The 270,474-nt window shown below is 38.6% G+C and overlaps 2 protein-coding genes and 2 long non-coding RNA genes across 21 annotated transcripts in view; 2 read left to right on the top strand and 2 right to left on the bottom strand.

The window, feature by feature from the left end:
* ARB2A (ARB2 cotranscriptional regulator A) overlaps positions 1-42,480 on the top strand; it is a 545,745-nt gene extending 503,265 nt beyond the window's left edge. The window contains exon 11 of one of the 2 annotated variants that reach the window (XM_077139150.1): positions 42,407-42,480. In XM_077139150.1, the coding sequence (XP_076995265.1) occupies positions 42,407-42,465 (59 nt within the window). In that variant the 3' untranslated portion in view covers positions 42,466-42,480. Of the gene's footprint in view, positions 1-8,187; positions 11,183-42,406 lie in introns of those variants that run through there. The other variant, XM_077139149.1, reaches the window with a different exon arrangement.
* Positions 35,075-44,172, bottom strand: NR2F1 (nuclear receptor subfamily 2 group F member 1). Its single transcript, XM_077139156.1, has 3 exons — positions 43,636-44,172; positions 40,659-41,186; positions 35,075-35,482 (listed from the first exon to the last, which is right to left on the bottom strand). The coding sequence occupies exons 1-3, from the start codon at positions 44,096-44,098 to the stop codon at positions 35,202-35,204; spliced, it is 1,272 nt and encodes a 423-aa protein (XP_076995271.1). The 5' UTR covers positions 44,099-44,172; the 3' UTR covers positions 35,075-35,201.
* Positions 44,173-52,009: 7,837 nt separating this feature from the next.
* LOC143665580 (uncharacterized) lies at positions 52,010-58,351 on the bottom strand. 5 transcript variants are annotated; one of them, XR_013167077.1, is made up of 3 exons: positions 57,152-58,341; positions 56,389-56,488; positions 52,010-53,236 (listed from the first exon to the last, which is right to left on the bottom strand). It is a non-coding gene; the product is annotated as an uncharacterized LOC143665580 (long non-coding RNA). The 5 variants fall into 5 exon arrangements; XR_013167073.1 differs by lacking the exons at positions 56,389-56,488; positions 57,152-58,341 and adding exons at positions 54,692-54,795; positions 55,950-56,286; XR_013167074.1 differs by lacking the exon at positions 56,389-56,488 and having other exon boundaries at positions 57,152-58,351.
* LOC143665581 (uncharacterized) lies at positions 58,118-220,319 on the top strand. 13 transcript variants are annotated; one of them, XR_013167081.1, is made up of 10 exons: positions 58,118-58,265; positions 58,888-59,002; positions 61,691-61,738; positions 66,510-66,545; positions 72,688-72,790; positions 80,292-80,407; positions 102,047-102,964; positions 103,560-103,611; positions 105,054-105,158; positions 108,486-113,631. It is a non-coding gene; the product is annotated as an uncharacterized LOC143665581 (long non-coding RNA). The 13 variants fall into 13 exon arrangements; XR_013167079.1 differs by lacking the exon at positions 105,054-105,158 and having other exon boundaries at positions 58,121-58,265; positions 102,047-102,333; positions 102,848-102,964; XR_013167078.1 differs by lacking the exon at positions 105,054-105,158.
* Positions 220,320-270,474: the final 50,155 nt, after the last annotated feature.

The following is a 270,474-nucleotide window of genomic DNA, read 5'->3' on the forward strand; positions in this document are numbered from 1 at the left end:
AGCTTAGTGAGCTCATAAATTCATTAGTTAATCCCACTGGGACTCAATAATGCATATTACAGACCTCCTGATTGTTATATATTAGATTTTCTCAAGAATTCCCTTCCCTGTTATTATCAACATAGCTATATTGACAGGATCTTCATTACTTCTTAATTGCCCATACTTCTTTTTCTTGTTAAAGATCAATTTTTAAAATCAAGTCTTGTCATTTTGAAAGTATCATAGACATTTTATGCTGTTAATATTAATGTGTTTCATATCTTTCTAGATTTTTTTCTTTCCCCCTTCATCGTAGGAAATGTATAAAGTTTATTCATTACCTTTTGCTTTCCTTTGTTGGGGAGGTGTTGGTAAAAAGTGTGGGGGCACATGCTGATTTTTTCCCTTGAAACAAAGGTATAAAAATTATCTTCAAAGGTGACTTTGTGAGCAGTGATATTCCCTATGGAAAACCAGACCCTAAGGTGTAAATTATGCAGAACTACTTAAAATTGTTCCGTGACTTTTTGTTCTAGGACCATGTAAAATAAAATGACTGGCAAAAATTATAATAGTGAATAGGTGACCAAGAAATTCTCCTAAAATTATCTCTTTGGTGATAACTTACCTCATTGAGACTGTCCTTCATAGTATACCAGTAAACCACATCTTATTCAAATCTCATCATATGTGTGTAATATTATTTCAAGAATGATTATTTGCTTTTCCAAGCAATTTTTCACTTTATTAAAGGATTAATTGAAGACATACATAACCAACTTCCTGCTTTTAAAATATCATATTTACATAAAATTTGTTAAGCTATTTACTGCATAAAATGAGGTGCCTCTTCAGAATGTATACATCTACCAAAGTAAATGTCAGGATTTTGGCTGCTGACCATTAGCATAATTTAGCTTAGTTTTTGCCTAGAAGAATATCTAAGAGCACTAAGATCAAGTGAAACCACAATGAGATATCATCTCACACCCACCAGAATGGCCATTATCGATAAAACAGAAAACGACAAGTGCTGGAGAGGATGTGGAGAAAGAGACACACTTATCCACTGTTGGTGGGAATGTCAAATGATACAACCATTGTGGAAGGCAGTTTGGTGGTTCCTCAAGAAGCTAAGTATAGAATTGCCATATGACCCAGCAATATCATTGCTAGGTATCTACTCAGAGGACATAAGGGCAAGGACACAAATGGACATTTGCACACCAATGTTTATAGCAGCATTATATACAATTGCCAAGAGATGGAAACAGCCAAAATGTCCATCAACAGATGAGTGGATAATGAGTGGATTTACCAACCATAATACATATGATGGAATATTATGCAGCTGTAAGACAGAATAAAGAATAAAGTATGTAACAACATGGATGGACCTTAAGGACGTTATGTTGAGTGAGATTAGCCAGAAACAAAAGGACAAATACTGTTTGGTCTCACTGATATGAACTGACATTAGTGAATGAACTTGGAGAATTTCAGATGGTAACAGAGACCATCAAGAAATAGAAATAGGGTAGATATTGGGTAGTTGGAGCTGAAGGGATACAGATTGTGCAACAGGACTGATTGTAAAAATTCAGAAATGGATAGCACAATACTATCTAACTAATACAGTAATGTTAGAGCACTGAATGAAGCTGAATGTGAGAATGATAGAGGGAGGAGGGCTGGGGGCACAAATGAAATCAGAAGGAAAGATATACAATAAAGACTGAGATGGTATAATCTAGGAACGCGTAGAGTATATAATGATAGTGACTAAATGTACAAATTTAAAAATGTTTTGCATGAAGAAGAACAAAGGAATGTCAATACTGCAGGGTATTGAAAATAAATGGTAATTAATATTTTAAAACTATAACTTATGTGTGAGACTAAAGCAAAAAAATGTTTATTTGGTTCAAAATTTATATTTTGACTAGTGCATTTCCTAATATAACTTATGTGGACCACTTAACTGAACACCATAGTACATGGAACCTTGAATAGGGCTGGAAATTTTGTAGGTTTGTCCAGAGTGATTTGAACAGTGAATAAAAAATTATTTGCAAAGTCCCCTTGGGGGAATGATGAGAAAGGGGGAAAACTCAACTTCCCCAAGTGGAGAATTCTTGATATTCTCACAAGCAGTGGGGACAACCAAAGCAATAGGCTGAGCCCTCCTTCTTGTGGTTTGTTCATATGAAACTTAACCCTGCAAAGGATAGGCTAAGCCTACTTCAAGTTAGGCCTAAGAGTTACCATCAAGAGAACCTCTTTTGTTGCTCAGATATGGCCTTTCTCAGCCAACACAACAGGCAAACTCACTGTCCTCTCCTTCTGTACGTGGGACATGACTACAAAGGGTATGGCCCTTCCTGGCAACGTGGGACAGAAATCCTAGAATGAGCTGGGACTCAGCATGAAGGGATTGAGAAAACCTTTTCAACCAAAAGGGAGGAGAGTGAAATGAGGCAAAATAAAGTGTCAATGGCTGAGAAATTCCTAACAGAGTCCAGAGGTTATCCTGGAGGTTATTCTTACACATTAAATAGATATCACCTTTTTAGTTAAGGTGTAATGGAGAGGCTGGAGGGAACTGCCTAAAAATTTAGACCTGTGTTCCAGTAGCCATGTTTCTTGAAGATGACTGTATAATGATACAGCTTTCACAATGTGACTGTGTGATTGTGAAAACCTTGTGTTTGATGCTCCTTTTATCTACCTTATCAACAGACGAGTAAAACATATGGATTAAAAATAAATACATAATAGGGGAAACAAATTTTAATATAAATTTAGTAGATTGAAATGCTAGTGATCAATGAAAGGGAGGGGTAAGGGGTATGGTATGTATGAACTTTTGACTGTTTTCTTTTCATTTCTTTTTCTGAATTGATGCAAATGTTCTAAGAAATGATCATGATCATGAATATGCAACTATGTGATGATATTGTGAGTTATTGATTATATATCAAGAATGGAATGATCATATGGTAAGAAAGTCTGTGTTTGTATGTGGTTATGTTTAATAAATAAATAAAAGATCAAGTGAAGAGGAGTGTGGACAGGCAGACTTTTAAGAAAAACTGGAATTGGAGTTATCGTAGGGAGAAGTAAGGAGAATAGATAAGACAGTAGATAGATGTTTTCATCTCTCCTGTCCTATTCTTTGAGCATTCCATTCTCAATGCTATTTGCAACCACTCTTTAATTTCTAAATGCTATTATATGAATGTAGCCTCCCTCTTTGTCAGTTCCATACAAGATCCTTTTTCCAAAATACGTAGTCTTTCAATAAAACAAATTATACATTTTAGCGATTTGATCTTTCTCATATAATTTATAGTCTCTTCCTTCATACTTAAGTTTCTAATCCTTTTGACCCTTTGTGCTATCTTTACCACTTTGAAATTTGCTAAAATTCATTTTTAAAACAAGTGATAGGTTAAGGAAAAATATTCATTGTAGCATTTTAATTGGGAGACCCCCTGACCCCTGCCTTTTGGTTATTTCACAATGAATAACATCATTGACAAATGGTATTTATGGAAGAAACAGAAGAGAAATAAAAGATAAGTATGTTCTGCTCTGCATAAGGATAAAAGAGATAGCTACAGTTAGGTTCCGATTATAGGGAGAATTGGTCTCTAATAAAGAGGAATTAACTATTCATTTCTCTTTAAGCTGATTCTTGATTATCTAAATACCTCCTATTATAACAAATATTGAGCAGTGCTTTAATGCCCTGAAATAAATTCTAGAGATAATGTAATCTACATTTTACAAGATTGCTAAATCATTGTAATATTCTAGCTAATAATATATGTGGACTAAAGAAAAGAAATTCATGATAAAAATAATATGCACTCACTGTTTAAAGTGCTCAGCAAAACTACATGAGAAAGAATAATAGAGTAGTCAGATATTTGTTCTGAGCATAGAATCACCATGAATTCAGCAGCTACAAAGGCAGGCTGATACAAATGCGCTTACTGGGGAATCAAATACTGTAAGCAGTGAGGACATCAGCAGTAAGATTTTCTGATATATTGTAAGCCACTCGATAAAATTCCAAACAACATAAAGTATAAAATTACTTCGATTTACATAGTAGTTACATTCCTGGCAAATTTGGAGTATATTAAAATCATGCAAAAAGTACTTGGCAATTACTTGTAAAACATTGAAATCCTAACCCCATATAGTGGTGGAACATTTGAAAACCATGAAGGATGTAGAATAATTTTTCATTGTGCTATATTACCATGTTAATTGCCTCCCACTAAATGCCAACAGCACCTTCAATCATCTTGACAACCAAAAATATCCATATTAACTTCCAAAATGCCCCTAGAGTCCACTGCCGTCCCCATTAAGAACCACTGATCAAGACTGAGCAAAGGCACTTCTTTGTAATGAAGCACTGTAATCTTTTACATTTTATTTTGATACTGAATTGATTTTATAGATTAGAAAACTGATTTCACCCCAAAAGTGAATTGTCCAGTAAGGACAAGACTATCAATCCAAAAGGTTAAAGAAATCACTCCCCAAGAAGTTGACTGGTATTTAATATGGGCAAACTCTTTGCTCCCTACATTGTGGGAAATCCTTTAAATTAGGAAAATGGAGACTTGAAAAGTAGTTGTTCACAGTTTCTAAAACGAGGACGTGGGTCTGAGTAAAGTTGTATGTGAAAGACCAGAACCTGACTGTTAAACCTTATTTACCTCTTTCAGATATCATGGTTAGTGCTAAATGAACTAGTTTCCCTGTACTTCTACATCATTGCAACTTATTAATGGCTGCTTTTTGATTGGCCTAAACGTTCCCCTTTTGTGTCTTTTTATGACTTGATAATTTAAAACCCTAATATTTCTGTTCTGGTAGAAGAATAAAAAGCACCACTCTTAACTTCCCCTTAGAGTGATATATATTTTAAGTACTGGACAGCTGCTTTCAAAAGTTTCCATTCACTAAGCTGCCAAGGGTAGTCTTTCTTTTTGTTTTCCACCGTTATGACATTATACAGAGTATTTTTATTTTTCTCTTCTGTCAGATTAATTTGTAAAATTTTTATTGAAATTTGGCTTTGAATTTTCTAAAATGGTCTTCAAATCTGTTCCTGAAACGCATTTATGCACCCCCAAATAGGCATGCAAGTCAACCCAATTTCCAAATGCTATTTTTAAAATTATTAAAAATACAATTCCAGAAATATGGAAAAGGAAGCCATTTCTGTATAAAATACTCATGTTACCATTCCATAGTTTAGGGAGAATCCCCCCTCCCTCCAATTCTCTGTAGTCTGGTTTCTAACTCACCTTGCTCCTTCCTCCTTCCAATTCCCCTTCCTCTAACTGAAGCACACATTCTCATCATTTGTACCCTTAAATTGCAAGGTGGATATTGAGAGCCAGTAGAGATACTCAGTTGGACTTTGGTCTTTCAGCCCAGGACTAATCAAGCAGAGAGTCGTCATCATAATCTAAAACTAAAAAGGCTTCCTCATGATTTTATCACCAGGGAAATTTGTTCATCCTTCAGAAGGATCATCACCAGGAAAGAAAAACTAAAGGATTTAAAATTGCTTCAGACCACTGACTCCTTGGGTCCCACTACACTTACAGTTTGAATTGTTTTCAAGGGGTGGGAGGAATTATAAGAGTAGTTCCCAGAGAAAGCTTACAAACTGATCATAGCCTTGGTAACACTCGTAGGTGTAAGTGTGATTACTATAGAGGAAATGCCAAATGTGGCTAGAAGCAAGGGAAGTGAGAAGGAACAGAAAGGATTAGCACTTTTTTTTTTTTTTTGCTTATTGTGTTGGAGGTGGGCATTACTATGTAGTATGCATCTGCGAATGGTCTTTCAAAAAGAAGAAACTATTTATTTTTGAATATTTTATAAGTCCAATTAGTAGTTGTCATTGAAGTGAAACTAGAATTGCAAGCCTCATAGAAGTGAAGCTATTTCATAAACCTAGTCACAACCGGGCTACTTTTTCTAGATATGCACACAAAATACTAATTTAAGTAGCATTTCAGAGCATATCTAGAACTGCTTGCTTAGGTTTAGAGACTATAAATCCTCCAAATTAAAAAAAAAAATTCTTTAAGATTGCCTTTTGAATAAATCAATAAACATAATAGTAATAAATATCTAGACATGGATATTTTTTAAACTTGAAATTGTGTACACCCTTCATGAAATCAGGCATATAGATATTTTTTTTCTCCAGGAATCTTAAGTTGTGCTAAAATGCAGTCGGGCACTTTAGGATCTGCTAGGGTAAGTCTATACTCACCCCTCCCTCCCACTGAATAACATTGAATTTTGCTCAAAATGAGTAAGCAAATAGAGAAATGACCTTATTTTTTCATCTGAATACAGTAATGTTGGGTGATACTTCTCAAGAATGTGACTTCATTACTGGATCTTAGTTCCATATGCAAATTTATACAAGCAAAATTCAGAGGGAGGGGGAGGATATAGAGAGCTTCCTTGTGAGGACACCTATAAAGAGAAGGGTCCCTTGTGCTGGTCCTTGTAGGCCAGCTCCCACAGCTAAGTCACATGCACAGACTGTAGCTTTCTGCTCTCTGGCAGACTGCAGCCATAGCATCGTTATTGTTGTAACTCCCAGATTGTGATACTGTCACAAAACTGTTGCTAGGCAACAAATGTGGTTACCAGGTCTCAGCGAATAGCTGAAGGGGAAAGCAAAGTGTTGCACCATTGTAGAGTAACCATAGCAATGACCTACTATTACAGACTAAAGAATTATCATTAACAATGTTAAAGTATCAGACAGAGGCCCAGAATCTGAGACTTCGAGGCAGCATCTCTGCATAATTGGGTGTTCTAGAAAGGTATTTCAGCTGTTTCAAAGCTATTCAACTAATTTCTATGGGAGAGTCTTAGTAATTATTATTTTTATTTTCTGACAAAAAAAAATGTCCAGAGTTACGAAGCTACTGATAAAATGACATTAACAGGGAGTAAAAAAACAGATAATTGTTCTCACCTATTCTTATGTCTGTATCAATGCTATTTGCTGCCTGTGTTTAGCTGAAGGCAGATTTTATTTGAGAAATACTGTACGTTAGTATTAAATAATCGAAGGAACAGAGAGAAGCTATAGTGATACAAAATAACCCCGTAAATTGACAACTAGACCTGCATTTTCTAAACTGAATGCCTCTTGACAAAATATGAGGCTTGGGTGCTCTTTTAGTAGCCACTGCTTTGACACGTTTTTTTCTTTTTTGTTTTAGCTTTTTTAAAACTCTCCCCTAAAATCTGTAAAAACGTAGCCTGCTAGGACACTTGAAGACATAGTTTATTTTGAATAGGGTCCTTCGTTAAGCACCCCATATGCTTTGGTCCCAGTAACCTCACTGAGGCAGTCCTAACAGCACAGCCTCCAGGAGAAACAAAAATAATCTGACTTTTTTTTTTTCCTCGTGGAAAGCAAAGAAACTTGGGTGCTGCGGGGCGTGTGCTGGAGCGGAATCCCGCTCGCCTGCAGGGGAAGCCAATCCCCGCGCGCTCCCAGCCTGGGGAAGTGGGTGGTTTCCAGGAGGGAGGGGAAGTGGCCCTTCCCGCCGAGCGCCCCGATTGGCCGGGAGGGGCTGAGGGCCCTTGGGGCCCGCCCGGCCGCGCCTCCTGCGACCCGCGGGAGATGTTCCCGCTGCGCGCGCGCGCGTCGGGGCGTGATTTCCGACGCGAGGCACGGGAGCGCCGCCTATGGAGACGCAGACTTGGCGGCAGCGCAGGTTCTTCTGAGCGCTGGGGAGCAAAGTAACCCCCAGGTACAGGTGTGCTGGGGCGAGCCCGGCAGGCCGCGTCTTCTCGCCGCGACCGCCAGCCACGCGCCGGGCCCGCCTCGCCTCCCTGGCCTCACGAGTGCGGAATCTCCCGCCCGCGAGGGGGCGTGCGCGGGGGCGGAGAGGCTGCGCGGGGGCGGGGGGCGCGCGCGGGGGCGGGGGGCGGGGCGCTGCAGTGTCCTGGGCCGGGCTGGGCGCGGGGCCCTCGGGCTCGAGGGGTGGGACCGGGAGCGGAGGCCGGGGCCGGGCGCCAGGAGCCGGGAGCGGAGGGCGGCCCTGCGTCTGTCTCGGCTCGGCCTGGCCGTCCCCGCCTTCACCCGCACCCCGCGGGAGCGAGGCCGCCTGGTAACCGAATCTGTGGTTTTTGCAGGCACCGACCGTCACGAGCTGACTTCCTGGAAGAGCTTCCCGTCTATTTTCAAATTCTTTACCGAAGCCTCTGAGGCAAAGACCAGTTCCCTCAAGCCGGCTCTGACGCGACGCTCCCACAGAATAAAACACGAAGAGTTGTAAGAGGAGAGCGAGCGAGACGGGGGAGGGGAAGGAAAGGCGCCCCACCCGAGCATGCATCCACACGTCTCCTAACTGCTTGTCGTCGGCGAGCACACTCCCAGCCCCTCATTAGATTGTTTTCTTCCTAGAGCACAGGGTCGTGATATATACGTCTAAATAGCGTTTTGCATTATTTCAAGATGAGTGCAACTGTCAAAGCAATATGGGTTCACTGGTCGCGCTTCCTGCGGGCTGAGCTCGGGCCGCGCCGCCCGTCAACGCGCAGATTAAGGCTGACAGCGCCCTGCCCCTGCCCGGCGCGCCCCGCTCGCCAGTAAATTGCCTGACCGAGCCGCGCCGGCGCTGCGGGGCAAGCGGCGTCTGCGCGGTCCTACCGCCCGCCGGAGCGCAGCCGCTGCCTCCCCCCACCCCCCATCCGGGCCGTCAATCATGTCCTGTGCATTTCTTTTCCTCTGAACAAGAGCAAGTTTTACTCCAGATTTCAAACTTCCATCTTAAATAGTTTTTCCCTGAGGGCATCTTATGCCTCTCTCTTTTTTTTACTTGTAAGATTTTTACCCCCTCAGAAAAGCCAAATTTAAATTGAGGACACGAATGCCATGATGCGCCACGTCGTTTAGGGTGTGCAAGTTATTTTCTCCCTAACGATCTATTTTCCCTGAGACCAGAAGAAAAACTGTGCATAAAAATCTTATCAAGTACCGAATCCACATTACTGCTCAAAATCCTTGCCAGTTGAATATGAGATTTTACCCGTCTCTAATTACAGAAGAGACTTTTAAACCAAAACATAATGATGAGCAGATCTTTTAAGTATATGTGTGAAAGGTCCCCTTCTCAATGGAATTTCCAGCTTCATTATTACAATTTATTTTAGTTTTTAAGTATATAATGTGCTTTGAGTGTAAATTGTAGTTTAAATAACACACTCAAGTTTTGCTTTATAAATTTTAATGTGGCGAAAGTTTGTTGTTGTCTTCGATCCTAACTAGAATGATCTGTTCTGAACTTTCATGGAACTAGGCCCTTTGAAGGGTAAACATTTTTTTATTGTCACCAGGAAAATGAACCTGTGTCCTCAGGAGCCTTTTCCTCCTGAAAGGCTAAGTGGGACTAAAATTATCCTTATATTTTTCTACTCCAAGGTAAAGGGCGCGACCTGGTATGAAATATTTTCTCAGTCCAGTGGTGTAATTTTTAGCACTCCAGTTGTTCTGTAGGGTTTTGCCCTATAATTGCAACAATTAAGCGTTTTAAATCCACCTAAGGTCTGGCCAACACTGTGAAATGCAAGTGGTAAAATAAGTTAAGATTTTGCTGACTTTTGAATTAAAATATTAAATTTTAACATGATGAATTTTTAATTACTTGAAGAATTTAATCACCTAGTGAATATTCTGTTTCTAATAGATGGTGACATGAACTTAATATTTTTCCATCCTTTTTTAAAATGTATGTAACAATTAATATACCTGCCTTATTTGAGGACATGAAAAAATGTACCCAAAATGGCTTAGAACTGTCTTAATCCCTCAGAAAATAACTTAAAATCAATCACCTCATAGGTAGATGTTTTTATAATATAAATCTACTTCAGCAAGTTTTAAAACTATCTCACGCTATGTTTGACATAGAAGTACATTAATTCTTACAGTTTTAATTATGGTAAATTAAAGTGATCTTCTTCAGTGGATATGACTGTATGTTTTCATGTTATCTAAACAGAAACAACAGAAAAGTAAATATCAAAATGGCCTTTTATGCAACTCCTGGATAGCTTAAAAATGTATAATCCCAATGCCCAGTCTCTCCTGTTTTAGAACAGTGGTGACGTCTGTAAGGTAATGGTATGTTTCAGGGAGAGGATTTGAGAGTTGATGCGGATTGAATATAAACTGTGTGGCCTATTTGAAAACGTTCGCAGGAAATTAACTTTACAGCATTTCTTTTTAAAATCAGCGCTTGTGCAATGCTAAATTCATGCAGCTTCTGTAGCTAAATTAGAGAAAAGTTAAATGTGCTCAGCTTATAAACCCCATCACTCCTATTTCTTCTTTCAATTTTCTCACCTCTTTTTTAATAACTTTTCCTTGTAACTAGAGTAAATCACTGGTTAATTCTCTGTAATACTTTAAAACGACTGGGTTGTTAGGGCTTGGTTAACTATCTGTAGAGAACTATTTGCAATTTTAAGTTGTGTAAATGTAATTTCACATTGAGGATGAGAGCTGCCGCAACCTGGAGAGAGCTAGGCAAACCCGCAGACCGCCAACTGATAACTGATCAGACTCCTTGTAATGTAGGATTTTTTTTAACCTGTTGATTATGGGTCTGTTGGTACAAATGTAGCAGTTTTCCTGTAGCAACAACAAGCAATTGGTAGTAGCCCGTCTGCTTGAGAGCAGCCAGATATTAACAATATTTCTGCTCCGATCTTCACATTTTGGTTTCTTTAGACTGGCTTTTAGGAGAATAGAGATTTAAAGTTAGGATGTGGGCTCTTTGTTTTAAATATACTTAGTTCTTAGAGAAAGTAGAATGGGAAAGAAGTTGTTATTACATCTAAGATGCCAAATAGTCGTGTCCAAACTTAAAAGCCAGGTATTGCTTTGGAGCTTTCTAAGGGTACTTAACCATGGGATTTGGTCAGTCTTTAAAAGTTATCATGGATATTTGAAGGGAGGGGATGTGTGGAATCTACCTGTAATAATTGTTCTTTTCTCAAGTTTCTGCCTTGTGCTTTGATTTGTATTGCATTATTGTTCATACCATTAAAAAGTAAAGCACAGGAGTTTCCTATATATTATATACTTCTGTTTACCATTTTAAAATAAAAACAATTTTCCCAACAAGCAGAGATGTATTATTCTTGCTGTGAAATTCATTTATTCACCAATGTGCAGAGGTTAATAGAAGCAGAAACCTGGAAACAATGGTAAAACAACACTCCTTGATATTTTAAGCCCTATAACTGTCTATTATTCTATTATTGTTGCTGTGATAGGAATATCCAGGCTTCAAGTGAGTCAACTTTCACAAAGCTAACTTTTTTTTAAGATGTTTGTTTTTAGCGTCCAAAATATCTCCTTAGCTATCAAGGAAATTTAAATAACCCATTGTTAAACTATTGTTTTATAAAATAAATTTTAATGTTCCATAAATAAATGAATTCTGCAAAAAGAGTCTGGTGATATTAAATTGTTCCCAAATTCCTATATATGTGTCTTTGATGTATTATGTCCAATCTGAAAGTAACTTGTTTACATTTATTTTATAACTACTCCTTCCTTAAAAACTTAAATTCCTTTGAGAGGGTGTGGTAACAAAATATTTAACTGTATTTATTAGTGCTGATAAACTAGATATCTTTTCATGTTTTTCTGAATCCAGACACATGTGTCTTCTGTTATAGTTTTACTGTAAGTTGGCAGTTTCCTGTTGGTGTCAGTCATTCTAACTCATTTAAGAAAGAATATTATTACAGAAAGTTTAAAAATTTCTCCAAAACTTTGCTCATGCCTCCATGGAGAAAAATGTCTTTAAATGTGGAACGTTCTCATCTTTGAAATATAGATGGCAAAAAAAAAAGGATAATGCTGATAGTTGTTTTATGATTACTTATTAAGGCTGTAATAATATAAAATAAAGGACTCCAGGAGGTACTCCCTTTCAAAAATTGAATACTTTCCTTCCTTCCTTCCTTGTATAGAATGACTGAGTGGGAGTCTCTTGAATTGTTCGTCTTCCTTTTATCTAATATTCTATTAATCTCCAAAAAGATCAGTTTGAGTCTGGGAAAGGGTTTTTAATCAACACTTCACAGAGCTTAAAGCTACCCTACCTAAAGCGTCCGCTTTGTTAGGCGGTTTTAGATTTAAAGCATTGCAACTGTCATGCACTGTACTAAAAGTAAAGAATGTACACCAAGTGGAAGATGTTGAAAAGAAGGAAATAGCACAAAGTCGATTAACGGAGATTCGAGAATAGAAGTAGCCATCAAAGCATTCCATCGTTTATCTCAAAATCTATGTAGGGCAAAAAAAAAAAAAAAAGCAACAATGATAGTCTTAAACCCCACACTTAGGAGGGATGAATGTTGATTTAATTGATTCATTTGGATCGATGTTTTTAAAGTTTCACACCACTGATCTTTCATGTAGTGATGTCTTTAGCAGTCAGTGGTCTGACATGAGCCTTCTCAGATTTCATCAGTGGCACTCTCCATGACATCTGAAATTATGCAAGAGCCTGTGCAATGGTAACTTTGGAATTGGGAGACCTCAATGCCAAAGAGCATGATTGGAGTGAAGAACTCTTGTTAAGTCTTAGCACAAAGGTTTTACAGGAAGAGTAATTGTAAATGAACCACAAAGGTTAAAGTCACCAAGAAGTCTATGTTGGTTTAAATTGCTAGATGGTAGAAAGTAGTCCTGAAAGTTTGACCATTAAGTGGACATCACACGGTGACCATTATTTTCCCTGTGAGTGTAAAGAGCTTGAAAAATGGAAATTTGACTTAATTCACGAGGCCTTCCCAGTCTTTCACCTTGAGATTTATGAAAAACTTTTCACTATATTCTTTGTATTGTTGGAATTAGGGTCTACTTGAAATGAACATGAAGGCTGCTTCTAGAAAGAAATCTAGAGAGCTCCTGCATCTTTCTTTCCAGACCATTCTGCGTTTTCTTCCTTGGTTATTACATTGGATAATATGGGAAACCGTCATAGGTAAAATAATGTTGAACTGTACTTTGTAGCCAGCCTGTAGTTCCAATACAAAGAATCTGAAATGAAAAGACAAACTAACACCCAAGAATGATATGTCTCTTTTAAAAGTTTACAATTTGAATAATGAACTTGGATAGAAACTTGGCAGGAAAACAAACCATGGCACCATCACATCACCAACCATTTTCACTTTTCTGTCCAATTTCAGAGTGCATGTGTTTGTGAGTATTTCACTAGATCAGTGACAGCTCTTTATTTGCATAATTATATGCTCTGGTCTGAAGAGAAAACTAACCCCCAAATTTCATGGGTCACCAAACTGCAACAATCAATGTTTTATCACGTATGCTAAGCAAAATCTAAGAAGCTATATGAAGTTTCTTGGGGAGTTTTTACTCCTCAGAAAATTAAAGAGTTTTCGTCTCCTGAATAGATTCAAAATCTTTCCAAGGTCTTTGTAACTGAATTCTGTTTGAAGGCAAAACTAGAGATTAACATGTAGATCTGGATCTTAGACTCACTAGCATTACTTCAAAGTGGCTTAAGAAGAGCAGCACTTTGGGAGCCCTAAAACTTTTAAATTTGAAGAACTGTCCTTCATATCTATTGAGAATTATTGTTCAAATTACAATTAGTCAAAAAGAAGTCCAAATTAACTACAATTAATATACAGTTCATTTTCTTCTTTGAAATAACTCAGGTTTTTTTAAGGCTGATTACTATATATATATACATATATACATACACACACACATATATATATATACACACGCATATATACATACACACACATATATATATATATATACACACACATATATACATAAATATCAATATCCATCCATGGAGTACATATGTCCATTCTTGTCCATTTCTCCTGAAACGCAGACACAACATATATGTGTATATGTGTGTATCTTTTCAGTGCCTATAACATAGGTATTTGGTATATGTCAGTCATCATGAATATTTCTAAACATTTTCTATTAAATACATTTGTCATATTCAAATTCTACAGGCACTGTAATAAATACTGTTTTAAAATGCCTCAAGTTCACTTGCATTTGTAAATCCTCTATTTGTATGTTATGTATATGTGTGTGTTTAAGGTTGGTTTTATTTCATTAAAGAAAAAATTGATTTAAACTGTTGATGTCTTCAGTTTGTAGGCAATCTGCCAAATTTGAAATACAATAGAGCATAGAGACACATGCAGAGAGTGACTGCTTTTATAGAATTATTAAAATCCGGGAAAATATGCCTTTACCTAGAGTCTGAAGAAGATACTAGGTGCTTGATTTAATTCTACTGCAAAAGGACTCAGTTATGAATTTCATTTAAGAGCAAATTATTCAATGTCTTTTATTTGAAGTGATCTGTATGTAATAATAAATTAGTTTCTCTATAAGACAGTTTACTGTCATCAAGAAAAACATTAGGAAAAAAGGAAACATTTGAAGAAAAGTGTCTAAGAATCATAGTTTTGAAGTATTTATTCTCTGAAAAAGGATGAGCTTAGATCAGGCATCACAAATTTCCTAAAATAAATCTATTGTGTCAGCTGAAAAAAGAAACCGATTTCTCCCAGGTTTTAAAATTACAGTTGAATTACAGATTTCTTTTCTAATCTGAAAACTTGAACATGTGCTTGTCACAAACACTGCTCAGAACCACCACGTCTCACCTGTGCTACTGTTCTTACCTGACTGCTCACCTGGTTCCACTCCCTCCTCCTCCCTCCCTTATCATCTACTTCCCAGAAATTGCTGTTTGGACTGAAGGTCTTGGATTTCTCAGGGTGAAAATTCCTCAAAATTGAATCTGTAAAAACAAACAAATCCAAGTTTAGCATTATCAAACAAAATCAGCTGACAGGCAAATGACTCAAAATATAACTATAGGTTTAGGACCTGTGTGCCTCAGGAAATAAATCAACTTGCATTTTATTTTTAAGGACTAGACTCTTAAAAGAAAGATAGACAATATTTATACCTAAATACTTTTTTCTGCATTTCATCTTTGTGAGAGCATTGCTGAGTTTCAGATAGGGCTCTCACATACAGTTTTGGATTTTTACTCTGCAAAGGAGAGAGAAAAAAAACAACAGTTATTTCCCACAAAGTTCCACACATGAAGGAATTGACCCTATAGCTGAAAGGCCTACGTTTTCTCTTTTTATCATTTTCATTTCATTTTGCTCAAGTAACACCTAATCCCATTCGGTCTGAAAAAGATATCTGTGATCCAGTTCATCTTCCTGTATATCCAAATAATTTTTCAAAGGCTTCTTTTTTCTTTGTTTTTTTTTTTTTTGAGCCATAATTAAATAAATGGCTTTTTTTCCAATAAATAATCACACCTTCTCTGGGTACTTGGATAATCAGAATTTATCAACTAAAGAAATATTGATGGTTTGTTGTGATGGGGTTTTTTTTTTTCATTTCCTTTTGCTTTTGCTTTGCTTTGCTTCAGTAAATTACTTAATATCATCCCCTGGAATAACCAGTTCTAAAAATATCCCTAGCACAGAGTGTCACAATTTGGCTTTCATACAGTTTCAAAAGAAAACCATTAAAATTGCATTGATCTCACAAATATTGATCTAGTGCTTGATATCAAATATCAAATGAGATGCTGTCAGTTGCTGCTGATCATTGTGTCAGCTGTTTGAATTCATGCCCTTTTCCTTCTTCCTTGTTCACATGGATTCAATTCACCAGAGCTAAGTAAGATTTTCATGATTAACACAATTAAGATAAATTCTTTTCCTGTTTTTCACATTTTTGGTTGGGATCAACCATAGTTAATATTCTACCTGAAATATGTCATACGATTTCATAAATGCATGTTAATGTTATTATTTACAAAAAGTGTGATTCACCTACTAGATAGGTTGTGTTTCTGTTTTGTTCTTTACCCTAATTTAGAAATAATTTCTATCTCTATCCTACATTCAAGAAATCAAATTTGTTTTAAGAGAATGCATTTTTAGCATACCATTTTAGAACTTAGATTGAAATCTTAGCCATCCCAAATGTAAATTGAAATAGTTAAATCATCCCTTTTATTCATGATGACTATCTATGTATGTAACTGTGTTTGGGAAGTGTAGAATTTAGAGAGCTATTCGGGTGAAATTGATTCTACGTATTTTTAATATTTTCTCAATAAACTCATGTTATCTAGCAGATTAAGTCATGCTGTGCTTTTATTTCCTATCAAATCTGGAAATAGCTGTCTCTTTCTCTCTCCCTGCCTCTTTACTTTGTTCATCAAGAATTGCTGGTTACATTACTTTGAAATATGAAACACTTTAAGGAGGAAACTATCTTATAATGGCCGTTTAACGGTGTTGTCTAACTGTGCAGTAAATACTGAGAAAGAAATAGAACTCTCCTAGGGTCCTGTTTAAATTCTACCGGCACATGGATATTTTCTACATTGGCGGGGAGAGAGGAAAACAATCCGCACGAGGTGTTTCCCTTTCCCCTTTTTACACCTGAGTTCGGTTTGGAAACGGCGACGTGAAGCGGAGTGAAGCCGCGCTCTTCCCAGCACCATGGACAGCGCCCAGCACGCCCCCTTCCCTCTCCCCTTGGCCAGAACCCCGAAGTTCCAGCCCTCACCGATTCCTCTCCCCGACCACTCCCCCCACCGTAGGAAACCGGCTCTCGAAATCTTAGGATCTGAGCCCAAAGCCACGAGTTTAAAGAGCATGCAGCGGGTAGGTGGAGAGTCTCTTGCTCCAAGCCCGGCGTTAAGTAGTTCAAACGCCCCGAGTTGACACACCATTTGCCTGCGTGTCTCCCCGAATTTGCATCCAATCTACGCTGGGTGCTCCTAGCGAAAGCGGTGCCACTCCCAGTCATTTCTACGGTAGCGGTCTCCCGCCCCTAACTTTTCTTTGGCCCGCGTCTCACCCCAGCCCCTTAGTTGGCAGATTCTGTGCCGACAGGGATTTAAGCGCTTTGTACCGGGAGCACACTGTCCCCCGGGCTCGTGGGCTCAGTTGCGAGCGGCTTGAGTTGCAAGGGCTGCACCCGAGGCCCCCCTGGCCCTTGGATCCGCGCCTCTGTCGGTGGCGGCGGCCGCGGGACTGGCTTGGGTGCGCCCAGGCGCGGGTCGCCGACCGCCCGAGAGAGGCGGCCCCGCAGCCCCCGCCGCGCGCCGCCGAGCCCGGCCACCCGGATCCCGCAGCGCCTAAGGGCGGGCGCGGGCGCTAACCCCCACCGCGCCTCCTGGCAGACCTCGGTCCGAGGCGTGCTTCGCCGCACAGCTCCCTGTTTGACTTTTTTTTCTGTCGCGTTAAACAAAGTGCAATAAAGGCAGATCACTTCCCTGTGGTGTCTTTTTCACAGAGTGGTCTCCCTAGCAACTCTTAAGTCACCACTCCTAAACAAGATGAGTTTTTAAAGATTTCGAGCTTTTGCACCTTGCTACGCTGAAGCTCGCCTCACTTGTTGGCCTTTGGGGGAAATCTTTCTCCCGCCGGCGCCGTACTCTAGTCGTCTCTTCCCCTGAATCCACTTTGGGGACAAAAATAATACGTTTAGAGCAGATGAGATGGCCAAAACCAAAATTTTTGTTAGAGATCGATCGTACAGAGAAAGTTTCAGAACACCATAATCCAAAATTTACTCGGAAGGGCCAGGAATAGGTGAAAAAGGGAGAGGACACGGTATCTCAAGTTAAGGGATTTCTTTGCTATGAAGTAACCTCGAGAAACCGATTTTAAAATTGCTTCTGTAGAGAACGCAGACGACAGTACATATCCCGATTTATTCTCGATTTGACATAGCGTCGCAACGAAAACTTTCCGTGAGTTCCCCAGCTCAGCAACAATTGAGCTTCCAAATACTATGCGTTTCTATCTCTTAGACACACAAATATGTTCTGAAATGTTTCACGGGGTAGCAGTTTCGTCTGATTTCGCAAAATGCCATAAACACGCTGCTTGCTCTTATAAGCGCTGTTTACACAAACTTTTGCTCCTTTCCTAGTCGACAAAGACATTACTAAGTTCTCCCCAAAGATATTTTTTCCCCACGTAAGGTGGTCACGCTTGCGGTCTCAAGAGCCGTTTCGCCCAGACACTGAGCCAGGTGGGCGCCGGCGGGGCCCGGCCACGCGGGGAGGGAGCAGCAAGTGGGGTGCCGCCATCGGACGCCCGCGGGAGAACTCGCGTGGTCGCAGCCGTGTGGCGGCGGAAGTGTGCAGGGCCGCAAAGGGAACCTGTTGAGCAACGGTGACTCCTTGGCTCACATCTCGCGGACGTCCTGCCCACCGCCACCAGCGCGCACTCTCCTCCGCAACCCAACTCTCTCCGTCCCGTTGGCGTTTCTGCAGTGGGGCCCTTCTCAGGATCTCATTTCACGACTTGAGCTCCCATCTTTGGATGAATGAAATATTTCCCGCTAGTCTTTCAGGGTTCAGGAGCGAGGAGAGGAAACCAGGTGTGGGGAAGCACGTGGGACTCTCCTTGCTAGTGCAGGGAATTGTGGAGATTTGAGAATGGAATGGATCACACTTCCTTGAGTTCCTGAGTGCCTAGGGTTTATTTTCTCTGTTTCGGTTTTGAGAATCTCTTTCATGCATCGAGGAATTCCCTTATGACTGGAGGACGAAGTAAAGATCTATTTAATCAGTTTGGAATTTCTTACTAAAAAAGAGAAAATGTTTTCCTGACCCAGCTTCAGAGTGACTTTTTTACTTATTCTAAGTAAATTGGAAATCCCATATTTGAGTGACTATTTCGGCTCCACTTTTGCCAGGGAAAAATGTGGAGAAAGGTATGGGAAACTCATTTTCTTTCAGATAAATCCAAAGTTGAGAGATTCTAGCAAGGTCCCCGGACAGGAGTTTCTTCAATGATGTTTCCTTGCAACATGTGTGTACTCAATGAAACTTTAAACCATTTACAGCATAGACGGTCACTTTTTTCCTTTCTACTCAAGCTCTACCATTAATTCTATTAATTCTACAGGACTGCTGCTGTCCTATCCATTTTTTTCCCTTCAAAGTCTTTTTAAATAAGTTTCCCTGTCTCTTGCCCATTTGTCAATGTCAAATGTATACTGCCTATTTAGTCAAAGAAAAGTGTGTATTTCATATGTTATGAAAGAACAGACTTCTTTATTTGGTTTCTTGGAAATCAATAATCTCTTAAACATTTGCCAAGACCCCTTGGGGAAGGGAGAGGTGTAAACAATAACTACCAAACTTCAACTTGACAATATTGGTTAAAATCTGCAGGATGATCATTTGGACACTGGGAGGTAATGGAGGATGACTTCAGGTCTTACCCTGGCATACCTGGCACCTGGCTCCATTCTCTGTAACCTGCCCTGGGAGCTGTCTTGGAAATGTAGTGGGAAATTAATTCTAAACTTCTTTACAATACATCTAAGTAGCCAGACTGGTCTTCAAATAATGGAACTGGGAGAGGGCTTGGCGACCTCAGGGAAGTTGCGAAAGACAGTTACCCCCATTAAAAGAAAAATCAAGATTTCAGTCTTTTGGCATAATTAAAGGCTTTGGTAACACTTCTTTATTTTGTCTCATGCTGTGAAAAAAAAAAACCCACCTACTCCTCTAGTGGAAGAAACTTTAAAGAACTTTAAAATAAACTCTGCAGTTTGATTTATGCCTTTTAAAGTTAGTAGCCATACGAGGAAGTAGGGAAAAAAAATTAGAACAACTGAGTTACACTTCAACTATCTAGCAGTTTAAAATTAGAGGGAAGAATGCACCCATTTTCCAAGTGAGCTAACTTCTAAAACCACACGTGTTTCCAGAAAATAATACCTCACTGAATTCAACATGCGGGAGATGCGAAACTAGGTTCTCAAGAAGGCAATAAAAATATGAAATGACTGGATGGGATTTGTGAGCATGTGAGGATCTGGTGGTCCATTGGAAGCACAACTCTCTCAGATTTGAATTTTCATGATTAACTTTCAACCCCGAGAATGTGAGAGCCATTTGCTTAACTTAATCTGGAACATATGTTTGCACCAGTAGCAGGTTTTTGGGTGTATGACTGGGGTTGATCAAGTTGTAAATTTTCCGCTTTAAGTTTTCAGCGCCTGCTAGTTTCAGCCTAACACCTAGACAGAGACTTTGTGGCGTTCCTCACCAAGCAGCCAAGGCTTGACAAAAGGGACCCAAACCACCCAACTCTGAATGTTGTTAATTTTCCCTAAGGTGGAGTGTTTCTGTACAAATTGCTTATCTAAACCCTTAAAGCAAATAACAAGTTAAAATCTCCTTTCTTAAAGTGTGGGTAAAATGTCTATAAATAGATATTTTTATTTCGTTTGCAGCTATTGCCTTCCTCACCTGCAACCTTTGCTTGAAGGGACTTAGAATAGCATGAGAGCAGTGGGTACCGTGGAAGTGACATCTTCATCCGACAAAACAATATGCAGGTCTTTTTTGCCCTCAATTTTTTCCCATTAGAAACAGAACTACTGATGTTCCCTCTTTGTGCCTCAACACAAAGAAATTCCAAAGAAAAGTGCTTTGAATATCTAAGAAGAGTCACTTGATTAAAATAAATATACATTAGAATCCACAAATCACCCTTCCTGTAAAGCCAGTTTTGTGGTGGCTTTTATTACTAATATTAAAGTACATCTCTTCAGAGACATGAATTTTTTGTATTTGGACTTCAAATAAATCATAACATTTAAAAATCAAGTAATGATATACCATATTGACAAAAGTAATAAGTTCCCTAGGATCAGCTTAATTCATCCTGCAATGAGAATGGGGAGTAGTGGTGGGCTGTGGTGTAAACCTGAAGGATTGCAAATAAACATCTGGACTTGCTGAGTTTTCTTCTTCCTGAAAACTTCAATCAGATTACTGGGGGAAAAGTTACTAAGGTGCTTCGTAAATGTAGCAGAACGAGTAATTGAGCTGTAAATGTGTCCTAGATTCAGGTGCAGAGTTTTGCTAAATATTATTATATGGGTTAAGATGGACAATTCCCACCTGGATACTTCCTTAATCAAAGAATGAACAAAGAGTGACAAAAACAAGGGCAGTAGTAACATTGCCAGCACTGTGTTAAATAAATGCCCACAACTAGTTGAGAGAAATGGTGCTAAGATGCCGCTTAAATTCTGAAACGGAAGGTCCTGAGACACCGAGCGCCATCTAGCAAGCAAAGTTAGAATCCAAGTGCATTTGAGTGGAGGACAGAGCACCGAGAGACCAGTGGATGGGGAAGGCAAAGGGAGACTTAAAAATGCACTTGATGCGACTTAGCCACCAGCCCAGTCTCACCTGAGGCCAGCACCACTTGCATGTTTTTACTCTTCACTCCACCCGTCAGCTCCAACAAACTTTACTAAGGTGAGACAGACAGTTTCTGCCTCAAGCTAAGGCTAAAGGACAGCTCCTCCCAGGGTTGCTATTGTCTTTAATTAGAACAAGCAGGCTCTCTATCCCCCCTCCCCAAACCAGCCCTTGGTCTATTGGCTCTGCATCGTCCTCTCCACAACCAGACAAAGAGCTGAGCCTGAAAGCCTCACCTTGGGCTGAATTGACTCTATGGGCTTCAGTGCAGAGGAAAGTGCAATGCTGGGAAATTGATCTGGATTTGAAAAGTCATTCTGAGTTTACAAGGCTGCTCAGAAGTCTCTTGGTGAACAATCTGAGCTATTTCCATGTGGCATAAGATGCAGGTATATTTAACAAGCCTCAAATGATCATGGAAGCTGAAGGTTGCCTTCTAAATATAAATAGTATAACTTGATTTTTCTCTAGGCAATAGGGTCTTTGATACTTCCTTTGGCTGAAGAAAAGTCAAAGGTGGCAAAAGGATGCTGCCAAGTACCCCTGTTAGTTTGTAGCTTGAGGGGGAAAATAGTACTTTTTCCATGTTTTAAAGTTGGATGTAACCTGATTATATGAATATTCTTTGGAGCTGGGCTAATAATGTAACTATAAAACAAAGCTTCTGGGAGTGTTATGAAGAAACTAGAGAATAGTCCTCTGGCTTTTATACAGGCAAGCACCCCATATTTTTCTTTTCCACCTGTCAATCTGAATTCAAAAGACTAAGAGAGTTCATCCCAACAATGTGCCTGCTTCCTGAAGAACTTCTGTCGAGACTTTCTAGGATTTCATTTAAGGCTGGAAAAAATTCAGTGTACATACATGCTAGCCTCAAAGTACTCCTAATTTCCTGCTATTGTATATTGCCTCTGTACTAATTCATTGATTCATATTGTCCTTAGAATACAGAGACAGAGCTAGGGTTTTCTATTGTTCTGTCCCCCACAACCTCCACTGCAATTTTCCCCAGTGAAGTGGGGGTTTTTAGAGAAAAACTTAGAAAATAAAGTATTAAAATGTTCCAGTTGAGCTTTAAATGTTACTCCAACCGCAGACAGCTTCTTAATGGAAATAAACATAAAAAAATATGAAAAATAGCTCTCCTTATTTTTATCCTATGCTATTTGCTGTGCAAAACAACCACATCAAGAATAAAGGATGTTTTAGATAATAATATTCTCAACATACCCATTAAAATATCTCCATATTTTATAGTATTTACAGAGGAAAAAATCACAATGCAACCAAGAAACCTAAGCCAATAGAAAGAGGACTTCAGAGCTTAACCAACAGTTTAAAAAACATCTAACACATCTATGAGATCTCCTTGTTCTCCTTATGTATGAAACAAGTGTAAAAATCTGAGGATGGGCAGTAGATAAAATTCGTGCTGCTTCCTCTTCCCTTCCTCCTTTCTGAAGTTCAGAGAAGAAGTTCCCAAGCCTTTTTTTTTTTCGCCTTGGATCACAATTAAAATTTAACTTTATTTTTTGGTCTGTGTCTGGTAAAATAGTACATTTCTCCCATCAACATCATCTAAAACACGGAACCCTCTCCTAGTCAGGGTACCCAGCTGTTTAATTTAACATTGATTTATTGCTTTTAAAAGTAAATTTACACACATGCCAACAGCGCTCCGTTTTGTTTCCCCAGACTCTGAGATTTATTTTCTACTTAGTGCTTGTCTGACAAAACAATGTCCTTTAACTTTATTACACAACGATGAGGAAATCTGTCTTATTTTTGTTCGGATTTATTGCTGTGTTACTTGTGGGGACTTTTGTGACCCAGAAAGGTTGAGATCCAAAAATAAATAGAAATTTTAACAGAATTGATCACAAAATAATAGTCAAAACCTCAGAATATGGCCCAGTATATACCAACTTGCTAGGGGCCAGAGGATGCATTTTTCCTCATGAATGCAGTTATTCGAAAAGGGGGTGAAGAAAAAAGGCCAGGTAATATTTGAAGATGATGGGAACTTCACTATGAGTAGCCAAATCTGGGTTCTGTGAGACCTTTAAGTTCTTAGTAAAGTGTATTTAGAATTACAGGGCAGGGCGGCGCATCTGCCGGGCTCGCCTCGGCGCTGCCGCCTTACCTCCACGCAGTCCTCCTAATTATCACATGTTCATGATGACTGAGCCCAAGGGAATTAAGATGGACTTTGAAGCAGCTTTTACGGTACATTTCATCTACATTTGGGTTTTCTCTAGTTCTCATTAAAGGGGCCACTTTCTTCTTTTCATTGATATACTGTCTTTGTGTCCTCCATTTCACACTCTTCAAAAAAAAGTTCTCTTCAGATCAAGAGCAAAAAGGAGAGGACGACATAATAACCATCATAATCATGATAACAACAACAACAAACAACTACTACCGTGGGTTTAAATCTTTTTTAAAAGAAGGTTTTCCCCTTTATGAGGCATGGCCTTTCAAAAAAAAAAAAAAAAAAGCTGGAGTTGAGAATGGATTTGAGTGTAAGGTTAAACTGTAGATGCAGGCTTTAAAAATCTGCGTGTCTCCTGTGCTTTCCTTCCCAACCTGATTTCTCATAGAGGCATCTAATAACCACTTTGGAGGTGTTCAAACGAGGACACTGTCTCTCTTTCAGTGAGAAGTAAGGGTGTGAGTGAGAGCCTTGGGAGACAGTCCCTTTCTTTCCGCCACCAACACACCTTCTCAAACCAAAGACCCCACCTGCAAGCGCGGCTCCTCTGCTCCCCTCTCTACCCTGGTCGGTAAATGCACAGAACCCTAACCTCAAGCCGGCTAACATGTCTCACCAACCGATGCGTTTTCTACCAACCCGAGAAGATTTGTTTCTAAGTTAACCGATCATTCTTTCTCCTGAAAATGCATCAGGACATGTTTGCACATGGTGCTGCCTCTCTAAAATAAGAAAGGGAAGGGAAGGGAAAGGGGGAAGGAGAGAGAAAAAGAGAGAGAGCAAAAAAGGAAGGAAGGAGTAACTCTTCGAAATCTTGAGAAGTATCTTATTCCTATGGGGAGGTTTTTCCCCTCGTTTGCCCTTTGAAAAGGGGTCCTGTCACTCAGAAAGGAGCCGTTTCTTCAGCCTGCTTCCCAGCCACCCACCAGCCGGCCCCTCGCAGCCTCGCAGCCCGGCCCGGGCCCACCCCGCGCGCGCGCGCGCACACACACACACACACACACGCACACGCACGCACACACACACACACACACACACACAGTTCCCTCCAAGTGGCGTTTCAAGTAAGAGCTGGCGAGGCGAGAGATGTGGCTCTTCCACCGCGGAGCCAAAGAAGTCCTTCACTCCCCCCGCGGCGCGCGGCCCGGCCCGCCCGAGCCCCGCAGTCCCCTTCTCGTGCAGAGCGAGCGCCACTCGGCGCCCGGGGCTGGGCCGCCCTCCCCGCGGGCCCGGCCCTGCCCCCCCCCCGTCACGTGGCTGCGCCCTGCGCCCAGCCAGGCCCTTTGTTAAGCCCTCGGGTGCCCACGCCCGGCCGCCGCGACTGGGGCGGTGGCCGCTGACCGGTGCACAGAGACCATGGCCCGGGCTGCACTGGCTTCGCCTCCGCTCCTCGGGACAGCCCGAGACACCCCGGGGCGCAGCCGCGCACCAGCCTCGGCCACCCGACACTCCCAGCTCCCTGCGGGAAGCGCGCCTGGGCCACCTCCAGCGCCCCAGACCCAAGCACTACGCGGGGCCAGGGGCCCAGGGGAGGGCGCGCCTCCGCACAGGGGTGTAGCAACTGGGCTGGCTGCCCTCCTCCTCCCCATTCCGCCTCACCAGTTCCTCCTCTTTTTTTTCTCTTACCCTCTGCCACGCTCAGGGGCTCAGTGGGTGGGAGTGTGTGTGTGTGTGTGTGTGTGTGTGTGTGTGAGCGCGCGCACGCGCGCAGTTAGGTGGAAATTTCATAGGAATATGTCCTACACTTATAACTTGTCAGTGTGGGGGGAGGATGCTCTCCAGTTGCTCTGGTGAGAGTTTAAGCCACTTATTTGGGAGGAAATAGAGGGTCAGATTTGGTCTAAGTGGAACATCTGCAAAACATTCAAGCAGCTTATTCAACAAAGAATCTAGCCATTTATTGTAGAAATAATAAAAAGCCACTAATGATTATGGTTCCCACCCCTTCCCCCAAAAGGCCAAGTCCTAATGAAATAATTCAAAGGTAGGCCTCATTTCCTAATAGTGGAATTAAACAACAACAAAAAAGAGCCCAACTAAACTTTCCAGCTCTGCCTTCTTAAGGGCCTGGGAACCTTGCTGAGAAATTAGGTAAATAAAAGGCGACTTGGAATTTCTGTTGAGCTGAGGCTGCAGTGCCTGACTCGTATATACTTCTGCCTCAATTACATGACAGTGAATTCCTCTTTAAATGATCAAATGTGGAAGAGCTTTGGGATTCGGAGATGTCTGAGGTTAACTGGCTTTTAAGTAGTCGATTTTAAAATGACTTATGCAGTGAATAGCCACCTTTAAATCCTAAAACTATCACAAATATGCTATACATCTGGGTGCCAGTTTATCTCTCCATATTTCTTTTTAAAATGAGGAAAGCATTCATAAAATGGTACTTGGCACACTTTATTTTAGGAAAGCAGATGTTAATTTTTTCACGTATCATTTTATGACCAAGTACATGTGTAACATTGGAAAGCATCCAAAACGCCTCGATTATTTGCAAAATGACTGTTAGTCGAGGTATGCTATTCTCGGCATAACCGTAGTATAGGTTGTATAAATAAAGTAAACATCTGTGATTTCTTCTTTTTTTTAACCGGAGGAGAGGGGTACAGAGAGTTCCCATCAACAAGGAGAAGAAGGAGTTTGGGCAGGAAGAGCGCACCTGCGTCGTAGCAAATAGGATTTCATATTGTTCGGTGCAAAACCAAGTCCCTCAACAGGGCTCTCTGGGATATTTACATGGCGGGAGATAAAGTTGAAAGCCTTTGCCGGCGTGCCAAATGGGATTCTCCCTGCGGCCTTCTGCGTGCGGAGATAACAGGTACCGCGCGCTCCCGGCGCGCCCGGCCTCCCCCCGCCGCCCGCCCATCCCCGGCGAGGCAGCCCCGGGCCCCGCGGCCGGCAGCCAGGAGCTCCGGCTCTAGGAATTCCCAGGCACCGCGGCCATCTCCCCGGGTCTCCCCGCCTAGACATATGGGGAGGAAGCGTCCTCATCTGCCCTGCGTCGCTCGAGGACGCCGGCACCAGGATAAGCCAGTGGCGTGATAATTAATGGAATACAATATTTATGGTCCCCTGTATTGACTCTGAGCTAAACGCCATGTCGGCGGTCCGTGGGGGTCTAGCGAATAGGGGGTGAGTGAACAGGCATAATGATTGGAGTACTTCTGTTTACCCGCTTTACTCACTTAAACCCGAGGGATGTAACAGTACCATAAATATAAACACCCACCTACACTGCCCCGCAGCGTCGCCCTGCTCCTAAACTCTCCCTTTCTGAGCGCTGCCCTTTACCAAAAAAAAAAAAAAAAAAAGCCAGAGTAGGGTTTTTTTTCTTTTCTTAACATAAAATGCTGCAAATATGAAAAATAGGTCACCAATAAAATTGGTCTCAGCATGGAGCGTAATTGCAACAAAGTGCCGCCGAGTAAAATCGAGGAGCGAGCTGGCTGAGGCGGCACAGTCGCGAACCATCTGGTGTGTATTAAAAGTGGTGCTGTAAATATTGCTGAGAGCTAATGCATTATCGGCTTCTATAAGTGCACAGGGCCTGTAAGCTTTCCATATGTTAGAATATGTAGATCGGGGGAGAGTAGGAAAAGGTGTCCTATCAATCACAGGCTTCTAAAGCATTGTTTTGCCCACTCTTTGTGGAATTTTGGCCAAAATTGTGTAGAACATTCATTTTCATTCTCTCCCCCTCCCCACTTCCCTCTTTTCTCAGCTCGCTCTTTCTCATTTTCTCCAGCTCTTTCTCTGGGCTCCCTCCTTCCATCCCCTCCTCCTCTCTCCCTTCTCTCCAAAGGGGATAGGGCAGGCATTGCTGACGTCACTTCACATCAGTAAAAGAGAGTAACTGTTTCAGAGGGAGGTAAAAAAAAAAATCATCTGTTTTTCATCAGTGCTAAAGTTTTGCCTTTTTTAATAGAAATGAGCTGCCCAGCCAGAGTACTCCTGTTTTGAAGCTTATAGCCCCCTCTTTGCCGGAGGTCGCAGAGGTTGAGAGGTGTTCTCCATCTCGCCAGCTGAATCGTCCTATAAGTACTTCTAATGACAGATTCAGCTCAAACAAATGATACTAATTAGAATCTGGTGCAAAGACGGGGTCTTCCAGAGAAGATTTCACATGCGCACCTCCTAGGCAACTTTTATCAAGGAGGGTGGAGGGCTCTGGGCTCCATGACATTTTGCTTTGAGTCCTGGAACTTCTTCCCTTTTCTCAGTCCTCCCTCCAAGTTCCACCCCCCACATACTGAAACCACCACACACAGCATAGCTAATAATTTTCCTGCTGTCACATTACTTTTCTGGGGAAACAGAGTTCTCTTTTTCCTGATGAAACCCCGCATTTAAGAGTTTACTGTAATTACCCCCTCATCTCCTTTAAGTGCCCCATCCATATTTCTCAGCTATTTGTTCAAATCCAGTGCTAGGAAATTTTCTTACGTTGTCCCACAAGGATCACTTTCTCTCTCCCAAAGTTGGCCTGGTCGCTTTCATCCTTCCTCTTCTGTGTCACCCTCCCTTTCCCCTTTCTTTCCTCCCCAGCTCTCCCTTCTTTGCACACACAGTACAAATCTCCAGCACTTTCAGTGTGGATAAACCTGCTGGTCATGACAACCCAAGTTCAATCAGCAAATAAATAAAACTCTTACTTTTTTTGGCTGCCGGCTGCATTCCCCCTCTGGCCGCTGCCTCCTTTAATTATAGGAGCTATATTTCTTCCCTGGGAGACATTCGAGGGGGGTTTTAGTTGGAAACTCGTTTCTGCTGAGTTATTTTGGAGCCAGCACCAGTGAGTGGCCCGTACTCAGAGGCTTTGAGTGAAGTGCAGATTGAGACATATCGAGTTCCCTCTAAAAGGATCATTTCATGTGGGAGGTTGGACACAAAGTTTGCACTCGTGACTGGCATTCCAGTGAGAGACATGCATATTTTAAAACAACAAAGCAAGCTGGAAAGAAGGCTTAGGGGAGGGGAAAAAACTTGGAAAGAAGTTACTAAGTGACAAACATCTGTCAACATGGGATAATTTGTACACTCTGATGTAAAACTATCTGCCTAGTTTGACTGAGTTCAAGGAGCAGGATGTAGGCGTCTAAAGCAGATGCATATTTACCCCTGTGAGATACGGTTAAAAGAGACTCCCCCGCCCCCCCAAAAAAAGTTAGGTATAATATGATTGAAAGTAAATGAAAAAGTATAATTTTTAAATGTTTCTTAGAATAGTGGAGGCCTTTAAAATTGCATATTTCTGGTAGTTAATACAAAATTAGATCGTGTTTAGTTGCGAAAGATGTATTTATTTTTAAAAAGCAAAGAAAAGCAATAATGGAATAAGCGTGAAATTTATTTTAGAAAATAAAATTAATTTTAACACATGTACCACCACAAAACCAAGCAGAAGAAAGAAACAAAAAGCTCAGACAACCCCTTATTGCTATGTTCTAGATGTCTTAACTAAAAGTGCCAGCTTTTCATGTGTATATGAGCCAAATACACAAACATACACCTCTCTGTATCAACAAGGAGAAATGGCAAAATATTTCCAGAGGACTTTCTCTCGCAAGCTTGGAGTTGCAACAGCGTATTACACTTTGAGAGAGAAAGGCCCCAAAGTTCCCTGTCGTGGAGGGAAGTTTTTAAAAGCAGAGCAAAAGATCAGGCGAGATCCTCATACATCTTTTTTTATACCCTGAATCTCTAACAGCCACATGGAAGCGCAGGCTCCAGCTTCCACCGAGAAACCTTTTTCTCCTCCTGAAGACAAAAGGAGAGGAGGCCTGGTGGTGAGCGGGATATCTCTGTTAGTTGTCAGCGCAGGTCCATGGGTTAGGAATGCTAATGAGCTTACATTAGGGCCAGCTGAAGACTTGGTTCTCTCCCTCGCACACCCTGACACTCGCACACACTCGGGCTCCTGCATGCGGACTGACAAGCACACACACAGAGGCTCCTGGGCGACCTCCGCCTCTCTCCTTTTTTCTCTCAGCCCAGAGATCGATGGTTGACCCCACCGATGGGCCGCCGCTTTATTTATCTGGCTGCGCAATGATATTATCAGCCTTAAACGTTATATACAGCAAATGTCTTCCTAAATCAACACAATAGGATAGCTTGCAGACACCAGCCTGGTCTTTCTTAAAGAAATCCTTCACTATCTCTCTCTCCCTTTCCTCCTTTCTCTCCCCCCCCCCCCCCCCAGCTTCTACCCTTCTTTACAACTGGGGGTATTTTATATGCTGGACTATGGGATTTGATATCCTGCTTTCAGCATGGTTGGAGGAGGCCTTAGCAGACAAGGAGATGGATAGACACCATTATCCAGGCATCACCGAGATCCCCATCAGGGATTCCCTTATCAGCCGGATCCCGCTGCCCGGACCCACTCTATTCGCAAGATTCGGATTTCTCAAAATTGAGGTAGAGGGGAAGGCTAAGGGGTGCAGGACCAAATGTGCAAACTTGCACCGTGTTAATTGTTTTTCTTTCCTCTCAATTACATTCATAAACCTATTTTCTGCATTGCATGTTATTTCTTTGTGCTTCAAAATTGAAACCACGTGCAGCCTTCTCCCCTCCGCACACACAATAAATGCGCCGCCCCCTCCCCCAACCCACCACACAACTATTTACATCTTGGTTACTCACTCCGCGCTCCGGCCCAAGGAGAAGAAATTGGCCCCATGGGACTATGTGAGGCTTTGTGAAAGCATCTCTCAACTCCGAATCTCGGGGCCCCCATCTCGGAGAGAAGCTCCTGGACCCGTCACCCGGGCCTCCCCCGCCCCCCTTCCTCGCACAGGTGGTTGCGGCTCACACAGGGACAGCTAGCAGGAGGACGTCAGGAAGGAAGGCAGCTCCGCAGTGCGGACGGGCCCACCCGCTTGCCGGCCCCGCACCCGGCCAGCCCGGGTCAGCCCTGGCCGGCGGCGCCTCGGCCGCCCCCTGGTCCATGCTGCCTGGGCCCAGGCCGCCCGGCTAAGGGGGCGGCTGCTCCCTGGGGAGCCTTCCAGCCCTAGGTCCTCCCTGGCAAAGAAGTCCCACCATAAATAAATAAATAAAGTCTAAAGGGGGAGGGGGAGCTGGAAAATGGATTCGCTGACAAGGAGAGATAATAAATGAGAGGCGCTTTCAGATAGATATCTCAGACGTGAAATTGCGCCCAGCTGGTTGTGTAAGCAAACAAATAGTTTCATGTTAGGAACTCTCAACTTGTGGCTTGATGAATAGAACACGACAGAGGTAAATGGGTCTTTAACTCATTTAGGACTACAACTCTTTGGCTTCCCAAGTAAAAGGCCCAGTGACGCTACAGATTTTTGAGCAGGCCCTTTCACAAGAGTTTTATTAGTTCTTACTTGTGTCCCCCTCCGCTCCCTCCCCGCGCTCCTAACGCTCTGACATTTGCAGAGACTTTCAGGTGGTTTGTTCTGAGGAATCGCGGAGCTTACAGGAAGCGATTCTGCCACTGGAGGAGATATAAAGAGCACCTACGAGCCCGAGCAAGGGGAGAAGGGAGTTTTTTTTTTTTTTTTTTTTAAAAACATCTCTCTTTGCCTGTTCCGAGAAAAGAAGCTCAGGTGGGCTCAGATCGAAGAGGCCAAGGATAGCCAGGGCCCCTGAGAGCAAATCGGGGCGGTGGGTGCTTCAGGAGCGCACCGAGACTCCTTGAGGCTGCCAAAGGTGGCGGTCCTGGACCCACCCGGGGGAGGGGGTGGGACGAAGTCCCTTGAAGCCCTAGGCTGTCCTCGTGGCAAGGAGGGACCCGCGTCCCCACCCCCAGTTGGAACATGCGCGTGGTGGACGAAGGCCATCCATTCTCTCCCTCGCACCAGGCCTCCTCCCCTCCCACCCCCTCCCCTGGCGGCTGATAAGGCAAGCCTCCTCCCCAAGGATTCCCGGAGGAGAGAACGTCCAGAGATGGTCTTTCTGATGTTTTCAGCCAAAGCTGGTGTCTAAAGTATGTTTAAACCGACTTCAAAGCCCTAAAGTTCTCAGTCACCCAGCAAGTGTTTGGGTTAGAAAAGGGAACGTTTGACTTTCATATGTCACAGGTAATTTGGAGTGGGAAGTCACCCTGTGTGGGCCGCTGCCCAGCTGCTAGGCTGTACTTCCTCCGGCCCTGGGTAGGCCGTGGGCTCTGCGCTGCCCAGTTAGCCCTGGGCTAGGCCGGCCGGCCTGCGCGCCCTGCAGCGACCACATGGCCTCTGCCCGCCCGCGGCCTCGCACCCGGATTCCACGGCTCCCCCTGGTGCCCGGCACGCAGGCGGGCTTGGTGTGCACCGCGTCCCGGCCGCCCCGCGGACACAGGCGGCGCCGATTTGCCCCACCTCGCCCCCCGCCAAGGCCCTGTGCCACGGCGGCTCCCAGGAACTGGGGAGCCCTAGGAGCTCTGGGTCGTAGAGCCAGGGCAGCCCGGCCACGCCTGGGCCCTGCTCTTCTGCACGCCAGGAGGCCCCGGGCCTCTCGCCTCTCACCCTCGGGCACGCGGCCACTGGTCAGCCAGGCCCGGAAAGCCTTATGTCACCCGGGAGTGAGAGGACGCTTCCGGGGTGTCGAAAGGCCCTCCCGCTGGCTGCGTAGGTGCCGCCGTCTCAGCAGCGGAACGTTCCCTCGGCGCTAGCGGAGTCGCCGCCCCGACTGCGGGCTCCGGGCGCGGGAAGCCTCGCGGCGGGCGCAGCCTGGGCCCCGCCGGGGCGGCCACGTGGCCCCCGCAGGCCCTGGGAGGCTCGGCCTCTCCGGACGACACGCAAGCGCCGGCCTGGGCAAGTCCAGCGGCTCTGTGTGCAGTGCAGGTGGGACCGCGCTAACCACTGAGGAGACGACCCAGAGGGGAAGCCCCCGGCCCTGGGTCCCCAGAAAGGCGCGCCGAGCACTGGGGCAGGGCGCCGCCTGCTCGCCCTTCCGCTCAGAACCGCCGCCCGCCCGCTCCCGCCCGCAGCCCGCGAGCCGGCCTGGGAGGCCACAGAAGGCCCGCTCCTCTTCCTCCGCGCGGGTCCCACCCGGGCTTGGGGCTCGGCTTCCCCAGGCCGTGGGCGACGCAGCAGGCCGGGTCGCTCCACAGCCACGTCCCCACCACCTCCTCCCCGCCCCGAGCGCCTCCTGCCTTGGCTCTCGTTCGCGTCTCCACGCACTGGGTGCCTGGTGCTTTGGCCTCCATATTGAAATTAATTGAAAAATACGTTTCCGACCTACGAAAATGTTTATCTGTTTTCATCAGAGGGATCACACTGTAATGAATATATTTACATCTCATTTCAAGAAAGGCAGGACAGAAGGGTGAGCTCTCCCAGGCAGCGCGGCTCCCCTCCCCCCTCCTCGGCGCCCCGGCCGCAGCCCACCCCACCCCACCCACTCCCTGCGCAACGCTCTGGGACAACCTAGGAGGGCTCCCTGAGACTTCCTGGGGGAGGTCAGGGGGTAAATAGGAACTCTCCCCGGCTCCCTCCTACCTTGGCTGTCCAACCTGCGGGGAAATCAGTCTCGGCCCAAAGATATTGGCCCAGGGAGTGGTGCAGAGGATGCTGCGAGGGGCAGGGAGGGGACACGAGCCGCCCGCGGCGCAAGGGGCTGGCACCCTACACATCCTACTCGCCCAGCCGCTCTAGGGCTCAGGCCACCCCAGGCGGGCCAGGGTAAGGGTCATGGACCTACAGGGGCTTCTCCACAGAAAGCGCGGTACTGCCCGCACTGTGCCGCACCCGGAATGTCAAAACCTCAAGGGGCTGGAGTGTAGAAGCTTGTTAATGCATTTTTTTTGTAAGGAAAAAAAAATCTGGAGACTTCTAGACAACAAATTGAAGGCAAAACATTGCCAGTGACTTCTGAAAGCGAAGCTCTTGCCTCATTCGGGCTTATTTGGGGCTGGGGGAAGGGATGAGAGGTGTTATTTTAAAAGATCTGGCTTTATTAATACGCTAAGAAAGCGCTCCCTTGGCAGTATGTGTTCTCGCAGCGCCGGCTCGGATCCTATAAAACATTCATGCTCCGAAAGCTGTTACAGAGCGTTGTCCCCCACGCACACCCAATGGATGTCTCAGGGGAAGACTTCTGTCCTCGAAGGAACACTAGGGCGGGATGAACCAGCCCCAGTTCAGCCCCCATACACCCAGATTCTGGATCCACGCCTCTAAGTGCTCCAGGGAGGCCCTTCCATCTACCCACCAGAGCTGAAGGACTCTCCAGGGAACCCCTGTCACAGATCCTGGAGGTATGGGCAAGCCACCTCCAGCTCGTCAGCGGACCTAAGGGGAAGCAAAGCCTGGTCTCGCACGCTGAGGCCCCAACTTACTCTCCCAAGCTGGGTGAGGCAGGACCCTCCAGCCACCCGCATCCAGGCGCAGCACAGAGGCGTCCTAGAAATGCCTTCCCCCGACCCTCAAATCTGCCCCTTCATCCCTCTCCCTGCATCTGCCCTGCGAGTTCCCACCTGCAGCCAGGCCCCTGTTTAGTGCTACTGGCGAGTCCCTGAAGCAGGCGGTGTTCCCTGCACTTGGTGCATCGAGACTCGGCTCGGCTCCGGCGCGCGACCCTGCCTGCCCCAGGCCCTTTCTCAGGGAGCGCAAGGCCACCCCGGCCTGCAAGGTTGGAAGGACCCCTCTCCAAGACCTAGGCGCCCCGGCCTCCCTGCTGACCCTGGCCCACGCAGATCCTTCCCCTCCACCTCTACAACACCAAGACAGCGATTTGCCTTTAGGAAATGAATCCAGCCAACTTGGCTATAGACCTTAAAATTTCCTCCCTGTAACACCCCCCTCCTCACAATTCTAATGGTAATTGAGGTGGATGTTAATTGTGGGGTCCTCTTGCACAGATGACATCTGTCAAACAACCAGACACGTGGGTTTTGCTAAATTCTTTTATTTTTGTTTAAATTTCACTTCAATTTTAATTCTTGAAGAACAGCCTCGACAACATATATCGCACTCATTATAAGAAGCAAAGGGTTATATCAAAAATTATTAGTATAGAATCACAGGAAATCTGGTTTGGAACCAGAAAAAAATACAAAACAGATATAGATACATAGACACAGGACAATTTTTATAATTATTTGGAAAATGTTATTTTCCCCTAATTCTTGTTTCCTTTTTTCTTTATGCGCATACAATGTTTAAATTTTACAAAAAAATGAAAATAAAGACTAATATTTTACAAAATGAATAACAATGTTCAGGGTGTGTGTGTGTGTATGTGTGTGTGTGTTTCTACACAGGGTTCAGTCCACTTCCATGTGTGGTGTTTTCTGTACAGAATATATCCACATCCGTCCACAATAAGTTCTGGAAGGTCCATTAGTCTCCTTCTGTTTTATTAAAATTCTCATGACACTCTCTTCCCACTCTTTTTCTTTTTCTCACCCGACACAAGTCCTGTTTCTTTCCTTTGCGACTTGCTCACAGGTCTGATCCTAAACGAATCTCCTTTTCTCCTGGTTTGCAGCTTCGGTTGCCTTTCTGCAGGGCAGGCTGCTGCTGTCCCGCCGCCCCCCCCCCCCGCCCCCCGCGGCCTGCCCGGCCCACCGCACCCCACGTCAGCCCGGGCGGCCCCGCGGCTTTGGAGTCCTTGGCTCAGGCTGATCCTCCGAGTCTCTAGGGGGGCGGGGGCAGGTGGGAAGTGCCCGCGGTCTAGGAGCATTGGATGGACATGTAAGGCCAGTTGAAGCTGCTCCCGGACAGTAACATATCGCGGATGAGAGTTTCGATGGGGGTTTTACCTACCAAACGGACGAAGAAGAGCTGCTCGATGACGGAGGAGGACACGGTGCGCAGCGAGGGCAGTCGCAGCAGCAATTTGCCGAAGCGGCTCGGCTGGTTGGGGTACTGGCTCCGCACGTACTCCTCCAGCGCGCACTGCGACTTCTCCTGCAGGCTTTCGATGTGGGCGGCATCCGACAGGCCACAGGCGTCTGCCCGAGCAGTCACGCGAGGGAGAGACCGGGGAGGAAGTACAGGGTTAGGTCGGCGAGCAGCAGAGACACAAACTAGCCACACACACACACACTTTTTTTTAAAGGACAAAAGGGAAAAGAAACCAAATTTTAAAAACGTAAATCATTTCCCCCACACCTTTCCTCTCCCATTTCACCATTTCCTTCCTCCAGCCCCCAACACAAATAAAAATAAATCAAACCCCCACCAAGCCTAGGGGAGCTGGAAAGAGAAGCACACACTTGCAGAGGCAGCAACCTCTCTAGTCCCTTTGTTTTGCCTCTTTCACCTTTGCATTAAATAATGTACGATGCTGGAGCCATGTCTGCAGTGTGTAGCAACCTGTCCTTGGCCTGCAGGGGAGTATCTTTCTGCCTGTGCTCATTAAAGGGAGAACTTTTGCCCCTGATTTTGGGGTGTTCAGGAGCCCTGAAGGAATATGCAGCCTTGAGTCAACTAAAGGCTTCCTGGAGTCCCTTCTTAAGTCCAAATGATCCAACCAGAAGCCTCAAGGAGAACCTAGATTGTGTAGTGTACAAGTACATGGGAGGGAGTAAAGAATCATGGACTGGCAGTGCCTGGAATCAGATCAAGTACATGCTTAGTAATATAGGATTTGAGATCCACTATCTATGCAAGCGAAGGCTCTGCAGCAAATCCTCCATGAGGTGTACACTTCTATCTGTGCCTTAGATCAAGTAATTGAAAATTGGTCACATCTCTGTAAGCTATATAATAATCAGGAGGAATATGGCTCAGTTACTCCAGGCTGCGGAAAGGAGACATCTGCAGTGATCAGACACAAAGCTGGGCTAGAGGCAGCAGCAGCAGCAGCAGCAGCTGCTGCTGCTGCTGCTAGGAATGGGGTGGTGGGGGGTGTTAGGGGTTGGTGGTAAGAGGGGATGTGGCGAGAGAGGTTTCCCATGGAAGGACCCAGAGAGAAAAAGGTACCTTCACACAATAATGGCATCTCAAAAATTGTATAGTTATCTCACATCAAACATGACCCTTCTTGGTCCTCTATTTTTAATATTTTTATTTCAAGAAAGGCAACTATATTGTATCAAATAACTAAACCAGGCAAATCGAGGGGAAGGTAGAATCAGAGGGAGTGAAGGTTTCTACTCTGAGTTCAAATATGCATGTTGTTCCTTATATTAATAATAAATATTTTAAAAACAGGAGGATCACAGAGGAGCCCTTAGCCAGTCAGGAGGTTGACTAGAGATCAAAGGCAGAGTTTGCTAATATATATTATCCAGGAAGAAATCCATGCATAGCAATGCTCCCAAAGGACATTGTATAATTATGAATGGGCAAGTGTGACCCTAAGAATATACAACAAATGATTCAAAGTGAAACCTGTGTATGCTGAGTTTCTAGCTCTATGTCTTTATTTTTCAAGAACTGGGATTTGCAAAGCATTCTAATACCTTCATCTACAAGGCTATGGCCTCCAGCAAAGATACAAATAAAACTAGCAATGCTTCAAGAACTTCTGAGGCAAGTCCCCTTTGACCCTAGATTCAGACTGGGTTCCTCTCAGAAGTCTAATTACTCTAGCCAGCTGCTTGGGTGCATCCACACTGGGCTATCTTGGGAAACCAGTGAGGTTTTATGGCTGGCAGAGCCAGGACAGGAGCTCTTTGGGGCTTCACCACTGAGGGGGGACCCTGAGGTCCGCCTTTGGCCCTGCTGCTAACCTGGCCCTGCTGAACGGCACCACGCAGACCCATATTTACATATATCTTGCTTTACATGCATTATCTGCCATTATGCCACAGGATCCCTTTCAGCCCCAGATAATGCAATATGAAAAGGACCCACTGTTACCCCAGCAGATTTTCTTAAAGACCCATATGGCATCCCCTTCAGGTCAGTACAATATTTATTTGATATTTACTATTAGGGTCCCCAGAGTGCAAGGTCACTACCTAACTCCCAGCTAAGCCACTCCAAGGGAGGGAAGTCCAGGCAAGGCATGCTCAGCTGCTTCCATTTTCCTTCCTCCTTTGGAGGCAGAATACCTGTAACTGGGCCAGCCTGCCAGGTATCAGCCAGCCAGCCCTATCTCCTCTGGCAGAAGCCCACATCTTGGCCTGGCTTCCCACTCTGGATATTATTCACCCCTTTCCCTGCAATAGGACTCCCCCAACTATGGACCACATGGGCTCTCAGATCATTTGGGTGCTTGTGACGGCAGAGCTGGGTTATCAGGGGGTATAACGCAGTGCATATTTACATTCCATGAATTAGACTCCATATAAGAAAAGGAGGCAGAATGTGTAAAATCTGTGTCTGACTTTTTATACAGTAGTGTCAATGAAGGAACCTTCAATATTTCTTCTACAGTGTATGGAAAAGAAATTATGTAAATAAATAACCATTACCGCTCAGGCCCTCCCGGCTTAGCCTTTGTACTATAGAGAATGTATTTCATGTTGTGCATTCAGAAGAGTTTAGTGTTCAGGAAATATAGATGTAATCAGCTGCCATAACTAGAAATCAAAGTTATTATTGTGCTGAAAATGGATTTATTGTATTTATGTTAACTAGATGGCTCCTTTCAGGGAAGGTCTCATTTATTTGAGGGAATATTTAGGTGTATGCATTAATGAGTTTTTTTTTTTTAAGTAAGTTCAGGTCATGACCTAGTCCTTGGATGCTGTCCAAAATATTAAGGATTAAACATACCATCCGGAGGCCAAATGTGGAAACCACCACAGGGGACCCCTGTGCCAGCTTCAAATACTTAGCTGAGCAAACCACGTTGGACAATATGTCTAAAATTGTCTTTTCCATCATTCAAAGTTTGCTTAAAAGTTGGATGACTTTGAGAAGGCTTCCCGTGAATTCCCTTCTGGCTAGCAATCAAAACAAGTTTAGTTAAAAGTGGAAATGTGTTGTATGGAGGAGAGGGATGAATTACTACCGACAGCTCTATTTCCATTTTCATATATTCTGCTTGCAATTGTCCAGCAAAATAACAGTATTGTTCACTTCTAGACAGTCTTGCACCTTGAAGACTTGGTATAGTTCACTTTTAGACACCCTTGCACCTTGGAGAACAAGAAAGTTCTTTGGGAAAACTTTTTTCAAAGGAACACCTTTTACGAGGGTGTTTTGTGTTGGAAAGTTGAAAGAAAAGCGTTATTAATTCCACAATCTTCCCTACAGCCTGTACAGTCCTTGCTTCTCTCTGGTAAAGGGCATGAGATCAGAAAAGTCAAGGGGGTTCAAAGAACCTTAGAGGGAACAAGCAAAAGGGAGGGGAGACCCTTCCTGAGAAGACCTCTGTCCAGCACCAAAAAACATTTCTGCTTCCAGACACCTCTCTGAATGAGATTTTAACCCCCTAGCTTTCCTGACACCGGCCTGCTTCCTGATGAATTTGGCTAAGGAGCTGAGTAGTGGAGAGCGAGCCAGGCCCCAGGCCTGCCAGAGCTAAAGCAGGCTGGTCGCTGCTTCCCAGGCTCTTTGTCACTTTTGAAAAACACATTTCCATCAAGAAGACTTATTAAGATAAAATGCATTCAAACACGGAGAAGGCTCTTCAATAAATCTTCCATTTGTTTTAAGGTTTGCACTTGATCCTCTCGCAAAGAATAACTCTCTCTCCCTCTAGCAGACCTGCATTTGCTCTGAAAGTAAAAGGGGGGCAGTCCAAGTCCACGGCTCTGGCCACCCTGCATACAAATTAGATGCTCCTGTCTAAATAAATTATCTGCTGTTCAGATCGATATTAATACTACATTTGCTACATTACAATATTGTGCAAATTTAAAAGTCATTTTAATACAATGTAAATACGATCCTTCACGCATGAAAGCCAAGAAATATTGATAGATTATACCACTGCTTACTGTTCAACAAGGCCTTGGGAAAGAGGTTTTGCCATCTCTGCTCAAGAATGGTTCCAATTTGACCTTTGGAGGGCTTGGCTTGAAAATAGATTTATTAGGACAGTTTATTTGTTCTCGGAATGGAGGAATTAACAACAATAATGCCAATAATGCTGGTAAAACTGAAGCTAACCCTATTCATAGTGGGCAGGGCCCAGGACTGACTCTGAGCAGCCCTGCTTCCCACCAGCTTCCTTTCTGGCTTTGTTTATATTTCCCCCCATTACCTGCTGTCCCGGGTGTTTATATGTTTCCCTCTTGCGGGTTACAATAATAAAAGGGGGGCAGTGTTCTCTGAGGCTCAGACCAGAGCCCTTCAAAGACAACGTTAATGCACTTTCCTGGAAGTTAATTTGAACCATCTATCATAAGAGAAATTGTTAACATGCATGTTACCACCGCCTACACCTAATTTGATATTTTTAAGGCAATCTGTTAAATTTCCAATATTCGTGTGTTTTGCATAGTCATGAGATTTATCTCTGGCCGGGAATCCTCTCAAACTTGGGCAATCCAGTACTGCTTTTTTTTTTTTTTTTTTAATCTTTCTTGTTTCGATCGAATCCATTTCTACGACCCTCAATAACCTCAGCAACTGCAAACATGAATGGTTTCCGATAAGGGAAAATCAGGCAGCAATAAAGTGGGATTATTTATGATTTATTTGGAAGTATTCTTCTCTCTCCACCTCTCTTGGTGTGTTTCTCAGTGTCGGGAAACTCATTCGGGGAGCGTGCCACACAGAAGAGAAAGGCACATTCCCACGTTCTCTTCCTTTCCTCTCCTCCCCCAGAAACGCCGAGCTCTGGCTCTCCATATACACTCTCTCACACACGCGCGCGCACACCGCACACACGCGCAGCCAGACAGATCCACAGCACCGCCTCCTCCTCTCACCCCCCCCATCTATACACACACACACACACACACACACAACCAGGCACGCACCCGCCGCAGCGGCGGCCCCGCGCGGGGTTCCAGGCCTCCAGGCCTCCAGGCCTGGCCACTGCCGCCCGCACCCGCGCCGCCCCGGCTCCCGCACCGCAGCGCTCCCAAGATGGCAGCGGCGCCGCCGGCCGCGTCCTCGCGCCGGGGCCGTAGGGCCAGAGCCAGGCCCAGGTCCGGTGCGCACCGGACCGGGCCCAGCGCGGCGGTGGCGGCGGCTCAGCAGGAGCTCAGGAGCCCGGGCCCGGGCGGCGCAGTCTGAGCTCGCTCCCGGCGCGGCCTGCCCTCCCCGCGACCGCAGCCTCACCTGACGTGAACAGCACGATGGCTTTGAGGCAGCTGTACTCGGCTGAGTCGACGTGCAGCGCCTTGAGCTTCTCCACTTGCTCCTGGAAGATGCGGATGTGGTCCATGAAGGCCACGACGCGGTCGGCTGACATGGGCGAGGCGTGCAGGCCCGCGGCGGCCAGCAGCGGGGCCACGTGCAGCGGCATGGAGCACTGAGCCGCGTTGAGCACAAACAACTCGCTCCAGGTGAGGCGCAGCAGGGACACCTGGTCGGTGATCTGCAGATCCGGGAAGAAGGGGATGTTGCGGGCCCACTCGACGGCGCTGAAGAGCAGGCGCGCGGCCAGCTCGCAGATGTTCTCGATGCCCATGATGTTGTTGGGCTGCATACACTGGCTGCCGTAGCGCGACGTGGGGTAGGGCTCGGCGCGCAGGAGCAGCGAGATGTAGCCCGACAGGTAGCAGTGGCCGTTGAGCGGGTCCCCGTTGGTGAGCGCATACTGGCCTGGGTTGGGCTGGGTTGGAGGCATTCTTCCTCGCTGAACCGCTGACAAAAAGAAAGAGAGAAAAGAGGCAATGTGCATCCAGGGAGCTTGCGAATATCGCCGCGCCGCAGCGCACCCGACACAATGCGGAGGCTCTGCCCGCAGCCACACGCACCCCGCGCACCTCCTCTCGCGCGCTGGGTCTCACTCACATCCTACATCGCGAGGAGTTCCGGGGAGAGGCCTGCCATCTCCGCGGCCCGAGGTGCCCAGCTATTGCTTGCACCCCTAGCTACCCCAACCGTGCCGGAACGAGGCCTGACTTCAGCGTCCCCGGCCCGGCAAGGCCAGCCCTGTTCCTAAGACAAGAAAGTGCCAACCCCTCCGCCACCAAAGAGGAACACACAGGAAAATGAAACCCCACTCACCCCTCCAGACTGAAGCAAATCAGGGTTAAAAAAAAAAAAAAATAGGCGAAACCTCAGAAAGGTGGTGATTCTAGGCAAATAGCTAGAGGCCTCCTTATTTGCAAGCAAGCAGCATTTTGCTCATAAAATGTTTCCATATTCTCTAAAAATGCTATAGAATTATCCTTAAAATAGGTACAAGTTACTAACCAATTACAACTTTTGAGTAGAGAACAAGTATCCATCACCCCTCCCCTCTCCCCTCCACCACATAGCCCCATACAAAGTTCTAGCTGTTAAAAGCAACACAAAACTAAATATTTTCAAGAAAATAAGTTGAACTTACAGTAGCCAAACATTATTGGAAAAAGTGGGAATAATAATTAATGTTTGTCCTGTGCGGTGCCACTGCAACCTGCAGCCAGCTTTTGCCCAGTGAATGCACGAGCTTGCAACTGCAAAAACACTGGATTCATTAACCATCTGAATGCAAAACGTAAGCATGCTTTGAGTTCTTAAAGCTGACCAAAGTTTTTTTTTTTTCCAAAGTGTATGTTTTACTTCAACAGTGCCAGCATTTTAAATTGCCATGTAAACAAAGGCAACTTTAGAAAAAGTTAGGGCTACTGAACTCTCCCCCCAACAAATTAATATAGATATACCCAAGTACATGCAGCTTTCTAAATTCAGGTAGTGTACTATTTTCTTAAGTTTGCCTTGCTTCTAATTTTAATGCAAGCCCAAGTGCAATTTAAGCTCTTGAAACATAACGGCTAGAATACTTTTTTCTAATTATAGTTTTGAACTTGGCAGTTATTTTTCAATTAAATGAGAGCACAATTCAAAGTTGTTGTTGTTGTTGTTGTTTTTTTCAGATGCCTACAAAATCTCCCTGGAGCTAGGAATGAAGTCGTCATATTTGCTTGCTCCTTGAGATCTAAAGGATTTCAATTTCTTTTCTTGTGGCATATAAAATGTAATTTTAAAGTCAATTATAAGAAGGAGTAATCTGCATTCTGCAAAATTGACTGGTTTGCTAATTTGACTATAAGACATCTTTAACGATTGTCGGGAGATAAACTTTAACTGTAAATGGCTAAATATATTTATAAGATAAGTGCTGAATCTCCTGCCACATGAACATGAAACATATCTAAACCCAACATCAAAGTTGTGTTTTAAAAAAAAGAAAGAAAGAAACATACAACACAGGGATTAAATGAAGTGGAAGCTCATACCAGCTGTAAGTCTATGCATTATGGCCAAATCAGAAGGATCGGTAAATGCGTTGTAAATTGTAATTTGTATGCAGTATTTAAGCAGAGGGTGGAGTTTGATGAAGAAATAAAACGAGTATCATGCTTCTTTAAAAATGACACAACTATGAAAGCACGGTTCAGTCACAAACTTTCCTTTCAAAGTAGAGGGGTGAAAAGAAGGCCACAGCTCCAGAGGAGGCAGCCCCCAGCTCCGGGGAGAGGACAGGGAACCAGTGAACGGGCCAGAAGCCCCCCTTCCCCCCTAATTAGACCTACAAGTGCAATAAATCTCACTCCTCTTTTCCAAGCTAAGCTTCCAAAAGGATGATGGCAGCAATGAATCTACGGTTCAAAATACTTCAGCTTGCCGCCCTCCCCCATTTTAAATAAAGGATATGAAGAGGTGGAGGGAAAAGTGGAATGAAAAAACACAGAAAGGGAGTTTTATGGGGGAAATAAGCACTCCCTCCCCAGGCTCATGCCAGTACAGCCCCAAGCATCCTCACGCACACACGGGAAAGAGACACACACCGAGCACATCCAAGACAGAGGGAGGGAGGGGGATTTTAAGCCACAGCTCACGATCCCAGGGATACAATCCGGAGCAGGCAGCGGGCGGGGTGGGGAGCCGGGGAGAGGAACGCAGGCCGGGAGGGGGAGGCAGCGGCAGCGAGCTGGGGAGGGGGGGCGGGAACGCCGGGGGAGAAAGGCAGCGGGGACAGGGGAAGCTGGGACCGGCCGGGACCGCTCGAGCCCCACACAGCAGCCACCCCCACGAAGGAGAAAGAAAGTGGGCCGAGAAAGCGGGCGAAGCGCGGGGAGAGAAGCAGAGAAGAAATATTCACCTTCCCGCCTCATGCCCACTTTGAGGCACTTCTTTAGGCGGCAGTATTGGCACTGGTTGCGGTGGTGCTGGTCGATGGGACAGTTCCTGTTGGCACGGCATGTGTAAGTTAAGTTCCTGCGGACGCTCCTCTTGAAGAAACTTTTGCAGCCCTCGCAGGTGAATTGGCCGTAGTGCTTGCCGCTTGACTTGTCCCCGCACACCACGCACTCGATGTGCTGCTGGCTCTGGCCCGAGCCGGGCGGGCCCTGGCCCTTGTCCCCTGCCGTGCCGGGGGTGGCGGGCGCTCCGGGCTGGCCCGGGGTCTGCGGCGTGTGCGGCGCGCCGGAGCCCGCCTGCTGCTGCTGCTCCCCGGCGCCGCCGCCGCCGCCGCGGGCCGCCTGCGCTGCGGGGTTGGGGCCGCCGGGGTTGCCCCCGGCCACGTCGTCCTGCGGATCTCGCCAGCTGCTAACTACCATTGCCATATCTTTGGGCCCGGGGAGCGCTGGGGGGAGCCGAGCTGCTCACCAAGGGCCGTGGGGAGCGCAAGAGCGCGGGGAGGGGAAGGGGAAGGGGAAGGGGGAGGGGGAGGGGGCGGGGGGCCCGCTGGGCGCCCCGGGGTCGCGGGAACCGAGCCTGAGCCGGGCACCGGCCGCTGCCGCCGCCGCCGCCGCCGCCGCCGCCGCTACTGCCTCGGCCGCCCCGCTGCTGCTGCGCGCCCGCCCGCCCTGCTGGCGTTTTGTTGTGGTTCCTGCTGTTTTCTTTCTCTCTTTTTGCAGCCCCCCCAGGCTCTCAAGCTCCCCCCCCAACACCCCTGCTCCCCTAGCCCGCTCCCCCCGCGCTCCGTTCCTGGGGGGGGCCGCACTCTCCTTCCCCCCTCCCCACCCCCCCCCCGCGAGCAGGCTCCCTTCTCTCGCTTTTTTCTTCTTCCCCAAGTTGCAAAATCAGAAATGGCACAGGCAGCAGCGGGGAGCGGCGCGGGGCGCTGCGCCGGGGGCGGCGGGCATGGGCCACGGCGCGCGCACACACTCGCCCTCCGCCTCGCCCGCACCCCCGCGCACACACACACTCGCACACACTCGCTCACCCGCGCCGGGCGCCCGCCCGCCCGCCGGCCGCCCGGGCTACGCGCAGCGCGCGGGCTGAGCCGACATAGAGGAAGCCGGCGAGGGCGGAGGCGGCGGCGGCGGAGGCGGCGGAGGCAGCAGCGGCGGCGGCGGCGGCGGCGGCGGAGGAGGTCGCGGCTGCAGGCGCCGCTGGAGCCGCCGCCTCAGCAGCTGCGGCGAGCGCCACTGGAGGAGCCCCGGCCGGGGCGGGGGTCCGAGCCGGAGACTGGGCTGCAGCCGGAGCGCGAGCCGGGGCCGGGGCCGACCGCGCCGCCGCCGCTGTCCCGGCGGGAGCCCTCTCCAGGCTCGGAAGTGCGGGAAGCGCGGGGAGCCACGCAGGGCGCGGGGTGAGGCTGCCGGGGGCGATCAGGGCGCGCGGGTGTCGGGGGGCCAGGTCCAGGGCCGGACGCAGCCAGCCATTCAGGAAGGCAGCGCTGGAAAGCGGGAGGCAGCCGGCGAGGAGAATCACACACTTTGCTCTTTTTGTTGTGCCGGTGGCGCCGGGCTCTCGTTGCCTTCTTCTTTCAGGAGGTGACGGAAGGGGGAGAAAAATACGAGATATTCACGCCGGCGACGAATTCACAGCGAAATTGAAAACATAAAAATCAGAGCAAAAAGAATTGGGGAAAAAAAAAAAAGCGAGTGAGACATCCAAAGTAGGTCGAATAAATAATCCTCTTCTTTTTCTCTTTCTTGCTCCTTCTTCTGCTTCTTCTGCTATAACACACAGAGCTAGTTAAAAAAACCCTGGAGAGCGCCCAAAAATGTTCTTTTTTTAGTATTTTAAATAAGTGCTCTTCAGCCGGGAACCAACACCCTCCCTCTAAAAAATATCATATATGTATAAAATAACGATAAGAAGAATACGAAGGGGTGCCTCCTCCTCCTCCTCCTTTTTTTTTTTTTTTTTTTTTTTTTTTTTAAGTTTAGCCCTCTCTCTTCTTCAGGAATGGAGTAAAAGAGACAGGGAGGAGGGGGAAAAGGAGAGAAAGAAGGAGAAGAAGAAGAAGGGCGAACAACTAATAGAATATGTAAGAAAGGAGAATGGGGAGAGGGGAGAGGGGGAGAGAAGAGAGGGCGAGAGAGAGAGTGAAAGCGAGAGAGGGAGAGAGAGAAAGAGAGAGAGGAAGAGAGAGAGGGAGAGAGATGAGGGAGAGAGAGAGAGAGGGAAACAGAGGGGGAGAGAGAGAAGAGAGAGAGACCCAAAAATTGAATGCGTTTAAACGGGAGGACTCGCAGAGCAATGTTTCCGAAAGGGGGATCTGCGCGAATGTCTGTATATAGTGAACTTTGACACTACTATTGAAACTGACACGTTTCTATGGAGATCGCTGCCTTATATGGAGCTCGTGTCAAGGAGCCAAGAGAAGGGCTGCTGGCAACTGATAATCAAAGGCGACTGACTGGTCAGAGCCCTGAATCGGGGGGGAGAGAAAACGGGAGGCTAAGGTTAGCCAAGCCTCCCGCACGCCATTGGTTGGAGAGCCCCTCCCCCTCGGCTTTTTCTTTCTTTCTTTTTTTTCTCTCCCCTCCCTCTTAGCTACCTACTGACTGGGATGGCGAGGGGAGGAGGAGAGAAAGTGAGCGAGGGGGTTGTGCTTCTGACAAGCGCAATTTACATTGAGATCGCCCTGCGCTGCTATTTACTCTGAGACCTGATTAGTATGGGTCGTTTGTGGTCACACACACACACATACACACACACACACACACACACTCACACCAGAGGGGGAAGGGATAGAGATGGGGAGAATGTTTTGTAGTGGGGCTGAAAAGAGCATTAGAAGGAAATTATTTTGATTTCTTCTTAAAAGTTTTTAAAATTAGATTTTATGAGCGTGAAGGCAGTGTCACTGAAAATGTTCGAAAAAAATTAATGGGAATGAAACCCGCATCATTTTAATGATTCGTGAAATATACTGGGTTTGGATTGTTTTCTTCAGTTATATAGGAATAAACCAAGTGTGGCTTCTGTTAATTTTATTTCCTTTATAGAAACAGGGTAGGGTTTCCCTATTTTTCTTCTACCCCCGTACATCTTGGTTTTAATGGTTTAATTATAATACATTATGATTTGGATAAAGCAAATTACTGGACTTTGCAGCTATTGCCACAAATTCGATCCGAATCAACTGTACTTATTGATTCCAAAGATGTTTTTAAAAATAAACTTTTCAATCTAGTTTTTCCTTTTTTTTTTTTTTTTAAAGTATCCCCAGGCTGTTCCCAACGCCCAACAACGCTTCAGTAATTATTAATAAAACGGAAGTAAATCCTGATTTTGTTGTTTGGAGGGGATTAGTGGAGACAAGTCAGAGTCCCGGGAAAGGAGAGGGCGACCGAGCGAGAAGAGGAGAGGTGGGGGAGGGGTGGGACCAGAGAGAGACAGAGAGGGAGGGAGAGAGAGAGAGAGAGACGGAGAGAGGAGAGAGAGAGAGAGAGGAGAGAGAGAGAGAGAGAGAGAGAGGGGAGAGAGAGAGAGAGAAAGAGAGAGAGGAGAGAGAGAGGAGAGAGGAGAGAGAAGAGAGAAGAGAGAGAGAGAGAGAGAGAGAGAGAGAGAGAGAGAGAGAGAGAGAGAGAGAGAGAGAGAGAGAGAGAGAGAGAGGGAGGAGAGAGAGAGGAGAGAGGAGGGAGAGAGAGAGAGAGAGCGAGAGAGCGAGAGCGAGCGCCCTGATCCCGAAGGTGATTGGTCACAGGAGGAGGGGCCGCGGGAGGAGCGGTCCCACTGCGGGGCTTGCAGGAATCGCTGGTTCCGGCTGCCACCTAGCGGACGGGAGCCGCGCCCGGACCACGCACAGCCGAGTCCCTCCTCCACTCCCCGCAGGCAGCCTGCGACTATTCTCCAAACGAAGACAACACTTTGAAAATTCTTTCAATGGATTTTTTTTTCCTTGAAAGATTGTACAGGGGGAAAAGATGATACTTCTATTAGTTACATATTCTCCAATCGCACACTTGCACCCCCCACGTTTTGAGATCGCTCCCCTAGGCAGGCTTGGGCGGGCGCGGAGCGGCGCGGAGTGACAAAGCGGCGGCTGCAGCCTTCGGGGTGGGATCCCAGCTCGCCCGCCAGCCTTTCGACTGGGGAGAGCATGAAAGTTTGATTCAGCTCCAGCATCCTGAGCTCCAACACGCCCTCAGGTAAAGGTGGAAGTATACAGTCACGTTATATAGACAGAAAAAGGGTTTGTTTTTAAAATACTGGTTCTCACTTTAAATCTCACCAAGGCGGAGTTGGGAAGCGCTGCTGTTTGGGGTGTTTTTTTCGCGCTTTCCTGTCTCTCCAGCCTGCAAGTCGGGAATCGGCGACCGCCTAGTGACGAGCAGAAGAGATATTTTAAAGAGCAGAATAAAGGCTTTCTTGTGCCTGCCCCCCCCCCCAAGTCCCTCCAGCTCGGATAATGGAAAGACTGTGAATGCACCCTGTGAGAGGCAGCCCATTGTACGCAGCTGATGGAGAGGAGGCAACTGGAGGCGAGAGACTTCTCGCCCTTGCCCCTCTCCCTAAATAAACTTGCTCACCTCTCCTAGTCAGTTAAAAGACGAAATAAATGCGATTAAAGCAGGCCAAAAAAAAAGAGAGCAAAATTTCTATATAGAAATCCTAAATTTTAACTCCCGAGACCGTTCAGAGGCAGGGAGTGGAAGACAGAGGAAGACAAGCAAAGAGAGAGAGAGAGAGGGAGGGAGGGAGGGAGGGAGACAGGGAGAGGAAAGAGCGCGGAGAGAGACGGAGCGTGTGGGAGAGGAGGCAAGAGCAGGAGGAAAGAACAAGCGCCAGGCAACTGGAGGCCAGCTGGACGCTGGGTCCGCGGGCCCAATCGCCCTCGGACCTTGGACCTTGCGTCGTGGGCACCAGAAGCGAAAGTCGGCCAAGTCCTGCTCCAACCAGGCGAGTAACGCAATAATTATCGTTTCTCTAGAACTCGGGGTTGGTAACGTGGGCAGGAGGGGAGGCGGCCTTGGTCCTCACAGCCTCCCCTGGCCGGGATCCTAGCCAGGGCCGGACAAGGAGAACTTTCCGTGGGGTCAAGCGGGGAGCTGCCCTCGCCCGGCCCCCTTCCCTGCGGCGCGAAGGCTGGCATTGAGGCCGCCGCACCGCCTCGGAGGTGAGGATCGCGCCAGTGAAATATCAGCCCAGATTCAAAACAGGATACCCTCTCCCCGCCCCATCCTCTCTCCCCTGCCTCCTCCCGGCGGGAAATGGCCGCGGGGCCTCCCCGGCTCGGGCGGGGGCAGGCTGACCCATACATTTAGCACTCCCCCCGCCTCCGCCGGTGCCAAGCCCCAGTCGGCTGCCGAGCGAGGCCCGGCTAGACCTAGAGCCCGCGCCATGCCTGGCTGCCTGGCCGCGCCCGGGCCGGGAGAGCTCGGTCCGGGCCGCCCACCTGCGGGCGCCGTTTGTAATGCGATCCCCTAATGTAACGCGATCGCGCAACGTAACGCGATCGATGGCTGTCTGTTTGATGTGGGTGATAATGTCAGCGGATTAAAAGGGACAACAAGCGTCTCTCTTGAACCGGGAACCCGCGGCAGCGTGGGGAGTGAGCAAAAGATCTACAGCCCCAGAGCTGAGCCAGATTCCTCGCGCCGCGGCAAGCGGGTTGGGGGCGGGAGGGAGTTTGCCTTCCGAGGGTGGGGATGGAGGGGGTGTGTATGTGTGAAAAGAAGAGCTTCAATTAAATCCAACAGGAGCGCTTTCCTACGCGCGGGGCTGGGGCGCGCGTTTGCGTCAGAGGGCGCGGGGGGGCAGGGGGCGGGGAAGCCGACGCCGGGGGCCGCGCCCCGGGGCTGGGGGGGGGGGGGGCGAGGGAATGAGCCAGCCTAGTCAAGCGAGGCTGTTCCGGGGTTGGGCCCTGCAGGAGAGGGGGCAAGGCCGAAGGACCAGCTGAGCCTCCCTGGGAGCGGCAGAGCCCACCCACCCTCCATGTGGGCTCCTCCCGCCACCTTCCCCCGCGCCCCCCACCCCCCAATGAGCTTCCAAACTTGAGAGAGGCCCCTGAGACCCGGTGTGACCCGGGAGGTGGGGGAGAATATAGACCCTCCAGGCCGCAGGCGAAGTCGCCAGCTCCTCCGGAAGGAGAGCTGCAGCCCCGAGCCCAGCCGGGCCGGTGCGGGGTGCTATGGAAGCCCTGCTTTTTTTTTGAAGAAGGGGAGCCGCTGGTGCTCTTGCGGGGCATATGCGCCAACTTTCTGTGGCGAGAGGGGCAGATGAGAAACTGAGGCTTTTCGAGGAGGGGCCTGTTCCCTTCTGGGACCCTGCCTGTCCTAGTGGCACCGAGGGTTGGGTTTCTCCTGACCCTGTGCTCCCGGACCGCGTTTGCACGCTCGCAGAGCGCCTCCGCTTGTTCTCACAGCCCCGCCTCCAGCAAAATGGCTTCCATGGAGGGACTGAGGGGGCAGCCGAGGTCTTGAGGGTCTTGTGTCCAACTTGGCACTCTCGTCCTGAGCCTAATGAACCCCTCATTCAACTTGGATAATGATATCTGTTGTTAGTGTGCGCATCTAATAGAAGAGTGATCATAATTTGTGAGGACACTTAAGTCCCCATGCTTTGAAGTTCCACGCACGTCACACTCAGCTGCAGGAGCAGAAAACGCAGTTGTTTCACCTTTCTTTCACCCATCCTCCCTTCTCCAGGTTGTTCTTCCCCTTCTCAGGCCCTTCAGTCCCGGAACTTAAGTCTCAGCTTGTCAGCTTGTGTAAATGGGGCTTTTGGACCCAGAACGGCCGTGGTCCTTGGACTCAGTACCCCACCCGAAGCTGCCAGCTGGACAGCTCAGCTCTTTTCCGGGGACTTTCTCTCCCAATAGACCCGTCTGGGTGAGGGAAGAACCTCGCTGGGGCCTCCCTTCTCCTCTCCTTCTGTCTTCTTGGTCACCGCAAGTCTGTCCTATACATGCAGGGTATCCAGTGTGTCCCAAGAGGATACGAGAAGGTGTCCCTCCGCTTGGCTTGGGGAAGAGGATTCTAGCTGTTGGCTCAGCGATAATCACTTTTAAAAGGACCTACCACACATTTGGTCCCTCCCTGCCCTACAACCAGTAAACAGTCGTGACCTGGTGGGAGAGGGAGAGAAGCAGAGAAGTGTGGCTGAACGCACAGCACGGACTAGTGTTTCAGGACCCGGAGTCGTGATCTAAGCAGGTTTTATAGTCGATTAATACTCTCTCCTCCCAATATCTTTCTTATAACAAGGCTGAATTCACTCATAACAAATCCAGTGAACTCTTTGATATTGGCATTTTGCTCTCTCAAAACTCACCCACTTTATCATTCATTTTTGGCTTTTGGTAAATACATCGAAAAAGGTGGCCTTGTAAAAACATTTTCTAATTTCAGTTCAAGAGTCATGAGGCCCTACAAACGACCCGATATATGTAGAAAATTCTGTCCCATATCTCTCCCCTACTCCTAAATCGTTAAAAACAGTATTTTGTGTAGAGAGACTACAGAACAGAAAGAATCCTGTTTTATCAAGCCCATCTGGAAAGATGAACAGGCCTGCAGTCATAGGGAGAAAGGTCAGTTCCTCTGATCTTGCTGCAGACCTTTCTCAAAGAGCTTATTTTAAAGGTGCCGAATCAATTAGTCCCCCTTGGCATGAGATTAAGGCCAGGAAGGAATGCAGTTGAAGATGATGTATTTAGAATGGTTTTACACAGATCTTTTGGAGGAAAGGGTGAGGCACAAGAATGTCCACTTAATGTCTTGTGATCACTAAAAAACAAGGGGAAAAAAACCAAAATAAAAAAAACCCAGACTATCTCAGAATTGGCTATCCCTCCAAGATTGAACTGTGTGTGTGTGTTGTGGCTGCCCATCTGTAAAAAGTTGTGCTTTTGTCAACACAAAAACAAGGGTGGAAAGGCCAAGTTGGGAGTTCTGCTGGCCCGCCTGCTCTTAGCCTGACAATGTAGTTGAGTCACCGATCCAGCAGACTCACATGCTTGCTATCACTCTGGTAGCCTAGGTACTTTGTCACCTTTGGTTCGAAAAACACCCAGAGATAAGTGCAGACGCGCTTTACCTTAGTAAGCAGTTGAGTTTACTAACAGGAGCCGGCCATTTAAAGCATATATTTTGGAAAAGAGATAAGGAAAGCATTTCACTTTTCTGTCTGGACACTGACCTTTGGATGCAAATCAAGCCTTTCTAGAGGAGGCAAAGTGACAATCATTCCTAATACACCAGTGGAGCCAGGGCCAAATATTTACTTTTTGTAAAATCAAGCCTTGACTATCGAAATGCATTTATGCAAAAAGAAAGAACTGGAGACTCTTATGTTGCAACATATTTCTTTATTTTAAATGCCTCACTTAAGTGAAGAAAAATTGCATGGCTGTTCTTCCCAGGGACAGTGGGTTGGGTCTGGATGAAAAGTTGAAGTTTTGAAATGAGTTTGAAGGTGGTTAGAGTACTCTGACAACATAATAAACTACACTGTATAATAATTTCCCTTAATAGTTTCCTGTCAGAGAACCCCCCCCTTTTTTTTTAACTACAGGATTAGCCCATCAGAAGTAGATCTGAGTTGGACATTTCACGGACTAAAGACTGCTCGAATATATCTGTCTTTAATGTCCCTTTCTTCCCTGCCTATAAGATAAACCAATGAGAAAGTACTGGCTCACAAAGCCAGCAGCTCTACTGGTAACTACAGCTGCAATTGTAGGTACCTATCAGAAGTTTGATCTAAAGAATAAACCTAAAAAATAATAAAAAAAAATAAGCCTAACATTTCCTTCTAAACTGTCAGTGGAAAGATATGTTTATCACAGTGTCCTTCATCACTGACTTGAGAAGGGGTTTAGGAAAAGTTGAAATGAAAGAGAATGAGCAGAGTAAACCACTGATGCAAACCACATGGAGCAGTAAGTAATTATGCCCTCTACTATGCTATGCATATTTTATTTACCCATTTCAGAGGTAGAAAATAAACTTACTCCGTCTACCAGAGGAGTTAATAAAGTATTCCTAATGCATGATCTAACAAAACTCAGGGATAGTTTTATGTTTTATTGTTAACCCATTGCATGAAATCTTCTAAAGCTGAAAGGAAAAAAGGAAAAAGCTTTTGTGTTGGTTGATCCTTGTCTATTCTAGGGCTCAGGTTGGTGTGAAAGGGACGAGGAGGTCACTTGAAATCTCCTTTTATCTACTATTTTCTCTCTGGATCAGCAACTTTGAATAGATATTATCTAATCACTTTTAATGGAATGAAACTACGGGGGCTACGAAAATGCCTTTACTCCAGAAGTGAATACATGTGTGCGGACAGCTAGCTGAGCTCACATAGAACTGCATCTCTGCACACATGTGCTAAGAGATTTTTCGGAGCACATGGATGTATACATAAATATTTCTCATAAATTCTGGGGGCGGTGGGGGTATGATGACATGGGTTATTTTGCCCTCACACAGATGTTTGCACACACATCTACATTAGGATCCCCTATCAAGTCCAGGTAATACTTTGAGCTGTTTTCCTTGTCCTCTGGGATAGCATATTTAGTCCTGGGGGGTAAAAAAAAAAAAAAAGAAGCAAATTAGTGAAAAGGCCTTTTAGTGAACACATCTTATTTCTTTTGGTTTTCAACTGGAAGTCCCACTGACAGGAGGATTTCTACACAGAGTAGAGACTGTGAGACAGGTGGGAGGTGATGGCTAAGACTAAGACCTTTACATCCAATTCTCTCCAAGATTTTCTCTTTTTTGGTCTTCCTTGGAACAGGTTAAAACATATTAAAAAGAGGAAAATAATGGCCTGCCATTAGGCAACTTAAGTTTTTCTTGCTATAGATACACATGTCCAAATCCTTGAAACTGAAGATTTAATTTCAATTTATTGAAATTAGAATTATTTTAGTCGCATACACTGGCTAAAATATCATCTGAGTTGTCTTTTCCTTAGGTGTTATAGTTATTTCAAAAAAGGAGAAATCCTTCTCAGGGTGTTAAATATGAATGATTATCCAGAAAAGGGCATTTGATTTCTGCAATTAGAGCACTGGGCTTTACCTCCTAAGAGGCTGTCCCCCACCCCCATGTTCTCCTAAGAAATATTCCCATTGCTCCCAGAGACTGGGACACTTTGCTGTAAATTTCTTTAAGGGAATACTCTGTTGCCAGGGTTACAAGTTCCCATCTCAACCTGCCAGCCTCCCTGCCCCCCTGCCCCAGATCACAGTGCTCTTGGCTGTCAGAACTGGGACCTTGAGTCTCTTTCCTCCCCGGCCTCCTCCTCCTCGCAGCCAACTGGAGATGGCAGTTCCAAAATTGGGTGGGGGAAGATTAATCCCTCTTTAACTCCTCTCATTCCCGCCCCTCAATTCTGAACACCAACGGATACGTTTCCCCAGGATTCCTGGTGAATAGGGGCATAGGAGCCGCCCTGTCCAATAAAGATTAAATTAAGTAGAAGAATCCCAGCCGCTGGATATTTGGAAGCTCCGGTGGGGCGTCAAACCGACGTTTAACACATTTTTTCCACTCACTGTGCACAAATCCCGGACCTATCGGTTTTAACTTTTGAAAGGAAGGAAGAGATAAGGAAGGAAGGAAAAGAGAAAGGAAAAAAAAGGCAAAGAAAGTCACAGAGAAAACCCAGTTTCAAGGGGGAAGTGACTTTGCACTCAGAGAGGCTGAAGGCAGAAACGGGCATCCTGACCTTTCCAGCTTTTTTCTCTCCGCACCACTTCGGGAGCTGGAGGCTCCCTCTCCTCGCTTCGAGTTCGGAACTTTGCTATTTTGGCGGGTCTGACTACCTCTTCCCTTGTGATGGAGTGTTGGCCTTGGATCATGACTGGGCATGCAGGCGAGGGTTGTGCTCAGAACCTAGTTGTCTCCTCTGCGCTGATTTTTTTTTAAACCAATGTTTTAGTAGCACAAACTGAGCAGTTACCTTCAGTTAATGCCCAGAAGGGGAAACAATGGCTTTCTCTGTTGGTGTTCAGCGCTCTGGACACTGACCTTGGCGCTGAGGCGGGATCGGGTGCCGCCTGGTCCGAGAGCCATCCCGGCTCCACAATATGAGCTCCTCATTCCCACCTGCTCCTTTAGTCCGTGAGCGCAGTCTGGAGGGGCAAAAGAAAAGTCCCTGCGTGGCAACAGCTCGTCCGTGCAAATACAACACTGAATAAATTAACCTCAAGCCAGCTAGTTGGGGTGTAGTAGTTTAGCAGGACTAATTGCATACAATGGAGCTGAAATGACTTTTCCAATTAGCTGCTGGTTGGAGTTTAGTTGGAGGAACTGTCAGCTCCAACGATGGGTAATTGCTTTATTGCTCACAAAACTATCATCTATTTAGAACATATGTGCTAATTACTCTGGATGGGCGTCGAAAAAGAGACATAAATCTAATAGCACTTAAAAAAGTCTAGGGTGCTTGTAAGCAATCCCAGTCCTTTGCACATTCTTTCCTGCTCAGGTTGGAGTGATGGATGGCTGTCTTTCAGGGAGCCGATGGTTTCGACTGGAGGCCCAGACGGCATGCTCTGGTCAAATCGCGCGCGAGAGAGCTAGCGCCGGCGCCTGCGGTGCTGAGGCGATAAATCACTGTCATCAAAACCAGGCCCCTCTTTAGCACTCACTTTTTTTTCATTTTCGAAAAAGATTACTTTAGAAATCTTTTAATTGGATTATGCTGGGAAATTAATCTCCTTTAGCCTTGGCTAAATTTACTGTGGCCATTGTCGGGAGGAAAGCCCCTAACTGCAGTAAGAACTACGTCTCCTTGCTCGCTGTTTTTTCAGCCCTCCAGGGTCTCCCAGCTGCGTGCGGCAGCCTTACCCCAAGTCTTAGAGTGTATCCTCCCAGCCTTGTGAATGGTTGGGGTGAGAAAATGTGGAAAGACACGTGTGGGCCCACGGCCATGGCAGTCCCCTGTGAATTCCCTTTGTCCTAAATGCCACGTTTCTGTCCTGGATTCTCTAGGTCCATATCTGGCATCCCTTCAGCACCGTGCCTTCACCCACACTTCAATTTCTGGGGTTCTGGGGGCCTGTTACCATGGAAGGAGGAGGCTGTAGTGGCGGGAAGAGGCGGTGGGATTTTTGCGGGGGAGCAGCAAGCCAAACAACCCCTTACCCCACCCCGGATCTTCAGCAGAGAGCTGGGGACTTGCGAACACTCTCCACTCGGGCCCCTATTTCCCTGCGCAAAAACGCACAGCTTGCTGTTGGTGTTCTCTATGGCACAACTCTGGAGATGCTTCCTCTAGACGTACACAGCGCTTGAGGTCTGAGGGTCTGCCTCCCTTCCTCCAGGCTTCCGGAGCAAAGTGTGGGACTGCGAGCTCTCTTCCAGCCCCGCCGCTCTGCGCCCCCAGCCGGGTCCAGCGCCGCTTGGGCAGCTGCCGCGAAACTGCGGGTCGCGCCCCGCCACCCGCGCCTCTCAGCGGGAGATGACAGCATCTGCCTGAAACGGGATACCTACTTTTGCAGCTCAATTTAGCTCTTAATAGCGGCCCTCTGAGGTGTGGTTAATTGATGGGGATAAAGGCGTAACGCCTTGACCGGGAGACGCCAACGATCCTTTAATATACTTTTAAAAGCACGGCCACCCCAAACCTCGGCGACTCATTGCCCAGTGGGGGAGGGGGAGGGGGGGGAGAAGAGAAGGCAGAGATCTGGAGACTAGAAAAGTGACGCCTGTGCTGTTTGTACCTGGAAGCGTCAGTGCGGGTTGAGCCCTGGTTCTCAGGGCTGGGGCACTCGGGAGCCGCCAGGGCGCGCAGCTCGGGCTGACAGACGGGTTGTTGCGTCGCTGTGGGGAGCAAAGTGAGACCGGGACCCTGTAGAGCTCGGGCTGATAGATGGCCCGGAAGACTGGCGTGGAGGATGCCACCCCGCCCGGGCTCTGCCACTCTATCACCCCTACCCCTGCGAGGGGCTGGATGTCCACACATTGGGCGCCTAGGTTTGCGCGCTCTACCCGGCTAGAGAGACCCCGCTACCAGTGTGAGCAAATTGGCCAACTGGCGGTGCTCAACGGGAACTGGTGGAGCTCTGCTGGCTGGACAAATTCCGAGGGACCCCAGTGCCAGCAGATAAAGGCACGAGCCGGTTGGGGGTGGAGGCAGGTGTGGGAAGATCGCCCTGAAAGGCACAGCAAGATCACACCAGCCCTGAGCACGTGTCAGTGTTTATGCCGGGTCTGCACAGAGGCCTGAGGACTGGCGTCCTGGGATTTACCTGCGCTCCAGGGGCGTCGCGCCGCTAGGTCAGAACAGCCCCCGCGCACCACACACCCAGAGCTGTGCCTACCACTCTCTCCTCAGCACCTTCCCTTTCTCTCACCTAATTTCCGTTAGTTAGATCTATCTGAGTATCTAGGCGGTCAAAGAAGTGTTCTACGCAGCGCAAGCCCCGAACTTAGGTTCAGAGAAGCGCTAAAAAGAAAAAAGAAAAAAAAAAAAAATCCGAATACCTTTTCTATTTGCAAAGGGAAACTCCCTCCAGATGTTGGCGGCTAGTCCCTAGCGGGTTTTGCAAGTCTTTCAAGTTTGGTGAGAGATAACCTTGATGCTTCAGGTTCGAGCTCCCTCTGGAAGCGGAAGGAGAAATGACTCCAATCACTGTTCGATCACTTATTGCATTGAGTGACCGCAGGTGTTTCGGCTGTTGCTATTATCAGTCTTACTCCGTGAGCTCATGACAGGGAAGAAAATGGTCCACGAAACTTAGTTGCCCCAAATTCCTTTGGCAGAGAAGGCGTCCGTTGTCATAGGGGACGCTTAGGGGTCAAGGATTTGAAAAAATGTCACCAGGAGTTCCAGCTCGCCAAGTGTGCCCGTCTTGGCGTGGTCCCGCCCTTCCGCAGGCACTGTCTAACCTCATCTAGTGTGGTTCTGCCCTCTGTGGATCGTTAGGAAATCGAGAGTCCCTGTCTATTACCCGTGGATCTCCTGGCCCCTCTGCAGCCGGAGCCGCACAAGACTGCGAGATGGACGTCCTCGGGCGCCTCAGAGTCAGCGAGAGGGCCCCGGGTCCATGCCCGAGTCCTCAACTCCTGCTCAGAAGCTCTCGCTTGGGATGGAGTTCGTGACCCAGGCGCAGATCTCCTCTGGTGAGGGCGCCCGAGGCTCTCCTCAAGGCCCGATGCCTTCCCGCGGCCGGGGTTGTGAGGTGCGGGTGGCGGCGCCTAGTCCGTCTGGGCCCTCGGACCAGCCGGCCCTCGGCGCTGCATTGCCCCCGGGTGGACCAGGTCCCCACCGCAGCGCAGGACCCTTCCCCCTCAACAGCGGCCCCTTGAGACCAATTCTCCACTCTGCGAACTAGCCTCCCGTGCTAGGGCACCTCTAACCCCTTCCCTCGAGGCGGGATGACACCGACCTCGCGCGCGGCCCCGCCGGGAGCAGCTCCCGGAAGCGAGGCCCACATCCGGGGCACGAAACCTCGCGCGCAGGGTTGGCGGCCGCGCGCCCGACGGAAGTGCTGGCGCCACGAGCGGCTGAGCTAGGGAGAGCGAGAGGCCGAGCCCTCGCCGGCGACTGGGACCGAGGTCATTTGTGTGCAGGCCGGAATGTGCGGTTTTGCGCGGGGTAAGATTCCAGAAGGAAGCCGGCCTCATAATGGGGGTAGGGGTGGGTGCGGCAGGCCCCTGAATCCTGGGTCTGCGCCTTCGGACGGCGCGGGCAGTTAGGGTGCCTTTGGGTCGGCCCTGCAAATCTCTTAGCAACAGGTTTCGAAGGAATACGAGCTTGTCCCTGCCCAGCCTTGCAAGGTTCCGAGACCCACTGTCGAGCAGATCAGCTTTGTGAGTCTCCCCATTGCGTGTCTCTCCGCTCGGTGGGTAAAGTGCCCTGAACCTTGCTGCCTCTGGGGCTGCCTAACAGTTTGCCCTGTCTTGAGCAACTAATCTCTACAGGTGTTAGGCTGGGGGTAGTATAGATCAAGGCCTGGGGCAAGGGTAGGGAATCCCAAACCTTATTTTCTACTTTAAGGGAAGCTGGAAAATCACTCTTAACTTTGTAGTCCTCTGCTGTTTTTGAAATCATCCATTTACAGTGCAGGAAACAGCACAGAGACATTGCTGTGTAGTTCATTAAAAAGATCTTAAGAGACCACATCTCAAGAGTTTTTCCAGAGATTGTTTTAAAATCTCTCAAATTAGAGCATTGGTATGTATCTCACCACCAGTATACGAATCGTATCTTCCTTCAGACAGGGATTGAGAAACGGAAATACCAGCACCCTACGGCCAAACTCTTGTTGAGGACTGATTGCAGGGAAACTTGTACTCCAGATGTTGCACTAGAGGCGCTGCAAGTGTGAGCAGGTAATGTGGAGAAGAGTGACATTGTTAACAGAAAGCATCTAATTAACAATGACTTCATTTGATTGGAAGGATGAAAAAGCCTTTTTAAATCAATCCAGATTCACTGGCCTAAACTCAGCCAATTTATGAATATGGAGCCTGACTGGAGTCTGCTTTCTTTCAAAGATGTCATCTTAGGGGTAATAGCATAGGTGAAGTCATTTGGTTACACTGTGGAAACTTTTATAGTACCTTCCTTGGGAATTTAATTCAGTGCTTCTTCATTTTATTAGGAACAGACTGACTCCATCAACTGTGCTCTCCCTGTTTAGAGAGAGGACTGCTTGAAGCAATTAGGTTCACCAATTAACATAGCTTTACTGACCCTAGCAGCAGCACCACTCCTTAGATTATCCATTTCTTCAAAGTTAGGGAAAAGCTGGAGCACAGCATGTTTCCCAGGTGTCCAGATTGGGAAAATAAGGCTGCAACAGGGTAGCCCTGCAGGACAAAAAGCTTTCTAATATTCCCTAAGTGTTTGTTTCAACAAGTTTGGTACATTTTTGTCACCTTTTCTGATTCTGGATCCTGAAATACTTCCTTACTTTGACTTAGCCTTCAAAACCTCTTTCCTTTGGTTGCATGTTGGTAGAACTGCTTTTAAGAAAGTGAAATGTCTTCTCTGCCTTCTTGCATGCTAATGATGCTGTGGAAAATGCTAGGGTCCAGAGAGAGGAAATCACTTCTGAAACCCTGTTGGGAGACAATGAAAGGGCTTAGGCCTTTGCATTTGGGGGATGGGGATGAGGTGTCTCAAAACCTATGAGGAGAGGCCAGAAGGTGGATATGGGGAGAAAATCTGTTGCTATTTCTAATTTTGCAAGTCCTTAATATATCCTGTTCTCTGTAACCTCCATCAGCTGGTGGCCCCTGTCTTTAGTAAAAGAAAATATCTTGAGCCCAAAGAAGGTGTTTTACTCTTGCCACTATCACGGACAGTGAAGGTATTAAGTTTACATGGCTTTTTGTTGCTCTCCTGCAAAAAAAGATACCCCTCTGTAAGATTTCACTAGATTAAATTGCTGACAGTTCATCAGTAGCAGCAACAATGTAATTCCCTAAACCTTATTAGATCAATAAATACTCGATCCATGCATTGAATTAAAAATACATCGGTATGACAAGAAGTGCAGTCATAGGGCCGTGGACTTCAGAATCAAAGATGTCACTCAAAGAGTGTCCGGTTAGCATTTATTTAATCTTCTTTCTCTGTTTTGGAGTTCTGGGGTTTTAACATTTTAGGGACCATTGTGACAGGTTTTAAAACAATTTTTTTGTTCATTTGTTTGTTTCTTGAAAATCCTTTTCTTTGACTTACTTCACTTTTAATCATAAAAATGATGCACGCATTTAACAGTAGTGGTATACTGTAGTTCCTGCTATTAGTTTTCAACTGGGGAATATACGTCCCCAGTTTCACTGGTAAGAATACATTTCACTGGTAAGATATACTCAGGTGCGTACATTTAGACATAAGTATAAATAAAATTAGATGTATGTATTTTTGTGTATGTATAAATAAATATAGTCAGTGTGAATGTATTGCCGAGCATTATGAGTTTATTTTTAAAAAAGAAAGTATGTTTACATTCATTTCTAGCACTCCCAACTATATTATAAACCAAATAATTATTGTAATTTTAAAACAAGTTATTTATTTGTTTACGAACCTCATTTGTTTGTTGGAATTTATGCAAGAGGTGAAATAAAATTTTTCAAGTCTAAATTTAACACAGTACAGAGGAAGTTACACAAATCTTAAATGATTACATTTTTCTACACTTTTGTATGTGTGAAAAATATCTCAGTGTGGTTTACCAGACAGTGGTCAGTTAAGTTGTAGAATAGTAAGTAAATTTATAGTTAATCGCTACTGAAAAGAGGGAAAGTGTTTAACACCTAGAAGTTATATGGTAAAGTATAATATTACTCTAGCCAGATATTTGCCCATACTGATTAACAATGCTAATTATTTAAAAACATTCACCTCCTATTGATGTCAGCCAGCATAAATGGTACGGAATTCTGAAGATATAGTCATTGGCCATGAGTTCACCACACCGTGGGAGAAAAATCTTTATTTGACGAAATAGGCAATCAGCTGAAATCTATCCTCTTTAAATAAACTGATTCCTCAGTATTTTCCCAGTGTTGGTGTAAGTTGTTGTCTATGTTGTCCCCTAGGGCTTTTTCCTCTGCTCTCTGATTTGGTATATAAAAGCAGCTCTGAATGATGGATTACTGTGTCATTGCTGCCTGCGAAGGATTAATTTGTTTCATTGATTTCTCTTTAGGCAGATTGCCAGAATTTGCTGCTTCCCACCTTTCCTCAAGACTTCTAGTAGTAATAGACAGTAATAGCCTAAGACAAATCAGCTCCTTCTTGTAAAAATAGATTCACAAAATTAAGAGTTCTAGGAAAGCTATAGCAAATTTCTTTGTTGGTATGCTGGAATAGCATTTAAAAGGCCCTATTATTTGCTTTAAAGTATTTTTAATTGAAAAATTTATTTGAATTGATGACTTAAAACTTACATGTTAGTAGATCTTAAGTAAACATCCATGTTTTCCCTAGTTTTTAAGGATCCTGCTTAACTCAGAATAAAAACTTGTCTAAATGATTGACAAATGTTTTTCTTTCTATTCCAGATTTCAGCATCAGATAACATGTCAGTATAACTGTGAGTCAGTTTGCCTGTAAGTATCTATAGGATTATTTGACCCAAATAATTTTTAAAAATTTTGGGTTAAGACTGATAGTATCAGAGCATAGAAATATAATTCTTTTTTAAAAAAATCACATTTTAAAATTTAAAAGTAGTATTTTTTTATCATAGAGAATTTGCAAACAATTATAAATTATGTCCTGTGTATTTTCTCTTAATTTTTCCTCCAAGCATTTATGTTACATATGTTTTGAAACTGTTGATACTACTTTGTATCCTGTTTTTTTAGTTGATATTATACAATGAACATTTTCCTATATCTTTAAAATTTATTATTAGTCATTTATATTGCTGTATAATGTTTTAACATATTTAACTTAATCATTGCTTTACAATTGGAGAGTTAGTTTCTACTCTTATAAGTGAAATTTTTATGAATAGCGTATTAAATAAATCTAATCATTCCTCTGGTTCTTTACTCATAGTATATTTTTAGAAAAGAAGTTACTTTGACTGAGGGTAAAGACGTTTTTGTTTTTTTAATATTGATTGCATAATTGTTTTTCAGTCAGTTCTACCAGTTTATACTAGTACTGTTTTAAAAAAACAAATCTCCATACATGTAGCATTCTAATTCACGTTATATGAGCAAAGAACATAGAACAACATTCTTTCCCTTGTATTCTGAAAGCAGTAGTAGCATTTTGCACATACTTAAGTCTCTCAGAAGTATTTTCCCAACTGCAGATGTGAAATAGGCCGGTTATACAAATCTATTTGTTTCCCTTCCATAGTGGTGAAAATTATATTGATTTAATGATCTCAAGTTATACTTTTTATGCAATTAGTTATGTAGTAAAAGCTAATATTGCCATGTGCTAATGTCTTTTTTTCCTCTGTTGTGCTGCGGTAGTATTCCATGCAATATCAGCAAGTTTATGTTTTTTCTGTGCTTTTTTGAAAGGAAAAAGGAACATCTGTTTCCATTATATATCTGCATCATAATGATAGCAATTAAATAGCTGTTACGGTAGTCAACAGTAAATATATTTTGCTGGATAACCTGTACTTTCTTGATGGAAAATTTCAGATGATTTTAGTGGCCTTTAATGTTTTAGGTTGGTTCCATGTAGAGGTTTAGAAAGGCCTTTGCTTATTTTGGGTAAATCATTGCAAATCCTATTTATCTACGAAAACAAACAAATAAGTCTGATGATTAAATACTAGGTTCTCAGATGTGACACTTGGATATATTTCTCTTAGGCATATGTTAAGAGTATAAATTATTAGGTGTCTCTTTCAGTATTCTTAAATGGATTAATCATGTTGCTAATAGTGCTGTGCATTTATAGTTCATTTTGTGTTTTGTGTCATTTGTGTAATTTTTATATTTTACTCAGCTGGAAGATTGGAAATAGTTGTATGTTTCTTTATAGCCTATTTCACTCTTTCTTTTTTTTTTTAACAGGAGGGTTGATATTTACCATTTAAACTTGGTGGCAGAATGTTTGAAATCACCCATACAACTATTTCTATTAGTCTTTTAAATTCGAGAGAAATGTTTTCATTTATTTCAGCTTTTTGTTAAAGATGTTTTGGTGGTTACTTAAAATTTATTAGAAAGTATTTTAGACAAAAAAAGGTAAATAAAGAAAAATAAACTGCCATGTACCCCAAACCCAGTTTGAGAAATAAAATGTTACATTTGAAGCCCTTCCTGATTGGATTTCTTATGGCTTCTTGAAGAGATAATCATCATCCTAAACTGGATGGTTATTTTCAATGCTTTTTTAGGTAATTTTTCATATGGTCTAAAAATTTGACCTAAGAGACTTGTCCTTTTAAATGAATTTATTTTTAAATATTGGAGCTGTGCCAGAACATCAGCTAGTTCCATCTCCCTACCCCATATTATTGACGTTCCCTTCTAACATGGAAAAGTTAGAATGGCCATATCAAAATACCCTTCAAGAGTGGGATAGAAAGATCAAAGGTGATGGTGGAGTTATACAGAGAAGGTAGGGTTTAATAAATGAATATGATTGCTGAATCATTAAATTGATATTTTTTGTAGTCTGCAGTATATTAGAGCAGCTAGAAGTAAAAACCTAAAATTGTGGAATTGTAACCCATTCCGAACTGTGAAATCTATTTTACACCTAATTGTTGTGCTGTGTTTTGAAATTTATTGCTTTTTTGTATATATGTTATTTTTCACAAAGAAGAAAATGTTGATTGTGAAGATAGAAACATATTTATTCTTCTAGTCTCCTATATTCTGGAGCGGCTAGAAGGAGAAATCTGAGAGGATCATAAGGTAGCCCTTGATAATCTCTGGGATCTGTCCTGTAAGTACTTGTTGAAGAGTGCTTTGAAAACTATTGCTTTTTTCTTTCTTTGCTTTGTATGTATGTTATATTATACAATTAAAAAGTTAAAAAAAATTGGAGCTGTGATTACTGATAGGACTCTTTTAGTATAGTCACCTTATGACTTTGGGTATGTTTCTCTGCTTTACTGTCTTCATCTGTGAAGTTGAGGGTAGGTCTGCATGAACTCTGATGTTCTTCGAGCAGTAATTACAAATTTTGATTTACCTCTTTCTTTCCGTATGAAACAAAATAAAACAAAATAGATGAATATAAGAAAGAGGCCCAGAATGGTTAAGGAACTTGCCCAAGACCATGTAGTATGAAAACTCAGTTCTCCTCATTTCCATTCAGGTACTCTTTTCCCACTCAACATTGCCTGTTATCTTTGGGTACTGTCTGACTGACTGTCATTATAGTCTGTGATTAAAGACTATCTACAGGCTTGTATGATTTTGTGATTATACTTAACACAACTCAGAGAGAGGTGCTTTTTTTCTCAATGTTTTTTCTATAGGGAAAACAACTGAAGTCGAGATTAGTCTGAAAGCTACTCATAGAGTGAGGAGACTGTGTGTCTCTGCAAAACCTGTGAATACTTTCTGTATTTTCTGGAAAGAATGATACTTTTGTATATAATGAGGCCCTTATCCTACAGTTAATTTTCTCATCTCTTCAGTGTATCTGGACCAGGAAAATAGGGATGGGCACAAATACAAGTACTCCATTACATGTACATGTATCTAAATTTCAGTTTATTTTGACCATCAAAACTTTAACAAATTACTTTTTCCTTTCTTATTTAGCTTATACTATGGTCAAATCACAGATGACTTTTCATTTGAAAATGTGTTTGTTTCTTGTTTCTGTTTAGCTGTCAACTTACCAGAGCACTAAAGTGAAAATAGCACAGAGTAATGTGGAAACACATTCTTAAAATCTCTTTGGAGAAAAACCCCATTCTAAAAATGGCAACTTAGAATTACATGCACGTACTTTCTCTTTCAGGTTTTTACTCTTACAAATTTAATTCATTCTTTGTTGAGATGAGTAAGCTTGAGTCATAACATTCACATAGTGCTGTGCCGCTCCTATGAAAAAATAGCAACATAAACTGGAGGTTGGATTTGTATTTCTTATTATAAAAGCCTCTTTTCCCAAATCTGTTGCTTCAAGATAAAAAAGTTGGTTTAATAAATTACTTGTTTTCTTCCATAAATACGTATTTGGAAACTTATAAAAGTAGTAGTCATTCTCTTCAGGGAGGACAAAGCTACTACCAGTACTGTTAGCTTTGTCAATGTATAGATATTCTTAGGGTAGTTCTGTTTTAACAAGTGAAACACGTAACACCTTTGTCTCTGAGTACTGTAGGTCAGATTATCTTATGTGTTCAGCAGTCTCTAGTAGGAAAATTTCTTTACTATTTTAGTTTGTGGGTGAAAGAGACCTATTGTAATCAGATACTAGTCTTCAGTAGTTTTTACTTAGGGTTTGCTTTATTTGCCCATACTCAATCTGTTTTCTTTCATTTCTGTAGCAGTTCTCTCTGGAAGGAAAAGCTTTGGATAGTATGAGACTATTTCAAAGACTAATTCTTGTCTAGTTGAAACTTCTGGTGGACATCTATAATGTGTAATATAAGGGCTTTTCTAGAATGGCTAAATTTTTTATATTGCTCCAGCAGGTAGATGGAATTCAAGTGAAAAGGTAAGGATAAAGGAAATTAGCCCATGAAAAAAATTTTCTTCCTGACAAGACTATGAGCTTGGACTACGGTGGTACGAATGCCATGCCTTAACCCCGTAATCACCAGACCAGCAGTGCTAAAACCAGAGATTCCAGGGAGACACAAGAATGTGTAGTCATTATATAGCTTACATATGTTACCTCACTCTCTTAGTTATGATAACTCTTTGTAGAAAGGTGGTATGATGGTTACAGAGACACTGACATAATGTGGTTAAAAGGTCACTTTTTGCCGTATATACCACAAGGATTATAGGGGCGTAATATCTATACTCTTTCTGCTCAGGTTTTCAATGACACCATTTTAGACCAAGTTGAGATTATTTCTAAACTAACAATGACCATTTCCCATTGGCACAGCTCCTACATGGTTTCCAGCTGTCACTTCAGAATTGGTCTGTGGGTAAAGGGGGGGGGGGTGGATTTTCATTTATCAATGTTAGAGTTGCACATTGTAAAAATTTTCTTATGTCGTGGTGTGAATTCCTAACACTTTGGGCTTTTCCCATTATTTAATAATGTTACTATTAAGGTTATTGTTTTTGAGACATAGTCAACATATTTATGGAGTTTTTGTCATGCTTGTGGTATATGAAGTAAAGGCAAAGTCTTTTAACAGTAATTTAACAGACTATATTTTCCTAATATGATTTTTTTTTTTTTTTTTTTTTTTTACATGGACAGGGACTGGGAACCAAACCCGGGTCTCCGTCATGGCAGGTGAGAACTCTGTCACTGAGCCACTGTGGCCCACCCTCATGTGATTTTATTAATATTACTGCATTGTGACTTTAAGAGATATATTTAGTTTTTCCTTGCTGTGCTCTTCTTTACCTTTTGAAAATTTCTTGGAATTGTAACTTTGGTGACAGCCACGATTATATTAATTGTAATAATAATAAGTAGCATAAACTGAATAAATAGAATATGGCATTTGCTAACTTTAAATCACTTTTTTAAAAAAATGTAGATCTTAGAAGTTTTCTTATTACAGTATTTTGTTTAGATTATGCCAATTTAATTAATTTCTCTGCAATAAAAAAGCAATGCATAACAATGTTTTCTGAAAAGTGGCCTTTATATTGCTTATTTAGCAAGAAGCAGGTTCATTTTTTAAAAACTCAGCTAAAAAAGTCTGTTTGGTTTAATTAGAATTGTATGTTTTCATAAATATTTTTTCATAAATGTTTATTATTATTATTTTTTTTCATGGGCAGGTACCGGGAATAGGGACCCTGGTCTCTGGCATGGCAGGCAAGAATTCTGCTGCTGAGCCACTGTTGCACTGCCACATAAATATGTATTTTAAAAAATACATTTTTATAAATGGTTTTAAAAAGTACCCGTGTTTGGTCTTGACCGCACATTAGGTTTGATTTTTTTTAAAACTTTTTTATTGTATAGTCAGTTACATTTTTAGTCAGTTACTTTTCAGAGCACAGTACCACAATTAGTTGTAGAACATATTTCGGAGTTTGATATGGGTTACAATTCCACAATTTTACGTTTTTACTTCGAGCTGCTCTAAAATACTGGAGACTAAAAGAGATATCAATTTAATGATTCACCAGTCATACTCATTTGTTAAATCCTATCTTCTCTGTATAACTCCACCATCAACTTTGATCTTTCTGTCCCACTCTTTAGGGGTGTTTGGGCTATGGCCGGTCTAACTTTTTCATGTTGGAAGGGTCTGTCATTAGTGTGGAGTAAGGAGATGAAACTATCTGATGTTCTGGAGAGGCTGGACCCTCTAGGTTTCAGGACTTATCTGGTCCAGGGACCCATATGGAGATTGTAGGTTTCTGGAAAGTTATTCCAGTGCATGGAACCCTTGTGGAATCCCATATATTGCCCTAGGTGTTCTTTAGGATTGGCTGGAATGGTCCTGGTTGGGGTTTGGCAGGTTATGATAGGTAGCCTTGTCTAACTGAAGCTTGTGAAAGAGCAACCTCCAGAGTAGTTTCTTGACTCTATCTGACACTCTCTGCCACTGATACTTTATTAGTTATACTTCTTTAACCCCTTTTGGTCGGGATGGAATTGTTGATCCCACAGTGCCAGGGCCAGATTCATCTCTGGGAGTCATCTCCCACATCATCAGGGAAACTTTTATCCCTGGATGTCATGTCCCATGTAGCGGGGAGAGCAATGATTTCACTTGCAGAGTTGGCCTTAGAAAGAGTGAGGCCACATCTGAGCAACAGAAGAGGTCCTCCAGAAGTAACTCTTAGGCATACCTATAGGTAGGCTAAGCTTCTCTGCTACCTACATAAGCTGCATGAGAGTAAGCCTCAAGATCAAGGGTATGGCCTATTGATTTGGGTCTCTCTAAAGCTTGACCATGGTATCGGGATTTCCTGATGGTAAAGTTTAATAATTCCATATTTTTCTTCCATTCCTAGCTTTGGTTTTGATATTACTGAATTTATTGTAGTGTTGAAATATTTTGATACCTCATCAAAGTTTATTAAATGTTGCTAAGAGTGATTATTACTTAGCTCTCTCACAAGGAGAATTGAATGGTTTGTTGGTAATTTTTCCAACACATTTGACCAGTGCAGTTAGCTGTTTTAGATAAAATGGTTAATAAAAATACTACCATTCTCTCTATAATAATTGCACTTATTTTGGATTTAATTATGTAATTTCCTCTATTTCTTTAGATGTAGACATAACATTTTAGTTATAAGTATTGTAATTAACAGTGAGATTTAATGTGTGTCCTGTGTCCTGTGCCGAGTGTTTGCATGACACTTTTGAATTTTGGTGATCTACTGGATTTGGTGTTATTTGTACATTTCTCAAAGCAAGAATATGAATTCCAAATTAAGTCCCTTTTTAGTCAGTTACATTTTGAGATGCATAAGATTTATATTTAAAAAGAGGCAAATAACCACATCACTGATACCTTGTAGAAGGTTAAAGTGGATTTGCCATACTATTAGAATTAACTTGATGTCAGTCTAGATTGTGAAGGTGTTTTTTTTTTTGGCTAGCTAGAGCTTTGTGGTCTGAGGGAATAACAGTTTGTTACTGTAGAGCTTTCAAAGCTGCATACTAATTAATGCCTAGCCAGAGTTAAAAGTAAAAAAGATTTTATTTGTATTTCAGTTCTACAATTAGTGAGTTTCAAAGTTTTTGAGTTTTGACAGGTAGTTTTAAATTTCTGAAAATCCTGTATTTTATAGTAAGAAACTAGCTCAAAACAATGCCTATTCTTACATAAGCATGCTTAATTATTTGTCCTACCCAAGAGAAATGTAAAAAAACCCTTAATTTATGAATTTTACTTCTTATAAAAGTAGTAAGTAGTAAATGCTAAGAACATTACATATATTATTTAATTTGATTTATTTATGTAAAATGTAAAATTCCCCCATTTTACTGATGAAGAATTTGAGGATCAAAAGTGGTTAAGTAATTTGCTCATGTCACTTAGCTAGTGAGAGATAGAGGAAGGATTTGAGTTATGTGTCACTCTAGAACCCAGTCCTGTTTATGCTAATGTCATTGTCCCTTATCAAGTAACTAATTATACTATCTTTTGATTATATCATGGGTCAAATCATATTCTTACAGGTATATAAAATGGCATAGAGCAACTTTCATAAAGCAAAGGAAAAATCTACATAAATTCATGTTGTCATGTCCTAATATCTATAGGGTGATAGCACTCTTCAGTGTTGTGTAATATTGAATGTGTAAATGAAACTATATAAGATGAAGGATGAATCATATCTATCCGTGGAATTTTTTGGCACTAGGTTGACTTAGTTATTAAGTAGCATATTTGCTGACATTGATAAATGAATAGCAATGAATTTTATGATTTCTGCTTTCTAATCTTCAGACTGTTCTTGTCTTTAGTGATTGTCAGTTTAAAAATCATGGTTTGCTTTCGTAGGCATTTTTTTTTCTGAGATAATAGGTATGGAAAGCCTTTGGGAGTAGTTGTATAAGTGTTTGCAGGTTTTCAGAGTGTTGATGTAATTATATGCCTGTGTGCCCATAAATGAGTCATATCTGAATATTTGCTTTGGATTAGGACTGATTATGCACGTAGGCTGTCCTTGTAAGAATTATAGGAAGAACAAATTGGAGAACTTGTTGGTTTTAATCAAGTTGGTTTTCAGTAAATATGAGTGGCTGTCAAATGTGTGGGATAGGTAATGCACTATTGATAATACACCTAAGACATAGGTGCAGCTGGCCCTATAATGAAGTTGAGATGGGGAGCAAGAGGGTGTTACAGAAGCAGAAAGAACATGAGTTAAGGGCATGCTGTAGGAATGAGTATTTTAAGTGCAGTGGGCTATGGGGGTGGAGGGAGGCTTCGGGGCTAATTATATTGTCAGGTAATCCTCATTCTGGCTTTTTGGGGTTAATGCCAGTTTTAGCTGTTAAGCTTCAAGGAATTGCTCTAAAACTTTTTAAAATTTCTAATATGTAGAAAATTTGAATTTATCAGTAACAAGGAATAAAATGACCCGTAAGCCCACTACTTAGAGCTAGTTAGTCATTATTAATATTTTGACATCATGATGTAATTCTTGTTCAATTCTTGCCATGCCATTTCAGTGAGATAGTATCACACAAACAGTTTTCTGAAATAAATTAAAACCTGTAGTGCTCTTTTAATATAAATCTGAATTTGAGACCCATTGGGTAGAAGAGCTAATGGTCATTGGTGAGGGTGAGGTCATTGTCATTCCATATACCATTAGGTCAAGCTGGCTTTTGTCTCTTGAGAGATTTAGTCTTTTGCCTTGCATCTTGTCCTCACTCTGATCTTTCATTCTGTTGCCAAGATCTTTTTAGTGAACATTTTACTCTTCTGGGTTAACTTTTTTTATGATATCCCACTGGCAGGATAAAGGTCCATCTTTTTAGCATACAGGGCCATCTTGTGATCTCTCTCATGCCTTTTTCTTCTGCTTCACCTCCTACTTTACTAAAAGCTACTTGAAGTTCCCAGAATATGGAGTACCCTTTTACACCTCTTCAATTTTTCACCTCTTCTCTCTCTCTACCAAGAATGCCCTTTTTCAACTTGTCCCGTGTTTAGATGCTACTCTTTCTTTTGCTCTCATCTTAAATTACATTTCCTCTCTGAAGCGGTTATTCTAAACCAGTTTTTCCTTCCTTTTAGTATGTGTAGCATCATTTACAAAACCTGTTGCAGAACTGAGTATAGTATATCATAGTGGCCAGTTTTCACCTTTATCTTACTTACTAGACTGGGTTATAGAATGGCAGGAATTAAATGAGTTATTCAAATTAGTATCATATCAAATTGCTATCTGTGACACTTAGCATGGTATTTAATAGGTGTTTGTGCAGATATTTACTAAATGAATAATAATACTATCTTTTCATCTAATATTACCCTGCCGGGAATGATGGCTGTGGTTTAGAGGTGGTGATAATTTTTAGAGTGAGAGGTGAGGAGGTGAGGTGGCTAGTTTCAATTTGTCAAACATTTATTAAGCATTTTTAATTCTTAAGGTACTCTGCTGGGCATTGTAGGAGTGGGAAAGCAAAATGAAGAGGATGTGTAGGAGTTTGCAAGCTACTGTAGGACTCCTAATCTTTATTTGTTGAGTTGGTGGGGATGGTGGTAAGGAATATAATGAAGAGTTTGTTAAGAATATACCTGAATGACCCACTAAAACAGAATAGTGACAGGAAGTGTTTATGTAAGTCTTTAAAGTTGTAAAGTTTACTTTTTACAGATGGCATTTAACTTGCATCATGTATTATATCTGATGTTTTCCACATTTCTCCTGAAACTTTTTTACCTGTATCTGCAAGAGGAGCCCCAGAGCCTCATCCTGGTAGTAGCTACCGTTCCCTGGTTTTGATGCCACATGACTTCATTCTTCCTTCTTCCTTCTAGCAGAGGATCTGTGTTAGATTTTAGCCGTTTTCTATTGCAGACAGTTTTGTAGAACTGAGAGAAGGTATTAGTGGAATGTTTCAAGAATACTGGTACTGTGACTTTTGGAGATTTTTGCATTATGCTTTGTTATTTTTATACCTGTTTCAGAGCTACCGAATGTGCTTTGCTCATTTTAGATATCTAGCAATATTATTATTTTTTTAATTGGATCTGGATTTAAATGCTTCTTACTGATTTTTAACAGTTATCAGTCTAATTTATTATTCCCTTCAATAAAGAATTACATAATGTTCATTTTACTTATACTTATAAACTACGTTCAGTAATATTTAACCAGTTCCTCAGCTCTTATGAGAGAGATTCAGCTGGCAACTGATAAAATTCTATAACAGTGGAAATATTTTATTACAAGACCTCTGTCTGTGTTAACCACAGTGAACACTGTAGCTAGTAACTAAAGCATTTTTTCTTCATAAAGAGTGGAATTATTTTTCAGATTTCTGGGAAATGTTAGAATAATTTTGGCTGTGGTCTTACTGCATTTAATGCTGTTGAGAATATTGCTAACATTAACAAAAATATTCTGCAGTTTCCACAGTTATTGCTACTGGTGATGAGGGATGCAAAGTTGGCATGCTTTCATGTTTTGAGCCATTATCATTATACACTTCTGATTTTTACATGTCAGAAACAATAATTGTTTTAGTTAAGACAGCTGAGAACATTTTTGGTCAGGGATGGAGTTCAGGCTCTGATTATTGGTATTTTGAGGCCAGTGATATATAGATTACAATAAATAATTGTGTATATATATGTATTATACAATATTTATATATTCTTGTGACTTTTTGTTTTGGTTCATTAGCACATAGTGGTTTGGGACCAAATAAACAGTTTCAGATTTGTACTGATAATTTTATTTTGTGGTTTTCTGTGACACTGGTAATACTTATCTTGCAGATGTAAGCTTTTGTACATCAGGGAGTTTTGGTAGGAGAACTGGTTCAATCAACAAGTTCACCTTCACCAAGGAAAAACAACTTGCAGCTCATCTCTCTTGATGGTGAGTCACTGTCATCGTCATATGTGATAGATCACATTGTTATTATTATTTTATATTTTCAGTATTATCAAACAACAATTTGGTTTAAACAGTTTGGTTTTATGAGACATTATGGGATGCTGAGTCATAATACTTCATTACTTGAGTCTACAGGCTAGCACAGAAATCACCCTAACAGTGGAAAAGAATGGAAGTAGTTATTTAGCATTTATGAGTATGTCTAAAAGTAGTTTGATTAGTTTCTTTCTTTCATCCCCATTCTCATCTCCATATAGTACATGCAAGCTCACTTATAATTCATGGCTTTTATTTGAATGGATAGTAGCTAGAACAGAGTCACTTATGTGATATACTTATTTTAAAATATATTACTGATTTCAGGAAATTTCAAAATAACTGAAATGTCAGTGTAAAGATTCTCTTCCATTCTCAAATTATTTTGTGTATCAACCTATAGTCATTTTAATGCTTGTCACAGGCTTGATATTCCACAGATATAGTGAATGACTATATAATTTTAATATTATTAGAAGAGTCAGCAGTGTAGCTACATAGCACTCTGCAGTGCATGTCAGTATCATTTATTGTGTATTTAATAATTGTAGCTTCACTTTATTGTACTAATTACATTTGTGACTTGACCCTATTTTACCTGTGAGATATGTGTATTTATATATATCATAATTTTATAAATGTGTATATATACACACACACACACATACTTTGCATATATATATGTAAGTATGATAGGTAACTTGATGCAGTTACTGATGTTACTTTGGACCACTTTATTCTAGTACATTTTCTTTTACAATCTTGATTTTCCAGTGTTCTGCCATGTTTTTTTTTTGGTTATCTTTTTGTTTTTTTATTTTTTGGAGTATAAACAAATTCCCGATGCTCAGTTGAAGTCAAAAGAAAGACCTAACTTTCTGGAGAGGATCCTCATACTATAAGTGCATGACATTATATGATTATAACGAACCTTACCATCTGTACTAAAGATTTCTGAAAGAGGCCATGAAGTAAAAAAAAAAAAATAAAAAACAAGGAAATGGAACTGTATTTGGAGAAATGTTTGATTGTAGAATTTTATTTCCCCCTAAAAGGTTCTCAGTATTTCTAAAGTAAAACAGGACTCTCCTTTACTATGCTCTCTAGGTAATTATTACATGCATTTTGAAAAATCTTGTTCATTGAAAACATTATTTTTAGATGATCTGTCATTATTATTGTTATTGTTTTCATATCGAGTATATCCAAACATTTTCAACATAACTTAGGAAATTTCTTTGATATTATAATGCAAGCCAATCAGAAAATTATTTAGTGTATAAATTTGAGTTCTATTGCTAACTAGAATCATTTGTATTATAGCTATAAAAATAGCTTTATTTATTGAATAATTAATATTTGCTCATCTTTAATGCCAAGTGCTTTCTATATCATATTACAGCTTTTCAACAATCGTATGGGATAAGGATAATCACTCCAGATGTATAGATAAGCAAAGAGTTTAGATTTAAAGAATTTAATTCATTTGCATAAATAAGGTCAGTGACTGATCCAAGATTCAAATCTTGAACTGTCTAACTTCAGTGATTCTCAGTGCTATGTTTATCTCCATTTTATGTATGTAACTATAAACTGGTCTGTTTTCCTCTTGATCGATAGTCTGACTAGTTCAAAATAAATTTGTCCTACTGATTGAGGACACCAAAATGTGTCTAGACTGAACATTTGCTTTTATAACTTTATGTGGATGTAATTTTTGACAGTCTGTCGCTGTACTGTGTATACTTGTTGTTGGGTGTGAATGCATATATAGTATGTATGAATTCTTTAAATACCCCAACTTTTAGCACAATACTTGACATAGAGTAGGTACTTAATAAGCATTTGATGATGAATGAATGTCTAGTCTTTATGGGAAGGAAAAATTATCCTCGCAGTTGTGGTAATAGCCGTCTTTTCAGCAGATTCCAAGGTGGGTTGCTGCTACTCTTTTCAGGGAATGTTCACTGTGGAAAGCAGAATCTTTCTTGAGTCCCACGTAATCATACAAGCTTCTTGGAGTCAATGTATAGTATATGTCCAGATTCTTGTTATCTTTAAAAACGAAACAAGACTTATTGGAAATTTATCCACAAAATTTAGATAGCTGAGTTTTTTCATAAATATTTGACTTTGATAATGAGTAGAATAGATCTTGACTTAAGGACTCTATTATTTTCCTTAAGGAGAGCTGCACATGCTCTAGTGTTATCATGAGTTTAAAGTGAGAACCCTTCTGCTTGAAAATTATGAAAAGTAAATCAAGGATGGGCACATTTGTTACCATATATAAATGTTCCATTTACTTAAAAACTGAATAATTCTTATAAGTCCTGAAATGCAGAGGGGCCAGCCTCTCCAGAACATTAACTAGTTCTATCCTCCTATCCCATATTATTGACAGCTCTTTTCAACATTGAAAAAGTTAGAGTGGGCATAGCCCAATTGTCCATAAAGAGTGGGAAAAAGATCAAATGTGATGGTGGAGTTATACAGGGAAGGTAAGGTTTAACAAATGAGTATGATTACTGAATCATTATATTGGTGTTTCTTTTAGTCTCCCATATCTTAGAGCAGCTAGAAGTAAAAACCTAAAATTGTGGAATAGTAATCCATACCAAGCTCTGAAATCTGTTCTACAGCTAATTGTTGTGATGTGCTTTGAAATTTATTGCTTTTTTATATATATGTTTTTTTCCACAAAAAAGACAAAAGCAGTTGATTGTAATGATAAATGCACAGCTATATGATGTTACCATGAGCCGTTGGTTGTACACTTTGGATGATTACATGGTATGTGAATATATAATATATATCAATATAATTTTAAAAAGCACAAAGTAAAAAAAGTAATTTATATATAAAACATAAAATGATTTTTTTAACAAACTTTTGTAAATTATTTTGTTACAGTTACCAAAATTTTATAAACAAACCCTCCCCAACTTGCATTTTGTTTAAAGTAGTAACTTTATATCATACAAATAAATTTTGAGTATGAAAAATGATAGAACAAACAAAATCTGTACAACTCTTATGACATGTAATCCTGATTAAAATGCTTATAGGACCTGAATTACCAGAATGACAAATTCTTATATAGCTCAGTAGTTTTACATTTGGAAAAACATTCATTTAACATAATGCCTTTTCAGAAATATGCCAAGGTTTGCATTTTATTACATTTTATCTGGTTATAATTTAATAAGATCATGCTGTCAAATTAAATACACTACAGTTTTAGTTGAGGAAATACTATATAATGATATTAAAAGGAAGCTTAAGGCTTCTGTTATTAATTAGATTTTATTAAATGATTTTATTTGTTTTAGAATATAAACAACTTAAGAAAATGTATTGAATTAGAATGATTTATGCTTAAGTAGCGTATTCACTAAATAACTTAAATAAAATGATGTGTTGGGAGGTTAGAAGGAATGAAATTTTTCTTGCTCAAGCTGTAAACACTAAGACTTACTTTTGTAGGACGACATTAATTACTCTGGTCATTCAACTTGTATGTCCTTCAGCCTATTAAATAGTCAAAAACTACTAAGTAAATATGTATAATTTAATTTGTTGCTGCTGAGAAACAGCAATCAAAAATGGCAATAAAAGTCACATAATGAAATAAGAATACTAGAAAAACCCAGGGATTTCACTGTGGCCCATTATTCATTCAATTTCTGACAGCCTTCATGATTACAAATCAGTTGATTGACTAACTAGACATTATCATAGTGAATTATGAATCAGTTCATTTTTCCTGGTTGATAGTTGGCACATGCTGTAACTCTCACTTTGTGATATATCAAATTCTTGTAACAGTAATAAGAGATATAATCAACTCTTTATTTCAGGAAAAATAAATTGCCTTTTCAAAAAAAATGAAATGTGGCTGCTAACATTTTAACAGCACAGTGTAATTCTTGCTTTCATGTCTCAGGGTGGAATCCAGAGTGATGACGTTATTTTTCAGATTAAAAAAAATCTTTAGAGTGATTTTTCCATTAGGCATAAAACTCCTATTGATATCAGTTCTGTAGACTACTGGGTAGATGCCTGAGCCTAGCCTAGGTTGCAAAAACAGTTATATTTGATTTTCTTAGTTTTAAAAATATACATAATGGAGGAATTCTGCATTTTTAACATTTTGCTTTTGAAAGAAGTGTAGTTTTTCCTAAATACTAGTTTATAATGAGTTTGTGATGTTGCAAGTTGAAAAATGTGAAGCATTTTAATAGTTATTAATGAGGAGGGGTTCTTTTTGAGTAAGAAACAGAGTCCAAAGTGACCTGAATCTTGAGTCTTTCCACTTGTAAAACTGGATCCAAAGGGTCAATTCTGCTTTCAAATGTGTTCTCCTTTGACTTAATAAGAATTCTTCATGCGTAGCTACACTTGCAATTGAGTGGCAGAACAGTCCCTTAGTACAACAATGTTTTCTTTGATAGCATCCACCTGGGCAATTGAAAATAAAATGGGTGCTCTTTAATATATGTTAAAAATTTGAGAATCCTGCATAAAATTCAGTCATTGCCTCAATAAAAGTGAAGCCCCTTTGTTGAAAATTTTCATGCATGGAAGTGTATTTATGTAATGTAGGATATGTAATATGTAGTGTTACCATTACATATGAGAAGGCAATTCTGATATTCCTATGGAGGCAAAATCTATCAACGTTAATGGAAGCTTCATGTATGTAAGGACCATAGAATTGGAGTGCCATACTTTCCCCTATATAAAAGCAAAGCAATTAGTACCTCAGAATTCCAGAGTTCTTCATTTGCTTTGTTTTCCTTTATGAAATACGATTTATTTATATTAGAACTCAAAATTGTCTTATTGTTGTTTCATTGTCTTTAAAAAGATATATTTTACAAATTCTTCCAAATCCCCCCTTTATTGATTTATGTTACTTTGTAGAATAGTACATGGTAAATAGAATTCATACTTTGGCCATCTTGGAATTTAATTTTAATCCTCTAACACAATTGATTATGTGCTTAGTAGTTCAGTTGTTAGTAAAAACCTTTTATGGGGTTAAATTTTATTCTTGATTAGGCTGTGAATCATATATATATATATATATATATATATATATATATATATATATATATATATATAAAATCAATTAATGCATTCATTTACAGATTTTGACTAAAAGATCAATCCTCTAAAGATGTTTGTAACAATATAAGCCACCTCGTAGAATTGAAATTTAGGAAATAGAAATGGAGAGCTGAAGGATCAATTTATGGATTATAGAAAAAAGCATATAACTTTGGTAGGTTCTGTGAAATGACCACAAACTAAACTAGGGCCATAAAACACTGTTGTTTTCAAGCTTGGCTTGGTGCTTCTTACCCCTGTGTCGTAGCTGTACATTTGAGATCTAGAAGTATTGTACTTTAGGCATATGGAGGTAAGCAGAAATGGGCTTATGTTGCTGTGTCCTGGCCTTTTATTTTATTTTTGGAATAAAAGAGGCCTGGAAAAAACAGACAAAATGTATTTTTTAGGCCACAGAAATTGACTGAATTATTCTGAATAGTGGTTTAGGTTGATTAAATAAAATGGAATACAAAATTGTCTCCATTTTGGGAAGTACAGCCTGATGCTTAATTGCTTCCACTGAACAATTCAGCATTAGAACAATCTAATGTGAGAGGGGAAAAAAGTACCTAGAAGTTATGGGAAATCTGAAGAAAAATATTCAAGAAAAATTTCTGGTATTGGCCTTTCTAGATAAGTGGGTAAAGGGATCAGGCTGTCCAGTATAAATAAAATCTGCCAAAGACTCGTGCTTCCACAATTTACACTATAACCCTTGCCATGTATTCTCTCTCCCTTTCCCCATTAAATGTACAAGACCATATACTTTGAATTTTGTTACGTGGTCCAAATGTCTCATATTACATAAATATTTATTGCATCTCTTAATGTCAGCATTACATTGGTATTCCTATTCTAGTTTTGTAGGTTAAAACTGACATTTTCTATATTGATGATGTAGAGTGGGTTTTAAAATAGAACCTGGTGTATTCAATTAATATTTATATTTCTTTTGAATATTTCTGGTTAAATCCTTCCTTGGCCTGGATCTGATGAGTTCTTTATTCTTTTTGTTTAGGCATATGCTAAAAGTTGGAACTACAGATTCATAGATATAGAATGCACATTTTTGGTATTTTATTTTTTATTACATGGACACTAAAATAATTGCATTTAAACATCTTTGCTATTGACAATCTTTAAAATAATTCTTTCTTTTAGAACACTGTTAATTGGATTCAATATTTGGTTTCAATTCTGAGAAATCTACATTATTATGCAAAAAGATTCAAGAGATATGGATGTTTAAAGTGATTGGTATTGTTTGGAATCAGTAATTTGGGATTGTTATCAAAGAAGAACATAAAAAGACATATCAGGTGGGCCACTGTGGCTTAGCAGAAAGAGTTCTTGCCTGCCATGCCAGAGACCCAGGTTCGATTCCTGGTGCTTGCCCAAGAAGGAAAAGAAAAAGGCATATCATTTTAGTTACCTGAGAGTAACTAAAGAGTCTAAAGCAATATATAATAGAATTGGGTGTTTTTTTGCTTTGCATGTCTACTTTGTACTTTAAAACTTCAAATAACATCACTCAGTTTGGTTGGTCATATTTAAAAAAAGCTTTGTCACAAATCACAGAAATACCTAGGGTCAAAATATCACATTATCACCATGGAACACAGTAAGTAATTTCCTTGAAAATGAAAACTATCAGTCCTAGAAAAAATAATCAATATTAATTTTTTCACTAACAATTGTTGAGTGCCAGGACTAGAAAAGAATGGCATGGAAACCACTTATGGACCCCACTCTCATGTCATTCACTAAGTAGTGTTAATGCTTAAGAAGAAGGTGAAAAGTGATTAATTCAAAGACAAACCCATCAGCAAAAGCCTACTATCCCTTGGATTTGCTTTATATTACTTTTTTTATATAAACCCTATGATATTCTCAATGTAAAAAATTGTCAACTTTCTCCTTAATTAAATAAATTATTATTTTTATGTTGTTCTTTAGAGATGTCTGAGAACAGTTTTGGAAAATTTTCATATTTGAGTTCACTGATTCTGTGGAACTTACTATTCTTACAACACCATGCCCTTAATCTATAAGTGGAAACACCCCTCTTCCTGTATCAGTTTATGTTGCCCTTATGCTTATCTTTCTATTGTCATAGTAAAAATAGAAATACCTTTTTAAACTTATCATATATCGGGTACTTTAGCAAACTTCTCTCTAATTTTTTCAATCATAATTTCATTTTAGCAGTGAGAAAACTGAGATTCAAAATTTGCCCATGGTTAAACAATCAGTAGGCAATAGAACTGGAATTCTGACTCAGTCCTGTCTGAATCTGAAGTATATGTTTTTTTTTTTTTCCTACTCCATCCAGCTTTTCCTTGAGTAAATTTCTTGGCTAGGCTAATTGAGCTCTTCAAACAGCCTCATGTGTGGTGAACACAGATTTCCAGATTTCTGTGGATGGTGTTTCTCCTTTGGCAACTACAGGTGAGCCTGCTTGATTGACTTTGTCTCCCAAGTTGTAACCACAACATGAGTTCTTTTGTATGTGCTAGGAAAGAGCGGTATAGTTTATTTAGGCTTGGGCCACAAATGGTTAATGCTCTTTAAAGAAAAGAGTTGGGGCAAAAATGGGAGAAAGGGAGACGCGAAAGAGCAGAATAGGCAAAAGTATGGATTTGTGTCTACCTACACCCTTTTATTTATTTATAGAACTTTAGCATATATTAAAATGAATTGATCCTAATGATAGTGGATGTTTCTATTTTATGACTCTTCCAAAATATTATCACTTTCTGTGACAGAAACCGAAATAGGTGAGAACGGTTACAGAGATACTTGCTGTTCAGTTCACCAGATAACCATGTATTCCTCCACATTTGAAAGCACTTCGTATTGGGGTGTGGGGAATCATGTCACTAATTTTTGTTGATGGACTGTAAGAGGAAATGGTATGTATCACTTCCTGGCCAAAGTATTTAAGAGTCTAGTTTCTTTTTTCTCTTCTGCAGAGACTCAGGAAGCCATCTGTACTATGTGGTGTGGCCACAAAATGACAGAACCTCTGTTCCTGAGGACTCTAATGGGCCACTGTGGCTTTTTTTGTTTGTTTTGAGATATGTTTCTTCCCCAAGATTAAATTATACAATGCCACAACCTATGTAATTATTTATTTCCTGACATATAAAGACCCATGTCAGTTTTTATTTGTTTAGGACTAATAAATTAGTTTCAGTGTCATCTGATGAATATGCAACTTTTATCAAGTTACCTATATGTGTCATTTCCCTTTTTTCCTTGACTGCCTCTAAGCTCATGGTTAAAGTTAACACTCACTTTTTTGTCATTGCTTGATTTCTTGTTCCTACTGTAATCATTTCTTGAATTTGTTTATTTAATTACTGAGCTCTGTTATCTTTATTTTTTAATTAACCTGTTCTATAAATATATTTTAAATTATAAGTCACAGTCTTTTAAAGAAGCGAGATATGACTTATAGATAGAAAAAAATACGAAACATTTATTTAATACTAATCTGCAGTCTCATCATTTTGTTTTGTTCATTGATGTGTCCAAGCACCTAAAACGGTGCATTCTCCATCGTTGGTATTAGTGAATGAATGGACTGAATTAATATACCTTCTGTCAGACATATAGTTGACTGTTAGAGTTTAAATTTATTTATATTTATTGTAATTACTGATGTGATTGGCTTTAAATTTTCCACCTTATTTTATGCCTTCTGTTTGACATCCTTTTTTATTTTTTTCTCCCTTCTTGCTCTCTTTGGATTCATAATTTTTTATACTCCATTTTCCCTGTAATAGTTTAGAGGTTATATTCTGCTTTTATTCATTTAGTGCTTACTTTGGAAATTATGACAAATATAATTATCAAAGTCTAAAGTTAAACCAATACCTTTAAAATCCTTCTGGGTAATATAAGACTTTAGAGCACTTTATTCCCATATATCCTCTCTTGACTTACTATCGTGTCATGTATTTAATTTTTAACCCCATGAAACTTTATATTACTATTTATCCCCTCTCGACTTACTGTCATTGTGTCATGTATATTTTTTTAACCCCATGAAACTTCATATTACTGTTTTTATAGTTGATATTTATGTACATATAACCACATATTTGTCTCTTTATCTGTAGTTGATTCTTTCTTGCATCTTAAATTTTATACCTTGAAACTCATTCCTGCTGTATGTAATTTATTCTTTAGCATTTCTTCTAGTGAGTTCCGCTAGTGACAAACTCTATTTTTAGTGTTCTGAAAAAGTATTTATTTTGTCATTCTTGAAAGATATTTTAACTGGGTATAAAACTCAGGGCTAGCAGTTTTTTTTATCATCATATTTAAGATCTCATTCTTAAAGATCATCATATTTAAGATCTCATTCTATGTCTTCTGGTTTTTCCACTATTTTTGTGATGTCAGTTGTCATCAGACCTTTATATATAGATATATAAAACTTCATTGAGGCATATTTTACATATCATATATTGTTCTCATTTCAAGCATAAAATTCAGTGGCTTTTTTTTTTCTTTTTGGTTAATTTAGCAGCTTGTGCTTCATTCACCATTAGTCAGTTTTAGAACATACCCATCACCCCAGTAAGATCTCTCATGTCAATTAACTGTTAATCCTTATCTCAACTTCCTCCACTCCAGACAACTGTCTGTCTGTTTTCTGTCATGGTAGATTTTCCTGGGTATTTGTATAAACAAAATCACACAATATGTGTGGTCTCTTGGGTTGGACTTCTTTCACTTAGCATAATGTTTTTGAGATTCTTCTATGTTGTAGCATATATTAGTAGTTTGTTCCATTTTATTGTGGAATAGTATTCTATTATACAGATATATCACATTTTTCCCTTAAACTTTTTATTCTGAAATAATTTAACACCTATAGGACAGTTGCATAAGTAATACAAAATCTGTACAAAGAACTCCAACTACCTCCTTCCCTAGATACACAGATCCACCAATTTTGACATTTTGCCACATTTGCCATATCTATCTTTTTTCTTTCTCTTTTCCATTTCCTCTCCTTTCCTTTTTTTTTCAGTTCCATCCTGTGATGTCTGTTTTCTAAGCATCTGAGAGTAGGTTTCATACATCAAACTCCTTAAACACGTAATATTTCCCTGTATATTTCCTAAGACCAAGAATATTCACTTATGTAACTACCTTAAGTATGGTTATCAAGGATGAGAAATTGAATTTTGATATTTAAAGCTAACAGTCTATATTCCAGTATTTTCATATGTTCCAGTAGTGTCCTTCTGAGCATTTAATTGTCATTATTTCTTTAGTTACTCTTTTTGTTTTTAATTGTGGAAACTATATGCAACATAAATTTCCCATCTCAATTACTGCCAAGCATACTATTCAGTGGGATTAATCATATTCACAGTTTTGTGCTAACCTCACCACCATCCTTTACTAGAACTTTCCCATCACCCCAAACAGAAATCCTAGACCCATTATGCGTTAACTCCCCATTTCCTCTCCTTCCCTGTTCCTGGTATCTTGTTACCTACTTTCTGTCTCTCTGTTTGCTTATTCTAGCTATTTAATGTAAGTAGGATCATACAATATCTGTCCCTCTGTGTCTGGCCTTGCTGTGGCTTGGAGTTAACCTACTCCAAAAAAACATGTGCTTAATCTTAATCCATTCCGCTGGGTGTGAACATACTATAAATAGGACTTTTTGAAAGGTTACTTCATTTAAGGTGTGGCCCAACTAAATCAGCTTTTGGGTCTTATTTCTATTACTGGAGGCCTGATAGAGAGGGCCCAAAAGGGAGAAGGCAAGGGAGAAAAGAAGCTGGAAGTCAACAGAACATGGAAGATAAAGGAGAAAGTTTAGGAATTGTAGATATTACCTCCCAGTCAGAAGATATGGACTCTAAGAGGAATCAAATTTTCTGGCATCAGAAACCAAGAGCTGATAATTCCTGTTATTAAGCTAACCCATTTTATAGTATTAGGAGCCAGGGAACTAAAACAGCTGTATTTCTATCAACATGATGTCTTCAGTGTGCATCTGTGTTGTGGCATATATCAGAACTTCATTCTTTTTTAAGGTTGAGTAATATTCCATTGTGTGTATATACCATAGTTTGTGTATCCGTTCATCCATTGATTGACATTTGGGTTGCTTCACCCTTTTGACTATTGTGAAACATGCTGCTGTGAGCGTTGGTGTACAAATATCTGTTCAGACCCTGGCTTTCATTTCTTTTGGGCATATACCTAGAAGTGAGATTGATGGGTTTTATGGTAGTTCTCTTTAACTTTTTGAGGAACCAGCAAACTGTTTTCCCCAGTGACTGTACCATTTTACATTCCCACCAAGAACGTATGAGAGTTTTTGTTTCTTTGTACCCCACCAGTCTTATTATTTTCAGTTTTTAAAATAATAGCCATTCTTGTGATTGTGAGGTGGTGTCTCATTGTGGACTTGATTTGCATTTTCCTAGTGGCCAAGAATGTTGAACATCTTTTCATGTGCTTATTGGCCATTAGTATATCATCTTTGGAGAAATGTCTAATCAAATCCTTTGCTCATTTTTAAATTGGGTTGTTTGTCCTTTGGTTGTTGAGTTGGCATAGCTCTGTATATATTCTGGACTCCTGGACATTAAACCGTTTTCAGATATATGGCTTCCAAATATTTTCTCATTCTGTTGGTTTTTTTTTTTTTTTACTTTTCTGATAATATCATTAGTTGCACAAAAGGTTTTAATTTTGATTAAGTCCCATTTATCTATATATTTTTTGTTGCTCATGTTTTTGGTGTAAAGTCTGAGAATCTGTTGCCTAATATAAGGTCCTGAAGATATTTCCCTGTTTCCCTCTAGGAGTTTAATAGTTTTATCTCTTAAAGGTTGGTCGTTGATTTATTTTGAGTTAATTTCTATATATCATGTGAGGTATGGGCACACTTTCTTTTACATGTGGATATCCAGTTTTCCAAGCATCATTTGTTAGAGACTGTTCTTTCCCCATTGAGTGGAAACCCTTGAAAAAATCAATTGGCCATAGATGTGTGGGTAATTTTGAGTACAGTAAGGGAATTCAGAAGATAAATCCTAAAAATAAAATCATTGAAAAATAAAGTCTCCTTTGAAATGTGATTACTCACCAGTTCATTCTTACTCATAAGTTTAAGGCATACCAGTTCATTCTTAAAATCAATTTTCTTATTTAAAAAAATCTATCTTCATTTATACCCCCTAATGATTTGTGGGAATTGATTAAGAAAAATCACCAAAATTATAGCAGCAGCCTTGAAGAGTTAGTTAATAAAATGCTGGAGAGAATGGGTTCAATCAAGTAATTTCTTCAGTAAGTGCCCAGTATAAGGTAAGGTCTGGCTAAAACCAAGACTGGAGTTTTGAAAACAATGAATAGCTGACTAAAAGATTTTGTGTTTTTGTTGTGAACTGATAAATTTAGCAAGCTTTAGGGCAGTTTAATAGTTGAGATTAACTTCTAATATTCGGGTTAAAAATTTATGCTTTTTCTTTCTCTTCCATGCAAAGCATAACATACCACTCACAGTTCAAGTATGATTGCTTTCACATTTTATGTGTTAAGACTTAGGTAAAGTGCGTGACATAAAAGTGAATTAAATAAATGATTAATGATGGGTACACAATCCAGTACTGATTTCAACAAGTCAGAGTGTTGCAGTTTTGGTTTAACTATAAGAAGAGTCTGCAGTTTATGGTTTCTGTGAGTACCCAAGGTCAGGTGACCTGGATTGTCCTGTGGAATAAATAAGCTGTTTGTAAATAGGATGGCTTAGCATTCTCACTCAGGATTTCAAGTTCACAAAGCATGAGGCAGGTGGAGGAAGGGTCAGAGGTGAGAGGTGATAAGCATTTTGGCCTGTTCTTTTGTGGAGCTTTTGGTTGCCTTTCAGAAGGAGGTCTTGGAGATAGTTCACACACAGGCCTTCTGCCAGCAGACTACTGAGAGTTGGCTCAGGCAGGGTTCTATTACAAAAATCCTCTCTCTTTTTTTCTTTTTCCTATGTCCTGGTGTCTGAAACTTATAAACATGCAAAGACTTTTATAAAAAGGAAGGATGTAAATTAAGCAACCAGATAATTTCATGTTTTACATAAAATAAATATAGAATGCCTTTTCTTTTTTAGGAACAGAGGTCAAAAATTGAATTTATATGATAGATACCTATGAAATTGATTACAAAATACGTTTTAGAAAAAGAGTAAATGTCTTAAAATAAATAAAGATTAAAAATATTGGCAGACAAACTTGGGGCAATTGCAGCCTTTTTAAGAGGCAGTCTATCACTGTTCTACTTAAGCCAACAGAGGCAGTCTTTAAACAGTTCAGTGAGATATTGTAATTACTGGCTCATCTGCTATTGTATGTTGTAATGTTGAGGGTTAAGATTTGGTGTGTTTCAAGAAGAAAAAGGTATAATTAGGCTTCCTCAAAATTTCTTGTCTTCCTTTAGATTTATTGCTGTTATTCTTGCTTAGCGTAGGAATTAATTCTAGGAGAATAAAAAAGTCAAAGTAGATGTTAGATTTAGTTTCTTTGACACAAGAGCTTGACTTTAAAGAGCCTCCTTCAGCTCCTAACCAATTCCTTGGTTATCATATTTTAGTTTGTTTTCTCTATCCTGTTTGAACTCTTCTACAGTATTACAACTTTTACCTTGGTCAATTTTGATATATTTTCATTCCTGGATTTGAAATATTTTGTTAATAAAGATTTCAGACACTTGGAAACCCTTAGGGCTTAAAAGGATTAAAAGAGGGACAGTGGAAAGAGGGCAAAAGAGCCGTCTCAAAACATGAAGTGTAAATTATAGGCCACTTTAATGCTAAGTACACTTCTTTGGGATGGTAACAATAACTAAGAAATTATTTAGTTAAATGGAAAAAAAAAGTTTCATTAGGAAATTTATATACTTCCTAGTAGAAACCAAAGATGCAGTTTGAATCATAATCATTGAGACCTTGACTTTCATTATTTTATTTGAGGATAGACCGGGGAAGAATGGGACTTTGCAATGTGTTTCATAGCATCTAATCTCTTTTTTCTTTGCAGAACAATGAAACAAATCCATTTTGTCTTTCAAACAAAGTGTTCTGAGAATATCTTAGTTCAAAGATGCTGTTGCCTTTACTTTCTTTAAGAAACCTTAAAAGAAAAAAATGTCCCCACATTTTGAGAAGTCATTTGCCATTATTTTTCCTTTACATGAATTTCTTGTGAACATGAAAACTGTAATGTGAGGTATTTTACATGTTGAGAAACAGATTTCTCTTTTGTTTGATTTTTATTAAACATAATGCCAAGTTTTTTTTTCTTATTTTATTGACTTCCAAAGATACCATATTGGATGAATTAGAAAATGGAAACTTTTAAAATAATGTATTTAACAAACATTTGTGCAGGTCTTTACTTCTTTTTCCCATGCAAAGTTATCGAAGAAAAACTTGAAAACTGTTTACTCTTTATTTATTTATTTGTTTGTTTAAACTTAAGAAATGTGACTTTGGACAAATCACTGAATCTCTCTGAATCTATTTTCTTATATATAAAATGAAAGCTTGAACTCAGTCTTGACGGTTTCTCTCAGCTCCAAGCAATCATGCATTTGACCAAATTGTTTCTAGAATTGCAGACTATCTGACTTGCTGTCAAATTTGGCATTTCTGTCATTTTTCTGAGTGAATGAAAGGAAGAAAGTAATCGGGACCTGAAAGTATAAAATGTAACCTGAAACCATTTTAAGAGAGGGCAATTGGGACTCTTTGTTTGCCCATTTCCCTTTGCCAATCTTGTACTACTGAAGTTATTACCGTTGTGCCTGCTGCTGCTGCCACCTTTATTGAGAGGCTAAGACTAGCCATGAGGCTGGGAAGTGAACCCTCTTTCTCTAGAGCCTAAAGGAAAGGAGTCAGCTGATCCAATGCAGAATAAGAGATTCATCCTCTCGAGTGCAGGAATCCCTACTTAAGAGTCACAGTTGAAAAGACCATTTTAAAACTTCCAGATTGCAGGTGAGAGAGAGGGAGGCCCTCTCATCTAAATTAAAAGCACAAATATTAAAATCTGAATTTGAATCTCTCAGTTATGACTTGCGTGATTTCATTTTGGGCTAATCATTTAACTTGTTGGAACCATAGTTTAAATTGTAAAATTGGGTATAAGGCTGATGTGAAGATACAATAAGTCAATTTATGTGAAAACATTTTGTAAACTGTAAAGCTTATTATAATAGTTACCTGCTAAATGTGAAAAGTTGTGAATATTTGTACAAAACAGTTAAAATAACTTTTCCCTACAACATAGCAATTTATTTTTTATATTTTATATTAACAGATTAACATGAATAAGAGTGAGGTTACAGTTTTAATGTAATATCAGCTCTGAATTGGGAACTAGGAGACCTTGATCTACAACATCCCCATGATAAAAATTCATTTGTGTTATTGAAAATGAGGCATTATGTGATTAAATAATTCACCTATACTCACCTTAGCCTTGACTCCCCAGGAAAAGAGAAGTAAATAATTGCAAATGAATAAACTATTATGGAAAAGAAAGAGGACACAATATTTTTGGTCCATCTTTGGTTCATTTAAAATAATTGTCAAATTTTTCAGATTTCTGTAATGCAAGTCTTATTACCTCAGTGGTAAAGTCCTAATAGATTTGAAGCTTCTGAACTCCTTTATCTTTCTTCTAGCACATATAGTTTGCATTTGGCTCCTTTTAGCATCAGTATATGTATCATTAATTTTGGTGGCCCCCCCATACCATTAATATAGGACTGCTTCAGGAAATTTTATTTCCTTCTTATTTCTCTAGCAGCAATAACAGAGGGTTTATCAATTGTCTTTTACATTATGTGAGAAATGAATAATATTTAACATCACTAATCCAGGGCGATTCAGTCTAAGAAAACTACACTGACTATATACTATATCTTTATTTATGTATTTCTTGTTCATTACTCAGATTTTATTTTGGATTGTACTAAGCCAAAAATAAAAGTTGTCCATGCTGTTAATTTTATTATTAGGTTGCATTATTTAGAGAATGAATAGTTATTCCTCACTCTTTAAATTCAGAAATGAAGTATAGAACATTGTAAATTTATACTATTGACTTAATTATTTTTGAATTACTGTTTAAAGGATGCAAAATATAAAACATCAGTATCATTTCATTTGTTTATTGATGAAATATTGTGACATTACCAAATGCTCAATTTTATATTTTACATTCTTAATTTAGTTAAAGAAATATAAAAACCATAGCTTTATTTTTCTACTAGGAATATATAGAAGCTTTGTTTTTATATTGTCATGAAAGGGAAGTGCTATGTTATTTTGGTGTTTTAGCTGTCTCTGTCATCTACCTTTTGGTCACTTAAACAATTTCGTTTGTTTTTTGATTGAAGATAGGGACTTTTTTGGGAACTTTTGGAATCTCTGTCACAATTGGTGCAAATCCACTTAAGAACTGGCTGTGCTACTGTTGAGAATTTTCTTGGAATTTATAGGATGAAAATCTGGTCCTGTATAAAATACCTTCTAATTTAGCTCAAAACTCTCTTCATTCATTGAGAACCTGTATATTTCTTCCCATGGAATAAAAAGGGAGAATATTAATACCATAAATTAATATTTTGTTTTATTTTATTAAAATGTTGGTTATTGGTCTACTTGTCAAATGATTTTCCTTTAGATAATCAGTTTTTATCAATATGTGAAAATGGGACTGTGGGAGTTGACAGCCTTTCCAAGTGAATTTGGTACTCTTCAGAAAAAGCAAAACATGGAAGTCCTCATTAACAAAAAAGTGGGGAATGACTAAACGTATCTATTTCCAAGATTGAAAGATAAAGTAAACATTTGAATATTAAAATTTGATTAAAAACTAAAATTTTAAACAATTTTTAGTTTTGAGCACATGGACACTATAATAATATGTATGTATGAGGTTCTGTTTTTAAATAAGTAGGGCCACATTTTTCTTTTTGAATTATGTGACTTACATGTAATTTAATAGGCTCTATACATTACTTTAAGATAATGGTAATGTGAATTTGTCTCTTAAGATTCCTAATTCTTAACACTGAAATATTACACATAGTAATACCCACTTTGTTTTTCCATAAATAGAGAGGATCTTTGAAAACCTATTTTAGGAGAAATGTGAGTTTGTACTTAGTTATTATAGATGAGTAATATACTAGAAAATCTTTTTCTTAATTTAGACTTCTTAAATGTTACTTTAGTCTAATTCTTCAAACAGTGTATTGTATTTTAAGTGTTATATTTAACAGTATATGTAGTAACAGTTGTTGAAGAATCTTTTCCTATAAAAGGTCACATACTTCTTGGGATCAAGTTGAGTATTTTCCTCTATGTTAAGTGTTAAGAATTACTGGGCAATAGAAATATGTGTGGGGCTCTAATAATGTATGTGAAAATAAAGAGTTGTTTGAAAATTTTTTGTTTTGGAGACTTGAATGTAGACTGTGCTGTTTTGAAACTGTTACACCCCCAGGAAACGCCATGTCTTTTAATCCTAATCCAATTTTGTTGGGGCGGCCATGTTCTTTTAATCCTGATCTAATATTGTAAGGAGGGGACTCTTGATTAGGTTGTTTCCATGGAGATGTGACACACCCAGTTGTGGGTGTGACCTTTTGATGAAGTTGTTTTCATGTAGATGTGACACATCCAGTTGTGGATGTGACCTTTTGTTTAGATGAGATGTGACTCCTTCCATTCAAGGTGGGCTTTAATTAGTCTTTAAGAGAGCTCAGAAGGGAGACAGCTCAGACACAGACATTTGGAGATGCAGATGAAAATGCCAGAGGACCCATAGGATCTGTGAGAGCCTTTTCAAACCAGAAGCCTGGAGAGGGGTCCAGCACACATTTCCAAGTTCCTTCCCATGAGATGTGAAGCAAGCCAGATCCCAGAGCTTTGCCCTGGAGAAGCTAAGTGTGAGCCCGTAGACACTTAGAGAGGAGGCTGCTGAAATCAGAAGCACAAAGCAGTGAAACAGGATCATGGACCTCAGATGCCAGCTATGTGCCTTCCCAACTGACAGAGAAATCCCGAACACCGTTTGGTTTTCCTTCAGAGTCAAGATATCTTTCTCTGGGTGCCTTAGTTGGGACATTTTTAAGACCTTGGAACTGTAAACTTGTAACTTAATAAATCCCCTTTATAAAAGCTATTCCATTTCTGGTATAGTGTATCCTGACAGCAATAACAAACCCAGAACGTACACTCGGTATATTTTTGTTATCTTTAATGAGGATGATATATAGACTAACAAATGGCTTATACCCAAAAATATGTAGTGTAGAAAAAAATTAAGGGTTTTCCCAACCTCATGTAATTGTGGACCCAGTTTTTTGAGTACATCTTTATTTCTACATGTGTAAAAATTAATGTGGGTTTTTTATCTTCATGTTTTCTATTTTAATGACTTACACAGTAGAACCATATCATACATTTACCTTACTTAAAAACCTGTATACAAGTTTGGCCAAAAAGAAAGGGAGAGAAATTAAGATATTTCACTTAATGCGTATGTGCCTTGCAGTGAATGTGAGCTGTGGAGCTTGCTTCCTTGATCAGCCTCAGTTCCTTTATGTGTGTCAGGCTGAGTGTGGATTTAGAGTTTAAAGGTATTCACAGTTTTCATACAATATGAAGTGCAAGCCAACTAATTAATCTAGTATTCAATCAAAGAAAAAGATAATTGGCTGTGAGAGAAAGTATGTCTTCAGTGTGCCGTACTAAGAGATTTTGACCATATGCAGTTTTTCCTTAGGTACTGATTTAGATCCTGATCTCTGAGAGACAGGCTACTAACCTGTTGTGCTTTTATGTTTAATTAAAAAAAATTAATATTCTGTTAGATTTTTGTGCCAGCCTGAATGATTATGACCCATTTTCTCTCAGATACATATTGTAGGAACCTCAAGAAGCATGATGCTCTGGGGACAGTGATCAACCTTGATAAGTGTCCCTTTAAGCCCAGACCAGTTTCTTTACTGCTCCCACCTTACATTTGTGTATGTTTTTTTTAATACAGTGTCTAAAGTACTTTGATCATGCGTATAAGTTAATCTTGCCTGTCATGTATTTGACACTCATTAAATATTTGAGGAATAATGAATAAGCATGTCATATTGGTATTGTTATCCCCATTTTAAAGATTAGAAACTGAAATTCAAATGAAGACAAATACATTGTCTTGTAAGTAGAAAATCTTGGCTCATATCCCGCTTCTGAAATTATATGATCTTTGGAAAATCTATTAGTTTTCTTGAATCTCTGTTTTCTCATATTTAAAATGGGGATGTTATCCCCTCAGACGGTTATAGGGAGGATTGAATGAAATCTTCTACACGAAAATGCAAAAATTTCAGATCATGAATGTTTCTGTTGTTTTTTTTTTCTACCCTAGTTGAAACTTATTCTAGTTTGTAAACCACAAAAAGAGGTGTGTCTTAGGTCACCACACAGTCTCATTCTTCCTGTTTTAACCTGGTCCTTCCCACACTAAGGGATAGAATTCTTGGTAACCAATTTTTAAAAATGGTCTGATAGCTTTATTTTCCCTGTTTACTCTTTTAAAAATTTATTTTGTATTTTTTATAGTTAAAAATAACATATATACAAAAAGCAATGAATCTCAAAGCACACCACAACAGTTAGTTATAGAACAAATTTCAGAGTTTGGTAGCTCGAAAGTTTAGATTTTCCCTTCCACCTGCTCCAAGATACTGGAGACTAAAGAAATATCAATATAATGATTCATCAATCTTGCTCATTTTTAATCCTATCTTCTCTGTTATAACTCCACCTCCTTTGATCTTTTTCCCACTTTAAAGGTATTTGGGGTATGCCCATTCTAAATTTTTCATGTTGGAAAGGACTGTTGATAATATGGGATAGGAAACTGGTTGATATTCTGGAGAGGCTGGCTCCTCTGGGTTTTAGGGCTTATCTGGTTTAAGAACCCATCTGGAGGTTGTAGGTTTCTGGAAAGTAATCATAGTACATGGAACCTTTGTAGGATCTCAGAGCCCCAGGTATTCTTTAGGGTTGGCTTTGGCTGGGGTTTGGCAAGCCATGGTAAATAGCAACATCTAGCTGAAGCTTGGATAAGAGTAGCCTCCTAAATAGCCTCTTGACTCCATTTGAACTCAGCCACTGATACCTTATTTTGTTACAATTCTTTTCCCCCTTTTGGTCAGGAAGGCACCACTAATCCTATGGTGCCAGGGCCAGGCTCATTCCTGAGGGTCATATCCCATGTTTCCAGGGAGACCTTCACCTCCATATGTCATGTCCTATGTAGTGGGGAGGGTAATGATTTTACAGAGTTGGGCTTAGAGAGAGAGAGGGGCCATATCTGAACAACAAGAGAGGTCCTCTGGAAGTAATGCTTGTGCATAACTATAGGTAGGCTTAGCTTCTCCACTACATAAATAAGCTTCACAAGAGCAAGCCTTGAGATCAAGGGCTTGGCCTACTGACTTGAGGAGTCCCTAATATTTGAGGCAGTATCTGGGAAGTAACCAAATTTTTTTTTTTTTGGCTTGGCAGGCACCAGGAATTGTACCTGAGTCCCCAGTATGGCAGGCGAGAACTCTGCCAGTGAGCCACTGTGGCCCACCGGTAACCAATTTTTTAAAAAAATATTTTTATTTAGAAATAAATACACACACATACATTCCATACATGGTTGTACACTTAGTGGCTCACAATATTATCACATAGTTGTGTATTCATCACCATGATCATTTTTTAGAACATTGGTATCACTCCAGAAAAAGAAATAAAAAGGGAAAAAAACCCCCCTCATTCATACATGCATACATACCCTTTACCCCTCCCTCTCATTGACCACTGATATTTCCATCTACCCAATTTATTTGGTAATCAATTTTTAAATTTCATCTTTTCATCTGAAAGGAAGAATATGAATTAGTAAATTATGACAGATAATGCTGCCTAGTTTTTATTGCCAGTAACCTTCTAAAATCTGTAAAAAAGAAAGTACCTCCTGCTTCATAATTCTGAAATGTTTTCCTTTCTGATGAGATCTTTTTAGATACTCTGCCATTACATAGTTAATTTTTTTTCTTAAATACCCAGTACACTGAACTTTGTAATAATTGGAAAATAATCTGAAACCTACGACAAATAAATAAACTAACAGAAAAAGTAAGCCATCACAGGAGAAAATATGAAATTGAATTATGCAGTCAAATAAATGGAAAACAACTTTGAGAAGGATTGTAGAGGAGTAACAGGAAAAATCACCAGAGCATTTTACTTGTTGGTTGTTTTCTTTCAGAAAAAGTCTTATCAGCTGGAGAAAGTTGTACTTTTCTTTGAACTAAGCTCTGGTTTCTGTGAAATCACATTTTGTATTCCCAAAGCTCCACTCTGCAATGCCAGCACAAACATACATCAGCAGCTGCACCGCGCTTTAAACAGTTAGCAACAAGGTATCAAGCAATTAATTATTCCATTTTAGAACCCTAACCATGACTTTTTAAAAACTTCTTTAGTTTTAGGAAGGAAGAAGAATAAGATAGAGTAAATATACCGTGAAAAGTACATATAAAATGGTAGTGTAGGTTAATTGAAAAGATTGCATTCTATCAGTAGAGGAATTTAGGAAGATGTCCCCATTTAAAAAACACAAAACTATTTAATGGTTTGTATTAACTGTATAATTGAGTGAATCTACTATAAGGTTTCTTTTTGATATTTAGATAAGTAGGTGCCATTCTAGTGACTCTGTTGTGGACTAGTGCATTGCACAGTGAAAGAAATGTTAAGAATTTCAAATTAAATAATGAGACCTCTTTTTTTATGATATGAAGGACTCAGACTTTTTTGCCCTAGTTCCTAACTTCACAGAGGTGTTCTCCTGGTTTAATACTTGTATTGATGTTATACAATTCACATAAATCTGACTTTATATTGCTGTTTGTGGTGCAATGTAAAGAAGAGTCAGAACATTTGAGTTACAGTCCTGGCTTTTCTACTTCTGGCTTTGTGTCTTTGATAGTTTACATAACTTCTCTTGCTCTTAGTGTCTTTATTTGTAAAATAGGACTAATAGTAGTTACTTCTATAACTCACAGGATTGCTGGGTAGTTTAAATGCGAATTTATTTGAAAGTGCCTAGTAAATTATAAAGTGCGGTTAAATATATTACCCAAGATATTATCTTTGAAATGAGAAGGAATATTTAAAAGGTACAATTGTAATTATTTCTCTTTTAATATGAAAGGTACTCTATTAGTCAGGGTTCTACAGAGAAACAGAACTGACAGGATATATATATCCATATATCTGTATCTATCTGTCTGTCTGTCTGTATGTTTATAAATATTAAAAGATTTATTATAGGAATTGGCCCATGTGGCCATGGGGATTGGCAAGTCTGAATTCCATAGAGCAGGATGCGCGTTGGGTACTCGAATGCTTTTTGACGAATTCCCCAGAAAAAGCTGGCTGGCTAAACTAGAGACAAAATTCCTCCTTTCTAATTGCTAGAATCATCAGTTCTCCCTTTAAGGCCTTCAACTGATTGGATGAAACTTCTCTTATTGCTGAAGGCATTCTTCTTTGTTGATTGTAGATGCAATCAGCTGTAGATTCAATCAGCTGACCAAATCCACAAAATGCCCTTGCTGTAGCAATCAGTCCAGTGCTTGCTTTACCAAACAACTGCATGGTATAACTTAGCCAAGTTGAAACCTGAATTTAATGATCACAGACACCAATCATAATCTTTATTAATTAGGGTGGGAATGCTCTGTCTCTTGTCAGTAGAGGATTAGGGAGAAGTTAAACATAGGGCTCAGATTTTAGATCATGTGTGCTCTTACACCTAAAAATTATTTCAATTCTAGAAATAGAGGTTACTTTGTGACCTTGCTGTTTACCTCTATACCACATTTGAAAATACCTGAGTGTGTGTGTGTGTTTGTATGTGTTGTGTGTATATGTGTCGTGCATATGTATGTTGTGTCTGGGTATAGAAAAATAATTCAGTAGGCATACTGAATTTTTCAGAATAAGATATTTTTCAGGAGAAAACTAGCTTGCTTGCTTGCTTCTTTCCTTCTTCCTAAGTTCTTTATGCCAGGCACAAGTTTATTGATTTGGCTCCAGTACTTGACCACTTTAAGTATGAAAACAGCCCCTCAGTTTGTTGTTTATATGTTATTTTAGTTTGTAAATGCTGCTGGAATGCAATATACCGTTGCATGGGATAGAATGGTATTAAAAAGGGAATTTATTAAGTTACATGTTTACAGTTCTGAGTCCATAAAAATGTCCAAACTAAGGCAACCAGATAAAGATACCTTGAATCAAGAAAGGCTCTTTCTTGTCTGTCACATGGGCATGTGGCTAGTATTGCTTCTCGCTTCTGATGCCAGTAGTTTCCTCTCTGAGCATCTGTGGACTTTTACTTAAGTCCTTCAGGACACAATTCTGGGTTCTGGCTTGCTTAGGCATCTCATAAGAAGGCACGTGGTGAGGTCTACTGGTCTCTGCATCTCCAAACACCCTTGTCTCAACATCTGCTCCCTGTGTTTGCACTCCAAATGTCTGCATCTCTGTCACCTCGGAAGCAACTGTGTCTTCTCCAAAATGCCTCCCCTTTTAAAGGACTCCAGTAAACCAATCAAGACCTTTAATAGGCAGAATTACATCATCTAATCAAAAGACCACACCCACATTTGAGTGGGTCAATCTCCATGGAAACAATCTGCTCAGAAGTTTCCATCCTACAATATTGAATCAAGATAAAGGACATGGATTTTCTGGGGTACATAATGTACCCCAGCAAACATGATTATTGGTTTTTGTTCTTATTAGATGCCTTTACAATAGATCTTTGAAATCTTCACTTGATGTAGCTATTGATAGGGATGCACTGTTTCCAGTTTATTGCCTTATATTTAACCATAAAGAATGGTATGCATGAATGTCTTCTCTTTCTTTGAGGAAGGTGTTCTGATATTACTCAATTGCCTGTGTAGTGAGGCCCAATTTAAATATAGCAGACAGGTGAAATTTTTTAGAAGTAGAGGAAATGACAACAAATGTATATTTTTGTTAATATCATTTGCTGATTAACGCGTTTTAATTGATCATCTACTCTAAGCCAGACACTATGCTAGATGCTGAAGATAAAATAGGAGTGAAAAGAGACATGTGTTCTGCCCTTGTGGAACTTATAGTTTAATGGAGGTAATAGACATTAATCAAATAATTTAAAATTGAAAGTCATAAACATTAAAAAAAGGTATGTGGTTTTATGAGAACATGCCTCACTTGGGAGAATAGAGAAAGTAATAAATACATGTTTGAATGACAAAAAGAAGTGAGAAACTACCCTTAATAGTCAATAATAACATCAGTATGTGTATCTTGTATATCACAGAGTTCGTTGTTATGAATTTTTTAAAGAAGATTATAGTAAAATTATGGGTGGAATAATTTTCCATTGGTTAGGTGAACATAAACAGTTTTGATATAATAAAGAAGTTTGTGCCACAAGATTATGGAAATAATGTTAAATATAAAAAACTTGGAACATTAGAGAAAAACTCACAATTTTATTTTATATGCTTGGAATAAGTAGAATAAGTCCATACACTAAATTATTATCCCTTTGCAGTACTTACTTTCTCATGTTCTGTGTATTCTGTCCTTGAAAAATAGGGAAATATGACCTTAGGAACTGTGCTGTGTTTGAAAGGAGTATGTGCCCTAGAAAAGCCATACTTTAATCCTGATCCATCTTGTGGAGGCAGCCATTTCTTTTAATCCCTGTTTAGAATTGTAGGTAGGAAACTTAATTATATTATCTCCACAGAGATGTGCCGCACCTAGTTGTGGGCATTAACCTTTGATTCGAGGGAGATATGACACCACCATTCCAGGTGGGTCTTGATTAGTTTACTGGAATCCTTTAAAAGACGGAACGTTTTGGAAAAAGCTTCAGAGCCATTAGAACCATGAGAGCCCACACAGCCAGACACTTTTGGAGATGAAGAAAGAAAACGCCCTTGGGGGAGCTTCATGAAACGAGAAGCTTGGAGAGAAAGCTAGAGGATGTTGCCATGTGCCTTTCCAGTAGAGAGAAACGCTGAACATCATCAGCCTTCTTGAACCAAGGTATCTTTCCCTGGATGCCTTAGATTGGACATTTCTATGTCCTTGCTTTAATTTTGACATTTTCATGGCTTTAGAGCTGTAAACTTATAACTTAATAAATTCCCCCTTTTTAAAGCCGTTCTGTTTCTGGTATATTGCATTCTGGCAGCTTGCAAACCAGAACAGAAACTATGAGGCTAAACAAAATAAAATTCTTTTCCTAAGAAATTAAAGGAGACAGTATTTATATTATTTTTTCATTGATGTTTTTACTTTTGTTGAAATTGAACTTTTAAAACCATTAGTTTTTTCCTTAGTCAATTTTGCTTTTTATTTTAACATGAACTATTTGTGCTGTTCTTTGAATTGCAATGCTTATAATAAATTTTTAAAGAACTTCATAAAGATTTTTACTTGTATAAAATATATTTTCTCCTTCATTTTTTTATACGTAAAGTCTAAATCTAAGCTTCAAGTTCCTTTAACTTTATTGTTTAATGTATTTGCTTACTGGTTATCTGTCATATAATACTAGATCTGTTTCCCCAAGTGTGCTAGTTTGAAACTGTTGTGTACCCTGGAAAAGCCATGTTCTTTAATCCTGATTCAATATTGTTTAGGGTGGAACCTTTTGATTAGATTGTTTCCATGGAGATGTGACCCATCCAGTTGTGGGTGGGACCTTTAGATAAGCTGGTTTTCATGGAGATGTGTCTCCACCCATTCAAGGTAGGTCACATACTGGAGTTCTTTAAGAGGGAACAATTTAGTAAAAGCTACAGAGCTGACAGAGACATTTGGAAAGGCAAAAAGAAAACACCTCTGGGCAAGCTGTTTGAAACCAGAAGCCAGAGCATGCCAGCCACTTACTTTCCCAGATCAGCCTTTCTTGAGTCAAGGTATCTTTCTCTGGATGCCTTAGTTGAACATTTTTATGACCTTAGAACTGTAAACTTATAACTTAATAAATTCCCTTTATAAAAGCCAACCCATTTCTGGTATATTGCATTTCTGGCAGCATTAACAAACTAAAGCACCAAGTATTTAATTTGATGTGCTAACAAGAATTGCCCTAACTAAAGTAATTTCTCTTGTTTAAGTGGAATGAAAGAGATATTTTAATAATATTTAAGTTCTTATTAATTGCTGAAACTGTAAGTAGTTTATAAATGATAGCAAATTTTGTATACTGTCAGCCTTTCCTCAGTATGCAGAGGAAACTGGTCACATTTCATGATGGCCCTTCTCACATTATCGCTTGCAGAGCTCCCTGAATGAATTTCATTTTTTTAATGGGTGCTGAAGTTAAAGATTTTTTAGTGAGTTGGAAGCAGGGGTAAGAAAAATATATGCTTTTGGGCCATATATTTTATTCAGGGGAATACTATAGCTTACACTCATTTTTTTCCTGGTTTTGTTTGACTGTTTAAAATTTATATTTATCAAAGAAGAGTAACAATTTATTTCATGTTAGTATTTGGTGTAGATTGTTCAGTACTAGGTGTTACCAGAAATACCAAACTGAAAATATTTTTTTTCTGTTCCCTCCCATTTTGCGGACGTAGCCCTGCTTTTGACATCCAGCAGTGTTATGCTGGCTTTGATTATATAATAAAACATGAAAAAAAAAGTTGAGTGTTTCAAACTGCATTGTAATTATATAATCAAATACATTGTAATTCTATCTATCAATTCCTGGTTTAGATGGTCTTCATGAGGGTCAACTGCAGTAATTAGAATTAATGGAGCATAAAATGCTTTTTCCCCTTTTGGGTAAGGGGCATTTTATTCCCTAGTTCTCAATCCTTATACTTTACAAGCTAGGATTTTCCCCTATTTTATAAACAACTTATGTTCAGTAAGAAGAATTACGCTACCCTCTCTGGTTAAAGATGGCAAGTTAATTAAACACAGGAAACATTTGTTAACTTAGTTCTGTATATTTTATAAAAAGTGTTAGAGGTCAGGGATGTCTCAGTTTTGCCACAAAGTAAATTAAAAGGAGATAGATAATTACTCTCATTTCCTGCCATTTGTACCACTATCCTATCCCAAATAACCCCCAAACCTCATCATTTGATAACAGTCATGCAGGTCAGTCATTATGAAAAAGTTCAGAAGAGATCATAAACCACCAAACTTCTCTCCACTGATCTGGCCATTTCTCTTGCACATGGAGTGATTTAACTGATAATGGTGTATCAGATGAATAGCACGGGGAGACCCAATTTCTCCACATGCTTTGAATGTATGATAACACAGGGAGTTGAGTGAATCAAGATCTCTGGCTAATGTCAGGCATGTAATTGGATGTATTTGTCTTTCTTCTTAAGATTTTCAATATTTTAATGAAATGAACCATAAATATATTGGAACTATGTATAAGATTTAGTCCATCATTTTTTTTTCTTTAACTGGCTGTAGAAAAAATATACTCTCACAGATAGTAACCAATTTTATAAATAAGTTGTATCTTTTAACTAAAATTATGACTTCTAACAAACCTCCCCTTTCTTTTACTTGAGAAGATTCTTGATCTTCGGTAGTAGTTCTTTTAAGATATTTTTTCAGTTTATGTTTTTCCTTTTCCTCCTCTTTGCTTTGCTTATTTTCTTCATTAAATCAAGAAAAATTTATGTAAGAAATCCAGGTCAACTAATTTCAGTGCACTTTCAAAAACACAGTAGGGCAGTACCACGGCGACTCAGTGGTAGAATTCTTGCCTGCCATGCGAAGACCCAGGCTTGATTCCTGGTGCCTGCCCATGAAAACAGTAAATAAAGTCAGAAGGCTTTTAGGCAGCAATGTTATGGTGATTATAAATTATTTTTAATAAAGTAGAAAAAATTACCTAAGTATAATTTGTGGACATTAGTACAAATTCCTAGTCCAGTGTATTTTTAGAGTCTTTAAAGAGTTTACCCAGTTGCATTCATTCCTATTTGATTTTATATCTTTGCTCTTTCCTATAACTTGTCTCTTTGTTGCTTTCTTTTATGCTGCTCCTGTTTGCAGTGCAGGTGTTTCATTAAAACTGCATCTGGTATTGGCATGAGACACAGAGGAACTTTGTATTTCATAAATGTCAACTAGATATTTTGTTCTGTGCATTTTTGCGAGTTTAAATATAGATGCAATATTGATATGCAGTAAATAGCTTAAAAGTGTACAAGTTAAAGTTAAATCTTCAGCTCCCTCAAAGAGATCTGTAGCTTTCAGAAAAATTCTTTGGGGATCACACATTTACTTGGAACTTTTAGCAGAGAGAAACGTTTTGCAAATGTATGAGAAAAATAGTTTCAGCCGGTCTCTTTTAGTAATTTCATTCCTACTTGTTTTTGTTAGCTTTTCATTTATATAATGTTTTATATACATTATATAAATGAAATATATATTTCATTTAGCCAGAAAAAACCATTTGTTTAAACTTTAGCCTAATTTAAGTGGTTCCAGGTAAAGTTAATTTTCAGGGTCTCCCAAAAGATGTTTTATGTTTTTTAAAAAGACGCTTTGAAGCATAACACTTTAGTTTTTTTTTTTAAAGAGCGCTTAGAAAATCCAATGCAAACATGATATACCTGCTGTTTAAAGCTGTGCATTAAAACACATTCATCATTAAACATGAAAGGCAGAGGTTTTCTAATTCGCCCTTAATTCACCTTATACAGAGTGAAGGCATTTCCTGACATGTTTAATGAAAACTTGGTATGTGAGAAAGCTAATGAGAACTTTAACTGAGTTTTCCTTATTTTTCAGGCTATGACATTTGCCATCATTTTTTCTTCACACATTCTTTATGTCATTACTATCAAAATTACATCAACATGGATAATACACTAACTGTGTACTCTTGGCTGTAGCCTGTACACCAATGTATGATTTTTTTGTAGGTGAAGACAATAAATACACATCAATTAATAAGTAAACACAAGACTGAAGTATATGACAATCCCAGGTCCTATTCTACAGTAATGTGAAATAAGGAGAGACAGTGCAATTTTTCATCTAAGTGAAATTTCTGAAGCATGATCTTTCATCTGTATATTGAAAACAGGAGTATATCTTTTTCCAGAAAACGCAAACCAAGTAGTTGAAAGATTGACAGCTGGGTGAAGAGAACACAACCTTAGATTTGGTTTCAGGTATCCAGAGTTTTAATCATAGCTCTAGTGATGAGGTGAGTAGAAATGCTTGCTTTTCACACAGCAACTTAAACACAGCATAATATCTCCACTGCTATACAGGTCATTTCCTGCTTCACTATTCTTCATGTACATACTACACATTGCGTTAATGAAAACCCCACCAGAAAGCTAGACTTTGCATTGTTTTGTATCTGTCACAGTCTGTGGGCATGACAAGATAAAGCTGCTATTAACCACTGAAGCACATGGAAGAATTTTATCTTTAAAAAGCCTCTGTTGAATGTATTACAAAAGTTTAAGAAAGTACTACATTTTAGAAATCCATTCATTTAGACAGAATATTTCAGAGCATTGCGTTTCTTTTCATCCAGTTTTTTCTGTGTGTAGGCTGCCTTAATGATAATTGGCACCATTTAATGCAGATGGCTGTATTCACAAAGAGAAGGCTAACTAAAGAGACACTTAGAATAATAACCTATGTAGCTGCATACAGTATGTCTTTCTTTTGCTAGCATTAAAGTGACTGTCTCTTTATTATGCACCCAGGGACTGTGAATCTATACAAGAATCGGAATTAGGAGAAAAGTTTGTTGTGCTTTGATATACCAAATATGCGTATTCAATTGACAAGAACGACAAGAGAAAAAAGTCACAAAAGTGATGGTGTGTGAGTTAAGAATGCCTGAGAGCAATTTCTTTACGTGACAAAGACAGAAAGACATTAAAATTGCTTTCTGTTTCTTTGTTTACAAATCATAAACAAATATCGGGACATGTTGATCTGTTTAATAGTGAAAACAATTTCCATAAAACATATATGGAAAAAAAGATGATGCCTAACTGTGTCGCAGTACTCTAGATAGGGAGACATGGTAAAGAGAAAGGTGGTGTTAGTAGAAGTCCTTGAATAAAAGCAATTGTGACAAATGGGGGTCCTCTTAGAAGGGCCAAGCCTTGCCATGTCCCACATGCTGATTCTTTGAATAGTCTTCTTGACAAGATCTATTTTCTCTGGACTGTAGAATTTATAGGATATGCTTAGCTAGCATTAACAACACAGCAGTTTCTTTTCCCTCACAGACCAGCCTGATTGAGCAAAGCAGAACATAAACAGAAAGTTATGTTAATTATTTACATACGACAAAGATAAATGCAAGTGGGTTTTGTGTTTATTTCATATTAATGCCTGGTCTATGAATGAATAAAGGAATTGAGAGTTTCTTTTTGTTTGTTCCACTTTTATTTTGTTAATTTTCAGGAGTACCTAATAATAATGTTTTGAAAACAGTTGGATACCTAGTCCTGGAGAGGTAATTTATTCATTCGTTTTTTCTTCTAATCTTTCAGCATAGTGATACTGAGTTTCTTCTTAATCTCAGATCATAGTCATAATGTATGGCAATAATGCTTTCTCTCTTCTACAGTATATTTGAGAAATATACACTGTACTTAGTTTATAGTATTCACAAAACCTTCTTTCCCATGATTTAAAGTTGTAAAATAAACTCGGAAAATTTGTTTGAGAGCGTTTCCCAAATAAGTCGTAACTCGTGATGTCAGTTGAGTAGTCTTTTGAAATAATGTATTTCTTTCTTATAAATTAGTTGTTCACTAATAGCCATTTGTATATATAAATAATACCTTATTACAAAATTTTGTGCAATGCATATTTAGATATTAAACATAAAAATTATTTTTTTCCAAATAGGAACATGTTCAAGTCCTAACACCTAGCTTTGTATATGTGAACCAGTTTGTATAAAGGGTTTTTGAAGATATTATAAGTTAAGGTGAGGCCATCCTGATTCAGTGTGGGTCTTAATCCAGTATGACTAGGGTCCTCATGAGCAGAAGAATTTGGACACAGCTATAGGAAATAGAAGGCGAAGGAAGGGAGACAGCCATATAACAGAGGCAGAGATCAAGCCATGAACTGCTGCCTACCCACTGCCAGAATGCTTCAGACTTTGGAGAAAGCATGGTCCTGATGACATCTTAATTTTGGACTTCAAGTCTCCCAAACTGTGAGAGAGTAAATTCCTGTTGTTTAAGCCAGCCAGCCTTGGTACTTTGTTATAATAGCCATAAGACACTTCCATTACATGGCCTTGGCTAAACCTAGTATGGTAGCTAGGTTCTGGTTTTGACTTGGTCACGTGATGTGACCTAGTTGTTCAGTTGCTGTGGACTTAATCATCAGCATGTGGATTTTATCTATGGCTAATTACATCTGTGGTTGGCCAAGGGAGTGGCTTCCGCACTCTTTAAAGGAGAAGTCAGAAGAGAGAGATACAGCTCAGCAAAGCTCCAAGTGGCTGAGCACCATGCAGTTCAGAGCTGGCTCGGACCCAGACATTTGAAGATGCAGGACGGAGCTGCTCCCGGGAAAGCCTTTGAACCCAGAAGCCAGGAGAGAAGCCCAAAGAACGTCTCCATGTGCCTTCCCAAATTAGTAAATTTGTAACTAAATAAATCCCCTTTATCCATCTTGAGTGTATTACATTCCAGCAGCCTTAGCACACTAAAACATTTAGATTTTCTTGTGTATTGGTGAAAAGTCTGTAAACATTTACATTTCAGTATAGAAATTGTGTGATTTTATGGTTGCAGATTACTTGGAATTTTAGTGAGTTTCTCTCTTTATTGTCACTCTTCCCATGTGCTTGGTCTTAATTTCTCACTTTAAAATAGTTGTAGTTTGATGCTAGATTTGGGCATATAATTATGCTTTTACTTTTTGTTAATGAGACAGTTCAAAAATCAAGCACCAAAGAAGAGACTAAAATAGAAGAGACTAAAGTACTGTAAAAGAAAAGCCATATATAGGCAAACCAATGGAGCAGTAGCTCAAATCCATGTAAGTACATTATCACTGTTTATAAACTGCATAATGCTTGAAAAAATCAAAACTGCACCAAACCTTATAGTTATTTAAATAGATATATAATACATTATATTTATTATATAATGTTGATTCTTTCTTGGAATTTTTGTTGTTTGGAAGAAAGAAATGATAGTGTATCACAACAGAATGGTGATCTTACAACATCCTGTGTAATATTATATACTCTTGGGTCAAGGAGACATGTTGAAAAGTATACACCTTCCCTGTTTCCTAATTCTGTAGGCTGGATAGAATTCTCTTGTCTCATCAGTTAAACTATAACATGTTTTAAATAACCATGTTATATACTTTACTGTATTTTTTGAGGTAATTTGGGAAATATCTTGGAATATGCATAAAAAAGACAAGTCCAAAGTGAATAATACAGGCACAAGAAAATATGAAAAATAAGAATTGAAAGTGCCAGTGTTTTGGTGATTTACTCAAAACACAGTTGGGGAAGTTAGGTGACAAATGAAATGGGAGGGTCCAGGTTTTAAAAAAGTGGTAGTTGAATAAAGTTCATCTGCTCATTTTTTGCTTTTTTGGGTATCTTCACAGTGATGAATATACATTATACTACATAGGTCATGCTTATATAACTACTCTAGAGAGATTTAAAAGTTAGACAAGGTAGGAAGTCGAATTGGTAGTCATTGAGATATTCAAAAATTCTATTTTAACTTCGATCAGATTTACTAGAAAATGATGAAAAGAAAATGATGTTACATTTAGACGTTTTATCCTTGATTCTTTTCCTTGCTAGTATCAGGTTAGAATTTGGAAATAACTAAACTCTTCAACGAAAAGTAAAAGCTACAAGTTCTAGATTCTTAGTATTTCTCCTTTTTAAATGGGAGTCTGATCTAAAGTTAAAGGACAGGACTTCTGCATCCTGATGTGGTCTATTAGTAGAGTGATCATATATCCCTATTTGCTCAAGGCCGTCTTGGTTTATGGCTCTTTCTTTCTCTTGCCCTGTTTATTCTTAAAAGTGTCCAGTTCGGACAGTAAGTTGTATGGTTACCTATTGGTAACTGAATCAAAGGGGCAAGAGAATGAGATGAAAATTTCTTATAAGAAAATATAAACCATGAGTATCATCAGCAAATATTTAGTGAATGTTCAGAGTATCAGGCATCAGGTGAATGCTATGGGATTGCCCTGATTTTGGATTTATATAGTTTCTGCTTTTTTGGAAGTCTTTGTACTAGTGCAGAAACTGGTCCAGTGAGGCCCTTTAGAAGGACTGACAGATCATGTTGATTTGCATCCAAGTTTAAATATGGGGTATTGTCTTTGTAACATGACTTCAGAAGCAGCATCTGTGGAACAGCTTTATCTCTTATTACCGACATAGGTGCCTTGTTGTTTGTCTTTCCGCTTGCTCCCCTTCCCAAATCTGTGGGTGGGTCATGAACAATTGTTTCAGGGCTGTTTGTGGTCTGCAGCCTCATGTTGTGTAGGCCTACTAGACAGTGCTCTTTAATTGACCACAAAAGTTGCTGCATTGACTTCTCTCCCATTTCAGAAAGCTGAGAAATGCTGTTACTGCAGCATTTCCAGTGTGTGTCATCCTGAGGAGCAAGATCCTAGGATTGAAAATCAAACTAGAAGCTTCACATGGTGGAGCCATGTTGAGTCTGATCATATTTGTAATTGTGAGAAGGCAGCTTTTGAGAGTAAATATGCATTTACTCATCTTGGAAATTCATTTTATTTCAGCTGCTATTTAGAGTACCACTTAAGCTAATTTTCATTAAAGTTTTAGATAACTACTCAGAAAAGAATAATGGAGTACATTTGGGGAAAATGCTTTCAATGAGATCTTGGGTTGGCTGGTTGGCTGGCTCTCTGTCTTTCCTACACATATGCAGAATGCCACAGGTGATAGCAAATTTCATCTTTTAAAAATGTAAGTGAGTAGAAGTAGAAAAGGGAAAATGACTTCTTTACCTTTTTTCTTGATTTGTATTAAAAATTAATAAGATAGTTTTGGTGAAATTGGCTGTTCTAGTTTGCTAGCTGCCAACATGCAAAATTCCAGAAACAGAATGGCTTTTAAAAAGGGAAATTTAATAGTTGCTAGTTTACAGTTCTAAGGCTGAGAAAATGTCCCAATTAAAACAAGTCTATAAAAATGTCCAATCAAAGGTATCCATCCAGGGAAAGATACTTTGGTTCAAGAAGGCCAATGTGTTCAGAGTTTTTCTCTCATTCTGGAAAGGCACATGGCAGATGCAGTCAGTTTTTCTCTTGGCTGCACATGGTGAACAAGGCGTCACCTGCTAGCTTTCTCTCCTGGCTTCCGGTTTCATGAAGCTCCCCGGGAGGTGTTTTCCTTCTTCATCTCCAAAGTTGCTGGCTTGTGGGCTCTCTGCTTCTCATGGCTATGTAGTTCTTCTCTGTTCTCTCTGAATCTCTTTCTTTCTCCAAAATGTTTCCTCTTTTATAGGACTCCAGAAACTAATCAAGACCCACCCAAATGGGTGGAGACATGTCGTCACCTAATCCAGTTTAACAACCACTTTTGATTAAATCACATCTCCAGGGAGACTATCTGATTACAGTTTCAAACATACAGTATTGAGTAGGGATTATTCTGCGTTTATGAAATGGAATTTAGATTAACACATGGCTTTTCTAGGGGACATACATCCTTTCAAACCAGCACATTAACTAAAATAATTTCCTCTTTATATAAATAGCCACATTTTTGGTTGAATTTTAAATTCTTGAAAAAGAGGTTTATGATGGAACTTATCAAAATATTAGTTATATCATATGAAAAGGCTGGATGTAGTATCTTTTTTTGAAATATTTTCATTGATAAATCTTAACATACATACATTCCAGACATATTGTACAGTCAGTGGCTCACAATATCATCACCTAGTTGTGTATTCATCACATGATCATTTTTTAGAACATTGCATCACTCCAGAAAAATAAATAAAAAGAAAAAAAGAAAAAATAGCATCTTAATAGTACAAAAAGTTTCTTTAAAAATTTATTTGTTACAATTAAACTGTCTGAATTATAATCCTCCACTAAGAAAGTATTAATTTCCATAGTTCTCCATATGATGTTAATGCTGTGTAAATTAGTATTGATGCTTGAGTTTAGTATTACTTTTTCTAGTCTTAGAATTGCTAACACCATAGCTTTAGTAATGTACATTTGAATATTTATTTATGTTGCTATTAATAGCTTCTCTAAAGCTACATTTTTATTGATGGGCCTTCTTTTAGTGCTGGCATTTTAAGTAATCTTATATTCTATTTTTCTGTTTTATTTTAGTGCAAAATATACCTGTCTGAGATTTCTCCAAAATTTCACTTGGAATGCAGAACATGATATGAAAGATGTTTTCTGTTGTATATTGCTCAAAACAGCTTTCCTTTGAATAAAATTAAAGGATGAAAACACAGTCCAGACTTCTTTCCAGCAGAATGCGATTACCTCAAAGGCATATAGTTAAAAAAAAAAAAAAAAAAGAAAAAACTAACTGAGAACACTTGTCTTTGTTTTGCTAGAAAAGAATTTTATTAAGAAATGTCTTTTTTTAAAACCCAAAAATGGGTTTTTATTTAATGAGCTAAAAATTTAGAGGTTCTGAAAATTAAAACTTGTGCAGGTTATCTTCTTCCTCAGTGGGACTTGTACTACTATTGCTTATGCTTGTGTGAATAATGAGATAACAGAAGCAAACGGTAGAAGATTGATGTCAGATTGTTCTCCAATAATGTTAGGGGGAAAAAGCAGTTGATGTATGGGATATTGAAGGCAGATTAAATTGTTAATGTATATTAGTATATTCTTAATTTCCTTTTAATTGAAAAAGACATATTGACTTTAATTAGAGCCATTTCACAGGAACTGTCAATTAGCACATGTCAAACTAGTTAACTCAGAACAGAATTCTTTTAATTAGGGTCTGCTTTCCTTTAACTATGGGGCCAATGAAATCAGCCTTTCCTTATCTAGATTTTAAATGTGTCTAAGACATACAATACCAATGTAGGCTCTTATCTATTATTAGAAGTCCATATGGATAACATTAAAATGATGATGCTGACGTTGTTCATTCAGCACAAACCAGAGTCCCTTTATGACTGTTTGAGAAAAAAAAGGGGCTTTGAACAAAGACTATTTCAAATATCAGATTTATCCTACCTTAAAGGGACTACAAAATTTATGACATGCATATTCACATTTAAAGTATTATTTAATATATCTGCACAAATAAATGGACCTATTCAAAGGTTTTACGTGTTCTGTCAGCTGAAGACACACAAAATATTGTCAAATCATACAGCAGCATTTTTCCCTTAAGTGGACTGTTATTAAAAAGGGAAAACAGACTACTGAATGACTCTTTTGCAGAACATAAAAATAGCATTAATTTTCATTGCATCCAAAGATTTAATACCAATAGTTGATACAGTGACTAAACCACTAGTAGTGAGCTAATGTGATCTCAGTAATCAGACAGTGTAAAATCTGAAACTTGGCTCTTGCTTAATGTTATGATGTGGCATTGTACCTTTTTAGTTATAGTTGGCAAGAAGGAATTACTCTGAAGTTTACCTATACAGTGAGCTTGATAGGGCAGAGCTTTATGACCCTCCCTATAATATAGATGTGTTCAAAATTAAAAGAAGAGAATATTTATATTATACTATAGAATATATATATTATAGTATATATTATACTATAGAATATATATATTATAATATATATTATACTATAGTATTGTTTAAGTCCTACTGAAAAGGGAAAATTAATGTGAAATCTAGCTTGCTTATCACAAGGTGTTCAGCCACTGTTTTACAGGGTTATAACAAGCAAGGATTACAGAGATTAATAAAAGAAATATTTAATAAACTAAACTCTGAATTACAAAGAATTATCTGGGAAAGTGTTTTATGTATCTTCGTTTTCATTTATCTTTCTGTAGGTATATTTGATTTAATGATAGCAGTAAGTGTTCCTTTTAAAAATGTGTTGCACTTAACTGTATCAGTGTCTAAATTTTTGCCAGCCAAATGAAATGAAGAATTTCATTAACCTAATAATTTTACTTAACATAGGCAAAACAAGGGCAACAAACAAAATGATGATAAAACCCAAGAAAAAATTTCTTTCTTTTCCTTTTAGGATTGACTTCTGAACTCTTTTCTAGCAATCCCTACACCATGAGAGACATAGCCTATGTTTATTTAGTACATTCAATAATTTGTCTGTATCTGTGGCTTTTAGCATTTTGGTGTCATATAGTCCTTTGAAATTGTGATGAAAGATATTAATCCTCTTCCTTTCATGTATGCATACATGCATGAAAATTTGCAGGATGGGAAATTTTAATTTCTTAGAAAGTAGTTTTGGCACAGCCTGCTGAAGGATGTAACCTCAGTTAGATCATTATGAGTACTTGTAGTGTTCCATATGGTCCTTGGTTCTAGGAGTATAATGATGAATAAGATGAGAGACTTTAGTATCTGAGTAACCAAGACCAGTTATAGCCATGTTTTAGAAATTACTGTGTGATTATTATTTTTTAAATTTTAAACCTCACCCACCTGCAGAACTGGTTTAAAATTTTATCTGTATCAATAAATCTTGTATAAGTTGTAAATGGCCTGTAATTTTGCATAAAAATTGAGAAGTATAAATTTTGAAACATTGCAGGAGATAAGTTTTGTTCAATCTTAGCTCAACATTTTTTATTAATTTCTTTCCATCTTATTTATAATTCTGTTTTGATTAATAGTGTCAAGTAATATTAATGAATATAACAATTTTGATCCATTTTTTAGCTCTGTTCATTTACATTCTATAATTGATAGTTATTTGTGAAGAAGACATAGGAAATATTGTGTTATAATTTTTATGCACTAGTCTTATTTCACAGTAAACTGTGCAGATGATCTTGGGGGCGGGGTGCTAATTATCTATGAGTAGAGTATCCATGCTGTGCCAGGGTTTACATTTGAACAGTGGCTGAGCAAGGTCTATTTTCTAGAAATAACAGCACACCCAAAATCTGTTACTTTACCAGATAGTTTCAATTCCTTTGTATCCTAAAAGTTTTTTTTTTTGTCTTTAAGAGTATACTATAGTATTGTTAAGTATATATTTAAACAAGCTTATATACTTAGTATATGTATTTAAGGGTATACTATAAAACTTAACATAACTTTGGAGAAAGGGAAAAGGGATATTAACTTCAGTTAATTTAACTATTGGTAATTGATCAGATTTACGACTTGGAGCAAGAGAAAGTGGTTGGAGGCGTGTGACTAAAGAGATGTAATTAATTTACTCCTTCTATAACAGTAAAAAATCAACTGGGTATGTTTTCTGTGGAAGAAAAGAGTAATTCATATCTTCATTACTGAGAAAGAAACTCTGGTTTTCTTTATACAAGGCAGATTTTAGAGCATGTCTCTGAAAATACCAATATCTGCATTTTGGTTGGTGGGTCAGTCATGTATGGCTTTTGGTCCTAATTTGCTCCATGATTGTCTGTAACAGCTCCCTTGTCTATTTTAGATTATGAAAAGTTGACCCTTTGTTGCACTTGCTGGCAACAAAAATTTTTCACTTTGGAAATTTACAAGATACTGACAGGACCTTAACTTATTTTAATAATCTTAGTGTATATTTGGTGTAGGTTTTATGTATTGATAAAAATTAGCAAAAATTATTCTGCTCATGTTTGTGAATGAAAACCATAGCAATTCAACTCTGACTTTGTTAGCAGCACTTTAACATTATTTAAGTTATAGGTGCCATGATTTCAAATAGTTCTACCCAGATATGATAAATGTAGAAATTTCTGGAGGGCTTTGTTGAAAGGCAAGTAGCTTTCAGATTTAAATTTCCAGTTGTTCAATTTTAAGAATTAAAATAGAAATTTTAATTATTTCATCTACTTCTAGATTTTTAATTAATGTGGTGTTGATTTTATTAGAGATGAATACACCACTGTGTATGGGATTTCTGTTTACTGTAAGTTTATGTGACTGTACTCCGATACATTTATTTTCTAATCATCAACAATGGTATAATATGTTGATTATGTATTTCATTAATATTTAGTAAATTTTATTTTTTATATTTTGAGTGAAGGTGTGTTTATGTAGGTTTTGGACAGTGACAGGAAATATTTGCCTGTGTTTTTATTTTCCTCAACTAGCCACAGGTTAATTTGGCTCAATTCCACAAGTATTTACTTAACATGTGCCTTTTCCAGGCAGGCGAACTTTAGTTGAACATTAGTTAAAACATTTATCGGCTTTTCTCTTGAGTATATTAGGTAGAAGCTATTAAAAATAGTTGAGGATCAATAAATTAGCTATTGTCTTTTTTTAAAAACAGATTTATGGGTTAAAAGTTTTTTTTTATTGTGGTAATATAGCTACAATGTCAAATTTCCCATTTTAACCATTTTTCAAGTATACAATTCAGTGGTGTTAATTAGATTCACAGTGTTGCGCTACCACCACCGAGATCTATTACAAAAACTTTTCATTACCCCAAACCAAAAATCTGTACTAATTAAACCTTAACTCCCTATTCCCCACCCCCACACCTGCCCCTGCATGTCTTTTAAATATTTATTTAGTGCTTTACAGTTAAAATATTTTCAAGTCAATTATTTTATGCAAGCTGAATAACAATGCAGTTACTAGTTTAATGTCCTTCACTGATATCATTAGGGATTTTACACATGGGAAAACTGGGTTCAAATTCTAGCTTCCTTACTAGTTTGTGAACTTAGATAAGTTGCATGACTTCTGTGAGCATCAGTCCCCTCCTCTGAAAGATGGGAATGATAATAATGTCCATGTTGTGAGGATTAAATGAAATATGCAAAAGGTTTGGTTAGCATTAAGCCTGTTACATGCTAAACAAATATTAGTTCCTATCACTTTTCAAATAGTTTTGTTGTTCTAATTGTCCCTATTGAGAAATACAGTCATTTGTTAAATTAATCCACCCTTAGATGGAAATAAAAATTGTTAATATCAGTGATTTACTAATTTAATGGTTGATAGATACTAACAAGAGAACTGTATCATGTCCTTGGTTCAGAAGGAGCCAGTTGATCCCAATTATCTGTTTACAACATGAAGCCCTGTTTTCACTATGCGTGTGATATATTTTATGACTATCACTCAATGAAATGGCTTCTATAAAAGCTTATTTGTGTTTATAAAAATTCAATGTAAGGCAAGTGCAGTGGTGGCTCAGTGGCAGAATTCTCGCCTGCCATGCCGGAGACCTGAGTTTGATTCCTGGAGCCTGGCCATGCCCCACACCCCCCAAAAAATTCAATGTAGAAAATTCAGATGTTCTTGAACCAGCAGTATTTGCTCTTAGAAATATGAAAAAAAATTACCTTTAGTTATACCAATCAAATATAATCACTGAATGTTTTGGTATATTTTATATATGTGCTAAAAATTTTATTAGGTCATTATATTTTATTCCAATTGTGATTTAAATGACTTCATAGTATTCATACTTTTTTGATATTTGGGCTGTTTAATTGTTTTCTTCTGCTCCAATAAATAATATTGGGATGAACATCTTTTGTACATAAAAACTTTGTGTGCATTTATCGTTATTTCCTTAGGATAATTCTTAAGAATGGAATTATTGGTTGAAGAAAATGTAGATTAACACTTATATATATTACCAAATTGCCTTCCAGAGGAGTTATACCAACTTATACTCTAAGCAGTCCCAATTGAGAAAAGAGTGAATTGCTTTATGAATATGTAGTTTGGTAAGTAGTTAAATCAAGTGATTAGTGTACATCTTTTTGCTAATTGATCCTTGTCTATTTGCTTCAGCTTGGTACTAATTTAGAAAGAGGCCAAATAACGTTCTAATAACTCATGTGATCTTATCTGGGATTTTGAAAAGAATAAGTTTAATTTAAAAAATTATGTTTAAAGTAATATTTGGTATAAATGGTAACTTGTATGTCAGTTTGACTTAGTCATATATTAATTTTTATATGTGTTTGGAGGGCTCTTCAGGGCTAATTTCTATTGCAATTTTTAGAGGAAAATGAGATTCTTCTAATGTGCATTAAAGTATTTGCACTATTGGCAATGCACATTATAGGAAAACTTAGGGGTGAAAATCAACTCATTTTATTTTGTAGTAAAATCAGGAATAGGAGAAACATGCTAACATGATAATATCTAATGAGGGAAATGTTCCATGCAGATGTCTGTTTTTCCATTAATCCCCTAAAATAACTGTACGCTTTCATTTATATGAGTAACATCAGACACAAATATGTTGCTAGGAATACATCCACTTACAGAAAAGATAAACACAATATGAGTGTAGAATTTTAATAAATTCTGTCTTTAAATGTGATTTAAGTGTTCGGGTAAGATTTGAGATTTCAACAAAGATATAATAATATCTATGTATCTACTTCTGAGAGTTATTTAGATATTTTCCTATTGTTTAGCTGCATTTATTATAGTTTCTAGCATACGGAAATGAGAATTGGGTCCTATATAATAGATCTTTATGGGGTGCAGAGAAATGTAATTTTATTTAGTTAGTTTTGAAGCCTCCATCTAGGCACAATGGAAACCAATTTTATTTTTTTATAGTATGTAGATAACAAAGTCATATACTTAACTAATGCAAAGGGTATAAGAATGGAAAAGTGAAGGCATAATTTTTGTTTCCGCCGTTGTCATTTGGAATTTCATATTTTCTTTGAACATTGGGCACCATTTCATTTTTATTGCACTATGCTGATAGTGATGTCACATTTCATTAACTTAACAAGTTAGTAAAAAAAAAAAGCAGAATATTTTGCTGCTATTTCTATTGATTTGTCCTGTTTCAGAGCTGTGCTCCGTTTTAGGGAGCCATGTTCTGTTTTAAGCCAGATCAGGCTACTAACCTAAATTTGGACCTATCCCTTCACTATTGATGCATTAGTTGTTGTACTGATACAGACAAATCTTTAAGGCCATGGGGCTCAAACAGTAATCAAGCAGTGCCTGTTTTCTAGGGAATTATATGTCAGTGAAGGCAGAGCATTCTCACCTTACTAAGCAGCCTTGGAACTAAGAAAATGTAAATAATAAAGTCCCGTTTTTAGCTGTACATTTTTTACATTAGCTCTATCAGCTTGTACTCTAGACTTCAATGACGGCAACAGAGATAGGGTACAACAACAGAGATAGGGTGTGGTAAATTAGAAAGATGAAATAAGGAAAGAGATAAGATATTAATGCATCAGAGGTTTGAGTATTCATGAATTTAACATGTGTTTACTGAATATTTACTATGTACAAGGCATTGTGTTATGTACTGTGGAGGATTAACAAGATCCAGTTTTTGGCTTTAGAAAGCTTACAAACTGGGTCAACTCTAAGACTTTTTCTTCAGTTAAATTCTGTAATACTGTGATTTTTATTGAGATCCAGTTGGTTTTTCTTACAGCTGGATTCTAGGTATATGCATAGTTTAATTTTGTGAAATAATTTAGGGACTATTTAAAAAATAATCTCTATTAGTGAGCCAAAAGTATCCCTGCTAATCATTCTCTTGGAGTAAAGAATTATTTACAAGTTGACCTTGTTAATATAAATTATGATTTAGAAGGTATGACAAAGAATTCCACCAGAATATTGGATTAGTTTATCGAAATAGTTTCATATGAGGAAACTGAAAGATTAGAACATGAAATAAATAAGATTTTGATGATGGGGCTTAGAGACAAGTCAACTGGATGGAGTACAGGCCTAATGAGGGCAAGCCTTGGAAAGATGAATTTAGGAGGGGGATGGTCCCTGGGAAGCTAAGCAGAAGCATGAGGGCCCTGGGGAAGGGGAGTTAAAATAAAAAGAGGAGAGAATGCCTTGGAAAAGGGAAATGGGATGGCATAGTTTGACTTTACAAGTATTCTCTGGGCTGGGCTTGGATGTGCCAAACATCTGCGACAAACCTAGTTAAAATGAAAGGAACATAAACATAATGGATTAAAAATACTCATTGCTTACCCCACTGTATTTCTGAGAGATTTACCCTTAGGGAGAGGGGCATGCTATTATTAACCCAACCAAACTTCTAAAAACTGAAGTGATGGGAAAAGCCCTTGAGTTACATGAGCTGAATGGTCCAAATGAGGGGCTCAGTTCTAGTTTGCTAGCTGCCAGAATGCAGTATACCAGAAACGGAATGGCTTTTTAAAATAGAATTAATAAGTTGCTAGTTTACAGTTCTAAGACTGAGAAAATGTACCAATTAAACAAGTCTATAGAAATGTCCAATCTAAGGCATCCAGGGAAAGATACCTTGGTTCAAGAAGGCTGATAAAGTTTAGGGTTTCTCTCTCAAGTGGAAGGGCGCATGGTGAACACAGTCACAGTTTCTCTCTCAGCTGGAAAGTCACATGGTAAACACAGTCAGAGTTCCTCTCTCATCTGGAAGGGCACACGGTAAGCATGGTGCCATCTGCTAGCTGCTCCTCCTGGCTTCCTGTTTCATGAAGCTCCCCGGAAGGCATTTTCTTTCTTCATCTCCAAAGGTCGCTGGCTGGTGGATTCTGCTTTTTGTGGCTATGTCATTCTGCTCTGCTCTTTTTGAATTCCTTCATTCTCCAAAATATTTCCTCTTTTATAGGACTCCAGAAATTTATCAAGACCCACCTAAATGGGTGGAGACATGTCGTCACTTAATCCAGCTTAACAACCACTCTTGATTGGGTTGCATCTCCAGGGAGATGATCTAACTACAGATCCAAACATACAGTGTTGAATAGGGATTATTCTGCCTTTATGAAATGGGATTTTGATTAAAACATGGCTTTTCTAGGGGACATACATCCTTTCAAACCAGCACAAGTTCTATTTGATCATCTGCTATGGGCTTTTGAGTTTTAATTTATAGAATTAACTTATTTTTCTCTTAACTGATGGTTGTAACTGGAACTAGTTTAAGCTTAGTTAACCAGAGTAACTGAATAAACCATTTGATACTGTGCATCTAGTCTGTTATTGAGTACATTGATTAGCTCTATGTAGGTCATCATGTAGTTTAAAAATCTCAATGCCTTGTCACTTATAAATATGCCTGAAGATATTTTAAAAAACAAACCCATTTCTCCTTGCTTTGCTTTTTTTTTCTCTAAGACTAATGAACAATAATGAGAACTTCACTTTTCTCCTTAAGTTTTGATCTGCAGTTATCTTCTAAGAACTCATTTTAATTTACAGGGACCGTGTTCTACCTGTAACCTTTTATGAATGGATTTCAAAATGAGTAATTTGACCTCTCAGGGTGTGATATTTTGGGAGGTACTTGACTGAAATTAATAGCTGTTGTTATGTTGGCTGCTGCTAACATTATTTTTCAAAGGGCCAGTTGAATGCCAAGTGCAGTGCCATTTGGTGAGGGATGGTGAGGTGGGAGGAGATATATATACACACAAACAATAATTTTTTAAGCCTGAGGAACTGCTTCCAGTTTTCATTTATTTTAATTTTAATAAGGACTGAGATCGACTTAATAAAAATTTAGCATCAGATTTAGGATTTTAGCAAATGTATTTTAGTGGATGTGTTATGATTTTTAAAAAATGGAATGTGAAGATAGAAGTCAAAGATATTGATTGTGTTTTCAAGTTATATTCATATCAGTCAGTGTTCTCCAGAGAAATGGACCTACAGGAGACACACACACACACACACACACACATATATTAAGAGATTTATAATAAGGAATTTGCTCATGTGATTGTGGGAGCTGGCAAATCTGAATTCGTAGAGCAGACCAGAGGCTGGAGAACTGGTGAGAATGATGTTGAATTCTTGAATCCAATATTCCTTAGGCTGGAATGACTCAGGAAGGAGTGGAGGGTGTAGTTTTGAGGCAGAAGCCTTTTTGATCTTTGAAACACTTAGTTCTTGGCTGTTAAGACCTGTGTCTGATTGTAGATGCTAATCCCATGTACAAAAGGCCTCCACACTAATAACTAGGCAAGTATTTAACCAGACATCTGGACAGCATAACCTGGCTAGGTTGACATGCAAAATTAACCATCACAGTTATGGAGAAGGAAGAGAAGAAAACTAACACACGAAGTCCTCAAACATTCGAAATTCCTGAGGTGAAAAAGAATGGCTTCATGATTCTTTCAGAATACTGCATTCATGATGCGTAGTTGAGACTGATGATGATGTTGGTGTTCTCTTTGGCGTATAAATGAATATCAGATATCCTCTTTTTTGATGAGCAGTTGATATGCATTTATTTCATTAATATCATGAATTCTTTAAGCTTGTCTCCCTTATTTTTTGAAATGTATTTTTATTGAGATATCTTCACACACCATACAATCCATTAAAAGTATATAATCACTGGTTCACAATGTCATCACATAGTTGTGTATTCATCACCATTATCATTTTTTAGAACATTTGCATTACACCAGAAAAAGAAATAAAGAGAAAAAAGATAAACCCCATACATTGTATACCCCTCACACCTCCCTCTTATTACCAGTAGTATTGCAGTCAACCCAATTTTAAGACTTAAACAATTGAGGTAGGTTAGCTAAGACAATGTAGTATTGACAGATTCTATATATGTAGATATCAGTGGAACAAAACAAAACATCTAGAAGTAGATCCATACGTCATGGGCAACTGACTTTTTTTTTCTCAGTATAATTATACAATCATTATAAAAGATCAGGGCTACTGATTACAGTTTAGCAACTTCAAGTATTTCCTTCTGGCCACTTCAGAACTCCAGACTCTAAAAAGAAATATCTATATAATGAGTCAGCAGTCACAGTCATTTATTCAATCCTCATTTCTCATTTACACCTCCTTCCTCTGATTTGATCTTTTCCTTCAATCTTCAGTGATATCTGGGCAATTACCGTTTTAACTTCTTCATGCTGGAAAGGGGTGTTGACCTTCTGGGGTAGTGGAATGAACCTGGTTTTTAATTCTTGAAGAGACTGATGCCTCTGGATTTCAGGACTTATCTGGCCTAGGATCAATCTGGAGGCCTTCAGTTTCTGAAAAAATAAACTTTCTAAGAAAAATTTTTATAGAGACTTAGATAGAGCTTAGGGCATGTCCAAGGGTTTTCAGGAGGACTGTTGGTTGGAGCATGGGATACTGTGGTAGTTTGAAATATCTGGCTTCAGCTTGCATAAGAGTAACCTCCAGAATGACTTCTCAACTCTATTTGAAATCTCTTAGCCACTGAAACCTTATTTTTTAATTTTTTTTTGTTTTTTTATTAATTAAAGAATAAAAAGAAATTAACACAACATTTAGAAATCATTCCATTCTACATATGCAATCAGTAATTCTTAACATCATCACATAGATGCATGATCATCATTTCTTAGTACATTTGCATCGATTTAGGAAAGGAACTAGCAAAACAACAGAAAAAGATATAGAATGTTAATATAGAGAAAAAAATAAAAATAATAATAACAGTAAAAAAATGAAACCTTATTTTGTTCTATTTCTTTTCCCTCTTTTGGTCATTTTCAATCCCACAGTGCCAGGCCAGACTCATCCCAGGGATTCATATCCCACAGTGCCAGGGATGTTTATACCCTGAAAGTCATGTCTCACATAGTGGGGAGAGTAGTGAGCTTATTTGCAGAGTTGGCTTAAAGAGAGTGGCCACATCTGAGCAACAAAAGAGGTGTCACCTCCTTGGAGGTGACTCTTAGGCATAATTACATGCAGGCCTAGCTTCACCATTACAGAAATAAGTTTAATAAGGACAAGCCTCAAGATCGAGGGCATGGCTTACTAAATCGGGAGTCCCTAATGCCTGAGAGAATATCAGGAATTCTTTGCGTGAGGAGGTTTAATAATTCCAATTTTTGTCCCAGTCCCTCAAGGTGATTTTGCAAATGTGTTTTTATTTTCTGTCCAAAATAGTCTGGAATGTATTTGGGTATTATGTTAACCTATAACCTATACAGAATAATAAGATCTCATTCCGTATTCTACATTCCATGCAATTAAATTGTTTAAATAAACCAACCAGATAGATTAAATTAGAGATAGTATGCTACAGAAAATTTAATCTTTTACCCTGTATTCTGATTTACCTTAGTCCTAATCAAGTTCATTTCATTCATATCTCTTAATTGGACTCTATTCTCTTTTTCAGCTTCTTTAACAGTTACTGTATGGAGTAATGCTGACTTTCAGAGATGCAAAACCCTAATTTTGATTCTCAGGTGTCACAGATACCCCGTATTCTAGGGAACTACCAGGTTATACACCAAAAGACAACATCCCAGAATTTAGAAATAACACTGAAAATTCAGGAATAGATGTGACTACTGTAAGAGTTTACAATCTAGGAGCTTTTACAATGAACCTTATTTGAACATTCTGTAATGCTTAATCATCAGTTCTACATTTCTTCAAATATACTTTTGACAGTTTCTCAGGAGAGAACTTATCTTCTGCTGAGGCTACTAATTCACAGGAAAAAATATATTTTGAGGGAAATACACAAGTGAAAAACAATTTATGACAGTAAACAAAAGAGGAGGAAAAGAGATGGCAAAAATATGGGTAGAAACTGGGGGAGGCTACATGAGAGGAAGAAGGATGAGGTGGGAAAGTGGATGGGAGCAGAAAAGACTTTTTCTCCATTCTGATGCCCAGGCCTCTACCATCTGAGTCTTTGCTATTCTTCCTTTTGCTTTCATCCCTTCTTCTGTCCTCCAGTTAGTGAAAATTTCACTGTAATTGTCATGCTAATTCAGTTCCTCTAGCCTTTTACCTTTTCCATCCCCAGGTATTCTAGGTTCACATGGTCACTATAACCATTACCAGTCGTCTTATTCCTCATTCCAATGTTATTAGCATTTGCTGAAAGCTTCCCTTGAATAATCAAATCCTCACACTTAGTTAAATCAACATATGTTTACTGGATGCCCATTTTTACCAGGCAGAGTTCTAGGATCTAGTGAATGAGATAGTCTTTGTCCTCATGGAATTTGTTTTCAACAGATTAATAAATATATATTTTTGATTTACTATGAAGAAAATTAAAGTGGAGTCAGGGGATAGAGAGTAACACTATGCTATTTTAGAAAGCGTAGTCAAGGAAGTTTTCTCTGTGGAGGTGATGTTTAAACAGAAATCTGCCTGAAGTGAGGGCACAAGCCATATGAGTATCAGGGCAGTGTGTACCCGACAGCAGGATGAGTCAAGTGCAAAGGTTTTGCTTGAATAACAGTGGATAAAGAGGTAGAGTGGTAGGAAATGAGGTTAAGAATTAGATAGGGGCCAGATCATGTGGTGCCTGACAGACCACAGTAAAGACCTTAGGTTTTATTTAAAGGGTGACAACAAATCATTCTACTTAAAGGATTGAGAGCAGGGAGGCAAAGTGATCTCATTTCACTGTAGGAGCAAAACTGCATTTGAGAGTGAAGCAGCTTAGAAGAATGTTTAAGCAATTACTCAGGTGCATTTATTAATTAATAGATACATTGTGGTAGAAATGGGAGTGTGTTGTTTAGGAACAGCTTGCAATGAATGTTACTGCCCAAGGTCTATTTTACCTTTGAGAGAATACTACAGTACTATGATGGAATGGCTGTTTCTTTTCCTAGAAAGATCTTGTTTATTAAATCTTTCACAAGGCCAATAGAAGCTGATATCTATCACCAAAGTTCTATTGTGCCACGGCTCCCATGAGTACTTGGTTAGTTTTTGTTAATTTTTGAAAATTCACACTAAAATAGGCTCTTTGGTTGAATTACATAGGTAATTGCAAGAGTGTAGATCTGGGTAGTAATCATGTTTAATCAGACAATGCTGTTAAATTTCAAAAAATATATTAAAGAGGTAATTAAAAGATTTGTCTTCTATCTTAAAACATACTTTCTAATTATTATCTAGCAATTAAAGGTATATATGTACACATGTGTTGTGACCACCCTTTTGCTTCCTGCTAGTTAACACCTCAGACCAACTTAAATCATTGCAGAATGAGTTTTTCTCACTTTGTCTAGTGTTGCTAATTATCTAGACTTGTCATAAAGTAATTTATTACTTGCAGATGCGTTTGGGAAACTTAATGTGTTTGATATCTCAGTTTGTCTAGTAAAATTGTTACAGTGGTCATCTGAAAAGCCTCATTCTGCAGACCTTTCCAGTAGTAAAGTAATTCAAAGTCTTATACTCTGGAGGACTATCTTTATCTAGGGCATATTACAAAATCCAATATTACTTGTAATACTTCGTCCAAAGAAAATATAGTGCCCCCCATCTCTGATGGCTTCCTTGCTTTGAGGGTAATAGAACAGACATTAGAGGTACATCTCAGTCTACAATGTCAGATGCTAAAGAAGTATACTTTCTTTTTTTATAAAAACTCAATGTAATTTCTGTGCTGAGCCCCTTTTCTGCCTAGGTGGCCCAATTTTTTTTTGTTGAATAAAGATCCCTTACCTTTTCCTGTGGCTTTGCTAATTCTTGGGGATGAGTGAGACCTACTAGTCATTTTATCTTTCCTCAAGGTGGCATTTGTAGAAATGATCATCCTTCATTGTGATTAGGTAGTTGGTCGTCATAGGGCACAGTGATACTGATTCATCTCTCATTCCCAACCATACATTTTATCTCTTAAAGCACTTTTCTGCAATTTCCATGCTATTGATTATGTTGTAGTCTTCTGTGGTTCCCAAACTCTGCTAAGGTGTAGGGAATTCCCTGAGCGGGCTTAGTTATCTAAGCCTCTCTAGGATTTGGGTGGATGCTGGGAAATTCTAGGAGAATAGTACCTTGTTTATCCCACACATTATCCATCCAATTCTTTTGTGAGATCTTCCTGCCTTCCTGAGTCTGTACACAGGAAATAGAACATGATTGTCACTGTTCTCTTATAAGAACATATTCATTATTCCCTCTTGAATCTTCTTTTCTCCATTCCAAGGAATTTTATTCTAGCTGGGGGGATGAGAAAGTCTTGTTTTTTCGTGTGTGTTCTCTTAAATCTTTTCTCTACCAGGTATACGAAATACAGATATTGCAAATCATGGACAGAATTTGACGCACAAAATGCTCTTTGTTTGGACAGTATTTTTTAAAATTGGGAAAATTCATGTAAAAATCTGACTTCCCAGATTCTTTTTGGAAGAAAAATGATCTGATAATACTGTACTAACTTATCTCTGTGGCAGAAATCACTTTTACTGCTGAGTGGTTCCTTATAGGATTTACTCTAATCCACCCATTCCTTTTCAATTTATCTTGGTTGCTTGTGTGACTCTGGTAAGCATTTATTCTGAGTCTTTTCCATTCTCAAGGCCTAGGATTTTGAAATTCATAGGTCAGGAAAAGACTCCTTATTTTTTGCTTCCTGCTCATCATTTTCCCTGAGGCAAGGTGAGCCTAGCTATGCTTGAATGAAGAGTCTAAGACAAAAAGAAGTAAAATATTCGATAGCATTTCAAAAATATTAAACCAGCAGAAGATGGCAACAGAATTTCATTTTACTAATTTAAAGAATTTTGCCATTTTTAAAAAAAAAATCAGCTTTATTGAGATATAAATTACATAAGATAAATTTTGCCAATTTCAAATATACAGTTCAAACTGTTTTCCAAGTGATTGCATTGTTTTGCGTTCCCACCAGCAATGTATGGAAGTTCAGTTGTACCACATCCCTGCTGTTTTTGTTTGGTGTTATTAATATTTTAATTTTAGTCACTCTGGTTATGTAGTTGTATCTCCGTGGTTTAAGTTTGTCTTTGCATAAGGACTTACGATGTTAAGCAACTTTTTTCATGAGCTTAATTTACCAATCTGGTTTGTTTACTTTTGAGAGGTGTCTGTTAAAATCTTTTGTCTATTTTTAAAAATTTGGTTGGTTGTTTTCTTTCTTTTGAATTGTGAGTGCTCCTTTATATTGTGGATATAAGTCCTTTATTAGATATGTCTTTTCTAAATATTTTCTCCCACTCTTTAGCTTGCTTTTTCATTTTCCTAATAGTGTCTTTTTTTTTTATTTTTTTATTTTAAAGGTCTCACTTGCGTAGATCTGCCCATGCCGGAGTAATAGTGTCTTTTGAAAAGCAAATATTTTTTACTTTTGATGAAGGCTGATTTGCAGATTACTTTTTTTTCCCTTTTTTTTTATATGCAATGGTAAGGGTTGTTTTCTTTATTAGACAAGTTGTGGATTTACAGAACGATCATGGATTATAGACAGGATTCACGAACACCTTGTATTGTTGTGGAACATTTGTTACAGTTCATGATAGCACATTTTTATAATTGAATGGATTAAAGTCCATGGTTTAACTTAGAGTTTACTGTTTGTATAGTGTATTCTGTGGATTTTTAAAAATTTTGTATATTGTCTCCATATATGCAATCTAACATTTACTCTTTTGAATCATATTCAGATACATATTTCAGTGCTTTAATTGTGTTCACAGTATTGTGTTACCATCACCATCATCCTTTACCAAGACATTTCCATCATTCCAAATAGGAATTCTGTACATTTCTTCTTTTTTTTTGGGTGCGTGGTCTGGGAATTGAACCTGTGTCTCCTCATAAAAGGCAAGCATTCTGCCACTGAACCACCCATGCACCCAGGAACCCTGTACATTTTAAGCCTTAACTTCACTTTCCCTATCCTCACCCCATCCCCCTGTAACCTATATTGTAGATTTTGACTCTATGAGTTTATTTATTCACATTGTTTCAAATCATAGAAATCATATATTTGTTCTTTTGTGTCTGCCTTATTTCACTCAACATGATGTCTTCAGGGTTCATCCATGGTGTTACATGTATCAGGACTTCATTCCTTTTTATGACTGAAAAATATTCCCTTGTATGTATTTACTGTATTTTATTAATCCATTCATTGGTTGATGGCCAATTGGGTTGCTCCCATCTTTTTGCTGTAGTGAATAATGCTGCTATGAACATTGGAGTGCAAATATCTGTTCAAGACCCTGCTTTCAGTTCTTTTGGGTATAATATACCTAGTAATGGGATTGCTGCATCATATGGTAGTTCTATACTTAGCTTTTGGAGGAACTGCTAAACTGTTTTCCACAGTAGCTGCACCATTTTACATTGCTACCAGCAATTAATGAATGTTTCTATTTCTCCCCACTTACTTTCCTTTTTTTTTTTAATAGCATCCATTCTAGTGGGTGTGAAATGGTATCTCATTGTGATTTTGATATACATTTCCTTGATGGCTAATGATATTGAACATCTTTTCATGTACTTACAAAGAAGCCATTTATTTAGCTTCTTTGGAGATATACCTGTTAAAGCCTTTTGCCCATTTTTAAATTGAGTTGTCTGTCTTTTTGTTAAGTTGAAGGATTTCTTTATATATTCTGGATATTAATCCTTTATCAGATATATGGCTTCTAAAATTTTTCGCCTGTTGTGTAGGTAGTCATTTTATATTCATGATGTAAAATCATGATTCATGATTCCTTTGTGGGATAGAAGTTTCTAGTATTGAGGTGGTCCCATTTATCTGATTTTTCTTTTGTTGCTTGTGCTTTGGGTGTAAAGACTCATAAACCATTGTCTAACACAAGATCCTGAAGATGCCTCCCTAAGTTTTCTTTTAGGAGTTTTGATAGTTCTAACTCTTATATTAAGGTCTTTGATCCATTTTAAGTTGAATTTTGTATATGGTGTGGGGTAGGGGTCCTCCTCACTTTTTTTTTTTTTGCAAATGGAGATTCAGTTTTTCCCAGCATCATTTGTTGGAGGCTATTCTTTTCCGATTGAGTGGTCTTTGCCACCTTGTCCAAAATCAGATGGCTGTAAATATGAGGGTTGATTTCTAAGCTCTCAATTATATTCCATATAAATTTCATGATTGACTTTTCCATTTCTGCAAAGAAGGTTGTTGGAATTTTTTTACTTCTTTTTTTTTTTTAATGTATGGTGTATGGTGGAGGTCACATTTCATTCTTCTTTCCATGTGACTATCCCATTATTGCAGCACCATTTGTTTAATTTTTTTTAGTGGGGGGAGAGTACACGGGCTGAGAATCGAACCTAGGTCTCCCACATGGCAGATGAGAATTCTACCACTGAACTACCCTTATACCCCCTCACTGTTGGAATTTTGATTGGGATTCCATTGAATCTATAAATTGTTTTGAGTTGTATTGACATCTTAATGATATTTAGTCTTCTAATCCAAGAACATATCTGTCCTTTTATTTAAGTCATCCCTAATTTCTTTTAGGAAGTATTTAGTGCTTTGCAGTTTTCTTTGTTTGCATTCTCTTCATTTTGCATCCTTTACATCATTGGTTAGATTTATTCCTAGATATTTAATTATTTTAGTTACTATTGTGAATGGAACTTTTTCTCAAATTCTTCTACTGATTGTTCATTGTGTATAGAAACCCTGCTGTTTTTGAGTGTCAATCTTTTTTTTTTTCTTTTTGCTTTTTTCTGTGCATGGGCAGGCACTGGGAATCGAACCTGGGTCTCCAGCATGGTAGGCAAAAATTCTGCCACTGAGCCACCGTCGCACTGCCTGAGTGTCAGTCTTGTACCCTGTCAGTTGATATTCATGACACTTTGTTGAGGATTTTTCAGGGTTTTCTGTATATAGGATTATGTCATCTGCAAATAGTGAAAGTTTTACATCTTCCTTTCCAATTTGGATGCCTTTTATTTCTTTTTCTTGCCTAATTGCTCTATCAAGGACTTACAGTACAATGATGAATGACAGTGGTGACAGTGGGCTTCCTTATCTTGTTCCTGATCTTAGAGGAAAAGGTACCACTTATATCTTCAGCAGTCTTTCACCATTAAGTAGAACGTTAGCTGTGGGATTTTTTATTTATTTATTTATTTTTTTAATTAATTAACGGAAAAAAAGAAATTAACCCAACAGCTGTGGGATTTTTATATATGCCCTTTAATAGATTGAGGACGTTTCCTTCTATTCCTAACTTTCTGTTTTTTTTTTTTTTTAATTCAGGAAGGATTCTATATTTTGTCACATGCCTTTAGTACATCAATTGAGATGATCATGCCATTTTTCCCCCTTCATTCTGTTAATGTGTATTTCATTACTTGATTTTCTTATGTTGAACAAACCTTGCATACCGGGATAAATCTCAGTTGATCATGGTTTATAATTCTTTTAATATGCTGTTGGATTCAGTTTGCTAGTATTTTGTTGAAGATTTTTGCGTCTGTATTCATAAGGCAGTATTTTCTTTTCTTCTGGTATCTTTATCTGGCTTTGATTTGAAGGTGATGTTAACCTTGAGGAATGTTAGTGTTCCCTCCTCTTCAGTTTTTTGGAAGAATTTGAGCAGACTTGGAGTTATGTTTTCTTTGAATGTTTTGTAGAATCCCTCTATAAAGACATCTGGTCTGTGATTTTCTTTGTTGGGAGTTTTTGATGACTGATTCAATCTCTTTACTAGTAGTTGGTTTTGTTGAGAACTCTTGAGTTTCTGCTAAGAATTTGTCCATTTCATCTAGTTTATCCATATGTAGTTGTTCATAGTATCTTCTTACAGTCCTTTTTATTTCAGCAGGGTGGTAGTAATGGAGATTTTCATTATTTGTATTCTCTCTTTTTTTCTTTGCCAGTCTAAAGGTTTATTGGTTTTATTGATCTTTTCAAAGAACCAATTTTTCATTTTATCAATTCTCTCTATTGTTTTATTGTTTTCTATTTTATCTCTGCTAAAATCTTTGTTACCTTCCTTATGCTCACTTGGTTAAGTTTGATCTTCTTTTTCCAGTTCTTCCTGTTTTGAGGTTAGGTCTCTGATTTGAAGTTTTTCTTCTTTTTAAATGTAAGCATTTAGAGCTACAAATTTCCTCTCAGTGCTACTTTCACTGCATCCCATACTTTTTGGTATGTTGTATTTTCATTTTCCTCAAGATATTTCCTAATTTTGCCTCTGATTTCTTCTTTAACTCATTGGTTGTTTAAGAGTATGTTGTTTAATTTCCCTATGTTTGTGAATTTTTCATTTCTCCCTCTGTTACTGATTTTTAGCTTTGTTCTGTTGTGGTTGGAGAATATACATCATGTAGTTTCAGTATTTTTTAATTTATTGAGATTTATTTTGTGACCCAACATAGGGCCTGTCCTGGAGAATAATCCATGTGCACTTGAAAAGAATGTGTGTTCTGTTTTGTTTGGGTTCAGTGTTCTATATATATATGTCTGTTAGTTGGTTTTGTGTATCATTCAAGTCCTGTATTTCCTTATTGCTCTTCTTACTAGATGTTTTATCCGTTACTGAGAGTGATGCTTTGAAGTCTCCTACTATTAATGTAGTACCATTAATTTCTCCCTTCAAATCTGTCAGTATTTGCTTATTTGCTTAATATATTTTGGAGCTCTGCTGTTAGGTGCATATATATTTGTAATTTTTATATCTTTCTGCTGAATTTCCCTCTTGTTTTAGTTTGCTAAAGCTGCCAGAATGCAACACACCAGAGATGGATCAGCTTTTAGTGAGGGGATTTATTTAGTTAAAAATATGTAGTTCTTCAGAGGAAAGGTAGCTGCTTTCATCTGAGGCTCTCTGTTACATGGAAGGCACACAGTGACGTCTGCTGGCCTTCTGTCCCAGCTTCTGGGTCCCATTGGGTTTCCCCAGGACTATTCCTTTCTGCATCTCCCACTGTCTGGGCTGAGCTGTGAATGCTGAGATGAGTTATACTGAGCTGCTGAGCTCTCTTCTGAGCTTTCTCTTTTAAGCCACCAGCTAATTAAACTTCCCTCATTGTGGAAGGCATCCCTGTAGCTGACTGCAAATGAAGTCAGCCATAGATGACTTTCACATACTAATGACTTAAGTCCACAGAAACAGAACACCTGAGTATCATCACCTGGTCAAGATGGCATCTGAACCTAACTACCACACCCCTTTATCAGTGTGTAATAACCATCTTTGTCCCTTGTAACTGTTTTTGGCTTAAAGTCTGTTTAATCTGATATTAGTATAGCCACCCCAGCTCCCTTTTCGTTAGTATTTACAAGGTGTGTATTTTTTAACCCTCAACCTACTTATAGCTTTGACCTTAAGGTGAATCTCTTGCAGATAAACAGCATATAGTTGAAATTTGCATTTTTTATCCATTCTGCCAGTCTCTACCTTTTGACTGGAGAGTTTAATCCATTTACATTTAAAATCGCTGCTACTAATATAGGTCTTTCTTCTACCTTTTTACTCTTTAGCCTTTGTAAGTTTTACACCTTTTTTTGTCCCTCATTTCTGTTAAATCCTATATATATATAGGATAAATATTCATGTATGTATATGTACTATTTTGAATACCTTTTTCTCTCTCTCTGGGTATATTTTTCATCTTTTTCCTTGTGGTTACCATGGAGTTAAAATTTAACATCCTAAATACATAACAATCATATTTGGTTTGATACAGCTTAACTTCTGTAGTGTGCACGTATACTTTTCTTATCTCCTAACCCCCACACCACCATTTTTTGGTACTTGTTACCACTTATATCTTCATGCATTGTATGTCCAAAAAATCTAGATTTATCGTTACTTTATGCATTTTCATTTTGGTACCTGTAGGAAGTAAGAGGTGGCATTACATACCAAACAATACAATACATTAATCCTGGCATTTGTAATTACCTGAATGGTTATCTTTACCACAGATCTTTCTTTCTTTATGCTGCTTTGAGCCATTATCTAGAGTCCTTTCCTTTCAGTATGAACAACTTCTGCTACCATAGCTTATAGGACAGATCTAGTGGTGATGAATGCCCTCAGCTTTTGTTTATCTGAGAACGTCTTAATCTCTCCCTTATGTTTGAAAGAGAGTCTCACTGGATATAAAATTCTTGACTGGTGATTATTTTCCTTTAGTACTTTAAGTATTTCAACCCACTGTTTGTTTGCTTCTGTGGTTTCTAATGGGAAATTTGCATTCAATCTAATTGAGTTTCCCTTGTATGTAACACATTGCTTTTCTCTTGCAGCTTTCACAACTCTCTCCTTGTTGTTTACATTTGATAATGTAATCAGTATGTGATGGGGCTTATTTTTCTTCATGTTTCTCCTGTTTGGTGTTCTCTGCGCATTTTGGATGTGCATATTTATGTGTTTTGCTACATTGGGGAACTTCTCTGTCATTATTTCTTTGACTGTTTCTTCTGTCCCTTTCTTCCTTTCTTTCCTTCTGTAATTCCCATAATGTGTATATTTGTGTGCTTGATGGTGTCCCATAGCTCTGAGGCTATTTACACTTTTTTTTTTTTTCTACTTGGGCAGGCACCAGGAATGGGTCTCTAGCATGACAGGCGAGAACTCTTCCATTGAGCCACCATTGCCCATCCTATCTTCACTTTTGATATTTCTTTCTGCTCCTCATTCTGATTCATTTCAAGTGTCTTGTCTTCAAGTTCACTGATTCTTTCTTCTGACAGTGCCAGTCTGCTCTTGAAACCCTCCTGGGCTTTTTTATTTCTGTTATTGTGATCTTCAGCTCAAGCAGTTTTGCTAGGTTTCTTTCTACAATTTCTATCTTTTTACTTGGATTCTCATATTGTTCATTTATTGTTTTCCTGATATCCTTTAGTTTTTTCTCTGTACTTTCCTTCATCTCCTTGAGCGTTTTTAAGATCTTTTTTTTAAAGGCTTTGTTTAATATGTCCACACTCTTGTCTTCTTTGTTGGTGTTCACTGTATTTTTATCCTCTTCCTTTGAATGGGCCATCATTTCCTATTTCTTTGTTTGTCTTTTACTCTTTTGTTGTACACCATACATTTTAGTGTTTTAAATCATTAACTCTGGGATTTACTTGCTGGAATGTCTGTTTCTTGATTTGTAATAAGCTTATTGAAGACAGATTTCCTTGAACTTCAACCTCCCTGTCAGGAAGGTCTGCCCAAGGTGAATGAAGTGGTAGGGTTTTCCCTGTCTTTCTAGGCGTCTTGTCTTTTCCTGGGCTTTTGCTTGTTAGTTGTTTTGGAGTTCCCCTGTTTATAAGAGTTTGGTTATCCCTCTACTTCCCAGTAGACTGATCTCCCTCTCTCAGTCATTTGAAACTGTATGGTCTTTGTCCCAGAATGCCTGCCTCTACAAATTTTTACCCTCCTTTCTCTGTCTCATGCTGCTTTTACCTGTTGGGAAAATTGTAGGAGGAGTGTCACCATGGGGAGGATTTTTCCAAGTCAGTCTTCCTCAGCCAAAACAGGGTCAGGTACCCATGAAGGGGGCACAGATTGGTTCCACAGTGCCCTGGGGAGAGGCTAAGGAAGGGTGCCACAATCTTTTCCCATAATTCCCCGAAGCTGGGTTTTCCTGGCCTGCCCAGCTAATGCAGCCCTTCAGCTAACTGTCCCCTGCAGCCCTGAAGAGACTCTGTATCTTTAATTCTCCACTGCCTTTGCCCCTGTCCATGGAGGATTGAAACCATGGCTGCTGCTGCCTTTTCCTAGGGCAGGTTGAAATAATAGCTGTCGTCAGAGCTGGGACCCAGTGGTCCAAATTTGCTAATCAAAAGCCATAAGTGATTGGCTATGCCTATCCTTGTTCTTGGGGAAGAGGATTTTTAGGTCCCTTTCTGTCAGCAGTAGCCAGCCAGGAACTGGACCCCATGGTGCCCAACTACTAAAGTTGGGGATAGGCACTGGTAGCTGCTGTGCGGAGAGACTAATTTAGTTTTAATTTATTAGTCTCTTCTTTCCTCTTTTCCTTGGTTGCTGTACATCATTCTTCTGGAGTTTCCAAATAATTGTTTTAGATAGTTCCTGTCTGTGGTAGTTTGGGAGCTGTACTGCATCCTAAAACCTCACCAGCATATTCACAGAAAACCCTCTTCTAGGTATAAATTCCAAGGTACAAAGTCCTAGCCTTTTTTTTTTAACCCATATTTAACACCTGGAAGTGAAACTGCAGACCCCTCTGGACCACTCTGTGTTTGCACTGGTCACTGCACTGGCACATGGTGTTGCATTAAAAAACTGGGTATATTTGACTTCCAATCCTATATCTCTGAGATGTAAATTATTATAGTTTTCTTCATGATGGAGACAGGTGCAAGTAAGTACCAGGCAGACAGGAAGTTTTAAGATAAATGCATCTGGGAAAGGTTATTTGTACGGGATCCATGTCTGCTTCAGGTCCAATGACATGACCAGGAGTGTACTGAATGGTGTAGTACAGCCTGCCCTGGAGTTGTACGCAGCTCTCTGTTGCCCAGCCTGGTCTCCCACCTGAAAAGATGCTGGCTCTGATCTCGGGGGCCACATGCTCACAGGCAAATTCTCCAGGCCCCGGGCAATATCTCCTGGCCCAGTCAGATCCTTGGGTTCCTCAGTCGTTTCCACTGCGAGAAGCCCCACCTGGGCCGCCGCTTCCATGAACGTCTCCCCATCTGAAGTTTTTAGGTTTCTGAAAAATAATCTTAGCACGTGAAACTTTTGTAGGATCTCAGATAGAGCTCTGGGTGTTCTTTAGGATTAGCAGGAATGATGCTGGTTGGGATTTGACAAACTGTGGCAATTAGCAATATCTAGGTAAAGCTTGCATAAGAGAAGCCTCCATAATAGCCCTTGACTGTATTTGACCTTTTTTAGCCCTTGATACCTTATTTGGTTACCTTTCTTTCCTACCTTTTGGTCAGGAAGACATTGTCAATCCCATGATGCTAGGGCCAGGTTCATGCCTGGGATTCATAGCCTACATTGCCAGGGAGACTTTCACTCCTGGATGTCATGTCCCATGTAGGGGGGAGGGTAATGATTTCACTTACAGAGTTGGGGTTACAGAGAGAGAGGTCACATCTGAGCAACAAAAGAGGTTCTCTGGAAGTAACTCTTAGGGATCATTACAGGAAGGCTTAGCTTCTTTGCTACAGAAATAAGTTTCATAAGAGCAAGCCTCAAGATCAAGCACTTGGCCTGTAAACCTGGGAGTCCCTAGTGTTTGAGATTTCCCAGGTGGGAAAGTATAATAGACCCATATTTTTTTCTCCCATCCCTCAAGGGATTTTGCCAATAGTTTTTAATTTCCTTCCCAGTGTACTCTGGGATGTATCTGCGTATTACATTAAGCTATATAGAATTATAAGCCCTCTTTCCCATTCTGGGTTCCATGTGTTTGTTTAAATGAACTGTCCAGATTGGTTGATTAGATTATGTGCTACAGCAAATTTAGGTTTTGGACAAGATAAACCTTTCTTCCTTTGGTCTCACACAATAGGTGAAACTCTAAAAATATGGACAATGTCATCCTTATTCCTGTATTCTGATTTACTTTAGTCCTGACCCAATTGACTTTGTTCTTATCTCTCATTGAAGCCTGATCTCTCTCTCTCTTGTTTTTTTTTTGTTTTTTTTTTTAACCAGTTGTATGTATCAATGCTGACTTTCAGAGCTGCAAAACTCCAAATCTGAGTCTTAGTTGTCACACTGGTATCCAAAGTTCCACGGAGATACTAGATTATACATATATAGCACAGTGTATTAGTTTGTAGGCTGCTGGAATGCAATATACCAGAAATGAAATGGCTTTTAAAAAGGGGAATTTACTCAATTACTAGTTTACAGTTCTAAGCCTATAAAATGTCCAAACTAAGGCATCCAAGGAAGATACCTTACCTCAAGAAAGGCTGATGAGTCTGGAACACTTCTGCCAGCTAGGAAGTCATGTGGCTAGCATCTGCTGCTCCTTTGCTCCTGGGCTCCGTTACTTTCAGCCTCTTTCCTGTGGGGTCTCATCACTTTGCTTCCCTGGAGCTGACTGTCATCTCTCGGCTTCCCTTGGCTCTCCCCAGTTCTGACTTGCATAACATCTCGTGGTGATGTCTGCTGGGCTTCAAGCACCTCCAGACATCTGTGTTTCTGTTTCCAGATGTCAGCATCTGTGTCAGCTCTGCTCTGAAGTTTCTATCAGCCCTGTCATTTCTGAGGTTTCTCCAAAATGTTTCCCCTCTTAAAGACTCTGGTAAACTAATCAAGACCCACCTAGAATGGGCAGAGTCACATCTCCATCTAATCAAAAGGTCATACCTACAATTGGGTGTGTCACATCCCTGTGGAGATCATCTAATCAAAAGTTTCCAACCTACAGTATTGAATCAGGATTAAAAGAAATGACTACTCCTACGCAATTGAATCAGGATTAAAACATGGCTTTTCTGGAATACCCAATATTTCAAACACACAGCATCTCAAAATCTAGAAATATCATTTACAGCTCTATTCTAGTTTGCTAGCTTCCAGAATGCAAGACACCAGAGATGAATTGGCTTTTAATAAAAGGGGATTTATTTAGTTACAGTTCTTCAGAGGAAAGGCAGCTAACTTTCAGCTGAGGTTCTTTCTTACATGGAAAGGCACAGGGTGATCTCTGCTGGCCTTTTCTCCAGGCCTCTGGGTTCCAACAACTTTCCCTGGGGTGATTCCTTTCTGCATCTCCAAAGGCCTGGGCTGAACTGCAAGTGCTGAGATGAGGTACGCTGAGCTGCTTGGGCTGTGCTACGTTGATCTCTCTCATTTAAGCATCCAGCCAATTAAATCCAACATCATTCATTGTAGCAGGCACACCTCCTAGCTGACTACAGATGTAATCGGTGACAGATGAGGTTCACATGCCATTAACTCATGTCCACAGCAATAGAACTAGGCACCTTTACCTGGCCAAGTTGACATCTGAACCTATCTACCACAAGCTCCAAAGTTACTGCTTATAAATATTTTCTAAAAGAGACCATACAGTATTTGTCCTTTTATTTCTGGCTTATTTTGCACAACATCATGTCTTCAAGGTTCATTCACCTCTTTGCGTGCCTCACATCTTCGTTCCTTTCTGTAGTTTCGACATATTTTGTCATATGTATTCACCACAGTTTGCCTGAAGAAACCATAAATGCAGACACTTGGAGAACAGTTGCTTCAGAGCTGATAGGGACACTGAGTTTTGGAGATGCTTGGAGTGCCAATTGAGAGAGCAGATGCCTAGACATGGGCAGAGCCCAGCAGATGTCACCATATGCCTTCCTATGAGATGCAAGCCAGAACCCAGAGTTGTGCCCGGAGGTGCTAAGTTAAGGCCCATAGGTGCTTAAAGAGGAAACCACTGTCATCAGAAGCTAGAAGCATCAGAATCAGGAACAAGGACTAGCAGACAGCAACCACATGCCTTCTTAGCTAATATAGGTGTTCCAGATGGCATCAGCCTTTCTTGAGTGAAGGTAACCTCTTGTTGGTGCTTTAATTTGGACATTTTCATAACCTTAGAAGTGTAAAGTTGTAACTATTGAATCTCCTTTTTAAAAGCCGTTCCATTTCTGATATATTGCATTCTGGCAACTTAACAAATTAATACATTACTTATAAACCCAATAATGAACTACCATCATTTCTCTCCATTCCCATACATTTAAGTTCAACCTCATTAGATAACCGGTCACCCATCTCCAGCTTCTGTGTATCTCTAGGTCCCCTATAGTCCATACTGTAAGACTCTGAGGAACTCCGTATGTTCTAAGCCTTAGCGTCCTGGTCTCTATCTCCACATTGTCCCCTAATAATCAGTATTTTATATTCTGACTCTAGAAATTTTGTACCTTTTGCTTTTACACGTTGATCTGTCCATTTTGAGTTCATCTTTATGTAAAGTATGAGGTAAGTTTTGAGTTTCTTTTTTTACGCGTGAATATCCAGTTGTTCCAGTTCTCTTTGTTGAAGAGACTAATGCATTGACTTGGTAGGCACATTTGTTGAAAAGCAGTTGATCTTGTATCTGTGGGTATATTCTGGACTCTATTCTCTACCACGGATCTATATCTGTACTTCTTTAAGCCAGTATCACATTATATTGGTTAGTAAGTTTTGAAATTGAATAGCATAAGTCTTCTATCTTTGTTTCACTCAAAATGTTTTTGAAATTTTCAAAAATTGTGTTTCAGAGTTGTTTTGGTTGTATTAGGTGTTTTATATTTTAATATAAATTTTAGAGTAAGTATGTCAATTTTTAAAATTCCTGCTAAGAATTTGATTGGGTTTACATTGACTCTGTAGATTAACATAGGGAGGATTGACATCTTAAACGGTATTTAATTTTCTGATCCATAGACATGGTGTATCTCTTATATATATATATATATATGTCATTTATTAGCAATTTGGCAGTTTTCATTGTATAGCTCTTGCATGCATTTTGTTACATTTATTTCCCAGCATTTCTACCTTTTTGAAGCTATTTAAATGTGTTTGGTTTTTGAACTTCAATTTCCGGTTGTTTGTTGCTTGTGCATAGAAATACAATTGACTTTTAAAAAAAATTTATTTATTTATTAATTTAAAACTATTTAACAACAAATGAACAAAAACATTAACATATCATTCTGTTCTACATATATAATCAGTAATTCACAATATCATCACATAGTTGTATATTCATCATTTCTTGGAATATTTGCATCAATTCAGAAAAAGAAATAAAAAGACAACAGAAAAAGAAATAAAACAAAAACAGAAAAAAAAAAGATTGTATATACCATACCCCTTACCCCTCACTTTCATTGGTTGCTAGCATTTCAAACTAAATTTATTTTAACATTTCAATTGACTTTTTAAAATTAACCTTGAATCCTATGACCTTGCTAAATTCATTCATTACTTCTGGTAGGGCTTTTTTTGGTAGATTCTTTGGGATTTTCTGTGTAAATAGTCATGCTGTCAAAAAAAGACAGTTTTACTCCTTTCTTTTCAATCTGTATGCCTGCTAATATTTTTTTCCCTTGTTGCACTGGCTAGGGCCTCCAGGACAATGTTGGGGAGAAGTGGTTAGGATGTATGTCTGTACTTTGTTCCCATTTTAGGGAGAAAGTATTTAATCTTTTTCCCATAAGTATTAACATTAGTTATAGGTCTTTCGTAAATGTCATTTTTCAGGTTGAGGAGGTTTCTTTTTAGTTTTAATGTATATTCTATTATGAATGGTATTGAATTTTGTCCAATGCCTTTTCTGCATCTTTTGATGTGTATATTAACATGGTGAACTGTATTGACTGCTTTTTCAAAAACTAAACAAATTTTTTATTTCTGGGAAAGATGTTTTCTGCATCTTTTGAAGTGACCTTTTTTAAAAAATTGTGTGTATGTTTTCTTGTTAAGATGGTGTGATGGTTAGGTTCTGGTGTTAACTTGATCAAATGCTTATGCCCAGTTGTCTGGTCAGGCAAGCACTGGGCTGACCATTGCTGCAAAGACATTTTGTGGTAGGTTGATAAACTAGAAGGCTGGTGTATTAAGTCCTCAGTCAATTGATGGCATCTGTAGCTTATTACATCTGCGATAAACTAGGTCGTGTCTCCCACAGTTAGATAATCCAGTCATTTGGGAACTTTTAAGGAAGAAGAGAATCTCACTGCTTCTTCATGCATCAAGCCTCTCCTGTGGAGTTTGTCCAGACCCTTGATCGGAGCCGCCAGCTTCACAGCCTGCCCTATGGATTTTGGACTGTTTTATTCCCACGGTTGTGTGAGGCACATTTATAGATCTTATATTTGCAGATCTCTCCTGTTGGTTCTGTTTCTCTAGAGAACCCTGGCTAACACAGATGGTGAGTTACATTGCTTGGTTTTTGAATTTTAAACCAACCTTACATTTCTGTGATAAAACTCCCCTTGATCATGATGTATTACCCTTTTTTTTTAATGTTGTTTTGATTTTCTAAAATTCTATTAAGGATTTATTTTGTATCTGTATTCATTATGGATATTGGTTTGTAATTTCCTTTCTTCTGTTATTATGGTCTTCATTTTAGTATTGGGGTAATGTCACCCTTTTAGAATGAGTTGGGAAGTGTTTCCTCCATGTCCATTTTCTGGAAGAGTTTGTATAGAAATAATTCTTCCTTAAATGTTTGGTAGAATTCATCAGTGAACCCAACTGGACCTGGAATTTTGCTACTGAGCTTTATTAATTTTTATCTTTCAGAAGACCCATTTCATCTAAGTTGTTGAACCTACTAGCATAAACTAATTCATAATTTTTTTCTTGTTATACTTTTAATTTCTAGAGTATCTATTGTAATGTCTCCTCTTTCATTTTTTATATACTTTTAAATTGATAACATAAAAAAAGCAATAGATTTCAAAGTATGTCATAAAAGTAGTTACAGAACAGATTTCAGAGTTTGGTATGGGTCACAGTTCCACAATTTTAGGTTTTTCCTTCTAGCTACTCCAAGACACTGGAGACTAAAAGAAATGCCAATATAAATGATTCAGCAGTCAAACTCATTTGTTAAATTCTGTCTTCTCTGTTATAACTCCTCCTCCTTTGATTTTCTCCCAATCTTTAGGGTTATTTGGGTTATGCCCATTCTGGAAAGGGGTGTCAGTAATTTGGGGTAGAGAATGGAACTAGTTGATGTTCACAGAGAGGCTGGCCCCTCTGGGTTTCAGAACTTTTCTGGCCTAGGAACCTATCTAGAGATTGCAGGTTTCTGGAAAGTAATCTTGGTGTGTGAAACTTTTGTAGAATCTCAGACAGAGCTCTAGGTGTTCTTTAGGGTTGGCAGGAATGATGTTGGTTGGGGTTTGGCAAACTGTGGTAATTAGTAATATGTAGCTGAAGCTTGCATAACAGTAGCCTCCAGAATAGCCTCTCAATTCTATTTGAACTCTCTTATCTCCTAATACCTTATTTGGTTATATTTCTTTTCCCCTTTTTGGTTAGGAATGCATTATTGATCCCACAGGGCCAGGCCCATGTCTCTGAGTCACATCCCACATTGCTAGAGACTTTCACCCCTGGATACCATGTTCCCTGTTGGAGGGGAGGATAATGGTTTTACTTATAGGGTTAGGCTTAGATAGAGAGCCACATCTGAGCAACAAAAGAGGTTTTCTAGAAGTAACTCTTATGCGTAGTTATAGGTAGGTTTAGCTTTTCCACGATGGAATTAAGTTTCATGAGAGCAAGCCTCAAGATTAAGGGTTTGGCCTATTGACTTGGGAGTTGTTAATGTCTGAGACAATATTAGGGATTTTCCAGGTGGTAAAGCTTAATAGTTCTGTATTTTTTCCTCCTGTCCCTCTAGGGACTTTGCTAATACTTATAAATTATCTACTCAGCATGCTCTGGAATGTATCCAGGTATTACATTAAGCTGTACCAAATAAAAGCCCTCTTTCCCATTCTGGGTTCCATGTGTTTGGGTTGTTTAAATGAGCTGTCCAGAGAGATTAAGTTAGATTATATGCTACAACAGATTTAGGTTTTGAACGAAATAAACCTCTCTCCCCTTTGGTCTCACACAGTATGTGAGTTTCTAAAACTACAGACAATGTTATCTTTATCCTTGTATGCTGATTTACTTTAGTTCTGACCTGATATGCTTTGTTCTTTTTTTTTAAACATTTTTTCCTTTTTGTATAGTTATGGCTGTGTCACATCTCATTATTTTTCCATGTGAGTATCCCATTATTGCAGCACCGTTTGTTGAATTTTTGTCTTTTGTTTTGCTTGTTTGTTCGTTTGCTTGTTTTGGGAAGTTCACGGACCAGGAGTCGAACCCAGGTCTCCCGCATGGCAAGCAAGAATTCTACCACTGAACTACCCTTGCAACCCCTGGCTTTGTTCTTACCTCTAATTGAAACCTGATCTCTTTTTCGGTTTCTTTAACAATTGTTGTTTGTATCAGTGCTGAATCTCAGAGCTGCAGGATTTCAAATGTGAGTCTTAGGTGTGACACAGGTACCCACAGTTCCAGGGAGATATCAGGTTAAACATATGTAGCACAGCATCTTAAAATCTAGAAATAACGTTTATAGCTCCAGACTCAGTATGACTGCTATTAGAACTTACAGTCTAGGCCAATTTTCTTATAAGTATTTAATATATAATATTAACATATTTAATTTAATTTAACATATAATGTTTGTCCTTTTGTTTCTGGCTTATTTGCACAACATAATGTTCCCATGGTTCATTCGTCTCATTGCATGCCTCACGGCTTCGTTCCTTTCTGTAGTCACACAATATTCTATGTATACACCACAGTTCACCATTCTACTTATTAGTCAGTATATTCTTCAGCCATCTCTGTCCACTGGGCATCAGGTATAATGCCCAAAGTCAACAATCCATGTCTCACATTATTGTTACTTAGTTGTACAATTATCATCACTCTCGATTTTAGGCAATTTTCATTGCTCCAAAAAGAAAAATGACTGATAAACACACCCTCACCAAATAGAAAATCCAAGCCTCCCCTTAACTCTTTCCTCTCCCTCCCAATTATTTGCCCCTGGTATTGCTATGGTATTGTTGATTTCTCCTTGTTAAATATAGACCATAGCGTACAATAGTAGTTTTCCCCCATATTCCTCTATTATTGACTCTGTACAAGATTCATACCTGTGGAATATTTTGGGCAAGAACTTATTTATATTTGTAATGTTAATTGGTAGGATACATGGCTCTATACAAATCCTTTCAATCATGTTCACCTTCAATATGACAATATTTCTTATAAACCCACTAATGAACTGCCTTCACTTCTATCTATTCCCTTATATTCAGGTTCAACCTCGTTAGGTTACTGTTCATCCATCTCTAGCGTCTATATATCTCTAGGTCCCCTATGTTCTATATTATAAACCTGTCGGTTTACCTTTACCAAGGTCATAATAGCGAAATCATATAATATCTATTCTGTGTCAACATTTAGTATCCTGTGTAATACAGTAGTTAAGCCTGTATCTGGCTAATTTCACTCAGCATTATGTCCTCAAGGTTCATCCATGTTACATGCTTCAGGACCTCATTCGTCTTACTGCTCTGTTATATTCCTTCGTATGTATATATCATATTTTGTTAATCCACTCATCTACTGATGGGCAATTGGATTGTTTCCATCTTTTGGCAATTTAGAATAATGCTACTGTGAACATCAGTGTGCAAATGTCTGTTTATGTCACTGCGTTCAGCTGTTCTGGGTAAATACCAAGTAGTGTTATTGCTGGGTCATAGGACAACTTGATATTTAGTTTTCTAAGTAACCACAAATTGTCTTAGTGCATAGTGTTCCAACTTCTCCACATCCTCTCCAACGTTTATAGTTTCCTGTGTGTTTAATAGCAGCTGTTCTTATAGGTGTGAGGTGATCTGTCATTGTAGTCTTGATATGCATTTCCCTTACAGCTAATGAAAATGAGCATCTCTTCATGTACTTTTTATCCATGTGTCTGCTCTTCAGAAAAATGTCTGTTCATATCTTTAGTCCATTTTATAATTGGGTTGTTTGTTCTTTTATTGTTGAGTTGTATGGTTTCTTTACGTATGCAGGATTTCAAACCTTTATCCGATGTTGATTTCCAAATATTTTCTCCCATTGAGTTGGCTGCCTCTTCACCTTTTTGACAAAGTCTTTTGAGGCATGGAAGCATTTGATTTTAAGGAGTTCCCATTTGTGTGTTTTCTGTTTTGTTGCTTGTACTTTGGGTGTAAAGTTTAGGAAACTACCTCCTATTACTGTCTTCTTTCATTCTTATTACAGGTAATTTGTTTCCTCTTTTTTTTCAACAATTTTATGAGTCTTTTCCAAGAGTCAACTCTCTATTTTATTGATTTTTCTCTATAGATAGTCCTTTTCTATTTCACTGTTCTATTTCTTTCCTTCTACTAATTTTAGATTTAATTGACTCTTTTTTTCCTTGTTTCTTACGGTGGAATGTTTTCTAATATAAGCACTTAAAACCATAAATTTTCCTCTAAAACTGCATTTGCTGTGTCCCACCAATACTGATATATGTTTTCATTCTCATTCCATTAAAAATATTTCTTAATATCTTTTGAATGAGAAGTTATTTAGAGGTTTGTTGTTTAATTTCCAAATATTTGGGAGTTCCAGAAATTTTTTTGTTACTGATTTCTAGTTTTAATTCCATTGTAGTGAGAGAACTTTCTTGGACTAGTCCAAGTTTCTTGGACTAATAGTATATTAGTCCATCTACATTTATTGCGACTTTTATGGGCCAGTGTATGGTCTGTGTTCATGTGCACTTGGAAAGAATATCTTGCTGTTGTTGGTTATAGAGTTTTACACAATAAATATCATTAGATCAAGTTGAGTCACAGTGTTGATAACTGTACTGATTTTTTGTGTATTTTATCCAATTACTGAGAGAGGAACATTGAAATCTCTAGCTGTAATTTCCTACTTGCCTATTTCTTCTTTCATTTCTTTTAATTTTACTTCCTGTATTTAGAAGCTATTTTATTAGGTGCATACACATTTAAGATTGTTTTGTGTATTTGATGCAGCAGCTCCTTTATTATTATGAATGTCCCTCATTTTCTCAGGTAATATCCCTTGATCTGGAGTGTATGTCTAATATTAATATAGACAGTCCAACATTCTTTTGATTTATGTGTTTGTATGGAATATCTTTTTGCAATCTTTTACTTTTAACATATCTGTGTCTTTATATCTAAAGTGGGTTTTTCTTCATATTCAATTTGGTAAGCCTATTTTTAAATTGGATTATTGAAGTAATTTACATTTAATATACTTATTATCATTATGATTAAACCTGTCATCTTGCTTTTTCCCCTATTTTTCCATCTATTTTCTTTTTTATATTGCTTTCTTATTTTGGAGTCTTTTTGGATTAGTTGAGTATTTAAATACATTTTATTCCATTTTATCTCTTTTCTTGGCTTATTAGCTACATACCTCTTTGCTTTAGTTTTCTAGTGAGTGCTCTGGGGTTTACAATACACATGTAGAGAGAAAGAACCTTACAACAGTAAATTTCCATTTTGTGTGTGCAATTATTGTCATACATTTTGCTTTTTCATGTTTTATTAACCCTGTAGTACATTGTATTTGTTTTGCCTTACACACTCAAGGTATATTTTAAGGAGTTGAAAAAGTGAGAAAAATGGTTTTTATTTTTATTCATACATTTACCATACCTGGCTCCCTTTCACTCATTGATAGAGATTTACTTTTACCTCTGGTATCATTTTTCTCTTTCTGCATGAAGATCTTTAACATTTCTTGTAGTGCCATTCTGCTAGTACTGATTTCTCTCAGTATTTCTTGTCTGGGAAAGATCTTCATTTTGCTGTAATTTTTAAAGATTATTATTTGGATATAGAGTGCTTTTTTTGGTTTATTTTCTTTCTGTACTTCAAAGATGTTGCTGCATTGTCATCCAGTTTGCCTGGTTTTTTTGATAAGTCCTCTGTTATTCTTATCCTTATTCTGCACAAAATGTTTTTTTTTTTCTTTCTGGATATTTTAAAGATTTTATATTTATTTATAGTTTTTGTCAATTGATCATGTATGATTTTCTTTAGGTATATTTTGCTCTGGATTCCTTAAACTTCTAGTATCGTTATTTATATTTTTCATCAAATTTGGGAAAGTTTTGATCATTGTATTTTCAAATAGTTTTTCTGTCTTCTTTCCTTTCCTTATGGCACTTCAATTACATATATGCTAGGCTGCATGATATTGATTTTCCCATAGGTAACTGAAGCTGTTTACATTTTTTTTGACCTTTTTACTATTTGTACTTCATCTTCTATATTTTCTATTGCTGTGTTTTCAAGGTAACTACTCTTTTCTTCTGTCATCTTTGTTCTGTTGTTTTACCATCCAGTATTTTTCATTTCAAATTTTAATCTCTAAAATTTGGGTCTTTTAAAAAGATATCTTCCTTTTCTTTCGGCAATATGTTCTTGTTTTACTATACATTCTGGGACTAATGGAACATATTTATAATAGTTGTTTCAGCATCTCCTTTTATGAATTCCATCCCTGTCATTCTTGATTCCTTTTTCTACAAATTTCTATGGATCACGTTTCTTCTAGGTTATGGGTCTTATATTTCTGCTTCTTTCCATGCTGGTAATTTTTTATTAGGTGGTGATCATTAGGCATTTTATATATTTTTTGCTTTTGGGCTTTGTTATTTTCCTTTAAAGATTGTTGGAATTAGTTTTGACATGCAGTTAGGTTACTTGGAATCAGTTTCATTTATTCATGGTTTGCTTTTAAGATTTGATAGGGGTCTGGAACAATCTTTAGATTAGAGTTGTTAACCTCACTGTAAACTCTACCTATATCTCATAAATCATACAGTCCCTGCATGCTGAAAAGTGGGAACTTGAACTATTTTTAACCTTGTGTGAACTATGGGAATTGTTTGGTGAATTGCTTTTTGGGCTTTTCTTTCCTCAGCCTCTAGAAATTGCACTTCATGGATATGGAGATCAATCTTCAGCCGAAGATTTGAGGGGACCTCCTGCAGGTCTTTGAAGCTCCCTTTCTGTTCAGCTCCCTCCTGTCTGATAATCTGTCCTACAAATTCTAGCTGTTGTAGTTTACCTAAATGCTGATCTCTTCCTCTTTAACTCTGCCCTGCTGGAGTCTGGATTCCCCAACCCTGCCCTGAGGCCTTCAGACTGCTTCCAGGCAGTAAGCTTTGACAATCGGAGGACTTACCTGGTTTGTTTCTGTTCTTCAGTAATCAGAGTTCTGTGATGACTGATTTCCAGCGTGCTTTTCTCTAGTTTTCTAGGTTTACAGCAAGAGGTCAATTCATATATCAGTTAATCCTTCAGGGGTGGAAGTGGAAATCCTTGTCAGATTTTTTAAAGAGTTTTGTTAATATTCTTTTTTTTTTTTTTAAAGGAAAGACAGAGAGAAGGAATGAAGGATAGAAGGAAGGAAGGAAGGAAGAAAGGGAAACATTTTTTTAAACATTTTCTTGTTTTTTATTGTATTCTGTTTCTCCGTTTTTTGTTACATGGGCTGGGGCCGGGAATCGAACCGAGGTCCTCCGGCATAGCAGGCAAGCACTTTGCCCGCTGAGCCACCGCGGCCCGCCCGTTAATATTCTTTTTAAGAGTAGCTGTTATTTTTTGCCTGTGCCTTTGCTAGAAATACTTACGAATTTTAATGAAATTACATTATATATTATACTGTCTTTGTTTGCTGGAGTGCTGTCACAAAACCTTACAGTGTGTTGGCTTACATAACAATTTATTGCTCACAGTTTCGAGACTAGAAAGTCCAAAATCAAGATATTGACAAGACTTGTTTTCTCTGAGAATCTGCACATTCTGGTGCTAGGTGCCGGCAAAATTACGTCAGTGAAGTCCTTCTAGTCCTGCCTCCTCTCAGCTAGTGATGGCCTGTCTTTTCTTGCTTCTATGACTTCCAGGTTCTCTTTATAAAGTCTCCAGTAATCCAGGTTATAACCTCGATCAGTTCAGTTCACCGCAATTAAACTTAATATAATATTTTCAAAAGGTCCTATTTATAATGGCTTCATACCCACAGGAATGCAGGTTAACATTAAAAACATATCTAACTTGGGCCTACCCACATATATTGTATAATTTATTGTTTTAAAAAGAGCACATTTCTTCATAGAGACAGTTCTCTCTTATTTTTATAATTTAAGACAAGAATTGGTATGTGTTATATAAAACTTTAGGTAATTCTGAGTTAATTCGCAGTGATCTTTGTAATGCTTTATATGATTTTGGGTCATAGTAGAATTCCTTTACAATTATGTAAATATATGTCACTGAAGTCCTTCCCTTCAGAAGTCTTAGCCAGAGGCAAAGTAGAGAGCTCACTGCCCTCAAGCATGCTTAATCATGTCCCAAATTATATCATTTTATAAAAAATTTTATCAGAAATGTTGTGAATTACAAAGCAATCATGCATAAAATACAGGTATTTATTTGCTTTTTCAAATTAACCAACCCTATACTACATTGTATTTGTTTTGCCTTACACAATCAGATATATTTTAAGGAGACTAAAAAATGAGAAAAAATTATTTTTGTTTTTACTCATACCTTTACCATACCTGGCCATCAGCACTTTGTGTTGGTGTGGAACATTTGTTACCGTTGATGATAGCACTTTTTGTAATTGTACAATTTTTTTTAAAAGTGTTTATCTTTGTTACAATTGAAGAAAGATTATTAAAGTGATACAACTAAATATTGTATATTACATTTGATATATTTTTATCCCTATATGACTCTTGAATTAACACCTTGCATTAGTGCTGTACATTTGTTATAATTCATGAAAGAACATTCTTTTACTTGTACTATTAACTATAGTCCATTGTTACATTGTTACATCGAAACAGTAGGCTTAACTGTTTTACACAGTCCTGTTTTATTTTTTAGTTTTTATTCTAGCAACGTATACGTTTCCCCTTTTAACTGCATTCACCTAAATCAGTGCTGCTAATTACACTCACATTAATGTGCTACCATCACCACCATCCATTTCCAAACTTTACTTTCAACCTAAATAGAAATTCTGCATGGATTAAGCATCCTCTCCCCATTCTCTAACCCCAGAATTTCGCCTGGCAACCTCTATTCCAGATTCTAATTCTATGAGTTTGCTTATTCTGATTAGCTCATATCATTGATATCATTAAATATTTGTCCTTTTGTATCTGACTTATTTCACTCAAAATAATGTTCTCAAGGTTCATCTATCTTGTCACATATATCAAGACTTCATTCCTTTTTAAGGCTGAATAATATTCCATTGTGTGTATATACCACATTTTGTTTATCTGTTTGTCAGTTGATGGATACTTGGGTTGCTTCCATTTTTTGGCAATTGTGAATAATGCCGCTATGAACATGAACACGAGTGTGCAAATATTTGTCTGAGTCCCTGTTTTAATTTCTTTTGTTTATATGACTATTAGCAGTATTGCTGGGTCATGTAGTAATTCTGTATTTAACTTCCTGAGTAACTGCCAAAGTGTCTTCCATGTGGCTACACCATTTTACATGCCCACTAGCAGTATATGAGTGTTTCTGTATTTTCATATCCTATCCAACACTTATAGTTTTGTTTTATTTTAATAGTGACTGTTCTAGTAGATGTGAAATTATTTCTCATTGTGTTTTTGATTTGCATTTCTCAAATAGCTAGTGATGTTGAACATCTTTTCAAGAGCCTTTTTAGCCATTTGTATATCTTCTTTGGAGAAATGTCTATTCAAGTTTTTTTCCCATTTTGTAATGGGTTGTCTTTTAGTTATTGAATTGTAGAACTTCTTTATATATTCTTGATATTAAACCCTTATTGAATATGTGGTTTCCAGATACTTCTCCCACTGAATAGGTTGTCTTTTCACTTTCATGGCAAAGTTTTTTGGTGTTTGAAAGTTTAAATTTTGAAATTTAAAACTTTTCCACTTATCTGTTTTACTTTCATTGCTTGTGCTTTGCTTTTAAAGTTTAAAAAAACCATTGCCTAACACAGGATCCTGAAGATGCTTGCCTACATTTTCTTCTAGGAATTTTATAGTCCTGGTTCTTATATTTAGGTCTTTGATCCATTTTGAGTTAATTTTTGTATATGGTGTGAGAAAGGGTCCTGTTTTATTCTTTTGCATATGGAGATTCAGTTTTCCCAGCGCTATTTGTTGGAGAGACTATTTTTACCAATTGAGTGGGCTTGGCAGCCTTGTCAAAAATTTAATTGGCCATAGATGTGAAGATCTATTTCTGAATTCTCAACTAGTCTGTTGGTCAGTAAATCTTTTTTTCTGCCAGTACCATGCTGTTTTGACCACTGTAGCTTTGTAATATGCTTTAAAGTCAGGAAGTAAGAGTCTTCCAATTTCATTCTTCCTTTTCAAGATGTTTTGTTTTTCAGGGCTCCTTACCCTTCTGAATAAATTTAATAATTGACCTTTCCATTTTTCCAAAGTAGGCTGTTGGAATTTGGCTTGTAATGTGTTGAATCTGTAAATAATTTTGGGTAGAATTGACTTCTTAACAGACTTTGCATCAATATTCATAAGAGGAAATTGGTCTGTAATTTTTTTCTTGTAGCATTTTTATCTGGCTTTGGTATTAAGATGATGGTGGCCCCATAGAATGGGTTACATGGTATTCATGCCTCCTCAACTTTTTGGAATATTTGAGCAGAATTGTTGTTAATTCTTCTTGTAATGACTGGTAGAATTCACCTGTGAAGCCATTAGTTCCTGGGATTTTCTTGGTTGAAAGGTTTGTTCCTCTCTCTCTCTCTCTCTCTTTTTTTTTTTGTAAGCAGATAGTAAATTTATTGAGAATACATAAGAGGATGTGTGGGCACTCTTGCAAGACACGGGTGAGGAAGGCAGAGGCAGTGGGCAATGTGGGGCCATTTGCTTTTATAGATTAGCTTTCCCCCTCCCCCTTCCTTGTTTGGGGATTTCTGTCCCCCTTCCTTCTCTCCAGCACAGTGCCTTGTGGTAGATACCGCATTTGGGTGGATTGGTTGGTTGCACCCTTCTCTGTGAATGGGGTTGTTTGGCTCCAGATGCATTGGCTGCTGCCAGGTGTTGACCTTAAGTGGGTAGCCCTTGGGCAGAGTGTGTATGGGGACAGAGGCCTTCTTGTCCTTGATTAACTGCCCTTGTTCAAGGGCTTCTCTCTCCTCTTAGGTCCCTGGCTCTAGCCTTCCTCAACTTCCTCTTCAGAGAGTTCTTGCCCCTTAATCTTAAGGAGTGCTGAGGGATGAGGGTCTTTCTTTTGTAGCTGCTGCTGGTTTGTGAGTGGGTGTAGTTCCTTTCTGACAGGGTATAGAACTTTCTGGCTATCTCATTTAACTTGTGAGTGGAAGAGTCTGCAGGGACCATTGGAACAACTGAACAACTTTATATCAGCATTGGTTTGGTGTTGAAGGCTTCTAATCTGGAAGAAATAAACTTGTTGAGAAGGTTAAAAATGCAAGAGCTGATCAATAGCAAGAGAATAGAAGTGAGCAGGCCTAGGAGAGGTTATTAGCCAAGTTGAGACTGTAGAAGAGGGAAGGAAATGACCATCTTTCAGGTCCTAGAATGAATTCTAACTGGGCGGCTCATTCCTGCTTAATTGGAAATAAGAGGGTGCATGTGGCAAGTTAAGGATGCAGAAATGAGATTTCAGAGGGACTTGATTGATCAGGCTGTGGCTTTGGCTGCCGTGTCAGCCCATTTATTTCCTTGAGAGATGTTAGTATTACTTTTTGATGGCCAGGGCAATAAATTTCAGTTATTTCTCTATTGGTAAAAACACAGCATTTAAGAAATTGAGTATTTCTTTGTGGTGTTTAATTGAGAGAAAGCGTTGCTTTTTTTTTTACACTGCTGCATGAGCCTGCAGGACTAGAAAGGCATAGCTTTTCTCCTTTTCTTAGTTCTAGAGCCCAGGTAAGAGCAATTTGCTTTCTGAGCTTAAGACCCTGGGGGCACGGTTTTGGCTTCACTCTAGTTTGTCTTGTTCAATTGGAAGTCCCTATTGCTTAAGAAGATAGCAAGAATTCCCCAGCTGGGGAAGTTTAATAGTTTAACATTTTCTTTAGTCCTTCATGGGACTTTGCAAATACTAGACAGGTTAAATTAGATAGGGTGATATAGAAAATTTACAGCTTTCTAATGGTTGCTGTATGAAGTAATGCTGGAAAACTAATTTTGAGTTTTAGGTGTCACACAGATATTTAAAGTTTTAGGGAATTACTAGGTTATACAAAGAATGAAGCATTTCAGAATTTAGAAATAACAGCTAAAGTTCAGGAAGAAATGTGACTGCTATAAGATTGTCTTAATTATTTCTAAGCATTTTCAATGAAGCTATCAAAGTAAAAGCATTTGTTAGCTATTTTATATTGGGGCTGTTAACCACAAACATAGCTGAAGTTTTGTCCTGTTTTATCTTAGCATATTTACTAGAGTTATTAACAGGTAGAATATAACTTACATGCTTGCCTTATTGGTTCTTTCAAGTCCTTATTATTGTAGTTGAAGTTTTGACTTATAGCTGGCCACATGTCTTTTTTAGGGAAACTTCAAAATAGTGTAACTGACAAGTAAATTTTGTTGTTTCTATGATTTGTAATTTTAACATTATACAGATTATATTAGGATAGAACATTAAATTTGTAGAAATTTTAAACAGTTTCTAAATATATGAATAACATTTTATCTAGGCAAAATTTAACTAACATGATAGAAAATTTCTTTTAATTATCATAATACTTCCTAAACACTTTTTTTTTTTGGCATGGGCCGGCACCGGTAATCAAACCTGGGTCTCTGGCATTTAAACATTTTTTAAGTGTAATATGCTGACATATTTTTGTACCTTACTTTTACAAGGTGAGAGAATGAATCCTTTGTAACAGTTCCTTTAAGAGTGAGAAATCTTGTCTTCTGAAATAAAGGATGATAAGCTTAACATAGACATTAACAAGGATATTATTTTGATATGATATAAAATTTATTTTCTATCTAGAGTACATAGATAGCTAAGAAAAACTTTTTTTAATGTAACTTTCGTTAGGAGCAGGTTAACAGAGAGCAGCATTGACTAAGACAGAATTCATTTTTATAAACTCTTTATAACTTTTTTTTAGTGAGCAGTGACTATAACAAAACTTACTTTTAAAAAACTTTCCACAACCTTCCACATGCATCTAGGGCTTGTACTTAGAAATTGACTACAAAATTCACTTTCTTAAGTTTTCTTCAACTTTCCATATCCATTCAGTTAAAAGTGACTACAAAAAAACTTACAGAGGTTCTCTGGAAGTAACTCTTAGGCATCCTTATAGGTAGGCTAAGCTTCTCCACTACGTGTGTAAGCGTCACCAGAGCAAGCCTCAGTGTAAAGGGTTTGGCCCATTGATTTGGGTGTCTTTATGTTTGATACAGTGTGAAGGGTTTCCCTGCTAGTAAAGTTTAATAGTTCCATGATTTTTCTCCCATCCCTCAAGGGACTTTGCCAGTACTTTTTGATTATCTGCTTAATATACTCTGGGATGTATTCAGGCATTACATTAAACTATACAGGATTACAGGTCCTCATTCTCATTCTGGGCTCCCTGTGTTTAGATTGTTTAAATGACTATCCAGACAGACTGACTTAGATTATGTGCTACAGAGAATTTAGGTTCTGGACAAAATAAATCTTTCTTCCTTTGGTCTTAAAGATATAATGTCTTCCTTATCCCTATATTCTGAATTACCCTAATCCCATATAGATAATGTCTTCCTTGTCCCTATATTCTGAATTACCTTAATCCCAACCTGATCAGCTTTGTTCTTGTCTCTAAATACTAGGTTATACATATATTAGACAACCTCTCAAAATCCAGAAATAACAATTACTACTCTGGGCTAAACGTGACTGTTATAAGAGCTTACAATCTAAGGCCCTGTTTTCTTATAAATATTTTCAAAATGAGACCATACAATATTTGCCCTTTTGTTTCTGGCTTATTTTGCCTCACCAAATGTCCCATTGGTTCATTCACAATGCTTTTTGCCTCACAACTTCATCCCTTTTGTGACAGTATAATATTCAGTCATATGTGTACACCATTGTTAGCAACTTGCTTCTCAGTCAATACATCATCATTCAGCCACCTCCATTCATTGGGCATGATGCATAATGTCCAAAGTCAACAGTCCATCAGCACTCTCAATTTTAGATAATTTCATTGTTCCCAAGAGAAGGATAACCAATGAACACACCCTCGCCAAATAGAAAATCTAAAGCTCCTCTTAACTCTTTTCCCTCCCCCCCATTATTTACCCCTAGTGTTGCTGTCGTACTGTTGATGTTTTCCTATTAGACATGGCCCATAGCATGCAATATTATTTTTCGCTCATACCCAAATTTATACACTCTTTCTACAAAATTCACGTTTGCAGTAGTTCATGCAAGAACTTCTTTATATGTGTAGTTGTTAATCAGTGGGACACACGGGTCTGTACAACTCCTTTCAATCATGTTTGCCTTCAAAATGGTAATATTACTTATACACTCAGTGGTGAACTGCCTTCATGTCAATCTATTCCATTACATTTAGGTCCAACCTCAATTAGCTTACCATTCACCTGCCTCTAGCTTCCAAGTATCTCTAGGTCCCCTACATTCTGTGTTATAAACCTCTGATTTTACCTTTACCATAGTCATAAAAGTGAAATCATACAGTATCTATCCTTTTGTGTCTGGCTTGTTTCACTCAGCATTATGTCCTGAAGGCTCAACTTCCTTGTCATGTGCTTCAGGACATCATTTCATCTTACCTGCTGCATAATATTACACCATGTGTATATACCACATTTTGTTAATCCACTTTTCTGTTGATGGGCATTTGGATTGTTTCCATCGTTTGGTGATTGTGAATAATGCTGCTATGAACATCGGTGTACACATGTCTGTTTGTGTCATTGCTTTCAGCTCTTCTGGGCATATACTGAGTAGTGGTATTGCTGGGTCATAGGACAACTTGGTATTTAGTTTCCTAAAGAACTGCCGAGCTGTCTTCCAAAGCAGCTGTACCGTTATACATTCCCACAAGCAGTGCTGTATAAGTGTCCCCGTTTCTCCATATCCTCTCCAATATTTGTAGTTTCCTGTTTGTTTAATAGCAGCCATTATTATAGGTGTGAGGTGATATCTCATTGTAGTCTTGATCTGCATTTCCCTTATAGTTAATGAAAATGAGCATCTTTTTATGTGCTCTTTAGCCGTCTGTGTTTGCCCTTCCGAAAAATGCCTATTCATGTCTTTAACCCATTTTATAATTGGGTTGTTTGTTCTTTTATTGTTGAATTGTTTGATTTCTTTATGTATACTGGATATCAAACCTTCCTCCTATATATGATTTCCAAATGTTTTCTCCCTTTGAGTTGACTGCCTCTTCCTCTTTTTGACAAAGTTTTTGAGGCACAAAAGCATTTGATTTTCAGGAGTTCCCATTTATCCATTTTTTCTTTTTTTTGCTTGTACTTTGGGTATAAAGTTTAGGGAGCTAACTCTTATTACTAGGTCTTGAAGGTGTTTCCCTACATTTTCTTTTAGGAGCTGTGCTGGTTTGAATAGAAGTATGCCCCCTAAGAAAAGCCATGTTTTAATATAAATCCCATTTCATAAAGATAGAATAGTCTCTATTCAATGCTGTATGTTTGAAACTGTAATGAGATCATCTCCTTGGATGTTGTGATTTAGTCAAGAGTGGTTGTTAAACTGGATTAAGGGACGATATGTCTCCACCCATTTGGGTGGGTCTTGATTGGTTTATTGGAGTCCTATAAAAGAGGAAATATTTTGGAGAATGAAAGATTCAGAGAGAGCAGGGAATGCTGCAGCACCACAAAGCAGAGAGTCTACCAGCCAGTGACCTTTGGAGATGAAGAAGGAAAATGCCTCCTGGGGAGCTTCATGAAACTGGAAGCTAGGAGAGAAAGCTAGCAGATGATGCCATATTCACCATGTGCCCTTCCAGCCTAGAGAGAAGCCCTGACTGTGTTTGCCATGTGCCTTCTCACTAGAGAGAGAGACCCTGAACTTCATCGGCCTTCTTGAACCTAGGTATCTTTCCCTGGATGCCTTTTATTGGACATTTCTATAGACTTGTTTTAATTGGGGCATTTTCTCGGCCTTAGAACTGTAAAATAGCAACTCATTAAATTCCCCTTTTAAAAAGCCATTCTGTTTCTGGTATATTACATTCTGGCAGCTAGCAAACTAGAACAGGAGCTTTATAGTATTATTTTTTATATTTAGGTGTTTGATCCACTTTGAGTTAATTTTTGTGTAGTGTTTAAGATAAGGTTCTCTTTCATTCTTTTGGCATACATTTATTAAAAAGACTGTTATGTCCCAGTTCAGTGGATTTAGGGGTCTTGTTGAAGATCATTTGACCATAGATTTGGTAGTCTATTTCTGCACTCTTGATTCGATTCTATTGGTCAATTCTTCTGTCTTTGTGCCAGTACCATGCTGTTTTGACCACTGTGGCTTTATAATAAGTTTTAAAATTAGGAACTGCTAATTTTCCCACCTTGTTCTTCTTTTTTAGGATGCTCTTAGCTATTCAGTGTCCTTTTCCCTTCCAGATTAATTTGGTAACCAGATTTTCCAATTCTTCAAATTAGGTTGTTGGAATTTTAATTGGTACTGCATTGAAACTGTAGATCAATTTGTATATAATTAACATCTTAACTACATTTAACTTTCCTATCCATGAGCAGGGAATGTTTTTCTACCTATTTAGATATTTTTAAATTTTTTTATTTTTATTTTTTTAAATTTTTATAGCTCGGATGCAGCTTCATTCAGTGTTTTAACATGATTACTTTACAATTAGGTATTATTGTGCTGTCCATTTTTGAGTTTTTGTATCTAGTCCTGTTGCACAGTCTGTATCCCATCAGCTCCAATTACCCATTATCTTACCCTGTTTCTAACTCCTGCTGAACTCTGTTACCCATGACATATTCCAAGTTTATTCTCGAATGTCGATTCACATCATTGAGACCATACAGTATTTGTCTTTTAGTTTTTGGCTAGACTCACTCAGCATAATGTTCTCTAGGTCCATCCATGTTATTACATGCTTCATAATTTTATCCTGTCTTAAAGCTGCATAATATTCCATCGTATGTATATACCACAGTTTGTTTAGCCACTCTTCTGTTGATGGACATTTTGGCTGTTTCCATCTCTTTGCAATTGTAAATAACGCTGCTATAAACATTGGTGTGCAAATGTCCGTTTGAGTTTTTGCCCTTAATTCCTTTGAGTAGATTCCCAGCAATGGTATTACTGGGTTGTATGGCAATTCTATATTCAGCTTTTTGAGGAACTGCCAAACTGCCTTCCACAGTGGTTGCACCCTTTGACATTCCCACCAACAGTGGGATTTCTCCGCATCCTCTCCAGCACTTGTCATTTTCTGTTTTGTTGATAATGGCTATTCTGGTGGGTGTGAGATGATATCTCATTGTGGTTTTGATTTGCATTTCTCTAATGGCCAGGGACATTGAGCATCTCTTCATGTGCCTTTTGGCCATTTGTATTTCCTCCTCTGAGAGGTGTCTATTCAAGTCTTTTTCCCATTTTGTAATTGGGTTGGCTGTCTTTTTGTTGTTGAGTTGAACAATCTCTTTATAAATTCTGGATACTAGACCTTTATCTGATATGTCGTTTCCAAATATTGTTTCTCATTGTGTAGGCTGTCTTTCTACTTTCTTGATGAAGTTCTTTGATGCACAAAAGTGTTTAATTTTGAGGAGTTCCCATTTATTTATTTCCTTCTTCAGTGCTCTTGCTTTAGGTTTAAGGTCCATAAAACTGCCTCCAATTGTAAGATTCATAAGATATCTCCCTACATTTTCCTCTAACTGTTTTATGGTCTTAGACCTAATGTTTAGATCTTTGATCCATTTTGAGTTAACTTTTGTGTAGGGTGTGAGAGATGGGTCTTCTTTCATTCTTTTGCATATGGATATCCAGTTCTCTAGGCACCATTTATTGAAGAGACTGCTCTGCCCCAGGTGAGTTGGCTTGACTGCCTTATCAAAGATCAAATGTCCATAGATGAGAGGGTCTATATCTGAGCACTCTATTCGATTCCATTGGTCGATATATCTATCTTTATGCCAATACCATGCTGTTTTGACCACTGTGGCTTCATAATATGCCTTAAAGTCAGGCAGCGCGAGACCTCCAGCTTCGTTTTTTTTCCTCAAGATGTTTTTAGCAATTCGGGGCACCCTGCCCTTCCAGATAAATTTGCTTATTGGTTTTTCTATTTCTGAAAAATAAGTTGTTGGGATTTTGATTGGTATTGCATTGAATCTGTAAATCAATTTAGGTAGGATTGACATCTTAACTATATTTAGTCTTCCAATCCATGAACACGGTATGCCCTTCCATCTATTTAGGTCTTCTGTGATTTCTTTTAGCAGTTTTTTGTAGTTTTCTTTATATAGGTTTTTTGTATCTTTAGTTAAATTTATTCCTAGGTATTTTATTCTTTTAGTTGCAATTGTAAATGGGATTTGTTTCTTGATTCCCCCTCCGCTTGTTCATTGTTAGTGTATAGAAATGCTACAGATTTTTGAATGTTGATCTTGTAACCTGCTACTTTGCTGTACTCATTTATTAGCTCTAGTAGTTTTGTTGTGGATTTTTCCGGGTTTTCGACGTATAGTATCATATCGTCTGCAAACAGTGATAGTTTTACTTCTTCCTTCCCAATTTTGATGCCTTGTATTTCTTTTTCTTGTCTAATTCCTCTGGCTAGAACCTCCAACACAATGTTGAATCATAGTGGTGATAGTGGACATCCTTGTCTTGTTCCTGATCTTAGGGGGAAAGTTTTCAATTTTTCCCCATTGAGGATGATATTAGCTGTGGGTTTTTCATATATTCCCTCTATCATTTTAAGGAAGTTCCCTTGTATTCCTATCCTTTGAAGTGTTTTTAACAGGAAAGGATGTTGAATCTTGTCAAATGCCTTCTCTGCATCAATTGAGATGATCATGTGATTTTTCTGCTTTGATTTGTTGATATGGTGTATTACATTAATTGATTTTCTTATGTTGAACCATCCTTGCATACCTGGGATGAATCCTACTTGGTCATGATGTATAATTCTTTTAATGTGTTGTTGGATACGATTTGCTAGAATTTTATTGAGGATTTTTGCATCTATATTCATTAGAGAGATTGGCCTGTAGTTTTCTTTTTTTTGTAATATCTTTGCCTGGTTTTGGTAGGAGGGTGATGTTGGCTTCATAGAATGAATTAGGTAGTTTTCCCTCCGCTTCGATTTTTTTGAAGAGTTTGAGGAGAGTTGGTACTAATTCTTTCTGGAATGTTTGATAGAATTCACATGTGAAGCCGTCTGGTCCTGGAATTTTCTTTTTAGGAAGCTTTTGAATGACTAATTCAATTTCTTTACTTGTGATTGGTTTGTTGAGGTCATCTATGTCTTCTTGAGTCAAAGTTGGTTGTTCATGTCTTTCCAGGAACCCGTCCATTTCCTCTAAATTGTTGTATTTATTAGCGTAAAGTTGTTCATAGTATCCTGTTATTACCTCCTTTATTTCTGTGAGGTCAGTAGTTATGTCTCCTCTTCCATTTCTGATCTTATTTATTTGCATCCTCTCTCTTCTTCTTTTTGTCAATCTTGCTAAGGGTCCATCAATCTTATTGATTTTCTCATAGAACCAACTTCTGGCCTTATTGATTTTCTCTATTGTTTTCATGCTTTCAATTTCATTTATTTCTGCTCTAATCTTTGTTATTTCTTTCCTTTTGCTTGCTTTGGGGTTAGTTTGCTGTTCTTTCTCCAGTTCTTCCAAATGGATAGTTAATTCCTGAATTTTTGCCTTTTCTTCATTTCTGATATAGGCATTTAGGGCAATAAATTTCCCTCTTAGCACTGCCTTTGCTGCGTCCCATAAGTTTTGATATGTTGTGTTTTCATTTTCATTCGCCTCGAGGTATTTGCTAATTTCTCTAGCAATTTCTTCTTTGACCCACTCGTTGTTTAGGAGTGTGTTGTTGAGCCTCCACGTATTTGTGAATTTTCTGGCACTCTGCCTATTATTGATTTCCAACTTCACTCCTTTATGATCCAAGAAAGTGTTGTGTATGATTTCAATCTTTTTAAATTTGTTAAGACTTGCTTTGTGACCCAGCATATGGTCTATCTTTGAGAATGATCCATGAGCACTTGAGAAAAAGGTGTATCCTGCTGTTGTGGGATGTAATGTCCTGTAAATGTCTGTTAAGTCTAGCTCATTTATAGTAATATTCAGATTCTCTATTTCTTTGTTGATCCTCTGTCTAGATGTTCTGTCCATTGATGAGAGTGGGGAATTGAAGTCTCCAACTATTATGGTACATGAGTCTATTTCCCTTTTCAGTGTTTGCAGTGTATTCCTCACGTTTTTTGGGGCATTCTGGTTCGGTGCGTAAATATTTATGATTGTTATGTCTTCTTGTTTAATTGTTCCTTTTATTAGTATATAGTGTCCTTCTTTGTCTCTTTTAACTGCTTTACATTTGAAGTCTAATTTGTTGGATATTAGTGTAGCCACTCCTGCTCTTTTCTGGTTGTTATTTGCATGAAATATCTTTTCCCAACCTTTCACTTTCAACCTATGTTTATCTTTGGGTCTAAGATGTGTTTCCTGTAGACAGCATATAGAAGGATCCTGTTTTTTAATCCATTCTGCCAATCTATGTCTTTTGATTGGGGAATTCAGTCCATTGACATTTAGTGTTATTACTGTTTGGATAATATTTTCCTCTAACATTTTGCCTTTTGTATTATATATATCATATCTGATTTTCCTTCTTACTACACTCTTCTCCATACCTCTCTCTTCTGTCTTTTTGTATCTGACTCTAGTGCTCCCTTTAGTATTTCTTGCAGAGCTGTTCTCTTGGTCACAAATTCTCTCAGTGACTTTTTGTCTGAGAATGTTTTAATTTCTCCCTCATTTTTGAAAGATAATTTTGTTGGATATAGGAGTCTTGGTTGGCAGTTTTTCTCTTTTAGTAATTTAAATATATCATCCCACTGTCTTCTAGCTTCCATGGTTTCTGCTGAGAAATCTACACATAGTCTTATTGGGTTTCCCTTGTATGTGATGGATTGTTTTTCTCTTGCTGCTTTCAAGATCCTCTCTTTCTCTTTGACCACAACACGTATATTTGTGCGCTTCATATTGTCCTTGAGTTCCCTGATACCCTGTTCAAATTTTTCCATTCTTTTCCCGATAGTTTCTGTTTCTTTTTGGAATTCAGATGTTCCATCCTCCAAATCACTAATTCTATCTTCTGTCTCTTTAAATCTGTCATTGTAGGTATCCATTGTTTTTTCCATCTTTTCTACTTTATCCTTCACTTCCATTAGTTCTGTGATTTGTTTTTTCAGTTTTTCTATTTCTTCTTTATGTTCAGCCCATGTCTTCTTCATGTCCTCCCTCAATTTATCGATTTCATTTTTGAAGAGGTTTTCCATTTCTGTTCGTATATTCAGCATTAGTTGTCTCAGCTCTTGTATCTCATTTGAACTATTGGTTTGTTCCTTTGACTGGGCCATATTCTCAATCTTCTGAGCGTGCACCGTTATCTTCTGCTGCTGGCGTCTGGGCATTTAGTCAGATTTCCCTGGGTGTCGGACCCAACAAGGTTGTAAGATTTTTCTGTGAAATCTCTGGGTTCTGTTTTTCTTATCCTGCCCAGTAGGTGGTGCTCGTGGCACACGTTTGTCTCACGTGTTTGGAAGGGATCCCCCCGGTCACTGATCTCCGCGGCCTGGGGATTTCCGATCCAATTCTCTCCTTTGGTTCGGGGGGGCCGCGCGTGGTGGGGGCATCAGCCGCCGCGGCTTGTGGGGACCCTGTGGCTGGTCACCGGCTGCAGCGGGCCTGGGGAATTTGCCACCGGACCAGGAAGTCGCCCGCAGGGAAGGGGCATCGGTCACCGGCCGCCGCGGCCTGTGGAATTCCCCACCGGACCAGGAAGCCGCCCGCGGGGGAGGGCCACCCCACCTTGGGTAGCCCTCTGATCCAAGACTCGTAGCCGGACCAGGACGCCGCCCGCAAAAGAGGGGCGCCGGCTGCCTCGGCTTGGGAAACTTGCCTCTCCGAGCTATTTAGATATTCTTGATTTATTTTAGCAATGTTATGTGGTTTTCTGTGTACAAATCTTTTACGTCCTTAGTTAAGTTCATTCCTTGATACTTGATTCTTTTAGTTGCTATTTTGAATGGAATTTTTTCCTTAACTGACTCCTCGGTTAGATTTGTGTTTGTGTATAGAAATGTTATTGTTTTTTGCACAGTAATTTCATATTCTGCCACCTTGCTGAATTTATTAGCTCAGATAACTTTATTGTTGATTTCTCAGGATTTTCTTAGTATCATGTCATCTGTAAATAATGAAAAATTTACTTCTTCCTTTCCAATTTGGATGCCTTTTATTTATTTTTCATACCTGATTGCTCTAGCAATTGTAACTTGTATTACATTGTTGAATAGTAGTGGTGACAGAGGGCATCCTTGTTTCATTCCCTATCTTAGGGGGAAAGCTTGCAGCCTCTTTCCACTGAGTACAATGCTGGCTATGGAGTTTTCACGAATGCCCTTTGTCATATTGAGGAAGTTACCTTTGATTCCTACCTTTCAAAGTGTTTTTATCAGAAAGGATGTTGAATTTTGTCAAAAATTTTTTTTAGCATCAGTCAAGATGACCATATTTTTTCCCTTTTGATTTGTTACATTAATTGATTTTGTTGCATTGAACTATCCTTGCATTCCTGTTATAAACCTCACTTGCTCATGGTGTATAATTCTTTTAACATGTTGGTGGTATTTTGTTCAATTTGGTAGTATTATGTTGAGAATTTTTGCATTTGTGTTCATTAGGGTAATTGACCTGTAGTTTTCCTTTCTTACAGCATCTTTACTCGGTCTTGGTGTCAAAGTGATATTAACTTCATTATATGAGTTAGGTAGTGTTCCTTTTTCCTCATATTTTTGGAAAAGTTTAAGCAAGATTGGTGTTAGTTCTTTGTAGACTGTTTGATAAAATTCCCCTGTGAAGCCATCTGGCACTGGGCTTTTCTTTGTAGGAAGGTTTTTGATGACTGATTGAATTTCTTTACTTTACTTGGTTTGTTGAGATCTTCTGTTTCTTCTCGAATCAGGGTAGCCTGTTTGTGTGTTTCCAGGGAAATTGTCCATTTCATCTAAGTTGTCTAGTTTGTTGGCATATAGTTGTTCACCGCTTCCTTTTATGATTTTTTATTTCTTCATAATCTGTGGTTATGGCTCCCCTCTCATTTCTGATTTTTTTATTTGCATCTTCTCTCTTTTTTTCCCGTCAGCCTTGCTAGTGGTCCATTGACTTTATTGATTTTCTGAAAAAACCATTGTTTGGTTTTGTTGATTCTTTCTATTGTTCTTTTGTTTTTCCATTCATTTATCTCTGCTTTAATCTTTGTTTTTTCTCTTCTCCTATTTGCTTTAGGGTTAGTTTGTGGTTCTTTCTCAAGTTCCTCCCGATGAGCAGTTAAGTCCTCAATTTTTGCTCTTTTTTGATTTTTCATTTAGGCAACAAATTTTCCTCTCAGCACAGCCTTTGCCACATCCCATAAATTCTGATATGTTATATTCTCATTTTTATTCACCTCCAGATAGCAACCAGTTTCTCTAGCAACTTATTCTTTGATCCATTGGTTGTTTAATGGGTGTTATTGAATCTCCATATATTTGCAGAAGTTCTCATTCTTTGGTGTTTTTTTGATTTCCAGCTTCATTCCATGTTGATCAGAGAAAGTACTTTGAATAATTTCAGTGTTTCTACATTTATAAAGACCTGTTTTGTGCCCTAGGATATGATCTATCCTGGAGAATATTCCATGAGCACTAGAGAAGAATGTATATCCTGGTGTTTTGGGGTATAATGACCTATATATGTCCTTTAGGTCTAATACATTTATCAAATTGTTTAAGTTATCTATTTCCTTGTTGATGCTCTTTCTGGTTGTTCTCGCTGTAGAGAAGAGTGGTGTATTGAAGTCTGCTACTATTATTGTTGAAACATCTATCGGTCCCTTAAGTTTTGCTAGTTTGTCTTATGAACTTTGGAGCTCTTTGATTGGGAGCATAAACATTTATGATTATGATTTCTTCTTGAAGAATTGTCACTTTTATTAATATATAGTGTCCTTCTTTGTCTCTTATGATGTCTATAAATAAAGTCTATTTTCTCTGATATTAGTATAACTGCTCCTGCTTTCTTTTGGTTACAGCTTGTGTGGAACATCGTTTTCCAACCTTTCACTTTCAATCTATTTGTATCCTTGTGTCTAAGAAGAGTCTCTTGTAAGCAGCATATAGCTGGATTGTATTTCTTAATCTGTTCTGCCAATTTGTATCTTTTAATTGTTAAATTTCGTTTGTTAACATTCAAAATTATTACTGTAAAGGCGTTTCTTTTTTTTTGTCCCAGGAATGCAAAATTTATTTTAAATTACAAAATCAATTGGTATGATTCACCATATGAACAGACTACAGAGGAAAAAAACATATCTCAATAGATACAGAAAAAATATTTGACATAATTTAACACCCACTTATGAGTGAAATTTTTTTTTCTAATTTTAATACATTTAGTTTAATTGGTATTTATAGAACCTCATAGTCATTGAATGGAGAATATTAATTTTTCTCATTTGTAGTTGGAAAACATAAAAATTGATGGTGTACTTGACCTTAGAGAAAGCCTTAAGTTTTTAAAGACAAAGATTTTTTAAATTAATTTTAAAAAAATATAACAACAAACAAACACAAACATTCTCAGCATGATCATTCTGTTCTACATATATAATTGGTAATTCACAATATCATCACATAGTTTCATATTCATCATCATGATCGTTTTGTAAAGGCGTTTCTTGAATCTACCGTCTTATCCTTTGGATTTGTCAGATCTATATATTCTTTCCCCTCTTTCTCTTTTTATCCTTTAGGTTAACACTTATTGGTATTCTTCACTTCTGTCCCTATCTTCCAGATTTCCCTCTCATCCTTTTTCAGTCTGCAGAACTCCCTTTAGTATTTCTTGTAGGGGCTGGTCCCTTGTTGACAGATTCTCTCAGCATTTGTTTGTCTTTGAAAATCTTAACCTCTCCCTTAGTTTTGAAGGGCAGTTTGGCTGGGTACAAAATTCTTGGCTGGAAGTCTTTCTCTTTCAGGATCGTAAATGTGTCATACCACTCCTTCTCACCTACATAGTGCCAGTTGAGTAGTCTGAAAGCAGTCTTATGTGGTTTCCCTTATATGTGGAGATTGTTTTACTTTTGCTGCTTTCAGGAGTTTTTGCTTCTCTTTAACATTTGACAGATTAATTAGTATGAGTCTTGGGGAAGGCCTATTTGGATTTTTTCTATTTGAAGTTCGTTGGGCTTCTTTGATTTGCATATTTATGTCCCTTTTAAGGTTTGGAAAGTTTCTCCCCATTATCCTCAACTAGTTTTCCTAGCACTTTACTCTTTTCTTTTCCTTCTGGGACACTGATGATTCTTTTATTTGTGTACTTTGTTTTGTCCATCAGTTCTTTGAGATACAGTTCAAATTTTTCCATCTTTTTTGCTGTTTGCTCTTTTGTGTGTTCAAAATCAGTTGTTCTGTCTGCTAGTTTGCTTATTCCTTCTTCTGCCTCTTTGTATTTGTAGTTGTGCATCTATAGTATATTTTTATTTGTTCTCTAGCATCTTTAATCTGTGATATCTGTTGTTTTTCTATTTATTCTTTCAAATTTCTCTTTATGCTCTTCTAGTGTCATCTTGATCTCCTTTATGTCATTAGCCATCTCATTGATTTTCTTTAGTAGAGCTACATGAACATCTTTGATTAGTTGTTCCGAAGTCTGACTCTCTTCAGTGTTTTAATTTGGTCATTAGGCTGGACTGTATCTGTCTGCATTTTCATAATGTAATGATATTCTGTTGTCTTTGTGGCGTGTAAATATCTTGATAGGGTTACTTTGGAAGTTGATTTCCTTTAGTACTCTGAAGCTTTGTATTTTTGGGATAGATGTGGAGCAGGATGTGGGGTGTGGGACAGGGTACAACATTGTGGTGACAGGTTGTGGTGCAGTTATAGGCATGGGCCAGGAATGCTAAGCTGATGCCTGGGAGTGTGGGGTGTGGGATGCGAGGTTGTGGAGATGTGGTGCAGGACCCAGAAGGTTGGGGTGCAGCTCAGGCAGGCTTGGAGTGCAGGAGCAGGTTGTGGCATGGCAGACACAGAGGTAGAGCGGGACTGGTAGCAGATGCAGTGGGCTGTGCAGATTCATGGGGACTAGTGCACAGGCAGGATGTGGGTGGCTGTGTGGAGTGTGGGGGTCATGGGTATCAGGGTGTAGGGTATGAGGCATAGAGGTTGGGGAACAGGGTGGGTAGAGCTCAGTGTATCCTTGTGGAGGAGAGGGATCCAGGGGGGCCAGGATGTGGATGCATGAGTGTGTAGGGTCAGGGCACAGGTTGTGAGGTTGCTGGATATGTGCTATGGGTGATGTCAGGTGTGCAGGTATGCAGGTGCAGTGGGCTTGGGGCAGAGGCGCAAGCATGTGTGGGGTAGGGACTATGTAGCGCAGATGAGCATGTGAGTACCTGCTGGTTGTGGGAGCAGGGCAGTTGTGCTGGAGGTGAGGGTGAGTCAAGGGTGTGCATGTGTGTAGAGCAGGGGATTGGTGTGCAGGGGTCAAGAGGTCACTGCACGGATGTGTGGGCATCCATGGCTGTGCGTGTGTCTGGAGGGCAGGGCTCTGGTGTTGTGCATGCCTGGGGCAGGCATGGGGGTGGGGCGCTGGTGTGTTCTTGCACAGAGCTCAGGGACAGCAGGCTGGGTTTGTGCCTGTGTGGGCTGTGGGTGGGTGTGGTTCAGATGCTTAGGTCAGCACTTGCTCAGATCTGGGGAGGGCATAACGGGTGGATTTGGTGGGGAGAGTCACAGGGGCGGCGCAAGGAGTGTAGTGCGTGCAAGGAACACAGCTTGGCTTACTTCCTTATCCCCGTCTCCATGTCCGTGCACTTCTCAGGACTCTGGGCTTCCATTTCAAAAGGGTGTGTTAGACTGTTTGCATTAGCTGGATGATTTCTGGTTTTCTGTATCTCAATTCTTCTGCTTTTGCAACCAGGACCTCCCTATGTGATGTAGAATACCCTTCCAGGTCATTTATACCCTGGAATTGCTGTCCCGGTCACCTTCCCATCACTTCTCTAGCTGTTCCTTGGAGCAGGGCGAAGTCCTGCAATGGGTTTTAGTAGAGACCAAATGAGGATCCAGGAAAGGGGGCAATTTAAAAGAGATTTACTTAAAATGTTTGCCTGCTTCCACAAAGAAGGGTTATAAGGAAGTTTAAAGTCCTCTTGACATAACCTAATTTGCAATAGCTCTTCATGGATTTGTCTGAATATGAGGCCATAAAAGCTCTGTGTAAGGAATTTCTTGCCACTTTCCCTCCCTTTTACAAAAGAGATTTGTCTGTAAGAAGGTTATAACTGAATGTTTCATTTGTTGGCTAATGCTGGCTCTCCTTGAGGCGATACTGTGGCCAGGCAGTATGTCAGTAACTTTTTAGTGCTGTGGTGGGAAAATTATCTTAATTTTGAAGCAGGCAGCCCAAAGGACTGTCAGTTGGAATAGTGGAAGCACCACCCATTTCAGTCCAGATAGTCAGAGTGAAGTGTCTCCTGACTGGCTTGCCAAAACAATTGCTGGATTTTGTTTCCATTTCTTGGCCATGCAGTGAGAAAGAATTCAAGGGCTTAGCTGACAGAGTAAGTAAGCAGATAGAAAATTTATTGAGAGCTTATATAAGAGAACATGTGGGGAGTCTCACAAAGACAGAAGTGAGGAAGGCAAGAGTCCTGTTGGAAGGTTTTTTATGATTGAGTCAGTCTCTTTACTTGTAATTGGTTTCTTGAGGTTTTCTTTGTCTTGTAGTTAGTGTAGGTTGTTCGTGTGTTTCTAGAAATTTGTTTTATCTAGGTTATCTAATTTGTTGGCGAATAGTTATTCATAGTATCCTCTTAATATCCTTTTTATTTCTGTGGGGTCAGTAATAATATCCCCCGTCTCATTTCTGGCTTTATTTGCACTTTCTCTTTTTCTTTGTCTGTCTAGCTAAGTAAGGGTTTGTCAATTTTATTGATTTTTTTAAAGAATCAACTTTTGGTTTGTTAATTATATATATTTTTAATTTCTCAATTTCATTTATTATGATTTATTAATCTTTGTTATTTCTTTCCATGTGCTTGCTTTGGGGTTACTTTGCTTTTCTTTTTCCAGTTCCTCTAAGAACTAGAGCTCTTTGATTTTTTCTTTTTCTGCCTTTTATAAAGTAAACATTTAGGTGTATAGAGTTTGCTCTCAACACTGCCTTTGCCACATTCCATAAGTTTTGAAATGTTGTGTTCTCATTTTCATTCATCTCAAAATATTTACTTATTTTCATTGAAATTTCTTCTTTGACCCACTGTTTGTTTTTGAGTGTATTTAACTTCCATGTATTTGTGGATTTTAGAATTCTCTGCCTGTTATTAACTTCCAGCTTCATTTCATTATGGTCAAAGAAGACACTTTTATAATTTCAGTCTTTTAAAACTTATTGAAACTTGTTTAGTTACTCAGCATGTTATCTGTCCTGGAGAATGCTCCATGTGCATTTGAAAAGTATGTACATGCTGCTGTTTTGGGGTGCAGTGTTCTGTATATGTCTGTTAGATCTAGTTCATTTATCATATTATTTGTTTTCTCTTTCTGTATTGATCTTCTGTCCACATGTTCTATTTGTTGAGAGTGGTGTATTGAGGTCTCCAAATATTATTCCTGAGGTGTCTGTTTCTCCATTTGGTTTTGCCAGTGTTTGCCTCATGTATTTTGGAACCCTAGGTTTATGTGCATAAATGTTTTTTACTGTTATTTCTTCTTGATAGATTGCCCTTTTTACTAATATGTCCTTCTTTGTCTCAGACTCAAAGTCTGTTTTGTCTGATGTTAGTGTAAGTACTCCAGCTCTTTTTGGGTTAATATTTATATGGAATATCTTTTTCTGGCCTTTCACTTTCAATCTGTTTGTGCCTTTGTGTTTAATTGAGTCTCTTGTGAACAACATATAGTTAGAACATACTTTTTTATCCATTCTGTCAATCTCTGTCTTTTGATTGGGGAGTTTAATCAGTTGACATTCAGTGTTATTACTGTAAAGGCAGTATTTTGTTCAGCAATTTTGTCCTTTTTTATTTTTGTTTTAATGAAATTTTATTGATATATATTATGTATTCACATACCATGTAATCATCCAAAGTGTACAATCAATGGTTCACAGTATCACCGTATAGCTGTGCATTCATCACAACTGTCTTTTTTTGTGAAAAATAACATATACACACAAAAAAGCAATAAATTTCAAAGCACGCTGCATGTTCTAGTTTGCTAGCTGCTGGAATGCAATACACCAAAACAGAATGGCTTTTAAAAGGGGTAATTTAATGAGTTGCTAGTTTACAGTTCTAAGGCCGAGAAAATATCCCAATTAAAATAAGTCTATAGAAATGTCCAATCAAAGGTATCCATCCAGGGAAAGATACCTTGGTTCAAGAAGGCCAGTGAAGTTCAGGGTTTCTCTCTCAAGTGAGAAGGCACATGGTGAACACGGTCAGGGCTTCTCTCTTGGCTGGAAGAGCACATGGCAAATACGGCATCATCTGTTAGCTTTCTCTCCTGGCTTCTGGTTTCATGAAGCTCCCCGGGAGGCATTTTCCTTCTTCATCTCCAAAGGTTACTGGCTGGTGGACTCTCTGCTTCGTGGTGCTGCAGCATTCTCTGAATCTCTCATTCTCCAAAATATTTCCTCTTTTATAGGACTCCAATAAACCAATCAAGACCCACCCAAATGGGTGGAGGCATGTCGTCCCCTAATCCAGTTTAACAACCGTTCTTGACTAAATCACATCATTCAGGGAGATGATCCGATCACAGTTTCAAACATCCATATTGAACAGAGATTATTCTACCTTTATGAAATGGGACTTATATTAAAACATGGCTTTTCTTAGGGGGCATACTTCCTTTCAAACCAGCACACTGCAACAATTAGTTATAGGACAGATTTCAGAGTTTAGTATGGGTTACAATTTCACAATTTTAGGTTTTTACTACTAGCTGCTCTAAGACACTAGAGAAATATCGGTATAATGATTCAGCAATTCAGCACTCATAGTCATTTGTTAAACCCTGCCTTTTCTGTGTAACTCCACCATCATCTTTGATCTTTTTTCCACTCTTAAGAGTTTTTTGGGTTATGTTCTTTCTAACTTTTTCATGTTGGAAAGAGCTGTCAATAATATGGGATTGGGAGATAGAACTAGTTAATGTTCTAGGGAGGCTGGCCCCTCTGCATTTCAGGACTCATCTGGACCAGAAACCTATCTGGAAGTTCTAGGTTTCTGGAAAGTAATCCTAGTGCGTAGAACCTTTGTAGAATCTCATATAAAGCCCTAGGCTCTTTAGGGTTGGCAGTAATGGTTTTGGTTGGGAGTTGGCAAACTATGATGGGTAGCAATGCCTAACTGAAGCTTGCATAAGAGTGAACCTCCAGAGTAGCCTCTTGACTCTATTTCAACTTTCTCAGCCACTAATACCTTATTTGTTGCACTTCTTTTACCCTTTTTGATTAGGATGGCATTGTTGATCCCATGGTGCCAGGACCAGGCTTGTCCCTGGGAGTCATTTCTCACACTGCTAGGGAGACTTTCACCCCTGGATGTTATGTCCCACGTAACATCCTATGTATCCTGAATTACCTTAATCCTAACCTGATCAGCTTCATTCTTATCTCTAATTGAAGCCTGATCTCTTTTTCAATTTCTTTAACAGTTGTTGTATGTAGCAATACTGGCCTTCAGAACTGCAGAACTCCAACTCTGAGTCTTAGGTATCACACAGGCACCCAAAGTTCCAAGGAAATAAGAGGTTATGCATGTGTAGCACAGTATCTCAATATCTAGAAATAACAATTATTGCTCTGGACTAAATGTGACTGCTAAGAGCTTACAGTCTATGCCCCAACTTTCTTATAAGTCTTTTCTAAATGAGACCGTATAGCATTTGTCCTTTTGTTTCTGGCTTATTTTGCCTCACAGTTCCATTTACATCATAGCATGCCTCACAGCTTTGCTCCTTTCTGTAGCAGCACGATATTCAATTGTATATATTGTACACTTTGCCATTCTACTTCTCAGTGTGTCCTCCAGCCACCTCCATCCATTGGGTATCAACTAATAATTTCCAAAGTCAGCAGTTCATCAGTGTTCTCAATTTTAAATAATATCATTGTTCCCAAGAGAAAAATGACCAATAAAGTTGCGGTCGCCAAATAGAAAATCCTAACCTCCCTTTAATTCTTGTCCCTTCACCCCATGTCCTTTGAATTTTATATGTTATCTCTTTTTTTGTGTGTGTGTATTTTTCTTTATTTCAACCTCCTTTTCTGTATAGTTGATCTAGTTGATCTGTTGTGTTATATCTTACTGATCCCTTTCTCATATTTTTTTCCTGTATATATTTTAAATACAGTTACCCTGAGCTTTATGCTATATTAACTATATCTATAATGTACTAAATGGAAAAGATACCAATAGCATATACATTCTGTGCTCCCATATTCCTCTGTTTCCTCTTTATGTTGTTTTTTTTCCAACTTTCTATTTTGCATATCTGATGTCAGAATATTTGCACTTTTCTTGTTCAATTGTATTCTGATTGTTAAAGAAATTAAAGAGTAGAGTTGTGTATTGAGGAGACAGTACTATTGGTTTTTGCATTTACCCTTGTAGTTACCCTTACTTCTCTAAGCTACTCTCTCCTGTCTTTTCCTTTCAATCTATAGAACTCACTTTAGTAATTCTCATAGGACAGGTCTTTTGTTGACAAACTCTTTCAGTTTCTCTTTTCTCTGTGGCAGTTTAAATTCTCTCTCATTTTTGAAGGAGAGTTTTGCTAGATAAAGAGTTTTTGGATGGCAATTTTTCTCTTTTAGTACCTTAAATATATCATAGTACTGCCTGCTCCTCCTTTGTGATTTCTGATGAGAAATCGGTAGTCTTATGGAAGAATCCTGTATGTGACAAATCAGTTTTCTTTTGCTTCTTTCAGAATTCTCTATCTTTGGCATTTGACATTCTGATTAGTATGTGTCTCAGAGTAGATCTGTTAATATTTATTCTGTTTGGAGTATGTTGCTCTTCTTGGACATGCATGTTTATGTCTTTCATAACAGTTTGGAAATTTTTGGCTACTATTTCCTCAGATATTCTTTCTGACCCCTTTCCCTTCTTTTCTCCTTCTGGGAAACCCATGACATGTATGTCTGTGCACTTTGTGCTGTCACTAAAATCCCTGAGACAATTTTCAATATTTTCTATTCTTTTCTCTGTTTTCTGTCTGTACAATTTCAGATGTCCTGTCTTCTAAGACACTGATTCTTTCTTCTGCCTTTTCAAATCTGCTGTTATATCCCTCTAGTATGTTTTTAATCTTTGCTGTTGTGACTTTCATCCCCAGAATTTCTGTTGTTTCTTTTTATACTTTCAAATTCTCCTTATGTTCACACATTACCTTCTTAACATCCCTTGTCTCTTTGTGCTAATTTGCCTTATCTCCTAGAATTGATTTATGTGATTTATTTAAACCTCTTTGATTAGTTCTAAATTCTGTGTCTTTCCTGAAGTTTAAATTTTTCCCTTGATTTAGCCCTGTCATCCTGTTTCTTAGTAGGGCTTATAACATTTTGCTGATATCTAGGCAATTGATAATTTTGATGCGTCATCTCTGCAGGTCAATTTCTTCCTCTTATCTAGGGTTTTATTATCTGTTGGCTTTGTGTTAAATCTCTTCTTTGATGCTTGGTACAGTTTATTATGTACTTTTAGAATAGCCTGTGTTTAACTGATCAGATTTTCTCAGCTCGTATTCATCTGTTTCTTGCCATGGATGTGCTGTATGATCTTTTTCCAGGGGACACTTGGTTTCATTTGAGTAATCTGAGTATCTTTTTTTTTTTTAAATGCAGTTTTATTGAGATATATTATATATTCACATACCATATAATCATCAGAAATGTACAATCAGAACTTCTCAGTATTATCATTTAGCTGTGTATTAATCATCACAATAGATTTTTGAACATTTTTATTATTGCAAAAAAAACACAATAAGAATAAACATAAAAATAAAAGGCAAAAAAGAACACCCAAAATATTGAATACCTCTATTCCCCCTATTATTTATTTTTGTCTTTATTTTCTTACTCATCTGTCCATACACTGGATAAAGGGAATTTCAGTCACAAGTTTTTCATAGTCACGTGGTTACACTGTAAAAACTATATAGTTAGGCTGTCATCTTCAGGAATCAAGGCTACTGGATTACAGTTCAGTGGTTTTAGGCATTTACCTCTATCTACTCCAATATACCAAAAACTGAAAAGGGATATCTGTATAATACATAAGAATAACCTTCAGAATGAGCTCTCAACTCTATTTGAAATCTCTCAGCTACTAAACTCTATTTTGTTTTATTCCTCGTCCTCTTTTTGGTCAAGAAAGCTTTCTTAACCCAATGATGTCAGGGCCAGGCTCATCCCCAAAAGTCATGTCCCACATTGCCTGGGAAATTTTCACCCCTGGGAGTCCATGTCCTACTTAGGGCAAAGGACAGTGAGTTGGCTTAGAGCTGCCACATCTGAACAACAGAAGAGGTTCTCTGGGGTGGGGGTGGGGGCTTTTAGGCATAACCATGAATAGGCTTAGCTTCTCCTTTGTAAGAATAGGTGTCCTAAGGGTAAACCCAAGAACAGGGGCCTGGCCCTCTCACATGGGTAGCCCCTAATGTTTGTGAGAATATCAGATCTTCCCCAGTGGGGTGGTTTAATAGTTCTACCTTTTTCCCCAGACCCTCAAGTGGACTTTGAAAATAGTTTTTTTATTATCTGCCCAGATTACTCTGGGATTTATAGGGGCATCACACTAACCTTACAAACCAACAAGGTCTCACTCCCGATCTAAGTTTCCATGTAATTCTGGTATTTGAAAAAGAACCTGACCATGCAATTTAAATGAAATAGTGCGTTACTGAAAATATAAATTTTGCACCAAATAAACATTTCTTCCTTTGGTCTCACACAGATGTTGAAGTTTTTAAAATACAGTTAATATCATAGTTTACCCTGTGATCTGATTTATATTAGACTTAAACAAATAGGCTTCATTCATATCTTTAATTGAAGTGTGATCTCTTTTCACCTTTTTTACCGTTGCTGTGTAGGATAAATCTGACTGTCATAGCTGCAGAACTCGAGCTCTGCATCTCAGATGTCACACAGATACCCAAAGTTCCAGGAAATGACCAGGTTATACAAAAAAGAGCTCAGCATCTCAGAAGTTATAAATAGCAGTTACAACTCAGGAATAGATGTGGCTGCTATAAGAGCTTTTTACAATCTAGGAACTTTTACAGTAGGCCTTCTCCTGATAACATGTGCTCTTGAATTTAATTTTCAGAGTTTGCACCTTATAGTTAGTCCAATTTAGTGAGATATTATAGTATTAATCTCTTTGTTTTGGGCTTATTTTACTCAATATATCATCCTCCAGGTTCATTCACCTAGATGCATGGCACACAACTTCATTCCTTCTTTCAGCCATTCAGTATTCTGTTGTATATATACACCACAGTTTCCTCTTTTATTCCTCAGTCATTGTACCCTTAGACCACCTCTGTCCATTACAAATCATGAACCCCGCTGCCACAAACACCATTGTGCAAAAGACCATCCATGTCCCTACTCTCTCATCCTCCAAGTATACACCTAACAATGGAGTTGCAGGTTGCGGTTATTATATTAATCACACTTAGATACCTACCTAGCTCTTATCTTGTAAAATGGAATTATTAGTAATTCTGCTTTAATTGGGAGTTTTTTTTTTAAGTAATGACTATAATTTTCCTGAAAATATTTGCTACATTGTCACATTGGCTGTGACAGCCACAGGTAGAAAATAAAATGCAATCACCTTCTTACTGTTTGAGACCACATATTAGTTTTCCAAATGTTTTACAGAATACTAATGTTCTACAGCACGTGAAAAAAGTTTAATATGAGTTTTATTTTGACTAAGTTCAGGAAACATTTTCTATATCCTTTTCTTTTATATTCGTTATGAGCATAAATGCTCTCAGAGATCTTGTAGTAAAGAAAACTGTTTAATTTTGTTTAATTTAGCATTTTCTAGACTTTTTTGACTATCATCCCTTCTTCCTTCCTGCTCGTGAACACCTCTTAACATCTCTTAAGACACTAGTTTTCCATAAACACAATTCGAGAAGTACTACCTAGATGATGGTGTCATTTAGTTGCATTGTAAATATATCTGGGTCTATATAGGTGTAAGAAATATTAAAGAAAAGATAGTTGAGAGTATGGACATATTTTGGCAAGTATAGATTCTATTTGAACCAAATTAGTAGTGTCCGATTACAAGTTTTTAAAGTATTCTTTCTATCTTCAAAATATGAGTGTTTCTTAAGAGTTGTAAAACCAAACCTCAGGGTGTCTTGGATAAAAACAAAGTCTTACAAAAATTTTTGATGAGCAAAGTACAAATGAGTTGCTTTTGCAGTATGCCTGTGTTAACATTTTAAAAATATCTTAAGGAAGGTTTTGGCCAAATGTTTTGGATCTTGCTAAATTCAAATTAAAAAAATTGAGGTGCATGATCATTACAAAGAAGTCACTAACTCTTAACTTAAAATTTCAGAAAAAAGTTAGAGAATGAACGTATTGTTTTTAGAAGGTGCTTCACAGATTGGCAAACAGCAAAGCAAGTTCTTTGAGGTCATTAATATCTGCCCACACCCCTTCCCAATTGTGAATCAGAATTATCTACTGAAATTCCAGATTGGGACAATAATATCCCAGAAATGTGGACATGACATTTAGTCTTCTATTCCTTTTTGGTGATGAACAAAGATAAGGAAAAGGGTCTTTAAAAAGTTAATGTTTCCATTAGGTGTCTGCCACCACAACTGTTTGATATTTGGGTCTTAGTACACAGCTCTAATAGGTATTCCCTTGTTTATGCAAAACAATAATCAGTGATGCCAGCAGGCTCTAGAAATAGAATTTCTTAACTTGTGTTTATTCTGCTGGATCTGAAACAGAAAACATTGTAATTCTGTAAAATACTTGCTCTTGCTTCTTATAAAGCAGTAAGGTTACAGTAAAATTACAAAAAGAAAGTGGTAATATTTACAATAAATTATCTATAGTTGATTTCTATAATCCTATATCTTTCTGCTGTCTCTAAAGTTTTCAAAGGTGAAATAATATTAGGTTTATTTCATTTTGGATGGCGAATATTAGGAAAATATAGTCAGTGTATGGTATGGTGTTGGTATTTTACAAGGTTAAAACATGTTTTCCTGCTGTGTTTTTGGAGTAAAGGAGTAAAAATGGTGATCCATGTTTGGAATGTTAATTGAGGGAAAAAGAATATTTTGGCAAATATAGACTACAGTCAAATCTACTGAGAATTTTTGATATGGTCTCCTTTATGATACTCCAAGAAAAGGGTATAATCTAGCCTATAAGCCACTGTTTTCAAGAAGACCTGGGTACATTTTACCTTCATCATAAATCTGTCATATCTGCATATTTGTGTTTGTAGGCTCAAGAGGTACTAATTCCAGCATTGAGTCATAGAATTCTAGGGTGTAGAATTTGTTCCTTTAGACATTTGGCATAAATAATTTTTAAAATCCTAATTTTTGTATCCATGTGTACAGCAGCAATAAAAAGTATTTACAGACTATTACTCATGTATGTGCGGGTCCTGTGCTTTCTACTTGATTGAAATGTTTGATTCTTAGCTGTCTGCTTGCCTTTCTATTTTTTTTATTAGTCCTAGAATAGACCTATGAAATATGGCTATCAGGTTGTTACAGAATTAGGGTGCATATAATTTTACAGAGAATCCCTAACAATCTTTTTCAGCCATATCCTGGTCTCTATTAATTAAGTCTAGATAAGGAGAAAAGAGCCATGGGACAAGCTGTTGTCTTTGTGTGACTGAGTATTTTTGCATTTAGTGACAAAGGTTTGAATGTCCTAAAGACCATTAAGTTGGCTCTCAGTTTTGTTCACATTTTCAAACAATTTTGGTCTATCTTGTCAGAGGATTTAAGATCCCATAAACAAAACAGGAAAGTTTACTGGGTTTATTAATGGACTAAAATGAGGTAATATTATTTTTAAAATTGCAGTGAAATCTGTGTTATGAACAAGAGTCTGCTGACTTTTTTCTGTAAAGGACCAGATGTTAAATATTTTAGGTTTTGCAGGCCATATGTTCTTTGTTGCAACTATGCTGTTATTGTAGTATAAAAGTAGTCACAGGCAATATATAAGTGAATGAGTGTGGTTGTGTCCCAGTAAAACTTTATTTTCGAAGACAAGTAATGGGCAGATTAGGCTTACAGGTTTACAGCCATTACTAGATTCCACTTTATCTCCAAAGATGATGATATACTTACTCTTACTTTCAAGGACATGCTCTGTAAGTTTAAGAACTTTGCTTTTTTGTTGTATAGTATGACATAATACAAAGCAAAGACAGAAAAAAAGCAATAGTTTTCAAAGCACACTTCAACAAGTAGGTACAGATTCCAGAGTTTGTCATGGGCTACCATACCATCATCTCAGATTTTTCCTTCTAGCTGCTCCAGAATATAGTAAGCTAGAAGGAATAAATATTTTTTTGTCATCAAAATCGAATTTTCCTTTCTTGTGAAAAATAACATATATACAAAAAAAGCAATAAATTTCAAAGCACAGCAAAACTTTTAGTTGTAGAACAGGTTTCAGAGTTTGGTCTGGGTTACAGTTCCACAGTTTTAGGTTTTTACTTTTTGCTGCTGTAAGATGCTGGAGTCTTATCTCTAAATACCAGGTTATACATGTATAGTAGCCTCTCAAAATTTAGAAATAACTGTCACTCCAGACTAAGGTGAATGCTATAAAAGCTTATAATCTAGTCCCCAATTTTCTTATAAATATTTTCTAAATGAGACCTTACAATATTTACTTTTTTTCTTTCTGGCTTATTTTACCTTACAAAATGTCCCACAGGTTCATTCACAACATTGCAGGCCTCACAACATCATTCCTTTTTGTAGTAGCACAATATTCGATTATATGTATATACCATTATTTGCCATTCTACTTCCCAGTCAGTGTATTGTTCAGCCATTCCATCTATTGGGCACCATGTATAATGTCCAGCATCAGCAGTCCATCAGTACTCTCAATTTTAGATCATTTCATTGTTGCCAAGAGAAAAATAACCGATAAACACACCTTCCCCAAATAGAAAATCCAAACTTCCCCTTAACTCTTATCCCTCCCCCCATTATTTACCCTGGTATTGTTGTGGTCCTGTAAATGTTTTCCTATTAGACATGGCCCTATAGCATGTCAGTGTGTGGTAGGAGATGAGAAAAGTTCTTCAACCTAAATTTACTTTAGGATTACATTTCCTTCATTGATTTTCCAAAGATTGGTCAGATTATTTACTTATACTAAATAATCATTTATTAGGTTTATGCTATGTTCCAGACATAATGCTAGCATAGAGGGTACAATAATGAATTAGCAACACAGTCTTCCCTTCTAGTTAGGGAGATAAACTTAAAGATAATTTCAATACTGTGCATTAAACGCTAAAATAGGAGTAAGCATAAAATGCTAAGGGATTTCATGAGGAAGACATCTCTCTGAAGTCAGAGAAGGCTTCCTTGAGGAGACAGAATCTAAGCTAAGTCATACAGTAGAGGAGTTAAGACGAAAAGCTGGGAAAACTTAGCCTAGGTAGAGAAAACATTCTAGAGATGAGGATGGAAGGTAGGCATACTAGCTCATCTGAATTTTCTCTACTCCATCTACATGATTCAACTCAATTAAACATGTCCAACACAAGCCATTTAAAAAGAAAAGGGTCCTCTTTATTGGGTTTCATGAACCAAAAGGAAATGATACATGGTGGCACCAATCACTCACTCTATCCATGTCCAGTCACAGGAAGCAAGATTTGTTCACAGCTTGGACATTATGTTCATCAGAATAAATGTGCCTGGCAATAAGTAAAATAATACTGGCCCTTTTTGGCTTTTTGGGTCTTTGGTTACCAGTTCTTATGGAGGATGCCATTAAAGTCAGTTAGCTCATATCTGCATGTGAATAACTGGGACAGGCACTATGGCAAACACAGTCAGGTCCTTTCAGGCCACCCTGTGGAACTCTGTTCTTTGGTCCAAAGTACTTTATGTTAGAAGTGGAACCTGATCTCTTTTTCCTTTTCCACCCCTTGGTGAGATAAACAGAAAAGGAATTTCAAGAAGCATTCCTTTTAACTCTTAACCTGGAATTACTTGACATTGTAAGAAGTTTGGACTTTAACCCAAGGTCAAAGACGTGACACAATCAGATCATTCCAGTGTAATGAGAAGAAGTGGAATGAAGTCTGTAACGCTAGAGACAGTGACAGAAACTTAGGCGTCAGGTGCGAGAGAATAATGACATGACCTAAAGTAAAGGTGGTAGGAATAGGAAAGGTAGTAGGAGAGAGGTAGATGATTTGTGAGAAATTAAGGGGATAAAGGAAATAGAACTTGGTGATTGACTAGATATGGTAGGGCTTGTGAGCTAGGGGCAGAAGTCACCCTTAATGTTAGGTTTCTGACTTGTGCAGTGGGGTAGATAGTGGTGCTTGTACAAGATTGCACATGTGAAGGAAGGAGGGAGTGTCAGTCAATTCCTAAACAGCAGTCAGCAGCTGGGTCAGTGTTATAGTTTGCTAGCTGCCAGGATGCAATATACTGGAAACGGAGTGGCTTTTAAAAAGGGAAATTTAGTAAGTTGCTACTTTACAGTTCTAAGGCTGAAAAAAATGTCCCAATTAAAACAAGTCTATAGAAATGTCCATTCAAAGGCATCTGGGGAAAGGTACCTCGGTTCAAGAAGGCCATTGAAGTTCAGGGTTTCTCTCTCAAGTGGAAGGGCACATGGGGAACACAGTCTGAGTTTTTCTTTCATCTGGAAGGGCACGTGGCGAACAGGGCGTCATCTGCTAGCTTCTTCTCCTGGCTTCCTGTTTCATGAAGCTCCCTGGGAGGCGTTTTCCTTCTTCATCTCCAAAGGTCATTGTCTTGTGGACTCTACCTTGTGGTGCTGCAGCGTTCTCTGCTCTCTCCGAATCTCCTTCATTCTCCAAAATGTTTCCTCTTTTATAGGACTCCAGAAACGTCTCAAGACCGATCCAAATGGGTGGAGACATGTCATCATCTAATCGGGTTTAACAATCACTCTTGATTAAATCACATCTCCAGGGAGACGGTCTTATACAGTTTAAAACATACAGTATTGAATAGGGATTATTCTGCCTTTATGAAATGGGATTTAGATTAAAACATGGCTTTTCTAGGGGACATACATCCTTTCAAACCAGCAGAGTCACCTTGCCACACTTCCATAGATCTGGCTGATAAAGAAACCATGAGCCCAGGTGGATTTAGACACTTTATAACTTAGGGTAAAGAATGCGATATGATCTTCATGTTGGTTTCCATTTTCCTGGTTTCTATTTTCCAAGTCCCATGGAAGTAATACAGAATGAGGCCCAGGTAGATGTTGTGAACGCTGTGGATCTCTGTCTTCCCAGTCTTAAAAGGGGCTGATAGCAAACCTGTCCAATCTTTGCCCCAGAAAACAACATTATCTTTAGAACCCTGTCCAGGAAACCACTGTGCTCTTTAACTCAGTAGAGTACACTAGCTCTACTTTCCTTCCTTGAAAAGATAGTTCAAGACATATAGAAATACTTTGGAGACTCACCTCCCAACAATGAATGATTGATTTCAGTTTTGGACATTTAGAATTTGAAATGTCTATGATTTAAATAAAAATGTTCAGAAGACCTTTATCATTTAGAGGAATTCTAGTATAGTGTTTATAGAGATGAGATAATAGAAGAAGAAAATCTATAAACCTTGGCCATGTCAAATAGTATTTATAATCATTTGTATAATATGTATAATAGTATAATATATTTATAGTCATTTGCAAGACAGTCATAGCACGTGGTTACCATGTGGTTTGGTTACCATGTTGCCTAATTAACTACTATGATATCATTAATATGTGTAAGGTTTATTATTTTATTCATTACAAGCTATATCCAACTGGGCTTACCCTTTTATTGTTTATAAGGTTTGAAGCTCTGCTAAAAAAAAAATCTCAAAAAATTAAGAAGTTGTGTTGTGACATGATATGTGTGATACACTATGGAACTAGTCTCGTAACTGATTTTCTTTTGCCTAGTTTAGTCTAAAGCAGCCCATATTTGTGAGCCACAGATATGAACCATGTTTGTAATTTAATATTTTCTAGTGGCCACTTAAAAATTTTTAAAAGAAAACAGGTGAAATTAATTTTAATATAATACATTATTTTTAACAGTACATCAAACATGTTATTTCAGTGTGTAATCAATGTAAAATTATTGGTGAGATATTTTACACTTTTTCAAACTACATCTTTGAAATCTGGTGTCTTACACTCATTGCGCACCTTAATTTTTAAAAAATATTTTTATTGATAAAACAACATGCAAACACAAACATTCATAACATACATTCCCTACATGGTGTACAATCAGTGGCTCACAATCTCATTACATAAGTTGGATATTCATCACCATGATCATTTTTTAGAACATTTGCATCACTCCAGAAAAATAAATAAACAGAGAAAAGAAAAACCTCATATATACTGTGCCCCTTATCCCTCCCTCTCATTGACCACTAGTACACACACAAAACATTTAGAAATCATTCCATTCTACATATACAATCAGTAATTCTTAATATCATCACATAGTTGCATATTCATCATTTCTTAGTACATTTGCATCGATTTAGAAAAAGAAATAAAACGATAATAGAGAGGAAAAAGAAAAAAAAAAAAAAAAAAGCTATACGTACCATACCCCTTACCCCTTGCCTTCACCTACCACTATTTCAAACTGAATTTATTTTAACATCTGTTCCCCCTGTTATTTATTTTTATTCCATATGTTCTACTCTTCTGTTGATATAGTAGCTAAAAGGAGCATCAGACATAAGGTTTTCACATTCACAGAGTCTCATTGTGAAAGCTATATCATTGTTCAATCATCATCAGGAAACATGGCTACTGGAACACAGCACTACATTTTCAGGCAATTCCCTCCAGCCTGTCCACTGCATCTTGAACAACAAGGTGATATCTACTTAATGCATAAGAATAACCTCCAGGATAACCTCTCGACTCTGCTTGGAATCTCTCAGCCATTGACACTTTGCCTCATTTTACTCTTCCCCGTTTTGGTCGAGAAGGTTCTCTCAGTCTCTTGATGTTAATTCTCAGCTCATTCTAGGGTTTTTCTTAGTCCTTTGATGCTGAGTCTCAGCTCATTCCAGGATCTTTGTCCCACGTTGCCAGGAAGGTCCACACCCCTGGGAGTCATGTCCCACGCAGAGAGGGGGAGCACACCTTAATTTTTTTTTTTTTTTGCATTTTCTTTTTTTTTTTTTTTGATTTTTTTTTTATTAATTAAAAAAAGAATTACAAAACATTTAGAAATCATTCCAATCTATATGTACAATCAGTAACTCTTAATAACATCACATAGTTGCATATTCATCATTTCTTAGTACATTTGCATTAATTTAGAAAAAGAAATAAAAAACAACAGAATAAGAATTAAACCAATAATAGAAAGAAAAAAAAAAAACAAAAAAAACAAAAACAAAAAACCTATACCTCACATGCAGCTTCATTCAGTGTTTTAACATAATTGCATTACAATTGGGTAGTATTGTGCTGTCCATTTCTGAGTTTTTATATCCAGTCCCGTTGTACAGTCTGTATCCCTTCAGCTCCAATTATCCCTTCTCTTTTTTTTTTTAATTAACGGAAAAAAAGAAATTAACCCAACATTTAGAGATCATACCATTCTACATATGCAATCATTAATTCTTAACATCATCACATAGATGCATGATCATCATTTCTTAGTACATTTGCATTGGTTTAGAAGAACTAGCAACATAACCGAAAAAGATATAGAATGTTAATATAGAGAAAAAAATAAAAGTAATAATAGTAAAATCAAAACAAAACAAAACAAAACAAAACAAAAACCTATAGCTCAGATGCAGCTTCATTCAGTGTTTTAACATGATTACTTTACAATTAGGTATTATTGTGCTGTCCATTTTTGAGTTTTTGTATCTAGTCCTGTTGCACAGTCTGTATCCCTTCAGCTTCAATTACCCATTGTCTTACCCTGTTTCTAACTCCTGCTGAACTCTGTTACCAATGACATATTTCAAGTTTATTCTCGAATGTCCGTTCACATCAGTGGGACCATACAGTATTTGTCCTTTAGTTTTTGGCTGGATTCACTCAGCATAATATTCTCTAGGTCCATCCATGTTATTACATGGTTCATAAGTTTATCTTGTCTTAAAGCTGCATAATATTCCATCGTATGTATATACCACAGTTTGTTTAGCCACTCTTCTGTTGATGGAGATTTTGGCTGTTTCCATCTCTTTGCAATTGTAAATAACGCTGCTATAAACATTGGTGTGCAAATGTCCGTTTGTGTCTTTGCCCTTAAGTCCTTTGAGTAGATACCTAGCAATGGTATTGCTGGGTCGTATGGCAATTCTATATTCAGCTTTTTGAGGAACCGCCAAACTGCCTTCCACAGTGGTTGCACCCTTTGACATTCCCACCAACAGTGGATAAGTGTGCCTCTTTCTCCGCATCCTCTCCAGCACTTGTCATTTTCTGTTTTGTTGATAATGGCCATTCTGGTGGGTGTGAGATGATATCTCATTGTGGTTTTGATTTGCATTTCTCTAATGGCCAGGGACATTGAGCATCTCTTCATGTGCCTCTTGGCCATCCGTATTTCCTCTTCTGACAGGTGTCTGTTCAAGTCTTTTTCCCATTTTGTAATTGGGTTGGCTGTCTTTTTGTTGTTGAGATGAACAATCTCTTTATAAATTCTGGATACTAGACCTTTATCTGATATATCATTTCCAAATATTGTCTCCCATTGTGAAGGCTGTCTTTCTACTTTCTTGATGAAGTTCTTTGATGCACAAAAGTGTTTAATTTTGAGGAGTTCCCATTTATTTATTTCCTTCTTCAGTGCTCTTGCTTTAGGTTTAAGGTCCATAAAACCGCCTCCAGTTGTAAGATCCATAAGATATCTCCCAACATTTTCCTCTAACTGTTTTATGGTCTTAGACCTAATGTTTAGATCTTTGATCCATTTTGAGTTAACTTTTGTATAGGGTGTGAGAGATGGGTCTTCTTTCATTCTTTTGCATATGGATATCCAGTTCTCTAGGCACCATTTATTGAAGAGACTGCTCTGCCCCAGGTGAGTTGGCTTGACTGCCTTATCAAAGATCAAATGTCCATAGATGAGAGGGTCTATATCTGAGCACTCTATTCGATTCCATTGGTCGATATATCTATCTTTATGCCAATACCATGCTGTTTTGACCACTGTGGCTTCATAATATGCCTTAAAGTCAGGCAGCGCGAGACCTCCAGCTTCGTTTTTTTTCCTCAAGATGTTTTTAGCAATTCGGGGCACCCTGCCCTTCCAGATAAATTTGCTTATTGGTTTTTCTATTTCTGAAAAATAAGTTGTTGGGATTTTGATTGGTATTGCATTGAATCTGTAAATCAATTTAGGTAGGATTGACATCTTAACTATATTTAGTCTTCCAATCCATGAACACGGTATGCCCTTCCATCTATTTAGGTCTTCTGTGATTTCTTTTAGCAGTTTTTTGTAGTTTTCTTTATATAGGTTTTTTGTATCTTTAGTTAAATTTATTCCTAGGTATTTTATTCTTTTAGTTGCAATTGTAAATGGGATTTGTTTCTTGATTCCCCCTCCGCTTGTTCATTGTTAGTGTATAGAAATGCTACAGATTTTTGAATGTTGATCTTGTAACCTGCTACTTTGCTGTACTCATTTATTAGCTCTAGTAGTTTTGTTGTGGATTTTTCCGGGTTTTCGACGTATAGTATCATATCGTCTGCAAACAGTGATAGTTTTACTTCTTCCTTCCCAATTTTGATGCCTTGTATTTCTTTTTCTTGTCTAATTCCTCTGGCTAGAACCTCCAACACAATGTTGAATCATAGTGGTGATAGTGGACATCCTTGTCTTGTTCCTGATCTTAGGGGGAAAGTTTTCAATTTTTCCCCATTGAGGATGATATTGGCTGTGGGTTTTTCATATATTCCCTCTATCATTTTAAGGAAGTTCCCTTGTATTCCTATCTTTTGAAGTGTTTTCAACAGGAAAGGATGTTGAATCTTGTCAAATGCCTTCTCTGCATCAATTGAGATGATCATGTGATTTTTCTGCTTTGATTTGTTGATATGGTGTTTACATTAATTGATTTTCTTATGTTGAACCATCCTTGCATACCTGGGATGAATCCTACTTGGTCATGATGTATAATTCTTTTAATGTGTTGTTGGATACGATTTGCTAGAATTTTATTGAGGATTTTTGCATCTGTATTCATTAGAGAGATTGGTCTGTAGTTTTCTTTTTTTGTAATATCTTTGCCTGGTTTTGGTATGAGGGTGATGTTGACTTCATAGAATGAATTAGGTAGTTTTCCCTCCACTTCGATTTTTTTGAAGAGTTTGAAGAGAATTGGTACTAATTCTTTCTGGAACGTTTGGTAGAATTCACATGTGAAGCCATCTGGTCCTGGACTTTTCTTTTTAGGAAGCTTTTGAATGACTAATTCAATTTCTTTACTTGTGATTGGTTTGTTGAGGTCATCTATGTCTTCTTGAGTCAAAGTTGGTTGTTCATGTCTTTCCAGGAACCCGTCCATTTCCTCTAAATTGTTGTATTTATTAGCGTAAAGTTGTTCATAGTATCCTGTTATTACCTCCTTTATTTCTGTGAGGTCAGTAGTTATGTCTCCTCTTCCATTTCTGATCTTATTTATTTGCATCCTCTCTCTTCTTCTTTTTGTCAATCTTGATAGGGGCCCATCAATCTTATTGATTTTCTCATAGAACCAACTTCTGGTCTTATTGATTTTCTCTACTGTTTTCATATTTTCAATTTCATTTATTTCTGCTCTGATCTTTGTTATTTCTTTCCTTTTGCTTGCTTTGGGATTAGTTTGCTGTTCTTTCTCCAGTTCTTCCAATTGAACAGTTAATTCCTGCATTTTTGCCTTTTCTTCTTTTCTGATATAGGCATTTAGGGCAATAAATTTCCCTCTTAGCACTGCCTTTGCTGCGTCCCATAAGTTTTGATATGTTGTGTTTTCATTTTCATTCGCCTCGAGGTATTTACTAATTTCTCTAGCAATTTCTTCTTTGACCCACTCGTTGTTTAAGAGTGTGTTGTTGAGCCTCCAGGTATTTGTGAATTTTCTGGCACTCCGCCTATTATTGATTTCCAACTTCATTCCTTTATGATCCGAGAAAGTGTTGTGTATGATTTCAATCTTTTTAAATTTGTTAAGACTTGCTTTGTGACCCAGCATATGGTCTATCTTTGAGAATGATCCATGAGCACTTGAGAAAAAGGTGTATCCTGCTGTTGTGGGATGTAATGTCCTATAAATGTCTGTTAAGTCTAGCTCCTTTATAGTAATATTCAGATTCTCTATTTCTTTATTGATCCTCTGTCTAGATGTTCTGTCCATTGATGAGAGTGGGGAATTGAAGTCTCCAACTATTATGGTATTTGTGTCTATTTCCCTTTTCAGTGTTTGCAGTGTATTCCTCACATATTTTGGGGCATTCTGGTTCGGTGCATAAATATTTATGATTGTTATGTCTTCTTGTTTAATTGTTCCTTTTATTAGTATATAGTGTCCTTCTTTGTCTCTTTTAACTGTTTTACATTTGAAGTCTAACTTGTTGGATATTAGTATAGCCACTCCTGCTATTTTCTGGTTGTTATTTGCATGAAATATCTTTTCCCAACCTTTCACTTTCAACCTATGTTTATCTTTGGGTCTAAGATGTGTTTCCTGTAGACAGCATATAGAAGGATCCTGTTTTTTAATCCATTCTGCCAATCTATGTCTTTTGATTGGGGAATTCAATCCATTAACATTTAGTGTTATTACTGTTTGGATAATATTTTCCTCTAACATTTTGCCTTTTGTATTATATATATATCATATCTGACTTTCCTTCTTTCTACACTCTTCTCCATACCTCTCTCTTCTGTCTTTTTGTATCTGACTCTAGTGCTCCCTTTAGTATTTCTTGCAGAGCTGGTCTCTTGGTCACAAATTCTCTCAGTGACTTTTTGTCTGAGAATGTTTTAATTTCTCCCTCATTTTTGAAGGACAATTTTGCTGGATATAGGAGTCTTGGTTGGCAGTTTTTCTCTTTTAGTAATTTAAATATATCATCCCACTGTCTTCTAGCCTCCATGGTTTCTGCTGAGAAATCTACACATAGTCTTATTGGGTTTCCCTTGTATGTGATGGATTGTTTTTCTCTTGCTGCTTTCAAGATCCTCTCTTTCTCTTTGACCTCTGAAATTCTAACTAGTAAGTGTCTTGGAGAACGCCTATTTGGGTCTAATCTCTTTGGGGTGCGCTGCACTTCTTGGATCTGTAATTTTAGGTCCTTTATAAGAGTTGGGAAATTTTCAGTGAAAATTTCTTCCATTAGTTTTTCTCCTCCTTTTCCCTTCTCTTCTCCTTCTGGGACACCCACAACACGTATATTTGTGCGGTTCATATTGTCCTTGAGTTCCCTGATACCCTGTTCAAATTTTTCCATTCTTTTCCCGATAGTTTCTGTTTGTTTTTGGAATTCAGATGTTCCATCCTCCAAATCACTAATTCTATCTTCTGTCTCTTTGAATCTATCATTGTAGGTATCCATTGTTTTTTCTATCTTTTCTACTTTGTCCTTCACTTCCATAAGTTCTGTGATTTGCTTTTTCAGTTTTTCTATTTCTTCTTTATGTTCAGCCCATGTCTTCTTCATGTCCTCCCTCAATTTATCGATTTCGTTTTTGAAGAGGTTTTCCATTTCTGTTCGTATATTTAGCATTAGTTGTCTCAACTCCTGTATCTCATTTGAACTATTGGTTTGTTCCTTTGACTGGGCCATATTTTCAATTATTTGAGCATGATCCGTTATCTTCTGTTGGCGTCTGCGCATTTAGACAGATTTCCCTGGGTATTGGATCCCAAAGTTTGGAAGATTTTTCTGTGAAATCTCTGGGTTCTGTTTTTCTTATCCTGCCCAGTAGGTGGCGCTCGTGGCACACGTTTGTCTGCGGGTCCCACCAGTAAAAGGTGCTGTGGGACCTTAAACTTTGGAAAACTCTCGCCGTCCTGGGGGTTCGCTAGCCGAAGCGGCTTGAGCTGGCCCGGGGTCCGAACGCAGGGAGGGTTGCTGGTCGCCGCAGCCAGGGAAAGAGCCTGTTCGAATTTCCTAGTCGGCCCTGGGCAACAAGCGTGGCGGGAGGGCGCCAGCGGCAGCGGCCCGCCCGAGAGAGTGCACGTTCCCCGGGAGTCACGGGTTTGGAAGGGGCCTCCCCCACCCGTCACCGTTCTCCGCGGCCTGGGGGTTTCCGATCCAATTCTCTCAGTTGATCCGGGGGCTGCGCGTGGTGTGGGCGCCAGCCGCCTTGGTTTCAGGGGACCGCCTCTCCAATTCTCCCAGCCGGCCCGGGAAGGGGGAAGGGAGTAACTCCGGCCGCTTACCACCCCGCCCGGTAAGGCCTGCGCGCCTCGGCGATCTCACCCGAGCTGCTTCTCTCAGCCAGCCAGCCATTCCAGGATGGGGTACGCTGTCTTTTTTATCTCTGTTGTGGCTTTGGGCGCTTTCTGTATCGTTTCTACTCCCCTAGTAGGTGTCCTGGAGAAGAAACTAAGATCCGCGCGTCTTACTAAGCCGCCATCTTCCAGGAAGTCCCCACACCTTAATTTTAACTAGACTTATTACAAGTGCTCAGTAGCCACAGTGGCTTAATAGCTATGATACTGAATGGTTCAGATCTAGACTCTAAGACTATTAATGTGATGGGAATGTAATTGTTTTTATGTTAGATACTTTGTTATGTTAGAAACTCAGATGTGAATTTGAGTTCACATAGGATACTTGTCTAGTGCCTGGAGATTGAGATCGTGGCCCAGGCTGAGTATTTCACTGGCAAGTTAGGGGATGGCACGGGAGCAAGCCTCAGGCCTCTTGTCTGTTAGCTGGATCATAAGGGCAGGGTCCATGCTAATGTGCTTAGGTGCTGGCTTGTGGAAGACAGGTTGTCTACTTCCTGTGCTTTTTTTTCTCCATGAGGAGAGAAGATGCTCTGTTCAGGTTTTTGTGTGGGAAATACCACAGGGCCTATGGATCCCATGACAGGTACCTGAGGAGGGGACAGTGTGTGAGAGGAGGGCCTAGTTAGAGTCCTTGTGGGTTGTGTAGATAGCATTGGCTTGCAAGGATGCTGTGAGGAAGGCACAACTCCATAGGTTATATATTAAGATTTCCTTTCAATCAAATGGAATTAAAATCAACCAATAAAACGACATGGAGGGCAGAAAATTAAAGTTTAGACCAACTTGATATATTTTCCTATCAGACTAGAAAATACAATTTCTTTAATATTGCCTCTTGTTAAATTATCAGCAGACGCTCTTTCATACCCTCTTCTACAGAATAGGCATGGCTAATGCTTTCTGTGTGTGTGTGTATGTGTTTAAACTTTATCTTATTGTAAAATATACACAAAGCAAAGAAAGAAAGTAATTTTCAAAGCACACTTGAACAAGTAGTTACAGAACAGATCCCAAAGTGTGTCGTGGGCTACCATTCCCCCATCCCAGATTTTTCCTTCTAGCTGCTCCAAAACACTGGAGGCTAGAAGGAATATTAGTATAGTGATTCATCAGCCATACTCATTTATTAAATCCCGTCTTCTCTGTTATACCTCCTCCTCCTCCTTTTTTTTTTCACTGCATGTGGACACCACCTAAACCTTAGCTGCTGTCCTCCTTCTCCTTTAATCCTTCCTCTGTCTAAAGGAATCTTTGCGCAATGCCCATTCTGACTTTTTTGTGTTGAGAAGGGTTGTTCACACTAAAGGATAAAGGGATGAAATTATTTGATAATCTTGGAGAAGTTGGTACCTCTGAGTTTTAGGATTTAGCTGATTTAGGAATCCTTTGGGAATTATATGTTCCAGGAAGGCAAACCTAGTGCCTGAAACCTTTGTAGAATCTCAGTTCGAGCTCTAGGTATTCTTTAAGAGTCAACAGGAGTGATATTGATTGGGGTTTAGTAAACCATGGCATTTAGCACTATCTAATTGAAGCTTGCATAAGAATAGCCTCCGGACCAGCCTCTTGACTCCATTTGATCTCTCTTGGCCACTGATGCCTTATTTTTTAATTACACTTCTTTTCCCTCTTTTGATCAGGAAGGCATTGTCAATCCCATGGTGCCAGGGGTAGACTCATCTTTGGGAGTCATGCCCCACGTTGTCAGGGAGATTTTCAGCCCTGAATGGCTTGTGCAATGTAAGGGGGAGAACAAGGATTTTCCTTGTAGAGTTGGGCTTAGAGAGAGAGAGAGAGAGAGATAGGCCACATCTGAGCAACAAAGAGTCTTCCTGGACCTAACGCTGAGGCCTTATATGGGTAATTTTAGCTTCTCCCCTAAAGAAGTAAGTTTCATAAGGGTAAGCCTCAAAATCCAGGGCTTGGCCTATTTTCTTGGGAGTCCCGAATGATTGAGAGGCCTGAGGTTTCCCTGGTGGGAGAGTTTAATACTTATATATATATATATTTTTTTTTTTCCCCCCCTTTTGGATCCTCAAGGGGCTCTACCAGTAGTTTCTAATGATCAGTCCACCATAGTCTGAGATGCATCTTGGTATTATGTTAGGCTACATAATATTTCAAGGCCTTGCTCCTGTTCTGGACTCCAGGAGTTTGGGTTGTTTAAATGAGCCATCCAGAGAGGTTGATTTAGATTCTGTGTTACAGGAAATTTAGGTTCTAGGCATAATAAACCTCTCTGCCTTTGGTCTCATAACAAGCTGAAGGTTTAGAGTACATACTTATCCTCTTTTACTTTGCATTCTAATTTACCTTAGACCCAGCCAGATTGGCTTCATTTTAAACTCTAAGTGAGGCCTGATCTTTTTCTGGTTCCTCTAACTGTTATTATATAGAGCTTTGCTAAATCTCAGGACTGCAGCTCTCCATTTCTGGGTCATACGTGTCACAGAGTTACTCAGAATTCCAGGGAAATACCAGCTATTACACATATAGAGCAATGTCTCAGAATCTAGAAATACATATACAACTTCAGACTAAAATCACCATTTTTCCACCATCATAAAATATTTGATTCATACAGGAATCATCAGAGGATGCTAAAACCAATAAGTGAAAATTTGATGAGGATCAGGATATTTACAAAATCTTAAAAATGTCTCCCTATAAATTACTTTTTTATTAACAAAGGAAAAAAATAGGAACTTTATAATGGAATGACATGGCAGACACTACCTTAATTAAGTAATCAAAGTTAACATAACCAATAATTGAACAAAACAATCTCATGTGCTTCCTGATGTGATACACTGAGAAAACACAACATCATTTATATAGCGTTCCTGCCAAAAATGCCTAACTTAAATCTAATTTTGAGGAAATATTAGACAGACTCAAATTGAGAGCTATCTTACAAAGGAAATCACATTTACTATTCAAAATCAGTATTGTGAAAGTCAAAGAAAGGCTGATTCTGGGCCAGAAAAACCAAATTTGCTATAAAGGATATTTTTGGGATAACTAGCATAATTTAAATAAGTTCTGTAGAGTACATGATAGCTTTGTATAGATATTAAGTTTCCTGATTCTGATTGTTGTACTGTGATTATGTAAGTGAATGTCCTTGTTCTTAGAAAATACACACTGAAGTATTTAGAGGTAATAGAGCATGGCGTCTGCAACTTACTCTCAAATAATTCAGAAAAAAAAGTTACATTGAGAGAAAAGAAAGATAAGGAGAAGAGTAGGAGAAAATGATAAGGCAGTGGGCAGAATGTTAACAATCTGGATCAAGCACAAACAGGACTTCTTTATATTATGCTTGCAATTTTCCTGTAACTTTGAAATTATTAAAAATAAAATTGAAAACAGAAAGTGATAATGTGTTGTAGTGCCTTCCATTTGGTGCCCTTTCGTCAGTATGCTCCTAAGAAGGACGCCTGAGGCAGCCCTGAATACAGTTTGAAAATTACTGCAGTAAAGTAATAATTCCTTCAAGCAATGAGAAGAAAGGAAGCAAATACTTTTACATATAATAATGATCTTATATAAGAAAGAAGATAATCTAATATTTCACTAGCTGTAAGAAAAGATTACTTGTCTTTTTGATATTGGTAACTGTGCAGATATTGTTGGCAAGTATTGATAGACGCTTATAAAAAGCATGTGGAAAACTTATTAGGCACTAAGGAAGTCTGTATTTGGCCTGAGGGTTCAGGGAATTTTAAGACGGAGTGTCCTTAGGTGGTTATAAAGAAACTTATTTAGGTAGCTGCAATAAAGTTTTAGTTTAGAGCTATATGTACAATTGAAGTGAAGCATGGGAAGGACTGATGTGTGGAAATTCTGACCAGTGTATTGTTTGTTTATTATCATGGCAAGAGTGGCTGCTATCACTACAATGACAAAAATCATAGTGAACTTTAAAAGTTAGAGTACAGATGAGAAAAATGATTCAGCATAGACAAGAGAGAAGTCAAATGAGCAATGTTAAAAGCGTCCTACTTTGAGACTGCTTTGACAGGTGAGTCTGTACAGGCTATGTACTCAGAAGTGGCAGCCAGTAATGTCAAAAAGAGAAGAACCCTACCTGAGCAAAGTGCCATTTCCTTTAGGTTCTTATGTTAACCACATAATCTCATTTCATAGTGCTTCAAGAAGAACAGAATTTAGAAGATCTGGAAAACTATGCGGAACTGTTGGAATTATGGAATTACTATAAGCATGTGAATAACAAATAGATTGTTTAAGGTTGGCTGCAAGAGAATTTTGGCTCCTTTAAAGGAAAAAAGCAGCAAAGCAAACAAAATAAGTCATCTTCTTTGAACTAATTTGTGAACTTAATATAAAAATCTTATTGTAAGAGATGAGGTCTAATAAAAGTAGGGAAATTAGTATATAAGACCTGAAGAAAATGTTTTCAAAACTGCCACAATGTATTAGAAATGATAAGGTGTAATTATGGCAGATTTTAGAAAGAATGAAAATAAACTTCATTAAAAGTTGAGTAATGCATATATCAAAATGAAAAAGAGGAACAGTAATGCTTACATGGTACCAGTGATTGCATATACAAAACCTTTGGTTTCTTGGCAGTTTGGAAAATAATATAATGAAAAAATGACTTCTTATGCACAAAGATGATGCAGGAATTAAAAACACTCTGTTGCAAAAATGAATCTTTCTTAGATTAGGAAAAATAAATATAAAAAGATGTTAAATGAGAAGTGATCTATAATTTTAATTATTGTAGACACTGTGTGAAAGTAGGGAAGTACCAAATTGAAGAAGAATGCGTATTGACAAAAAGAATTATAATTGTAGGCAGTGTACAAAGAGGGTGCTTTGTAAGGTTCTGCCTCAGAATAGCAATGAGATATCAGTGGCAATTGGAATAAAGGAATAAGTGAATGGATAATTTAATAACTTCATAATAGTTACTGCTCTCTAAGATATGAGAAGAAAGGCAAATGAATGTAGTACTTCAGGACAAGCTGATTGACTAGAGGGGTCAGGAAGAAATGTTATCTTAGACTGTGTCGCTTTGTTCAGCTGCTCAGGTACCCTCTATTTACTTCTGCCACAGCACCAGGTATTATTTACTGTGGTTAATAATAATGGCTCTTTGGTCTTTGGAACATCCTGTTTTTTCTTTTTTCTTTAATTTTTATTGTGGTTATACTTATTATATATATATATATATATATATATAAAATTTCCCATTTTAACTGTTTTTAACTGTACTATTCAGTGGTATTAATTGCATTCACAATGTTCTACCACCTACACTATCTGTTACCAAAACTTTTTCATCACCCAAAATAGAAACACTGTATCCATTAAGTAGTAATTCTCCATTCCTCCCTCACACAACTCCTGGTAACTCCTAATCTTCTTTTTGTTTCTATGAATTTGCTTATTCCAGATATTTCATTAAAGTGGTGTGCTGGTTTGAAAGGATGTAAGTCCCCTAGAAAAGCCATGTTTTAATCTAAGTCCCATTTCGTAAAGGCAGACTAATCCCTATTCAATACTGTATGTTTGAAACTGTAATCATCTCCCTGGAGATGTGATTTAATCAAGATGGGTTGTTAAACTGGATTAGGTGACGACATGTTCCCACCCATTTGGGCACATCTTGATAAGTTTCTGGAATCCTATAAAAGAGGAAACATTTTGGAGAATGAAAGAGATTCGGAGAGAGCAGAGAATGCTGCAGCACCATAAAGCAGAGAGTCTACCAGTCAGCGACCTTTGGAGATGAAGAAGGAAAATGCCTTCTGGGATGCTTCATGAAACAGGAAGCCAGGAGAAGAAGCTAGCAGATGATGCTGTGTTTGCCATGTGCCCTTCCAGATGAGAGAAAAACTCTGACTGTGTTCGCCATGTGCCTTCTCAGCTGAGAGAGAAACCCTGAACTTCATCGGCCTTCTTGAACCAAGGTGTCTTTCCCTGGATGCCTTTGATTGGACGTTTCTACAGACTGTTGTAATTTGAACATTTTCTCAGCCTTAGAACTGTAAAGTAGCAACTCATTAAATTCCCCCTTTTAAAGCCATTCTGTTTCTGGTATATTGCATTCCGGCAGCTAGCAAACTAGAACAAGTGGAATCATACATTTGTCCTTCTGTGTCAGGCTTATATGCTCAACATAATGTGTTTTTAGTATTTTTTTTTAGTTTTTTTTTATTGTACATGAATCTTTAAAAAAAATTTTTATTAATAAAACCAATCAACATACAATATGAGCATTCTTTTTTCATCACATAGTTGTATATTCATCACCATGATCATTTCTTAGAACATTTGCATCAATTCAGAAAAAAAAAAAACAGAAAAAAAATTGTACATACCATATCCCTTACCCCTCCCTTTCTTTGATCACTAGCATTTCAGTCTACTAAATTTATTTTAACATTTGTTCCCCTTATTATTTATTTATTTTTAATCCATATGTTTTACTTATATGCCTGTAAGGTAGATAAAAGAAGTATCCGACACAAGATTTTCACAATCACACAGTCATATTGCAAAAGCTTTATCATTATACAATCATCTTCAAGAAACGTGGCTACTGGAACACAGCTCTACATTTTCTGACACTTTCCTCCAGCCTCTCCAATATACCTTAACAAAAAAGGTGATATCTATTTAGTGCATAAGAATAACCTCCAGGATAACCTCTTGACTTGTTTGGAATCTCTTAGCCATTGACACTTTATTTTGTCTCATTTCTCTCTTCCCCCTTTTGGTCGAGAAGGTTTTCTCAATCCCTTGGTGCTGAGTCCCAGCTCATTCTAGAATTTCTGTCCCTCATTGCCAGGAAGGTCAAAACCCCTGGGAGTCATGTCCCATGTAGAGAGGGGGAGGGCAGTGAGTTTGCTTGTCATGTTGGCTGAGAGAGAGAGGCCACATCTGAGCAACAAAAGAGGTTCTCTTGGGAGTGACTCTTGACATAATTTTGAGTAGGCTTAGCCTACCCTTTACAGGATTAAATTTAATATGAACAGACTCCAAGATTGGGGGCTCAGCCTATTGCTTTGGTTGTCCCCATTGCTTGTGAGAATATAAAAAATTCTCCACTTGGGAAAGTTGAGTTTTCCCCCCTTTTCACGATTCTCCCAAGGAGACTTTGCAAATTCTTTTTTATTCACTGTGCAGATACTTCTGGGATTTATCAGGGCATTACTCTGGACAAACCTACAAAATCACATGCCCTACTCAAGGTTCCATGTACTTATAGTGTTTAATTAAGCTGTTCACATAAGTTATATTAGGAAATGTACTAATCGCCGTATAAATTTTGTACCAAATAATCATTTTTTGCTTTAGTCTCACACATAAATTAAGGTTTTAAAATATTAATTACCATCTATCTTCAGTACCCTGCATTATTGAAATTCCTTTGTTCTTCCTCATGCAAAACATTTTTAAATTTGTGCCTTTAGTCACTATCATTATATACTCTAGACTTTCCTAGAATATACCATCTCAGTCTTTATTGTCTATCTTTCCTTCTGTTTTCATTTGTGCCTCCAGGCCTCCTCCCTCTATCATTCTCACATTCAGCTTCATTTAGTGTTCTAACATTATCGTATTACAGTTAGGTAGTATGGTGTAATGCGATATCAGAAATTTATCCATTTCTGAATTTTTACTATCACTCCTGTTGCACAATCTGTATCCCTTCAGTTCCAACTACCCAATATCTACCCTATTTCTATCTCCTGATGACCTCTGTTCTTAACTGAAATGATCCAAGTTCATTCCCTAATATCAGTTCATATCAGTGAAACCATACAGTATTCGTCCTTTTGTTTCTGGCTGATCTCACTCAGCACAATGTCCTTAAGGTCCATCCATGTTGTTATGTACTTTATAACTATATTCTGTCTTACAGCTGCATAATATTCTATCACATGTATATACCACAGTTTGTTTAGCCACTCATCTGTTGATGGACATTTGGGCTCTTTCCATCTCTTGGCAATTGCAGATAATGCTGCTATAAACATTGGTGTGCAAATGTCCATTTGTGTCTTTGCCCTCATGTCCTCTGAGTAGATACCTAGCAATGGTATTGCCAGGTCATGTGAAAATTCTATACTTAGCTTCCTGAGGACCCGCCAAACTGCCTTCCACAGTGGTAGTACTATTTGACATTCCCACCAATAGTGGATAAGTGTGCCTCTTTCTCCACATCCTCTCCAGCACTTATCGTTTTCTGTTTTATTGATAATGGCCATTCTGCTGGGTGTGAGATGATATCTCATTGTGTTTTGATTTGAATTTCCCCAATAGCCAGGGAAGTTGAGCATCTTTTCATGTGCCTTTTAGTCATTTGTATTTCCTTTTCTGAGAAGTGTCTGTTCAAGTCTTTTGCCCATTTTGTAATTGGGCTGTCTTTTTGTTGATGAGTTGAATAATCTCTTTATATATTCTGGATACACAATCTCTTTATATATTCTGTATACTAGACCTTTATCTTATATATCGTTTCCAAATATTGTCTCCCATTGTGTAGGCTGTCTATTTACTTTCTTGACGAAATTCTTTGATGCACAAAAGTGTTTAATTTTGAGGCATTCCCATTTCTTTCTTCAGTGCTCATGCTTTGGATGTAAGGTCTAGGAAACCGCCTCCTATTATGAGATTTTTAACATATTTCCCTACATTTTCTTCTAATAGTTTTATGCTCTTAGATCTAATATTTAGGTCTTTCATCAATTTGAGTTAATTTTTGTATAGAATATGAGATATAGATCCTCTTTCATTCTTTTTCATGTGGATGTACAGTTCTCTGGGCACCATTTATTGAAGAGACTATTCTGTCCCAGGTGAGTTGGCTTGACTGCCTTATCAAAGATCAGTTGTCCATAGATGAGACAGTCTATATCTGAACACTCTATTCAATTCCATTGGTCAGTATATCTATCTTTATGCCAGTACCATGCTGTTTTGACCACTGTAACTTCATAATATGCCTTAAAGTCAAGTAGCGTGAGACCTCCAACTTCATCTTTCTTTCTTAGGATACTTTTAGCTATTCAGGGCACCCTGCCCTTCCAGATAAATTTGGTTATTGTTTTTTCTATTTCTGAAAAGTAAGTTTTTGGGATTTTAATTGGTATTGCATTGAATCTGTTAATCAATTTAGATAGAATTGACATCTTAACTATATTTAGTCTTCCAATCCATTAACACGGTATGCCCTTCCATTTATTTAGGTCTTCTGTGATTTCTTTTAACAATTTATTATAGTTTTCTCTGTTAGGTCTTTAGTCTCTTTACTTAAATTTATTCTTAAATACTTTATTCTTTTGGTGGCAATTTTAAGTGGAATTTTTTTTTCATGATATCTCCCTCAGATTGTTCATTACTAGTGTATAGAAAAACTACAGATTTTTGAGTGTTGATCTTGTAACCTGACACTTTGCTGTACTCATTAGCTCTAGTAGTTTTGCTGTGGATTTTTTTGGGGTTTTGACATATAGTATCATATCATCTGCAAACAGTGAGAGTTTTACTTCTTCCTTTCCAAATTGGATGCTTTGTATTTCTTTTTCTTATCTAATTGCTCTGGTTGAACTTCCAAGATGGTGTTGAATAACAGTGGTGATAGTGGACATCCATGTCTTGTTCCTGATCTTAGGGGGAAAGTTTTCAGTTTTTCCCCATTGAGGATGATGTTAGCTGTGGGTTTTTCATATATCCCCTTTATCATGTTGAAGAAGTTTCCTTCTATTCCTATCCTTTGAAGTGTTTTCAACAGGAAAGGATGTTGAATTTTGTCAGTTGCCTTTTCTACATCAATTGAGATGATCACGTGGTACTTCTGCTTTGATTTGTTGATGTTGTGTATTACATTAATTGATTTTCTTATGTTGAACCATCCTTGCATACCTGGGATGAATCCTACTTGGTGATGGTGTATAATTCTTTTAATGTGCTGCTGGATTTGATTTGCAAGAATTTTGTTGAGAAGTTTTGCATCTATATTCATTAGAGAGATTGGTCTGTAGTTTTCTGTTTTTGCAATATTTTGATTTTAGTATGAGGGTGATGTTGGCTTCATAGAATGAGTTAGATAACTTTCCCTCCTGTTCGGTTTTTTTTGAAGAGTTTGGACAGGATTGGTAATAATTCTTTCTTGAATGTTTGGTAGAATTTACATGTGAAGCCATCTGGTCCTGGACTTTTCTTTTGGGGGGGCTTCTTAATGACTGATTCAGTTTCTTGTAATTGGTTTGTTGAGGTTGTCTGTTTCTTCTTGAGTCAATGTTGGTTGTTCATGCCTTTCTAGGAAGTTATCCATTTCATCTACATTGTCGAGTTTATTAGCATAAAGTTGTTCATAGTATCCTCTCATTACTTCCTTTATTTCTGTGGGGTCAGTGATTATGGCTCCTCTTCCATTTGATTTTATTTATTTGCATCCTCTCTCCTCTTCTTTTTATCAACCTCACTAAGGGTTCATCAGTCTTATTGATTTTCTCATAGAACCAACTTCTGATTTTGTTGATTTTCTCAATTGTTTTCATGTTCTCAATTTCATTTATTACTGCTCTAGTCTTCATTATTTCTTTCCTTTTGCTTGCTTTGGGATTAATTTGCTGTTATTTCTCTAGTTCTTACAAGTGAACAGTTAATTCCTCCATTTTTGCTCTTTCTTCTGTTTTGCTATAGGCATTTAGGACAATAAATATCCTTCTTAGTGCTACCTTTGCTGCATCCCCAAAATTTTAATATGTCGTGTTTTGATTTTCATTTGCCTTGAGATATTTACTGATTTCTCTTGTAATTTCTTCCTTGACCCATTGGTTGTTTAAGAGTGTGTTGTTGAGCCTTCACATATTTGTGAATTTTCTGGCATTCTGCCTATTATTGATTTCCAAATTCATTCCTTTATGATCTGAGAAAGTGTTTTTGTATGATTTCAGTTTTTTAAAATTTTGAGACTTGCTTTGTGACCCAGCATACAGTCTATCCTTGAGAATGATCCATGAGCACTTGAGAAAAAGGTGTATCCTGATCTTATGGGGTGTAATGTTCTATAAATGTCTGTTAAGTCTAGCTCATTTATTGTGTTATTCAAATTCTCTGTTTCTTTATTGATCCTCTGGTTAGATGTTCTGTCCATTGATGAGAGTGTGGAATTGAAGTCTCCAACTATTATGGTAGATATTCTATTTCTCGTTTCAGTGTTTGCCTCATGTATTTTGGAGCATTCTGGCTTGGTGCATAAATATTTGATTGTTATGTATTCTTGTTGAATTGTTCCTTTTACTGATACATAGTGTCCTTCTTTGTCTCTTTTAACTGTCTTACGTTTGAAATCTATTTTTTTGGATGTTAGTATAGCTACTCCTACTCTTTTCTGATTGTTGTTTGCATGAAATGTCTATTCCCAACCTTTCACTTTCAACTTATGTTTATCCTTGGATCTAACGTGTGTTTCCTGTAGACAGCATATAGATGGGTCCTGTTTTTTCAATCTGTTCTGCTGGTCTATGTGTTTTGATTGGGGAGTTTAATCCATTAACATTTAGTGTTATTACTGTACGGGTAGTACTTTCCTCTACCATTTTGCCTTTTGGATTTTATATGTCATATCTAATTTTCCTTCTTTTTTACCTTTACTGATAGTCTTCATTTCTACACTCTTCTCCACACTCTCTCTCCTGACTTTTTGAATCTGTCATAGTGCTCCCTTTAGTATTTCTTGCAGAGCCAGTCTCTTGGTCACAAATTCTCTCACTGATTTTTTGTCTGAAAGTGTTTTAATTTCTGCCTCATTTTTGAAGGACAATTTTGTTGGATATAGAATTCTTGGTTGGCAGTTTTTCTCTTTTAGTAATTTAAATATATCATTCCACTGTCTTCTTGCCTCCATAGTTTCTGCTGAGAAATCTATGCATAGTCTTATTGGGCTTCCCTCGTATGTGATGGATTGCTTTTCTCTTGCTGCTTTCAAGATTCTCTCTTTCTCTTTGACCTCTGATATTCTGATTAGTAAGTGTCTTGGAGTATGTCTGTTTGGATATATTCTGTTAGGGGTACACTGTACTTCTTGGACTTGTAATTTTAAGTCTTTCATAAGAGTTGGGGAATTTTCAGTGATAATTTCTTCCATTAGTTTTTCTCCTCCGTTTCCCTTCTCTTCTCCTTCTGTATACCCATGACATGTATATTCATGCACTTCATATTGTCATTCAATTCCCTGAGTCCCTGCTCATATATTTCCATTCTTTTCCCTATATTTTCTTTTGCTTGTTGGATTTCAGATGTTCCATCCTCCAGTTCACTAATCCTATCTTCTACCTCTTGAAATCTGACATTGTAAGTTTCCATTGTTTTTTTCATCTCTTCTACTGTGCCTTTCATTCCCACAAGTTCTGTGATTTGTTCTTTCATACTTTCTATTTCTTCTTTTTGTTCATTCTTTGCCTTTTTTATATCTTCCTTCAAGGCATTGATTTGATTTTTGATGAGGTTTTCCATGTCTGTTTGAACATTCTGAATTAATTGTTTCAACTCCTGTATGTCATTTGAATTGTTGGTTTGTTCCTTTGATTGGGCCATATCTTCAGTTTTCCTAGTATGATTTGTTATTTTTTGCTGGCATCTAGGCATTTAATTACCTTAATTAGTTTATTCTGTAGATTGTTTTCACTTTTTTTTTTTACCTAGGATTTTCTCGCTGATTGACTTTGTTGTCTGTCTGATCTTTGACATTCAGTTCAGCTTATTCTGGACCTCTAATTTAAGTTTTGTTTAACAGAGCAGAATTTTTTAGTTCTTGTTTTCTTGTTTCTTGCCCTGCCTGTATGGTGCCCCCTCCCCAACTTAGTAGGATCTACTTAGGTATTATGGACCCCAGCCAGATTTTCCCAGACCAAACTAGCCTCCTGTCAATTTTCCCTGAGGGTGAGACCAAGCAGATTGTAAGGCTAGGAAAGCCTCTGGGCTCTCTGTTTTTCCTATCCTGCCCAGTATGTGGCACTTGTCTACCTGCAGGACTCACCAGCATAAGGTGATATGGAGCCTTTAACTTCAGCAGACTCTCCCTCCTGGGGGCATGGTGGAGACAGAGAAGAGGTTGTAGTCTGGTTTTAATCGCTTCACATTGCAGACCCTGGGGTCTGAATTCCTTGAGGGAGGGATTCCACCTGAGCTGGGTGCTACTCCTTTCTTGGGGGAAGGCACAGGCTCCAGACAAACACTCAAACAAGCTTAATTCTGCCTATGCCTGGGGCAGTGGAGCCTGAGAAATGTTGCCACGGTATCCAAAGAGCAGTGAAGCCGTAGAAACACAGCCACCAAAACAAAAGAGAAAAATCTGTTTCAGAGCAGGATCCCCATTCCTTGGGTTTGCCAATCAAGAGCTTAAGTTGGTACGTTGCTCTGTGTATCTTCAGGTCCTATGTGCCCCCTCCTTTCTTTCAGGGTTGAGACCTTTTCAAATCCAAAATACCCTCTGTTTTTTTTTCTCTCTTTCTGTAGCCCTGCCCCCTCTGCTGGGGCAAAAACCAGTGACCTCTGCTTTTATTCGTGGTTCAACTGAGGTGGGGGCCTGTTTTTAGTAGTCAGAATTTGTGAATTAACTCCACAATTGGCATTTGGTTGCTCTCAGCCCCTGCTGCTGGTAAAGTCCCTTTCCTTTCCCCTCTGGGAAGGAGCCTATTGGGGAGGGGCACCGGGATACCAAAGCTTGAGGGACTCAACAATTCTGGGGGGGTTCGCAGCCAGTCTAGCTGGTCCAGACTGGTGTACGCTGTATGTCTGGTCACTGACGTGGCCACAGCAGTTGTTCTGTACTGTTCCTGGCTATTTAGTAGCTTCTCTGGAGGACAAACTAAATCCTACACCTCGCTAAGCCACCATCTTAGCCTTCCCCTTATCAACATAATGTTTTTAAGGCTCATCCATATTGTAGTGTACATCAGAACTCCATTCCTTTTTACTGCTGTATAATATTCCGTTGCATGAATATGCCATATTTTGTTTATTCATTCACTGCTGATGGACACTTAGCTTGCTTCCACTTTTTGGGTATTGTGAACAATGCTACTGTGAACATTAGTGTACAGATATCTGCAGAACATCCTGTATTTTGATGATTGTGGTAAGTGCTTGGAAAATATATAGCAAAAATAAAGGTGCTGGTATGTCAATAGAATTAATGACCACATCTGTCTTTTGATTGGTGTTTTCATTTAAATCATCAGACCTACTGATGATTTCCTTGTCAGAGATTTTGCTAAAATGATTTATTATGTATAACATCTGACATTTTTTTAATGACGTAGGTTTTAAGCACTGAACCACAGTACTGCCCAATGAGAACAGATGTTCTGACAAGCAATAATAAGGTGTGGTATTTTTTATTTTATAAGATAGTATGTAGACATATAGTGCATGGAAGGATCCAGAATACAAGACTGACTTAATGGCAATCAAATTTTAGTGGAATTTACTTGATTATAACATCTTCCTTTTAGGCTGGAATATGGTATCTTAAAGAAGTCACACAAATTCCTCATTTTGGGAACAAAGACTTTTGAAAGCTGTCAGCTTGCTGACAGTTATGATGAGCATTTATTTCAGACTTATAAAACATATTAATCAAACATGTTCAAAATGAGGTAAGCCAAAGTGGGTCATTTCTTTTTGAGAGATACTTTTAGTAAGCAAAGAATACTGGTAACATATATTCCTTGAATACAAAACTGCAGTGTTTTTTACTTCTTCAAAATGAGCAAATACTTTTATTAAGCTTACAGAATGATATATGCTGCAGGGATCTGTTTATTACAAGACCTAACACTATTCATTGAACCTTGAAAAGCACTTGAAAATATGGGTTGCATTTGCAAACTTCAGTGTATGACATGGAAAGCTGGCAAGCTGCCTGGCTTCTACTTAAAGGATTGTCATTCTGGGAAAAATAAATTTCTTTAACTAGACAAAAGTCAATGTTTTCATGTTTTACTGCAATCAAACTGATAGAGCTGACAATTTAATGTCTCAACACTTAAAATATCTGTGGATAATCAGTTACCTCAATCAATCATAAACAGAAATCCTTCTATTTTCAAAGCCTGTATGTCTGTGACTAAGATATAAAACAGTTTGGTGAGACCCTTCCCCCACAACACTCCATCATTTTCTTAATATTCCTGATTTGTCCTTAGCTATGCAGCTATTTATGCACATTATGCATCTGGAAATAACTTTTAACAAGTCAAGTGTGATCAAATTTAGAAACTTTTCTTTCTGTGTCCTGTTTTATTTAATTTTTATAGGTAGTTTATAGCCTATGTGTCTGTCAGAAAAATGTGGAAGTGTGCTGGCATCCTAGCTGAAGACATCATTATGAGTGAAAAAATGCTCAAGGCTTTTTCAGAGTGGATGCTGAAACATATATTTCCTTTCTCTGACTCTGGTAGTGACCCCAAACAGATAAGTATTTTTGGGTCAAATGGCATAGTGCTGGCCCCTTAGGATTTCTTGGCAAGCACATTGAATGGCTCTTGGCTTCTAGAAACTAATCATAATAATGCTGATGATAAAGCAAGGGAGGCAGTGCCAACAGTACAAAAAGGCACCTGAGGAATTGGTTTCCAGGTAGCAGTGGATTTGGCTGAGCTGACAGGTTCAGTTTACTAAGCTTTGGTATTGATAATGACAGGAAACTTCAGATGATTTTAGAAATCTGTTTCTATTAAGATATGCCATAGTGTTTCTGCAACTTCAGAACAAGTTTACTGGGGCATGCCATTCTTTGGCATGATAAGAATTGATGTGAATGGTTTTACATTACTAACAGAAAACTCTCAATTAGTGAAATTCCTTGTTTGGAATATTCTTTTATGTATTTTTAATGTATGGTACCTATCTGTAGAAACGTTATCTGTAGACATGCACATTCACCACCACTGCCTGCTTTTTGTTTCTTTGATTATTCGGGGCTTTGCAATCAAACCAAACATAGTTTTAGGACCTTTGGGGCAGCATCTTTTAGTTCCCTGTCAGGCTACGTTGCAAAACAATCAATCTTGCTCTTGCACTGACTTGGCGGAAGTACCACGACTCGAAGAGTACAGTGCTTTGCTCTTGCCATGAAGCCTGGGTGACAAAAGTTTTTACAAGTAGCTGACTGTATTTGGGGTTATGAATATGCAATGACTCTCATTAGTATTGAAGTGCCAGAGCAGGGGCTGACATCCCCCGCCACTTTGAGTTGCTGCAGAATCGGCTAATGAATTGTCTTGCTCTTTCACTCACACAGTCGGCTGTTGTGGCTCCCAGGTTCCAAGGAGAGTTGCCCAGTTTGAGAAGACCATTGACTGCAGACATTAATTTTCAAGAACTACTCTTGATTTTGTGAAACAATGTTTAGACAGTGCTTAGATTGTGAAACCAGAAAAGCACTAAACTTTGCATAAGATAGTATCATGAAAAGGAGAATTTAGAAAGAGATATGAGAATGATATATATGCACATACACACTCATATTCATTCTATATAGCTATGCTTTCATCTTGGATCGTGGTACGGTATGTGTATCTATATATAGCTGAAACCAAGTCACAGAAATCTGACATTCTGCTGGTTTGCCTATTATCTTTCCAAATAGAACAAACAGAGATGATAGAAAATTTCAAAATGAATAGGGCTGAAATACAAAGCTATTTCATCAACCCTTTACCATATTTTTTCTTTCTTTTTTATTCCTGGGTCTCTGCCAAACATTTTGCAGCTCATACACACTATCTTTCATGAATATGTAACTGATAAGGATATGTTTCTAGCCACTGATTAAGATATCTGAGCTGATTTGCAGTGTGTAGAAAGATGCAAAAGTGCTCAGAAGCCATTTAGAATGGTCCCTTTTCAATAGGATAAATTAAATGTGTTTCTCCACACCCCTCCTTCCTTGAAATTTCTTTAGAATGAGCAGGGAGCTTCTGTGGCTTGCTGCAGATTGTAAAGGATGGGTTCAATTGTAATTGTTAATACATGCTAAAAGATAAGGAATATTTTGTAAGCTGTGCAAATAATGGAATGAATAAAGAGTTAAGTCTTTATTTTAAGGTGCTCACGTCTTACAGTCATTTATTTAATCTGCGCTGGAAAGGTATCCCTTCCAAGGAAGCAGATGTTTATTATTTCAGAGGGTAGTGTTGTGTTAATTGCTTATTAATTTGACCCATTGCTGGAAGCAAGAGAAAATAAAACAAAAACATATACATGTAAGAGTACCAAGTATGATTATAGCGTAAAATAAATGCAGCTCTGACAAAAACAGCTCAAGCATCATATATCAAGCACTTGTTACCTTTGCTGCCCTCAGTGACTGCACATGATTAAGAACAAATCAGTGGTAAAATCTCAAGAAAGATGAAAACAGTCTTGGCCTTACTAAAGATCATCAGTCTTTCTCAGAGGCATAATATTATTTGTTCAAGTAATACCTGGCCTCCTATTTAATGGGCACAATAGACTCTCCACCTCTAGATCAAAGATTCCAAGAAGTTTTTTTAACTGGACACAAGAAAAATCAGATCTGATCCCATAATAAGCTACTAAGCTGGGGTATTTTTAAAAATGTTTTAAAATTGTGAAATACATACAAAAAAGCAATAAATTTCAAAGTACATTTTAACAAGTAGTTACAGAACAGATTTCAAAGTTTGAAATCTGTTACAGTTACAGTTCCATAATTTCAGGTTTGTCCTTCTAGCTGCTCCAAGACACTGGAGACTAAAAAGAAATACCAATGTAATAATTCAGTTGTCATACTCATTTGTTAAATCCTAAGTTTTAGGATTACAACAGAGTTGTAATTCCTCCTTCTCCTTTGATCCTTCTCTAAATCTTTAGAGATATTTGGGTTATGCCCATTCTAACTTTTTTCATGTTGAAAAGGGGCATTGATAATATGGAAGAAGCAAGTAGAACTGGTTGATGTTCTTGTAGAGACTGGCACCTCTAGGTTTCAGGACTTACCTGGCCTAGAAGCCATCTGAAGGTTTTAAGTTTCTAAACTTAGTGCGTGGAACTTTCATAGTATCTCACAGTCCTGTGTATTCTTTAGGGTTAACAAGAATGATGTTGGTTGGGATTTGGCAAACCATGGCAATTAATAATATCTAGTTGAGGCTTGCCTAAGAATAACCTCTAGAATAGCCTGTTGACTCTATTTGAACTCTCTTAGCTACTGATACCTTATTTTGTTATATTGCCTTTCCCCCTTTTGGTCAGGAAGGCATTGTTGATCCCACGGTGCCAGGAGTAGGCTCATGTCCCACATTGCCAGGGAGATTCACACCCCTGGATGTCATGTTCCACGTGGGGGGAGGGTAATGATTTTACTTGTAGAGCTGGGCTTAGAGAGAGACCAGATATGAACAACTAAAGAGGTGCTCTGGAAGTAACTCTTAGGCATAATTATAGGTAGGCTTAGCTTCTCTGCTACAGAAATAAGTTTCTTAAGAGCAAGCCTCAAAATCTAGGGCTTGGCCTATTAACCTGGAAGTTGTTAGTGTTTGAGAGAGTATCAGGAGTTTCCCAGGTAGGAAAGTTTAATAGTTCCATAGTTTTTCTCAGTGTAGGTTATTTTATTATGCAGCAAAACCTAACGGATGCACAGAGGGTGTGAGTTAGTACGAGGAATGTAGAAAGAGATTGTGACTGAAGATGAAGTTTAATGTTTCAGATATGGTAAGGAGTTTGGATCTAATTTGTAGGACTGGATTTCCTACCACACTTCATTGATTTATTTACCACTTTTTATCTTTTTAAAAATGTCTACATACTCCCTATTTTAATTACTTTCTTAAAATTATCATATTTTTATACTGAAATTTATTTTAAAAGCAAACAATATTAATGTGATATCCCAGTTTGATGTGTTGATTCTGCTTTTCTAACTAAAATGATTAACATATTTAAATGTTCTTTAAATAGTTGGTCTGTGTACTACCTAAAATCGTCTTGTATAAAATAAGTGGTGTATTCTGGGATTTTCTTGTTTAATCAGTAGGAACAGGAGTATTTGGAGAATAGCTTGAAGGGAGGAGACTGCAAAATTGCAGAGCCTAGATGGGAGGTGCTTCATTGTAGATAGACAGACTCATGACGCGTTCCTGAGGAAGAAGTGAAAGGATCTGGTGACAGATTTGATCTATATGAAGGTGGAAATGGGAAGTGTGAAGGAGGGGAAGGAGTAAAAATATGGTTGAGGTAACTGAGTGGATAGTGATATTATTAAGAAAGGTGTGCTGGTTTGAAAGGATGTATGTCCCCTAGAAAAGCCATATTTTAATCTAAATCCTATTTTGTAAAGGCAGAATAATCCCTATTCAATACTGTATGTTTGAATCTGTAATTAGATAATCTCCCTGGAGATGTGATTTAATCAAGAGTGGTTGTTAAGCTGGGGTAGGTAGAGGCATGTTTCCACCCATTTGGGTGGATCTTGATTAGTTTCTGGAGTCCTATAAAAGAGGAAATATTTTGGAGAATGAGAGATTTCTTAGAGAGCAGAGAATGACATAGCCATGAGAAGCAGAGAGTCTACCAGCCTGCGACCTTTGGAGATGAAGAAGGAATGCCTCCCAGGGAGCTTCATGAAAGAAAGCCAGAAGAGAAAGCTAGCAGATGACGCCGCCGTGTTCACCATGTGCCCTTCCAGCTGAGAGAGAAACCCTGACCCTGTTTGCCATGTGCCTTCTCACTTGAGAGAGAGACCCTGAACTTCATCAGCATTCTTTAACCAAGGTATCTTTCCTTGGATGCTTTTGATTGGACATTTCTATAGACTTGTAACTGGGACATTTTCTCGGACTTAGAACTGTAAACTGCAACTTATTAAATTTCCCTTTTTAAAAGCCATTCTGTTTCTGGTATATTGCATTCTGGCAGCTAGCAAACTAGAACAAAAGGGAAGAGGGGGAAAAGATATTAGATCAGCTCTGATGTGGCATTTGTTGAGTTTGAGATAATAGGCCATTTGAAAACAGAGATCCAGTAAATATTTGGATATGTAGGGTCTGGGCTTAAAATGTTATTTTTGATACCTTCACTATGGGTGGTAGATATGTAAAGTCATGGGGATAGATGATATCACCTAGAAGAAGTGTTTAATGTAGAGATCTATAAGTTTTGTTGTTATTGGTGGTTCACCTCAAAACACCTGAGGAATATGACTTACTCCAGCTAGAAACACAGAGGTGGAGTGTATCTGTGTAGTTTGAAGAAAAGTCCCCCATTTTGATTTGTATATACTACCCCTCACCCCTTCTTGATTTAGAGTGAAATGAGGATAGTGCTGAGAAGCCAGTAAGTAAAAATACAATAGTCTGAGAGGTAGACCTCTTTAAGAGGGAGAGAACCTTTGCAGAAGCATAGGAACTTGGAGATGAAGGGGCGAGCCATAGTACTAAATTCTGCAAAGAGCTCCAGGAGTATGAAGATTATTCTTTAATCAAAATTGGCTCATCAATATATAGTACCTGGCACAAAATAGAACACAGTAGGTATTTGGTGAATGATTTAACTAGAACTGTTTTGTGTTTGAAACACCTGATAAGCCTGTACTCTCCCTTAAACATTTAAGTCAGACCAGATTTGTAATTTGCTACTGTAGGTTCCTAAACCAACTTTGGTTCTTAAAATTTTCCTACTTTGTCTGTGGTCACTGTCTCAGAAGAGTGTGTACTGGGCACAGTAGTCCTGATCTCAGGCAAAACAATATTTGAATCTGTTTTCGGGAAAAAAAGATACTAGGGTAAGGATATCAGTCTCTTTCTTAGGGCCATTCCATGCATGGGCCGCCTTACTTCTGCCACCTGCAGTTCCCAGAAGTAATGGACTTGCCTTATGATGATTTGGGTTGATAGAATGAATGTGCTTTGTGGCAGAACTGAAATGTCATTGGCCTCTCTGTTTCTCAGGTAAAATTTACACTCAGATCAGCAGCTTTTATTATTATTATTACTATTATTATTATTTTAAAATGAAATGAATTTCCAGCTGGCTTTGCTTGAACTAAGGAAAGGCCCAAGATGACAGCAGTTTCCTCCATCCTGCTCATAGAATACTCAGCAGCACACACTTATTTGACTTCTGGCATTCATGACTGCTGTGAGATTGGCTTTTCCCTAAATGTACCCTGACAGCATTCTTGCTGTGCCCCTTCTAAGTGTAAACATGTCATAGGAAATGTCAAAGTATAGATCCAAGTTTTCAGGAAGAATCAAGAAACCCCCATCCTCCCAGTTAGATATGTGGGTTTTGATGTCCAGCTTCATGAAATTTGAGCAACCATTTGAATAGTGGCTGTTGTCATGTACATTTGGCACCTTAGTCTTTTTCTCTTTCTAAACTCCTCCAATGTCATCCACAATCTCTGTTCTAATTCACCCTACTAATGAGAATTGCTTCAGGACCTTTACAATGTGAAATAAGAGTTGTCTTTCATTGTATATTCATTAGTACAGAGGTATTTAGTTATTTACAATTGTGAATGTGGCACTGTGTTCACTGAGGTAGGGGACATATTTTAAGGAAATTGAAGCAGTCTAAAGCTAGAGCTATAAATAATTAAATATTTTCGTTTCCAATTGTTTCACTATGAAGATAAAAATATTAAAATGATAAAATGGTTATATAACAAGTAAGTTAGGACACCAAAATAAAAGTAAAAGGAAAGAAAGCCTTTTCATGTTTCCCTTGCTGTTGTCTAATTCCAGTTTTGCTCCAGCCGACTGAATACACTTTAAGTTTATCTCATACTCTCTCTTTGTTCTCTGTCTTCCTCCTCCTACAAATATCAGTTCAACCCCTCTTTTATTTTTTTTAATTTTTATTTTTTATTAATTAAAAAAATTAACAATAAACAAACATAATAAGATATCATTCCATTCTACGTATATAATCAGTAATTCTTAATATCATCAGATAGTTGCATATTCATCATTTCTTAGAACATTTGCATCGATTTAGAAAAAGAAAAAGACAACAGAAAAAGAAATAAAACGATAATAGAGAAAAAAAGTTATACATAGCATACCCCTTACCCCTTGCTTTCATTTACCACTAGCATTTCAAACTAAATTTATTTTAACATTTGTTCCCCCTATTATTTATTTTTATTCTATATGTTCTACTCTTTTGCTGGTATGGTAGATAAAAGGAGCATCAGACACAAGGTTTTCACATTCACAGAGTCACGTTGTGAAAGCTGTATCATTGTTCAGTCATCCTCAAGAAACATGGCTACTGGAACACAGCTCTACATTTTCAGGCAGTTCCCTCCAACCTCTCCACTACATCTTGAACAACAAGGTGATATCTACTTAATGCGTAAGAATAACCTCCAGGATAACCTCTCCACTCTGTTTGGAATCTCTCAGCCATTGACACTTATCGACCCCTCTTTTAGATTCAGTTTTTGGGAAACACAGACTTGAAAACCCTCCCTCATGGTTTTGTCTGAACTGGCTGCCATTCTGTTGCACACACTGGATCCAGTTGCTGGAGTGGGGAAACAGGAAAGGTGAGCGATAGAGAGCTAACACTTAGCTGAGTGAGTCAGGTGGACCTGTGTTAAAGGATGCGGGAGAACCAAACTGTAAAAATAGGGGATCCTTGCTAATTTTGATGTGGGGAAATCTGAAAGTTTCTTTTGCATGCCAGGGTATTTGAATATTTGGCAAACAGCTGGCTGTGCTATAGGAGAGTGCCTCTTGATTCCCTTCATCAGATGTTTGAAAAATAAAATGAAGCAGCCTGTATGCCAGCACATAGCTCATAGACTTGCAGTCAGTTTTGAAATTAGATTTGAATTGTGATATCAATGTCATGGTGGCACATGCTTTGAGAAGGTACTTACAGGGAGTAATTGAAAGATTCAATGTGAAGCTTCTGAAAGCCATAATTTAAAGTTGCAGAAGCCTCCATATTACTCTATTAAAATTTAAAATGACAGAGGCCCAATTACGTATAGTTATTTTCTTAAATAAAATTATATTTCTACCCCAAATGAAAGATTCATTGCTGCCCACTAATCCCTCTCAGGAGAAAAAATCTCTCTTGCCTCCAATGGCAGCAAAGATGGTTAGATTTATCCTAGGGACAATGGAGCTTTGCTGAAGAAGCAAAGCACAGCCTCCTTAGAAGAGCTTGACTTGTGGGAGGCTGATTTGCATGACAATCACCATTATGGACCCTCTCCAATGCCAGCCTTCACCCGTAACCAAATGCAATATAACTTTAATAGCAGCTGAAAAGGCAAGTAAGGGCTATAGCACACATTTTGCAAAACCTGAATGATGTAAAAAACTGTCAGTTAGAGGGGGTCGCTGGTTGGAAAGGTAAATCAAACTGAGAAGTGAAAATTGGAACATAACTTTAAAACCTGATAAAGATGTTACATAAAGATATAACTTTATCAGGACTGTTTATGAGGACTGCTGAAAGATATGAAGCATCTGTCTCTTCTTTTAACTCAAGAAATCAGTTACTAGGAGTCCTTACTAGGACTTCTGTGGCCCTTAAAACCACGGCATGAAAATAGATCAGTAGGAACATAGAAATATTATGAGTGCAGAAATTTTAGTCTCTAGGTTAAAAGTATGGAGCCAGACTTAAAACTGTGAATCTTTCCACCAGTTTCTTTGGCCTGTTTGATTTTACTTTGTACTATGTTGCAACTTGGGGGGAGTATGGTGTAATAGTAGCCAAAATTGCAGTGAAAAATTGCATAGGGTCAATCAAGCTTAAACCACTTTTATTTATGAGAAACTTTATTCCTTAGGGTTCCTAGGGACAAAGGAGCATGAATCAACTAATACTATGTTGTATGATACTAAGTGATAGAGTACATATATATCAATATTTTTCTAAGCAATATCGTATAAATAATGAAATTGCTCAAAAGTTTCACATTTACAAGTAGATCTTGGTTCTTTTGAGTTTGGTCATAACTTCAGCACAGCCAGTCCTTTGGCAGTATGCAAGTTTTTTGTTTTCTGGATTTAGCCTCAGGATCTATCCACATTTTTATAAAACTGATTCTGTGATGTGAACTTAATTTCCCTTACTTCCTTTTAGTCTCAAATCACAATGGCTTTTGTCTTCCTTTCTTTTGGTCCATGTCTCATTAAGAGGTGTCCCTCCTCCATTGTGGCCATGATTCTATCACTGTCCTTAAACTCTTGTTATAAATTAATTTGTCTCTCCCATTTTTCTACCTTTGCCACTTTATTGGCCTCTTTCTTAAAAAAAATTCTTCCCTGAAATCTTTCTCAGTTTCCTTTCTTTGAATACTTTTTGACTTGTCTACTCTCTTGCCTCTGCCTCATCACCATTTATTCTTTAACCTTTTGCAATCTGGATTCAGCCACTACTGATGTGCTCTCAGACAAAGATGTTGGGGATTGAGTCATGTCCCCCACAAAAGACAAGTTTAAGTCCTAACCCCCAGTCCTGTGGGTTTGAACCCATTTGTAAATAGTCCCTTTGAAGATGTTATTATTAGTTAAGGTTTGGACTTCTTTGTGAATAGGACCTTGGAAGAGCCTATTTAGATGAGGCCAAATTGAATCAGGGTGTGCCTTAATCCATATAGCTGAAGTTCTTAGAAGCAGAAGAAATTCGGAAGCAGTCAGTATGTTGAAGCCAGAAGTTGAAACCAGAGGATCAGATACAAGAAAAGAGAGATCTACATGTGTTGGAGGATTGCCAGAATGCTACACTTTCCTCGAGAAAGCAAGCTCTGCTAATACTTTGATTTTGGGCTTCTAGCCTCCCAAACTGTGAAACTATAAAGTCCTGTTGTTTAAGTCAACCAGTGTGTGATACTCATCATAGTAGCCCTGGAAGACTAGGACAAAGACTGTAGTCCTACTTGACAGACCTCAGCAAACACTCTAGTGTATCCAATAAAAAGTTAGTCTTCCCTTCTTAATCTCACTTTTAAGAAGTAACCACTGTTAATATGCATCTTTCCTTGTTTTTCTATGTATATACATATATATAAATATATAATAGATATTTTTGCCTGAATATTAAAATATAATAGATATATTTAACGCTTCTCTGTCTTTTAATTTATATCTCTAAGATAGATGCTTTTCATATATTTCTCTCTGTATACATATATGAACATATACGTACAGTTCTGTTTTTTCCAAAATGTTATCACACTATACCTTTTGCTCTGCAGGTTCCCTTTTTCACTGAATAATTTTCTTGTCATAAATGGGGAGCTATCTTATTATTTTATTATTTTTATAGTAAAGAACTACTTTTTACTATATTATTTTTAATGACTGCACAGTGTTACATGGTATAGGTGGTCTGTAATTATCTGTTCTTCAACTGCTGGCCATTTAGCTCATTTTACATTTTTTTCTATCACAAGTGTTGCAGTGAACATAGTAGCATATTTATTTTTGTGAATATGTGTTAGTATTTCTTTAAGACAGATTTTTAGAAGTGGAGTTAATGAGTCTCCTATAAGATTAATTAATAACAACAAGAGACTCATAGGTTGAGAAGAATTTTGAGAGAGCTCAGAGTTATCCTATATTCCCAAGAACAGTATTTTCTTTTTGCTCTAACCTTGGTAAGTCCAGAATGAGACACCATTTTCTTTTTCAATAATGCCTTCTAATGACCTGAAATTGCAGTGTTCTTTAGAAGAAGTAATAATAGTCATGAAGCTTTGGCCAAGCAAGTTAGAGGTGAAAGAGTAGAACTTAAAATAATGCTTTGGTAAGCCTGGTCAACAAGCCAATCAAACTACAAAATATTATGGATTTATCAGAATTATGGCAGCCTTGGACGTTTGGATTGATTTACATTTATATGATCGGGAAGTTTATACTTTTGTACTTCAGGTAGAGTAGCTATGGAAGGTGTCCAAGATTGATTTAACCTATTCCTTACGATGGTCCTCAGCAAGTGGGCCTTCTTTTAAGCCTTACCTCTCTCATCTCCAGGAAGCAGGTGGCCTGTTGAGAGTCCAGCCTATCCCAGAGTATGTCAATACTGAAAGAATAGTTGAGCTACCCTTGGCCTGGATTGCTTTGCTTGTGTTCCAGGGCTACTGCCCTTGGAGAGAGGCAAATAGCAATTCTTTTACAAGTTGGCTTAAGGAAAATAAAAATGTGACATCACATGTGGGCTCCTGGCTGCTTCATGTTGCCTCTTCCAAAGCATGTAGGATTTGTTTAGAATATTTGCCACATTGTGATGACCCACATGGGGAAACCCTATGTGTTATGGATCTGACTATAGGAGCAGTGGAAACAGTGCTGCAGACATGTGCCTGATTGTCACATCTTGGGCATCTTCCCCACTCAGTGCACATGAGCATGTCTTCATTAGGAACAAGTGCAGCGTGAGTAGCAGAGACGGCCATGTTAAACAGCCAGAAACATCACATTATGTGCACATTTATACAACACTGCAGAAAGGACCTGGCAGCCTGGCTGTGTTAGATCATTTCACTGCTCACCAAAGAGATTTTAAATGGACTTTTAATTATGATTGCCAATTTGCTATGGTTATATTCCTTAATATGAGCATCTGATTAGGATTAATTTTCTTTAGCTGATGAATAGAGCATGTAAACTTATAGGGTTGAATTTGTTGTCATGCATTTGCAATTTTATATTTTCACTTTTCACTGGAGTGAAAATTACAGGTACTCCTTATCTCTTTTAGTTTTGTGCTTAATGTTTTTCTCCCTTTACTGTTGTGTGGCACCTTAGACTTGTCAGTAGAGATAAAGCAGGGCTAAGTGACTATTAAGCACTTTTTTGCTTATAGTGAAACCCATTAACATGGACCTCACTAAATTTGGAATTTATTCTAATGAGGGCAGGGCCTGGGTTAAAGTTTCTCTCTTGCATTGTCTCTGAACTAAAGCTTTGCTGAACTAATAAATAGTATAAATAGAATTGCAGGTGGATAGCACTATTACTTTAAATACAGACTTCAGGCTTTGCAAGAGAGGGGACATCATGTGGCAGAATGGCATAGTGAAAAAACTGCCATGTCCTCACTATGTGACCTTGGACAGACTACTTAGCTCCTGTATCTTTTCTCTCCCATCTGTAAAATGGAGATAATTTTATCTATTTTATAGGGTTGTTGTGAGGGTTACATTTAATATATCAAGTGCCTGGTGTGTACAGTTACTTCATAAATGTAGGTAATTATTCCCTAACTAAAATCATTGGTAAGCCAATTTCCGATACCTTCCCTTTTTTTTCACTAAAATGAGTAAACTTAGTACTTTAGAATTTTGCTAACCTAATCTGAGGTATTGCTCTCTTATTATTACTATTATTTATTATTATTAATTGAAGGAAAAACCCAGCACTTTAATGGCTGAGAGATTTCAAATAGAGTTGAGAGGTCATTTTAGAGATTATTCTTATGCCTTACATAGATATCCCTTTTTAGTTTTTAGTGTACTAGAATAGCTAGAAGGAAATACCAGAAACTGTTGAACTGTAATCCAGTAGTCTTAATTCTTGAAGACAGTTGTGTAACCTGCTTTTACAGTGTGACTGCGTAATTGTGAAAACCTTACGGCTGGCATTCCCTTTATCCAGTGTTTGGACTGATGAGTAAAAAAAAAATAATAACAAAAAAGAAATAAATAATGGAGGTGGGGATAAGGGAATGGGATGTTTGGGGTTTTCATTTTTTATTTTTATTTTTTTTTTGGAGTAATAAAAATGTTTAAAAAGTATAGTGGTGAATGTACAACAATATGATGATACTGTGAACCAGTGATTGTACAGTCCGGATGATTATATGGTATGTGAATATATCTCAATAAAATTACATTTAAAAAATTAAAGAAAAAAGAGCATAGACTTTGGAGTCAGGCAAAACCTGTTTGAAAGTAATTCTACCTTTTATTAGTGACGTGGCTGTAAGCAGGTTACTTATTTCTCAAATTCTGAGGAAATGCATATAAAGTGCTCAGCCCAGTGATTTTCATGTAGTAAACGCTCAAGCTGTTGTTGTTATCATGATCTTTTTGGTAGTCAACCATAATTCACACTTCCATTCATTCAGACTTATTTTCAATTCATTAATGAATTTTACCTTGACTTTTTCAATTCTTTAATGAGTTGTACTGTTTATATACTCTCCATTCTAGATGATAACTTCATGTAAGTAAAATTTGTTTTTCTTTAAAAAATTATAGAACAGCTAAAATAGCTATATAAATAGGTAAGGTAATGAGGAAAGAATAATATTTTGAAAGTGGAGGCATAAGACTCAAGTTAGACTACAGTTACTGAAAAATGAATTTTGTGCATAGGCTTTGTGCCCTTTAGGAAAGGTCTTTATATTAGCTGAAACAAAATTGGAACTTTATATGTAAGTAGTGAAAGGTAGGATTGGTGACCAGATCCTAGCATTCTTCTGGGGAGAGAGAAGCAGTAAGTTCATGTTTATCTTTATTTCCATCTTCTTGTTTTCCTCTTATGCTTCATATGCTGAATGGGTGAGAAACTATAATGTCCTGCATAGAGTCTGTACTCTGTCCTCCCCTAATGACAGCCTCACACAGTTTGTCAGAATCCATCACCTCAGTGGATCAGACTGATTTACTTCAATGCTTGACAGAATGGGTGCAACTTGTGGTGAAATGAAAGCAGCCAGGTGTGTGTGTGTTTATTAAGTGTTCTTTAATGGGAGAAGTATATTCATTGATGCTATTTTGTAGAAGCAAGAAGTGCCCATCTTCTTTTGGGAAAATAGAAGAATTATTTTCGTAACTTATTACAATACAAATTCACAATGATAAATATATTCTAAAAATCAGGTTTAAAAAAAAATATGTGCATACCCAGGGGAACCTTATTACTAGCAGTAATAATAATTAATAGAGATAGACCAATACTCCTGGGACTAGGTGCCTCTGACTTTCCAGAACTGCCTGACTTAAGGGGATGGTTTTTAAAAAGTAAAATTAGTTCTTTAAGTTGAGAAGTAGTGGTTTAACATGTGGGAATTCCATATAAATAAACTCACAAGTCAGAAAAAATGTCTTTGACCTTGTTTCTAAGATTTGGGTCAGAAAATGTGATCATTCTAAACCACAACATAAGTTACATTAGATGTTTGTTGGAAGTACCTAATAGTTATTTAAGGTATGGCATTATTTGGCTAGATCTGGCTTATCAATAGGAATTTCAATAATAGTCTTTTTTGAATGTTTTCTGTTCGCAGGCTCTATGCTAGAAATGGGGGATATAATGGGAACTACAAAAAAAAAAGAAAAAGATATTATGAAGTAGGTACCAGCAAAGAAGCACATTTATTGAGTTTAATTTGTTGGGGGTCAGACAGCTAGTAAGTGGCAAAACTGGACTTATAGTGCTGTATTTGTTACAGCAGTTTAACTGTGTTCTGGTTAAGAGATCCCAAAATACAGTGGCTTAAGATAGAAGGAGATTCTTGACACAGTGGAGCTGCCATATCAGCTCTGGACTTCTTATGCTTAGATTATTGTATAAAGGAGAAATAAACTTCTGTCTTATTACTCTGCTTTCCCTGGATATTGGCCTCATTTATATGGCTGAAGATGCACACTATATTCTTTAAGGGCACTCCCTGAAAGTTGTACTCCTAATTTTACTCAGATCTCATTAGCCATAACTAGCTGCCAGGAAGGCCTGGAAATATAGTCTTCGTGGCCGCGTGCCCCTTAAAACACAGGGATTCAATAAGGAAGAAGGGGAAAATGGGTATGGGGGAAATTGGCAGCCTTTGACTTCACATGCTGATTAAAGTAAAATTTTGGCTGCAAACTTAACCAAGTGTTATCTGATCTCATGACTTTGGGATATACCTAAATTCTTTATCCATTTCTTTTCAAATAGTATTTTATCAAGTCTCTCTCTGTATTTTATATGTAGGTATATATGATATATTTACATATTTAATATACATGCGATATCATGAATATTGCATGATTCTACAGTGAATCCTGGTCATCTGCATGTGCTAATTAATACAAAATTTCACAATATAAGAAGCCCGCTGGCTTTAATCTTTGGCATAAAGTCTTGCAAAAACCCCACGAATTGTCTTACTTGCATTCTCATTCTCAAAAAGATCTCTGATTCCTAGATCTATGTTGTAAGAGGCATGTTGTTAGAGAAATGGCTTTACAGAAATATGATTAAAGTTTTTAGAGAGGCATGAATTCAATTCATACCTCTGTTGTGAGGCAAAGTTTCTTAGAATTCTTGGTCTTTTCTGATAAAATTTAGACATTTATGATGTATGAGTCAACTAATAAGTATTTATTGAGAATATTTTTAGATCTCAGTTGTGTTTAGTGGACCCACAGATCCTTGCCCAGCTGTCTCTTGGGAACCTTGATTCTTGAAGATCAGCACAGGCTAGATCTCAAGTATATATACATGTGTTCTTACTTGTTACCTGGGCCCTGCATTCCTCAACCCTAGTGCAGTCCCTGAGCTCAGCTATCCATGTGGAGTTGCTTGGACAAATTGAGTCAAGCTCTTCAGCTAGTACTTCACTCGTGGTAAGATGATGCAGAAAAAGCAAAAAAGAAAGATGAACATTTAAGGTAGAGCTGGTCTAATGAGTCCAGTTTTATCTGGGAAGGGGATTGTGGTGCAGGATGTATCTTGCAAGTGGGAGACAGTTGCAAACCTGTTTACCACACTAGCTACTTGGAAACATAGAGGAGCAATCCAAAAGAAGTGAAAACCCCGAAAGATGAACTCCAAAGAAACCATAGCTCACAGAAGCAAAAGCTTTAAAACTTTTCTTCCGGTGCATTAAAAGCTCCACCCTTTTTACAAGAGGTCTGGTTAACATCCATTAACTTATTGAGGCACATAATCTCTTTTTCTCCTTGGGGATGGGGTTTAGGGGAGGTGGGAGAGAGAAAATGGGTGTGGAACTTTGCTTCCCCTCTAGAGGTCAGCACTAGGCACTTTGGAAGCACAGTAGCAAGTATGGGACTTGGCCTTTAACGCAGTTCTCGAAAAAATAAATCTATCTGGGGAGCTGATGTACATGAAATAAGTAGAGAAGATCAAGTCTAAACTGTGTGATATTGATTATTCCAGATGAATCCCAGATAAGGGATTTATTTTGGTGGGAAGGCTTCTTGGAATGTGTCACAAGAGGGGCTAAAAAAGGATGAGAAGGAGCTAATTAAGAAGAAAACAGAAAAGGATACATGAACAAAGGTGCAGAAAGAGTTTAGAGGTCAGAAGACCTCTGCCTGAAAGAAATTTCACATTGGAGAACAGGAAATGAAGTGAAATAGGAATAGTAGAAGATCTAAAAAATTAGGCAGAAGAATTTGAACTCAGTGGGTTATACCGTAGGCAGCCATTTAAGATGTTTTTAAACAAGGATTTATTGCTAGCTACTTCATTTTTTGTGTGTGCAATGAGGAAATGAAGATAAATTAATAAATGACTGACTGACTAATTGACTCACTGAGTAAAAGATATATGTTATAAAAACATTGTAGTTTTATAATTTGTCTAAACTGGCAAAAGGGGTTTCCTGTATCAGCAACAAAGCCAGGAACAGGAGGAGGCCAGGACTAGTTATATCAAGGACTGGGGAACTTGCTAGAATTAGCCAGCAATCCAGGCCTCTGTGACCAAGAGGATGTGCTTTTCTTGGGATTGGTTCAGGAAGGAGTTGGTATCTGAGTAGAACCAATTCAGCAGAAGGGTTGGGGTAACTGAAACATAGATAGCAGGTGAGATTTAGAATTAGGTATGGTGGTATTGTGGTAGTAGGTAATCATCTGTTCACAGCTTGATTCCAGCCAGCAGCTAGAGTCCTGGAATAAAATCTAGGAAAGGGTTGTATCAGCGCTCTAGTCAAGTAGGTTTAGGTTCAAGGCAAGGCACAAGATGTTGTAGGGAACTAGGAAGCTAGTCAGGGTAGAAGCCAGTTCTAAGGAATGGGTCAGCAAGTCTGCAGTTAGGCATATGGGGAGTGGGAGGGCATGATGAGAAAGCAAGGTAGAGGAAACTCAGTGCAGCTCAGCACATTTGTGCCAAAAACTGAATTTCAGTCCCTCCATTTGGTGGGCCGAGGTTGCTTCTCTTGTGTCTGCTCTCATGAGGATGGGCTGAGATTCACAGTAGTGCTGAACCTGTTAAGCACTACTACTACTTGAGTAGTCCGGCTCAGCAGGGCTCTGGAAAAGTGGAAGCCCACTGGTGACAGCATCACTAGGAGGGAGTTGAGTGTAGTAGAGGAATCCTAGGCATAGCTCGGAGACTGTTATATCCAGGTTGAGGAGGACAGGGCCAAACCAAGACAGATAGTAGAAATTTATAAGAAAAGTAGACTGCAAAAGTATTTCAAATTAAGAATTTACAGCCTTCAGTGAAGAGTTTGATATAATGGATAAAGAGGAAAGAGTCTTAAATGATTTCAGGTGTATTTTAAATGTTCATGTATGACATATTCTCTCATGAGCTGAAGATATTTTAAACACAAATATAATCATTTTCAGCCTATTTTTAAAAGCCCAAATAAATAAGTAAATTAGTAAATAAATTGTGTTAAGCCTAAGCTTACTTAACTTTGCTCACTTTACTTCTCTCTGTGGTGGGTCTGCAATGGGGCACTGCAGAGAGACAATAGCCCCTGAGTATATGATTGAATATAGAAATATTTCTTGTAAAAAAGTTACTATCTTTCCTTGCTGATGATACTGTTACATGTGCATAGGGATGGCTGAAAAACCCAAGGTGGGACCCACTTGGACCCTTCCTTTGCTGCTGTAGCTGATATTTGAAGCATTCACGTTGAGCCTCTGTCTTCTAGCTTACCTGGTTAGTTCAGGTAACCTTCTTCTTTGGTGAAGAAGGTGTGCTCCTGGCTGGCCAGTTTCTTCCTGACGTGTTTCTCTATCTGGAGCTGTTGCTGTTGTTTGCCAACCATCTACTTCAGTGACACAAGATGGGACACAGTCAGAGACATTACTATTCATAAGGAGTAGAGCTTGGAAGGAGGGCTTATTTCCGTTTATCAAGTCGAGGAAAGAAAATATAAAATCCTTATCTGTAGGGTTTGGTAGGAAAACTATCTTTTCAAAATGTACAGATATGTGGCATTTCGGTTTTTATTAGGCTTGCATCTGTGCTTGGAGGTGGGATGGATTTCAAAGTCATTATTTAAAGTTGGGAAAGGAAATGTTAAACTGCATTATCATCATAAAAATCCTGGTTGTACTGTTGAAATGTTGAGCTAAATCAATTTTAGTGATCAGTGAAAGGCCACCCTTTGTACTTCTGAAAAGTTGTTCTTTGAAAGGCTTGGATTAATTACTGATTCCCATTTTGTTCACAGATACAGTGCCTCTAGGACTGAGACAGACAGCTGCCATTGAAAGCCTGCTTCAAATCATCTTTCATGGTTTTTTTGGTCAGAAAATTACTACATTCACCAGAAACGGAAGCAAATCAAGACATTAAGAATGCCACGTTGGCCAGCAGTTAGTGACGCCAGTCTTATGCAAGCTTCAGCCAAGAGCTTTTCAAGACAGTGTACCTCACTAGTCAGAAATCAGAAGAGATCTGCATCTACCCTTGTTTGTTCTAGCTGCTCCTTAAATCTGTGTGCCCTTCCATATTAATGTGAATTGAAGCATGAATTGCCTTTTCAACTGATTTGAGTACCTCTGCTATGTGTGGATCACTGTGCAAAATAGGGGAGGAAAATGAAGGAGACAAATAGGATGTGGTCCCTTCCTTCAGTAAATTTACAACTTGTTTGGGTACATTTATTTTTCCTCTGCTCTTAATTAGATGTGTCCCTAGTGCAAGAAACAAAAGGAATGGAAAAGTGTATTCTTTAAGTATTTTCAGTCCCTTCTCTTTAGTTAAATAACAACAAAAACAAAACAAAACAAACAAAAAAACCCTAACTCCTAATGGCAACCCAGGACATCTTAATTCTGTTTTTTGTTGGACTTTCGATGAGATCCATTTTATTGATTCCACACATATTCAGTAGACCTTAGAGATATTAAAACATTATAGTTTGGGATAATTTGAATGAAATTCTGTTTTTTCCTTTTAGGTGTGGATTGTCTGTTGGAAAAATGTTGTGAGACCTAACATGTGCTTTTACATTTCTTGGGTAATGGGGAGATGAATTATACATTTTGTCCCTGGTAGTTCTCTAGTTTCCATGACCAAGGAGCCTGCCAGACTGAGTGAGCTATTAGCATGGAGAAAGGGAGAGTTTGGACCAAATTTGGGGTTGGGGAGTATGTTCATGGATAGGGCAGGAAAGGAGCAAAACAAAACTGGGTTCTGTATGAAAATATGGCTAAGTAGTTATTTCAGTAATCACTGCTTTGTACTTTATGTTCCATACATAGATTGGCTTTACAATTTTTCCAAAAAGTTATTTCTGACTTGAGAATAAATGTAAGTCATTTTTCCAGTGTGAAGATGCTGTGACTGTAGATCCTAGACATTTATGTGTAGTGTCTGTGACACATTTTAGTATGTATGATCTAACAATAGACATATCTGTCTTGAATAGTGTCCTTCTGGATTGAAAATATGTCAGTTTCTTTTAAACATCACCAACAGACTTCTTAATTAAGCTGCCAATATATAATGTCAATAGTAGTGTTGTTTGAAAAATGGATTGTGTGTTTCCTTCTTACTAAATAAATAACAGTGCTTTATATAAAATGAATTTAAAGTATTCTTTGAATGGGACATTATATTACTGCTTTAAGAATTTGATAGAATGATGAATATGCAGCTATGTGATGTTACTAAGAATTACTGATTGTACATGTAGAATGGAATGATTTCTAATTGTTTGGTTAATTCTTTTTTTAATTAATAATAAAAAAAAGAATTTGATAGAATTCTCATATCATCACTTTTTGTTTTGTTACTTTGCTCGTCAGTAAGGAACAACTCTAATTTGACCAATGGCTTTAGTAATGCCATTCATACTTAGTAGTGAGCATATGAGAACTCCTGGTTATAATACTGGACATTTGTTATGTCACTTCAGTTTGCATGAAGTAGCTTCTAGGAAATCTGGGTGAAATTCATCTTTGCCCTTCTCTACCTGGATATTTTAATGTTTCCAGCCCCTTATGCCCGAGTTATACTCACCAGAACTCTGAGCCAACTTTTAACTGTCTACCACCGAAAGGAGTCTGCTTTCAAAACAGTCAAAGCAACTGTCAAAATTTCTAATTCTGGTTTAGAATGAAGAGTTTGATCCCATCTACGGGGAATCTAACCTTCTTGAAGGGCCTCAAATTTGGTTCTCTGGTATTCTCTTCAAATGAAGTTGGATGTTCAATCATAGAGATACACAGATAGGGCTGAAAGAAGATTACATTCATCAGCTTAGAATTTGTGCTCTACTTCTGGAAAACACTGGCATAAGTACCTGCAAATTAATACTTAAGAAAAATAAATTTCATAATTAGTTGTGGATAGCACAATTACTACCACATTGCTCTTTTACAGTAAAGATGTGAATTTGTTAAATGTATATATTAAAAATACACTACAGTTTTGTAACGTTTTTCTGGGAAGTCTTCATTTTTAAGAAATTGAAGCAGCCTGGTATCATCATTCTCTCTGAGTACTTTGAGGAAAGCTCTGGGCCTAGACTGAGTTCTGGCTTTGACTTTTTTTTTTTAACTTTTGATCATTCCATTCTACATACATAATCAGTAATTCACAATATCATCACATAGTTGCATATTCATCATCATGATCATTTCTTAGAATATTTGCATCAATTCAGAAAAAGAAATAAAAAGACAACAGAAAAAAATTCATACATACCATACCCCTTACCCCTCCCTTTCATTGATCACTAGCTTTTCAATCTAAATTTATTTTAACATTTGTTCCCCCTATTATTTATTTTTATTCCATATGTTTTACTTGTCTGTTGATAAGGTAGATAAAAGGAGCATAGGCACAAAGTTTTCACAATCACACAGTCACATTGTGAACGCTATATCATTATGCAATCATCTTCAAGAAACATGGCTACTGGAACACAACTCTACATTTTCAGGCACTTCCCTCCAGCCTCTTCATTACATCTTGACTAACAAGGTGATATCTATTTGATGCATAAGAGTAACCTCCAGGATAACCTCTCGACTCTGTTTGGAATCTCTCAGCCATTGATACTTTATTTTGTCTCATTTCATTCTTCCCCCTTTTGATCAAGAAGGTTTTCTCAATCCCTTGATTCTGAGTCTCAGCTCATTCTAGGATTTCTGTCCCACATTGCCAGGAAGGTCCACACCCCTGTGAGTCATGTCCCACGTAGACAGGGGGAGGGCAGTGAGTTTGCTTGTTGTTTTGGCTGAAGAGAGAGGCCACATCTGAGCAACAGAACAGGTTCTCTTGGGGGTGACTCTTAGGCCTGATTTTAAGTAGGCTTGACCTATCCTTTGTGGAGTTAAGTTTCATATGAACAAACCCCAAGATTGGGGGCTCAGCCTATTGCTTTGGTTGTCCACACTGCTTGTGAGAATATCAAGAATTCAACTTGGGGAAGTTGAGTTTTTGCCCTTTCTCACCATTCCCCCAAGGGGACTTTGCAAATACTTTTTTATTCACTGTTCAAATCACTCTGGGATTTATCGGGGCATCACGCTAGACAAACCAACAAAGGTTCCATGTACTTATGGTGTTCAGTTAGGTTGTCTATATAAGTTATATTAGGAAATGCACTAGTCAAAATATAAATTTTGTACCAAATAAACATTTTTTGCTTTAGTCTCACACATAAGTTAAAATTTTAAAATATTAATTACCATCTATTTTGGGTGATGTTGGCTTCATAGAATGAGTTAGGTGGCTTTCCCTCCTCTTCAATTTTTTTCAAGAGTTTGAGCAGAATTGGTACTAATTCTTTCTGGAATGTTTGGTAGAATTCACATGTGAAGCCATCTGGTCCTGGACTTTTCTTTTTGGGGAGCTTCTTAATGACTGATTGAATTTCTTTACTTGTGATTGGTTTGTTGAGGTTGTCTATTTCTTCTTGAGTCAATGTTGGTTGTTCATGCCTTTTTAGAAAGTTGTCCTATTCATCTACATTGTCGTATTTATTAGCATAAAGTTGTTCATAGTATCCTGTCATTACTTCCTTTATTTCTGTGGGGTCAGTAGTTATGTCTCCTCTTCCATTTCTGATCTTATTTATTTGCATCCTCTCTCTTCTTCTTTTTGTCAATCTTGCTAAGGGTCCATCAATCTTACTAATTTTCTCATAGAACCAACTTCCGGTTTTGTTGATTTTCTCAATTATTTTCATGTTCTCAATTTCATTTATTACTGCTCTAATCTTCATTATTTCTTTCCTTTTGCTTGCTTTTGGGTTAGTTTGCTGTTCTTTCTCTAGTTCTTCTAAGTGTACAGTTAATTCCTTGATTTCTGCCCTTTCTTCTTTTTTGATATAGGCATGTAGGGCAATAAATTTCCTTCTTAGCACTGCCTTTGCTGCATCCCATAAATTTTGATATGTTGTGTTTTCATTTTCATTTTGCCTTGAGATATTTACTGATTTCTCTTGTAATTTCTTCCTTGACCTACTGGTTGTTTAAGAGTGTGTTATTGAGCCTCCACATATTTGTGAATTTTCTGGCACTCTGCCTATTATTGATTTCCAAATTCATTCCTTTATGATCTGAGAAAGTGTTTTGTATGATTTCAATCTTTTTAAATTTATTGAGACTTTCTTTGTGACCCAGCATATGGTCTATCTTTGAGAATGATCCATGAGCACTTGAGAAAAAGGTGTATCCTGCTTTTGTGGGGTGTAATGTTCTATAAATGTCTGTTAAGTCTAGCTCATTATTGTATTATTCAAATTCTGTTTCTTTATTGATCCTCTGTGTAGATGTTCTTTCTATTGATGAGAGAGTGGAATTGAAGTCTACAACTATTATGGTACATGTGTCAATTTCTCTTTTCAGTGCTCTCAGTGTTTGTCTCATGTATTTTGGAGCATTCTGGCTCAGTGTTTAAATATTTATGATTGTTATGTCTTCTTGTTGAATTGTTCCTTTTATTGGTACATAGTGTCCTTCTTTGTCTCTTTAAACTGTTTTACATTTGAAGTCTAATTTGTTGGATATTAGTATAACTACTCATGCTCTTTTCTGATTGTTATTTGCATGAAATGTCTTTTCCAAACCTTTCACTTTCAACCTATGTTTATCCTTGGGTCTAAGATATGTTTCCTGTAGACACCATATGGATGGGTCCTGTTTTTTAATCCATTCTGCCAGTCTGTGTGTTTTGATTGGGGAGTTTAATCCATTAACATTTAGTGTTATTGTTGTATGGGTAGTACTTTCCTCTACAATTTTGCCTTTTGGATTTTATATATCATATCTAATTTTCCTTCTTTTTACCTCTATGGATAGTCTTCATTTCTGCACTCTTCTCCACACTCTCTCTCTTGTCTTTTTATATCTGTCTCTAGTGCTCCCTTTAGTATTTCTTGCAGAGCCGGTCTCTTGATCACAAATTCTCTCAGTGATTTTTTTGTCTGAAAATGTTTTAATTTCTCCCTCATTTTTGAAGAACAATTTTGTTGAATATAGAATTCTTGGTTGGCAGTTTTTCTCTTTTAGTAATTTAAATATATCATCCCACTGTCTTCTCGCCTCCATGGTTTCTGCTGAGAAATCTATGCGTAGTCTTATTGGGCTTCCCTTGTATGTGATGGATTGCTTTTCTCTCGCTGCTTTCAAGATTCTCTCTTTCTCTTTGACCTCTGAAATTCTGATTAGTAAGTGTCTTGGAGTATGTCTGCTTGGATATATTCTGTTTGGGGTACACTGCACTTCTTGGATTTGTAATTTTAAGTCTTTCATAAGAGTTGGGAAATTTTCAGTGATAATTTCCTCCATTAGTTTTTCTCCTCCTTTTCCCTTCTGTTCTCCTTCTGGGACACCCACAACATGTTCATGCACTTCATATTGTCATTCAATTCCCTGAGTCCCTGCTCATATATTTCCATTCTTTTCCCTATATTTTCTTTTGCTTGTCAGATTTCAGATGTCCCATCCTCCAGTTCATTAATCCCTATCTTCTGCCTCTTGAAATCTAACATTGTAGGTTTCCATTGTTTTTTTTTTTCATCTCTTCTACTGTACCTTTCATGACCATAAGTTCTGTGATTTGTCCTTTCATACTTTTGATTTCTTCTTTTTGTTCATTCCTTGCCTTTTTAAATATCCTCCTTCAATTCATTGATTTGATTTTTAATGAGGTTTTCCACATCTGTTTGAGCATTCTGAATTAATTGTTTCAACTCCTGTATGTCATTTGAATTGTTGGTTTGTTCTTTGACTCGGCCATATCTTCAATTTTCCTAGTGTGATTTGTTATTTTTTGCTGGCATCTAGGCATTTAATTACCTTAATTAGTTCATTCTGGAGATTGTTTTCCCTTCTTTTACCTCGGATTTTCTTGGTGGATGAGTTTGTTGTCTGTTTCTTCTTTGACATTCAGTTCAGCTTATTCTGGACCACTAGCTTAGGTTTGTTTAACAGAGCAGAATTTTTCAGTTCTTGTTTTCTTGTTTCTTGCCCTGCCTGTATGGTTCCTTTTACCCCCACCCTTAGGACGGTCTACTTAGGTATTATACACACCAACCAGATTTTCCCAGCCCAAACTGACCTCCTGTCAGGAAGAAAGAGTCATCTGCATCAGTTGCCCTGAGGGTGAGACCCAGCAGGTTGAAAGACTTTCCTGTGAAGTCTCTGGACTCTGTTTTTCTTATCCTGCCCCATATGTAGTGCTTGTCTGCCTGCGGGTCCCACCTGCATAAGATGATGTGGTACTTTTAACTTTGGAAGACTCTCCCTGCTGGGGGCATGGTGGAGACAGTAGAGGTTGTAGTCTGGCATTAATTGCTTCAATTTTCCAAGCCCTGGGGTCTGAATTCCTTGAGGGAGGGATTCACCTGAGTTGTGCTTCACCCCTCCCCTAGGGAAGGCACAGGCTCCAGACAAGCTCTCAAACAAGCTTGTTTCTACCTATACCTGGGGCAGTTGCAGCCTGAGAAGCCCTGCTGCTGTATCCAAAGGCAGTTAAGCCTTTGTAGAAACACAGCCACAAAAACCTCTGTTTCTTTTATTTTTCTTTTTCTGTCAGCCCTGCCCCCTTGGCGCTGGGGCAAAAATCAGCAAACTTCGCTTTGACCAGGTTCACCTGAACTGAGGACCTATTTTTAGTAGTCAGAATTTGTGAATTATTTCCACAATTGGAGTTTGGTCGGGCTCAGCCCCTGCTGCTGGTAAAGTCTCTTTCCTCTCCCCTCTGGGAAGCAGCCTGTGGGGGAGGGGCACCAGCTGCAATGGCTTGGGGAACTCACGGTTCTAGGGGGGCTCACAGCTGGTCCAGCTGGTCCAGACTGGGGTACGCTGTGTGTCTGGTCACTGATGTGGCCCCAGAAGTTGTTCTTACTGTTCCTGGTTATTTAGCAGCCGTTCTGGAGGACGAACTAAATCCCACACCTTGCTAAGCCGCCATCTTGGCATCTCTCCTCTGGCTTTGGCTTTTACTATCTACAATGCCTTGGAAAATAATTCTGAGGTTTTTTCATCTGTAAAATTGGCTGGCATAATAATACCGAACTTCAAAGGGCTATAGGGAAGATCAAATGCAGCAATATGGAAAAGAGTTGTTTGCTATGTACACATTTAGCATATTATCTTTACATTAAAACACGTAAAGACCATTTAACAGATGATCTCTTTAGGATATCGAAAGATTGATCTTTCAGGAAATTAAAATAGACATTCGTTAAGCTTAATACACTGAAGGCAAGGACCATCTCTGGTTCTATGACTCTTGATTTCTCTAGCCTGACTATTGTAATAGTTCCAAAATGGCTTCTCTGCCTCTGGTCTTCCCTTGCTTCAATCTGTCTTCAAAGGTGCCAGTAGAGCCAAATAGGATGTAACACCAACTTACTTAAAAACTGTATTGGCTCCGTTTTGCCCACAGGATCAAGTCCAGGCTCCTTAGAGTGAGGTTAAGGTCTTCCCCCATATGGCTACAACTCCCTCTCCAGGGTCATCTCCATCCACTCAAATGCATATGCCATGCCGTTCGATGGCACATGTGTACCCTCTGCCTAGAAAGCCCTTCCTGCTTGTTAAGCTTTTAGCTTTCTGTATCTCCTCAGTTAAGCTTTCCCAACAAGCTTTGCTCCAGCATTGTTGGTAGCTTCCTCCTCTATGATCCCATGGACGCTCTCTATAGCTTAGTTTATTAACCTTATTATACTAAATAGTAGATATTTATGTCCCCTTCTGTGAGACTTTTCAGAGGGTCCTTCTTTCTTCCTAGTGCTTAGCCCAGTGCGTGGAACATGGTAGATATGTGTAAATGTTTGGTGATCAAGGAGTGTGAAGTAGTTTTCTTTACCTACAACTCTTAAGGCTTTATAAAGAGTAACACCTTTGTGGTTTTACACTCACTTTGAATGAGTTCAGATTAACTGGATGCATCACATAGAGTCTATTCCACCAGGCCTTTAAATTTGTGTTTTGTGTTCATTCCTGTTATTTGTACCAACGTCCACTCTGCTTCCACTGGGCCTCGTTCCCCTTGTCATCTCAACACAGGGGTGGGACCTTCTGTGGGCCTCCTCCCTTTGGTTCTTCCGTTAATAGAAAGGCAATAGCTTGGCTCACTGGCAACTCACGATGTGCCAGGCATCAAGCGAGGGGCTTTACACACATTTTCTCCCTTGAGTTTCTCATTGAAACCTCACAATGACTGTATGGTACCCACAGCAGAGGTTCTGTATCTTGCTTAGGTCATGCAGAATCAAATCCACACCTCTTAGATTCCAGAGCTGAGACTACCAACTCCTACCCTCTGCTGCATCCCAGCAGAAATTCTCAGTGCCTCCTGTGTGTGTGTGTGTGTGTGTGTGTGTAGGGTGGAGGTTGCATTTAATATTCCTTTATAGAAAACTGTCTCACAGATAAAACACAGCAAATCACAGTTGTTTTGAGAGTCGGGGAAGGATGGAGAAATTGGGAGGAAGTAACGTTGGAAAGAAACCAATTTGAGTCAAACCTTTAGCCTTTACCTCATAAAGCTTTTTTTTTTTTTAACTTTCTTTTTAAACATGGTCTGACACCATGTGATAAATCAAAGCCTGACGTAATTGACCCAGAATTGATCCCCAAATGTCTTCTGGGGGAACATGCTTTAACTCTGGTTGTTGATTCTGAGGAATAATTGCCACCCTAGAAAGGTAATTACATATGCCATTGTTTATACACATAATAGGCTCGGAATGCATGTTCTGCACAGAAGGGAAGAGACTCCTGCCTGCACATTAGGGGTGTGTGCTGTGTATTGTGTCAGGATGCCGCAAATAGCATTGGAACTGCTCCTTATTAGTGCTGATTTCCCTATGGTGTGTGTGTGTGTAAAGGAGAGGTTGGGGTAGGAAGGGGATGGGCCATGGAAGGTTGCTGAGCTGAAATAGCAGAGATTTACTTTTTCTTAAATTTTTAGTTCACAAAAACATCTCCTGGATCTGATTTATTTAGCTTGACCTGGTTAAAAGAGTTTTTCTTCTCTTTGCTTGGCATATGCTTATTAATGCATTCTCATACTTCTTTCCATCAAGAGCTGTTTACTTTTGTGGAAATACATGGTGAGAATCCTTCCCCACAACATCCTCTTAAATGCCTTGGTTTTGACCACCCCTTTAAGTACACCAGACAAATCAGTTAAAATGGTAGCTAGGGCTTTTCTTCTTAGTGTGCTTTCTGATAAAGTATAATGGAATTTAAATCACAAATGACCAATTAAAGCACTTCATGCCTTTTTCCTTTAGCTATGAGACAGTGGTTATCTTAAGTAAATACACAAAAAGACTATTCTGTGGTAGTATAACCCCCAGCAACTTTTATTATTATTTTTTTAAATCAAAGCCTTAACAAAACAAAATGTCATGACTTTTTGTAGTGCTGTACAATGAAAGGAATACATATGTATTCCAATATGGAACTGAGCATTGTTTGAGGCTGAAGCAATTCATCACGGGCTATTCTCTGCTGCAGTGTCCAATAAATTGCATGACCTTCTTGTTAGGCTTGACAACAGCGTTTTACCTAACAAAGGCCTCTGCAGCACCAAGCAGCAGCGGAATGTCAGAATGAGCACATTTCACACACAGATGTGCAACCATAATAGCCTATAAGGAGATGCATGTGGCAAGGAGCAGAGGGTGGGGGTTGTGTGCCAGGAGAGGTGTGGTGTATGACTGTAGGTTGAGGGAGGGACAGGCCAACAGTTAGCAGTAGGGACATGGCCTCTCTGACCACATTTAATCAGCCCTTCTGTAAACAATTCAACATTTCCATTGTTCTCTAAAAACTAATAAAGAGAAACAAGCACTTTTCATTCATCTTGAAGTAATTTTCTGTCAGGTTGGAGCCCCTTGTGGCCTCCAGCTCGTGCAATGCTAGCTGTGTGATACAACAACTATTGCAATTTATTTTACAAACTCTGGTCATTCACATGTCAGTTAGTGTTCACCAAGCCGGCATCTGAAATTGTGCAGTTAACGAGTTTTACAACATTTCTATCAAGAGAAACTGTTTAGCATAACTGACTCTTAAGGAGTTATTATACCTCTAAAAATCCATTTTAAGGGGCATTATTTAAATAAAATAGAAAAACGGTTCACTGCCTTTTAAAGGGGCTACAAAAAAAGTCCATCAGCTCCAGTGCAGTAATCCCCAGCTTAAAGCACTCTTGAGAGTACTTCTGGGAATTGTCAGCATAATGAAATGTTTTGTGAAATGTCCAGATAGATTCTTCTACTCAACAATTTTACTGCACCATATTTATTTTCCTTCCAGTTTTTAAAGAAGTGAATTACTTTTTGAGAGGATGCCTCTATGTTGTGTAGATTAACTGAGCACATTATTACCAAGGTTGTAGCTGACGTGATGGCTCTTTGCAGTGTTGTCTACATGTATCTGCAGAGAAGAGGAAAGCAGAGAAAGGCAGCTTTTTCCCCCCTCTTTTAATGCTCTAGCTCCAAAAGAGTTAAATCACAGTCAAGCCTATAGACACTTGCATTTTCCCTCTGCCACATTTTTCTCAAACTTCTAAACAACTTTGTTACGCAATGACACCTGCAAGTATTTTCTTAAAACTTTACAAAATGGACTCTGTTTTCTCACTCTAAATAAATAAATTCAGGGAAATTTACATACACAGGTACATTGGTACAACACAATGAAGCACTATCATTTGAATCTGGCCTGTTTCAATAAGAGATACTATTGAACATTGAGCTTAAGAAATGTAGCTTAGGAAAGAAGAATGGATTCCTCACACGAACTGGAATGGCCAATGACCCCAAACCAAATAATGGCTAGAACACATAAAGACAGCACTCTATAGCATAGCAGCAAGCTCATTTGGCATATTATATTACCTTCCAGGAGTAGAAGCCACCAATGTAATGTAAATGGCTTAATGGTTCTTTCTGTGGTGAGCAAGACTAGGAGAAAAATTATGTTTTGCAGTAGCAGGAGATATTCCATATCCTCAGAAGGTGTATCTATAACAATACACATTTTCATTTTGCCACAAATGGTCCCCTAATTTCTTAGACTGATGTTTGTGCACATGACTTTAATTTTCTGAGGGAGACAGGCAAGTGTTCATGTGCCTGTTAGCTGTATCTGTCCATAAGAAGCTCAGTGACATCCGTGAACCAAATACAATTTGACATAATTCATGCCTTTATTACCTCCTACAGAATGATGTTATTTCATGCTGGCACATTAATGTTTCCAGCATGAGACTGTCATTCCTGGAAATTTTACCTTCTGAAGTTCAAATGTCAAGGAATGAGTTTTAAAATTCTCCAAGTGTCTTAGATTTGGAGAAAATGCAACTTATTCCAAGGCCAACTTTTTTTGCTCTTTTTTGATACCGGGTGGCGATATTCAGATAAGGGACAACCATCATGTCTCAAAACTCTTACCTCTTCTTGACCAAACAACTAGTTCCTATTCTGTTTCCGTCTTTGCAAATAATATCTAGTCGATGTTTCAAGCCATACTTTATTTTCCCCCTAGTGAAGTCAAATCAGAAATGTCAACCCAAAAATACTCAAATGATTGCACTGTGAGTCCAGTTGGCACAGATGTATGTTAATACATCAGCATTCAGAATTAGTCAAGGCAGATAGACTGTATTAGTTTTCTGTTGCTGCTGTAACAATTTACCAAAACTTAGGAGCTTAAAACAACATAAATTTATTCCCTTAAACGGTTCTGTAGGGCATTGGTCTCACTGGGCTAGAAGTCCTTGTTGGCAGAGCTGCATTCCCTTCTGCAGGCTCAGGGGGAGAATATTTTTCTTTTCGTTTTTCTGACTTCTAACAACTACCCTCCTTCCTTGGCTCATGGTCTCCCTCCATCTTCAAAACTAGAAATGGTATGTCGAATCCTTATCGCACTGCTTCTATCTGACCCTGTTTATTGTCACACCTCTCTGACCACTGATGGGAAAGGTTTGCTACTTTTAAGGACCCTTGTCATTATTTTGGGTCCACCCAGATTATCCAGGATGGTCTCTCCATCGGAAGGTCCATACTCCTCATCACATCTGCTAATACCCTTTTGCAATGTCAGGTTAAAGATGAACAGGCTCCAGGTACTAGGTCGCAGATGTATTCGGTGTCATTATTCTGCCTATTCCATGGACCTTCTGAGAGTTCCTTCTCATGGCAATATTTGAATGATTAACAGTATCCACCAGCCCAGTAGTCTCCAAATTTTTAAAATACTGCATGACAAAAATGTAATTTTGTATGCCAATGTATGTTTACATGTAAATAAAAATTATATAACGGTGCTATAATCTATATATTTACTACCAGTAAAGCATAATTTCTTTTTAGTATATAAATAAATAAAAGCAGATATTCTAATGTTTTCTTTTTTGCACCCCAGTGCACCATCTTGTGCACCCCTTAGGCTATGTGGAACTCATTTTGGAGAGGAAGGAGAAAGGATGAGGTTGGGTTAACCTCTGTAAATAGGGCTTTTTATTCTTCTTTCAAACACATAAGGCTTTAAGGTGACAAAGGGACTCAGACATTCTTTGCAGTCTCTGATGGTTTTGGAAGTGAGGAAGAAAGATGTTTATTTTCTTCCCATATACTATTACTGCTGTTTGTAGTTATAGAGTGTAACATGTCAAAACTTTTCTTAAAGTTGAGTGAGAGCTGCAAATTATAGGATTATAAGACAAATGCCACTTTATAAAAGGACTAGAAAGAGATTGTTGACCAGAAAGCCCCAAATCGTGAGTTAGTTACTTGTCCAAAAGAAGGCTATATCTCATCAGAATTACTACTCATGTCAGTGCACTTGAAAATCCCAGGGAACAAATTGCTTACTGACCATTTTACTAGAAGCTAGGTCTGTGTGAAACTGAACCTGGAGGAAAGGTGATTCACTTTTAATCATATATCTTCAACTTTTAGAAACATCTGTGTCACACCAGTCCCACTTTTCCTTTGTGGCATGTAGGTTTACTACAGCGAAGGAACACCAGAAATTGTAGCACAAGCCTACACTTGAGTTCCCTTGTGTTAAAATTTGAGATGTTTTCAAAGCAGCCACCCTGCAAAATGGGATCTTGCTAAGTCATGCTGCCATACGTCTGAAATCAAAAGGAGCCTCTGCTGGGCACATGAAAAGTAGGGTGCCACAAAAAAGTACATCAATTGCAAAACAAGTCAATGAGCGTTTGCCAACTGCCATAAGTGTCCTGGAGGCACAGTCTGGGCAGTATATTTTTGTTCAATTTGCCCCAGACCACTTCCATTCACTTCTTGAGAGGTGGACAGGTAGTCACCTTAAAATCCTTTGCTGGTAGTTTCCATCAGTGATCTCAAAATGTAACTAATAAGGGGCAGGCCATGGTGGCTCAGCGGGCAGAGTTCTTGTCTGCTTGTTTGCCGGAAACCTGGGTTCGATCTCCAGTGCCTGCCCATGCAAAAAGCAAAAAAAATAAAAATAAAAATAAAAAAATAAAAAATAAAACGTAACTGATAAGATGTCAATGATTGCTGTACAAAGAAGATAAACATCACAGTTAACTTTCCCACTGAAACCCAATCCAAGGATTAGCAACAATAGGGAATCTGTTTTATTTGCATTTAATTTGTACCTTCACACTATTATCTCCCACGTTTTAGTTTCAGGAAATGTGGTCTCAGGCTATTATAACCACATTTCATGCTGCTGTTGCACTGTTATTTGATCTCTATGGTTGGAAATGACTTACTGAAAAAATAAAGCTAGCATACTTTATTTTAATTATACCAGTGCAGTGTCTAAATAAAAAATGTACTTTATATTTAATGCGGAGCACAGATTAACAGTTTTATGGGACATAAAATCTATCTATATCATTTTCTATTTGCACATCAGTTATATATCTTTCTCTCAGCAAAACAAATGCCTATGGTGTGAAAACGAGGAAGGAGAGCACGGAAGTTACAATCACATGGGCAGTAAATAACATCTTAATTGGTCTGGAATGCCGGAGTTTGATTTTTTTCCGCCTGGCTTTTATTTATTGATCTCCATAGCTTATTTATCTTTCCAGTGATTTGTACAAGTCTATCTCCTTTCCTCAATAAGCCAATCCATGGTGGTTTATATAGCAAATCCCACCTGGGGAAATGGTCTAGTGAGAGAAGTGCATTTGCTTCTGGAAAACCCATCATTTATAAGCTTTTGTAGAGGTAAGGGGAACTTCTCAGTTTTTGTACTTTGTCTTCTGGAAAAAAGAACGAAAGAAAAAAATACAGCTATTGTAAAGTTGCTACCCAATGTATGTTTCAACAATTCTTTACTGTCCGCTTGTTTGGCAGCAATAAGAAACCAAAAAAAGGATTTGGTGTACACTGGGAAATGTCTTTTAAATGTTCCTGTATATGATTTAGCTCCTAAGAGGGTAGCAGTGAGGAATGGTGTATGTCTAATATATCATATGCAAACCTTGGATTTTCCTCTTCTCTATGCATTTCTACAGTTCTTTTCCTAATATCTTTTTAAAATAGCACTTTAGAATAAACTACACTTCAAATGACACATTATGCTCCATAGTGCAATTGAGAACCGGCAACTGTAACCATTCTCAGGAAAGCTGGTTGGCAGAAAATCCAACAGCCTTTCTAACGTAGATATCCACAGCTGAAGTCAACCCTGGAAAATTAGTGATTTTTTTTCCTTCCCAAATCAATGATCCCCTTATTCTTCATTAAACTGGTGCTGCCAGTGTTTATCGTGACTCTGTTTGGTTGTGTTGCTTTCAAAGAATATTAGAAGACCGCGCGGAAAGACTTCCTCTGTTGCTAGCTGAGGGAAAAACAAGTTTACAGATGGCAATGCCATACTTAAGCTATGCAAGTGATGCTTTGCAAAGTAATTTTATAAACATATTCCAAAGAAGAGACTGATATCCCATCATCACAATTATGTAACCTCAACTACCTTGAAATTAGCTAATGAAAATTTTGGCCAGGTCTTTTAGGGAACACATTTGCATTTGACATAATTGCTGGTAGGCAGCTCTTGCTACATCCAGGGGGAATCTCGAGACAACTGCCTTGTCGGCTATTAGTGCTTAATTTCTGAGTGTCAAACCCTGCACATCTTAATTTCTAGAGAATAAGCTCAATTGAACTTGTTCCTCGGTTATGCAAAAACTGCTCAGATAAAACCAAGTGGACACCAATGTAATGAATGTGGTTATTAAATTGTTTCAATTGAAAGAACCCTATTCTTACACCATCATAATGGGAACAATTTATCCCTACTGATCGGTCTGTCTCTCTCACACTTTCTCTCTTTTTCTGAGCTCTCTTTGATCTTGAAGCATATTGCGGTGGTGTGTCCTATTGAAAAGCGAAACTGGGGCAATTTTAATGCTTTTGTACCTTACCAGTGCTCTATTTTTTCGCTGTTTAAAAATAGCTGTTAATTATAAGTGCAGTTTAAATGTCTCAAGTGACCCAGAAATGCAGGTTGGAATGAGACAGATTGTGTGTCTCATAGAAAACAGATGTACTTTCACAGAGCATTCTGAATTCAGCCTTCACTCTGTATCTTCCTCTTGGGTTATTTCAATCAGGTATTGAGCTGGTCTAGCATGGTGCTATAAACTCCCACACTTTTGAACAGGGGGAAAGAAAAGCTGTTTTTTTTTTTCTCTCTGCGAAGATAAAGCCTCTTTGGTATATCATATCAGTCCCTGCTATGTGAGTGAAGATGCTGCTCATGGTTTTAGGGATTGGGGTGGGCCTCTATCCTGGTACTACCCCCCACCCCACCCCCCCACCCCCGCCCCAGCTCTATTCTGCTTTGTCTCTTGGGCCAGGCGAGCTGTGCTGTAAAAGCACTCTGGAGTGCTGATAAACACACTCCTTCCGGCCCTTCTGCCCCCTCATTTAATAGTGCCCCAGGACAAATTGACCTCTGACTAAAATTTCAAAGAACTTTTGACTCTTCACCGGTTCAAAAACTCTAGATTTGTCTCCTTTCTTACACTTAGACCCTGGAGGTGGTGACACTTCTGAAGATATTTCAGAGACCAACACTTTAGTAAGTCATGTGCTAACTTAGTAAAATCATATTATTGATTTATTCTCTGGTATGAACAAATATTGTGCTTGCCCAATTATATATATGTTTGTATTCAGCAGGTTTGAGGATGCTACTATTTAACACAATTCCAAGAATGAATTTCAAAGTTTTAGAATAGAGTGCATTCCCGTGGTTTGATGATCTTTTCCTAGTTTCTTAAGGTCTTTAGTACCCATCCCAAAGCCTCCTGACTTCACAAATCCAAACAATAGGACAGTGAGGGAATTCGAGACTCATTCCCTTTCCTTCACTTGGGTTCATGTACTGTGGTCCCATCCCCTCCCTGGAGGGATAGAAACACACGGCTCAGAAGAAGAGGACAGTTCATATATCTTGGCTTCCTATGTGCTTCTAAATAGGAATGCCCAATACTGGGGTTCTTTACTGCAACAGTGATGGCATTGGATATAGAAAGGTGTGGGCCTGGGTTTGATTTTTCAAGTTCTTTCTAGAAAACCTGTAAAACATCTTAGTCAAGTTCTAAATGCAGGCACTGATTTGAACATCATAGCTAGTTTTGCATTTTACAGTATTTTTACTTGATGGATTTGATCCAACTATTCTAAATTGTCTGATAAGGTTTATTCCATTTAGTGTTTATAATCTTATAAGTGACAGCCCAAGGCACTTGGATTATTGGTTTTATCCCAAGTCAGTGGTTTATTCTCAGGAGGAGGGGAAGGTTTGGCCCCAGGTAAGTTTAAGGGAGTCTATGTCACCAGAGAGTTGGGGCTGAAAGCTAATTCAGAAAAAATTCCCTAAATCCACGTTTTCTAAACTTAATCCATTTACTGAGATGGATTTCTATTGCTACTGGAAGAGGAATGAAAATATAAGCAATAATTTTTAGTAGAGTAACTTTGAAAGTTGAACAAATTACTCCGTAAAATACATGGGATTTGAAATGTCTTAGAGCTTTATTTTCCAACTAGACTATTGGCAGAAATGAAAAAGACTGGCACCAAACTGGGGATATAAATGGCAACTTGTGCTCATTGAGTGGGCATTGGGACTGTGAAATCCAGCAATGGATAAGAGTTCTGATAGATGATAGGTGGGGAAATGGGGTTAAACCTAATTTTGAGCAGGTCAGCAGGCTGAAGTAGGAGAATCCTAATTCAGAGAGTCAGATGTTAGAATTATCTATGGAAACAACGAAAGAATGAGGGTCAGAGCAAGCAGTGAGCTGGAAACCAGGTGGACATTTAAGAAAAAGGATGTCTCAAATTCTGGATGTCCAAGCGAGGAACTGGCAATTGCCAGGAACCAGGTGTCTGGGGAGCTCAAGAGAATTGACCAAACAGGAGCACAGGTATGAGGCCTTGGAAACAAGCAAGGACTGTGATGGGTGAGGCAACTTTCCTCTTCAGGTTCCAGAGGGAAGGACATCATCAGACACCCGGGTGGCAAGAACAGGGGAGGGTATCAGATGCTGGCTTTGCTGAGCTGAGAGCTGACTTCTGGCAGGCAGATGTTGAGGATTTCTGTGTCTCAGGAGCTGCAGGAACTGCTCACCAGCTTCATTCTCTGGCCTCTGGGTCCCACCTCTCTGACAGTCTTTGTCCTTCAAGCCCCTCAGAAACTTCCTAGTTTTAACCTGGTTGGAGGTTTCTCTCAGCCAGGCCATCTATTTTGAAGGCAGAAAGACTCTCTAATATATATGCAAAGGCTATAGGTGATTATGGGCACTTCTAATTTTCTTCTCTTTTCTTGTTTGAATTTTCTACAGTTATCTTGTATTACTTTTGTAAGAACTAAAATATATAAATTAATTTCTTAAGTGGCATAGTGGAAAGAGGACACCTGAATCAGATGGACTTAGATTCAACTTCTGAATTCCCTTTTTCCTTCCAGCTCTATGGCTTGGAAAAGGTACTTTCACTTCAGAACTACAGGTGGATTGACTGTAAAATGTGGATAAGAAGACCAAAATGGTTATTATTGCTAGGGGGCAACATTTATTCCCAGTCCTTAGTACAAAGGAGGGAATTTGGCTTAGTCTTCCCCCTAGGGGAAAAAAATAAGGGAGGCATGTCTTCATCCTCTCCCTACTACTCCCCCCATTGGGATAAGGAGTCACATTTTTCAGTCTTTCTTTTTTTTCTCTTCTGCAGAATGCATGCACTCTTTTTCTTTTTTTTTTGTCTGCTCTGAAGGAAGCTTATAGGAATAGGTCTTCTTTTTGTGGGAGAAGACTTCCCTTTTGAAGAGATGCATTAGGAAGCCCATTTCACTGCAAACCCAAGTCACATTGCTTAGTTCTGCTTTTTCAGGATTAATACCGACATCTTAATTTCCATTGTTATAATACTGAGTCTTATTTCTTAATTGACTCTGCACTCAGGATGCCAGTAAACAATACCAATCAATTCCACCTATCTCCTTCTAACACCCCTCATGGCTACGAAGTTTGGAAATCATATTTGAATTGCCTAGCACCCATTCTGGGTACATAGTAATAATTCAGCAAATGCAAGTCATTAATAAATGGTCATTGTAATGGTAGCTTTCTTATTATTAGTAGTAAGAATGGTCATGGGGTACCTTAGTTCCGTCTGGGCGGGCCGGCAGGTCTTTTTCTTTCCTCAGTTTTCATCCATTGTGGACCAGCAATCTTTCTCCAAGGTTCCATCCTTTTTGCTGTATCTGCTACCATAGCTGTTTTCTTCCCTTATATCAACTACATTTTTCAACAGCCAAGGCAGGACACTTTTTTCTAGTCTTGCCAGGGCTCTATGACGGTTTTAGAATGTTCATGTGTAAGGAAGAGCAAATTATTATTAAGAAATCCTAGCTTAGGTGCACAGGTGGTTCAGTGGTAGCATGCTTCCCTTCCACGCGAGAGGCCAGGGTTCAATTCCTGGACCATGCACATCCCTCCCCGCTAAAATAAATAAATAAATAAATAAATAAATAAATAAATAAATAAATAAATAAATAAATAAATAAATAAATAAATAAATAAAAAATTAAGAAACCCTACCTTGAACTCAGAAAGTGTATGTATGCAGTATGTAGTGATCCCCTAGTTTTCAGCCTCCCTCCATTCCCCACATATTTGGTCTCTGCCCCAGCTAACAGGACTGATCCCGGCTCTGGTTAGAAGGAATTTAAGGGGTTGGCTAACACAGCATTAATTCCTGCCCTCTCTTGTTGGCAGCCAACAACAGTACCAGTCACTTGCCCTATTCCCAAACCTGTCCCACTCTAAGAGTCCTGCCTAGATCCTATGCCTTTCTCTCTGACCTCATTTCCTGCATCTCTTCTTATCCCTCAGGGCCCTCCTGCCACCCTGGTTTCCTTGTAACTTCTCAACACACCAAGCAGCACTCCCTAGACCCCACTTTGCTTTTGCTATTTCTCAGCCTGGAATAGTCTTCCTCCAGAAATTCACAAGGCTCACTCCATCATGCCCTTCAAAATTCTGTTCAAATTTCAGCCTTCAGAGAGCTTTTCCTTGACGACCCATCACTCTGTATAGTCTTTTTCTGTTTTATTTTTTTTCATTGCACTCTTATCCACCTGCATTTAGATTATATATTCATTTGCTTGTTTGGTTTGCCTGCCCATCCCTCAGAATGTATGCCCCGTGCAAGCAGGATGTTTGTCTGGTTTGCTCACTGTGTATGGAGCCCAGAAGAGTACCCAGTCCAGAGTAAGTGTTCGGGGAATCAGCCATCCCTGTGACAACATGCTTCTGTCTTTCTTAATAACCTTGGGTGACTAATAGTGAAGTTAGATGTGACAGGAAGAAAAGAAAAAAATTAAATTACAAGTACAGGCTTATGATCTCTTTCCTGTAATTCTGAAATCTTCAAAGTTCTGAAAACCAAAAGTTCTTTTCTTTGCTGGCAAAATCATTTGTTATAAAAGCTGACCTCAGCTCATGTAAGTTATGTCTAATATTTATTTCTCACTTAGCATAAATATTCATATGTTTCACTGCAGAAATATTAATGTACTTGATTTCAGGGTGCTTCTCCAGACCCTGAATATAATATATGGGTGCTTGTGTTAGTTTCCTTGACTGCTCAAGCGAATGTCATGCAATGGCTTGTCTTAAACAATGGGAACTTATTGGTTTGTGGTTTTAAGGCTAGTGAAAGTCCAAATCAAGTCTTCTACAAAGTAATGCCTTTTTCCCTGAAGACTGGTGTGCTGGGGCTGGCTGCTGGTGATCCTTGGTCCTGGGGTTCTCTGTCACATGGCAGCCTCTCCCTTCGCTTCCAGGTTCTGTGGACTTCAGTGCTTGCTGGTTTTCTCTTTCTTGCTCTAAATTTCATTCTGCTTTTAAGGGACTCCAGTAATAGCATTAAAACACATCCTGATTGAGGTGGGCAAGTAACCTCATCCAAAGGCCCCACTTACAATGGGTTCTCAGCCATGGGAATGGATTAAGTTTAAGAATATGTTTTTCTGAGGTGCATAGCTCCAAACCATCTCAGTACTAGAGGTACTAAAAATATACAAATTCATACTAAAGATATTATAATTCACCTTTATAATATGAAAATTCTGAATCCATGTGGCCCCAAGGATTTCAGGTATGGGAGTGCAGGCCAATATTTTTGATCTTGCCTCTTCCTTCTTTGTTCAAGAGGGCAGTGGAGAGGAAAAAGAAGTAAGGAGGTGAAGAGAATTAGCACAGGGGTAGGATGGGGGAGAATTTGGGGAATTTGTGGAGAGGAAGGAAGGGAGAGGATTGCCTTTTTTCTTGAGTAACTTTGGGGTATTGCCGCGGTCCAGCCGCAGCAGAGGGAACGGGCTTGAAGGTGTGGAGGGTCGTCGGCGCGAGAAGAACACCAAGAGACAGCTTAGAGAATTCTCTTCTGGGAAGAGTTGCTTAGATTTATTTTTGCTTAACTGATTTTATACCCTTATTCTTGGCAAGAAAACAGGTATCACAGGATTATGGTTGTGTCATGGCTTACATTTTAGGTAAAGTTACAGGTTCAGGGAAGCAAAGCGAAAGTATACGTTCTGATTTTTTTAGGAACATTTACACAAGATTTCAATAGCAGCAAGATATTGGCTTAAACCGCAGACATTGTGTTTGCAGTTTTCTGAGTTTAGACTTTTTGTTTCTATTATTCTACAGGTGAGGCTATATGTCAAGACCTATTTTAATCTGGTTAAAGGTTAGCTTGTTTTGATTAAAAGGTTACATTGTTTATTTAGATTTTTTATTGTTTCATAGCAATGGACCGGTGCCGTGGTGGAGGAGATTGGGTGGTGATAGGTATCAGTTTTTCTAATTCTTTTATTTCCTCTTGAAGTTTTTGGACAGGTTCCCTGAACCAGGGGCAGCATGTTAAACTCCATTTTAACTGTGATTTTACTAACTGTTGTAAAAGATCTCGTTTTGTTTTAGGCCCCAAAAAGACACCAAGGGGGGCTTGCTCTTCTAAGTTTTTCTATAAATGATAAAGAGTTAAATCTAACGTGCCTACCGTTGACATTTACAATTCTATGGCCATCTTCATTGTAAACTCCTGTGTATGGTAATGGAGGGTCAGGGAATCTTTTCCCATTGACATTAGCTCCTTTAGGGGGTTCCCACCATTTGTCTCCAATTTTATATTTCACATTAGGTGGTCCTTGCGTGGTGGGAAGTAAATTTCTAGGATGGCTCAATGCAGGGTTTTTTAATTGTAATTGTTTACTCTCTATGGGGCACTTTTCTGTGACTTGTTCTAAAAGCACTTCTGCCTGCTACATCTGCAGCATGACTTGCTTAATGGGGGTATCCCAACCTAATTTTTCCCAAACAGTCATTAATAAAGTTTTGCAATTTGTACAATTTGTATCATTTTTTCCAATTCTTTTGCTTTCTGATTCGTTTTGATATAATGCTTGGAGCACAACCAGCAACAAGAAACACACAATTAGTGTCGTTAATCCCAGTATTTTTCTATTGCACCATTCTATGCCTCGTCCTCTTTTGGGGCATTGAAGGCCTTGCCACCGCCCTTCCTTCCAGGGAACCTTGTCAAACCGGGGAGGAAAAAGAGGATGTGGTAGGGTATGTTAAGAAGATTCTTAAGGAAGCAAGTCTTGCTCTGTGCTATGAAATGCAATCCCCTTATGCTACTACAGAAACCTTCAGGAAGAATATAATTTTTCAGTATTTTGCATACTTGGGTTTTTATTTAACTGGGCTGACATTGGGTCCATGGCACCCAGCAGATTTCTGGGGACATTCATAAGAAATTCCATATTTTGTTCTGGTTTATACTGAAATGTGAAAACTTCAGTGTGTCAGTGTGTTCCTGTTCTTAAACTTCTTTTCTTTTTAGAGAAAAAAGAATATGAAGAGGGCCTTACCAAAATATTAAAGAGACTATTTAGATTACTATAAGATTAATCAAATAAATTAGTATATTGAATGTAGAATGGCAGACAGAAGATAAATTTAGGTCGTTATTCAAATAATATCTATCAAGCAATTATATTGGGTAGGGACTTTGCTAGAAACCTTCACATGTCAAGCTCTAAGTTCTAAGGGAAAATATATAGATATTTACCCATAGTGTTTTAAACATATGTTAGCATACTTCCCCATCCCCCATGTAATATTATTTCTCAGCATGGAGTAAAATGAAAACAAATCTTCTGTTTTTGCCATTGACTAGCTAATTTCCTAGAACAAAAAAATCAAGGTGACTGAATTTCTCATTTCTCTTCTGGACGTTTTGGCAATATTGGTCTAATCACATCAACTGGGTTGATGGGAAAACATCTCAACATTATCATTTACAAATTTCTCACTGGTTAGAAAAATTAGATTCTACCTTCACGATGCTTTGTGGGCTTTGAGTACGTTAGAGCATGGTCAGGAGGAATTGCAGAGCCCTGCTCTTTCAAGGTGTGTTTTCCACCTGGCTCATGAGCAGAGCGTGACTGCCTGCAGGCGAGGGTGCAAAGGGAAGGATTCCCACTCAGAAAATTAGGCTCTCTGACAACCGATGAGAGACCAGCCATGTGAATGTGGGAGATAAAATGAAAGAGAGAGAGAGAAAAAGCAGAGTTCCTGGAGCTGGCGGTGTCTTGATAACATTGGATAGGTGTTCTAAATCAACTTTAGCTGATATATTGGAAAATACAAAGATTTGATACACTAGTGGCAGGCTCAGTATGGTGAATTTATATAATGTGACAAGAAAACCAACATTTGGAAACAAATTGGTGATTACCAAAGTAATTTTCACATCTCCTTTTGCTCTGTCTAGGGGAATTAGCTTTTTAGATATTGTCTAGGCAACAATATTTCAATTTCTTTCAAAATGATCACTATTATGACAGTAAAGATCAAATTTCATTAAATCGAGACACATAGTACTTTTCATTTCAAACACTCAGGATCTTTTCTCTTTCTTAAAGGAGTCCCCAATATCATGTGTACTGCAAATTATAATGCTAATAACAAAATCTTTTCCGAAAGTTGGATAGGTACTCATAATAACTCACAATGACTAAAGTACGTACTGTGTGCCAGCTACTGTGATAGGGCTCGAAATGAAAGGACTTTCTAATTTTCACAACAGTGTTCAGGGGTGCGAATTGTCCTGCTAATTTTCCAGATGTGGACGTTGAGGCTCAGAGAAGTTAAGGAAGGTGCCCAAGTTACTCAGATTCAGGGTTTTAACATTGTTCTTTCAGACTGCCAAAGCCTTCTGCTCCTTCCATAATACTGTGTTGCCTTCTCACTCCACGCAAACAATGATGATGGCTTGTAAGAGGCATTAATACATCGAGTGTGTTCCAGGACAGAAAAAGTATAAATCCAGATGTAGAAAATGACAACCTATAAAATGTTCTAACAACTTGTAAAATACGGGTGATGTTGGAAAAGCTTCAGAAGAGTTAAAATGACTGACAGATACCTTGCAAAAGAATGTGATTCCTAAGATTTAATTATTTTTAAGCTATAGAAGTTTGCACATTTCTTTTAGTCCCTTAATTGGGCTCCTTTTAGATCATGCTTATTCTCTGAGAGTGAGCCAGAATGGAACTCCGAAATTTGGTCAATGAGAATATCTCTTTTCTGTAAAAATCAGTAGTGTTTCAGAATAAGTACTAGAGTCAGTGATTCTTCAACTAGAAGTGAATAGGTGCTACTGTCCCCTTTTACCACCACTTCCAATATCATAATGAGAACAGGTACTATGTAGTTGAAAATGAAGCATCACTTTGTTCTATTGCTTTGATTCAATTAAAAATATTTTTGTGTGTGTGTGGTGGTAACATATATACAATACAAAATTTCCCATTATAATCACTTCTGTGAATATAATTCAGTGATACTAATGACATTCACAGTATTGCGCTACCATCACTATCATCCTTTCCCCAAATTTTTTCATCACCCCAAATAGAGAATCTGAACTCGTTAAACGTTATCCCTCCATTCGCCTAGCCCCCTGAGCCCCTGGTAACTTATAATCTACCTTCTCTCTCTAGGAAGTTCCTTATTTTAGGTATTTGATTTAAGTAAGATCATACAATATTTGTCATTTTGTATCTGGCTTATTCCACGCAACATGATGTATTCATGGTTCATCCATATGATGCATGTTTCATAATTTCATTCCTTTTTATGCCTGAATAATTTATTGTGTGTATATACCATATTTTGTTTATCCATTCATCTGTTGATGAACATTTAGGTTATTCCTACCTATTGGCTATTGTGAATAATGCTGCTATGAATATTCGTGTACAAATATCTGCCCACCTCTCTGTTTTTTATTTTTTGGGGTATACACCTAGAAGTGGGATTGCCACATCACATGGTAATTCTGTGTCTGACTTTCTAAGGACGTGTTAAACTGTCTTCCACAGTGGTTGCATCATTTTATATTTACAGCAATGTAGGAAGGTTCCTATTTCTCCAAATCCTTGCTAACATTTTTTAAAAATAATAACCATTCTAGTGAATACGGAGTGGTATTTTGTGGTGGCTTTCATTTCCATTTCTATAATGGCTAATGATGTTGAGCATCTTTTCATGTACTTATTGGCCATTTGTGCATCTCCTCTGGAGAAATATCTTCAAGTCCTTTGCCTATTTTTTTAGTATCTCTCTCTCTATCTATCTATCCTTTTGTTGTTGAGTTGTAAGAATTCCTTATATAACCTGGATATTATGCTCTTATCAAATATATGATTTCCAAATATTTTCTCCCATTCTGTAGGCTGTTTTTTCACATTTCAGATAATGTCCTTTGATGAACAAAAGTTTTTAATTTCTACAAAGTCTAATTTATCTATTGTTTCTTTTGTTGGTCATGTTTGATTCAATTTTTTTAAATGCAGTTTTATTGTGATATATTCATATAACATATAATCATCCAAAGTATACAATCAGTGATTCACAATATCATTAAATAGTTGTGCATTCATTATGACAATGATTTTGAATTTTTCATTGCTCCATAAATAACAATAAGAATAAAAATAAAAGTAAAAGTAAAGAACACTCAAAACATCCATACACCCTATTCCCCATAACGTTTATTTATTTTTGTCTTTATTTCCTTACTCATCTGTCCGAAGACTGGATAAAGGGACTGTCAGTGACAAGGTTTTCACAATCACATGGCCACATTGTAAAAACTATATAGTCATGCAATCATCTTCATGAATCAAGGCTATTGGACTACTGTTCAGTGGTTTCAGGCATTTACTTCTAGCTACTCCAATACCCCCCCCCCCCAGCTGAAAAGAGATATCTATACACTGCATGAGAATCGCCTTCAGAATGATCTCTCGACTCTTATTTGAATTCTTTCAGCCACTGAAACTCTGTTTTGTTTCATTTCTCTTTCCCCTTTACGTCCAGAAAGCTTTATTAACCCACCAATGCCAGGACCAGGCTCCTCCTCAGGAGTCATGTACCAAATTTCCAGGGAGATTTACACCCCTAGGAGTCATGTCCCGTTTATGGGGGAAGATAGTGAGTTTACCTGCAGACTTGGCTTAGAGAGAGAGAACCCACATCTGAGTAACAAAGAGGTTTTTGGGGGTGACTCTTAGCCTTAATTATAAGTAGTCTTAGATTTTCCTTTGCAGGAATAAGGTGCCTAAGGGCAAACCCCAAGGTCGAGGGCTTTGCCATTGAATTGGTAATCCCCAATGCTTATGAGAATGTCAGGTTTTGCCCAGGTGGGGAAGTTTAATATTTCTACATTTTCCCCCAGTTCCTCAAGGGGACTTTGCAAATACTTTTTAATCTTTTGCCAAGATTACTCTGGGATGTATCAGGGCATCACACCAACCTGTACAAACCAACAAGATCTCACTTCCTATTCAAGGTTCCATGTAATTATGGTGTTTGAATAAACTGCCCATACAAGTTAAATTAGATAGTGTGCTACTGAAAATATAAATTTTGCACCAAATAAATATCTCTTCCTTTGGTCTCACACAGAAGTTGAAGTTTTAAAATACAGTCAATATCATCCATTACTCTTTAGTCTGATTTACCTTAGTCCTAACCAGAACAGCTTCATTCATATCTTTAATTGAAGCCTGATCTCTTCTTCATATTTTTGAACAGTTGCTGTATGGGGTAATGCTGACTTTCATAACTGCAGAACTTTAGCTCTGAGTCTCAGATGTCACACAGATTCCCAACATTCCAGGGAATGATTGGTTATACACAAAGAGCTCAGCATATCAGAATTTAGAAATAATGGAATTTAGGAATAAATGTGACTGCTGTAAGAGCTTACAATCTAGAAACCTTATAATAAACTTTCCCCTGATAACCTATACTCTTGAATTCAATTCTCAGAGTTTGCCCATTATAAGTTAGTCCATATTAGCGAGGCATTATAATATAGGTCTTTGCATTTCTGGCTTATTTTACTCAACATATTGTCTTCAAGGTTTATTCACCTAGCTGCATGGCTCACAACTTCATTCCTTCTTGTAGCCTTTCAATATTCCATTGCATGTATAAACCACAGTTTCCCTTCCACTCATCAATCAATATCTTTAGGCCACCTCCATCCATCACAAACTGTGAATTCTGACACCATAAATACCATTGTGCAAAGGTCCATTTGAGTTCCTGCTTTCAGTTCTTCCAAGTACATACCTAATAATGGGGTTGCATGGTCATATGGCAACTGTATAAGTTAGCATCCTGTGGAGCCACCACACTGCCCTCCAGAGGGGCTGCACCACTCTACTTCCCTACAAACAGTGAATGGGTACATCTTCCTCTCCACATTTCCTCCAGTGCTTGTATCTTTCTGTTTATTTTTAAACAATTTTTTCACACACCATACAATACATCCTAAGTAAACAATGGTTCCTGGTATAATCACACAGTTACAAATTCACCACCACGATGTATATGAAGACATTTCCAGTTCTTCCACAAAGATAGAAGAGTGTAAAAAAAGAATAAAATAAAATAAAAAGGAGAAGCAGCAATCACACCAAGAATCCTGTACTCCTCCCTTATATCCTCCTCTTATTGACATTTACCTTTGGTTTATTGCCTTTATTGCACTTAATGGAAGTATGTTACAATGTTACTGTTAACTATAGACCCTAGTTTGCATTGATTATATTTTTTCTGTATACAGTCCTATTTTCAACACCTTGCCCTGTTGACAATCATTTGTTCTGCCTCATCTAAAAGCATTCTTACGTTTGTATATTTAATCACCATCACTGGGCACTCTAGGTTTTGCTAAGTCATGCAGTCCCAGTCTTCTATCTTTCTTTCTGGTGTCATAGATGTCCCTAGCCTTCTTTGTTCAACCATACTCACATTCAGCTTTGTTCAGTGTATTTACAATATCATGCTGCCATCAGATAGTACTGTGCTCTCCTTTTCTGGATCTTTACAATCAGTTCTGTTGAAAATTCTGTACTCCTTCAGCATCAGATGCCCAATCTCTATCCTTTTCCTATCTCTTGATTACGTGTTTACTCAACTTTAACTCTCAAAGTTCACTCATTAATGCTAGTTCATATTAGTGAACCATGCAGAATTTGTCCTTTTGTTTCTAGATAATTTCACTACACATAATGTCCTCAAGGTTCATTTATGTTGTTGCATGTATTATGACTTTATTCTGATATATCATATTATTTTTTTCTTTCTTTTTACCTTTACTGATAGACTTCACTTCTACACTCTTCTCCAGACCTCTCTCTCCTGTCTTTTCCTGTCTGCCTATAGTGCTCCTTTTGATATTTCTTGTAGAACAGGTCTCTTGTTCACAAACTCTCTCAGTGTCTGAAAATTTCTCCCTCATTTTTGAAGGACAGTTTTGTCAGATATAGAATTCTTGGTTGGCAGTTTTTCTCTTTCAGTGTCTTAAATATATCATCCTTCTCGCCTCCATGGTTTCTGCTAAGAATTCTGAACATAGTCTTATCAAGATTCCCTTGTATGTGATGGACTGCTTTTCTCTTGCTGCTTTTGGAATTCTCTCTTTACCTTTGACATTTGACAGCATGATTAGTAAGTGTCTTAGAGTAGGTGTATTCAGATCTATTCTGTTTAGAGCATACTGTTTTTCTTGGATCTGTAATTTTACATCTTTCATAAGAGATGGGGAAATTTTGAGTGGTTATTTCCTCCATTATTCTTTCTGCCCCTTTTCGCTTTTCTTCTCCTTCTGGGACACCCATAACACGTATATATTCATATGCTTCGTGTAGTCATTCGATTCTCTGAGACCCTGCCCATATTTTTCCATCTGTTCTATTGTGTATAGGATTTCAATCGTCCTTTCTTCTAGTTCACTAATCTACTCTTTTGCCTCTTCAAATCTGCTGTTGTAATTTTCCATATGTTTTTCATTTCTTCTATTATGACTTTTATTCCCACAATTCTGCCAATAATTTTTTTCCCCAAGCTTTCAAGTTTTTCTTTGTGGTTGCTCATTGTCTTCCTTATATCCTTCTTCTCTTTTCCCATATCTTCCCTCAACTCATGGATTTCATCTTTGAATTGATTTAGCACGCTTGTTTAAGCATATTTACTTAGTTGTTTCAGCCCAATTGTATCTTATTTAGAGTGTTAGTTTGTTCCTTTGTCTGGGCCCTATCTTCTTTTTTCTTAGTATGTCTTGTAATTTTTTGGCAAATGTTTAGACATCTGATTTCTTTGATTAGTTTATTCTGGAGACCATTTTCACTGTTTTACCTAGGGATTTCTTGTTGGTTGACTTTGTTCTCTGTTCTTTGCCATTTAAGTTTAACATATTCTCGACTAAATGGCAAGTTTAACATATTCCTGACTTCTAGATAACTTCTGTTTAGCTGATCAAAATTTTTCAGCTCTCATTTTTCTGGTTCTTGCTCTGCCTATTTGGAACCTTTTTTTGAGGCAGATTTCCCCAGATAGGATCAACCCTAGTCAGATTTTCCCAGACAAGGCTGGCCCAGGTCTCAGGAGGAGGGTGTAATCAGTATCAAGTTTCCCTGAAGATGAGAGTCAGCAGGTTGTCTGACTTTCCTGTGGAACCTCTGGACTCTGTGCTTTTCCTATCCTGCCTGGCAGGTGTTGTTTGTCAGCCCACAAGCTTCCCACTTGGGTAAGGTGGTGCGGAGCCTTTAATTCTCAGCCTGCCAGGGGCATAGTTGAGACAGAAGCTGAAGTGGAAGGCAAGCTTGAGCTGTTTCTGATCCCAACCGCTGGGATCTGAATTCTCTGAAGGAGGGCCACCACCTGAGCTGGGCCTGCCCCTTTTTCTTGGGGAAGATAAGGCTCTTTAGGGAATTGTCTCTTTCACTTGAATTGTTAGTCTCCCAGAGCTATCTTAATTCTGCCCTTGCCGGAGTCATCACTGACAGCTGAAAATGCCTGAGGCTTTCTCTAATGGGTTACTTAGAATACTTCAAAAAAAGAAAAAAGGAGAGAGAGAGAGAGAAAAGAGCCAGTCTCTCCAGCCACCAAGGTTTGCAAGTCAAGAGCTGGAGTTAGAACCTTCCCTTTCTCCTAGTAGAGAGGGCTTCTGTTTCCCATGGTGAGAGACTAGAAATCAGCCTGCTATGCTAGTGTGCCGGATGTAATTTCGGCCCTGTTCCTCTAGCTCTCTGCCTAGCAACATATTCAAGCTATTCCATTGGACCTTTCTGCTCTCAGCACACCCAATCCCTCGCTGCCACCCTTAGCCTCCTCACCAATCACGCAGCGCGCCTCCCCTGGCCCCCCCCATTTCCGCCACACCACTATATAAAGCTCTGTACTTCCTCTAATAAACGTTCTGGTGCGCACGCCTTGCCAGCTCCTCCAGTTCCCGCGAGTCGTTCTTTCGTCTCGCGCGCCCTCCAGACCTTCGAGCCCCCGGGACTGGTCGGCTACCGAGTTCCCCTGTCTCGCTGCGAGGAAGACCCCAGGCGGGAGCTAGGGAAAGCTCCTGCACTAGTGGGAGTGGAGTGCCAGTCTACACAGTTTGGAAGCTTTACTTACTGTTCTGTGCAGTGATCTCAGCCCTTCTGCCCATTCCAGACTAGTATACAATGAGTGTTCTGTTGTGGCTGTCCCACAAACAGTTGTTCCAGACATTTCTGGCTACTTTCTAGCCATTCTAGAGGACTAAATAAATTCCACACTGCCTAATGCTGCCATCTTGCCCCACCTCTCCTGCTTGATTCAACTTTAAAAAATTTTGTTTTGAATTTTATAGAACGTTTAAAGAAAGCATGGGATTTTGATACATATCAAAGGAAGGCATCAGTTTCAAAAAGCTTGAGAAACACCTTGCTAGAGAGAATTTCTCATTCTTGCAGAATTTTCTTCCTTCTACAGATTCCCTAGGGCACAGTTATAGTGGTTAGATCTGCTACTAATATGGCTCACTGTGAAAACAGGGGTGTCACATGTATTTTAGTAACACTTTCTATAAAATTTAATTTTAAAAGAAATTAACACATCAATTAGTAATTTTCTCTATTATAGAGGAATACACTTTGAAAGTTCTTAGTATAAGTAATGCACATTCTGACAAATCAAATGTTGTCTAAAACTTCTCTAATCATTGCTTTATTTTTATCTTCCTGGGTGAACACATCTGGGTCATTTTCATGGCCTTTGGTCTATTTAGCATTTTCCATTTATAATGAGCTACTGGTTATGGTCCAGGAATGCTTAGGCACTTGGCATCTTCAAATGATTGACGATTTCTTCCACCTCAAGGCTGTTTTATAATAGTCATGTTCCAAATTTCTGCATTAACTCCCAGATATTTACTGCTGTTTTGTTTAAGTCTTGAGGTGTCCTTACTTTCCTTTTCTCTTGTATTGAAGTGCCTTTTATAAAGTGGAGACACCTGATAGATGTCCATGTCTGCCCTGTCACTACTAGCTTCGATTTGTTTCCTTCACACTAGGCTATAACCTGGCCTTCTGAAGATGCCATGCCTTTCCACTCTTCAATTCAAAAGCAAAATAAAGTGAGAAGTGTGTGGTTAAGGAGGCAAAGGAAAGAAGTGATGTTTGTTGAGTTCCTCTGATGTATGGCCCATGGGCTGTACCTTCCATATGTGATCTTGTTTGATCTAGCTGGACCCTGGAACCATTAAATCCACTGCATTCATGTTACAGTAATGATAGTATTTGTGTGGTTTCAGGCTCTTCTGATGAAAATTATTGTGATCTGGTTTGTGTGTAATTGGAGAAGGAGGAGGCTACATGGTGACAGATCATGGTTGGTTAGTACAATTGATAGTGAGGGTCAGACTGTCTCCAAAACTGGCTTGTTGCTGGGTGTTGATATGGTGAGGGCCATGTGGAAGCCCTGAGGCAGCCTGAATTTGCTCTCCCTGTGGTGAGTTATGCCTGGTGACTGATGATGCATTGAGCAGACAAGGTGCAAATTAGGTGTTTTAACCACTAGGTTAACTAGATGTTATCTTAATATTGCTTAATGCCCTTCCCAGTATTGGCTACAGTCTCTCTTGCTGTTATAACAATTATTATTATTATTATTATTATTGTTACTACAGCAGGAGCCCCAGTAAAAATATGGCTTCAAGGAAGCAAGTTCAATTAACATTGTGTCCTTTTAACTTTCCATATAATGTTAATTTATAATTTAATAATCTAATTGTCAGGAAATTTTTCTTCATTTCTAACCCAAACACAAATGCTATAGATAGGTTCTCATTCCTTCTAAGCTGCCCATGGAGGTCGTTTTCCTCAGTCTTCATTTTCTGTAACATGTTCTCCAACCTTCCCTGCAGGCCTAAATTGCATTCGATTTTTGGAGGACATGGGATGTAAATTTAACCCTTGCAATAGCCTCATTTTAGTCTAATTTGTCATCTCAAATTGGTTCTTTCAGTGAAATCTGCTCTTTCCTCTAATTTTTCACGGCTATTTTATAACAGAATGAGCCAAATGGATTTAAACATATTACCAAAATTTCCTTTGGCAGGGGAAGTTTGCCTGAAAGGCACAGTTAAATATCTTAAATGGGATATTTCAGAAAAGAGACAAGGAAAAGTCTTATGGGTCCAAGATTTTGTTTTGGGTAAAGTTGGGGGACAAAGCTATTTTATAGGAATTTGTTTGATTTTCATTATTCTTTCCTTAATGTGGCTCCATAATTCATGCTCCTGTTGATTGTTATTAAAATAAATGCAACTACTTTAATTTTGATCAGCATATAAATTCTTCTCTTTCAGTGGATTCATATATAGTGTGAAAAATTTCACTTTTGGACAATTCATATCGGTAGAGACAGGTCTCATTAGATGTCTTCTTATTTTAGTCAAAAATCAGAAGGGCTTCATGCCATATTGCAGGGAAGACATGTACATGCATTATAAATTCTCTTTCACATTCCAGAAATTACAACCAGGGACTTCAAATGGTTTTGAAAGCCCTTTCAAATGATCAAATGCCATAGACTGGGAGTTTTTCAAGGTTTAACATGTAGAGGAATCACCCAGGATATCTTATTAATATGCAGATTCTGATTCAATAGGTTATGGTAAGGCCTGACAGTCTGTATTTCTAAGATGTTGGCAGGTAACGCTGATGCTACTGATCTTGGGCCACAGTTTGAGTAGCAAGACTGTAGACTTCTCCCCTCTGTGACCTGCACCCACCTCAGAAACTAGAGGGTTTTTTGCATCCAAAAGTGGAATGTAGCTGAAGCCAGTTAAAAGGGATGACAGCATAAATGACCTCACAGGAAATGTGAGTCTCGGAATAAACACTGGGGTCACTGTAATTCATGATACCCCGCCCCCCCCAGACAATAAGTGGGTTGGAGTCAGCTCTTCTCATTTTGGTTCCTTTCTTTCATGGCCCATTAATAATAAAAGTAACATCAACACCAACAGTAATGATAATTATTATTATTATCATTCATGTCTTATTATCAAGCCATTCATGCCTTGTTTCTTCTATACAGAATGGGAAGAAAATGCATCTGCAAAAAGCTGATGATCCAAGGAGTTTCTGAGATCAAAGAGTGATGTCATCTGAGCAGAAAAACAGATATCAATCTGGAAACTTGGTGGGAGTGTTACTGGACAAAGGCCATGGATTCTTTTGCCCAACTTGCTCAATAACCAATTCCTGAGACACCAGAGTTTGAAGAGAGAAAGAGTTTATCACTAGGCATGTAGTAGGAGAACAAATGACCTAGCGGCCCAAAATCTGTCTCCCCAAACTGCAGTAATTCTGATAGTTTTATTAGAGAAAAGATGGGCAGAGTTTAGGGTAATGAGCACAGTGGTTCAGAAGATGTATTAGAGGTGATCTGATTATTGAGCACGTGCAGATGGGTTACATGCTTAGTCACAGAACGTACAAGAAAAAGGCAGAATGAGGTCTAGGGGACTTGTAGGTTAAAGTCTAAGCTACTGCGCATGTCAGGTGGGCCCACTTTGGTTAGACCCAGTCCTGGTCATCAAGATAACTTTGGACTTGGGGTGGTTAGATCTGGGCTCACCCAAGACCCTTCATCAATAAGCATTAGGGGCTGTCTTTAGTGATCACAAGACTCTAAAGTTGAAAAACTGGATAAATGGGTACAAGTGAAGGTCAGTCACCAGGTTTTTACAATGACAGGGGCAGAAGATAAAGGCTTCAAAATCATTATCAGAGATCAAGGCATCTGGATTACAATTTAGAGATTTCAGGCATTTCCCTCTGTCTACTCCAATATACCAGAAAGCAAGAAAGGAATGTCTGTATAATGATTCGATAATCAAAATCATCCTTTAAATCCTGATCTCTCATTACAGGATCACTGCAATGTTTATAAGAAAAAATTACTGTCTACTATTTTTATATGGACCAGTGTGCCTAAAGTAGTGTCAGTAACATAGGAGGTATTAATATGGATTTGATGGTTGAATTCTAATTTGGCGTAAGAATGATCTCTGTACCAGAAGAACAATTCTGAGTGAGGGTCTGAGGTATATGCACTGAGAGAGAGAGTGTTATGCCTGGCAGGAAGCCTGTAGGTTGGCACTGTTCACTTCTTCCCACTCAAAGGAGCATGACAGTTGTTGCAGCTCAAAAAGTAAGTTAAGGGCGGGCCATGGTGGCTCAGCAGGGAAGAATGCTTGCCTGGCATGCCAGAGGACCTGGGTTCGACTCCCAGTGCCTGCCCATGTAAATAAATAAAAAACAAACAAACAAAAAAGTAAGCTAAATACTAGCTCACACTGTCCTTGAAGAAAGAAACCAAATCTGAGAGTTATTATATATCAGGCTTAGTTACCTTGTGAGAAAAATGTGAGAAAATGACCACATAACTCTCTTAAGCAAACAAGAAAACACTTTTGCTTGGTTCAATTTTGTTTAAAGTTCAGAAAAAAGTTCTAGCTCTTTAAGTAGGTTTCAAAGAAGTTTCTAGGGAAGTTAATCAGTAATCTTTACTATTATGGGCAAAGTGATTTTTACAGCTTCAAAGGGGTCTGGAATGAATGATTAAAAAATTGCTGTCCAGGGACCTCTTCCTATTTGAAAGAGTGTCTGCTCTGGAATTTCACAGCAGGCTGAAATGTTCACAGGAAGTTAGTGGAAAGAGATTGTTTCGCAACACTCTTTGGCCAGTTGGATGGGAGCTGCTGATGATAGTCAAGCTATGTGAAAGAAATGAAAAATTGTGTCTGTGCAAAAAGAAGTACAGAGGGACATCAGTCCAGGAAGCTAAGGGAAGACGCTCGGGACTCTTGGGGTCTGCCTTTCCTTTATAAGAGCAGGTGCAAGTTAAAATTGTTGTGCTAGCTAATCAGACAGATGGTTGACCGAGCTGAGGCAATCTATGAATCTCTAGACACGTATGATTTTTTTTAATTTATTTTTTTAATGTGGAGAAAAAAAATTGTGTTTTTCTTAAGAAGGCATAATTTTAGATGAAGAGCTATTTGATAACACTTAAACACCAGAAAGTGACAAACTCTACCTTTGGAAATTGATTTTTATCAATTCTTTATACTACGACTTAAATTTGTTAAACAGCATGTTGACTTAATAAACATTTTCATTTCTACATATTTATGAGTGTTTGGGTTCATTTCCTGTTTTCCTCTAACTTTCATGCTTGGTTGACCTGTGAAGCAGAAGCTGTAACCTCTTTCTTTTCTTGCTGGCAGTTTCCCTGTTAAATCAAAACCCATTCAGAATTAGGTAAGGAGAAACTTTTTTTCAGAAAATACTTTTGCTTGGGGAGAGTGCGCCATCTCAGGATGTGCTAAGCATCTCAAAATGAAACTGAAAAAGACTTTTCTTTGATAGGGAGGGGTAAGCAGGGCTAGCAGGAACTTTGAAGGGAAGTTAAGCAAGTGGGTGTGGTGAACAGACAGCCTAACTGGGGTGATCCGGCGGGAAATGTTTCTCATCGCAGTTCCTGAATCCCAGGATAAGCTGACAAGCGGGAGGGGGAAGGTTCTGTATTTTAGGGTTTGTTCAGACTTGGGGACAAGCCAAAGTTTCGGGGCTTGTAGGGAAGAGAGAAGCATAAGATTTGGTCAAGTTAAGTAAAGTCAGAAGGTATGTAATGAGCAATTGTGAACACTTAAAAGTCATCCCTATTTGAGACATGGCGCTCAAGAGGAACTAATTCCACAGGGATGCCTTTTTTTTTTTTAACCTGAGGCAGTTTTAAGTAAGGTCTGGGCTAGAAGGCACTCATGAAGTCGTTTATGGGTTAAGGTTCTTTTGTTGCAAGCAACAGAACTGAGTCTAGCTAACTTGATCCATAGAGGACTTTATAGGAAAGCTGTGAGAGAATGCACTGGCTCGACAGGAGGTCTGGAAATCCATGCTTGGAAAAGGCCAGAGCCAGGCAATGCTAGAGCTTTAGGTAGCAGCGCCAGGACATCGCTGCTGGAACAAATGAGCTCCAGTTGATTTCCATCTTTGCATCATCTTGATCAAGATTCAATTCATGAAAAAGAGAGAGTCTGAGCGTACTTCACTAAAGAAAGCCGGGGATGACTTGTTCATTGAAGGCTCCATGCCTTGGGGGACCCGAAGTGAACTAAAGCAAAACTGGGGCACCATCATCTGAAGATGGTGGAACAAGGACAAGCTGGCAGGAAAACAGATATACAAAGTTGGGAGGAATAAACAGGGACCGAGAAGACAATTTTCCCCCAATTCCTTCCATTGTAGGATAGATTTGAGTCTATGATTCAGTTCTGGGCTCGCTCTTACTCAGAGCCTATTTATGGAGGAGTGAAGCCCACTCACAGTGTTGAACTTCAGAAAGGACTGCTTTTCTCAGTAGGTTTAACGGCCAAGGAAATGCTGGTATTAATTAATTTATTATGTTTTGTTTTGCTTTGTGTCCAGAATATTTGCCACAATTGTAATGAAAACCACAGAAAGCTTGTTTAATGTGTTTAATGTGTCTACAATCAATATCTGATTTGGTCACTTGAAAACCATTTCTTTCTCCTCGCCTCAATCCCCTCTGTATAAATACACATCTGAATACAAACACACGCCTCTTGGCAAGTGGTTCCAGACACACTGTGCAAACCATGGAAAAGCAATGGCAGCTGTGATGGTTTCCCAGGTGTTAATTATGTTATTAATCTTCAAAAAGTCTGAGAGAAAACTTTGAATTTCTGTGATTCTTGACTCTTCACTCTAAATCCATGGACCTAGCATGATTGGCCTTGCTGGCAGCCTTCTAAAGATTTGACTCTGCTGATGATAAGGAAAAAATGAATTTTATCACAGTCCATTCACTTCATCATACCTGTCCTAGACCACCGGATGCATGCATGTGTAATCACATGAAGCTCATTTTAAAAAGCAGAAAATCCTCTTCATTTCACTTTGTGTAAAGAAAATTCTAAGCAAATTTGGATTTTTAGTTTAAAAGAGAATTGTAGGCTAAGTTTCCTTGGCAAACCTTGGGGCAACCACAACCCAACTGAAAATAAGTGACAAAATTCTAAGGGTATTTTGCAGTATGTAAGATAAAAAATTTGAGTTACCATCTGTCTTAGTTTGCTAGGGCTGATATGACAAATACCACGCAATGAAATGGCTTTAATTTATTGTTTCACTGTTCTGGAGGCCAGAAGTTCAAAATCAAGTCTCAGCTGGTCATGCTTTCACCTGAAGCCTGTAGCATCCAGGTGCTGAGTTGCTGCAATCCTTGGATTTCCTTGGCTTTGCATCTCTGCCTTGGTGGCATTTTACCTCTCTCTCTCTTTCTGGCTTCTCCTACCGACATACTGTTTCCAAATTTCCTGTGCCTTGAAAGGACTGCAGTCCTATGGATTAAGGCCTGCCCTAATTCAATTTGGCCTCATCTACAAAGGACCTTTGAAAATCCTATTCACAAGTAAGTCCAAACTTTAAATAATAACAGCATCTTCAAAGGGTTACAACGGGTTCACACCCACAGGAAAGCAGACTAGAACTTGGACACCAATGTCATCTTCCCCCGGTGCCTGTTTCCTATAACAAGGGTGGTTGACATTTATTGAGCAGTTGCTACTTGCTGGGCACTATGCTAAATGCTTTTTACAAACAATGTATTATATTCCCACAAAAACCTTAGAAAGTCTCTGTCATTATCTCAGTTTTACAGGTGAAGAAACTGAGGCTCAAAGAGGTGAAGTAATAATTTCAAGGCTATGGAGTCACTGAGAGGTGGAGCCAGGCTGTAAACTCAGGAAGCAAACAGACCTTGATTTACGCTGATGACTATTTACCGCACTGAGCTTCTTATTCCCTTGCTGTGGGATTAAATTTAGAAAACACATTAGCTCATGTATTTCCTTCCATTTCTTTTATCCCATGGCTCTTCTCCCATTTGAGTTGGGATCTTGTAGCATCTGCTGCCTTGCGAAGTGGTCATTGTGCTAGAACCTCTCTTCGTAGCCATGGGTAACGAGTTTCAGAAGTAAGTTAGCTTTTGAGTTTCAAAAAGATCCAGGCATAATTCAAAATGATTTAGAGGATACTAAAGATACTTCAGTATCAAAGTCAGTATCTCCCCTGCTCTTGTAGCGTGTGCTGATGGAGGAAGGCGGTGTAATGAAGAGGAGAGAACTGGGCTGAAGCTGGAGGGATACCCCTCCGAGAAGGGGCTTCTAGCTTGAGTACTGGTACAGGGGTGGGGACTGATAATAGAATTCCAAGATTGGTTTGGGTAGCCAAGAAGACACCTGTGCCCCTGTCCATGAAGGATTCAGAAAAGCAGCAAGATGCAAGACTTTTTCCATGACAGGGAGGGAACAGAAGAATGCTTGAGTGGGGCATGAGGCCTTGTACATCCCTGCCTTGTTGGTGGACACAGAATGTTTTTCTAGGTCACAGAGAACTGCTAGACCTGCCTAGAGAACCAGGAGACCTCCAGAGCTATGTAATCAAGATGAGGAGGGGGAGACATGCTCCCCATGAAGAGCAATTAAAGTGCAGTCAGGAAGATGATAGCTCACCATTTTGCCACATGCTGGTGGTGAGAGGCGCTGCTGACTGAAGATCAGAACGCCTCCTTGCCCCCACAACCTCATGGACCTTGCGGAATTATATAAGCCTCTTGAACTCAGATGACAAGCCCTGGATAAGTATATTTTGGGTGGGATCCTAATTGGTGCCACTTGTCGAAGTAGGAGTTTTAAATAGAAACTAAGATCTATTTTCAGTTCTTTCTCCTAGCCACCTGAGCTTTAACTGAGATTTGTTCCCAGTACATTCCAAGGAACTCATCAAGCCCTTTGCTTAGAGGTTCTATAAAATCAAATAAAGCAGCAAAGAACTACCCAATGGCTCAATTTAGGTCAAGTCAAGTCAATGGGAAAGCTGCTTCTCTAAATTCTGGCAGTCCGTGCTTTGCAGTGCTGAGATATGCATGAATTGCGGTTAACCACAGTTTAGTAAAGACCAGTTGCTCAACAACACTGTTTAAGTTTCAGTTACCAGGGTGTATTTACTGTGAGTTATTGTCTAAGTAAAAACTTCACCGCTAACTCTTCAGTCAACAGATAACTACGTAAAGTGTTTGCTCAGTGGTCACCATGATCGGTGACCAATCACGTTGCTTTATTCAAAGTCTATGAATGGGTCATTGCACATCTGTTAATCAATTCATGCACAAACAACAAAACACATAGTTTCATTGGCTCCTCATCTCCCAATGACAAACCCACGCAACATTTTACAAAAATGAATAATTGAAAGAAAGAATTGGCCAACAGATGAAAGTGCAGCAGAGAAATGGAAAGTGATGACTTTGGAAGTGAAACTGGAAAGTGGCTGTGACATAAAGGATAAAGATGTTCTAGAGGAAGTGACACTGGCAAAAAACCTTAACATTAAAGGATCTCTTGCAAATATTACATAAAGTTTAAAGCACAAAGAGGAAAATGCTAGAAGTTGATCTAATCTTAGGAAGGAGTGTGATAATTCACTAAGATATAGAAAAGATATTTGCTCCATATCTTGTTATATGATGAGAAGGCAAGATTGTTCAGACTATTCTTGATAAGATTATTACAAAATCCCACTTTAAATCTTGTTTCTCATGTTTTAAATTACAGTGTATTGAATAAATATTAATTTTCCTATTGCTTTCATTTATAGTTGACAATTTGTCAGTAAGAAAGGATTTATTGTTTGACAAAATTTTTTAACATCACAGAACAACTGGAATGTTTCCCATTGATTATTAAGATCAGTTTGCATGGTTTCAGCTTGTATGGTCATTTTTACCATGCAATTTACCACCCCATGTTTGTATCAATGCATTTTACTACAATGTGATGCAAGGACTGTCCATATACAGAAATGTCCTTTATCTGAATATTTAAAACCAACCTTGAAATACTTCCACTTCAAAAAGCTGCACACCTGAAAAGAGAGCTCAGTGTCATAGGCAGACTTTCAGGGCCTCTTCGTTCGCTGCAGTCAGGCTCAGGAATTGCCCTCACATTGGTCTCACTGCGGAGAGAAGGAGAGCAGTGCTCTGTGAACAGTGGGCCCTGAGGCCTTGAGTCCTAGGAACAGGGCTAGTAAATGCCTTTTCTCTAACAAGCCTTCAGTGTCCTGGTGTCCCTTTTTGTTGTTTTTCAGTCCTGTGTGGTTGTCATTGCTCGTTTTTGGTATTGTTAGCACATCATCCTCTAAGTGGCTGGTGGTCATTGTGTGGGACACTCACAGACCCAGACATTGTACCCCAGCCATTTCTCCTCATTCTCCCTGTCATGTTTTACGTGGGAATATGCCTTGTGGGGCACTGGGTAATAACACTTGAAACAATCAGACGCTTATATTAACAGAGAGAGTAACAGATGTGCTCTTCTTTTATTGTCTCTGGGATTCCTTTAGATCATCTGAAATGACTACATGAAGTTTAAAAATATTTAACCCAAAATGCTTAAGGTAAGAAAGTGTTGTGTTTTCCACATATGATGTTTATCAAGATAACCTAAAAGTGCTTTTAGATAAAAGAAAGGGTAACACTTTTAAATAAGGGGTTTATAGGAGCAAAAGTTTCTAGCTTAAAATCCCTTATGCCTAATTTTTTTGGTGTGCATTTCAATGTCTATAAGGAAAGTAGGAAAAGATAAAAAGAGGAAATTGGGGAAAATGGATATTTGTTAGGTGGCTTATCAATCCTAGCCTTTTGTAATGTGGCAAGTTCATTCCATCATTTCATGAAAGGGAGATTTTTTTGTGTGTATGTGTAAGTAAGTTCTTGGCACATTTTGGAATATGTCTAATGTCATATATTTTCATTTTCTTTTCATAGTTTCTCTTCCCTCTACCCTGTAGCACATATATGGGTATTAAAGTTTTTAAGTATGAAAAATTCTCTTTTATATTTATGCAGACCTTCTTATTCAGATACATTCTCCATACCTCAGCCACTAACCTATATAATTCTCTACTAAGTGGGAAAATTGGTACCGTTTTTATTACTACCCCAGCACAGTGGTGCTGAGTATTTGTAAGAACGTTTTTAAACTGATGCCTTCAAGGAGATCCAGATGATTTATGTATGTATGTATGTGCATGTACGTACGCACGTACGTATTTATGTGTATGTATGTATCTATGTGTGTATGTATGTGTGTGTGTATGTATGTAAGCGTATGTATGTATATGTATGCGTATATATGTATGTGTGTATGTATTTACGTGTATGCATGTATGTGTGTGTGTATGTATGTATGTATTAGCTTTCAGGAAATCATAGCACACCTATGCTGACTGGAAAAGGTCAAGGTGACAATCCAAATGCCAGCACTAAATAAATTCACTTACAGATTAATAAGGAATGTGGCGATGACCAAAGACACTCCCTAACTTCTGAGGCACGGAATGACTGAATATTCTGATCCTAGAGGAGGTCGATTCCTATAGACTATCCATAATTTTACAAGATGAGAAAGCTGAGGCTGAAGGAGTTGATTCCTGTACAGAATCATAAACTGATGATTGCCAGCTGATTGAAATTCTATTTCTGGACATATCAGAGTAACTGGAATTAAAGCTAACTTTTTGCTGTCAATAATTCTGAAACTGGACAAATGATGTGAAGTTACCGTACCTCAGGCACTGGAAATAGATAGTGTTGGGGTGAGATCCTCGAAGGATGGATACGAGGTAGGCTTCATGTTTACCCCTGCTTTCTGCTGGGTGGTACTTTCTAGACTCTGCGGTTCAGGGGTGGGGTGGGGTGTGAGGCCCAAGTGAAAAGTGTCAGCCTTGCTGAGCTGAGAAGGCAGGGATCAGAGTGCAGGTTTGCTAAGGAGGAAAATCAAAATGAAAACTTTCTGATAATCAAAAACCACTGTGCCCAGTTTGAATCTGTGGTGGACCCCAGAAAAGCCATGCCCTTTGATCCTCATTCAATATTGCTGGGTGGGAGCATTTTGATTGTTTCCATGAAGATGTGACCCACCCAACTGTGGGTGGTAACTTTTGATGAGATGATTTCCATGGAGGTGTGTCTCCACCCACTGAAGGTGGAGTTGCTTACTAGAATCCTTTAAAAGAGGAAACATTTTGGAGACAGTCCCTTTTTGGTAGAGCCACGTGAAAGCCAGCAGATGTCACAATGTTCGCCATGCGCCCTTCCAGCTGAGAGAGAAACTTTGAACTTCATCGGTCTTCTTGAACCAAGGTATCATTCCCCGGATGCCTTAAATTGTACATTTCTATAGACTTGTTTTAATTGGGACATTTTCTCGGCCTTAAAACTATAAACTAGCAACTTAGTAAATTCCCCTTTTAAAAAACCATTCTGTTTCTGGTATATTGCATTCCGGCAGCTAACAAACTAGAACAACCACTTAAGGAAAGGAAAGGCAAACAACATGCTGGAATAAAATATTTGCAAAAAATTATCTGTCAAAGGATTTTATCAAGAACGCATAAGAACTCTTCCATATCAACAACCAAAAGACAATTCTATAAAAAATGAGAAGCCCAGATCAGATGCTTCACAAAGACGATGGACAAATGGCCAATAAGCACACAAAAAGGGGCTCAATGTCATTAGGGAAATGCAAGTTAAAACCACAAGGGAATACCATTTCAAATGACCAGAATGCCTTTCCTTAAGAAAAACTCACATCATCAAATATTTGTGAAGACATGCAGAAACAGGACCTCCTGTGAGTTGCTGGTGGGGGTATAAAATGGCCCAGTTTTGGGAAACTACCTTGTACTTTACAATGTTAAACATAAGTAAACCCAATAACTGAACAATTCCATTCCTATACTTTCTACCCCAGATAATTTACAGTACATGTACACAGAAGACTCGTACAAGAATGTTCATAACAGCTTTATTCATAATAGCTCTGATCTGGAAATGGCCGAAAGTCCACTAACAGAAGAATGGATAAACAAACTGTGGTATATTCATACAATGAAACACTGCTTAGCAATAGAAATGAATGGACAACTGATACAACCAGCAATATAAATGAAAACTCAGAAACATTAAGTGGAGTAAATGAACCCAGACTCAAACAAGTAAATGCTGTATGATTCCATCTATATTAAATTCAAGAAATGATGAAAAGTAATCTATAGTGGGGATGGGGGGGGATTGAGTGAGGTAGTGTATGAGAGAACTTTCTTGGGAGATGGAAACTTTGCATGTTTTATGAGCACTCTAAAGTAGATTCACTCTCTTTCATAGTAAAGGACAGACTGGTTGGAGGTCAGTTGTAAAATCTACCCTATTTCTTGGCCCAGGCTAGTGATGAAGGCTGGGTGGGTAGTGATGCAAAAGAAAATCAACCACTAGATAATTTCTTCCCTACTGACTTAAAGCCATAATGGCTTATGAGACCCTTAGAAGACACTACATGATCTGGTTTCTTATCTCTCAGACCTCTTCCATTCTTCTTCCCTTTGGCCACTCTACTTTAACCACATTGACCTTACTGTGGCCACTCCACAGGCAGACATGCTTGTACTTCAGGGCCTTTGCACTTGCTCTGCCTTTTGGCTTGAATTCCCTTACTCCAGATAACCACAGAGCTTGCTTCTTCAAGTCTTTAATCAAATGTCATCTGTTCAGTGAGGCATTTCTTGACGACTCTAGTTAAAATTGAATAACTCCCCTTTATCTGACACTCCTTAGTCTTCTTCTTTTAATGTTTTATTCATAGCACTATTACTCTCTCATATTCTGTATTAATTGCTTATTTATTTTGTTTATTGTCTGTCTTCTCACACTAGAATGCAAGCTTCACAAAAGCAAAGTACTACTCAGATGCTGAGAACAGATCCTGGCACAAAGTAGGTTCTCAGTATTTATCGAATGGTGGAATGAAGGAATACAGAGGAAAGATACCCTGTGGGTAGCAGTACAAGATCTGGAACCAGACGGTCTAGGTTTGAGAACTTGCCCTGCTAGCTCCTGACCGTGTGACTGTCAGCAAATTACCTAAACTCTCTGTGCTTCGATAAAATGAGTACCCAACTCATGCAATTTTTGTGAGGATTAAATGAGTTAATACTGTTAAGCATTTAGAATGGTGTCTGGCTTTATTTAAGTGCTTGATGAATAGTTATTTTCGGTACTAAGTTATCTCTGGATAACTTTTCTTAATGAGGCACTGTTCAAAGCCCTGTGTGCTATATTCCAAGTGAATTTATAAACTTGGCTCCTAACCGTCAAAGAAGCAGTGATTGGATTTTTATGCAGTTCTCTTTTCTCAGAAAGCCCTTTCCCACTCTACCTATCAAACTTCTATTTATTCTTTAAGACCCAGCTCAAATGTGAGTCCCTTGTCAGAGCCATCCCACCTTCTCTAGGTGGAGAAAGCTCTCTTTGCTCCCAAGGCAAAGCATTCACTCATTCCTTCATTCTGAAAACATTCAAGGTCTATGTAATCATGGGCCAGCCAAGCGGTTAGGGGCATGGAGAAGAGTAAGACCTGGGCCTTGATTTAGAAGGTCTTGCGTCGTGGGGGTAAAGGCAGACATGCAAGTAATAAGGGCCAAATAGTGCCGTGTGCTCACTGGTGGGTAGAGTGCTTATGCTTCCGTCTCTGCCCCATTTCCTGGGCTGTGAGCTCCTGCAGTCAGACTCCACATTCAGTCGTTCTTCGTGTCACAAGTAACCCTGACAGTGCTTATCTGGCCCATGGTATGCACTTAAAATGACTGAGGTAATAGGGTGACGGAGAGGTGTAAGGCAAAGAGACACGTAAAAGAAATGATGATGATGATGATGATATTAACAACTAGACTTATTGAGTATTTACTATGGGTCAATAGCTATTCTAAGCACTTTGCTTGTTTTATCTTAATTTAATCTATATGACAATAGAATAACAAGGTGCTATTGCATATTTTGTGAATGAATTAATAGGCTTAGAGAAACTAGGCAACTTGTCCAGGGGCGGAGACATGGTTACAATTCAGGACTGTTTGCTTCCAAAGACTATTTCTGCCCACTATTCTACATGGCAGGAAGCTGCCGGCTGGGATCTTTCTGGACACATTTGTGGGGTTTTTCTTTGAGGGGGGTGCATGGTCTGGGACTCGAACCCGGGTCTCCCACCTAGAAGGCGAGCATTCTACCACCGAACCACCCGCGCACCCACTCGGGACATATTTTGCATTCAACTCCTTGTATTGGAGTATCGGTGTTTCTTCTGGTATTTTTCTTTCTCCAAACTCTTCAGAGGCAATTCTAGACATAAAAGCTGTGGACTGAAGGCCTCAGGAAGTCGCTTTGCAGTTAGCAAAGTTGAAGCCAGTGTGGTCAGCTCTTTGGATTCTGGCATACCTAATCTCTTCTTTCTCTGTTTACAGTATAGTTTAAAATGTGCTGCTAAAGAATTAGACTGCTGGCGATAGCACCAACCTACCCATCCAAAGGAAGGAGGCGGTGCAGAAAAGCTAGGAAAAACTTATTCCTTTCTATTTTCAAAAAGCCTTTCCTGGTAGGCAGAGAGAGAAAGATAGGAGGTGGTCCAAAGGGAACTTGCATTTCATGACTTTAAAGGTACTCAGCATGGGGCAAGAAGTGATTTTTGTTTTTTGGCTTTTCTAAATAAGTGTAGACAGACCATCTTAGAGAACAATGGAAAATTCTATTTCAAGCTTGGAAATTGTTATATACTCTGATATGTTTCAGTGACTAGCCATTTAGTCAGAACTTTGGGGAGGATATAAAAATATGTAGTTTCAATGTTCACAGCTTTAGGTAAAAATCCTTCTCTCACTCTTCTCCCCTTTTCTATTTCTATGAGTACATGTCAATTTTTCCTATCAAATGAGCTATCAACAGAAGACCTGGTTTTATCTTAGCAGAGTTTGCTCAAGAAAACTTTGATTGCAAGATGCCAGTACACTTTACTAGGTCAGCTACCTGTGTGAGAAGTCAGCAAACAAAGAAAAAAATAAGCATCTCAAAGGACTTTTAGGGGAAAAAAATCAGCTGGTTTGTTAAATTAGGCAGGAGACAGGAATGGCAGGCAGCACATGACATGAGAAGCAACTTCAATAATGGACTGATGCGGAGGCAAAGGCACAATCGTTTTAGATGGGACAATGCATTTCTTCAGTTCTGACAGAGTAAAGAGAATCAGTTTAAACCAGATCTAAAAAGTTGGCTTAAAAATTGTGTTCTCATTGTGAGTTCCCCAAGAAAATCAACATATATCAATGTTAACAGAATTGTTTAAAAAGGACAAATTTGATAATATTAAATAAAATGACAGAAGACCCCCTAGGAGCAAAATTATAATAATTGGTGGGAAAAGATAAAGCGATTCTGATATTATCTGACTATGAGAACATAAGAACATAAGAATTGACATCAACTTAGAATTGATATTACTGTATTGATGCTCTACTTTTTTACAGCAACTCAATGAATTAAATTCCTTTCTTTTTCTGTACTCTAAGTAATTTATAGAATATCCATAATCAGAGATTATTGCACTTATACTATTTTTATATTTTTGGATTAAATTTGAATTAAGTTCTTGAATACTGAATGTAAAAGTCTAATTACATAAGCTTACCTTAAATCCTGTTTGTAACATAGTTTGACTAGTTTTGACTCTTAATTTGAGATTTCTATGACCTCCTTTCTCCCAGAAACCAATTGCTAGTATTACAATATTGCTTTTCAATTGAGTTTATGGTTCTTGGAGCTGGACTAGTCTACTTATGCTACCAGCATACAAGCAGCATGATGATACTAAAATAAACATGTCAGTCTATTTTAATGCCAGAACACAGTAGTCATTCAGTAGTATTTGCTCAATGGATGAATGATAGCTTGACAGTACATTTTGGTATCTGGTAATCATCATATTAATTATACTAACCAATATTCAATTGGTTCGTATAACTAATACTAACCTTTTACATATTATTTACTACAACAACCCCCATTTAAGTGAAGAAACTGAAGAGTAGAGAGTTTAAATGCCTTGCCCAAGTGCAAACAGTCCCAGGTAGCTCTTCCTCTGGGTCTTTCAGAAGCCGCTCCCTCACCCTTACTCTGTGGTGCTTTTCCATCCCTTTTTGTTCAGCTTCAAACGAGGAACAAGCTCTCCGGAGTGGATTTCGTCAGCGTAGAGGGTGAGTGGCTTGTCTCGGCCCTTCTGGGGCGTCTGATGGCCTCTTCAGATCCAGGGCTCTGAGGCGGGTTGGGGGGAACCGAGGGGAACCTCACTTCTAACAAGTGTGCACCGGGGAGCCTCACACTCTCTGAGGGTTCGCTACCTTCTCCCCCCTGCAGCTTTGCCAATGTGCTGAGCTGACGTGGTGCAAGCTATGCGGTGTGAGCTTTACCTTCTCTGGGCCTCTATCTGTATTTTCATCAGACTGAAGGGGGGAAAGTATGCTGGAGCTGCTAGGCAAATACCACTTTGGACCGGAAGTCTCTGACTTTGTATTTTTAACCACCCTGACGACAATGTATTAGAGTAACTTAGAAGATGTTTCCAACTTAGCCCAGTTGATGGCCCTATTTGTTGAAGAATTATTATTTTTTTTTTGTAATTAGGCAAAAATTCTCAGCCTTTTCTTTCACTTTATCTCTGACTTCTCCCCTTTGGCCTTTGAACCAAATCAAACCAGACCAATTAAACTAAACAGAAAAGAGCAGGTTTGCATTTTGACTCTAGAATGTTTGGAATCTAAGGAAGGTGCTTATAAATCCACTTTTAGCGTTTCTGTTTGTAAGCACCGGATCTCAATGCCATTAGTTGAATTTGTGCTTTCGTCGCGTATTTATTTACTTGGTTGCCAGAGAACTAGATTTCAAATGCACATCAAATGTGCAGTAGACTGCTCAGACTTCCATGACGCAAGACACTGCCACGGCTTCTTGCCTTTGTGTATCAGTACATGAAAATGCCCCACATCTTATGACAGATTCTTCTAGCTCTTAAATGTATTTTATTAGGAGTAAATAAGAGCAAATTATCAAAGCGTGCAATGAAACCGTTCACTTCAGCATACTATAAAACAATGAACGGTAAACTGTTGAGTCTGTTTCGTATAATTATTACAGGAAATATTACTCCAGTCCCCACCAAAGGACAAATGAACGTGAATTCTCCCTACCCCCAATTTTTTTTTCACCCTAAAATACAAAATATTTCATTTTAATCAGATTTTTTTTTTTTTGCGTGTATTTTCCTTATTTCCCTCCAGTTTGTATGAAATCTGTCAAACTTACTTCTGGGTGACCTATAAAGTACGGAAAGTAATTGAGTAACGCACTTGTTCCACACACTGCGGGAGCAGGTTGCAGGCTGGACAAATATTGCTGAGTCAGCACTCCCGTCCCTCATCTGGCAATAAAAACGGAAGCCCAGATTTTCGTGCCGCCAGCAGACTGCTTGAAACAGATTTGCCAACAAGAATCTGTTGCCAGAGGAAGACCCACGAGCGCCGTTCGCGCGCCCGGGCCCCCTGGCAGGCTGCGCCGCTGGGCCACACGGGCAGGGACCGCTGGCGACACGGGCGGGGACCGCCCGGCACCGGCTCCGGCTGAGGATGCGCCCCCGGCCCGGTGGCTGCGGCGGCACCGAGTGGCGTGGGTACAGTTTCCTGCCAAACACCTTTGGGCAGGGGTCCAAAATCATCTTCTGTAAGAGGAAATGGAGGAGGAAATAACTTGTTATTCCAAAGGGGTGAGAGGGTCGGGGTGAGAGCTGAAAGGAGGGTTGAAAAAGAGAAGAAAGACAAGTGAGCTGTGGAGGTGAGGCTATGCCGAGGGGAGGAAGTGCGCGGTGGGAGCTGGAAATTTTAATAAGTTCACAAAGATAAGGAGGAAGCAGAGACTGTTTGGAAGGTAAACACAGCATAATGGAAAGGGCAGCCCTGCCAAGAATAACAGCGTCAAGATAATGAAAGGAAAAGGCTAACATAAATGTGAGGAAAAAGAGAAAACGCTGAACAGGTCTTAAATACGAGAACATTCCAAGTCAGCATTTTGTAGGTGACAGCATAAACAGGAAAAGGAAAAGAGAGGCATCCTGCGCTGACGCAGACAGCTACCCCACCCTGCGATAGCTGTGTTATCACTGGGTTTTCTGTTGATTCAGGTAGAGAGGGATGCATTGGGTGGGGTGAGAATTATACCCTCAATTGTTTATCTCTCCAGGTCCGGGATGTTTTGTGCATTTGTCAGAAGGCCATGATGCCAGGATATTTTATTAATTTCCTGAATTGTGTTTTTTTCCCAGTGTTAGCATCTGTAACTTAGTAGGCTGTGAAACGGAGTCATATATCTCCTTTATATATAAGATCAGCTTAAGCTCTTTTCATGCAAACCGAAGGAGGGCCTGAAAAAGCAATTTTAAAAGACAGCCAAGCTTACTAAGTAGTACACTAAACCCACAAACATCACATTGCTTAACACCCCACCCCATTCTATTATGTAAGCAGTTAATGTCAGACTCTAATTTGTGTTCTCTTTTAGTTCTCGAGCATCCCACAACTTACCATCTAGACTAAAACTGGGCAGAAGACTGGGTGTATAAACAGAGTTATAAGGACAGCAGGCAAATAAAAGTAACATGCACCTTTTAATACACAGACCTAATTTAGATTTCTAATTTGGTCAAATAGAAATAGAAGTGGCACAGAAGAGGCAATGTTGGGGCCTCTTTCCCAAATTAGTACCATTTATGTGTGTG

The sequence above is a fragment of the Tamandua tetradactyla genome, chromosome 21 (genome assembly GCF_023851605.1).
Source record: "Tamandua tetradactyla isolate mTamTet1 chromosome 21, mTamTet1.pri, whole genome shotgun sequence".
Classification (NCBI taxonomy): Eukaryota; Metazoa; Chordata; class Mammalia; order Pilosa; family Myrmecophagidae; genus Tamandua; species Tamandua tetradactyla.

Coding starts and splice junctions, on each gene's coding strand:
- NR2F1 (XM_077139156.1), bottom strand. CDS start 44,098: ATGGCAATGGTAGTTAGCAGCTGGCGAGATCCGCAGGACGACGTGGCC. Junction 41,187..43,635: donor AGTGGGCATGAGGCGGGAAG/GTGAATATTTCT, acceptor TCTTTTTGTCAG/CGGTTCAGCGAGGAAGAATG. Junction 35,483..40,658: donor CATCGTGCTGTTCACGTCAG/GTGAGGCTGCGG, acceptor CTGCTCGGGCAG/ACGCCTGTGGCCTGTCGGAT.